The sequence below is a fragment of the Neoarius graeffei genome, chromosome 16 (genome assembly GCF_027579695.1).
Source record: "Neoarius graeffei isolate fNeoGra1 chromosome 16, fNeoGra1.pri, whole genome shotgun sequence".
NCBI lineage: Eukaryota > Metazoa > Chordata > Actinopteri > Siluriformes > Ariidae > Neoarius > Neoarius graeffei.
This window is the reverse complement of record NC_083584.1, coordinates 24,128,012-24,416,369: the sequence shown is the minus strand read 5'-3', so window position 1 is coordinate 24,416,369 and position 288,358 is coordinate 24,128,012. Positions and strand designations below refer to the sequence as shown.

Below are 288,358 nucleotides of genomic sequence, written 5' to 3'. Positions count from 1 at the left end.
GTAATGATATTGTAATCATCTTAAAGTCTTATTTTATCAACATTTTCTTATTTCATTACCTTGGCTCATTATTTGGTTTAAGTCAAACACTGCATCCTCAGGGGTGAAAGTAACTTTTATTTCTTGCCGGTATATTATTTTGAGCCATAGTGCGCGTGCAGCACGCGCCGAAAAATACACCTAATTTTTTATTATTGTCTACTTATCGAGCATTCACTAGGACTTATCACTCAGTAGTACTAGTATAGTACTTTTTTATCACACTACCACTCTTTCATCCACCTGTATCAGTTTTTGATTATAAATAAATTGCAAACACATCATTTCAACAACACAATCATTTTAATTACATTTTTTTAGCTGAACAGTCGAAAACTAACTTTTCATTTTGGACACTGGACACAGAACAGTGTAACAGAACAGAAAAGTGAAAGTTACTTTGATTACCAGCTGCGCACGTTATAGCACAAGATCTGGTTAAGCTGTACGCACGCTGTAGGTCGCTCGTTGTTTGTCCAGCGAAACACTGCACACATAATAGAAGAGGCTGGATGCAGTGTTGCCAGATTGGGCGGTTTTAAGTGCATTTTGGCGGATTTTGAACATATTTTGGGCTGGAAACGGTCAGCAGTATCAAGCAACACTGGCTGGATGCTGGGCGCTGCCGGGAGCTGGGGCGGAAACTGTTGTACGCTCAGCTAGCTCAGCTGGGAAACACTTGCCAGTCATAACCAGACGGTCGTAAAGTCGATCGGTCGTAAGTCGCATAAGTCGTAAGTCGATGACTACCTGTAGTGATATACACCCTAGGAATACCGACCTCGTCTCGTCTCGTCTTCTTCTGCTTTATCCGGGACCGGGTCGCAGAGGCAGCAGTCTATGCATGGAAGCCCAAACTTCCCTTTCCCCAGACACCTCGGCCAGCTCTTCGGGAAGAACACCGAGGCGTTCCCAGGCCAGCCGAGAGACATAGTCCCTCCAGCGTGTCCTGGGTCTTCCCCAGGGCCTCCTCCCAGGGGGACGTCCAGGAGGCATCCAAAAAAGATGCCTGAGCCACCTCAGCTGATTCCTCTCGATGTGGAGGAGCAGCGGCTCTACTCCGAGCTCCTCCCGAGTGACTGTGCTTCTCACACTATCTCTAAGGGAGCGCCCAGCCACCCTGAGAAGGAAACTCATTTCGGCCGCTTGTATCCGCGATCTTGTTCTTTCGGTCATTACCCAAAGCTCATGACCATAGGTGAGAGTCGGAATGTAGATCGACCGGTAAATTGAGAGCTTCGCATTTTGGCTCAGCTCCTTCTTCACCACGATGGACCGGTAAAGCAACCACATCACTGCGGAGGCTGCACTGATCCGCCTGTCGATCTCACGCTCCATCCTTCCCTCACTCGTGGACAAGATCCCAAGATACTTAAACCAAATCAAAATCGGTGAAGAATTGAGGGAGAAGAAGTGATGTGTGTGGAAACTGCTCGTCAGGGCTTAATTACTCCATATCTTCATTATTAATTGCAATTATGCAAATTTGGGTAGAAGCTATAGAGGTCTTTCGCGTGACGTCACCGCACCGCGAGATTTTGTTAGGGTGCCATATTGGAAGACCAAGTACACATCTATGCAAGTACATACATACATAAAACAAACTACACCTGAAATGTAGCAGCAAATTTTCTTTTATTAACATGTTAACAGTGTTTTCTTTACTACATTAACAGTTGTTCCATTCTATGAAAGACCTGTTCAGAATTTGTTCATTTATATTTCATGTAATAATCAGTGCAGATTAAATGAAATTCTCCACTATCATGTTAAAAAAATTATAGCACTTGACCACTATTGCAATCTGTATTCATGCTGTTATGGATTTTTTTTATTTCATAATTTATTTTTAATTTACTACTTATCTCTTTTTATTTATATATATTTGAATTATTTGGACATGGGGAAAAACTATATTTAAAATCCAAAGAGGGATGGAGGGAGGAAAATTAAAACAAAAGAGAGAAATGAAATACATAACATAAATGTGATAAAATTAAGGATGTTTTTATTCAGTAAACATTTAAAAAAATGTTCTACAACACTCTAGCCTAGTGACTTACCAGTAACAAAATGGTCTGAACATATTCTGTACTGTTGTAGACGAGAAGTATTCCGATCCGCTCTGCATAAAGCAACTAAATGCTCTCTCTGTCTCCTGGCAGAAAGCTCCTTGGTTTGCTTGTGTCTCAATCACAGCTGGTATTCTGTAGAAAGACTTCTTTTCACCTTTCCCATCAGCTTTGTTAGAACACCCTAACACAGCACAAAAGTTTACCATTGTAGGTTTTTGATGATCCAAGTGCCTCGTGGGTTCACATACCGCGCGCTGCCGTTATTTCCCCCTAATCACGAGTTTGTTGGTCTTCCAATATGGCGCAGGGTTTGTTTACTTCCGGTTTCGGGTGACGTCAGTGAAAGGGGTCTATATGCACCCCAGGCAGACTTGCCTTCCTGCCAAAAAGAATAAAAATTGGTGAATAATTGGCAGAGAAGAAACAATTTTCATAAAACGTGGACGCCGCCGGAGAGACAACAGATGACGGACAACACGTGATGGCATAAGGTCATCGCCTGTCATCTGGATGAGCTAATAACTAGAACCTGACAAGAAGGTAGTTCTAAATCTCTCACCAGGTCACACTTTGAAATTCACAGATAAAGAATGCGGTCATATTCCTCAATGCATCATCCTCAATTTGGTGCTTTGGCTTTGATGATGAAAAAGTCCTTATCAAATTAAAACACTCAGAAATTGAAGAAGGACAAGAAGCTTACATCAGTTTAATGTTAGGTAGATCTCTCTCTCTCTCTGTCTCTCTCACACACACACACACACACACACACACACACACACACACACACACACACACACAAATTCAGTGGACCTTTTTATCTCTCCTGTTGTTTAGACCATGATGACGTGACAGGCATTTCCATTAAACTACATGTTTCCATGACAACAAGGCAGCAATTATCTCAAGACATGATCTCAACATGACACAAACTTGAATTTTGACGTGTACAACAAAAATATCTCTATCAGTTCTTGTCCAATGTAAGAATCTATGATTAGGGATATTGATTAGGGATGATTAGGGATATTGGGACATTTAAGAAAATACACTGATACCAAGACCAGCAAGATGATCTTTAACACCTTGGTTTTACCTCCCTTCGGATACTGTGATGTGGTCTGGTCAAATGCAGATGTGACCAAGTTGGAAAGGTTTGCAGAAAACAGGAGCACATTTGATACTGAAGAAGAAAATCAGGGATGAATGATCTGAAGTCCTTTTCAGAAAGCTAAATTGGGTTCCTTTTGTTGAAAGATGGAAATTTAACAAATGTCTGATGGTGTACAAATGTATGAACGGGCTTCTATCAGAATACCGATGTAATTTTTTTTGTTAAAAACTCTGATGTACATAAATATAACACAAGAGCAAAGAACAATATTCATATTGTGAAAATAAACTCAAAATCAGGACACAGGACTTCTGCTTTTTCAGCTGCTATATCATTATCTGTCTGACGATGTTGAAAATTATGAGTCTATGAAGAAATTTACAATTAACTATTGGAAACACTTTTCTGGTGTTTAGATATATTTTTATAAATGGAATATAAATTTTAATCATAATAATATGTTTGTCTCATTATACTGTATTGTATATTACTTATTTTACTAGAGCAGCGGCTACAATTATCGACACCGTAACGATCTTTTGGCCATTGCGATAGTAGAAAAGACTTTCAATATGTAAAGCGTGCATGAATAATTACTCAAACTTCCACTGGAAAAAAGTGAGTTGATTCCCGATTACTTAGCGTATCAGATCACGTGACACCGTTCCACAATTATCGACACCTTTGTCCACAGTTATCGACACCGTCCCACAATTATCGACATCCAGATGATTATTTATTAAAAAAAATATTGGTATGTGGTATTAAGTTAACAAATCATAATTTTTATTTAAAATTTGTTTTACGTAGATTTATATTGACTACAAAATATCTTTTATATAAATATATGGATGTCGGTGCTTACGTAAATGAGGAAGTAATTCTAATATTGTAACCAAATGAACTGATAATGTTTAACCTGCGTCAGAAAATCTTTTTGTTCTACTTTCTACCTGCTTTCTAAATATTTTCGTAGATTACATTTTGTTAATCATTCATTGTTGTTTGTATTAATTTCTAGTTTTGTCGTTTACCAATAAATGTCAACAGACAACTGGCATTGTAACAGCATGAAACTCCAGGTCAAAGGTCGCATGCCAATCCTCGAACTAAAATATAAAATGCCTACTGATATTGCAATATGTGGTAGATATTTACAACAAACTAAAAAATATATTTTCTGAATGGAATAGAAAAATCTGAATATTTCAAGCATGTAATTTTTTATACGCTAGGAATTTAATTCTGGTCTAATTCTATTTATTGCAACAGGATTCCAAATACTCTATAAACATTCCATTCTGTTATGAATCAGAAAAAAAAATTATAAATCACAGCAGTTTAATTTTTTTAAAAGTACTTCATCTACTTCAACAATGTTTCACAAAGATCGATTCATAACAGTTGTAAATGTCAATTCTACAGCGTGTCGATAATGGTGGACACCAGTGAAAGTGATCACTATTGTCGACATTTGTTTAGATACAAAATGGCAACTTTCAAATAAAAGCATAAGAAACAAAGTAGGTTTTGACAAGGAGATCATGAAATATTGGTGAATTTGATTAGTAAAAACATGTCCCTGATCTTTCCACCATGCTTACCTGCAATGATAACGTCCGGATTTTTCTTGAATTGCTGATCGTGCTAAAAAAAATTCCATCTCAGGTAATGAGCTCCGTCATCAGACGACAAGATCAAAGGGCGAGGCGGTTCTTCCGGTTGATTAATTAATCAATAATAACTGTTGTAACTGAAACTCATCTTTGTAAAATTGTTTTTTATTGGTAAATCTGAAAAGGTGGCGATAATTATGGACTGTTGATAATTGTAGCCATTGCTCTAGTTATATTATATATTTTATTAATTTTATTATGTAGATTTAGATTATTAGCACATCTATCTATCTATCTATCTATCTATCTATCTATCTATCTATCTATCTATCTATCTATCTATCTATCTATCTATCTATCTAATGTAAGTGTCCTAATAATGTTATTTATGAGTGTAGTAATTGTTCCATGAGCCCAGGATAGCCGTCAGGGTGTTGTGTTACGTCTGGACACCTGGTGGTTTTTAAAATAGGATAAACATGTTTTATCTGTTTGATCTGTTCATCTGGCCTCCTGTTTCATTTTCAGTCTCTCCTCCTAAGTAAGAGTATTAAAAGACTTTTCCAAAAGCGGGTGAACAAAATGAGTCAAGTCTGCCATGTGGCGCTAAGAGACAGCTAAACTGTTAACTCGCTCGCTAAATTTTACTGAAGAAGGTAGTTACAACTAGTTAGCTAGGCCTATACAGTACATAAACAAATACAATTCCAAACCAACCAAGCACAGGCTTCAAACTAGATTTTGACAGACTGTGCTGTCCACCGAAAACAGTTCTCTTGAAATGAATAAACAGCATAATATTGCAGTGAGATGTTTGATTTTTTTTCCTTAATACATTTTGATATTGAATTTCATCTGGAATGATGAATGGGAAAGTCAGGCTTCTCGTGTAATCTCAAAACAATCACTTGTGTTGGACAGCTTGCTGTGCGCCCACATGCTGAAAACGCCCAGTCAAATCATGTAGTGATCTAGGATGCAATATTTGTAATAAATACCACCGTGTTACATTTCCTGGAATATTTTGTCACTGAGTTGGCAGAAGGTCCAACTGACAATAGTCAATAAATTTCAAATAAAGAGAAAGTTTCAGATGAATTTTAAAAAAAATCACAGGTTTTTGTTTTTATTGCATTTTGGAAAGTATCCCAACTTTTCTGGAAATGGGGTTTGTATATTATGGATAGAAAACACAAATGTGGCATATTTTCATTGAATAAATGTCGCTGTTCTTGTTTTCTTTAATGCAGTGGTTCTCAAACTTTTTTCACCAAGTACCACCTCAGAAAATACTTTGCTCTCCAAGTACCACCATAATGACCAACATTAAAATACAGTAGCGTAGTAGGCCTAAGTATTCATTAAAAACAAGGCGGAGGTTTTATTTAACAAGTATATTTAATATTGTCATCTCTTTGGCTAATGGTAAACACAGCAGTTCCCCGATTGTGTGCGGCTTACCGGCTCTGGCGATCAGGAGGCTGGCACGATATGAAGCTTCCTGTGCTTTGGCTACAGATGTACCATAGGACAGAATGGTGGACTTGGACTGCTTCAGTTCATCACGTTTTCATAAAAAAAAAAAATCCATTGGTTTGTCCTTTAGTGCTGTGTGTTTGGTTGTAAGATGCCGTTTGAGATGCAATGGTTTCATGGACTCATTGCTCAGAACGTCCCCGCATACAACACACTGCGGCCTGGGCAGCTCCTCTGTCCCGCTCCAAATGAATCCCAGTTTTATGTATTTTTCGTCATACTTCCTCCTCACTGGTTTCTGCTGTTTGCTAGCAGTTCTGGGGCTGGTTTTGCCACTGTCGTTAGCATCTGCGCTCGGCTCACACACGTCCTCTTCAGTTCTCCCTCTCTCCTGATCCACGCTCCCATTCGCGGATTTAAGCCACGACAGTAATTTTGTCGTACTCGTCATAATTAGCAAAGCCACCTCCACCTTTTCCCATCACAGCCTAGTCTACCAATGGCGGATAACCGTCTGTCAGCGGAACCGGCGGGAATGCGTACGTACGCTACGTATGGCTACCCAGAAGCACTTGCAAACTTTTTAAAATTATTAACTTAATTTGTATCTCCTTTCATTTTCTTGTCATCGGTTGATAAGATATTTTCATCCATTCGGATATTATAGATAATATTTCACGTTTTTTTTATTTTATTTATATTTAATTAAGTGATTCTTTGGCGTACCACTAGAATGGAGCCCGCGTACCGTACCATAGTTTGAGAATCACTGCTTTAATGAACATGAGATATTAAAATTATCATATATAATACTAACCACAAATACAACGTAATAATGTGATTGGTATAACAGAAGGTGAATTGGAGAAATCTCTCTCTCTCTCTCTCTCTCTCACACACACACACACACACACACACACACACACCCTTCTTATGCCCAGCAGTGGGTAGCCGAGAATAATTTGATCCCTATGTCATCTGGAATTAGGTCATGATAGTAGACCACTAACACAGATCATTAACTGTTTATCTACGTGTCTTAAGTCTGTTGGCTTTCAAAGTTATATTGATTTCGTCTCTGGTGCTATTGGTGTTGTTTGAAATTCTCTTGTCTCATCGTCCATAATAAAGTTTTATGCAATATTTGACTTTGCTTTCAACCCTGTTCGTAATATATGTTGCATATTAAGGGTCCAAGCACCAAATAAACACCAAATAAGATAGTGTCACTCAGTTTTAGTTCCATACTTACATACAGTACTGTGCAAAAGTCTTAGTCACATGTAAAGAAATGTTGTAGACCAGAAGTTCTCAACCTTGTCTGCTTTAAGGCCCTGCACCTATTCATTCTTGTACCAAGTTGGGGCCCATTAAAAAAGATCCCCAATTATTTTGGCTCATCTATTCTATTAGAATCTAATAATCTATTGTAAAGTGTATTAATGGGATGCAACATCACTCCCTGTTCCAGATGGGAGCCAGGAATTAAATAAATGCAATAAAAACAAATTGTTTTTAATTGTACACTGTAAAAAATGATTTGTTGTTTTAACTTAAAAAAGTTAGTGCAAGGGTTGCCTTAAGGGCTGCCTTAAAATTTTGAGTTCACTGAAATTAATATTGTAAGTTCACAACAATTTAACTTACTATGCGAATTCCAGTGAACTCAAAATTTTAAGGCAGCCCTTGCACTAACTTTTTTAAGTTAAAACAACAAATATTTTTTTTACAGTGTAGGTATTGTATTTAAAACTGTATGGATGTGCCAGAAGCCAACATAAAACCATGCATGCAGGGCATTCTCAGTCAAAAGGGATTAATGATCCAAAAGTGGAGTCTGGTCCATTAACACAAGAACTTATTGCCATGTTTGTGTACAGCAAACAAGCAAGTTATTAAAACCAAGAAGTACACTCAGAAGAAGTGGATATAGAAACCACTCAATGGGATTAGATCCTTACACACTAACAAAGAAGGATTTTTCCTATGCTCTGCCTACTCAAGCAAGTAGGATGCTTCTTTGCTTTGCTCCTGCTTTGCTCCTGCTTTATCTTTATTTTACTTTACTTTCTCATTTAATTTCCACTATTTTTTCATTTTATTTTTCATCTTTATAAGTTAGCTTTTAAAACAAAATGCCAGGGGGCAAAAAATCCAGGAGATCTTACAGAAAATGCACAGAACTAGAACAGAGGATTTCTATCCTGGAATCAAAGACTGATGCCCTGCCAAAGACAGACGAATTAAGAGCGATATCTCAGGAAAGGAGTACAGAAACAGTGGCTGAGAATGCAGAGATTGCACCCCGACAGGCCGATGGCATTGCAGATCGAGTGGATGAATTCATCGATCTAACAGGGCAAAATGTGAGTACAGAAAACTGGCACATGATGGGTGGCAGGCCCAAAAATAAAAACAGAAGAGTAATTACCTCAACACCAGTTCGTTCTGACACTATGCAACCCATGCTCCACAGCCATGCTATTAGAAATAGAGCCAGGTCTACAAACTACAATAGGATTTACAATCCTATGGAAAATCCACAGCCCATAAGGCTTCAGAACAAATCTGAATGCCTCAGGGATGTGGAAGTGGAATTTTCAGGCGGACAAACACATCATAGAAAGAGATCGCACCACAACCGAAGAGCTGTGGGAAGAGGCAAAAAGCAGCTCGTAACACCATCTGATCCCACAACCCTTGTTCTTGGTGATTCCACTGTAAGACATTTAAAAGGACATGGGATGATTAATTGCTGCCTTCCAAATGCATCCATCTCTGACACCAAAGACAGCATTTTGAAACTCATGTCCGAGCATAAAACTATCAAACGTATTGTTGTGCATGTGGGAGCAAATGATGTTTTCAGAGAACAGCTGTTTGTCCAAGATGATTTCAGAAAACTTTTTTCTGATCTCTATAAGACTGGAATACAATATTTTATCAGTGGCGCACTCCCTGCAAGGGAAAGCTTTGCATTTACTCGACTCTTCAGTCTTAACACCTGGCTTGGAAAAACTTGTTTTTTATTTAAAAACTTGTTTTTTACTTCATAGACAATTTTAACCTTTTCTGGAATCGCAGAGAATTCTTCAAGCCAAATAGCACTGAACTCAGCCGGATTGGGACCAAAGTTTTAGCGGATCACTATAGCCTCGCTCTACAACATGCAATTTTCTCTCAGCCAACATTGAGGAAAACAGTTGATATCACAGACTGACCCGGTTACAAATATCAACAATACCCCCGCAAAGCCAAAACAATCATCTATGCAAGTCTTCACCAAGGACACACAGCCATCTGGGGCAGACTGCCAAGAACCATTTGGGGCAGACTGCCAAGGACATCAACAATCACATGAAGAATGTGAGCATGCGATTCCATCATGCGATTCCATCCAGATTGAGGACCTGACCAAAGACAATCATGCCAAGGCTCCATCATCCACATCTCGACCCCATGCAAGTATCACAGAGACTGTCAGGGAGACAGTCACCACAGAGACAGTCATGAAGACACTCACAAAGACCTCACCAAAGTCCCAATCTCAGTCTCGCTCTTCTGACTTTATTGTACCATCTCCGTGTCCCCCCTGCATGGATTTCCCTAAAAGTATGCAGAGACTGCTGCCAATGGCTGCACTCTCTTTTTCCAGCCCAAATAATTCGTGACAAGCAGTGTACCCAGTTCATCAAAAATCAACCAACAGACTGAATTGTGTTCGCCCAGGACTTTCAGCTGGCTACCAATCTTTTTCACCATCTAAAAAATACATGACATCTCCAATCCTTCCCCCTTCCAACCTCATGGAACATACAGAGAGTCTTGTATGATGTGCTGTGGGTCCCTGCATTGGGTGCAGTTTTGAAAACAAGCTGGGACCCAGTATGCCTATGCCATTCTCTATTCCTGTGTTGATAAGAAATAGAAAACATAGAGCATATTTAACCCAGGGGGTAAACCAGTCTAGTCTCCTTCCTGTTTCAAAACAACATCAGAGTGCCCAAGCGGATATTACTTCTAGACTTTCTGTAAAGCTAGCTCTTCTGAACGTTAGATCACTTTCAAACAAGTCATTTTTAATTAATGATCTTATCTGCAAACACAATCTTGATTTTTTGCTTCTAACTGAAACTTGGATGGATCAAGCAAATAGTGCTACCACCCTTATTGAAGCAGCTCCCCAAAATTTTAATTTTATGAATGTTACCCGACAGGGGAAAGGTGGAGGGATTGCAAATATATTCAAAGCCTCTTTTCAATGTAAACAATCCTCACTTGGCGATTTTACATCCTTTGAACACTTATGTGCACTTGTTACATGCTCTCCTAACATATTGTTATTAACTATTTACAGGCCTCCGAGACATTCAGACAAAGTTTTTCTAGAAGAGTTTGGTGAACTGTTGTCAGTCATTTGTTTAGAGTCTGACTGTCTTATTATATCTGGGGATTTTAACTTGCATGTAGATAATCCTGAAAACACTTATGCCAGAGAACTACTTGCACTTATTGACAACTTCAACCTAGTACAACATGTACAGGGGCCGACCCACTCTCGTAGTCATACCCTTGACCTTGTCATCACAAAGGGTCTTACTGTTTCTACTACTGTTGTTGACCTGGCCTTATCTGATCATTTCTGTGTTTTCTCTGATGTTTCTATGTCTCTTCACATTCAGAACAGCTCAACGACTATGGGTAGGAGAGTCATAAACGACAACACGTGTTCTCTTTGAGCAAGCTCTCTCTCGGATCTCAACCAAGATGTCAGACTCTGTAGATGATTCACTGGAAATTTTTAATTTAAATATGACCCAAATTATGGATGACATTGCTCCATTCAAAATCAAAAGAGTCAATGACAAGCAGAAAGCACCATGGAAGCAATACCCAGCTGTTAAATTGCTAAAGAGAGAATGTAGAAAGACTGAAAGAAAATGGCGTTAATCTAAACTTCACATCCATTATCAAATCCATAAAGAGATGCTTTGTAAATATAATTATGAAATTCGTAAAGCAAGACAATCTTTCTTCTCCAACATCATCAACAGGAATATGAACAATGCCCATGTGCTATTTTCAACAGTAGAGAAGCTAACTAATCCCTCACCACAATTAGCACCTGAACTTCTCTCAGTTAATAAATGCAATGAGTTTTCATTCTTCTTCAAAGGTAAAATTGATAAAATACGGCAGAATATTGCTCATAATATATCTCAGTTGCAAATAATTGAAAAGCTGCAATCACCAGTGACACAGACAGATAACTTCAACACAATGTCAGAATTTTGTTTAATTGATTACGAGACTCTTGAAAAAACTGTACAAAATCTCAGTTCCTCAACATCTGAATTGGACATTCTGCCCATCAACTTTTTTAAGTCTGTTCTTCACCTTATAATTACAGATGTGCTTCAGATCATAAATACATCCCTAGAGACTGGCATTGTTCCTGTGTCCCTGAAAAAAGCCGTTGTAAAGCCCCTACTTAAAAAGAATAATCTGGATGCTTCAGTATTAAACAACTACAGGCCAATATCAAATCTACCATTCATTGGGAAAATCCTTGAAAAAATTGTCTTCAATCAATTAACTGCCTTCTTGATATCAAACAGCTGTTTTGATAACTTTCAGTCAGGATTTCGTGCCAATCATAGCACTGAAACACCACTGATTAAAGTTATAAATGACATACGTCTTAATACTGATGCAGGCAAAACATCGGTCCTGGTGTTACTGGACCTCAGTGCAGCTTTTGATACTGTTGATCACAACATACTGCTATATCGACTTGAACACTGGGTTGGGTTGACTGGTAAAGTTATCGATTGGTTAAAATCATACTTAAAAGATAGAAGCTTCTTTGTTACCATGGGAAATTGTACCTCAACATCAATGTCCTTGACCTGTGGTGTCCCCCAGGGGTCGATTCTTGGACCATTACTATTCAACCTTTATATGCTCCCACTTGGACAAATTATCAAGAACAACTCAATTTTGTATCACTGCTATGCAGATGACACCCAAATTTATTTTGCTCTATCACCTAATGATTATGCCCCCCTTGAATGTCTCTACCAGTGTATCGACCAAATCAACAACTGGATGTCTCAAAATTTTCTTCAGCTGAACACAGATAAAACAGAAGTAATTCTACTTGGGAAAAAAGATGAAAGACTCAGGATTACCATTATTCGTGACACAAAGGGGATTAAAACAAAAGATATGGTTAAAAATCTTGGTGTTTTCATTGACAGCGAGCTACATTTTGACAGTCACATGAAAGCAATCACTAAATCGGCATTTTATCACCTAAAAAACATTTCCAAACTAAGAGGACTTATGTCAAAAAATGATCTGGAAAAACTTATACATGCCTTCATCTCTAGTAGGGTTGATTACTGCAATGGCCGTTTCACAGGCCTCCCAAAAAAGACCATCAAACGACTTCAGGTGATTCAAAATGCAGCAGCTAGGGTTCTCACACGAACAAAAAGAACAGAGCACATTACTCCAATTCTAAGGTCCCTTCACTGGCTTCCAGTAAGCTATAGAATTGACTTTAAAGTATTGCTGTTGGTGTACAAATCTCTAAATGGTACAGGGCCCAATTACTTCTCTGATATGTTGCAGCGGCCTAACCCAATCAGATCTACCAGATCGCAGCAGCAAAACTTACTGCTAAAACCTGTTGTTAAAACAAAGTGTGGTGAAGCAGCTTTTAGCTACGATGCAGTACAGCTATGGAACCAACTCCCAGAGGACATTAAAAATGCTCCTGCTGTTGGCAGCTTCAAATCTAGACTAAAGCCCAAGCTGTTTTCAGATGCTTTCTGCTAACTGATTAATATTGTCATCTTTACATGTTTTAAACTTTCTTAACTTTTACAGTCTCTGCATGTTTTAAACTTTACTTAACTTTTATTCTATTTTATTCTGTTTTTTTAACTGAATTTTTACTTCATTTTATTATTTTATTTCTACTATTGTTTAATTCTTATTATTTTTCTTCCCCATTTATTTTATGTAATTTTATTTTCTATTGTTTACTGTTTTGCTTTTACTTCTGTAAAGCACATTGAACTGCCACTGTGTATGAAATGTGCTATATAAATAAACTTGCCTTGCCTTGCCTTGCCTTGCCTATGAGTTGGAAAATTATCCATCCGTTGAGTTCCCCGACATCTCAAACTACCTGGCGCTGCAGACATCATTCTACATGGACAAACAGATGAAAACCTGGATGAGCATGGAGGAGTACAACTTTTTATACATGGCTGGGTTAAAGATCTGGGGTTCAGGACACTACAAGATAGATAGCAGTAGACGGAGCTAAGTGCAGGAAGAGTGTTTATTAGTAGGCATTATATTTACAAAACCAAAACACAAACGAAACCAGAATCATAAAGCAGAGTATTTAAACAGTGTTATAAACATGGCGAGAAACAAATGTGACAGTGATAATACATCAAAGTCTCTGTGAAAACAGCGTCCATATCTGTGCGTGCTGATTGCGCTCAAATCAGTATCAGGTGTTTCCCATAATGACTGGGTCCCAAGCACATGCACAACAGGCTCGAGTGCGCAAAGGCGTGGCAGTCACATGTTCACCAGCTGTGTAACTTTTAGCTCACATGTACTGTATATCACCATGCATCACCACCAAAGGCCTCATTTTCATAGATAATCCATCGCAAAGCATCACAAGCTGTAGTGTGACCATAGCTTAATGAGGCAGATGTGATGTCGGCTACAACCCAGCAATTGTACCCTACTACGAGTAAAAGTTAGCGTCAACTTGGAAAAAAAAATTGTGGCCAACTAGATAGCGCATCACGGCCCAGATGGTTTAGAAACAGTCCTGTCGACCAAAAATGACTTAAAAATAATTAAATGAAATGTTTCAACATTAAAAAAAATACTATAAACATCAGTAAGCCATAATAAATGAAACAAAGTCAGTATTTGGTGTAATATGACCCTTTGCTTAAAAAAAAAAATAGTAGTCTCAGGTACAGTGAGTGCAGTTTTATAAGGAAATGAGCTGTAGGTTTTACTGAGCATCTTACAGAACCAGGGCGGCATGGTGGTGTAGTGGTTAGCGTTGTCGCCTCACAGCAAGAAGGTCCGGGTTCGAGCCCCGTGGCCGGTGAGGGCCTTTCTGTGTGGAGTTTGCATGTTCTCCCCGTGCCCGCATGGGTTTCCTCCGGGTGCTCCGGTTTCCCCCACAGTCCAAAGACATGCAGGTTAGGTTAACTGGTGACTCTAAATTGACCATGAGTGTGAATGGTTGTCTGTGTCTATGTGTCAGCCCTGTGATGACCTGGCGACTTGTCCAGGGTGTACCCCGCCTTTCGCCCGTAGTCAGCTGGGATAGGCTCCAGCTTGCCTGCGACCCTGTAGAAGGATAAAGTGGCTAGAGATGATGAGATGAGATCTTACAGAACCAGCCACAGTTCTTCTGGACATGTTGACTGTCACACTCGCGTCTTAATTTTGCACCAAAACCCAGTAGCATTCATTATGTTTTCTTTTTTAATTGGAAAAGTGCTGTCTTTTGTACTGACTTGATAATGTGGAAGTCATAAAATAGAAATCTATAACAAAGTTTGGATGAAAACAAATAGGGTGCCTAAGACTTTTGTACTTTTGTAAAATATTTCATAACTTTCTCAAGGAAGACTCGATGAATCCCTCTGTTTATTCCAGATAGGCAGGAAAAGTGGTGTACTTCTATCAGCATGTAATGCAGTTCCGTGTGTTCATTTAGAGAAAACAAGCATGTTACAGTTGTGCTGTTTTCCAGTTTTGCTCACTCACTTTTCTATTGATAAATGTACTTCAAGTGTATTAACAACTATGTATATACTTTTAAACCTACTTGAGTGCATCTTTTGTTTTTTTAAACATAAGCACTCAAAATTACAACAAATTGCACTTAGAATATCAGTAAAATCTAAATACTTCATGTACAGTGGGCGGCACGGTGGTGTAGTGGTTAGCACGGTCGCCTCACAGCAAGAAGGTTCCAGGTTCGAACCCAGTGGCTGGTGAGGGCCTTTCTGTGTGGAGTTTGCATGTTCTCCTCGTGTCTGTGTGGGTTTCCTCCGGGTGCTCCGGTTTCCTCCACAGTCCAAAGACATGCAGTTAGGTTAACGTGGGGCAGCCTTGGGCTGAAGTGCCCTTGAGCAAGGTACCTGACCCCTGACTGCTCCCTGGGTGCTCTAGTGTGGCTGCCCACTGCTCTGTGCATGTGTGTTCACTGCTTCAGATGGGTCAAATGCAGAGGATGAATTTCACTGTGCTTGACGTGTACATGTAACAAATAAGGGTTTCTTCTCCTCTTAAAGAAATTCTCATCTCATCTCATTATCTCTAGCCGCTTTATCCTTCTACAGGGTCGCAGGCAAGCTGGAGCCTATCCCAGCTGACTACGGGCGAAAGGCGGGGTACACCCTGGACAAGTCGCCAGGTCATCACAGGGCTGACACATAGACACAGACAATCATTCACACTCACATTCACACCTACGGTCAATTTAGAGTCACCAGTTAACCTAACCTGCATGTCTTTGGACTGTGGGGGAAACCGGAGCACCCGGAGGAAACCCACGCGGACACGGGGAGAACATGCAAACTCCGCACAGAAAGGCCCTCGCCGGACCCGGGGCTCGAACCCAGGACCTTCTTGCTGTGAGGCAACAGTGCTAACCACTACACCACCGTGCCGCCCCTTAAAGAAATTAATAGTGCTAACATTGAAAGTAAGTACTTTTCATATGAATTAAACTTAATTATTATACATACAGAACACTTTTTTGATGGAATAAAAATGTGTTCTATTCCCTTCTAGCGGGTTTCATTAATTTGGTTTGATAGCATGCAATATTGTTAGCATATCGCTTATCCTACATATATTACGTCACTACCCAATGGAGAATTAGCGCTGAATATGGTTTATGATATTGCATGGTTGTCAAGATAACATGACATTACACGTCGAAGACGTAAAACTTCCGCGCTAGTGAGTGGGACAATTTGTAAACAAACATGGCCGCCAGGTTTGCTTCGTTAAATATGGAAGATTTTGAGAGAATTTTGAATGAGAATAATAATAATAATAATAATAATATTGGCTGGCTTTTTTTCATGCTGTATTAGATATATTCCATTTAGCTACTTGTCTTCGACTTGTTCAATAACACGCTAGTTGAATGGAATATATCTGATATACCACTCAACACTAGCCAATATTATTTAAATATACTTTTCTTTCTTGTTTATGCTTTTCTCAGGTAATTTCCTTCTCAGGCGTGATGTTGAATTCTTTTTTTTTTTAAAAATCCACATTTGAACAATAATGTTTGAATTATTTCCATAGAACTGGCTCACTCATATTTATTGATATATCTGAAGCACAAGGGCTTGGGAGAGGACTATACAGAGATCTAATATACACTGAGTGCAGAATTATTAGGCAAGTGAGTATTTTGACCACAACATCCTTTTAATGCATGCTGTCCCACTCCAAGCTGTTTAGGCTTGAAAGCCTACTACCAATTAAGTATATCAGGTGCTATGCATCTGTGTAATGAGAGGGGGTGTGGTCTAATGACATCAACACCCTATATCAGGTGTGCATAATTATTAGGCAACCTCTTTTCCTCTGGCAAAATGGGTCAGAAGAGAGATCTGACAGACTTTGAAAAGTCTAAAATTGTGAGATGTCTTGCAGACGGATGCAGCACTCTTGAAATTGCGAAGATGTTGAAACGTGATCACCGAACAATCAAGCGTTTCATTGCAAATAGTCAACAGGGTCGAAAGAAGCGTGTGGGGAAAAAAAGGCGCAAAATAACTGCACATGATCTGTGGAAAATCAAGCGTGAAGCTAACAAGCAGCCATTAGCATCCAGTTCTGCCATATTCCAGAGTTGCAACATTCCTGGAGTGTCAAAGAGTACAAGGTGTGCAATACTGAGGGACATGGCCAAGGTAAGGAAGGCTGAAAAACAACCACCACTGAGTAAGGCACACAAGATAAAACGTCAAGACTGGGCCAAGAAATATCTTAAGACTGATTTTTCTAAGGTGCTGTGGTCTGATGAGATGAGAGTGACTCTTGATGGGCCTGTGGCTGGATCAGTAATGGGCACAGAGCTCCACTCCGACTCGGACGCCAGCAAGGTGGAGGTGGAGTACTGCTATGGGCTGGTATCATCAAAGACGAGCTTGTTGGACCTTTTCGAGTTGAGGATGGACTCAAACTCAACTCCCAGACCTACTGCCAGTTCCTGGAAGAAACCTTCTTCAAGCAGTGGTATAGGAAAAAGTCAGCATCTTTCAAGAAGAACATGATTTTCATGCAGGATAATGCTCCATCTCATGCGTCCAAATACTCCACTGCGTGGCTAGCCAGTAAAGGTCTGAAAGGTGAAAAAAATAATGACATGGCCCCCTTGTTCACCTGACCTAAACCCCATAGAGAACCTGTGGTCCATTATAAAACGTGAGGTCTACAAAGAGGGAAAACAGTACACCTCTCTGAACAGCGTCTGGGAGGCCGTGGTTGCTGCTGCACACAATGTTGGTCGTGAACAGATAAAGAAATTGACAGAATCTATGGATGGAAGGCTTTTGAGTGTCCTCATGAAGAAGGGTGGCTATATTGGTCACTGATTTGTTTTTGTTTTGTGTTTGAATGTCAGATATGTTTATTTGCAAATCTGGAGTTGTCATATCAGTGTACCTGGTGAAAATAAATAAGTGAAATGGCTACATATTTGGTTTTTATTAAGTTGCCTAATAATTCTGCACAGTGAAAGTTACCTGAACACATACATATTCTCCTAAAATGGCCAAAACTAAAAACACCCCACTCTAACTTCCATACATATTCAGCTTTGATATTTATGAGTCTTTTTGTTTGATTGAGAACATAGTTGTTGTTCAATAATAAAACTAATCCTCAAAAATACAACTTGCCTAATAATTCTGCACTCCGTGTATAATCTAGTTATGTGACAATTCAATTATTTCAGTTGACATCAAAGAAAACATTATTAGATATAATAATAATCTCTTATCTCATTATTTCTAGCCGCTTTATCCTGTTCTAGAGGGTCACAGGCAAGCTGGAGCCTATCCCAGCTGACTACGGGCGAAAGGCGGGGTACACCCTGGACAAGTCGCCAGGTCATCACAGGGCCGACACATAGACACAGACAACCATTCACACTCACACCTACGGTCAATTTAGAGTCACCAGTTAACCTAACCTGCATGTCTTTGGACTGTGGGGGAAACCGGAGCACCCGGAGGAAACCCACGCGGACACGGGGAGAACATGCAAACTCCACACAGAAAGGCCCTCGCCGGCCACGGGGCTTGAAACAAGAACCTTCTTGCTGTGAGGCAACAGTGCTAACCACTACACCACCGTGTCACCCTCAATAATAATAATAATAATAATAATAATAATAATATAGCTTGACACTGTTATGTATAGTCAAGTGATGTCATAATGATGCTCCCATAAAATGGAGTATCTGAGCAACAAGGAACTGTTGTAGTTCCTGAAGTAAATCATTCATTTATTATCTGCATAACTGGAAAAAAGTGAAGTTATTTCAGATGGAGACAAAATAGACAGTGGTCAAAGATGAGCATCCAGATGAGGCCAGTGGTGAGTAAAAATAGTGGTGTTGAATATGACTCCACCAACACACACACACACACACACACACACACACACAGCACACAGGGAATGTGGAAATTATTAAACAGTAGCATAAATGTTTTGATAAATCACAATATAATTAACAGTTATTCCATGAAATCAAGTTGCACATGAGCAGATAGCCGAGGTAGCTATAAGCCATGTACGATGAGATTGACAGAAATAACTATTTTATTCTGTCTACGTTCACTGGATGTTGAGAAACAGAGCATTTTTATTTTTTGCAAATCTGATAAATAAATACTTTACACAAAGTATCCGATAAAATAATTTCCGCTTAGAATATAAACAACCCGGCGAAATGACAGTAGCAATTTGTGAAAAATGCTATAATAATAATAATAATAATAATAATAATAATAATAATAATTATTATTATTATTATTATTATTATTATTATTGAAAAATAAAAAACAAACCTATGTTCTTATCATCAAATACTTTTCTTCCATATTTTTTATTTTTTTTTTTATTTTTTGGGGTTTTGTTTTCGAGTTGAGTTTTTATTTTGTCCTTGGTTGGTTGAGCAATGTGCACTGCCATTTTGTTTTTCTCTACTCATGGTATATTAGCTGATATCCTAGTAGTAGAGTAGCCAATCAGAGTGTGCAATTGCTCATATCCAGTGAATGTGGATAGAATAATGTCTTTTATATTTTCTAACATTCAGACGACATACTAATCAAAATTAGCAAAATAACCTGACTGGTTTGTGCTGAATCCCCAACAATATTGCTATTGTCAGTAGTTACATAGACAGTATTCATGAACTAATTCACTTCAAAGAAGAAGTCTTTATTTGTCGCATGTACACAAGTATAGTGAAAATTCTCCTCTGCATTTAACCCATCTGAAGCAGTGAACATGTGTATGAGCAGTGAGCACACACACATATGCCCAGAGCAGTGGGTAGCTATGCTACAGGACCCGGGGAGCAGTTGGGGGTTAGGTGCCTTACTCAAGGGCACTTCAGCCATAATAGAGAGGGAGGGGAAAGTGCTGTTCATTCACTCAACTCCTCTCACATTTTTCCTGCCGAGCCTAGGAATCGAACCAGCAATCTTTTGGGCCCAAGGCTGCTTCCCTAATCTTCAGGCCATGGCTGAATGAAGAATAAAATCATTATGAAGTTACAGGATATTAGAGAGAAAAACCAAGCTGTTTTGTGGAAGCACAATTTCTGGCCGGCAGAGCTTGTTTAAACCAGTCAAAACAAGTCTGCATATGCGTCACTCAGTGTGTGAATACATACAAGCATTGAATCATCCAAGGTCATAAGGTCGTCCTCACCTGCGTTTTTTTCCTTTCCCTTTATTTCAAATTACTGTAACATGCAGCTTATGATCCACATTGGGTTTAAAACCTGGTGTCATCATTTCAACTAGTTTAAATCATTTAAATAATTCAAGATTTGCTATAAAATGTTATTACCATAAACCATATATTTTATTAAGAGTGAAAATGTTTAATTCTATTTTTATGGTATATTTCCAGACTTCTAATAATATAGGCTCTTTATCTATGCCAGCTTCTTCTTTGGTCTCTGTGGATGTCGATGCTCCTAATTCAGGCTCATACACGCTTCCTGGTCCACCTTTCTTCCTCCTCTTGTGATCAAGTGGTGGGTGGATTAGGAAATGTGGTAGTTTAAGTAATGCCACTGAAACAACTATCTATACAGACTAATTACACATCGAGCAAACTGAAATGTTCAAATCCCAAAACATAAATTTCAAGTCATGGATAAGTTCAGACTAAAAAAAAAGAAAAAAGGCCAGAAATAGAATGGGTAAAAAATAAATAAACATCTTCACATCTTTCACAGCACTTAACGGAATAACACATTTTCTTCCTGCAAAATTCACATTGGGTTCTATTAGTGATCCTAAAAATGAGAAATCTGCTTGAAATGTGATAGCGTGTGTGATTACAGGAGAGAAAAAAAAAGACGACAGCTTGTCCACTACATGTGCCACTTGTACCTGAAGCAATCTCCAGTGCTAAACATGAGCAAGTCAATGGGTCAATGAGTGTAAAAAGTTAAACCATGGTGCAGTTAGTGGGTGGAACTTTCTCCATCTTGTTTCTCGAGCATCATTTGTTGGGCATTCACTGGCCACCTGGCATTGAAAAACCTGTTTGTAGGCTTTCCTGAAGTTCTCAGAGAGGAAGGCGTAGATGATGGGGTTGACCGAGGAGTTGCTGTAGGCCAAACAGTGAGCCACCACACGGAAAAGGAAGGATGCCTGATTCAGGGGGAATGAACCAAACTCCACCCAGAGATGCACCACATGATGGGGCAGCCAGGACAAGCAGAAGGCCACCACCACCACCAGAACAGTCTGTGCTGTCTGAGGACAAACATGCATGCATAAGTGAGAGGAAAATGAACACATCCTGTACACTACTCATACTGAAATATTTTCATTTAGCATGCATGGTATTACGATAGGCTGAGGTAGCTTATTTACTGTCGCTTTGTATCATAGAAGTTTGATTTGGTTTTATTGTAGCTATATAATAATTCTAAAGAACTACAAGAACTATAGTGTTGCTCTTACCTTTTTTTTCGACACCTCTGACTTCTTAGATATGTTTCGCAGATTTTTATGTAGATGCTTCAGTACCTGCATGCATATCAATTAAATACATTTTTTTTTAAGTGAAAGAGACAATTCATACTTTATCTGTCATATCAAGTAGCTTGGAGATTCAAACTGCTGCTTTACAGCAACAATTATAAACGAGAGCGTCAATAATGGGCGTAGCTCACTCCGGCCCTGTCTAGTACAGAAAGAATGATCTAAAGTGGGCCACCTTGCGCAGTTCTACTCTCAACCAGTCCAGCTCAAATATTTGCCAGAAAGAATCCAAAACGGCGAGGAATTGACCAAGAAGAAGCGATTTTTGTTAAACTGCTCATTAAGGCTTAATTAGTCCATAACGTCATTAATAGTCATAATTAAGAAACTCTGGGTAGAAGTTATATGCACCCTAGGTACCCCTACCTTCATGCCAGAAAGAATCAAAATCAGTGAAGTATTAAGGAAGAAGAGATTTGTGTGGAAACTGCTCATTAGGGATTAATTACTCCATATCTTCATTATTAATTGCAATTATGCACATTTGGGTAGAAGCCATATGCACCCCAGGCAAACCTACCTTCCTGCCAAAAAGAATAAAAATCGGTGAAGAATTGAGAGAGAAGAAGCAATTTTCGTGAAATGTGGACAACGCCGGACGGACAACGGACGACGGACAACACATGATGGCATAAGCTCATCTCCTGTTGGCCGGATGACCTAACAATCCATAGAGCAGAACTTATTCTCAGATCCGTGCCACAGAATTAAACAGCGGCATGTTGATTACAGCACATCAGCTACATGCTTGTGTACAAACCCTTACAGAAAATCACATGATTCACATTTTCTGTACGGGTTTTCTGTTTCATGAGCACATGAACAGAAAAGATGTGCTCACGTATTACTTACAATTACTCACATGGATAAATATGATCACAAGTGAAATGTACAGTAAGATATCACGTTATCTAAGCGCATACATACTTACACACTCTTAGAAAAATGAGGACTAAGCTGTACCATTCCTTGTCACCGAACTGATACATCTTTTCTATAGAAATGTGTATGTAGTGAATCTTTGAATTATTTCTCTTCTCATTAAAGGCACTTCAGCAGTGCTTAAGGTCAAGTCAAAAGTCAAAGTCCCTCTTATGCCAGGATCTGGTCTTCCCAGGCAGTCTCCTGTCCCGGTACTAACCAACTCTTTAAGGCATATTGGGCGGCGCCAATCTCCATTTCAATAGCCCTCGGCCTCTTGCCTATACAGCTAGGGTTACAGTGGGGGGCTAGTCCTCTGGTAACCATGAGAGTTTGACTCCCCCACTTGCATCTGTATTGCAGCATGCCTCGCCAGACGGCAGTAGGTATCATTTTTATGATGGTCTTTGGTATGACCCGACTGCGAGTAGAACCTGCAAGCTCCCAGTCGAGAGGTGGACACGCTAGGCCAACTCGCGGTCTAGTACTTAAGGTTTTCCAATGATGTAAATCAGTTTTAAAGTGTAGTACATTCTATGTAAAAATAAATAAATGCACACTACAGGTACATTGGGTGGCATGGTGGTGCACTAATTGGCACTGTCGCCTCACAGCAAGAAGGTTCTGAGATTTGGCCTGCTGGTTGACTGGAGCTTTTCTCTGTTGAGTTTTCATGTTCCCCCTGTGCCTGTGTGGGTTTCCTCCCATAATCCAAAGACATGCAATTAGGTCAACTGGCTATTCTAAATTGCCCAGTCGTATATAGGAATCAGTGATATAGAAAATGGATGGATGAAGGTACCCTATTTTTTTTTTTATTATGGCAGGGTTACCTGTCCAAACTGATAACCACAGCATCAGTTTTTCTTTGGCTAATCAGACACACTTGCTGGAGCATTTGGGGGTTAGGCATCTTACTCAAGGTGACTTCAGCCAGTCCTACTGGTCCAGGGAAGTGGACCAGCAACCTTTTGGCCCCAAAGCTGTTTCTCTAACCATTAGGCCATGGTTTCCCCCCGAGAGTCCTACAGCTGTGACAAAGAAAGGTACAGGCCTGAGGTTCCCAAAAGCATCGTAGCACAAAGATCATCGTTAAATGGTAGAGCAAGCAGCCCAATGAATGCGCTCTCTCCGAGTTAAGATGCTCTTAGCGTTAAGAGGCTTTTGGGAAACCTAACCCTGTTTAGTACTTGTTTCCCCACTCTATTACATAGGAAATTTTCCTGAGTAAAATTTACTCAAATTGAAGAAAATTTTACTCTATGCCAGATAACATTTGGTTCCTCTTGAAAAAGAGTAAAAGTTACTCTTTTGATTGAGCTGGGGGGGTTTTCCCCCAGGGTGAGTTCTCCTCAATTCAGTGTTAATATTTTACTCTCTGTGGTGGTATTTGACTCGATTCAGTGTGTCTTGAAATTAACTTTTGTACTATTTTACTCAGTTCAGAGCCACAACCAACTGTTACGTTTACTCTATAATTTTGCTCCCACTCCAAATCCAAATTTGACTCTCTAAACTCAAAATAGAGCAAAATTAACTATTTTTGAGGAAACTACTTTTAACTCCGGAAAAAACTGCTCAGTCATGAGTGGTGCAGACTGAACCACCTGCGGCTCAACATTGCAAAGACTAAGGAGTTGGTGGTGGACTTTAGGAAGCAAAGGAACAGCCTGAGCCCAGATGTCCTATACAAGAAAGATCAGAGCTGCCTGTATTTTCTCAGGAGATTTATGTCTTTCAATGTCTGCAGAACCATGCTGCAGATATTTTATCATTCTGTGGTGGCCAGCGTCATTTTCTATGCTGTGGTGTGCTGGGGCAGCAGGGTAAAGGCAGCTGATGCCAACAGACTCAACAAGTTCATCAGGAAAGCTGGGTCTGTCCTGGGAGTGGAATTGGAGTCGTTGGTGGCGGTGTCAGAGAGGAGGATGCTGATGAAACTTCTCAGTATTATGGACAATCCCTCCCACCCCCTTCATGACACAGTGGAGTCACATCAGAGCACCTTCAGTAGGAGACTGAGGCCACTGAGTAGCACCACGGAACGCCACAGGAGGTCTTTCCTACCAGTGGCCATCAAACTGTGTAACTCCTCCCCCTTCTGCAAGATGGACAGCTGGTCAGTCATGACAATAATATGTCACGCCCAGCTTGGTCATGCTGAGAGTGCTTACTCCACCTTTTTGATATATTAATCTTGAACTTGTTCTCTCTCCCCCTCCCGACCTTTAGGAGGAGCTGTTTGGTATCTTGTCACTTTGGCCAAACAGGCGGAACAGTTCAAATACAGCCTATGGCTGTCAGGTTGGAGGGCGTGCTTTGCTGGTATTTTGGTTTGGTTGTTTGGCTGTGTGCTGTTCAGGCCTTCCCTGGGAGAAGGCCTACCCAGCGCAGGTTTTCCTTTGTTCTTTCTCATTTTTCTTCTTTTTATTATTATTATTTAATTAAAATATTGCTAAAATTGGAACAACTGTGTGGACTCCCTTTTATGTTATGGTCACTTGAGCCTAGTGGTCGTAACATATGGGGGCTCGTTCCAAATGTTTAATAGTGGAGTTTGGATTAATCACTTGGTTTGTTTAAACGAAGTGAGGTAAGCTATTATGCCATGTGGTTTGTTGGGGGGTTCGCATTGGTTGTAAAGTGACTGGTTACGTTGTGATTGATTACATGGTGATTGTTAACTCTTTTGAAGTTTTTTGCGGAAGTTGTTTGACCAACCATTTGTTTTGTTTGATTAAGAGTAGAGTCGGTAAGTGTGTTTGGGCGTGCGTTACGGGAGGGCATAGAGTGGAGTTGGCATTTTCCCCAGTTAGAACGCGTTTGCGTGGGGTTTAAGCTACTGTGTCACTGAAGTCTGGGCGAGGGCACCGCCTTGGAAAACCGGCTGAATTGACTAATTTGTTAAAGAGTTCAGCTAAATTTCTTTGGACTCCTGAGTGTGAGAAAGCATTTGAAAATGCTAAGGCTCTTTTGACCACTGCACCTGTCCTGTCTGCTCCTAAGCTGGAGGAACCGTTCCAGCTGCAGGTAGACGCTAGTCAGGTAGGTGCAGGAGCTGTTCTCCTCCAAAAGGATGAGGATGGTATAGACCGACCAGTTTGTTTTTTCTCCCGGAAATTTAATTGTCACCAATTTAACTATTCTATTATTGAGAAGGAGGCCCTGGCCCTTATTTGGGCACTCCAACATTTTGATGTTTACGTTGGTGGTGGGGTGCACCCTGTGGTGGTCTTTTCCGACCACAACCCTTTGACTTTTCTTTCGTCTCTGCAGAACACTAACCAGCATTTAATGCGTTGGGCTCTTTTTCTGCAGCCCTACAATTTATCTATTAGGCACATTAAGGGGTCTGAAAATGTTATGGCCGATGCATTGTCTCGGGCTCCTGATGACTATTAGTGGGATGTTTTGTCTCTTCTCTGACCTCTGATTCTGTGTCGTAACTTGTGTTTCCTCTCTTGCTATCCAGGCGCCGGGATTTGCTGGATGGTACGCAGTTTGGGGCAGGGAATTTGGGTGGAGGGAGGTGATTTATTGTGGTGTAGGTGGGGTATTTATAAAAAAAAAAAAAAAGGTATTGGGTGTGCTGGGTTTTTTGGGGATTTTGGTTATGGATAATAGATTTGTTAGAGTGAACAGAGTCCCAGAGATGGGTCTCTGTCTTTTGGGGGGGAGTGATGTCACGCCCAGCTTGGTCATGCTGAGAGTGCTTACTCCACCTTTTTGATATATTAATCTTGAACTTGTTCTCTCTCCCCCTCCCGACCTTTAGGAGGAGCTGTTTGGTATCTTGTCACTTTGGCCAAACAGGCGGAACAGTTCAAATACAGCCTATGGCTGTCAGGTTGGAGGGCGTGCTTTGCTGGCATTTTGGTTTGGTTGTTTGGTTGTGTGCTGTTCAGGCCTTCCCTGGGAGAAGGCCTGCCCAGCGCAGGTTTTCCTTTGTTCTTTCTCATTTTTCTTCTTTTTATTATTATTATTTAATTAAAATATTGCTAAAATTGGAACAACTGTGTGGACTCCCTTTTATGTTATGGTCACTTGAGCCTAGTGGTCGTAACAAATACCAATATCATGTGCAATATACTGAGTTGTCGTGTGCAATATTGTTTTCCCCAACGTCATGTGCAATATTTACTTTCACTACATAAAATATTACTTTTCATTACATTCCATTATTTTTCCCCTCTCAGTGTACTTTTGTTTGTGTGTACTTTAAGGTTGTTTTTTTTTTTTTGGTTAGTCTCTTACATAATTTACCCTATTTCTCTTATTACAATACGAACCGGGCGGCACGGTGGTGTAGTGGTTAGCGCTGTCGCCTCATAGCAAGAAGGTCCGGGTTCGAGCCCCGTGGCCGGCGAGGGCCTTTCTGTGCAGAGTTTGCATGTTGTCCGCGTGGGTTTCCGCCGGGTGCTCCGGTTTCCCCCACAGTCCAAAGACATGCAGGTTAGGTTAACTGGTGACTCTAAATTGACCGTAGGTGTGAATGGTTGTCTGTGTCTATGTGTCAGCCCTGTGATGACCTGGCGACTTGTCCAGGGTGTACCCCGCCTTTCACCCGTAGTCAGCTGGGATAGTCTCCAGCTTGCCTGCGACCCTGCAGAACAGGATAAAGCGGCTAGAGATAATGAGATGAGATGAGACAATACGAACCACCAAGGCATTGCATTTTCTATTTCCAGCTTAGTTTTTAGTTTATCCCCTTATGTAACTTACAGCATTTCTATGGTTATTCTACTGTTGTTCTATTAGACACTGTTTTTAGGCATTTATTTCTTATTTTACATACACCTTATTTTTAGCTTTTATTGTTGTATTTTAACTTATAATGTATTTATATGAAGGGTGGCATGGTGGTGTAGTGGTTAGCACTGTCACCTCACAGCAAGAAGGTTCTGAGTTTGAGCCCAGCGGCCAATGGGGGCTTCCTGTGTGGAGTTTGCATGTTCTCCCCATGTTTGCGTTGGTTTCCCCCCCAGTCCAAAAACATGCGGTTAGGTTAATTGGTGGCTCTAAATTGACCGTGAGTGTGAATGGCTGTTTGTGTCTATGTGTCAGCCCTGCGATGACCTGGCGATTTGTCTAGGGTGTACCTCGCCCATAGTCAGCTGGGATGGGCTCCAGCTTGCCCACGACCCTGCACAGAATAAGCGGTGACAGATGATGGATGGATGGATGGATGGATGGATGGATGGATGGATTGTTATGAAGCAATTTCTGGCACAAGAATTTCCTTGGGGATTAATAAAGTTTTATTGTATCTTTTCCTGTGTAGGACCTAATCTAATAGTAATTACACTACCGTTCAAAAGTTTGGGGTCACTTTGAAATGTCCTTATTTTTGAAAGAAAAGCACTGTTCTTTTCAATGAAGATCACTTTAAACTCATCGGAAATCCACTCTATACATTGCTAATGTGGTAAATGACTATTCTAGCTGCAAATGTCTGGTTTTTGGTGCAATATCTCCATAGGTGTATAGAGGCCCATTTCCAGCAACTCTCACTCCAGTGTTCTAATGGTACAATGTGTTTGCTCATTGCCTCAGAAGGCTAATGGATGATTAGAAAACCCTTGTACAATCATGTTAGCACAGCTGGAAACAGTTGAGCTCTTTAGAGAAGCTATAAAACTGACCTTCCTTTGAGCAGATTGAGTTTCTGGAGCATCACATTTGTGGGGTCGATTAAATGCTCAAAATGGCCAGAAAAATGTCTTGACTATATTTTCTATTCATTTTACAACTTATGGTGGTAAATAAAAGTGTGACTTTTGAACGGTAGTGTACATTCTGTAATCAAGTGTATCTAGAAACTTCCAACTTTAATTTTCCAGGTCATCCGGGATAATTACCTTCGCGTAGCAGAAAGAAATAAGGATCAAGGGCAACAGGTAGCCAAACACAAACGTGCACACCACGTAGACTTTCCTCCTCTTGGGATCAGACCACACTTCCCAGCAGAATGTGCTGTTATCCTCGGTCTCCACGATGCGCTGGTGGTAAGCGACGGGCGCTGCCATGGCCAGCGAGAGCGCCCAGATGCCCAGCACCCCGAGCAGCGCGTTCCGCGCCACACGGATAGACGACGATTTCCGGCTGTGCACGATGGCCACGTAGCGATCCACGGACATCGCGGACAGCGTGAACACGCTCACCAGCATGGACACGGTGAAGAAGTAGTGCACGAACTTGCAGATGAAGGCTCCGAGTACCCACGTGGGGAGCATGTACACGGTGGCCTGGAAAGGAACGCAGAACAGCAGGTAGGACAGATCGGCCACGCCCAGGTTAAAGATGAAGATGTTCGTGGTGGTGCCGCGGCGTTGACCTGCTCTTTGCCTCACCAGGACGGCGATCACCAGCGAGTTTCCCACCACACCGAGCGCAAAGATCAACCCGAACACCAGCAGCGTCACCAGGTTGTCCGTTCCAATACCAAGCAGCAACTTCGCCGGTGTCTCTGAGTCTGTACGGCTCTCCCACACACCACCTCCACCACCACTCTGATTATATATGTTCATGATTTTCTTGCACACGTCAAAAATAAAAATGCCAAATTTGTCTTTAATCTGTCGGTAGATTTCCCCGAAGCGCGCGCTGGTGATGCAGTGCAATGCGCTCCCGTGCATTCAAGCTCCAAACAGCCTTTCCTTATCACATATACACAAACATAAGCTAGAAGAACAAACAGACAGAGAGAGAGAGAGAGAGAGAGAGAGAGAGAGAGAGATTTCTCCCACAACCGGTCATTAATTCACCGTCGTGCGCGCGTGTGTCTGTGCTGCTCGCCGGTGTGCATGCGCTCTGGATGCGCTCCTCCAGCACAGCAATGTCATTACATGGGCGCTGCCAAGAGGACGGCACTCACAGCATCACGCCCCGTCATCTTCTCACAGCCTCAGACCTGCAGAAGCATAACCTGCATGATCAGTGAAACAGCAAATCAATTAATCAGTGAACTCTTTGTAAACTTACATTCTAGATCTCATTCTGATCACATCACTCCCATTTTTATTCACTGGCTGCCTCATAGTATCCTTAAAGTCAGAGCATTTTTTAACATAGTTACTAGGAGACCAAATGGTCTCCCAGTGGCCAGATTTGGTCTCCTAGTCAATGCCAAACCAGCTTCACTGCGAGACCAAATTTTAAACCAAGTTATGTCTTATCATTTGGTTCAATCAGTTGCAATTAATTAACCAAGTACCATGCAAGTATACATTTAACAAGGAAAACTTGGCACTGGGGCGGCATGGTGGTGTAGTGGTTAGCGCTGTCGCCTCACAGCAAGAAGGTCCTGGGTTCGAGCCCCGGGGCCGGCGAGGGCCTTTCTGTGTGGAGTTTGCATGTTCTCCCCGTGTCCGCGTGGGTTTCCTCCGGGTGCTCCGGTTTCCCCCACAGTCCAAAGACATGCAGGTTAGGTTAACTGGTGACTCTAAATTGACCGTAGGTGTGAATGTGAGTGTGAATGGTTGTCTGTGTCTATGTGTCAGCCCTGTGATGACCTGGCGACTTGTCCAGGGTGTACCCCGCCTTTCGCCCGTAGTCAGCTGGGATAGGCTCCAGCTTGCCTGCGACCCTGTAGAAGGATAAAGCGGCTAGAGATAATGAGATGAGATGAACTTGGCACTGCATTAACTATGTTAATATTATGCTGGCTGAAACGAGGATTCGTAATGCGGCAATTTGCATCACAGAATATGGACTCTGGGGCCTGTGATTGTATTGCCCAGATCAGTTGGTCTCCTAGTGGAAAATCCTTAAAAAATGCTCTGCTTAAAGTGCATATCCTGGACCAAATTCGTGTTTTTTTTTTTAATATATGAAAGAATGTCCCTTTACACACTCATCCAGAAGGGTAATTTTTGCACAAGGTCATCTGTCTACAGCAGAAAAAATAAAATAACAAAACACGTCTGGAAAAATCCCAAAGGAGTCTGGAGCCAGATTCGTGACGTCACCTGCGGAAGCGCCAGCAGGCTGCGCGAGCTTGCACGGTTTCAGTGCACAGCCTGTGTAGACCAAGTTTAGCAGCAGATTTTGCATTGAAATATGGAATTGTCACCTGAGCGCAATGTGGGAAACGATGAGTACTAATCCCATCAAGATTGGTGTTGCTACACCCTCCTGTGATACATCTGTTAACCATTTTAATAATTACTTGATAACGTTGGAAGAAATTTGCAGGAAACCACCAGGTCGTTTTCTCATAAACAAACCAGCGCTGACATAGGATTCAGAAGGAGGCGTCCCGCAGATGCCGTCATGAAAATCATTGTTTGCCAGGAAATCCAAATGCCAAGTTTTTTCAGAGGCGGACCAATTCGCCTCAAATGGCTTGATTTCAACTGAATTTTTCTGGTATTGCGCAAGGTAAAAAAATTGCACAAAATGCAAAATGTGACAGATATTTGACCAAAGTTTAATATAAAATAGGAGAATTACATTGATCTTGCTCCTGAATTTACCCATGATATGCACTTTAATGGTTCCGCTCTGGTATATCTGAGGCTCTGGTTGCATGACAGCTCACAATGGGTTTGCGAATACTTGGCAACGAAAAATTGCTAGCGTCGCCACCGATCGTGCAATACACGTCAAATGTTGTCTGAGCATCATAAGTTCTTTTTTTGCTGTCTCTCCGGCCCGTGAGTGGCCAAAAATGTCACGAAAGATTTCAATGCGTGCTTTGAAATTTGGTGGTGATGTTTTCAGCAGCGTCATGGTGGTGTAGTGGTTAGCACTGTTGCTTCACAGCAAGAAGGTCCTGGGTTCGAGTTCAGCGGCCAACAGGGGCCTTTCTGTGTGGAGTTTGCATGCTCTACCCGTGTCCGTGTGGGTTTCCTCCGGGTGCTCCGGTTTCCCCCACAGTCCAAAGGCATGCAGGTTAGGCTAATTGGTGGCTCTAAATTGACCGTAGGTGTGAATGGGTGTTTGTCTCTATGTGTCAGCCCTGCGATGACCTGGCAACTTGTGGAGGGTGTACCCCACCTCTTGCTCATAGTCAGCTGGGATAGGCTCCAGCTTGCCTGCGACCCTGCAGAACAGGATAAGAGGCTACAGATAATGGATGGATGGATGTTTTCATCAGCAAACTATGCAGATAGGTTCGGGAATATTTCCCGAAATTTAGGGAACCTTCGTTGAGCCTCTTGAGATGTATTTGTCTTGAATCCGTGTCCCAGGAGCCTCATCAACACAGTGGCATTGCCAAACCTTCCCCGAGACTTAAAAAGTGCATTTACATTCAGGGATCCTTCAGAGCATGTTATGCGCGTGCTGGGGACTCAGTCATTATGGGAAACACCAGATGCTAATATGAGTGCAATCAGCATACACGTATAAGGACACTGTTTTCACAGAGACTTTGCAAGTATTCTGTCAGCTATGCAGCAGTAGATGGATGTAAGTGCAGGAAGAGTGTATTAGCAGGTGTGATAGTCACAGAAACAAAACACAAACAAAAGCAAAACAAAAAGCAGTGTCATAAAGCAGAGCATTTAACCAGAGTCATAAACATGGCTAGAAACAAACGTGACAGTGATAATGATAATACTTCACAAAGTCTCTATGAAAACAGTATCCTTATATGTGCGTGATGATTGTGCTCAAATCAGAATCAGGTGTTTCCCATAACGACCAGGTCCTGTGAGTGAGCGTGGCCGCTCGGGTGCGCAAAGGCATGACAGTCAAGTGTTCGCCTGCTGTGCGACCATAACATTTAGCTCACCTGTATATCGCCATGCATCATCACCAAAACACCTCACTTTCATCGATAACCCATCACAAAGCATTGTGAGATCTAGTGTGACCATAGATTTACTGAACTTCTGGAACAGTGTAACCCACTTTGAGCACTTCAGTTCAGCTGAGGCAGGCTTACGCTCAATTCCAGTTATGTGTTGACACCAAATGCATTTCGTTGTAGCTTAAATGTCATAATGCTCTATCATACTGCTTTGAACTGTTGCCTCACAGTAAAGAGGTTCTTGGTTTGAATGTGCTGGTTGGATGGGGCCTTTTTATCTGGAGTTTGCATGTTCTCCCCATACCTGTGTGGGTTTCCTCCGGGCGCTCTGGTCTCCTCTCACATTCCAAAGACATGCATCCATCCATCATCTGTAACCGTTTATCCTGTGCAGGGTCATGGGCAAACGGGAGTCTATCCCAACTGACTATGGACAAGAGGTGGGGTACACCCTGGACAAGTCGCCAGGTCATCAAAGGGCTGTCACATAGAGACAAACAACTGTTCACACTCACACCTACGGTCAATTCAGAGCCACCAATTAGCCTAACCTGCATGTCTTTGGACTGTAAGGGAAACTGGAGCACCCAAAGGAAACCCACACAGACACGGGTAGAACACAAAAACTCCACGCAGAAAGGCCCCCATCAGCCACTGGACTCGAACCCATAACCTTCTTGCTGTAAGGTGACAGTGCTAACCACTACACCACCATGCCGCCCCAAAAGACGTGCAGATTTTGTCAACTCTTCTTCTTCTTCTTCTTTCGGCTGTGGATAATGTCCCTCCATCTCCTCCTGTCCTCCATATCTTTTCCTGTCACATCAACTGTCCTCATGTCCTCCTTCACCACATCCATAAATCTCATCTTTGGTCTTCCTCTTTTCCTTCTACTTGGCAAATCCATCTCCAGCACTCTTTTCCCCATATAGCCTGGATCTCTCCTCTGTACGTGTCCAAACCATCTTAATTTCGCCTCTTTCACTTTGTCCCCAAGCCATCCTACATATGCTGTCCATCTAATATACTAATTTCTAACCCTGTCCAAAATGAAAATCTCAACATCTTCAGCTCTGCTACCGCCAGTTCACCTCCTGTCTTTTTGTCAGTGTCACTGTCTCCAAACCATACATCATAGCTGCTCTTACTACAGTACTGTCTTGTACACTTTCCCTTTCACTCTTGCTGGCAACCTTCTGTCACAAATCACTCCTGACCCTGTCCTCCATCCAGTCCAATCTGCTTGCACTCTCTTCTTCACTTCTCCTCTGCACTCGCCATTACTTTGCCAGCTGTTAGCTCATTTCAATTGTCCATAGATGTGAATACAAGTTTAAATGGCTGTCTGTCTCCCTGTGTTAGCCCCGTGATAGATTGCATCCAGTGTCAACTGGGATTGGCTCCAGCTGACCTGTGATTCTCAAGGGATAAGCCAATTAGAAAAATGGAGGGATGGATGGATGGACACACTCTTCTTGTGTGTGATTCTTTACCCTACTTTGATTTGTATAATACTGAATTTTTCCCTCCTTTTTTGTTTCTACTTCAGTTCTGGACTTACAAATTAGGGAGTTTGGCCTCAATGGATTTTTCAACATTTAACTCAATGAAATGAAATGAAAATTATTAAAATGCAGAATGTTAGCTATAATTACAGGGTTTGTGCATCCATAATATAACAGTTTACTAATTACGACATGGTTTATATGATTATTACATTGGAGTTAATGTGATTTTAATTGTTCATAGTGAATTGACGGCTACTTATTTGTTTTATGGACAGCTTGTGTGGCTTGTATTCTTGTTTCATAAATAATAGAGCTGTCAAAGCTGTAGAGTTTATCTTAGCTGTCATTAATTTGCACTAGCATGGTAGTGCGAATTGTTACTCTCACTCACTATCTTTCTTCTTCTTCTTCTCCTAACATTTTTAGGACGCTATTTCTCCCTCAGTTTTCAACCAATCATCACCAAATTTCACATGAAGAATACCTCTTGTCTGAATTACATTTTTGACTTTTGGTGCTGATCTGGATCACCAAACCAGACTTATCCATGAAAAATGGGCTTTTTTCCTCACTAAGCATCATTCTCTATCTCTTACCATTCTGGATCTATAGGGTACGGTGACCAGACGTCTCGCTTTTGTCACAGTCTGTATTTAGTTCTTCTTCTTGTTATTATTATTGTTCTCCTAACATTTTTAGGACACTATTTCTCCCTCAGTTTTCAACCAATTATCACCAAATTTCACATGAAGAATACCTCTGGGCTGAATTACGTTGTTATGACTTTTGGTGCTGATCTGGATCACTGATCCGGAATAATCCATGAAAAATGGGAATTTTTCAATCACTTATAACTCTGCCAATTTTCAAGATTTTTTCCAATCAGTTTTTTTTATTTTTTATTTTGTTCAGGGTGACAGGGCACAACTTTTCCTTGACCTTCAACTGACAAAGGTCAGCTAGCGCAAATTACTGTGACTTTAGTCACAGTTTCTATCTAGTTTACATTTACTGCTATTGTCTTTCCACATGAGTAATATGTCAAATCCAGTAAAGCAGACCATGAATAAAATGACTAATCGGAATACATGAGAGTGTCAGAATGAATCAAAGCTTGAGATGCATAGAAAACAACAACAACAACAACAACAACAAAACATTTATCCTGGTTTTAAGAAGCAGGATGGTGCTGAAAAGCTGAGGAGTTGCAGTTGTGCAACTGCAAATGTGCCTGATATTGTAAAAAAAATAGTAATAAGATAAAAAAAGAAAAAATGGTGGAAGGGGGGATTACACCAGAATAATTTTAGATGATTTATATGATACAAACACTGATTAGTTGTGTCTCTGTGACTATGAACAGAAGGATCAACTTATAAGTTATAGTCTCATGAAGGATGCTCTGTAACAAAGTTAGGGGGAACAAAGAAAGATGAAAAAGAAGGGAAAGCAAAGAAAAGATGTACTCATGATTTACTGAATATTAGTTCATTTATAAGCCTTTGTGACAAGAGCGTGTATAGGTTGCCAGTGGAACTCCATCTTTATTAACAAAGGTACCTCCAGGCATGAGCAGGATGAGTTATATCACAAACTTATTTTTGGCCAAATTTTCAGAAAAATATGATCTATTCAGCTCTAAGAGAGTGCTCAAAGCCAGAATTCTTCTGGTGGCATTTCAACTTGCAGCACGAGATTAAATTAAAAATAAATAAATAAATAAATAAATAAACGAGAGTGTCAATGATGGTGTAGCTCACTCTAGTCCAGAAGGAATGATCTAAAGTGGGCCACCTTGCGCAATAAATGTTGCAAGCTATATACACTATATACAAACTATATATAGAAGCTATATACACCCTAGGAATACCGATCTATTTGCCAGAAAGAATTCAAAACAGCAAGGAATTGACCAAGAAGAAGCGATTTTTGTTGAACTGCTCATTAAAGTTTAATTAGTTCATAACTTCATTAATAATTGTAATTAAGCAAATCTGGGTAGAAGTTATATGCACCCTAGGTACCCCTACCTTCATGCCAGAAAGAATCAACATCGGTGAAGAATTGAGGTAGAAGAAGCGATTTGTGTGGAAACTGCTCGTTAGGGCTTAATTACTCCATAGCTTCATTTTTAATTGTAATTATGCAAATTTGGGTAGAAGCTATACGTACCCCAGGCAGACCTACCTTCCTGCCAAAAAGAATAAAAATCGGTCAAGAATTGAGAGAGAGGAAGCGATTTTTGTGAAGTGTGGACAACGCCGGACGGACGACAGACGGACAACACATGATGGCGTAAACTCATCACCTGTCGGCCAGATGAGCTAATAAATAAATAAATAAATAAATAAATAAAACCTACTGCTAAGGCAACTATGCCCCAACCATCCACTTGTACACATGTACACCTGAACATTCATGTATCAATCACCCATCATGTGTTGTGGATAAACATGACCTGGTCTTTTTCTACTTTTCAGCTGCCCAGTTTCAATGATTCTCCGTCAACTGTAGCATCAGATTCTCATTCTTGACTAACAGGAGTGGAACCCCATGTGAGTGTCTTTACAAAATGTTGTATATTGTGCATTTTGAGTTGCTTTTCTGGTTATTTGAGTTCACATAGCCTTCCTTTTATCTCAAACTGATCTGGCCGTTTTCTTCAGAACTCTGTCCTTTCTCATCCACAAAGCCTTTCCCCCCACAGAACTACCACTCACTGGATTTTTGTTGTTGTTTTTGTTTATTTTTCATACATTCCCAGGAAATCAACAGTTTCTGAAATATTCAAATAAACCCATGTGGAAACAAATGACGATGCCACAATGAAAGTCACTCAGTTCACTTGTTTTCCCCATTCTGATGTTTGATGTGAATATAAACTGAAGCTCTTGATCTGTATCTGTGTGACTTTAATGCATTGCGCTGCTGCCACATGTTCAGTTAAATGGATAATTTCATGAATGAGCATAGTACATTTATTCATAAGAAAATATGATCCAGTGAGTGTAGTTTTCAGGGCCAAAATGTGAAATATTTACTGTCAGAGCTTATTAGCTATATTTTTCTGTTACCCTGTGCTTCTTTCTCAGTCCAGATGAGGTCAGCTACCCCATAATGAACTGCCTATGAAGATTTGGCAATTAATGAATTGTTATATTTGGAGAGGAAATAATTCTGTCCCTTAGAAATACTGGATGTATAAATAGTAAGGCTTTTATACTGATAACAAATGGAAAACTAGAAGGGCACTTAGTAGAGTGTATACCTCTGCCAAGCCACATATCTGGATTTGCATCAACATATAATCAATTGTTCCATCACCCACCTTTCAGCAAAATTTCATCAAAATCAGTTCACTAATTTTTGAGTTACATTGGAAACAGACAAACAAACTAGAAGGGCACATGGTAGAGTGCGTACCTCTGTCAAGGTACATTATCAGCATCAAAATCAAACCACTTGAACCTAGGGTAATACTGAAGCTGTACACCAAAATTCATCCAAATCCGTTCACTACTTTTTGAGTTACGTTAGGAATCTTAATTTCCCTGAGGGAACCCTCCCAAAGGGATCAATAAAGTTTTATCTAATCTAATCTAATCTAATCTAATCTAATCTAATCTAATCTAATCTAATCTAATCTAATCTAATCTAATCTAATCGACAGTAACGAACAGTGACTCAGGCTTATGCAGGGAAGCTATGGCCTAAAGGTTAAAGAAGCAGCTCTGGGACCAAAAAGTCACTGGTTTGATTTCCTGGATCAACAGGAATGGCTGAATTGCCTTTGAGCAAGGCACCTAACCCCCAACTGATCCCCAGGCTGCTGATGTATGTTATATGTCACTCTGGATAAGAGTGTCTACTAAATGTAATGCAAACAAATGGAGGCAAAAACATAACCTTCTCCAATACAGTTTGGAAAACATTTTAATGTGTTTTATTTAAATTATCTATAAAAACATGTAATTTAGGGGTAACACTTTATCTTGTTTAAAAGGATATATTTGCTTAGAAAGATTATATAACTCCTACTAATGAAGTTTATTAAATATTTTAAGCACTTAAACTCACATTCTTACATCCTGTGCTCTTGGTAACATACAGTACCTCATTGTATATGTTTTCATTGCAGTTAATGAATATTTTAGTGTAGTTACTTAATAATAATAATAATAATAATAATAATAATAATAATAATAATAATAATAATGGGCGGCACGGTGGTGTAGTGGTTAGCGCTGTCGCCTCACAGCAAGAAGGTCCGGGTTCGAGCCCCGTGGCCGGCGAGGGCCTTTCTGTGCGGAGTTTGCATGTTCTCCTCGTGTCCGCGTGGGTTTCCTCTGGGTGCTCCGGTTTCCCCCACAGTCCAAAGACATGCAGGTTAGGTTAACTGGTGACTCTAAATTGACTGTAGGTGTGAATGTGAGTGTGAATGGTTGTCTGTGTCTATGTGTCAGCCCTGTGATGACCTGGCGACTTGTCCAGGGTGTACCCCGCCTTTCGCCCGTAGTCAGCTGGGATAGGCTCCAGCTTGCCTGCGACCCTGTAGGACAGGATAAAGCGGCTACAGATAATGAGATGAGATAATAATAATAATAATAATAATAATTTCAACTTATATAGTGCCTTTCTCACACCCAAGGTCGCTTTACAATTACAAAAAAAAAATCCACCAAAGAGGGTAAGGATGTAATTCATGGATTCATGCCATGGATTCACAAACCGAGCACAGAAGTACCACCACACAGAGCACTGGTATGTTCCAAACCACCTGCACAGCCACTGCGATGACACCAGACAACATCGCTTGGAACATCATGCCATGTGGTGATTAAAATGAGACGAAATATATCAGAGCTAGTCAGTGGTCCTCAATATTGTTTGAATCTTATAATAAAAACATAAGTCCACCACACTCACCAGCTGGCAAAGATGACCTACTCGCTTAGCTTGTGTTTTGACATTTTGTAGTTGCTCAGAATAATCTAGATTTTTCAGCAGGGGAAGACTGACACTAAATTCAAATTAGCTTTTTGTCATGCTCTGCCCCGGACATCCACTCCGGAGATTACGGATCTCTCACTCCAGCGCCGATCCGGATCTGGGACAGGAATTCTCTCTCACCCGTATTCACGTCCTGGTTTTCACTGCTGTGTATAAATAAGTCGTTTTCAGACTCAGACTTTGCCAGAATGCCTCGTTTGCTTCTCTAGCTGTTTCTGTGCCTCTGTTGCTTCTCATGGTTTTGCTCTGTAGTGACTTTTTTCTTGTTCATGGTTTTTGCACTAGCATTCTTTTGGTTCATGTTTTTTTGCACTAAGGGTTATTTCTGGTTCATAGTTTCTTGCACTAAGGGTCTTTTCTTGTTCATGGTTTTTTGCACTAGTGTTTTTGTCTTTGCCTGTCTCATGTTTTTGTCAAGTTGTTTGTTTCATTTTGTCCGGACTATTTTTGCCATTTGTTTTTTGCCCTGTTTGTTTACCTTTTTACCACACCCTTTCTTCCCTGAATTAAATCATATTATTTATTGGATTAATGTCTGTGTTCAGCTCTTGGATCCTAACTTCACCACACCTCCATCAATCAGTATGTTCTGGCCAACATGGATCCAGTGGAACTCGCCCATCTGAGAATGGCCATCCAGCAGCAAGGGACTCTCCTCAGGACCCACCAACAATACCTACAACAAATTACCCAGAACCTCGCCACCCTGTCCAATGCACTCAACATTCTCACCATGCAGATGCAGCACTGTCAAGCCGTGCCTACCCCTGCTCAGCCGTCTCCTACTTCAGCTCCTGCCACCACCTTTCTCCACGAACCGAGACTTCCAGCGCCTCAGTCCTACAATGGAGAACCAGGTACTTGCAGATCGTTTTTGTCTCAATGTTCATTGATCCTAGAACTGCAACCTCTGGCCTTCCTCACAGAACGCTCCCAGGTAGCATATACAATAATGCTCCTCACTGGTAAGGCCAGAGAGTGGGGAACAGCAGTCTGGGATGCCAATGCACCCTTTTGTTCCAGTTTCAAAGATTTCTCCAATGAGATGAGGCAAACTTTCGACTGTTCTCTGTCCAGCCGGGAGGCGGCCAGAGAGCTCATGGAGCTGCGGCAGGGGTCCTGGTCTACCTCGGATTATGCCATCGAGTTCCGGACATTGGCGGCTTCGTGCTGTTGGAATGAGAATGCCCAGATCGACGCGTTCCTGCACGGCTTGTCCGATGCCATCAAGGACGAATTGGTATTGCGGGAACTGCCATCAGACCTCTCCAGCTTCATGGACCTCACCAACCACATCGACGTTCGGATCCAGCAATGGAGGAGAGAGAAGAACCACTCCAGACTCACCTCCTCTCCACCTCCGGTCGTGTCCGTCGAACCCATGCAGGTAGACCTGGTTCGGGTGTCAGTGGAGGAACAACATCGCCAGCAGAGCACGGGGGCCTGCTTCTACTGTGGTCAGCTGGGACACATCTGCTGAGCCTGCCCACTAAAAGGACGAGCCCACCAGTGATTCAAGGGGCCCTGGTGGGCAACACTCGGAACTAGTCCCCCGCTAATCATCCATTACTTCCTGTCATCATTATCCGTGACAACCAGCATCACCATCTCCAGGACCTAGTCGACTCAGGGGCGGACAGGAACCTGATCTTCTCTGCCACTGCCAAGCATCTGGGAATCCCGCTACTTGCTCTTGACATCCCTCTCACTGTCCTAACACTCAATGGCACTGGCTTGACCAGCATCACCCACCTTACCACCCCACTCACCCTAAGGATTTCTGGTAATCACTCAGAAACCATCCAGCTTCATGTCATGAACAACCCCCACGTACCCATCGTCCTAGGATTACCATGGTTAATGCAGCACAATCCCCACCTTAACTGGACTAATAACACCATCCTAGGCTGGAGTCCTTCCTGCCTGGCCTCCTGTCTGAACTCCGCTCTGCCTCCCGCCAAACCACCACAGCCCTCAGCCAGCGAGTTTCCTGACCTCTCTCATGTGCCTCCGGAATATCTGGACCTTAAGCTAGTTTTCAGTAAGACCCGAGCAGTGTCCCTCCCTCCTCACAGACCCTACAACTGTGGTATCGACCTCCTGCCCAGGACAGCGCCACCCAAGGGACGCCTCTACTCTCTTTCTCCCGCCGAAAGACAAGCCATGGAAAAGTACATCACCGAGTCGCTGGCAGCTGGGATCATCCACCCTTCCTCCTCCCCAGCAGGGGTGGGGTTATTCTTTGTCAAAAAGAAGGACAAGTCACTCTGCCCCTGCATTGACTATTGGGGTCTCAATGCCATCACGGTCAAGAACTGTTACCCACTACCGCTCATGACCATGGCCTTTGAGCTACTCCAGGGAGCCAAGGTATTCACCAAGCTAGATCTACGCAATGCATACCATCTCATTAGGATCAGGGAGGGGGAGGAGTGGAAGACAGCCTTTAACACCACCACTGGTCACTACGAGTACCTCGTCGTCCCTTTCGGCCTGACCAATGTGCCCGCAGTCTTCCAGGCACTCGTTACCGATGTCTTAAGGGACTTCCTAAACATCTTCATTTTCGTGTACCTAGATGACATCCTGATTTTCTTCGGCTCCCTGGAGGAACATCGGGGTCACGTCTGGCAGGTCCTCCAGCGCCTGCTAGAGAACAAGTTGTTCATCAAGGCAGAAAAGAGCAAATTTCACCAGAGCTCAGTCTTGTTTCTGGGATTCATCATTTCCCCGGCAAGGATCCAGATAGACCCCCCCCAAACTCGAGGCAGTTGCCGATTGGCCCACCCCATCTTCGAGATGAGAGCTCCAGCGCTTCCTAGGATTCGCCAACTTCTACAGGTGCTTCATTCGCAACTTCAGCACGGTGGCTGGACCTCTCTCAGCCCTGACCTTGACCAAGACCCAATTCAAGTGGGGGGAGGAAGCAGAGAAAGCCTTTTCCACGCTCAAGCACAGGTTTACCACAGCACCCATTCTCACCATACCCGATCCAACCAAGCAGTTTATTGTCGAGGTTGACGCTTCTGAGTTAGGGGTCAGAGCGATACTTTCCCAGAGGACCAGTGACAACAAGGTCCATCCATGCTCCTCCTTCTCCCGCCGGCTATCCCCAGCTGAACGGAATTACAACATCGGCGACCGAGAACTACTTGCTGTTAAACTAGCCTTGGAGGAGTGGAGGCACTGGCTTGAGGGGTTGGAGTTCCCCTTCCTAGTCTGGACCGACCATAAGAATCTGGAGTACCTCAAGTCCGCCAAACACCTTAATTCCCGTCAAGCCCGTTGGTCTCTCTTCTTCTCCCAGTTCAACTTCACGCTTTCCTACCACCCAGGCTCCAAGAACGGCAAACCTGACACCCTGTCCAGGATGTTCTCCTCCCACCAAGAGGAGTCCAAGCCGCCCAAGACCATCCTTCCTCCATGCTGCCTGGTGGGAGCCACCATTCTGGAGGTTGAGATGCTCATGCAGAAGGCCCTGGAGCAGGACCCCAGTGAAGGTAACCCCAACAACATTCCTCCTAACCATCTGTTTGTTCCTGGTCCTGTGCGTACCCAGGTGCTGCAGTGGGGTCATGGCTCCAAGCTGGCCTGTCATCCAGGAGCCGCCCGAACCCTGGCACTCATCCAGCAGCACTTTTGGTGGCCATCCATCAAGGAGGATGTCCAGGAGTTCGTGGCAGCCTGCGACACATGCTCCCGGAACAAGACAACCAATCGACCTCCTGCCGGCTTGCTAAGACCCCTCCCAACTCCACATCGACCTTGGTCTCACATCATCCTGGACTTTGTCACAGGACTCCCCAACTCAGGTGGCAACACATGCATTCTCACTGTCATTGACTGTTTCTCCAAAACTGTTCATTTCATCCCTCTGCCCAAGCAACCACCGAATTATTCATCCAGCACATTTTCCGTCGACATGGACTGCCCACTGACATTGTTTCTGACGGGGGTCCTCAGTTCACTGCGCAATTCTGGAGGGCTTTCTGCAAACTCATCAGGGCTACCTGTAGTCTCTCCTCAGGCTTCCACCCACAGACCAACGGCCAGGCAGAATGGGCAAACCAGGCTTTGGAGGTTGCCCTCAGGTGCATGGCATCCAGGGATGCCAGTTCTTGGAGTAAGTACCTACCCTGGATCAAGTATGCTCATAACACTCTTCCTTCATCTGCCACAGGTCTCTCACCCTTCCAGTGCTCCCTAGGTTACCAACCACCACTCTTCCCCAACCAAGAGGAGGAGGTTGCCGTGCCCTCTGCCCAGATCTTCATATGCTGCTGCAGGAGGATGTGGGCATTGGCCCGGAGAAGACTCATTCACTCCACCCTAGCATCCAAGAGGCAGGCCGACAAACCCCGATCTAAGACGCCCACTTACTGGGTGGGGCAACGAGTCATGCTCTCCACACACCATCTGCCACTCAGAACCGTCTACCGCAAGCTGGCTTCCAGGTACCTAGGACCCTTCCTCATCAAAAAAGGTAATCAACGCATATTCCATCAGACTGGCACTACCACTCACCATGCGACGCATCCACCCCACGTTCCATGTGTCACAGCTTAAACCTCTGGTCTCTAGTTCTTTGCTCTCACCCTCCAAACCCCCTCCTCCTCCCAGGCTCATCAATGGCAGTGAAGCCTACACAGTCAAGAAGTTGCTGAAGGTGCGGCAGCGAGGCAGAGGACTCCAGTACTGGGTGGACTGGGAAGGTTACGGTCCCAAGGGGAGAAGTTGGGTCCCGACCAGGTTCATCTTGGACCCAACCCTCATCTCTGACTTCCACCGGCAACACCCCGATGCACTTCCTTAAGCGCCTGGAGGCGCTCGTTGAGGGGGGGGTACTGTCATGCTCCGCCCCAGACATCCACTCTGGAGATTATGGATTTCTCATGCCAGCGGCGATCCGGATCCGGGACAGGAATTCCCTCTCACCCATATTCACTTCCTGGTTTTCACTGCTGTGTATAAATAAGTTGTTTTCAGATTCAGACTTTGCCAGAACGCCTCTGTAAAATCAGACCAGGTGGGTGGAGCACAGAAGCACGGCAGGCCAGAACTGAGTTCTCAAAAACCTCTTTTATTCTTCGCTTTTCAGTGTTCATACATTTACTCTCCCAGGCATGTGCGCACACACACACAAGTGTTCTGGTTGGGGGAGCGCTCCCTTCCTCTGCTCTCCCTTTCCTCTTATAGAGCATGGTCACTGGGGAAGACACACAAACACAGGTTAATTCCCATCAGGTGCAGTGATTCTACCACTTACCTTCCTTGACTCCGCCCTCCATTCACAGACCGACACTTGACCATGCCCCCGCTGCCATATACCCCCACCGCCTGACTCAGGCCGGGGAGCCATCCGGCCTGCAGCTGACCCCCCCCCCCCCCCCCCCTTGATGGGAGAGGAAATCCGCCACGACCATCTGTGCCCCCAGCCTGTGGACCACCTTGAATTTAAACGGCTGGAGTGCCAGATACCAACGGGTGATCCGTGTGTTGGCATCCTTCATGCGGTGGAGCCACTGCAGGGGTGAGTGGTCCGAACAGAGGGTGAAAGGGTGCCCCAGCAGGTAGTAGCAGAGGCTGAGGACTGCCCACTTGATGGCGAGGCATTCCTTTTCTATTGTGCTGTACCTGCCCTCGCGCACCGACAGCTTCTAGCTGATGTACAGCATGGGACGTTCCTCCCCATCCACCTCCTGGGACAGAACAGCCACCAGCCCTCTGTCCAACACATCTGTCTGCAAAACAAAGGGGAGAGAAAAGTCAGGAGAGTGTAACAGTGGCCCCCCACACAGTGCAGCCTTTACCTCAGAGAAAGCCCGCTGGCATTACTCCATCCACTGGACCGGATCTGGTGCTCCCTTTTTAGTGAGATCAGTCAGTGGGCTGGTGACGTCCGAATAATTAGGTATAAACCTACGATAGTAGCCAGCCAGCCCCAGGAACTGTCTCACCCCCTTTTTGGTCTTGGGCCTCGGGCAGGCTGCAATTGCTGCTGTCTTATTAATTTGGGGACGCACCTGCCCATTGCCCAAGTGGAAACCCATATACCATACTTCCATCCACCCAATCGCACACTTCTTCAGGCTGGCTGTGAGACCCGCTCATCTGAGCGACCTAAGGATGGCCTTTAGGTGTTCTAAGTGCCATAGCCAGTCATTACTGTAAATAATAATATTGTTTAAGTAGGCAGCCGCGTAGGTGGTGTGGGGGCGGAGGACCCTGTCCATAAGCCGCTGGAATGTAGCGGGTGCCCCAAACAGCCCAAAAGGAAGTGTGTCGAATTGGTGTAAGCCAAACGGTGTGGAAAAGGCCATTTTCTCTTGGGATAGAGGAGTCAAGAGGATCTGGCAATATCCCTTTGTCAAATCCAGTGTCAAATAAAAATGAGTTGTGCATAGTCGATCGAGCAACTCGTCAATACAAGGCATTGGGTACGCGTCAAATTTAGACACCGCGTTGACTTTTCTATAGTCCACACAGAACTGGACCGACCCGTCGGTCTTGGGAACCAAGACCATCGAGCTGCTCCAGTCACTGTGGGACTCCTCGACGATGCCCATTTCGAGCATGGCCTCGAGTTCTTCCCGAACCACCTTTTTTTTGTGTTCGGGCAGTCTGAAAGGGCGGCTGTGCACTACTACCCCTGGGGGCGTCTCGATGTGGTGTTCTACGAGGTGGGAGCGGCCGAGCAGGGGCGAGAACATGTCAGAAAATTTTGTCTGCAACTGGCCGACCTCCGTGAGCTGGGTCGGGGAGAGGTGGTCTCCACAGGTGACTGGAGCATTGGGCGAGGTCAGTTTTCCTTTTTGAAACTCTGGACCCAGCTCCACCGTCTCTGGAACCACCAACGCCATGGGGACCTCCTCGTTCCAACATTTTAGCAGATTGAGGTGGTAAATCTGTAATGCCCCACCCCTATCCGTTCGTCTAACCTCATAATCGACACCCCTGACTCGCCGTGTGACCTCAAAGGGTCCTTGCCACCTGGCGATCAATTTAGAGCTTGACGTGGGCAACAACATGAGCACTTTATCTCCCGGTGTGAATTCCCTAAGGTGCGTGCCCCTGTCGTACAGACAGACTTGATGTTCTTGGGCCTGCCGCAAATTCTCCTGGGTTAGGCGCATGAGTGTGTGGAGTTTGGAGCGCAGGTCGATAACGTATTGAATTTTGTTTTTACTGGTTGAAGGTCCCTCCTCCCGGTTTTCACGTAGCACATCCAGAATGTCACGCGGCTTACGCCCGTATAATAATTCAAACGGGGAGAACCCCATGGAAGCTTGTGGGACCTCTCGCACTGCGAATAACAGGGGCTCGAGCCATTTATCCCAGTTACGTGCATCTTTGCTTACAAATTTTCTAATTATGTTCTTGAGGGTGCGATTAAACTATTTGACTAAGCCATCTGTTTGTGGGTGATAAACGCTGGCGCGGATAAGCTTAATTCCCAGTAACCTGTACAGTTCACGCATTGTGCATGACATAAATGTAGTGCCTTGATCTGTGGGTGGTAGAAATGGGCAACTGGACTTGCTTGAAGATTCTTGAAAACGTTTCACCTCTCGTCCAAAAGGCTTCCTCAGTTCTGTCTGACTAATAGGGAGTATCAGATCTATTAGTCAGACAGAACTGAGGAAGCCTTTTGGACAAGAGGTGAAACGTTTTCAAGAATCTTCAAGCAAGTCCAGTTGCCCATTTCTACCACCCACAGTTTACTATGACCTGGATGATTGAGAATCTTCACAGACATAGTGCCTTGATCAGTCAGAATCTCTTTGGGGATTCCGACTCGGGAGATGACGAGGAAGAGTGCTTCTGCAATACTACATGCTGAGATATTGCGAAGAGGCACTACTTCTGGATATCGCATTGCATAGTCCACCAGAACTAAAATAAAGCGATATCCTCGTGCTGACCGACGAGATCCATCCCAATTCTTTCGTCGGGGTCTCAATTAATGGCAGAGGGCGCAAAGGCGCTTTTGGAATGGCCGTGGGATTTACTAACTGGCATTCACGGCATGCCGTACACCACCTACGGACATCGCCGTGAATCCCTGGCCAATAGAGCCAGGCCATTATTTGGGCTAGTGTCTTATCCTGCCCCAAGTGTCTGGCCATGGGATTAAAGTGAGCCACCTGGAATATACATTCCCGGCGGCTCTTTGGGATTAAAAGTTGTGTTATTGGTTCCTTAGTCTGAGTGTCCTGCATCACTCAATATAATCTATCCTTAATAATGGAAAAATAGGGGAAGGATGGTGTGGCGTTTAGCTGGAGGGTTTGACCACGATTACTCTCACTTGGTCAAACGCATGCCGCAGAGTCTCATCTCGAGACTGCTCTAACAGGAAATCTGCAAGAGAATCCCCGAGAGAGGGAGGAGGAGCAGGCTGCTCCTCACTCTGATGCGGTGATGACGTCGACAGCTCTGTGACAGCTGCTCCCGCCAATGGCACTCCGGGACCTCCCCTCGCTAAACTATGGCAGGCCCCACTCTTCACTAAATGCATCATTAATTCCCTAAATCCCGGCCAATCAGTCCCCAGAATTATCGAGTGGGTAAGGCGAGGATTAACTGCCGCCTTTACTCAAAATTTTCCCCCTCGAAATAGAATGTGGACCAACACTAAGGGGTAGTTGTGAACATCCCCGTGCACACACAACACCTTCACCAATTGTGCTTTCCCCAATGCCTCGTCTTGCACCAGGCTTTGGTGGATTGAGGTCTGATTACAGCCGGAGTCCACCAAAGCCTGATACGTATCCCCTTGGATACTCACCGGTATGCGATACGCTCCGGCCCGATCGAGGGCGGTCCCTGGCGTGTCAGGGATCTGGACCACTGCGCCCACCTCCATCGCCGAGCACTGATGCTGGAGGTGCCCCGGTTCCCCGCAGCACCAGCAAACCGGCCCAGGCTCTCCCTCTGCACCGGTGTTCCAGACATCACTCATCTGAGGGGGAGAAGACACAGAGAAGGAAGTAGGAAATGGTGGGGCACTGCAGGTGCTGCGGGCCGGCTGGAGTGGAGCCGGCCCCCGCCTCCGTGGTGGAGGAATGGGGCGAGGACGAGGAGCAGAGGGAGAGAGAGAGAGAAGAGAGGGGAGAAGAGGAGACATGTTGTCCTGCCATCAGAACGGCCACCATATGGTCCTCTGCCAGCTCAATGGCCTGATCCAGCGACGCCGGGCGATGGCACTGGACCCACTCTGCTGTTCCTTCCGGAAGTCTGGCGACGAATTGTTCCAGTGCCACCAGGTCGATGATTCCCTCGGCGTTGTGGTTGTCGGCCCTCAGCCACCACCGGCAGGCATCCCGGAGTTGCTGGCCAAACGCGAATGGCCAGACGACCTCCTCCAGGTGCAGCGCCGTTGCTGTTCTGGGGTGCGACCCACACGTTGGAGGACGGCCCTGCAGAGGTCCGCGTAGACCAGCCGGCTGTCTGCGGGGAGCTGTAGCGCAGCCAGCTGCGCCTCGTCCATTAGCAGGAGGAGGAGGCACGCCATGCGCTGTTTCATTGGCCAACCCCACGCCTCTACTCCCTGCTCAAAAAGAGTGAGGAAGGCTTCGGGGTCATCATGCGGACCCATCTTCATTAGGGTGAGGTGGGGAGGGTCCACGGTGGTGGTGATCATGAACCCCGCTGACGCGAGCAGATGCCGGAACGCCTGGCGATCTTCCTGCTGCGCCAGCACCAGAGATTTGAACCGTTGTTCCTGCTCCTTCTGGAGGGCGATCAGCGCCTGGTGCTGGCTCTGTTGGGCCGTGGTGAGGGCATGGATCAGGTCCTTGAGGGGGGAGGACTCCATGGGGCTGTTCTCTTTTGCACTCCATTCCCGGGTTTCAGCACCACTGTAAAATCAGACTAGGTGGGTGGAGCACAGAAGCACGGCAGGCCAGAACTAAGTTCTCAAAAACCTCTTTTATTCTTCACTTTTCAGTGTTCATACATTTACTCTCCCAGGCACGCGCGCGCGCGCACACACACACACACACACACACACACACGTGTTCTGGTTGGGGGAGAGCTCCCTTCCTCTGCTCTCCCTCTTCTCTTATAGGGCGCGGTCACTGGGGAAGACACACAAACACAGGTTAATTCCCATCAGGTGCAGTGATTCTACCACTTACCTTCCCTGACTCTGCCCTCCATTCACAGACCAACGCTTGACCACGCCCCCGCTGCCACAGCCTCGTTTGCTTCTCTAGCTGTTTCTGTGTCTCTGTTGCTTCTCATGGTTTTGCTCTGTAGTGACTTTTTCTTGTTCATGGTTTTTGCACTAGCATTCTTCTGGTTCATGTTTTTTTGCACTAAGGGTTATTTCTGGTTCATGGTTTCTTGCACTAAGGGTCTTTTCTTGTTCATGGTTTTTTGCACTAGTGTTTTTCTCTTTGCCTGTCTCATGTTTTTGTCAAGTTGTCTCATTTTGTCTGGACTATTTTTGCCATTTGTTTTTTGTCCTGTTTGTTTACCTTTTTGCCACGCCCTTTCTTCCCTGAATTAAATCATATTATTTATGGGATTACTGTCTGTGTTAGGCTCTTGGATCCTAACTTCACCACACCTCCATCAATCCTAACACTTTTAAATGGAATGATAACTGCGTAAGATATTTGCTACAGACTAGATAGCAGAACTAGATACAAACTATATAGCAGAACCCATTATAGCTCAGTGGTTAACATCCAAAACTCCCAGGAACCACCAGTGTCTCCAAAATTAGACTGTTCTATAGTCTTTCTTTTTTACACCTGTTTTTTGTTTCTTTCTTTTCTTTTTCTGTAGATACTGTTGTAGCCTACTATTGATCATCTATAGATGTCAGGTAAAAGAAAAAAATGTACATTTAAGTAATCTATGGACAGATAATATATTTTTTCCCCAGTGGGAAACCTTTTTCTTCACATTTGTTTTCTTGTGGAAAAACCTTGAAAAAGGAATAGACACAGCCAAAACATAAGCTAGTTTTTGCAATCAGAAGGATTAAACAGCATGATTTATGCATCTTTTAATAAGAGAATGTCTTCTGTTTTGTTCCTTTGTACTTTGGCTCCATGCAGTACTGATGCTGGGCTTGAGGGAGTGAGGTTACCATAGTGACAAGTTGCCTCTTCTCTGAGAACAGATCTCTCTCTCTCTCTCTCTCTCTCTCTCTCTCTCTCTCTGTGTTAGATCATGTGTTAGATCTGCACACTATAGATCACAAATAAAGAAGCTGATAATGATTTTCTGGGTCAGTGAATCACAGAGAACTCGTCAGTGCTAATTAATTAGGTCAGTGCTCATAGAAGGATGTATACAATATTACAGTTATTCAAAGGGAGAGAAAAATGCAAAACAATCCTTGCAACAAACAATCTTCTTTTTCAAGTTTTTCAAAGCCCAGCGGATGATTCAGGACCATGGTCAGTGATACAGCAACAATCATCTTTGCTGGTACTTCACACATCTCTGCGTCCGAGCCCCATGACAGAACTGATAAAAGACATGAAATATAAATGCATTAGTCACTGTGCTCACTGTACTCCTTTTCCCCTTAAAGCAGGTTGCTTTATTCCATAAATACTGTACATATTCATGTTCCATTTTTACACTCAACCACTTGTCAGTTTGCTCTTTTCATGGCTGCAAATGGAAGCTGATCATAATGTAGTCATAACAATCGGTAAGACTGCTAAACTATAAAACACAGTATCCTAAATCCTAAATCTTTAAATCTAAAACTCTTGATACAAAAATTAAAGCCAGTTTTACACTGTGATTAAAATTCATTTTTCACACAATTTTCATTGAATGCTACAGCATGTGTTCTCCATTTCATATTATAAGATGGTGATCCTCCACCAATAGACCAGTGATTAAAGACAATTACCACATCCTGCCTACATCATTAGTACACCCTTGATATAAAAGTGGCAAATTTATGTCAAGAGAAAACATTTTAAATGGTGAAGAAAAGGCGTCTTCTGTAAAAGAAGCCAACATGCAATGTTCAGTCTTTAAAGTGAAGATTGTGTAAGAAGGACTCATTCTGTCTATCCAATAGCATGTGGCATTCTCTCTGACAAGTCATTTACTTTTACATTTTGCCATTGCCTTTACCATATATTGTATCTAGCTGTCACATGAGGTTTGTTCCATCCATCCATTATCCATAACTGCTTATCCTGTGCAGGGTCACAGGCAAGCTGGAGCCTATCCCAGCTGACTATGGGTGAGAGGCGGGGTACAGCCTGGCCAGGTCACCATATCATCGCAGGGCTGACACACAGAGACAAACAACCATTCACACTCACACCTATGGCCAATTTAGAGCCACCAATTAGCCTAACCTGCATGCCTTTGGACTGTGGGGGAAACCAGAGCACCCGGAGGAAACCCACGCAGACATGGGGAGAACATGTAAACTCCACACAGAAAGGCCCCTGTCAGTTGCTGGGCTTGAACCCAGAACCTTCTTGCTGTGAGGCGACAGTACTAACCACGACACCACCGTGCCGCCCACGAGTTTTGTGTCATCCTATACTGTCCTCCTATTGGTGGCTTTTATATATCTGTTATATCAGTGATCACATTCTGAGATTTTAATTAAAAAATATACTGACACTGGTTTCAAGATACATCTTTATGATGCCCTGGGATGCATCCTCAGTGATGTGCCTGGGGTCATTGGGGGTTTGGGGTCTTGCAACATCAGACCCCCTCACCCAGGTGACCCAGCCAGGGTTGATCAGGTCCTGGCTTGCGTCCCAGCAGCAGCAAGCCATGGGTCTCCCCTCTTCACCCAGAGCCACCTTGTGGCTCTTTCTGTGGCTTCAGTGATGGAGCATATGGCTCCCCTTCTTTGTGCTCCAGTCACTCCTAGCACCATCAGGGCTTTGCAGAGAGAGCGGCCTATGAACCCTCGACAGCCCACTTCGATGGTGTTACAGCTCCATGAGTGGCTGACATTCCTGTTCATCTGCGACCTTGTACTGCTTCTTGAGGGTTCTAAAGCTCGGTCCACAGCAGATGTATTTTAGCCGCTCTACAGTTCTTGTTGTAAGGTTTCTTGCTGGGCCCTGGTTCTGTGTGGCCGAACCTCTCTGACGCATAGCTGACAATGATGGTCGTCATTGCCTGCAGCCATCTCTCTATATAAACCTTAGCTGTTATCTGTATGATCCCACAGATATCTTCCTCAAACTAGTGCCACTTGTTCTTGTTGCTTGCAGGGGGCCATTTGATCTGCTGTCGAATGACTCTACCTGGACTTGTTACTGCAGGCGCTTGGAGGGGCTGGGCTCTGTGGGGTGAGTCCTGGCCAGGCTCCTCCTGCATCTCACCAGAAATTTCATCCTGGCTTGATGGATTTTTAGCCCATGTGGATTTTTGCAAACGTTACCACAGATACATCTTGCTTCAGTCATCGTCTGGCCTTTCACATGGGTCGAAAACCTTAGGTCCGTCCTGTTGGAGATCTCATTCTCCCCCCCTTCTTGGGATCCCCTGGAGGTAATATTTCAGAAGGTTAATTTGTAGCTTGTTTGGCTCCTACCTCATGGAAGGTACAAGCTGGGGTGCTAGCCCAACTTGAACCAGCTGCCATCTTTCTGTGCTGTCAACTGCCTCTCCAGTTGTCACCAGTCTGTTCTTGGTTGTCATCTGGCCTCTTCCCAGACGTCACTGGTTGATCCAGAAGAAAAGGTTTCAAGATACGTCTTTATGATGTGCTGGGATGCATCCTCAGTGACACTGCAATAACTTTGAACACAATGGCACCAAAGCTACCACTGGTGAGCATGTCACATTATGTGTTCTAAGATGGCCAATCTCAACTCACAACCAAAGATTCCTTTTATGATGTTAGGGTTTTTCTCTGGATAGCCAGTTGTATAAAGTTGGTGTAAGTTGTTCATTACATTACATTACAGGCATTTAGTAGATGCTCCTATCCAGAGCAACTGCAAGTTGGCCTAATGGTTAAGCGTGTCCGCCTCTTGACCGGGATGATTGCAAGACTATTTGTGGTTGGGTCAAACCAAAGACCATCATAAAAATGGTATCTACTGCCATCTTGTGAGGCATGCTGCAATACAGATGTGAGTAGGGAGTCAAACTCTTGTGGTTACCAGAGGACCAGCCCCCCACTGTAACCCTAGCTATATAATTAGCGAGAGGCAGAGGGCTACTGAAACAGAGATTGGTGCCACATCCATGCGCCTCAAGAGCTGGTTAGTACTGGGGCAGGTAACTGCCTGGAAAGATCAGATCCTGGCATGGAAGGGACTTTTGACTTATCGAGAGTAACATTCAACATATCCTGAGGAGCACTTCAGCCATTCCTGCTGGTCCAGGGAATCGAACTGGTGACCTTTAGGTTCTGAAGCTGCCTCTCTAACCTTTAGGCCATGGCTTTCTATTATTATTATTATTATTATTATTATTATTATTATTATTATACTAAACTCGAATAGGAAACCATGCTGAACCGTGCACTACACAGGTACTGCAGAAATCAAAATAAATAATTGTTAATTTTAAAAAAACTTGCATGTTGGAACTTTCATTTTCACATAATTCAGCTTTTACACAATTCAAACCAGAGCATCAGCGACACAGTAGCTCACATGGCCGTACCTTGAGAAACCAGACTCATTTATAATTAGCTAAGTTGCTCTTCATGAGAGCAATTAGAACAATTTGATCTTCCAAACAAAACAATCAGAATCAAAATCCACTGAAAACTCAGGGAGGAGTAGCGATTTTCCTGAAAGTTCGTTAATCGGCCTAATTAGCAACTTGTTAATGAGAAATCACAAAACCAGGGAGTAACATTTGTGCAGACTGATTAGCTCTTCCAAACAAAACAATCAAAATTCAGTGAAAACTCAAGGAGGAGGAGTGATTTTTGTGAATTGTGGACGGACGTATGGACAACAGATGCCGCATGATGGCAATAGCTCATAGCCCTACGGCCGGTGAGCCAACAATTCCTTGTCTGGCATGTATTACAAAGAAGCATTTTGTAATATGACAATAATTAACCTCTTAATAAACTCCCAGGAACTGCTGTCGGTTCTGTAATTACATTCCTTACTCTTAACTTCATTTCCTTCATATTAGTTTCAGTGTAGTTACTGAAAAAATCCATTGCTGTTCCCTAATAATATACTTTAAAACAAAAAATTCAGTAATAAACTGGGATCGTGTGTGAATGGCAAATTTTAACCACCATGTCAGGTATCTAATATTTAGCTGAGAATTTAAGAGAAAACGCAGATATGTTCATAAAAATGAACAGATAATGTGATATATACAGGCACAAATAAAGAAACAAAATCAGAGGAGTGCTTTTTTTTATCTTGCAAGAAAGGTTCAAATTACATCTGGTTGAGAAAAGACTTTCATACAGCCAAGTGGTCAGATATGAAGTTCATGACCACAAGCAAGTATGAAATTGAAACATTTGAAGTATGAAGCTTGTTTCACAAATAAAGATCACATTCATTAAGATGAACATTAATTACTGTTTAATTCATCCGTCCTTCATAACATCCTGGTCAGGTTTGTGGTGGTTTGAATTAAGGTAGTTTATTAGCTCACCTGGCCATAAGGTTGATGATCTGTTGCCATGGTGTGGCGTCCGTCATCCATCCGTCATCCACAATTCAGTTAAATCGTATCTCCTCTGTCAGTTCTTTACGGATTTCAGTTTTGATTGTTTTTGAAAGAACTAGTCATTCTGCACAACACTTGGTCATTGTATTGTCAATTTTTTGCTAACAAGCTGCTAATTATGTCAACTTAATGCATTTTGGGACTTTTCATTAGAATTGTATCTCCTCTCACAGTTCTCACCCGATTTCAGTTCTGATCGATGTTTTGGGTCGATCTTCCCTCGGAGAACAAAATTTAGTCCTTTGTCGATTTTCCTGTTGTAAACAGTTTGTCGTGGAGGTTGGTTCTCTCTCACATTGTCACATTTCAGTTCTGTTTGATGTTTTGGTAGTCATGGTTGTTTTGATGGCAGGCCAGATGAGCTACTACGTCCTTGACTTTCTGGTTTACATTTTGGGATCGAGAAGCAGCATCTATATAAAAAAAAAAGAACAAAACAACAACAACAACTTCAACAACAACAAAACAGACATGAATATTTGGAGCACTAAACAAATACAAATACAGATATACGGTACTGTAGATAGTGGTGATGGGAGTATTCCTCATCTAAAACTCCTCATGTCAGACAGTCAGGTTTTGCCCTGGTAAAAAGAGTCCCTTTTCTGATTTCACAGCTTTTTCTATCCCAAGCAGCACTTCTGTAATGGCCTTACAATGGTTCTTGGGTCTTGCTTCATTACCTCTTGAAGTGTTATCTGAGGAGACGATGTAGAAATGTGTTGGTGCAGAACTTCTGCTGAACAGATGAGGGAGTGAGGGAGTCTCTGTGCATTACAATTAACTAGCAGGCATCAAACTATATGCTCTATTGTTCTGGATTCTGTTTCATGCCAAGGAAAAAAGTGACAAACAGACAAGCAATTGTTCTTTCTAGCCTCATAATTCAACAGCTTGTTGCTATATAAAGAGTGATACCAAATGTTTGTTTAATATCTTTATATGAAGCGTTAGTCTCACAAGTGCATATGGAACTGAAACAGGTCTGACTTTTAATACACTCAAATGAATTTATATTGAAACCCACAGAAGCACATCCTCTGCGGCCATGTATCTTCCTCTTGAAGGAAAATTTGATTAATGCACAGGAGAGACCCACAGGACCCAGACACATCAGGCACTCAGATAGAAATTGGTTTAGTGCACTCCAGTTTGGTTTCTTATTTTATGTAAAAGTACACTCCCAAGCCTAGATCATCCTGGATTCATTCTGAAGTCTTATGAAAAGAATTTTGAAACAGCAAAGGATACAAACCAGACAAAATATTTTAATTGACATATGTACTAATTGTAAAATTTGTCATATCTTGTACTTTATAATTACAGTTAGATTTCTTTTTTCTTACAGAAGCAAAATTATGAATATCAAAAAAAAAAAAAACCTCAATGCCAAAGACATTCAGAAACCTTCACTTCAAAAGAAGTGGGTGTTTTTTGTTTTTGTTTTTTTTTCCCCTTGAACCTTCAATGCCTTTGTAATTATATGGCATACTCTCTTTCAAAATGCTGCTTTCAAAAAACAACACATCATGCCATCGCTGACAATGGTACAAAATATAAAATATACCAACTCTCATTCTACGGGATCAAATTATAATCTTCTTGAGAGGGTTTTTGAAGCATGGAGCAACAAACAAGAGTGCATGAATGACACCACAATGGGCACATTGTTCACCATCAGTCCTGTGCAGCATGCAGGGAGACACTTTCCTTCTTTGACTAAGGCTAGAGTTCTTGCAACTCTCTATGTCCTGCAGACTTCTTAGATGTACATAGATATTATGTTTAAACAGGCAGTATGCTGGGTGGCAGAGGTGGGACAAAGTCACTAATGTGCAAGTCACAAGTAAGTCTCAAGTCCTACCACTCAAGTCCGAGTCAAGTCACAAGTCAAGGCACTTTTGACAAAGTCAAGTCCAAGTCCAAGTCCTACCCAAGCCAAGTCGAGTCCAAGTCCAAGTCTCATTTTTTTCCAAGTCCCTAACAAGTCACCATTTATTCTACAGGCAATCAACACATTTTTGATCACAAATGTATTACCTCTCCACACTGCAGTGTGTGTCCTCCTTTTCCAGTCACCTTGGATAAAAATGTCTGCTAAATGTAATGTAATGTCAATAATTCAGCACAAGTAACTACAGTACACCCATTCTTTTCCATTTTAAAATGTTTTAGAGCTTGTGCCCCAAGACAATCAAAGAATCTCAGAGGAGACAATGATTAGTTAGTTAACGTTAGTAAAGCATCCTAAATTTTCAGTGAGTTTAGTTTGAGTGAGTCAGTGTACATCTGAGGCTAAGGGTGTGAGAAATGAGTGAAAGTATGACCATTTCCGGGCGGCACAGTGGTGTAGTGGTTAGCGCTGTCGCCTCACAGCAAGAAGGTCCTGGGTTCGAGCCCCGGGGCCGGCGAGGGCCTTTCTGTGTGGAGTTTGCATGTTCTCCCCGTGTCCGCGTGGGTTTCCTCCGGGTGCTCCGGTTTCCCCCACAGTCCAAAGACATGCAGGTTAGGTTGACTGGTGACTCTAAATTGACCGTAGGTGTGAATGTGAGTGTGAATGGTTGTCTGTGTCTATGTGTCAGCCCTGTGATGACCTGGCGACTTGTCCAGGGTGTACCCCGCCTTTCGCCCGTAGTCAGCTGGGATAGGCTCCAGCTTGCCTGCGACCCTGTAGAAGGATAAAGCGGCTAGAGATAATGAGATGAGATGAGATGACCATTTCCTTAAATTTTTTATTGGAAAATTAGTGAGAAATTAAAACAAAATTCTCAGCAAAACTAGTACTGGTACTGTGTAACAAAAATCATTTTCTTTTCATTTCATTCATGTCATTTTCACATAAAAATGCTTTTCATGTGCATTTTAAGACATGAAACTCAAAGTCCAAGCTAACAGATGATCTGTGTACTTTTAGAATCAAAGAATGGTTTTCCTTCTGAAGTTAGGCACTGTCCCAACATACAACATGACATGCCTTTAACACAATACAACGTGACTTGAGTACGTTTGTGTGTGAGAGAGACCAACTAACTGACAAAAAATTCCGGAAATATCTGTTCTCCACTACTGAGAGAGGGATGTTGCATCCAATGACCAAATCTGTTAGTATTGAATTTGTGATGGCTTTTTGTTGTGGGTGGGTAGCATTGTACTGTCTATCTTTTGCAGTAAGGAATCTAGAAATGGACGGCTGCTCTGTCTCACTTGGGATGATCTTGTTCTTCAGATATTCTGCAAATCTAAACAAGAAAAAAAATTTAAAATTAGTAGGCCTACTTGTTTTCTGTTTTTAATCATGTAAACATTAACATGTTTTTATCATTTTCAATATCAAAGTCTGAGTTCATTTAATCTGAACATATTTGTTTATACACAGTATAATGTTTAATACAACCCAGCCAGGATGTTCCCTTAAGCAGTTTAGCTAGACCACAATGCATTCACTAAACACTCGCTAAAATACCGGTAGCCTCAGTAAACACAGAACGTTGTGACGATGTAGCCAGAATCAGAGTCCTCTAGGGCTCTGGCCAGAATGTGAGAATGAAGCCCTGTCAACATTCTAGAGAGCCGTATAATAAAGTAGAATAAACAGTTGTTGTGAATTTCAGAATGTTCAGCGGAATCCTCCAGATCCAAGTTGCGTACTTTTGGCGAATTTGGTTTCTCGCCAGAGACTAATAAATGCACTGGTAAAGCCACGCTATGTAGAGGCATTGTGTGCCCTGTCGTTTGGGTAAGACTGTGGGATAATGCTTCGCGTCGGAGTAGGCTACACTCCAATCTGTCGGGATGTACTGCGCTATAAAACATCAGCTGAGCTTACATTTTACATAGCCCAAATGGCCCATTATTCACATTGCCTACATGACACCAGAGAGAGGAAGAGAATAGAACTGAATGTCTCTGACACGTAATCCCAGCACTAATAACACGAATCGCACAGCGTCCACGACTTGGTGCAGTACGTAGCAAACAGTTAAACGCCTGGTTTAACTTGCATTGCTAGTCATCTCGTCTCAGTGGTTTAAATGCCTTTCATGACAAGCACTGACTTTCCCATTGCAAAGAGCGAACTTCTGTTTTACATATACTTAGTTTGCAGCCTGGGTAACTGTTTATTTGATTCACGTTTTATCCTTTGCTGTCCGGTTCTTATCATAAGTCTGTGTCGTTCTGACCAGAGCCTTTATAACAATCTTGTAAACGTTCTCTGCTCTGACCAAATCACCACCTTCTGGCTATGCCTTCCCAATGCGTGTTAACTGGTAGCCTAGCCCACATAATCTAACACTAGACTGAACACAAAAGCAATCCAATAAAAAAATCTACTTCACTATTTTGCATTCAGCAAAGCAAAACAAATCCTTGACAGCGTTAATATATTAACACATTCCACTTCTAGCCACCAACTAGCCTGTACAGATTCTTGCTAGCTGTAGCCTAGCTTTGTTACTTACTTTTCCTTATGCAGCCTCAGGTGACGAGCGAAGTTTGATGTGGTTGACTGGCTGTCCGAAATTGTGGCTCCACATGTTCTACACGTAGCAATGTGTTTGCCATCTGTATTGGAGTATTCTTTAAATCCAAAGGAAATTACGCGGGGAATCATGTTTTTATCCGTCCGTTCATCATTCAGCATCATCAATGTTCAGCGTCCTCGTTGCCCATCACCGTTTGGTTTTTCATTTGAACCAGTTGAAGTGCTTGAGTGACACCTAGTGCTAGTGGATTGAGCTGCCGTAGCCTAGGACAAGGAGCTACACCGCATTCAAATAATAACGAGTGTACTTGGATTCAAAATCGAGGGGGGGGGAAGAATATTTATACCTGATACGCCAAGTCATTGCAAGCTAAAACTGTCAAGTCCAAGTCAAGTCTCGAGTCAACAGCATGCAAGTCCGAGTCGAGTTGCAAGTCATTCCTCATCTAGGGATTTCAAGTCTCAAGTCATCAAAATGGTGACTCGAGTCTGACTCGAGTCCAAGTCACATGACTCGAGTCCACATGTCTGCTGGGTGGCACAGTGGTGTAGCGGTTAGCGCTGTCACCTCACAGCAAGAAGGTCCGGGTTCGAGCCCCATGGCCGGCGAGGGCCTTTCTGTGTGGAGTTTGCATGTTCTCCCCATGTCTGCATGGGTTTCTTCCGGGTGCTCCGGTTTCCCCCACAGTCAAAAGACATGCAGGTTAGGTTAACTGGTAACTCTAAATTGACCGTGAATGTGAGTGTGAATGGTTGTCTGTGTCTATGTGTCAGCCCTGTGATGACCTGGCGACTTGTCCAGGGTGTACCCCGCCTTTCGCCCATAGTCAGCTGGGATGGGCTCCAGCTTGCCTGCGACCCTGTAGGACAGGATAAAGCAGCTCGAGATAATGAGATGAGATGAGAGGCAGTATGCTGTTGGACAATCTGTGGCTTCCAAGGACATCACATTAATATCAAAAAGGGAAAACATAATTGAGGAAACACAAGGTCAAGACTACTTCTTATTTTGGTAACACATTATTTTGGTACCTCTGTACATATCCTTTTGAGTATTAGTATCCTGTCTACAGTATCACAGCTTACTCTCATTAGTTGGACTATTGTAATCTATACCGGGTGGCACAGTGGTGTAGTGGTTAGCACTGTTGCCTCACAGGAAGAAGATTCTGGGTTCAAGCCCAGTGGCTGGTGAGGGTCTTTCTGTGTGGAGTTTGCATGTTCTCCCCGTGTCTGCATGGGTTTTCTCCGGGTGCTCCGGTTTCCCCCACAGTCCAAAGACATGCAGGTTAGGCTAACTGGTGACTCTAAATTGACCGTAGGTGTGAATGTTAGTGTGAATGGTTGTCTGTGTCTATGTGTCAGCCCTGTGATGACCTGGCGACTTGTCCAGGGTGTACCCCGCCTTTCGCCCATAGTCAGCTGGGATGGGCTCCAGCTTGCCTGCGACCCTGTAGGACAGGATAAAGTGGCTCGAGATAATGAGATGAGATGAGAGGCAGTATGCTGTTGGACAATCTGTGGCTTCCAAGGACATCACATTAATATCAAAAAGGGAAAAGATAATTGAGGAAACACAAGGTCAAGACTACTTCTTATTTTGGTAGCATATTATTTTGGTACCTCTGTACATATCCTTTTGAGTATTAGAATCCTGTCTACAGTATCACAGCTTACTCTCATTAGTTGGACTATTGTAATCTATACCGGGTGGCACAGTGGTGTAGTGGTTAGCACTGTTGCCTCACAGCAAGAAGATTCTGGGTTCAAGCCCAGTGGCTGGCAAGGGTCTTTCTGTGTGGAGTTTGCATGTTCTCCCCGTGTCTGCGTGGGTTTCCTCTGGGTACTCTGGTTTCCCACACAGTCCAAAGACATGCAGGTTAGGCTAATTGGTAACTCAAAATTGACCATGAGTGTGAATGGTTGTTTGTCTCTATGTGTTAGCCCTGCAATGACCTGATGACTTGGCCAGGGTGTACCCCACCTCTCACCCATATTCAGCTGGGATAGGCTCTAGCTTGCCCGTGACCCTGCACAGGATAAACGGTTACGGATAATGGATGGATGGATGGATGTAATCTATACCTTATGCATCCAATATTCCTTCTATAAATATTATCTTCACTATCTACAGTATTTGCAGCATGTTTATCTACAGCCTTTTTCATAGTTAACTTCCTAAAATTCCCATCTCTCCCTTTTTTCCCCACCAGTGTAATGAAGCTTCCACACCCACTACGTCATCCATTTCCCCACTATTCAACAACCTCTTTCCAAGTTTTTTGATGATGTTGGCTATCTGTTTCAAATCAGAAGCTGCCCAGACTTCAAGTCCAAGTTCTCAGTTGTTCTCTTCATATTTTACAGTTCCACAATAACTCTTGATGTCATTTAATTAATAATACTGCACATGACACATAGTTGATTTGTGTTAAGAGGGGCTCAGTGGAGCGGGGGGGGGGGGGGGGGGGTGTTAATGGTAAGGTGCACAGCTAAAGTGCACCTAAAATGCATGGTAAAGTTTGAAGTTCCTCACTTTTTACTAGTACAGTACTGTCATCTTATTTCATTGTTTGTTAATTGTTATCTTGTAAGTAAGTAAAGTAAGTAATATTTATTTATAAAGCACATTTAAAAACACAGTTTTAAACTGACCAAAGTGCTGTACAGAGTTAATAAAACAAGAAGGAATAAATAACCACAAAAAGGGATAACACACGCAATTATAAACAAAACCACAAATATAAGTACACAGGAATTTTGAGAAATAAAGCAGGAAAAGGGGGTTAAGACGAAGGAAAAGCCAGAGTATAAAGGTAAGTTTTAAGTCGGGATTTGAAAATTTAAATGGAAGAGGCACTTTTAACATTAGAAGTTAATTGGTTCCATAGACATGGAGCGGCAACAGAGAAAGCCCTGTCACCTTTCGCTTTCATGCATGTTCTGGGCACAATTAATAAGTCTTTATTTGCAGATCTAAGGGATCTGGATATGGATTGTGTGTGGATGAGGCTACTAATATAGGATGGAGCCTGGCCATGTAAAGCCTTAAAAACAAGCAGTAAAACCTTAAATTTTACCCTGAATTGAATGGGGAGTCAATGCAAGGAGGCAAGAGTTGGAGTAATATGCTCTCGCTTCCTAGTGCCTGTCAACAGTCTTGCAGCTGCATTTTGGACTAATTGAAGACGTGAGAGAAAAGACTGAGGGAGGTCAAGGTATAAGGAATTGCAGTAGTCTAAGCGTGATGTGATGAAGGCATGAATGACTTTCTCCAAATCATGATAGGACAGAAAGGATTTGAGTTTGGCAATGATTCTTAACTGATAGTAACTGTTTTTGACGACAGAGATGATTTGTTTATCAAGGCGGAGCTCAGAGTCAAGGATGACACCCAAGTTCCTGGCGTGGGACTTGACATATGGGGAGAGATAATCTAAGCTATTAGAGAAGTGGTTTAGAGATTTATGAGGGCCAAAAATGATAACTTCAGTTTTATCGCTGTTTAGCTGAAGAAAATTATTTGACATCCAAGACTTAATGTCATGGAGGCAGTTAATGAGAGGTTGGATGGAAGCATAAGTTTTTAAAGGGAGATACAGCTGGGAGTCATCAGCATAAAGGTGTAAATTGTACAACCCCAATTCCAAAAAAGTTGGGACACTATAAAACAAAAACAGAATGTGAAAATTTGTAAATCATGGAAACCCTATATTTCATTGCAAAGAGTACAAAGACAATATATCACATGTTGAAACTGAGAAATTGTATTGTTTTTTGAAAAGTATATGCTCATTTTGAATTTGATGTCAGCAACACGTTTCAGAAAAGCTTGGACAGGGGCAACAAAAGACTGAAAAAGTTGTGTAATGTGGAAAAAAAAACAACTAATTTGGTTAATTGGCAACAGGTCAGTAACATGACTGGGTATAAAAAGAGCATCCCAGAGAGGTGGAGTCTCTCAGAAGTAAAAATGGGGAGTGGTTCACCACTCTGTGAAAGACTGCATGGGCAAACAGTGCAACAATTTAAGAATAACATTCCTCAGTGTAAAATTGCAAAGAATTTAGGGATCACATCATCTATGGTACATAATATCATTAAGATTCAGAAAATCTGGTGAAATCTCTGTATGCAAGAGACAAGGCTGAAAACTGACATTGGATGCCTGTGATCTTCAGGCCCTCAGGCGACACTGCATTAAAAGCAGACATGTCATGTCATGTCATGTAGTGGAAATCACTGTATGGGCTCAGGAACACTTCAGAAAACCATCATCTGTAAAAAACAGTTCATTACTGCATCCACAAATACAAGTTAAAACCATATATAAACAATATCCAGAAGCACTGCTACCTTCTCTGGCCCCGAGCTCTTTTGTGATGGACTGAGGCGAAGTGGAAAATTGTCCCGAGGTCTGACGAATCAAAAGTAGAAATTCTTTTTGGAAATCATGGATATCAGGATATCATGTACTCTGGGCTAAAGAGGAGAGGGACCATCCAGCTTGTTATCAGTGTACAGTTCAAAAGCCAGCATTTGTGATGGTATGAGGGTGCATTAGTGCACATGACATGGGTAGCTTGTACATCTGGGAAGGCATCATTAATGCTGAATGATGTATACACATTTCAGAGCAATATGCTGCCATCCAGACAAATTCTTTTTCAGGGAAGGCCTTCCTTCTTTCAGGAAGACAATGCCAAACTGCCTTCTGTACATATTAAAACTGCATGGCTCCATAGTAAAAGAGTCTGGGTGCTAAACTGGCCTGCCTGCAGTCCAGACCTGTCTCCCGTTTAAAATATTTTGTGCATTATGAAGTGGAAAATATGACAAAGGAGACCCCAAACTGCTGAGCAACTGAAATTGTATATCAGGCAAGAATGGGACAATGTTTCTCTTTCAAAACTACAGCAATTGGTCTCCTCAGTTCCTAAATGTTTACAGAGTGTTAATAAAAGTTGAGGTGATGCAACACAGTGGTAAACATGCCCCTGTCACAACATTTTTGACACGTGCTGCTGACATCAAATTCAAAATGAGCAAATATTTTTCAAAAAACAATAAAATTTCTCAGTTTCAACATTTGATATGTTGTCTTTGTACTCTTTTCAATGAAATATGGGGTTTCCATGATTTGCAAATCTTCACATTCTGGTTTTATTAATGTTTTACCCAGTGTACCAACTTTTTTTGGAATTGGGGTTGTACAACTATTGTGAAATCTATTAGAAAACTAAAACTGGCACGTGTATATTACTAAAACTATACTGTAATGTATTGTAAAATCACTGTGCCATAGTAAACAAGTGCTAATTTGCATACCCATGAGCCCTCATTGTTCATTAGTGTGACCATTAATGCCTTCATTTTGTTTGTATAAGTGTTCTCTGTTCGTAAATAACTTTATTAGCAGTTGTCCATGCCAGTAAGTGCAATACCAACATGTGAATTCATGTTTGCTTTACGTTCCATGTTCACTGCTGGGTTTTGTTCATGGCTCTTCTCTTACCAAACCAGTTCTATAGCTAACCACCAAACTTGTGCTGTAAGTATTAGTTTGATAATTAGAGAGCAAGTTTTTATTTTTTTTTTTTTTTGGGGGGGGTTGACCCCCCCACCCCTTTTGTTCCTCTCTGCAATTTGGTCCTTTGCCAATTCCCAATGACTAGCCAGCCATCACCAATCACACAACCAAAACCAGCCACCATGGAGCGTGAGGACTAGTACACGCTTCTTCCAAGATGTATAAAGCCAGCCATGGTATCTTTTCAAACTGCTGCTTATACTGCCTCATAGTAACACACTCAGGGGAAAGTGTTGTCTGTCCTCTTCAGCATACATAAGCTCACAGATACCTGGAATTGGTAAAAATGTTGGTCTGATTGACAAGGGAGAGAAAGCAATGCCTTTGTCTTGCCCAGAGAGTATAGCCAATTTTGCTTTCTAGACTGCCCAGCATGGTTGGCTATGACATCATTCTCCTGAACTCTGTAATGGCACAGGATCCCCAAGTGCATTGCTTCTGCAATACTTCCTGGTCAAACTTCTTCTTCTTCAACACCACATGGGGGTCAGAAGTGGGGCTGGTCAGTGGTGAGGCCATACAAGAACTAGGTACCAAATGTATGCCTGGCTAGCCCTTCCCAATGGGGCTAACCAGTCACAAAGGTGGCCATAGAAGAGGAGGGTCAACAAAGTGATGCCCCTCACAACATGAAGGCACTTGATGGTGACCTAGGCCAGAAGAGTGGAGCAGAGCCAGCAGCAGGCAGCAGACAAGCTCTTTGGTCGCAGGGATAGCATGTCTGCCTTGCTAAAATGGCAACAGTCCCTGGAAACTCGATGAGGCACTGAACCCAGTGGTCTGGTTCTACTGGTAGTTGACTGAGATGACAGTGATGCAGCTGAGCCTGGCAGAAGACTGAAAGGCACTGCAGTGACTGCTGGACATCACTGAATCAGAGCAAAGGCAACTGACAGTACTCAAGATGGCTCTGGAGTGGCCAAATTCCAACCTCTGCTGTCCAGTTCAACTGCTACAGAGGGAAAGAGGAAAAACTGTGGATGTTGGCTGCTGAGCTTTACATCTTGGTGAGGCAGGCATACCCCCACCACTTTGCTGAAGAGGTACTGCAAGATCTAGTCCTAGAGGTGTTCATGAGCACACTGTCACCAGAGAACATAGTACAGCACCACATGAGCCTTTGAGCTCCACTGTCACTCACTCACAACCCACAAGATACTGACAATGCAAAGAGAGCTGAGGTAAGAGCTGAGGGCCATTGCTTTCCTCATGCTGGCTGTAGGGGGTAATGAGGAAACAAGTGGGAGGGAGGAGCACTGAGCTGGGTTTATCCAGCAGCCCATGACAAGCAGGGGTGTAGTGGTAAAAAAAGAGGTGGGTAAACTATAAATTTTGGGATCGGGGACCACGACGTTGTAAGGGCCAATTCATAGTCGACGCAAGCATGACGCAAGGATGCTACGATGCGTATTGTATGAAACAACTTTTCTGACACATAGGAGTGTGTGTGTGTGTGTGTGTGTGTGTGTGTGTGTGTGTGTGTGTGTGTGTGTGTGCATGACAGTGCATGTGTGTGTGTGTGTGTATATGACAGAGTGTTTGTGAATGTGCATGTACTTGTGTGTGTGAGTGCATGTATGTATGTGTGTGTGTGTGTGTGTGACAAGGGTTCCCTGAGGTCTCTACTCTATATCATTCATAAAACAAGATACACAATAAGTATGTTTGAGGTTTATTAAATCTTAATAAAGAGAAAAATAATGTCAGTGTGAAAGAATGGCAAATTACACATACCAACAGTAGGCCATATGAAATCCATAAGCTGACAGATATATCACAGCAGTAGACCTTGCACTAGAAGAATGTTAACTTTTGTATGTGTGTGTATGAAAGTGTGTGTGTGTGTGTGTGTGTGTGTGTGTGTGTGTGTGTGTGTGTGTGTGTGTGTGTGTGTGTGAGTGTGAATGTGCATGTGTGTTTACTTGTGTGCATGTGTGAGTGAGTCCAAGCATGTGTGTGTGTGTGTGTGTGTGTGTGTGTGTGTGTGTGTGTGTGTGTGTGTGTGACACCAAGTAGAGTGGTGTTTATGAAATCTAAATAATCAATAAAGAGAGAAAAATAAAGACTGTGTGTAAGAATGGCAAATTACACATACTTTCAGTCCAGATGTGTGGATGGCATCTGATGCTTTCTGATACTGTCTCAGTTTCCTCTGCCTCCATTTCATCTGTCTCTGCATCTTCTCTGTCTGATTCTCCTCCCTCATTTTCTCTTCCTTCTGTTCCGTCTATCTGTTTTTCTTCCCTCATTTTCTCCTCTCTCTGTTTCTTCTGTTTCTCCCTCAGTTTCCTCTATCAAAGTTTCTCGTAAAGGCCTATCTGATTCTCCATCCATTTGCCTTCTCTCTTTTCCTCCCTTTTCTCCTCTTGTAGTTGATCCTGTTTCATCCTCTCTTTGCCCTATTTTCCTCCTCTCACTCTCTCCTCCTTCTGTCTCTCCTCCTGCTGTTTCTCCTGGCCCCGCAACACTGTCTGTCTCTCCACCACTATCTGTAAAATTAAATTAAAACGGCTAAGTACACCAATCATGTGGACAAGTATTTCTGCCCAATCTGAATGCTGTAGCCTTCTTTAAAAAATAAACACACACACCCACACACTGAGAAGGGCGGGGAGGAGTGACTTGCCTAACGTTACTTTAGGCTAAGTTCTCTATATTATGTCCGTGACATGAAGCTAGCATGCTGTCATCATGACTTCGAGATTAACATGAAATGACAACTATTTGCCTTACAATGCGCTACAAATACTGAATTTATGTTGATATAATAATTACCAAAAACTTTAGACTGCACTAACAACGTCATTTGTCTGCCAGAAAGGTAGGCTAATTTGATGGCACAAGTTAACAACCTAACGTTAGTTAGTGGCATGGTTCACAAACCAAAACGATGGGGAGTTTATCCTAAAAACGTGAAGTTTAGGATTCTTTTTGGACTCACTGTGTCGAGACGTTTTGCTGGTATCAGCTGGAAGGGTGATGCTCCGACGCTTCAGAAATCGCCTAATATCCATTTCTTCACCATTTCTTCACACACGTAATCAGTGACTAATGAATCTCGCAGTCTGCTGGCTCCCGCAAGAGGGCGAGCGGTAGACAGACAATTACTACGTGTAGGCTACGCAGTGTTGATAAAACCCACAAGAACTTGTGCAGGATCTACTAGGTGTAGGCAATTGAAAAATAACGGAAAAGCTGTTTTAATATCTGTATAAAACAAGAGACATATGTGCGTAAACTGTATTTAGAGGTGGGTAAACTATGCTTGGACGTGCGTAAACTATATTTAGAGGTTCATAAACGCTATTTCCTAAAATATGGAGGTGGGTAAACGGCGTTTATGTGCGTTTACGCACCACTACATCCCAGATGACAAGGTCACAACATAGCATTTTACTGCTGTGACACTGAACCTGTGGGGAAATGATGAGGGATATGTAGCTTGCACATCAGCAGCCCCTCAACAAGAATGATGTAGTGGGTCACCATGGTCTCTCAACAGTGTCAGCTGGTATGCCCTGGTTGACACTGGGTTGCCTGTGTTCATTATTTGCCCTGGAGTGCTGTGCTGCCATGTACTGGCAAGAGAGCTCCCATAGGGTAGATGGAGAGACCATGCAAAAGGACTGCTGGGTGGCCCCCAAGATGTTCTCTCAAACCATTTGGTGCCTCATGAGGGGAATAAAAATCCATGCAAAAGTCTGTTAAAGTCTGTTAAGCAAATATGAGAAGCAAATGGAATAGTGCTTCGAGAAACTCTTTAACCCAGAAGACAAGCTTGCCCTTCACAAGGCCATGGCAGAATCTCTGTCCTCTCCAAAATAGTTTGAAATATTCCTTCAACATATTCCTTCTGCACTCCCTCCTCATTATTGGTAATTATTAATGAGCTCCAGTAAAACTAAAAAGACAAGCTTTACAAGAGTATAAGTGAGGATAGGCTAAAAATCACAGTAAATTTAGAATTTAATTTAATGTTAGGTTTGTTTATTTAGTTAGTTTTTAATTTTTCTAGAGGGCATCAGATTAATTGATTGATTGATTGATTGATTGATTGATTGATTCTGAACAATAAAGAAGAAAGATATAAAAATAAAAATTTAAATAAAAAATGCAATAATCAAAACATCGTCATAAACAAACAGAATAGCGTAGCCACAAGGCAATAACATAACAATGTTCAGAAAGGATTAGGAAGAAGTAATAACTTATCCAATCCTAACCCTCTATACCACCATTAATCAAATGTCACTTTCCACCATAATAAACTATATATACAAAAGAAAACAAAAGCAATAAACAAAAGAGAAAACATACCAACATACCAAAACATACCGACATGGTATAATATCGACCAAATCAAATCATATATACAGATACTTATGTTATGCATATAGACACACATACAATACATATATACAGTACATACATATACACATACCTATAGCTATACACTAAATACAAGACCAGTCACAGACTTACTCTCAATTTCATCATCACCTATATAGTCTGCCTGTCCTCATTCTCATATATTTTTATTAACATGTTTTTATATAATTTTTTAAACAGTTTTATGTTGGTGCTATTTTTGAGTTCATTTTCCAGACCATTCCACAATTTCACCCCACAGACTGTTATGCACATTCTTTTCATAGTTGTTCTAACATTTACTCTCTTAAAATTCATTTCCCCTCTCAGGTTATACCCACCCTGCCTTTCCATAAACGTATTTTGTACCTCACCCGGAAGAAGGTTATGTCTTGCCTTATACATAATTTGTGCAGTCTTGTGTTTAACCAGATCCGTGAATTTCAGAGTGTGTGCTTTTATGAATAATGCGTTTGTATGCTCAAGATATCCCGTATTATTGACAATTCTTATTGCTCTTTTTTGTAATGTGCATAACGGCTGCAGGTTAGATTTGTAGGTATTACCCCATATCTCCACACAGTAGCTCAGATATGGAAGTATGAGTGCATTATACAGAGTATGTAGTGATTTGTAGTCCAGAATGTGTCTTGATTTCCCCAAAATTGCAGTAATCTTTGCTATTTTTGCTTTAACATGATTAATATGCGGTTTCCAGCAGACTTTATGATCAACAATCACACCCAGAAATTTTATTTCATACACTCTTTCTATGGTTATGTTGTCAATTTTCAATTCAACTTGAGGGTTCGACTTATATTTTCCAAATAACATAATCTTTGTTTTACTCAAATTCAATGACAATTTGTTTACATTGAACCACCTTTTTAATTTATTCATTTCGGTTGTGATTGTTTCCATAAGCTGCTGTGCATTATCCCCGGCGCAAAAGATGTTTGTATCATCAGCAAATAATATGCATTTCATTATACTTGATACATTACATAAATCATTAATGTACAATATAAACAGTTTAGGACCTAAGACAGACCCTTGCGGTACTCCACATGTTATGGGCAAATACTCAGATGTGTGATCTCCAATTTTTACAAATTGTTGCCTGTTACTTAAGTAGCTCCTCACCCAGTCCAAACCAACCCCTCTGATACCATACCTCTCTAATTTTTTTAATAGAATGTCGTGATTTATTGTATCAAATGCTTTCTTTAGATCTATGAAAATTCCCATAACATGTTTTTTATTGTCTATACCATTTGTGATTTTCTCGATAAGTTCCATTAATGCCAGGGTTGTTGATCTGTCTTTCCGGAATCCGTATTGATTTTCAGCTAAAAGTTTATATTTTTCAATGAAGTTGTCTAGTTTTGCTGTGAACAGTTTTTCGAGGATCTTGGAGAACTGAGAGAGTAAAGAAACTGGCCTGTAATTTGTGTAATGGTGTCTATCTCCACAAATATAAAGGTATAACTTTAGCTATTTTCATGTTGTTTGGAAATTTACCAGATTGAAAAGACATATTACATATGTGAGTAAATGGTTCTGCAATTTCTTCAATAACTTTTTTTATTAAACTCATATCAATATCATTCCAGTCAGTGGAGGTTTTACTTTCACTTCTCCTTACAATGTCTATGACCTCTTTTATGCCAACTGCACCAATGAATATAGATTTAGGATTTCTCTCCCATCGAGCAGCCTCCTCCCCTCCAGGTGTGTCTGTATCCTGAATCTTTTCTGCCAAATCTGATCCCACATTTACAAAGAATCTATTAAAACTATTTACCACTTCTTCCATATTATTTATTGATCTGTCATTCTCAATATAATGATCAGGGTAGCTTGTGTTTTTGTTTTTAGCTCTATTCCTAATAATACTATTCAGTACATTCCATAGCCCCTTCATGTTATTTTTATTACTATCTAATAATTTATTATAATATTCCTTCTTACATGTCCTCATAATGCTGGTTAATTTATTCTTGTATTTTTTATATTTAATTTCTGCCTCCAAAGTTCTTTTTTTTATGAATTGTCTATACAGCGTGTTCTGTTTTTTACAGGCATTTTTTAATCCTTTGGTGATCCATGGACCATTTGCTTGTTTTTGTCCATCATTGTATTTCCTTACAGGACAGGTTTTATCATATAGTGTTTTAAAGATATTTAGGAATCCACTGTATGCTTTGTCAATATCTTCTTCCTCATATACTACTCTCCAGTTCTGTTTAAGTAATTCCCTCTTAAGTATCCTTATGTTTTCTTCGGTTCTTATCCGTTTGTATTTCAGCTGATTCATATCCTTAGGTTTCCAGTAATTACAGTGATGGACAATAAATACAGGCAAATGGTCACTGATGTCATTATATAAAAGCCCACTTTCTGTATTATTTTCCATACTGTTTGTAAATATATTATCTATTAATGTGACACAATGAGAAGTAATTCTACTAGGTTTGGTGATTTTTGGGTATAAACCCATACTGTACATTGTATTTATGAAATTGTGGCAGTGGGGGCGTGGTCAAGCGCCGGTCTGTGACAGGAGGGCGGAGCCAGGGAAGGTGAGTGGCAGAATCGCTACACCTGACGGTAGTTAACCTGTGTTTTGTGTGTGTTTTCCCAGTAACCGCTCCCTATTTAAGGAGGCAGAGAGAGAGCAGAGGGAGCGCGACCCGGGACCGGATGCAGAGTGTGTTTGTGTGTGTATATGGGCTTACGCTGCAGTTAGACTGAAAAGTTGTGAAAATAAATAAGCCTTCTCTGCCTCTAAATGTTGTCCTGCCGTCCTCTGTGCTCCACCCACACTTTATTCGCGCTACAGTGGTGCCGAAACCCGGGAAAAGGTGGAGCACCAGCTTTGCAGCCCCATGGAATCCTCCCCGTTCGCGGACTTGGTCCACGCCCTCACCATGGCTCAGCAGAGCCAGCACCAGGCACTCGTCACGCTCCGAAAGGAGCAGGAGCGATGCTTCAAAGCCCTGGTGCTGGCCCAGCAGGAAGATCGAGAGGCGTTCCGGCATCTCCTCGCGTCGGCGGGGTCCACCAGCGCCCCGGCCGTGGGCCCGTCTCCCCTCACCTTGACCAAGATGGGCCCGCAGGACGACCCCGAGGCCTTTATCACCTTGTTCGAGCAGGTCGCCGAAGCCTCGGGGTGGCCGATGGAGCAGTGCGCGGCGCGCCTCCTCCCCCTCCTGATGGGAGAGGTGCAGCTGGCTGCACTACAGCTCCCCGCTGACCGCCGGCTGGCCTACGCCGACCTTCACTGGGCCATCCTCCAGCACGTGGGGCGCACGCCCGAGCAGCAGCACCAGCGCTTCCGCGCGCTGTGGATGGAGGAAGTCGTCAGCCCGTTCGCGTTCGGCCAGCAGCTCCGGGATGCCTGCTGGCGGTGGCTGAGGGCCGACGATCTCGACGCCGAGGGAATCATCGATCAGGTGGCGCTGGAGCAATTCATCGCCCGCTTACCAGCCGGAACCGCAGAGTGGGTCCAGTGCCACCGCCCGGCGTCGCTGGATCAGGCCGTAGGACTGGCGGAGGATCATTTGGCGGCTGTTCCGGCGGCAGGACGGCGGACGACGTCGTCTTCTCTCTCCTCTTCTCTCTGTCTTTCTCCCCCCTTCCATGTCCCGTCCTCGCCCCATTCCCCCACCACGGAGGCGGGGGCCGGCTCCACCCCAGCCGGCCCGCCACACCTGTGGTGCCCTCCCATTTCTCCCTTCTGTGTCTGTCTCTCCCCCCCCTAAAGGTGAGTGAGCCCCAAAACACAGCTGCAGAGGGAAGGCCCGGGCAGGTTTGCTGGCACTGCGGGAAAATTGGGAAGAGGGACCTTCACAGAGCAAAAACGAAATTCAGCACGTTATGGACCTGCGCGCAAAACTCCACACGCTCACCCACCTAACTCAGGAGAATTTGCGGCAGGCCCAGGAACGGCAAGCCCGCCTGTACAACAAGGGCACGCGCCTTAGAGAGTTCACTCCAGGAGATAAGGTACTCGTCCTGTTGCCCACGTCGAGCTCCAAATTAATCGCCAAGTGGCAAGGACCCTTTGAGGTCACACGGCGAGTCGGGGACGTCGACTATGAGGTTAGGCAAACGGACAGGGAGGGGGCACTACAGATCTACCACCTCAATCTGCTGAAACTCTGGAACGAGGAGGTCCCCGTGGCTTTGGTGTTGGTAGTTCCGGAGAAAGCGTAGCTGGGGCCGGAGGTTCAAAAAGGGACATTGGAATCATGTACCTCTCCGGTCCCCTGTGGAGACCACCTCTCCCCGACCCAACTCACGGAGGTCGCCCAGTTGCAGGTCGAGTTTTCGGATGTGTTCTCGCCCCTGCCCGGTCACACTAACCTCATAGAACACCACATAGAGACGCCCCCGGGGGTGGTAGTGCGTAGCTGTCCTTATAGATTACCCGAACACAAAAAAAAGGTGTTTCGGGAAGAACTTCAGGCCATGCTCGAAATGGGCATCGTCGAGGAGTCCCACAGTGACTGGAGCAGCCCAGTGGTCTTGGTTCCCAAGGCCGACGGCTCGGTCCGGTTCTGTGTGGACTATAGAAAAGTCAACGCGGTGTCTAAATTCGACGCGTACCCAATGCCTCGTATTGATGAGCTGCTCGATCGACTAGGCACGGCTCACTTTTACTCGACACTGGATTTGACGAAGGGATATTGGCAGATCCCCTTGACTCCATTATCTCGGGAGAAAACGGCCTTTTCCACACCGTTCGGCTTACACCAGTTCGTCACACTTCCGTTTGGGCTGTTTGGGGCGCCCACTACATTTCAGCGGCTGATGGACTGGGTCCTCCGGCCCCACGCCACCTATGTGGCCACTTACCTAGACGACATTATCATTTATAGTAATGACTGGCAGCGGCACCTGCAACACCTGAGGGCCGTCCTTAGGTCGCTGAGGTGGGCGGGACTCACTGCCAACCCAAAGAAGTGTGCGATTGGGCGGGTGGAAGTATGGTATCTGGGCTTCCACTTGGGCAATGGGCAGGTGCATCCCCAAATTAATAAGACAGCAGCGATTGCGGCCTGCCCGAGGCCCAAGACCAAAAAGGGGGTGAGACAGTTCCTGGGGCTGGCTGGCTACTATCGTAGGTTTATACCTAATTATTCGGACGTCACCAGCCCGCTGACTGACCTCACTGAAAAGGGGGTGCCAGATCCGGTCCAGTGGACGGAGCAGTGCCAGCGGGCTTTCTCTGAGGTAAAGGCTGCACTGTGTGGGGGGCCACTTTTACACTCCCCTGACTTCTCTCTCCCTTTTATGTTACAGACGGATGCGTCGGACAGAGGGCTGGGGGCCGTTTTGTCCCAGCAGGTGGAGGGGGAGGATCGCCCGGTCCTATACATCAGCCGGAAGCTGTCAGTGCGTGAGGGGCGCTACAGCACGATTGAGAAGGAGTGCCTGGCGATCAAGTGGGCGGTCCTTGCCCTCCGTTACTACCTGCTGGGGCGCCCTTTCATCCTCTGTTCGGACCACGCGCCCCTCCAGTGGCTCCACCACATGAAGGATGCCAACGCGCGGATCACCCGTTGGTATCTGGCACTCCAACCCTTCAACTTCAAGGTGGTCCACAGGCCGGGGGCGCAGATGGTCGTGGCGGACTTCCTCTCCCGTCAAGGGGGGGGGGGGAGTCGACTGCAGGCCGGACGGGCGCCCGGCCTGAGTCGGGCGGTGGGGGTATGTGGCAGTGGGGGCGTGGTCAAGCCGCCGGTCTGTGACAGGAGGGCGGAGCCAGGGAAGGTGAGTGGCAGAATCGCTACACCTGACGGTAGTTAACCTGTGTTTTGTGTGTGTTTTCCCAGTAACCGCTCCCTATTTAAGGAGGCAGAGAGAGAGCAGAGGGAGCGCGACCCGGGACCGGATGCAGAGTGTGTTTGTGTGTGTATATGGGCTTACGCTGCAGTTAGACTGAAAAGTTGTGAAAATAAATACGCCTTCTCTGCCTTTAAACGTTGTCCTGCCGTCCTCTGTGCTCCACCCACACTTTATTCGCGCTACAGAAATCTTCTGTCATTTTATGCTTTTTTGGATTTAACAGATCAATATTATAATCCCCACAGATAAACACAGTCTTCTGCACTGAGTTAGAAAACATGTTTTCCTCCAGTTTTCAAATATATCAATACTTGATGCTGGAGTTCTGTACAAACAGCTCACAATTATATTTTTTGCTTTTTCCATACAAATTTCCACTGTGATACATTCCACCATATTATCAACAGCTGCTGTCATACTCTCCACCACCTTATACTTCAATCCTTTGTCCACATATATTGCCACACCTCCTCCTCTCTTTTTCACTCTGCTTATATGATTTAGATCATAACCCTCCATCTCAAAGTCCACACCTCTGTCAGTGCTGATCCATGTCTCTGAAATTGCTATGATGTTGAATGGGTTCTTAAACTGTTTCAAATATTCTTTAATACTGTGGAAGTTGGCATATAGGCTTCTGCTATTGAAGTGGATGATTGATATACTATGCTTTGATTGGAAAGTTGCGTTGTAGTGCTCATCTGTGTAATAACTGCAGTTGTTTTCTATATCATTGAGTAAATTGTTATCTGGATCAATATCATGTTCTATGTCCTGTATTTTATGTTCTGTATATACAAAGTTTTCTAGTCCTAATGTGTGTTTATTATCAGGAGTTGTCATGGCTGTAGTTTAAGGATACCTTGTTGTTGTACGTTTCATTAATATTTGCTCAGCTCCTCCAGCTCCCGGATGACTAGTACTTTGGCTTGTTCTGGTGTTCCATTTAACTTGATGTATATTTTGCAGTTTGAAGTCCATGTTGATTGTATTTTCTTCTGTTTTCTGAGTAAACGGGCCATTCTGGCAATGTCCGCATTTTTCTTTGTCAAGTGCTCATTGATGTAAACGTCTGATCCCTTCAGCCGTCTTCCCTGTTTCAGCAGTTCGTTTTTGTGTTTTCTATTTGCAAACTGAACTATTATTGCCGGTTTTGTCTTCTCGTTTCTCCTTGGGAGCGGGTGACAGGCCTCGATGTTCTCCCTGTCTAACTCAACTCCCTTTGAGCGGAGAAACGCCGCCACCTGTTGCTCCACCGATGCCGCGTCCTCCTCGCTCGGCTCCTCTCCGTTCCGCATCGCCACTGCCCGTGCATATGAACGAGGTTTCACTTCCAAGCCGGTGATTATGATGTCGTTCATTCTGGTATATTGCTCCAGATCGGCCACCCGGTTCTCCAGCAAGTTAATCCGCTTGTCCTTCTCGGTGATTTGTAGCCTCAAGGCTTTAACTTCCTCCACCAAGCTCATGATGGTTTTCTGCTGTTGTCTAACAGCAGAAACCTCCTCCGTCAACATGTCGAGCGATCTTTTAATATCGTCGACCTCCTCAACCTGTGCTGTATTCTTTTTTGGTGGCATGTCGCGAAGTGAGGAGCGAAGTGCAGGAAGAACAAGCGGGGCGGCAGCAGCGCAGCAGGGAAATCTGAGGCTTCAGCCGCGGCCCAGGCCCGCTCTCGCTCTCAGCCTGTTCCCGCGCAGCCTCTCAGCCCGCTCTTGCTCTCAGCGTGTTCCTGCGCAGCCTCTCAGTAAAATACTCATTATAAGTATGTACTTCCATATTCAATCCATTATGGCCATAATTACTAACTACTTATTAATGGAGTGCGAAGTCTTTATGGGAATAAAGATCAAGCAAGCGAGATTAATAAGGAGTTTATGATATGGTTTTGGGCGGCACGGTGGTGTAGTGGTTAGCACTGTTGCCTCACAGCAAGAAGGTCCTGGGTTCGAGCCTAGCGGCCGGCGAGGGCCTTTCTGTGTGGAGTTTGCATGCTCTCCCCATGTCCACGTGGGTTTCCTCCGGGTGCTCCGGTTTCCCCCACCGTCCAAAGGCATGAAGGTTAGGCTAATTGGTGGCTCTAAATTGACTGTAGGTGTGAGTGTGAATGGTTGTCTGTGTCTATGTGTCAGCCCTGTGATGACCTGGCGACTTGTCCAGGGTGTACCCCGCCTCTCGCCCATAGTCAGCTGGGATAGGCTCCAGCTTTCCTGCGACCCTGTAGGACAAGATAAGTGGCTACAGATAATGGATGGATGGATGATATGTTTTTTTTATTTTCTAAGATTAAAACACTTCATGATAATGAAGTGTGATGCTGCTTTCAGTCACATCATATTTGTAACATAGTTGAGTCACACATGCAGAATAAACGGCTAGCAGTTTCAAAACTGAATTTGTGTAAGCGGTTAGTGGTTTCTGAATGCTCTTCGTTGCTTACTTTTTAAATAATTCAGTGACTCTTGTTTGTTTTTTGTGTTTCAGCCATTTTTTATTCTGTTTGATTTCCAATTCTTTTTTTTTTGTTTTGTTTTGTTTTTGTTTGCTTTTTGCAACATTGAAAGCCGGTGCCTTGGAAAGAAAGCCCATAATCACCCACGAGCATTACAGGAAAATACTGCCCGCCAAGGAACCAGAGTGCAGGATTTTACCGGAAGTAGAGTCGTGCCATATAATAAAAATAAATAATAGTCAATGCACAAGCACATTGCATGCACAAGTAATTTTCTTGATTAATCAACCTGATCTTATATGAAACAGATACAAAAATTGAATTTCCAATGAGAAAGGGTGATGTGGTAAATTCCCATTCAGTTTCAGATGAATGAAAAACCTTCATACAAAATAGTTCTGACTATGCATGTGGGAATCCGTGTGTTTCCAAATATACTTTGCTATTGTGGCGCCTGAGGTCAGTGAGCCTGTCCTTATTGTCCTCTTAGGCTGGTAAACAAGGCAATGCTAATTCCGCAATGATGGCCAGCGATTCCATCAGCACTTGGCAAGCACTGTCTATGCTGGACGTAAGCATAATGCCACTATTTGTTTCATGTTTCAACAGTATCATGCCTCTCATTTGGCTGTAGGACTCTGCATGGAGATTTCATAGAAGTGTTAACAATATAACAGGGTTTACTATATATATATATATTTTTTTTTTCCATTTTTAGAAGATTGATCAGCAAAAGTTATATTAAAAAGTTGTAATAAAATATTAAAGAGAGTGATTGGCTGTATATTAGGTATTTAATAATAAACATTCTCTTCTGCACTCTTTGAAAAAATGCTTTTACAGTGGTTCTTATGAAAATTAATGGTTCTGATTTTCTGAAAACTGGGTTCTGATTGGTCTACTTGGAACCCTTTCTAGTAGAGAAATGTAGTCTGTTTTAAGGTTCAATGCAAGGCTTTTTTCTATTTATTTATTTATTTATTTATTTATTTATTTACCCACCCACCCCGGTCCTTACTCAACATGAAACACATCTTTCTCCATGGGTATTTCTCCATTAAGCCCAGGGCTTCTGGAGTCCACACTGCCTTATGAAAGCTTTCTGAGCTGCTCTGTGGGTGTTCTGGTTATGGCACACATGCTTCTCGTGGTTTTGAGCCATCTCCAGTGTTTGTGTCTCACAAACATTACTCCATGGCTGGTATTGTTTCTTCTTCTGTCCTTTTCACCCCTCTCTGGGCAACAAAGCCTGCCGTCTTCATTGTACAAGGGTACTTGAAATGCATGCTACCCACTCTGTGCATTCCTGCTCCCTATCTTCGAAGAATTGTGGGCGATTTAGAGATAGCGAGCCCTTCATCCAACAGATGAGCTTCTGTGGGCATGACAAAAAGAACAAGCGTCATGTTGGGCTCCATTTATAGAGCCAGTGAGAGAGCTATAAAAGGAGAGAGAAAGTTTTGGCCCACTTTGCTAAACAAGGATCTCAATATGTTGGACGGATATCATCTACCTGATACCAGTTTTCTTTTTTTTAATGTAAGACTTATTAGATTCTTTAAATTTGGTTAATTTCTCATTTGATATGCTATATATATATATATATATATATATATATATATATATATATATATATATATATATATATATATATATATATATATATATATAGTATATTGCATTTGTGGCTTTTCCCATGTCCACCAGAGTCTTATAAAGTTTTATAGACTTGTCTGCCAAGCTTACAGAACATGGACAATTATTTGCAGATGATTTTTTAACCATGGGAGCTTGGAACACAGATATTTATCCCCTTCAGCTTCCAGCTTCTTAATCAGTTATTCATCTAAAAGCACAAATGGTAGTTGGCATGTAGTTGTAAGGAGAGTGAATATAGTTCCAAATTCTGGGATTTACAGAGTTAAATTTCTATTTTCTTTTTACCACACTTGATAAAACAATTACATTTTTGAGAAAACTTTATGAAAGTCACAAAAGGCATTAAAAGCATTTCAGGCAATACATTCAAATATTACAGATGCTTTCCTTAATGTACCAGTCAAACATTTTTGAACACCTGAAGTTTCGTATGTCTTATTACATTTTAATCATTATTATTGCACAGTAGTATTGGGAATTATTGTACAGAATATCAGTTATATTAGGGACGCTAAAACTTTGTGAACCCCATTTACTGCTTGCTTGATCCTAAATAAGAGCTTTATTAACAGCAGGCATGCTTCAGTGTAAATCTGTTAAGCCCATAGACAAAAGATATAGAGAGTGTTAGCATTAACTGTAAAATATGAATATGGTGTGTTGTAAAAGTTTTGACCTTTTCATATTAGATTAGATCTAGAATGTTATTCAACTGAACTAAATTCTAACCACTTTGAAGATTGCTTGATTCACATATACCTTTTTTTTTTTGCTTATAACGTCAGAGTTTAGACTATTTACAATGCATACCAGCATACTTTAGACATATAAATATACTAATGTTATGGTGTGCTTTTATGTCCTTTTTTTTTGTCCACAAGGGAATGATCTAATCTGAAATCAGCTGCAGTTGATAGTGAGGTAGGTCATTGTTTTAAAGTTTTGAAGGCAAATAAGAAAACATGTATATATCACAAATATATGGGATGAAAAATTGAAAGTGTTCAAATAATACAATCCTCTGTCTATCAGTGAAAATAATGTCGAAGCCTTGGAATACCTTTGCTTTTGTCTTATATCACTACACTGATTTTTTAAATTCAAATAAATCAAGAGATTTCAAAATCAAAAATCAAGATTAAAAATGTCATAGGGCACATAGATGTCATTTCAACATAAATTATTTGTATAAAGGATATGAATCACTCTGACAATAGTTTGATTGTGCTGCGGGCTGTTTTGCATTGAGCTGCAGCTCTCACATACACAGGCCTTGTTGTGGACGGCACAGGACCGAGGCAGATGTGGTCAAGAACAATGGCAGCGCCTTGAACAGAGAGTAGGGCAGTGACTGACTCCAAGGGTACACAGGCTGTAAAGAATGCCTGGCACCAAACCAGAATCACTGACGCTATTACAGACCCACCTTATCACCAATGATTGCCCGGGACTGAGTGGACCACACCTTCAAAGGCCAGCCCATCCGCCTCGGGTGCACCAAAGACTATTGAGAAGCTTGCTGGGGTGTCCTCAGAGCGGAGACAGGGCTGTACTGAGAAGGACGTTGGCAGGCCGTGCAGATCGTCGACTCAGGCTCAGAAGATCAACAGACAGAATGGCTACTGCAGGCACCTCAGGGCTGGGACGCAGGAAGAAGGCTCCTGGTCTCATGGATCAGATTGGCAAGTTCTTTGGAGGGGATAAGAAGAAAAGAGGGAAGGTGAGTGATGACAGCAGCTGGATCATCACGTGAACTGCAGAAATGCAGAAAGTGGAAAGGCAAATTGCTTTTTGGGGGGCTTTGAAATGGTAGTTTACATCAGAATGGTGTCCAGGTGGAGAAAATCGAGTCATGCATATTGATAAGTTTTTTGGAGCTAAAAACATTTTGTTATGCCAAAGGACTGGGAGAACAAGCTTAAGTGTTTTATGTATGAAGTGTGATGCCGTCTGCTGCTGTAAATGAAACCAAAATTGCAGTACGAGACAGAATGCTTGAGTGCAGAAATACTTCCGTGAAAGAAAGAAAGAACACATTATTAGTGTTACAGTACACTACAATAACAGTATAAACACGAAATTAATTAAAATCATTCAAAAGGACACCTGATCAAACTGAACAGGATTCAGTAGGATACAACGATGCTATGAAATTTTAAATGGTTGTTGAAAGCAGTGCCTGTTGTGGGTGTGTGATTAGGGTGTGTCCCAATAACGATATACAAACGTTCTGTTGAAATCTAGATATTGTGGACAAAGGACCCTAATAGTGTATTGTACTGTACTTTAAAAGTAACAGAAACTGTCATATACTGCATATTTTACTATTATTTCCCAGCCTTTTTGTTGAGGTATGTAGCGGTTATAATAAATACTGCACTCTGGTGGGTTGAGTAGTCTTCAGTTTGGGATTGGTATTTACATCTGGGAATTATTCACTGATGGTTAGGAATAAAGAGAAGTGACTAATTAGACAGCCATTTGTATGTCTAAAGATATAGGAAAATTATTTAAATAATTAAATCAGTACTCCTTCATTTGTTTTACAACAGATAAAATGTGTCCTACGTTTTTTATAACACAATAAATGTATTTATTTATTTAAAATAATATATTTTCAGTTTACTTTTTAATTCAATTTTAATAAATTTTCAATTTAATATATTATTTTAAAATAATATATTTTTATAACACAATGAATGTATTTATTTAAAAATAATTCCAAATGAGATATATGTGTGTACGATAGCACTTAAAAAAGCTACCAAATATAATTACACTTTTTTAAAAATGATTTTTATTTCATTACCATTTATTAGTTTTTGTTTTTGTGTGTATGTGTTTTTTCTATTTTCCTTTTTTGGTGCCATTTTATAAATCATGCTAGTCAGCATCCTTTTATTTATTCATATTGGAAATATGTAATAGGGATTGAGTTTGAGACCTTGTACAGTAGCATTGAGTGATTGAAAAATAAAAACAGAAAACATTCAGCAAAAAGAAAAGAGGAACTTTTGTTTTGTCTAAGAGTATAACCAGTACCAAAGAACACTTATGTATCTAAAGAATAATTGAGAAAACTTTTTTAAGTGTGTAATGTGTAACAAACACCTGTATACTGTGTGTTATGTTTAGGGTTCATTCCGTGGTCACCTGTCTTCCTCACCCCCAAGACCTCAGCATTCCTCATCCCGGCGCCGTGGAGATGTGAACCCTGTCGTTCATTTCTTCAGGAGCTTTGTAAGTGCACCAATCACACACTTCTCAGAAATCACAAGGAACTTCAACTTCACCTGGTTACTTTGGGAACAACTTGATATTAAATGGAGAATTATCTTGGTTGGTTAACTTTCATACAAAACTGAAAAAAAAAAGGAATTGCACATCTTCCACAAGCCCTAGCAGCAGCGTTTCTTTTTTTTTCTCCTTTTTTCCAGCCCCTTTTCCATTCACACATCTTTGTTCTTTTTGATGTTGTGCTTTTGCATTTCAGCTTTGCATTTTCCATGCGTCAGTCTTTTAATACTTCTTACATGCCTTAAAAATGTATTCCTTACTGTTCCACTGGACCATATGTGATTTACACTTTAAGTTACATTCTACATCGAAGTTCCTTCTTATTGAAAAGCCAAATATAACCAAAGCCTGGTAGTGAAGTGCTCTTTGAGTGCATAAGCCATTTGCAGCCCACATTTGGTGTCCAAAGTTGTCAATCTGTCAGACATGTAGCTCATATTTGCACAGTTACAAGGCTGCAAGCTTGCTTCTCTAAATAGACACTTGCCATTTCATTTCTCTGTGCTTCTCATTGCTAAGCAGATGGTTTAGATCGTGGGATTTTGGAGTGGGACACTGACAACGCGAAATAGCAACTTGTAGTAGTGTTGTAGTAACAGTAGCATGCTGTAATTTAACACAGATTAAACCTATTCTCAGTTTTTGTACAGGCTATAAATAAAGATTAGAATGTGCTCTTGAAACATGCTGTTATAGGAAAACAATCAACGAAGGACTAGAGTTCAGGTTACCCGTACCAACCTGAATTTCCAATAACACCTGAAGTGTTTCTTCTTATTCAAGAGCAATTACAACTTTTGTATTACAGCTGAGTTTAATGCTTTCCCTAAAACAAATTAGTTCCCACAAATTAGTGCGAGCAGCTGTAGGGTTCCTGAAAAAAAAAATATATATATATATATCATGGAAAGAGTGTAAGTTTGAATCCCACAGCCATTTGTGTCCTAGAACCCAAGATAGCACAATTGGCCAAGCTCTCAGGGTGGGAGGGGCAGCATACTCTCTCTCACCTGTCAATCACAAGTGACACTAGCCAATCATGGGCCTCTTTGAGCTCATGCATACAAAAGTGGGTGGATAGCACTTTCCTCTGAGTGTGTTATGCCGCCCTTGATGTTGCATAAGCAGCACGCTGAAAAGCTATATTCAGCTGGCTTCACAATCTCATCTCATTATCTCTAGCCACTTTATCCTTCTACAGGGTCACAGGCGAGCTGGAGCCTATCCCAGCTGACTACAGGTGAAAGGCAGGGTACACCCTGGACAAGTCGGCAGGTCATCACAGGGCTGACACATAGACACAGACAACCATTCACACCTACGGTCAATTTAGAGTCGCCAGTTAACCTAACCTGCATGTCTTTGGACTGTGGGGGAAACCGGAGCACCCCCACACGGACACGGGGAGAACATGCAAACTCCGCACAGAAAAGCCCTCTCTGGCCACGGGGCTCGAACCCGGACCTTCTTGCTGTGAGGCGACAGTGCTAACCACTACACCACTGTGCCGCCCCTTCACAATCCAAAAAAAAAAAAGTTTAAAAGCTAAACGTCCTTGCTCCAGATTTAAAAAAACATAAAGTTAGTCTTACAAAGCACAGACACTGGAGACTCCTTCCAAAAATGCTCAATAAAAGTCTCCTTAATGAAACTGTTGGGGATTTTTAATTCCCCCCCCCCCCCCCCCCCATTTTTATGGAGTATCTGCTATACAAGTCCCTTTGTATGTTATTACAGCTATTGTTGCTGCTGTTATAGAGAATTAATCAGCACCGTCTGACAAATTAGAATCAAATATGCAGCAGTGCTGTGGTCTAAACACAAATAATGAATTTCCAAATATATATTCACTCACTGACCACTTTAACAGGAACTTGTTGTTGATTCTAAGATTCCTGTTCTTGGCTGCAGGAGTGGAACCCAATGTGGTCTTCTGCTGTTGCACGCTGAGATGCTTTTTTGCTCATCACAGTTGTAAAGAGTTGCTATGAGTTACTATATCCTTCCTGGCAAAAAAAAGCTCAAACCAATCTGGCCATTTTCCTCTGACCTCTCTTATGAACAAAACATTTCCACCCACAGAACTGTCCCTCACTCACTCGATGTTTTTTGTTTGTCGCACCATTCTGTCTGTGTAAACTCGAGAGACTGTTGTGTGTGAAAACCCCCAGGAGATCAGCAGTTTCTGAAATACTCAAACCAGTTCATTTGGCTCAAACGAGCACCCATGCCACAGTGAAAGAAAGAAAGAAAGAAAGAAAGAAAGAAAGAAAGAAAGAAAGAAAGAAAGAAAGAAAGAAAGAAAGACACACTTTGAGATCACAATTTTTCCCATTCTGATGTTTGAAGTGAACATTAACTGAAGCTCTTGATTTGTATCTGCATGATTTGATGCATTGTGCTGCTGTCAAGGGATCGGCTGATTAGAGAACTGCAGAAAACAGCAGGTGGATGGGTGTTCCTAATAAAGTGGCCAGTGAGTGTATTGACGGAAGTCCTGCCTGGGAAACAAAATTTTAGCCAGTGTGAATTGTTTGCTTTATATTCATGAAAGAGATCTTTGCAATCCCCAAAAGTAGCTGTATATAATGGATGGAATAGGATTAAAATGTCAAGTGTAATGCTTTTGAATTCACCTTTTGAATTAACTTCATTATGTGTACAAGTGGGGCGGCACGGTGGTGTAGTGGTTAGTGCTGTCGCCTCACAGCAAGAAGGTCCGGGTTCGAGCCCCGTGGCCGGCGAGGGCCTTTCTGTGTGGAGTTTGCATGTTCTCCCCGTGTCCGCGTGGGTTTCTTCCGGGTGCTCCGGTTTCCCCCACAATCCAAAGACATGCAGGTTAGGTTAACTGGTGACTCTAAATTGACCGTAGGTGTGAGTGTGAATGGTTGTCTGTGTCTATGTGTCAGCCCTGTGATGACCTGGCGACTTGTCCAGGGTGTACCCCGCCTTTCGCCCGTAGTCAGCTGGGATAGGCTCCAGCTTGCCTGCGACCCTGTAGAACAGGATAAAGCGGCTACAGATAATGAGATGAGATGTGTACAAGTGCTGTGCTGTGTGATCAGTGAATACCTGAACATGTGATTTTTTTTTTTTTTTTATCACCCCACAGGTGTCTTCTCCTCGCCCTAAGTCAAGGGTAAGTTTATTTTTCAGTTACTTATTTTGGGTCATATATACATTCAATGTAGATAATACAGTATAAGCCATCCATGCCACTGGACATGTTAGTTATAACTATACAGTATTTGTTATTATCAATATTTACTGATCTTTCTAAAATGGTGTCTCATTTAATGCAGACTTTTATGAAAGATTGAGAGCTCACCATTTAGAATAAAAAAAAAACCTTAAACGATTACTTTGACATTTACCAGTAAAATAACGATGAGACACATTTTATATTTTGGTCCATATGTTAGGTAATCATTTATGAGTTTCTGTCTTTAGGGATAACCAAGAGAGGACTATTGTTAACCATGTGTAAGAGTACACTCATTAAAAAAACGAAAAGAAAATGCATAGAAAGACATTTGAGGGTTATTTGGCTAGTTAAATGGTCTTTCATGAAAACCCTTTCTAATACAAAAACACACTCAGTTGTAAGTTTCGACACAGAACCCAGAGTTACCCAGTGTAAGGATTTCTAAGGGTTCTAGTTTTAAACATTTTGGCTAAAAGTGTATGCAGTTAACAGTTATTCCACAAAATCAAGTCGTACATGAACAGATAGCTGATGAGGCGAGTAGCACTGAGTTGGCTATAAGCCATGTACAATGAGACTGAGTGGAATAACTGTTTTATTCTATCCACATTCACTGGATTTTGAGAAACAGAGCATTTTTATTTTCATTTTTTGCAAATTCGATCAATAAAAACTTTGTACAAAACGTCTGACAAAATCATTTCCACTTAGGCGGACTTCTTAAAAACCTATCGATGGCTGCACAAATTGACTTTAGTGTTGCGTTTTTGTAGAAAGTGTCGTCTTACTGTCGTGCCGAGGTATAGAATAGCTTCAGACATTTCTTTAATTCTTCCTTGGACATTTCAGTTGTGCAATTTTCAAACTTCTTTGAGCTGTTGAACCAGTCTAAAAAAATTCAACAAATTTTAATGCTTAAAGATGCAGAATGTAAACAAACCGGCGAAATGACAGGAGCAATTTGTGAAAAATGCTATAATAATAATAATTCTTGAAAAATAAAAAAGACACGTTCTTGCCAGGGGCGGCACGGTGGTGTAGTGGTTAGCGCTGTCGCCTCACAGCAAGAAGGTCCAGGTTCGAGCCCTGTGGCCGGCGAGGGCCTTTCTGTGTGGAGTTTGCATGTTCTCTCCGTGTCCACGTGGGTTTCCTCCGGGTGCTCCGGTTTCCCCCACAGTCCAAAGACATGCAGGTTAGGTTAACTGGTGACTCTAAATTGACCGTAGGTGTGAATGTGAGTGTGAATGGTTGTCTGTGTCTATGTGTCAGCCCTGTGATGACCTGGCGACTTGTCCAGGGTGTACCCCGCCTTTCGCCCTAAGTCAGCTGGGATAGGCTCCAGCTTGCCTGCGACCCTGTAACAGGATAAAGCGGCTAGTGATAATGAGATGAGACGTTCTTGCCATCAAATACTTTCATTCCATATTTTGTTGCTTTTTTTTATTTTTTATTTTTTGGGGGTTTTGTTTTCAAGTAGAGATTTTATTTTGTCCTCGGTTGGTTCAGCAACACGCTCCACCATTTTGTTTTTCTCTACTCATGGTATATGATCTGATATCCTAGTAGTAGAGTAGCCAATCAGAGTGCGCGATTGCTCATATCCAGTGAATGTGGATAGAATAATATCTATCACTGAAATCATCACTCCTTTCTTAATATTCATTTCCAAGTCCATATCATGTTTTTAAGTGCATGCGGGTTCAAATCCCAGCTCTGCAGATCATATGGACAGTGCAGACAGCCTGTGATTATAAAAAGTTTTTCTTCCTGCTATGTCACAACTTAATTGTTCTATCTTATTTTTTCTGTCTTTTTTATGTGCAGTGGAGGGAATTCTTGGGCCTGGTATGTCTCCCAGCTTTAAATTAAATCATGTTTGCATTCACAGTCATGTCCATAGGCAGGCAGGCCTGCATGTCTTGAGCAGTCAGCTTTTCCTTTCCTCTGTATTGCTTCTAATGTGTCTTCTTTATTAACAGTCATTTCTCTTCTCTGTGAAATAACTAAACAACTTATTCATAATTGCAGCTTTCTGCCCTTTGGTGCTCTTGTCAACTTGACACATAAGATGCTTTCCAGAGCTCTTTACAAGGTTGGGGTTATTCATAGTCTTTTGGTAGAAAGGGAACAAATAGCCAAAGCAGAGATGCAGAGATTGGTGCAGTGTTCGTTTCAAATAATTTTACGAAAATTATTTTATTTTCGTAAACATCAGCAGCTGGAAAACCTTATTTTTCAGCATTTGGTTTCCTGATGTGCTCATACCTGTATTTACGCAGCAGTCAGTAGTGAAAGCGTCTTAATTAGTAGTGAAAGCTTTAATATTGGCTTTTATGCATTTCTATTATCAGCATATTATTCACATGCTACAACAAATTAATTCATAATTAGAGCAATTACTCTAATGTAGTTATACCACATTGCGGTTGTAGACTCAGTACTGATTGGTCAGAAGGTATTGATTCAATTTATTTAACAGCAGCTCTGACAACAGTGCCAGCTATAATTCAAATCACAGATTTATATGAATGTGCTTGCCCTAATACATTATTGTTTCTACACAGAACGCATAAAAAAATGTGTATAAATCATTGATATGATGAAGTTTTCTGTGGGAGACATTTATTTAGCATTTTTGGAAAGAGTCTCCAGTCTTAGTGCTTTGTACCAGTCTGAGGTAAAACAGATGACTTCTTGGAAACATGACAAGCTGCATTTTTTTTCCTTTATTGACTTCAACAGCTATAAAGAAAAATGTTCATAAGCGAATGACTGTTTATAGCGGATAAAACATAAATAACAAGAAGGACACTAGATAGAGTGTACGGTATACTTCTACCAAGCCACACATTCGGATTGGCGTCAAAATCTAATCAGTTGTTCCTTGGCCCATGGTTCACCTTTTCTCAAAATTTCATCAAAAAGCATTGACGACTTTTTGAGTTACATTGGGAACAAACAAAAACAAATGGAGGTGAAAACATAAAAACCTCTAACAAAGTTGGTAGAGCTAATAACAGGAAGGAACAGGAAGAGGAGCTTATAGCTGACTAACCCTTGTAATAAATAAATAGATAAAAAGTTCAAAGTGTCATTCTTTAATGAATAAAAATTGTAGGCAAATTTCTATTGCATAAAAGGAATAAAAGGCGGCACGGTGGTGTAGTTGTTAGCACTGTCGCCTCACAGCAAGAAGGTCCTGGGTTCGACAGGGACCTTTCTGTGTGGAGTTTGCATGTTCTCCCTGTGTCTGCATAGGTTTCCTCTGGGTGCTACGGTTTCCCCCACAGTCCAAAGACATGCTGGTTAGGTTAATTGCTGGGTTTCACGTACGTGACGTCACATCCGCCTCATTAGTTATTCAAAACTTTAGCTGGTGGTCTACCAAAGCTCAGTTGACAAAGCATTTGTACGAAGGTGCACTGCTCGCATGAAAAATGCCTTACGCTTGTGTTGTTTTAGGTTGTTCAAATCGATCAAACCGTGAAACTAATAAAAGTTTCTTCAGGGTTCCCCATGAACTAATAAAAAAGGGTGACCGAACACAGGATTTCACAAAAAGGCATCGAGAAAGGTGGCTTTTGAACCTCTCACTGAAATTGAATGGAGCCGAGTCGAAGCATGCTCGAGTTTGCAGTGATCACTTGGTGAAAGGTTTGTATCTCCCTCTCAGCGATGTCCTTAGTGTTTTCCAAGTGCTTTTCTTGCTATGTGTTGTTATTTTACGGTACTTTTTTTAGTCACGAAGTGCTAAAGTCCCCAGCTGTTTCTTTGTTTACTCCTCACAAAGTCCATAATGCATGAAGGTCATGACAAACTCCTTACCCAGCCATACAGTTACAATGCGCCGTGATCACTTCTCCGTCTTGTTTAACTAAGATCCAGGTCTTTAAAGGGGTTTCTGATCATCTTTGTGAATGATTTACCTGAGAGATAAGAGCCAACACAAGTGAGAATCAAGCGAACTGTTGTTTGTTTACACTTCAATTTGCAGCGCTTCGTTGTAAAGATGCAAACGAAAAGCTTAAAAAAATACTTACATGGGCAAAAACAATACAGGATTCATTTGGTAGCGACTTGATAGCGAGGTCCTTTACCCAGCCACATACAAAAAAGTTGTAAGCCTCCATACTCTTCCACGCTTTCATCTGTTTTGCGGTGTAGAAGGATGTCTGCAACATCAGATAGTTTGAGATGTCGGGAAACTTGACTGAAGGGTAGTTTTTGAGATCGTATGACAAATCCTTCTTTCCCAGACTGTAGGGGTCGATTCCATTGCACATAGCAATCTTCTGAATATATCTAAAGTGAGCAGTGGCTTCTAGATTACGAGCATACTCTGATAAGTTATCACTAGTTGTTTGCACTATGGCAGCCGTTTAGACCACCAGCTATTTCACTTCCGGTAAAACCTCTAAGAAAAGTCACGTGACTGAAACCCAGCTCTAAATTGACCATAGGTGTGAATGTGAGTGAGTGTGAAGGCGCAGAAAGGAACTGGCCACTCTAGTGCTGCAATTCTGGCCAAGTCAACCAAACATAGTTCTCCTCATGCTAAGCCCGGATCGGGTTTGGCAGTGATGACAATGACAACAACGGGTGCACTGCTATTGGGAAATAAAAACTTTTGGGTGATAACCTATGCAATTGGGTGTTAATGCGACATGTAAAAAGGCCAGAAATTTCACATACGTATGAAAGGGTATGTCGAGTTTAGTCTACGTGCCCCATTTGACAGACGGTCCACTGATTTCATCAGCTGTAACAGAAGCTGGATGTGTCTCTGATACCTAAATGCAGTTACACTGTCATATAATGGTCAATATTTGCTCAAATTGAATTTCTTTTCTGGTACTTTGATCCAGAGCTGCTCTGTGCTTCCGGATGACTTTGAGACAGCACAGCTTTTTCTGAGGTGCAGTCAGTAAAGCAGTTTTCTCCTCCAGGGGCCTAGAGACAGAGCTTATTCTCCGAGTCATCCCACCCCACACACTCCATCGCTTTTTACTTATCTGTATGTGGAAGTGTCTGTTTTTCTTTTTTTGTTTGTTTACTCCTCAGCACCCCCTTCTGGCTTAGTCATGTACTGCCTGAGTCCTGAGTCTACAGTTTCCCTTTACGTAAACCTTCTTTCAGGAGAAAAGTGTGGCAAAGAGAAAAATGGGCAAAGATATATACATTCATAGCCAGTGACTATGTTTAATAAGTCTGTTGTTAAAGTCGTTCAAATTGATGATCCTTTCGACAATTTTGTGCAACAAAAACTTAACTTTCCTAAATTACCAAAAAAAAAAAAAAGATATGTCTAAGGAGTGTCATTTTACTCTTACGCCACATTCATCATGTCTCTAACGTGCCTGTGTGTTTACTTTGTGTGCATGTGATAACCTCAGCCCTTTGATTTATGTAATGTGTTCACGTCTATCGAGTTTCCTTCTACTGTTCATGAACGACGAATCCAGAATGTTTAATTCCTTCATGCTTTAATGCTAGATTTTTCCTTACAGCTTTTCACCATCAAAGACATTTACTGCACAATAAGGGAGACATTCGTGTTGTATTATTCATTATATATTCCAAATCGCAGTGACGTATTTACACATAAAATGCTAATAGCTGTTATATCTGTAAAGGCTTTTGATATTAGTTTAAAAGAAAAAAGATAGATGATAGAGCTACATAGGACTGGCAGCACTTCACTGGCATCCTGTTCAGTCTAAAATATAATTTAACACCCTTGGATTTGTCCAAGCTTTAAGTGAATTAACACATTCTCGTATGTCAGATATACAGCAAGCATCTCCAGTTAGCAACTCATGCTTGACATTTTCTAAGCAATTATTTATTTTTATTTAATTTATGTTGTATTAGATATCTAATTTTATTTTTAAGCTACAATTTCATGCTTTATCAGTTCATTATCAACATTCAATCTTAAATACTTATTTATTTTTAGTCATTTATATTTTCAGTATTATTTATTTCCAGAATTTCTATTACTGGGGCGGCACGGTGGCGTAGTGGTTAGCGCTGTCGCCTCACAGCAAGAAGGTCCTGGGTTCGAGCCCCGGGGCCGGCGAGGGCCTTTCTGTGCAGAGTTTGCATGTTCTCCCCGTGTCCGCGTGGGTTTCCTCCGGGTGCTCCGGTTTCCCCCACAGTCCAAAGACATGCAGGTTAGGTTAACTGGTGACTCTAAATTGACCGTAGGTGTGAATGTGAGTGTGAATGGTTGTCTGTGTCTATGTGTCAGCCCTGTGATGACCTGGCGACTTGTCCAGGGTGTACCCCGCCTTTCGCCCGTAGTCAGCTGGGATAGGCTCCAGCTTGCCTGCGACCCTGTAGAAGGATAAAGCGGCTTGAGCTAATGTGATGTGATTTCTATTACTTTTATTATTTCTGTATTCTCTCCTTCATCATCTTATGCTGCTTTTCCCCCCTTGGAAAACATTTTCATGCATGAAAGCTGTTAGATAAATAAAGTTTATTATTGTTGTTCTATTTACAGTACCACTCGAAAGTTTGTACACCCCTAATCATTCATAGGTTTTTCTGTATTTTGACTATTTTCTACAAACTGAAGATAACAAAACTATGAAATAACATTTGGAACATATATAGACTTATGTGCTCATCTCATCTCATTATCTCTAGTCGCTTTATCCTGTTCTACAGGGTCGCAGGCAAGCTGGAGCCTATCCCAGCTGACTACGGGCGAAAGGCAGGGTACACCCTGGACAAGTCGCCAGGTCATCACAGGGCTGACACATAGACACAGACAACCATTCACACTCACGGTCAATTTAGAGTCACCAGTTAACCTAATCTGCATGTCTTTGGACTGTGGGGGACAGCCACGGGGCTCGAACCCCGGACCTTCTTGCTGTGAGGCGACAGCGCTAACCACTACACCACCGTGCCGCCATATATATGGCGGCACGGTGGTGTAGTGGTTAGCGCTGTCGCCTCACAGCAAGAAGGTCCGGGGTTCGAGCCCCGTGGCCGACGAGGGCCTTTCTGTGCGGAGTTTGCATGTTCTTCCCGTGGCCGCGTGGGTTTCCTCTGGGTGCTCCGGTTTCCCCCACAGTCCAAAGACATGCAGGTTAGGTTAACTGGTGACTCTAAATTGACCGTAGGTGTGAATGGTTGTCTGTGTACGTGTTAGCCCTGTGATGACCTGGCGACTTGTCCAGGGTGTACCCTGCCTTTCGCCCGTAGTCAGCTGGGATAGGCTCCAGCTTGCCTGCAACCCTGTAGAACAGGATAAAGCGGCTAGAGATAATGAGATGAGATATATATTTTAAGATTCTTCAAAGTATCCAGCGTTTGCCTTGATGACGCTTTACACACTATTGGCATTATCTTAACCAGCTTCATGAGGGAGTCACATGTAATGCTTTTCAATTAACAGGTGCCTCGTCAAAAGTTAATTAGTGCAATTTCTTGCCTTCTTAATGCGTTTGAGATCAAACAGTAAACAGTTTGACAAGTAAAAATAAAAATACTAAATAAATAAATAGCTCTATTCCACAACTGTAGTAATTCATATTATGTCAAGAACCAACTAAGTAAAGAGAAACGACACCCATCATTATTTTAAGACATGAATTGTCTTTGAATTAATAAGCATAGAGAAAAAAGCATTGAATTTTGAATAGACGGCGTGTCCAAACTTTTGACTGGTACTGCATTTTTAAATAAAAGTAATTTATTTGCCCTTCAAGACAGCTGACATAAACCTACAGGAATATTTTCTCTTCAAAAGCTTATTATATTAAAGCTAGATGTGCTTTCAATTTCACAAAATCAGTGAAATTGAGTTCTCTCTAAAATTTGGTCATTATGATATGTTTATATTTGTAATATCTATTTAAAAAAAACCAGGCCATTCTGTGGCTGGAAAGTTATTTAATTTGAGGGGATTCCCAAGCAAATAATGTGCATGAAATCATTCGCTTCACGCAGTCAAGCAGAGAGAGAGAGAAAGTCCGTGTGTACATGCGTAGGTTTACCTTCTTCTTTTGGGTTTTACGGCAGCTGGCATCCAGTATTGCATTACTGCCATCTACAGGTTTACCTTGACCGTGCACTGACAGTTCCATCGTTCTGTCGCTAAACAAACATCTGATCGCACCGAGGTGCTTGCTGACCGCCGATATTTATTAGTTTGGTCCTGCATTTCTTTTCCGTCTCAACATAATGTCTTTTCTTCTCACTTTCTGTTATTATAGTCGGTCTTTCATGTTTCATTCACATGCTCACATCCTCCATTTTTCTCTCCTGTTTCAAATTTGTATCCCATAATGCCTTGCGTGAACGGGGAAAGCCCACCACGTGATGCATGATGTAGTATCTTGAATTGGGTCATGGTGAAGCAGGAAAAAAACAGCAGAGAATTTCAGGCCACGTGGCCCTAAATTCATTAATTGTTCTATTTTAAAAAAAAACTAATAAAATTGGAAGTCTGTGATTCAAATTCAGTCGCTTTTGGTCCACTGAACAAAAATAATTGGGTGTCGGGGAAAATTCTTTTATGACCTACACTTGAAAAATCTGAAAGGCAGCACAGCTTGAAGCATCAGCTTTAAAGAATACTTTAATTCTGACTTCAGTTTGACATCACACCTTAGTCAAGTGACAAATTGTTGACATTTTAGGGGGAGATGTATGTTAGAATGTCATGATACATGACTTTAGTAGAAGTAAAGAGCTTCAAAGGTCATATAATAATAACAACAACGATGTGACAGTTTTACAAGTGAGGGATAAACTGGAAGAATCAGACACAAGTAGCACTTCCACAGGATGCTCTGAATGGAACACTGCGTGCTAATAATATCAATACCAGGTTTTATCCATGATTATCATTACACTACTTATAACAACACGGTTATGTATAGTTTTCCTCTATTTCTTTTCTCTGTTTATCTGTAATGATGCTGCTGGAATTTTAATTTCCCTGAGGGAACCCTCCCAAAGTGATCAATAAAGTTTTATCTAATCTAATCTATCTAATCTAATCTAATTTTCTCTGACCCATAAGCAACTTTTTTGTTCTTGACTTCCATCAGGGCCATGGTACTTGACTTGCTTTTATCTCAACTTGACACTAGTATGGATGAAAGTACTCTTTATGACAGGTAATGCCTGTTGGAATTACCCGTTATAAATGTTTATGTAGGTTTATGTCAGTTGTCATGAAGGACTAATGCAGGTGTCATTGCAGCCTTACAAACACCACTCTTATATAAAGCATTAAAAAATACAAATGTGACCTTACAGTGTAGAGATCACATTGTGGATAGTTATGGAATCAAGAGTTTTAGATAATGTTTTATTAGTATAAATACGCAGGTGATTATAGGAAATTGCACATTGATTGGTCGAGAAGTTTGGACTATTTCTCAATAATCACCTTGAGCCACTTGGTAAAATGGTGGCCAATCACTATGTCACCGTAAGTGAGGAAGAATTACAAATTATGAAAGAAAATGCTCCTAAAAGCACTAAAGATGCTATGAAGTTTGGTCTAAAACTATTCAAAGGTAAGGTGGAATTGTGATTTATTTTATGTGAGTCGGCATAGATAAGTGACACAAGTCTGCGCCACACCTTTATTACATTTTTGTTCTGCTTTTGAAGATTGAAATAAATATTTTAATATGATTTTTAAAAATAATCACCTGTGTATTTATACTAAAACAATTATCCACCTCAGGCTCAGTGAATATCAGTGAATAATAACCTCGACTTTGTCTCGGCTATTATTCACCGATATTCACTTCACCTTCAGTGAATAATTGTTAAATAATGCATTATTACTGAGCATATGCAATTACTGAATATGATATTCAGTCTACAATATGACAATGACAACATGACTCCTTTTTAAAGCGGCAATAAGAATGCAGAGGGCTTCCAGCTTGGGCCGTCAGTGTATGTGTTGATGTAAGATATGTTTGTAGGCTTCACCATCGCAGCGTGGCTCAGAGAGTATCAGATCACCCCACAGACGCCGCAGAGAACAGAACACACTCTCCAGAATCTTCAACCTGGTGAGCCTGCTGTAGCAACACGACTGCAAACTCATGAGGGTTTGCATGAGATGATTTGTCGGACAAATTATATGGTTAAGCTCGGGACCAGAAGAGAGGGAAGACATGAGCTTTGTTTTTGTTTTTTCCTTAACACTCAAGTCAAGTTGCTGTTTTGCATAAAGATAGAATGACAGGCTAATGAAAATGAGTTTTTAGGAGCTAACAGTAACATCTGACTTATCACTCATCCAATATATCCTACTGAACACCATGGCTCCAGAATCACTAATCCCAATATTTCAGTGTAAGCGTATTTAATATGTTTCAGCATGGAGTTTTCCGATCATTCAAAACCATGACTAGTGGCTACATGTGGCTGTATTAGTGTAACGCATGTCCCTAGAGCCCCTTTGTCCTGACTTCCCTTTCTGTTGTCCATCACCAGTCAGCCCTGCCTGCAAGTCCACCTGTATAACCCTAAGCCCTGCACACTAATCCCCAAGATCCCTATTCATTATATCATCTACCTGCCTACTCTTTTCCCTTTATCCTCACTCCACTGAATTCTGCATCACTGTTCCTTGATCACTGATCCTTATCTTCACATTTCCATTACTAACATTTCCAGGTCCTCCGGGGACAAGCAGGACACCTGCTCTGAAGGCTGGAACACAGCTGGACATGGTGTCCAACCTGATGATTTATTCATTCTAGGAAAATCTAACTGACTCTCTTTTCAGACTCTGCTTCATATTAATTCATTCATCATGCATCTAGATTGCTTAGGTCTGGCTTATTAACTATAATAATTGCATTATGCAGATGTCTTCCTTAAGTGATCTTTTTATCATTTTAAGTGGTTTGACAAAATTTCTGAAATAAAATCTTGAATTATTATTATTATTATTATTATTATTATCTTGAAAAAAACACCAATCTTTTTTTAAACTTGTATTTGTAATTGTAAGCAAATTCCACTTCGGAAAGATTCCAGGTGTATTTAAAAAAAAAAAAAAACATAAACCACAGTGCTGTTGGATTCTCGAATCTGATTGGTTAGAAGGGGTTGAGTAATTTTCTATAACAGCAGCTCTGACACCGGTTCCTGCTCCAAAATTTATTCTAATACAGTATGTTATAATTTCTATAGTAACAGCTAATTCACAAGGTGGACAGTCCACATAACCTAAAGCTAATAATAAACAGATATAAACTGTGAGATAGAAGTTATTCCACGAAATCGAGTCGTACATGAGCTGACAGCCGACGAGGCGCGTAGCACTGAGTTGGCTATAAGCCACGTACGATGAGATTGAGTGGAATAACTGTTTTATTCTATCCACATTCACTGGATTTTGAGAAACAGAGCATTTTTATTTTTATTTTTTGCAAATTCAATAAAGAAAAACTTTGTACAAAACGTCTGACAAAATAATTTCTGCTTAGAATATAAACAAACTGGCGAAATGACAGTAGCAATTTGTGAAAAATGCGATAATAATAATTCTTGAAAATTAAAAAAGATACGTTCTTACCATCAAATACTTTCATTCCATTTTTTTTTTAAATTTTTTTTTTTTAGGGTTTTGTTTTTGAGTAAAGTTTTTATTTCATCCTCGGTTGGTTCAGTAACATGCTCCACCATTTTCTTTGTCTCCTTTTTTTTTTTTTTTGCAGTTGGCAAACCAACTTAAAGGTGCATGACCACCACCACCACCTGGGCTGGAGTGTGGAACAGGAGATATTTCTTTTAAATACTTGATAAAGTGTTATATCTGACTTGATGCGCTCTGCCATTTTGTTTTTCTCTATTCACGGTATATGAGCTGATATCCTAGTTATAGAGTAGCCAATCAGAGTGCACAATTGCTCATATCCAGTGAATGTGGACAGAATAATTAAGAGTTATTCCATGAAATCAAGTTGTACATGAGCTGATAGCTGATGGGGCACATAACGCCTAGTTGGCTATAAGCTTTGTTTGACGAGATTGAGTGGAATAACTGTTTTATTCTATCCACATTCACTGGATTTTGAGAAACAGAGCATTTTTATTTTAATTTTTTACAAATTTGATGAATTAAAATTTTTGTACAAAATGTCCGACAACATAATTTCCGCTTAGAATGTAAACAAACTGGTGAAATGACAGTAGCAATTTGTGAAAAATGCGATAATAATAATTCTTGAAAAATAAAAAAGATACGTTCTTACCTTGGGCGGCACGGTGGTGTAGTGGTTAGCACTGTCGCCTCACAGCAAGAAGGTCCTGGGTTCGAGCCCCGTGGCTGACGAGGGCCTTTCTGTGTGGAGTTTGCATGTTCTCCCCGTGTCCGCGTGGGTTTCCTCCGGGTGCTCCGGTTTCCCCCACAGTCCAAAGACATGCAGGTTAGGTTAACTGGTGACTCTAAATTGACCGTAGGTGTGAATGTGAGTGTGAATGGTTGTCTGTGTCTATGTGTCAGCCCTGTGATGACCTGGCGACTTGTCCAGGGTGTACCCCGCCTTTCGCCCGTAGTCAGCTGGGATAGGCTCCAGCTTGCCTGCGACCCTGTAGAACAGGATAAAGCGGCTACAGATAATGAGATGAGATGAGACGTTCTTACCTTCAAATACTTTTATTCCATATTTTGTTGCTTTTTTTGTTGTATTTTTGGGGGTTTTGTTTTCGAGTAGATTTTTTTATTTTATCCTCAGTTGGTTCGGAAACACATTCCGCCATTTTGTTTTTCTTCTTCTTTAGGGTTTTTTGGCAGTTGGCAAACCAACTTAAAGGTGCATTACCACCACCAGCTGGGCTGGAGTGTGGAACAGGAGATATTTCTTTTAAATACTTGATAACAAAGTGATATATCTGACTTGATATGCTCTGCCATTTTGTTTTTCTCAACTCATGGTATATGAGCTGATATCCTAGTCATAGAGTAGCCAATCAGAGCATACGATTGCTCATATCCAGTGAATGTGGATAGAATAATTAAGGATATTTAAAGTTTTCTGGAAGGAGTTACAGTTTTATTTCTCATTTATTGAAGGAATCTCCAGTGCCAGTGCTTTGTAACAGTTAGTAAGTTTTCCACCTGGAAAAATCTTCTCACTAAGAAGACAAACATGACATTTTTTGTTGTATGAATTTCAGGAAAAAAGAGACGCTACTTAGGGAATGACTGTTTATAGCTGCTAGAAGCCTTAACAGGAATTAACTTGCTTCGTAGACAGTTCAGAATATGAACTGTAGCTATAAATTGATAAAATGAACACTATGTTGTGCATCAATAAATTAAAAATCGCAAATGATGGCAAATTCCTGTGGCACACAAGGAATAAAACACTTCGATACACGCTGTTGCAGGAAAATAATCAACTTGTCGGAACAATATCTCCATTTTGGGTTAGGCCACAATACCCGATGCCTTCACTGATTATTTTCCTATAACAGCACATCCCAAAATGTTTTATTCCTCATCACATTCACATTTGTTTTATGTATTAGAGATGTTACGCAATCCATTGGTTTATTTGTTCCATTGCATGGATATTTATTTCAATAGGACTCAATCCTTGTCATGAATCATATCTAAACTCACATGTGCAACATCTCAGGTATATATTTTAGGAATAATCCCACGAGCCATATACAACTTTGTATAACTGCAATGACCTACCTCAATATTTAATGAATATTTTCTCCCTCACAGTATTTCACATGACAATCATAACAAGAAAAAAAAATCTTCCTTTGTACCTTTACCTTTTTCTAGAGCTATAAAAATGAATAGCGCTCATCACTCAAATGGAGTAGGTGATCAAAGTGATGACTGCAATTTCTTCTATCTCTCCATGTGTTCCCATTTGTGTGCTCCACGAGAATTGTTCGCACGAGCTGGAATGCATTATTACTCAGACATTTCCTGTCCAGCATAATGATACACTTTACAGGAGATTTTGGAGAAAGGCTTCACAATATGACGCATGCAATAAACCATAATGTCTGTTCACACGCATTTCTTTTTGATCACAGGGAGAAAGTAGATCTCGTTCTCCACCCAAACGCTGGAGCACCATCTTCTGAGCCCTCGATTGATGCAGGAACAAGTGAGATAGATGATAAGGGAAAGGATGATGATGCTGATGAGGAGGAGGAGGAGGAGGAGGAGGAGGAGGGAAAAGTAGATGGTCTCTGCCTTGTGGACTCACACATTGCTATGCGTTTAACAGACTAATATTGGCCACCTCTGCTTATTAGACAGTGATACAATCCTGGTATTGGAAATTATTTACTGACAGAGTGACAGGAATAAGGTGGGGTTCCGTGATCATGTGACATTTGCCATATTTATATAGTGTTAGATATATTGGCTTTCAATAAAAATTATTCTTCTTTAAAATAATGCATCTTTTTCACCTAAATTTGTACCTAGCCCTGGAGAAATGTTCGTACAAATTCATCAATGAGTACATCGATTCGAAATTGATCACACTGATGCACATCCTACCAAAATGGCAACCTCCATGACAGCATATTAGGCCACTTTAATTTAAAATATAATGCAATAGCTGCACCAGTAATCAATAGTCTCTTTTTCATTGAAGATTGTTTTCAATCACTTTGTCTTTTCTCCACGTGGAATTTACACCAAGTGTGTTTTTTTTTTCTTTGATACATTATTCGGTATCATACTTTAATCCATATAATACTGTGATAAATGTTTCCAGGTTGTTTTGTGTAAGTGCAGTGTATTTTTGGATATCGTGTGCGTTCTTTGTGGTTGTCAAGTGTCCTGTCATGTATAGTTTGTTTCTATGTTTAAAATGATTTGCATATAAGATTTTGGACTGTGTTTTGCCACTTAAGAGTTCTTTATAACAGTCAGTATTGTATATTATTAATGCATGACAATAAAATATCAATTTGTGTAACATTAATTAATAGAAAGAAAAAAAACCCAATGCAACAGATACTAAAACTAAACCTAAAACAAAGTAAGTCTCTGAACTGGAAAGCAGTATCCAGGTCAGTGGAGACTTAATCAAATGCCCTTCAATTGCACTGATTTAGTGAAATACTGTATTTATTTTAATGGCTTGGTAATACAATGAGTGGAAAAAAGTTTCACATATTTGCTTTTCATTAATGTTGCATAATATATCCAAAACAAGAAAGGGTATAAAAAAAAAGTATCCAAGATGGCAGAGCTTCAAAGGTAGCGCAGGTGCGAGAAGGAAATGAAAAGTGAAAGACAGATCTGAGAAAAGATACAAACGGCAATGAAAGAATTGAAAGAATAGAGCTGAGATGAGTAAGACTGATTTCATTTGTGTTACCGATAGCATTTTGTTTATAATGTGTCCTCATATTGTGTTTTGTGTCTCATAGAACTTTCACGCACGTACTGTTTATGAATGAGTGCTGAACATATAAAAAAATAAATTTCAGTTATTCTGCCTATCAGCGCTGTATATGTCTCAAATGGTGCTACAGATTCATAATGTGGAGAATATTGACGTCAGAGTGGCCAAGTTTTTAAGTTATGATGTGTAATATTTTTAATCAGTTCATATTTTAAGTAACAACAAATAAAAACATCCTAAATATGTGTGTTGGTATATTATGTGTCTCTGCTCTTCACAAAGCAGTGTTCTTTTACTTGGAGAGAATAACAGCACTGAGCAACTTCCTGTAATAGCTGTGTAATAAATGGAGACAGCCTCATATTGATAAATGGTTAATAGCAACAATAAACTTGCTGAATATAGGCAATTCTGTGAATAAATTAATATATTCATCATGAATCTGCACAAAATTGCCCGTAATATTTGAAGTCAGAGGACAAATCAATATAGTTTGAAAAATTATGATTGCAAAAATACAAATAAATTTAAAAAAGTGTTAGGCTTTCACCCCCATTGCTGTAAAACCCATAAATTAATTTCAGTGCAAACAGTTGCCAATTGAAGTCACATAATTGCAAATGCATATCAGTGAGATCCATCCATCAAATGTCAGTAAGGAAGGCATTAATCAGAAAAGCAACTAAGACACCAAAGATAACACTGACGGAGCTGGAGAAATTGAAGATACAGATGGATATAATAATGTTCAAATATTTTAGGCACCCTATTTGAGAAAAACTTGTTACAGATTTTTATTTTATGCCTTCTACATTATCAAGTCAGTACAAATATATATATATATATATATATATATATATATATATATATATATATATATATATATTAGAGTTCCAAGCGTTTGTTTTCCAGTACAAAATTAAACGTTACAGGAAAAAAAAAAAGTTTGTATCTGAGCAGCATGTTACATAAGAGAGCACTATTCAGATTAAAAATGAAAACATAATGAAGGCTGCAGGGTTTTGGTGCAAAATTGAGAAGCAAGTGTGACAGTCAAAGTGTCCAGAAGAACTGGGGCTGCTTCTGCAAGATGCTCAGTAAAACCTACAGCTCATTTCTTTATCAAATGGCCCTTTTCCACTACCCTTTTTCAGCTCACTTCAGCTCGCTTCAGCTCACTTCAGCCCGACACGGCTCGCGTTTCGACTACCAAAAACCAGCACGACTCAGCTCGTTTCAGCCCTGCTTAGCCCCTAAAACTCGCACCGTTTTGGAGTGGGGCTGAAGCGAGCCAAACCGTGCCGAGTGAGGTTGGGGGCGTGAGCAGACACTCCCCTGTGCACTGATTGGTGAGGAGGCGTGTCCTCACATGCCCACACATGCCCCGCGAGCGCGCTGGGATCTGTAAACACCGCAAACCCGGAAGAAGAATAATTACGAATTACGAGAATTTCTGAAGCCTTATGCGCCTCGCCTCATCTATACGCTCTTGCCAGTATCTGTTGGCGTTGTAGGTGACAACAAGCCACAGCACCAAGACCAGCAACACTAACGACTCCATGTCCTCCATGTTTATTGTTTACTATTCGGGTCGTGAGACTACCGCTTAAAAGATCACTGAATCAGTGACATACAGAGCATCGTGGACGAGTTCGCGGAGCGCAAGGCTCGCCGTATGCCCTTCAAATAATGCGCGCAGTAGGCTATTGATGTTTTATTATGAGCCATGTACAGTATGTCGCCTAATGTTTTTTTGTTTCTGAGTTACATGTTCGTTTGAAGGACTTAATGTGCACCCCGTAGTGTTGAAATTGGTAAACACAGTGCATTCAGTGAGGTTTGCACCGCCCTCCTTTTATTTCTGACTCTTCCTGTCACCGTTGCAACCTCTGAGCGCTCATTCGCATGCCCTTCAAATAATGTGCGCTATTGATGTTTTATTATGAGCCATGTACAGTATCCTAATGTTTTTTGTTTCTGAGTTACATGTTCGTTTGAAGGACTTGATGTACTAAATAACATATAGTTGCACCCGGTAGTGTTGAAATTGGTAAACACCACAGTTGCGGACATTTTGTAGCCTAAAATGATGTTATGATAAGCTTTAATAAAGGGCCCGGTCATTTGCCCCGCCCCCGGCCCGGCTCTGACTTGTTCCGCCACTGTCACTGATGTCACTGTTTGCGCTGCTTAACGACATCACCTGACGTCCACCCACTTTCGCTAACTCCACCCAATGTGTCCACCCACTTCCAGCCAGCACGGTTCAGCGCAGTTGTAGTCGAAATGCAACTCCAACAGCCCCGCTCAGCTCGACTCAGCTCGACTCGGCATGGCACGGCTCAGCCGCGTTTGTAGTGGAAAAGCGGCATAAGTGAACTCACTGTACCTGAGACTACTGTTTTTATTTTTTAAGCAAAGGGTCGTCACACACCAAATACTGACTTTGTTTCTTTTATTATGGTTTACTGCTCTTTATAGTATTTTTTAATTTAGGAATATTTAAAGTTAGGGTTGGTACTTTTGGAAAAACCAGCAAGAGTAAGCTCTTCAGCCATCCATCCATCCAAACCCCCTCCTCCAAAACACATGAACACGCATTGGCTGATTGCTGCTTGAGGATGAGTCCATGTGAGAGAGAGAGAGAGAGAGAGAGAGAGAGAGAGAGAGAGAGAGCACTAGGGGAGGAGTGTAGCATATCACTGTCATAACCAAATACCTCAAGGTTCATTCACGTGAGAAAACACCTAACATTATCATGACGAATGTAAACAATGAACATGTCGATTGTTAGTACTCACAGCTGTCAATTCTTGTGTGATTAGTTTGCTAGCTTTAGCAATATACAGTGGTGCTTGAAAGTTTGTGAACCCTTTAGAATTTTCTATATTTCTGCATAAATATGATCTAAAATATCATCAGATTTTCACACAAGTCCTAAAAGTAGATAAAGAGAACCCAGTTAAACAAATGAGACAAAAATATTATACTTGGTCATTTATTTATTGAGGAAAATGATCCAATATTACATATCTGTGAGTGGCAAAAGTATGTGAATCTTTGCTTTCAGTATCTGCTGTGATCCCCTTGTGCAGCAATAACTGCAACTAAATGTTTCCGGTAACTGTTGATCAGTCCTGCACACCGGCTTGGAGAAATTTTAGCCCATTCCTCCATACAGAACAGCTTCAACTCTGGGATGTTGGTGGTTTCCTCACATGAACTGCTCGCTTCAGGTCCTTCCACAACATTTCGATTGGATTAAGGTCAGGATTTTGACTTGGCCATTCCAAAACATTAACTTTATTCTTCTTTAACCATTCTTTGGTAGAACAACTTGTGTGCTTAAGGTCGTTGTCTTGCTGCATGACCCACCTTCTCTTGAGATTCAGTTCATGGACAGATGTCCTGACATTTTTCTTTAGAATTTGCTGGTATAATTCAGAATTCATTGTTCCGTCAATGATGGCAAGCCGTCCTGGCCCAGATTCAGCAAAGCAGGCCCAAACCATGACACTACCACCACCATGTTTCTTATGCTGGAATGCAGTGTTTTCCTTTCTCCAAACATAACGCTTCTCATTTAAACCAAAAAGTTCTATTTTGGTCTCATCCGTCCACAAAACATTTTTCAGATAGCCTTCTGGTTTGTTCATGTGATCTTTAGCAAACTGCAGATGAGCAGCAATGTTCTTTTTGGAGAGCAGTGGCTTTCTCCTTGCAACCCTGCATTGCACACCATTGTTGTTCAGTGTTCTCCTGATAGTGGACTCATGAACATTAACATTAGCCAATGTGAGAGAGGCCTTCAGTTGCTTAGAAGTTACCCTGGGGTCCTTTGTGACTTCGCCAACTATTACACGCCTTGCTCTTGGAGTGATCTTTGTTGGTCGACCACTCCTGGGGAGGGTAACAATGGTCTTGAATTTCCTCCATTTGTACACAATCAGTCTGACTGTGGATTGATGGAGTCCAAACTCTTTAGAGATAGTTTTGTAACCTTTTCCAGCCTGATGAGCATCAACAACGCTTTTTCTGAGGTCCTCAGAAATCTCCTTTGTTCTTGCAATCAAACACTTCTACAAACATGTGTTGTGAAGATCAGACTTTGATAGATCCCTGTTCTTTAAATAAAACAGGGTGCCCACTCACACCTGATTGTCATCCCATTGATTGAAAACACCTGACTTGAATTTCACCTTCAAATTAATAATAATATTGGATCATTTTCCTCAATAAATAAATGACCAAGTACAATATTTTTGTCTCATTTGTTTAACCGGGTTCTCTTTATCTACTTTTAGGACTTGTGTGAAAATCTGATGATATTTTAGGTCACATTTATGCAGAAATATATTAAATTCTAAAGGGTTTACAAACTTTCAAGCACCACTGTAGGCAGGTAGGAAGGTAGACAGGCAGGTAGGCCATCCAATCATTTCATTCAGACCGAAGGAAATTATTAGATGGGCATTTTACAGCCCTGCAACTGCCACAGATAGCAGATTTTTTTTCTTGTTTTATCTGAACATTTGATTCATTCATTGCTGTCATGATGTAAAGAGAATATACTGTATTTTAGGAAAAAAAATGCTTCTAAAAATTACCTACCCTACCTGTAATTTAATTCATTTTGAAGGCATCTTTGCTGTACAGCATATTTAGCATGTGCCTACGACTACTGCATGGTTATATATATGGACACGACCATGGTGTTACATTAAAAATCACAGGACTACAAATCTACTAATAACAACATAAGGTGCAAGAGTGCAGCAAGTGCAAACATTGCAAACTATAAACTACACAAACAACATAAAGTACAGACAACAAGGACAGTGCAAAAACGACAACTAGCACAAACAGACAGTACAGTGCCAACCAGTACTTGTCACTGATAATGCGTGGAAAGTTTAGTGTGCATCTTGAGGTAGTATATGTAAAAAGAAATAAATAGATGTCGACATTGTGTCTGCGACAGGCATTGTAAACATTGTTTAAAAAAAAGTGATAGTGCATTATTGTTCACTGTGCAAAGTCTGCAGTGGGATTGTTGTGTTCAAGAGTCTGTGTGTATCAGTCCAGTCCCTCAGAATTGAGGAGTCTGATGGCATGTGGGAAGAAACTGTTACAAAGCCTGGCTGTGAAGGCCCGAATGCTTCCGTACCTTCTTCCAGACAGCAGGAGGGTGAAGAGATTTGTGTGAGTCTCTCACAATTTAAGTCTCTCCCACTTCCTCTGTAAGGTAGAGCAATGGATACTTTTATATAATCAGCATTTTTGTTGCACAGGACACTCCTACAGAGAATGAGATAATGTGGAGAATAACAAGGTCACTGAGAGCAGAGACAGATTATAATGCCGGAGTGCCCTCTTGTGATCTTACAAAGAAGTGTATAAGGGAAAAGAGTGTGTTACAACCCACAGCATGTTTCAATGACTTTAATGGTCATTAACTATCATCATAATTTATATAGACTATCAACAGTTCACAATTTAATTCAGTCAAACCAGTTGAACACCTTTGGGAGATTTAAGAGCAATGTGTTAAACCACCATCACAGCACCAACGATGGAACGATATGATCTGATAAATGAAAGGTGTCCCGATCCCTAGTGGTGTTTTTAAGGCTCATAGTGGCCCAGCACTTTATAAAGACACTTTGTTTGTTTATTCCTTTGCAATTTGTCCTTTTTTAATGAAAAGTCCATTATAACAGGTTTAAACCATGTCAATTTCAATCTTTTTTAGCAACACTCGACAACCATGGGCGCCGCCGGGGGGGGGGAGGTTAGAACAATTCTAGGGGCCCAGCACTGCCCTTTAAGGGCCCTTTAAGGGGCTGATAATATGCTTTTAATGATTTTAATAAGACTTTTGAAATAACAACAATGCAATATTCCATCTGGTAAAATGAGCTAATTGAACAAGGTTGTCTATTTCTTGAGTTCTTCAACATATTGTCATTTAATCCTCCCCCTTTTGCGAAATGGTACGGTCCAGTTCTGGTAGAGGCGCGATGCGTTAAATCTGTGTGCTGATCAGTGCAACGCTACTTGCTGCTGTGTCGCGGTGCAGCAGCCAGCCAGCCAGCAGTGGAGTGCGTACAGTCTATGATCGCTAAATATGAAGAGTGGCTGTCAAAAACGTAAAGAAAGGCAGCTGAAAGCTGAGAGGGACTGGACAGGCAGACAACTGGTCACTCAGTTTTTCCCAAAGAAAGGTAGCTATCGCTCACATGTGTTCAAAATATTAGCGAATGGTAAATGAACAGTATGAACGTGGTTGGATTAGCCTATCAAGAGAACACTTTTACAGTTTGTACAGTGACATTTTTTCCACTTTAATAACTGAACTGACTTGTGTGGTAAACAAGATGAAATATTACGTTATGCTGGTGCTAATAACTAGTGCTAATAACCAGTTTCATAACTAATGGGGTGCCCTAAATATGCACAGATTCAGCCTCAGGGGCACCTCCGCCCTACCAAACCACTGAACCCCCCTTTGGAGAAGGAGGTAAGCAGCAATACAACCCATAAATGCTTTAGGATTGAAGTTTTTAATGAGCGAGCACCATATACAGTTTGCTAGATTAAAGTGTTGCTAATAACGGACACCAGTCAAGTGTTTGACATGGTTACGTGTGTGGAATGTTCACACGTTCTAAACCATCGGTTTCAAATTGAGGAGCTGGAGAAAGCGCAGCACACATAAAAGAGGGATAGAGGTTACAACATATGAAGAAATACGTACGTAATTGATCAAATTGAAATGTCACTCCATGTCACTTTGAAATAAATTTATAATAAGATGTTTCCTGTCTTTTATGGGTAACATTTGTAAGGCTACTGAGTATGGAGTTCATTTAAATGCATCAAACTTGAATGCATCAAACTTTTTCATGCATTAACTAACTTGCATGCATTGCTGATAACAGAGCCAGGCCCCTCATCAGGCCATGATGCAACAGCCAGGGAGGACACCAGAAGTGTTGAAGTACAGGAAGAGAACAGGGGGAGTACCAGCAGCACAGGTGGTGAGGAAGAAGCAGCAGAGAGTAAGGAAGAGCAGGAAGAAACTGAGTACACACAGCTTTCTACCTAACACATAACAATCCATGGGATTTCCATAGGTATTTTGATGCTGGGTAGAAAACTTTTTCTATGATTTATTAGCAGTCACATCACACATTTCACTACCAATTGTCCTAGCACAAGAAGGCATGTGGCAAAATCTTGAATTTTCATTTGTGATTGTAAATGCACCAGAATTAGTCACTGACCAGTTTTCATCTAGTCCCTGGTAAGTTAATACATAAAATGTAATAACAAAGTCACAAACTCAAGGTCCATGGGCTATCAAAAGTCAAATAATGACAATAGTGCAATTGTGACGAGGGTGGGCAAAGTTGGGGGGCCCGAAATTCTAATCTTTCATGGGGCCCAAAATTTCTGACGGCGCCCCTGTCGACAACAAATGATTGTCAAACCTCTGCAGGTGAGATGTAAAGCAAGAACTAAAGTTCAGGTTTCATTTTAAATACAAAATTATCTATGGAGTTGTGACCATTAAATCATTTTGAATTGCATTCATTTATTCATTCATCTTGGAAAAACTGCCTTATCCTGGCTGGGATTATGGTGAATCTCAAGCTTCTACGGACAAACCCAGACACAGGACACCATGCAAACATTCACACACTCATTCACATAGGGAAATTTTTATCTTAGCCAATCCACCTGCCCAGTATGCTTTTGTGAGGTGGGAGGAAAACCAAGGACCTTGGAGCAGCAACAGTACTATAAGTTGCATTAAGAAAGAGAAATATTTTTAACAGGAAATTCACCCCATATCATCTGGTTATATCCAGCATTATTCTATCCACATTCACTGGATATGAGCATTCACGCGGTCTGATTAGCTACTCTACTATTAGGCTTTCGGCTCATATACCATGAGTAGAGAAAAACAAAATGGCAGAGCGTGTTGCTGAACCAACTGAGGACGAAATAAAAACTACTTGAAAAGATTGAGCCTTAATTTTTTTGATAAAATGTGTTTTCATTGATTGATTGATGTAAATCTTGTCAAATGTGAATATTTTACTACGCATGTATGCAATTTGTCACGTATCCGTGAAGCGGAAGTGATTTTGTCGGATGTTTTGTATAAAGCTTTTATTTATCTAATTTCCAAAAAATAAAAGGTGCTCCATTTCTCAAAATCCACTGAATGTGGATGGAATAAAATAGTTATTCTACTCAGTCTCGTCGTACATGGCTTATAGCCAACTTGGTGCTACGCGCCTCATCAGCTATCAGCTCATGTACGACTCCATTTCATGGAATAATTGTTAATTGTACACATAATCACCTACACTGTAAACTGCCAGCATAGCACAAAGGAGTCTAGTAATATAATGCATATCACCGGCAGCATGTCTTATTTCTCTTGCTGTAACAGTTTCTAATCATATATACAGTACTTTTAATTTGTCATGCAGAAAAATATTCTAAATAGTAAATATCATTTTATGACTCAATAGATTAAAAAAACAGTGTTTGAGCTGGAACAATCTGCAAGTTTTTAAATGTTTCCCTCGTATGTTGGAAAGAAAGGAAGGAAGGAAGGAAGGAAGGAAGGAAGGAAGGAAGGAAGGAGAGCCTCACCTATACCAGCAGAGTGCATCACTGAGTCTGTGAGGCAGAGAAGAGCTCAATAGCAATCTATTCCACTTGTTTTCTGTTTGTCTTCACTTATAATGACTATTCATGATCCATCTATGAACATTTCTGGCTGCATGTGTGTAATATAAACATATTTATCATAAGTATCTGCTCCCCCTCCCACGTTCTTATACCTGTATATTAACACCTGTGGGGTATATGGCAGATGCATAAGCAGAGCAGTTGTGGGTAACGGTGTTGTGTGCTGCTGCTTACAAGTAGCACTAGTGGCAATATGGACATGGTGTTGCCATGGTTCATCTCTCCATCTCTCCTCAGGGGAGGATGGGTTAAGTTCTCAGGGATTTCCACCAATGAACACTCTGCAGCAGCCAGACCATCTGCCTACAACTATCCTGCACTACACACACATACACACACACACACACACACACACCATCATCATCATCACTGTAAAATGATAGTAATTATTAGCACTGAAGCTGTCCATGATATTAATATTAAAGGAGTAGATACGCATGGAATAGATATAGATATTGATCGATAAGTTAATTTATGTTCCAGTATGTTCAAACTTCTTTAGCCTGTTATCAGCCAGGATCTGCAGATCTGATCTTACGTGTTTACGTGTATCATTATGTATGTATACAGGACTATACAAAAGTCTTAGACACATATAAACAAATGCTGTAGACCAAGAAAAACAGCTTAAAAGTAATGAAATGAAATGTTTCAACATAAAAGAATACTATAAACAGTAATCAGTAAGCCATAATAAATGAAACAAAGTCAATATTTGGTGTGAGACGACCCTTTGCTTTTATATATATATATATATATATATATATATATATATATATATATATATATATATATATATATATATATTAGTCTCATGTACAGTGAGTGCAGTTTGATAAGGTACTGAGCTGTAGGTTTTACTGAGCATCTTACAGAACCAGCCCCAATTCTTCTGGACACTTTGACTGTCAGACTCGCTTCTTAATTTTGCACCAAAACCCAGCAGCCTTCATTATGTTTTCTTTTTTTAATCTGAAAAGTGCTCTCTTATGTAATATGCTGCTCAGATACAAACTTTTTTTTCCTGTAAAATTTAATTTTGTGCTGGAAAACGAACGTTCTGAACTCTAAAATGTTTTTGTACTGACTCGATAATGTAGAAGTCATAAAATAGAAATCCATAACAAAATCTGTATGGAAAAAAAAAAGCCAAACCAAAACAAAATAGGGCGCCTAAGACTTTTGCACAGTGCAAATAATATGTATATATATTATTTAAAATGGAAAAATAAAAAAAAAATACCATGATGGGGCATGAGGTTATTGGAAACTAATCAACGACACCTCCAAAGGTTGTTATTTTCCAATAACAGCACATTCTGAAGTGTATGAATCATCTTATACCAAAGCAATTTGCATTACATTTATAATCAGTTACAGAATGACACCATTTATAATAAATTATCTGTTCCCATTATCATTTACATTATAACTATGATAAAGATTCATTTCCTCACCAGACTCTTTTTTTTTCTTCTCTTGAGGTGAATAAGCCAAAATAATAAATAAATAAATAAATAAATAAATAAATAAATAAATGGAATGAATGCAGCTTGTCATGTTACAGAGAAGCCACAGAGCACAAAATCCTCTGTCCTGAACCCTTTCCCATGTTGGAAAACTTCAAATTACATCTTTGATTGTTAGAAAGCACTGATACTGAAAACACAATTATGGAATTAAAAAAGAATAATAATTTTTTAAAAATCATAACAATTACAGAGATTTTTTTTGAAGGAGCAGTCACCATGCAAGTCCCTTTTTAAGAACAAGTGCTATATCAAACTTACAGCTGGAACGCCTGTCACAGTTGCTGTTATGAAAATGTAATCTCCACATTCAGACCAAGCAGAATGAAGCATTCAACCTCCTCTATCAGTGATGCAGCTGGACACAACCATAAAAGCTCCGGGAGCACACGTGGCTAAAATCCAGCATCGCCTCCACTTGAAACGCAATGACATTTAAACACTGCAGACTCACGTGTTTTGCGAGGCCTGACAAAACAAATCTATTAAACAGAGCTCTTAAACGGCCAGCAATGAGGAAATATGACCTACTGAATTCTTCTTTTGCTGCTTTAATGAAGCTTATCTCCCATCCCAAAACTAATTACAGGTACAAAGAGACACTGGCAGATGAAAGAACCTGTGCTTTGATGGATGGTGTGGGGCTCCATAAATACGATTTCTGCCCTAATTGACAACAGAGGAGTGTGTGCAGCTCTTGGTGGGTTTGTAACCAGGTATTAGGTTTGCTATCCATGTAGTTATACAGACGGCTGACACATGTTGAAAACTAACACATCTGGGTATTCACACATGCACAAATAGTTTACAATCTTCATGTAATTGTTAAATTGATTATGGATGTTTTTGGTTTCAGCTCAAGTAAACATGTCCAAAACTGTGAAATATAAACTGCAGTATACAGTATTTACTCATGAGAACTGTCTCAGAAATATGTACTGTTTAAAGAGTGCTCATTACTCACACATCGCTTCTGGTGTTTCAGGAATTTCAACAATGTTCCAGCAATTTCAGCATGTGAATGAAGCGAAAACGTTTCCTATCCTTGGATTTCATTTAGTACCAAAGTACCCAGTTATATTTATGTTACACGAAATACAGATTCGAGAGATGATTTTTTTTCCTTTACTGAACTCCACTGATTTATTTGACATACAATATTCATGCTTATTAACCCTGCATCAGATCCTGCTTCCACCGGAATAAATATCACACGATTAAGGGATTGTTCTTCATTAAAATGCATTTATTTTTCAAAAGACAATTCACCCTCCTGTGGGTTCACCACCCACAGAGGTAGCAGTAGGGGATTGGTGCAGTGTGGATTGGGTGGCAGTCGAAGGCAGGGGCCTCGATGACCTGATCCCCGGACACAGCGGCTGGCTGTTGGGACATGGAATGTCACTTCACTGGGGGGGAAAGAGCCTGAGCTTGTGCGGGAGGTTGAGAGGTACCGGCTAGAGATAGTCGGGCTCACCTCCACGCACAGCTTGGGCTCTGGAACCTAGCTCCTCGAGAGGGGCTGGACTTTCCACTTCTTTGGAGTCACCCGTGGTGAGCGGTGGCGGGCTGGTGTGGGCTTGCTTATAGCTCCCCAGCTCAGCCGCCATGTGTTGGAGTTTACCCCAGTGAACGAGAGGGTCGCCTCTCTGCGCCTTCGGATTGGGGAGAGGGCTCTTGCTGTTGTTTGTGCCTACGGGCCAAATAGCAGTATAGAGTATTCGGCCTTCTTGGAGTCCCTGGGAGAGGTACTGAGGGGTGCTCAGACTGGGGACTCCATTGTGCTACTGGGGGACTTCAATGCTCACGTGGGCGACGACAGTGACACCTGGAGGGTCGTGGTTGGGAGGAACGGCCTCCCCGATCTGAACCCGAGTGGTGTTTTGTTATTGGACTTCTGTGCTAGTCACGGTTTGTCCATAACGAACACCATGTTCGAGCATAGAGGTGTCCATAAGTGCACGTGGCACCAGGACACCTTAGGTCGGAGGTCGATGATCGACTTTGTAGTCGTTTCATCTGATCTCCAGCCCTATGTCTTGGACACTCGGGTGAAGAGAGGGGCTGAGCTGTCAACTGATCACCACCTGGTGGTGAGTTGGATCCACTGGTGGAGGAGGAAGCTGGACAGACCTGGCAGGCCCAAACGTATGGTGAGGGTCTGCTGGGAATGTCTGGCCGAGCACTCTGTTGGGGAGGTCTTTAACTCCCACCTCCAGGAGAGCTTTTCCCAGCTTCCGAGGGAGGCAGGGGACATTGAGTCTGAGTGGACCATGTTCTCTACCTCCATTGTGGACGCAGCTGTTCGGAGCTGTGGCCGCAAGGTCTCCGGTGCCTGTCGTGGCGGCAATCCCCGAACCCGGTGGTGGACACCGGAAGTAAGGGATGCCGTCAAGCTGAAGAAGGAGTCCTATCAGGCCATGTTGACCTCCGGGACTCCTGAGGCAGCTGACAGGTATCGGCAGGCCAGGCGTGCTACAGCTCGGGCAGTTGCGGAGGCAAAAACTCGGAACTGGGAGGAGTTCGAGGAGGCCATGGAGAAGGACTATCGGTCGGCCTCGAAGAAATTCTGGCAAACCGTCCGGCGCCTCAGGAGGGGGAAGCAGTACTCTACCAACACTGTTTACAGTGCGGGTGGGGAGCTGTTGACCTCGACTGGGGACATTGTCAGGCGGTGGAAGGAATACTTTGAGGATCTCCTCAATCCCACCATCATGTCTTCCACTGAGGAGACTGAGGCTGATGACTCAGAGGTGGACTCGTCCATTACCCAAGCCGAAGTCACTGAGGTGGTTTGCAAGCTCCTCGGTGGCAAGGCACCGGGGGTGGATGAGATCCTCCCTGAGTATCTCAAGTCTCTGGATGTTGTGGGGCTGTCTTGGTTGACACGCCTCTGCAACATCGCGTGGCGGTCGGGGACAGTGCCTCTGAAGTGGCAGACTGGGGTGGTGGTCCCTCTTTTTAAGAAAGGGGACCAGAGAGTGTGCTCCAATTATAGGGGAATCACACTTCTCAGCCTCCCAGGGAAGGTTTACTCCAGGGTACTGGAGAGGAGAATTCGACCAATAGTCGAACCTCGGATCCAGGAGGAACAATGCGGTTTTTGTCCTGGTTGCGGAACACTGGACCAGCTCTATACCCTTCATAGGGTGCTCGAGGGTTCATGGGAGTTTGCCCAACCAGTCCACATGTGCTTTGTGGATCTGGAGAAGGCATTCGACCGTGTCCCCCGTGGTATTCTGTGTGGGGTGCTTCGGGAGTATGGGGTTCGGGGATCTTTGCTAAGGGCTGTCTGGTCCCTGTACGAACGGAGCAGGAGTCTGGTTCGCATTGCCGGCAGTAAGTCAGACCTGTTCCCAGTGCATGTTGGACTCCGGCAGGGCTGCCCTTTGTCACTGGTTCTGTTCATAATTTTTATGGACAGAATTTCTAGGCGCAGCCAGGGGCCAGAAGGAATCCTGTTTGGGAACCACAGGATTTCATCTCTGCTTTTTGCGGATGATGTTGTCCTGTTGGCTTCTTCAAACCAGGACCTTCAGCATGCACTGGGGCGGTTTGCAGTCGAGTGTGAAGCGGCTGGGATGAGAATCAGCACCTCCAAGTCCGAGGCCATGGTTCTCGACCGGAAAAGGGTGGCTTGCCGTCTCCAGGTTGGTGGAGAAGTCCTGCCTCAAGTGGAGGAGTTTAAGTATCTCGGGATCTTGTTCACGAGTGAGGAAAGGATGGAGCGTGAGATTGACAGGCGGATCGGTGCAGCCTCCGCAGTGATGCGGTCGCTTTACCGGTCCGTCATGGTGAAGAAGGAGCTGAGCCAAAAGGCAAAGCTCTCAATTTACCGGTCGATCTACGTTCCGACTCTCACCTATGGTCATGAGCTTTGGGTAATGACCGAAAGAACAAGATCGCGGATACAAGCGGCCGAAATGAGTTTCCTTCGCAGGGTGGCTGGGCGCTCTCTTAGAGATAGGGTGAGAAGCGCAGTCACTCGGGAGGAGCTCGGAGTAGAGCCGCTGCTCCTCCACATCAAGAGGAATCAGCTGAGGTGGCTCGGGCATCTTTTTCGGATGCCTCCTGGATGCCTCCCTGGGGAGGTGTTCCAGGCATGTCCCCCCGGGAAGAGGCCCCGGGGAAGACCCAGGACATGCTGGAGGGACTATGTCTCTCGGCTGGCCTGGGAATGCCTCGGTGTTCTTCCCGAGGAGCTGGCCGAGGTGTCTGGGGAAAGGGAAGTTTGGGCTTCCATGCTTAGACTGCTGCCTCCGCGACCCGGTCCCGGATAAGCGGAAGAAGACGAGACAAGAAGACAATTCACTGAGTGGTTAACACAGAGTACTGGGTAATCTATAGAAAGAAACAATACCCTGTCCACACTAAGGATTTTGTATCGTTACGAAACTACTTTCGTACCGCAACACCTGTCCACACTAGCAACTATACCGGTACTGTAGCGGTATAACTGTATCGGTATGAAACCCACAAATGTATGGGTTTCGTACCGGTACAGTATCGGTACTGTAGCGCTTCGCTGTAGTGTGGACAGATGAAGCGGCTCTGTATCGATACAAATATAATGCGCATGCGCAAAGTCACACACCTCAATCGATGACTTCGCTGAATAAAATAGTGAAGAACGGAGATTCATTTGTTTCTTTCTCAACTGCCTCACGCATTTTATACGATTCGACTGAATAAATGACCACCAGAAATACAGACTGTACATTGACAACAAAAAGCACACACACGTTGTTTCATCCGCCATATATTCTCGGAAGGAAGTTACTCGGTAACCACGGGAACATTTCGCGCACACGCATTTCAACTACCGTGAAAGAAAACCGCAAACATTTCTCACTAGTGTGGACAGATGCACTAAACTGTACCGGTATACTTTGTATCGATACAGTTATACCACTTTCGTACCGGTATAAGTGTGAACACAGCACAAGTGTTGCCAGGCAAAACAAACCTCCTCTGGTAGCACTTAAGATGAATATGAAGGAAGATATCGTGAAAAAAAATAGGTACCCTATGGGTACATGTGGCTACTGCTTATAAATAAAATTGTTTTCTGATACCATGTCCATACAGTAAATATAGCATATATATTTACTCTATGAGGCAGTAGCCACAAAAATGAAGCGTAATCCCAAAATGAACAATTTAAAAAATCACAGAAGTAAAACATACCAAGTGTCTGTACTTAATATTCTTCTACTCTTACCTCTTACGGTTTTCAAAACTGAAACCTCCGAACCGAGACTGACATACACATGCTGTCGTCATGACTCAAACTCTTATTTCCCAGAAAAGGCCTGGTGCTAGAGCTCAGTGGTCTCAATACTCTTTTCGACAACTTCCCGTAACAACTTGGAAGAGCGTCACATCTACATCACACATGGGACCACTGGCCGAAGAAGACGAGGAAAGGGGGACAACCTGGAGTATATTTTAAAATAGGAACGCAGTTTCCCTCTGTAATAAGCATAAACATATCTGAAAGCGATTTCTTTAATCTCGTCCATTTATTTCGAATGGTGACCCAAATTGTATACACTCACCAGTCATTTTAATCAGAACACATGTATGCACATGTGCAGTGCACGACTGTTACATGCTTACATTCTTACAGCATGATGATGTAGTGGCTAGCGCCTCTATATGAGGCAGTAGACACAACAAAAATGATTTTGATCCTTTTGGTGACCGGATGACCCTCAAAATGTTGGAGGTTCTATTTGAGCCCAATGCCATCTATCCTGAAAGTTTCATGAAGATTGATCCAGACATTTTAACGTAATATTGTTAACAAAAAAACAAAGAAACCCAACCAAAAACAATACCTTGCCCCCTGGTGGACTCCGTCCCAGGCGAGGTAAAAATAGCAGTAATAAAAAAAGGGACCTTCCAGTACTTCTTTACATGTCAATGTTCACATTTGATGATATAAAAATAAACATTAGGGTTTGAAATTTGGTGACTGGAAACACAAATCTGTGGAAATACATTGTTAGTGTTTCTATTACATTGTAAAGATAGGGTTTTGTTGTTGTTTTTATATTCAAAATCACACAAGACAAATGTTTGAATTTTTACGCTTTACAGCATTAATGTCCTCAAATTTCAAAAATCTGGAAATGTTGCATGAATAAGAATGAAGGTTCAGTCATTACTAATGAATGAATGAATGAATGAATGAATGAAGGCTTTATTTCAAACATGTCAAAGTAGTACAAAACAGAAGAGAAAAAAACAAACACAAAAAACAAAAACAAAAGAACAAATAAAAACACTTAATTAAATTAAAAACAATGGAAACAATAACATGGGCGGCACGGTGGTGTAGTGGTTAGCGCTGTCGCCTCACAGCAAGAAGGTCCGGGTTCGAGCCCCGTGGCCGGCAAGGGCCTTTCTGTGCGGAGTTTGCATGTTCTCCCCGTGTCCGCGTGGGTTTCCTCCGGGTGCTCCGGTTTCCCCCACAGTCCAAAGACATGCAGGTTAGGTTAACTGGTGGCTCTAAATTGAGCGTAGGTGTGAATGTGAATGATTGTCTGTGTCTATGTGTCAGCCCTGTGATGACCTGGCGACTTGTCCAGGGTGTACCCCGCCTTTCGCCCGTAGTCAGCTGGGATAGGCTCCAGCTTGCCTGCGACCCTGTAGAACAGGGTAAAGCGGCTAGAGATAATGAGATGAGATATATATATAATTTATTTATCTTTATTGTTATTATTTTTATTTACTATTTTTAAATCACATACTCCTGAACACAAGTAATTAAACATATTTGCCTGTACCAACAAAATAGAAAATAAACAAAATAAACAAAGTAAATAAAAATATGTGCAAAAAAAACCCTAGTGCTCGTTCCACCCTTCTTCCTCCCTGTACCGAGTGAATACCATGTGTTTGTACCGCTGTTTGAATATACTCATGCTTGGACATTGCTTCAGCCCCCCTGACAGTCTGTTCCACAATTTCACTCCACATACTGAGATGCAATGTGTTTTTCAGGTTGTGCGAGTAAAAAGATGTTTAAAGTTCATTTCCCCCCTCAAATTATATCCCCCCTCTTTCTGAAAAGAAAGTTTTTGAATGTTGACTGGAAGTAGGTTGTTTATTGTTCTATACATGATTTGTGCTGTTTGAAAATGAACCAGATCTGTGAGTTTTAGTATTTTTGATTTTAAGAATAAAGGATTAGTATGTTCTCTATAACCAGTGTTATGAATTGTCCTTATGGCTCTTTTCTGCAGTATAGTCAGTGGTTGTAATGTACATTTATAAGTATTGCCCCAAATCTCTACACAGTAATTTAAGTATGGTAAGGCAAATTCAGAAATAAGAGCAAAACATTCAATATGTTAATACAATTAATATTGTTAAAACCTAATTATAGGGTTCAGGCGCAGGGTCTCGGGCTTTGTGTGTCAGATTAGATTAGTCCTCTCGGTAAAGTGTGACCCTGACCCTTCCCCCAACCCATATGACCAGATACTCCTAACTTTCTGAGATCACTGCAACAGTAGGTAGAAAATAACAGGACCAATCAAATGAAACCGATGGACAAACAAACAAACAAACAAACAAACAAACAAACATTGGCACAAGTTTTCATTCGTAGATATCTCATATTTTATTTCATTTTATATTATTGAATTAGGCGGCATGGTGGTGTAGGGATTAGCACTGTCGACTCACAGCAAGAAGGTTCTGGGTTCGAGCCCAGCAGCCAAGGGGGCCCGTGTCTGTGTGGGTTTCCCCCGGGTGCTCCGGTTTCCCCCACAGTCCAAAGACATGCAGGTTAGGCTAATTGGTGGCTCTAAATTGACCATAGGTGTGAATGAGTGTGTGAATAGTTGTTTGTCTCTATGGCCCTGTCCACATGGCAATGGATTCAGGTGAATCCGATACAATTGTTTATCGTTTAGGCCTGGCGTCCACACGGCACCGGCGTTTTGGGTGCCCCAAAACGCAATCTTTTGAGAACGGAGGAAGCCCACAAAGGCACAGGGAGAACATGCACCTGATATTTTACTGATCGTTGCCCATTTGGACACGATATTTTTTTAAATAACATCTCGTTGCCATTGTCGTGTGGATGTAGCCTATGTGTCAGCCCTGCAATGATCTGGGGACTTGTCCAGGGTGTGCCCCACCTCTTGCTCATAGTCAGCTGGGATAGGCTCCAGCTTGCCCACGACCCTGCACAGGATAAGCGGTTACGGATAATGGATGGATGGATTATTTAATTATTATTCTAGTCTAATTGATTCAAATGTTACTTGTTTATTTATAATTATATGTATATGCAACCCTGCGATGACCTGGCGACTTGTCCAGGGTGTACCCCACCTCTCGCCCATAGTCAGCTGGGATAGGCTCCAGCTTGCCTGTGACCCTGTTGAACAGGATAAGCAGCTACAGATAATGGATGGATGGATGGATGGATATGCATGTATGTGTGTGTATATAGTTTTTGATTATTATTTTGAACTCCTAGCATAGTTATGCTGATTTAGGAGATTAAACAAACAAACAAACAAACAAACAAACAAACAAACAAACAAACAGACAAGCTAATTCTTGGAATTTAAAAGATGGCATCTTTCTTCTGATAGTCTTTATAATTACATACATTCATGCATACAATTTTTAAATTTATTGCAATATCGACAGGAGCAATGAGTTATAGAGTAAATACATCTATTCATTACATAAAGAAACACTTTGCATGGCTTTCATCAGTAGCTGGAGCTAAAAGTAAACTTTATACATCAAAATGTTGTTGTCCTTTAAACCTCGAAACCCTGGAGGTGAACAGGAAAACATGTCACGCATAGCCAGAGCCCCTGAACTCTGACCTGAAGGCGGAGTATTCTCAGCCGTCACTCTTCCCTCATCAGCATACGAAAGCCCCCCCCCCAGCAAAAAGGAAAAAAAAAAAGGATGAAACAGTACATTGTGATAGAAGTCTACAACCACAAGTTGCAATTTTGCAATTTGATGTTTCTCTGTAAAACAATCAGGAAGTTACAGCGGTCATATAGATACTGCACATATAATAAGTTCAACTATGAAGTTCGGTACCACTGCAGGTGAAAAATTAAATTAAAGCGTCAAAGATAATGTTCATGAGCAAAACAAGGCAAAATATGCATAGACAGTCCACCCCCCCACACACACACACACGATGGTGTTGTAGATTGATATTGTTATTACTATTAATATTGTTTTCCAATTTTTTTTCTTATATTCCTTCACTGTTCATTTTCTCTGTCTCTATGGGATCTTACTTATGCATAATAATGCAAACAAGCCCTCCAAAGAAGGGTTGAGGGGTGGGGTGGGGGTGGTTGGGCCAAGAAAAAAAAAGGAAAATAAATGCACCGCACCAATACATAAATTGTTATCCAGCCACACGTCATATTTAAAATCCAGATACGTAAGAAATAACAAGACGTATACGCCGTATCACACAGGGTATGACTTTGTAACCCATCTCAGTCGAGAAATCATTCTTTGATAATGGTGGTATTCACTGCAGCTGTATACGGTAATCATTCATGCTCATCATGGTCCTCCTGTGCCCAGACCAGAGGCACACATTCGTCTGAGCTTTTGTGTTTGCTCATGAGGAAGGGAGGGGTGAAAGAGTTCAGATCCACCCCTCCCCCATGCAAAAAAAAAAACCCATCAACGTTCACATGTTCACACTCCTACATCCATCTGAAGATGAGATTTTCAAAGGCCATCAGGACCATTAAGGAGTTTTTGGATCCCTCACCTGTGTTTGTGTATGTTAATCGCACTCGTATGAGAATAAAGAGAGTTTATACGAATATGAGAAACATGAAAAGAAATCACTTAAAGATGCCAGACAAACAAAAGGTTCTTTTGATAGGCAGATGGATAATTATCCAGACGGATTGATTAATGACTAAGGCTGAGTTGGTATATTGTGCTTGGTGTGTAATGATGGGGGCGAGGTAACGATGGTGTGGAGTTAAGTGTCAGCGAGGTAAGTGGAGAGCAGAGAGTCAGGTTGCATGCCGTTTCAGACACATGGCCCATACTGGAGCATTGTTTAATGTCAGGCAAGGAGCACGGTTTCAGTGGCCACAGCCCCAGCTGTCACGTCCTCAGATAATACTCGATAACTGCACTTCAGAGACGGATCAAATTGCTCCTGTAATTTACAGCTCAACCTGAACAGCCGATGTACTGCAGTACGCTGCAGTGCTGAATGTGTATGACGTGTATATATAGAGAGTGTAACTTCAGTAACCGCTTCATCCTGGTCAGGGTCATGATTCCTTCGAAATGGGAGGTTTAATGTGAGATTGTTTTGTTCTGTCCTTGTATTAATGCATGATGACATAAATAGTGAAACAATCAAAACAAACAAAATAAAAAAGACAGCCTATTCATAGTTCATTCATTCTCTATACCACGGGTTCTCAACCTTTTCTGCTTTAAGGTCCAGCTATTCATTCTTGCAACGAGTCGGGGCCCATTAAAAAAGATCCCCAATTATTTTGCCTCTTCTATTCTATTAGAATCGATAAATCTATTGCACAAAGTGTATTAACAGAATGCAACATCACTCCCTGTTCCAGATGGGAGCCCAGGAATTAAATAAATACACTGTAAAAAAATGTCCGTAGAATTAACAGTGAATTTATGTAAAATCATGACATAAAAAAACTGTAAATACAAAAACAATGAAGCAGTGTGTAATTTACATCAGTATACTGTAAAACTCCTAACCAAATACCACTGTTAATTTAACAGTAAGAATATGTTGAATTGATCATTTTTTTTGTAGAATTTACAAATTGTTGTAGTTTAAACACAGACAAACTGTAATACTAAAACAGAATGTGATAGTTAAAATTACATCATTGCCCTGTTAAAAAAATAAAAAAATGTCAGTAGAGGCTCTCCGGCACATTTTGTTAAACTCTAAATCAAATAAAATATCTGTCTAGTAGATCATTGCTTGTAACCATCATTTTGGAGCCACAAAAACCAATAATCGAGAACACTCGCAATTCATTCCTAGATGCTTTTTTATTGTACAATGAATATCCGTAAAATTAACAGTTATGTATTGATTATTGTACATTGAATACCTGTAAAATTTACATTTAGTTATCATTAATTGTACATGGAATCCCGGTGAAATGTACAAGTTATTCTGTAATGTTGTTTACATTTCACTGTATTTTTAACAGGATTATTCTGGCAACCACAGCTGCCAGTATTTTTCCGTAAAAAAACCGGATTTTTTTTACAGTGTACAATAAAAACAAACTGTTTTTAATTGTAGGTATTGTATTTAAAACTGTATGGATGTGCCAGAAGCCAACATAAAACCATGCATGCAGGGCATTCTCAGTCAAAAGGGATTAATGATCTAAAAGTGGAGTCTGGGCGATTAACACAAGAACTCATTGCCATATTTGTGTACAAAAAACAAGCAAGTTATTAAAACCAAGAAGTATACTCAAAAGAAGTGGATATAGAAACCACTCAATGGGATTAGATCCTTACACATTAACAAAGAAGGATTTTTCCTATGAGTTGGAAAATTATCCATCCGTTGAGTTCCCCGACATCTCAAACTACCTGGCGCTGCAGACATCATTCTATATGGACAAACAGATGAAAACCTGGAAGAGCATGGAGGAGTACAACTTTTTATACATGGCTGGGTTAAAGATCTGGTGATCAGGGCACTACAAGATAGATAGCGGTAGACAGATCTAAGTGCAGTAAGAGTGTTTATTAGCAGGCGTGATATTTACAAAAGCAAAACAGAAAGCAGGGTATTTAAAGAGCTTTATAAACATGGCTTGAAACAAATGTGACAGTGATGATGATAATGCTTCGCAAAGCCTCTGTGAAAACAGCTTCCATACCTGTGCATGCTGATTGTGCACAAATCAGTATCAGGGGTTTCCCATAATGACTGGGTCCTAAGTGTGTGTACAACGCACTCCATGAGCGCACGTGGCCGCTCGAGCTGCACCAGGATCAAGCACGCAAAGGTGTGATAGTCAAGTGTTCACCTGCTGTGTGACCACAATTTTAACTCACGTGTACAGTGTATTGCCACCAAAATGCTTTATTTTTATCGATAACCCATTGCAAAGCATTGCAAGCTGTAGTGTGACTGGGATTTAATGAGGCGGATGTGATGTCAGATGCAACCCAGCAATTGTACCCTACTATGAGGAAAAATTTGCTTCAACTTGAAAAAAAATTCAGAGCCTATTAGAGGGTCACGGCCCATTGGTTGAGAAACACTGCTCTGTACCACTTATCAATCAATCAATCAATCAATCAAGTTTATTTGTACAGCGCTTTTAACAATAAACATTGTCGCAAAGCAGCTTTACAGAATTTGAACGACTTAAAACATGAGCTAATTTTATCCCTAATCTATCCCCAATGAGCAAGCCTGTGGCGACGGTGGCAAGGAAAAACTCCCTCAGACGACATGAGGAAGAAACCTCGAGAGGAACCAGACTCAAAAGGGAACCCATCCTCATTTGGGCAACAACAGACAGCCTGACTATAATATTAACAGTTTTAACAGGTATAACCCTCAACTGTCCTCATGGGGCCGTCCTTCACAGGAGTGGGGCGATAAAACTCCGACCAGACACAGGGCACCAGGATGGATCAAGCAGGTCCGAGGGGCAGAAGAGGCCAGCATCTCAATCCCAGGATCAACATGTAACTCAGAGGGACAGATTGGGGGGGGGGGGGAAGAGAGAGAGAAAGAAAACATGTTGTTAGGTATGCCCTAAAAATGACAAGTATTAAATCTGTGTGGTAGGCTCGCAGAGACAAGAGTCTTTACATCAGGCATGACACACAATGGCATGTTAATATGGTAAAAGAATATATCATGACCTGCTCTGGCTGGATGCTAGATTGGGTGATGGGAGCACACTCCTCAGCAATGATGAGATGCAGATGGGACCCTTAGGCCTGGCCAAGACAATTCAGTTACATTTCACCGGGTCTGGGACATGCGACAGAATGTCTGACGGCCGATTCCCTGTAGGCTACGATAGCCAGTCGAGGTCCCCACCGTCTCCACCAAAAGATTTCCTGTTGACTCCATGTAACTCAGAGGGACAGATTTGGAGTGTGTGTGTGTGTGTGTGTGTGGGGGGGGGGGGGGGGGGGGGGAGAAAGAAAACACAGGTGGTTAGGTATGCCCAATGTCACCTGAATAAGTAGGAACAGTATACATATTGCACCAAGTACAAGCAGGGACTCCGGCAACTAACTATGACAGCATAACTAAAAGGAGAGAGCCAGAAGGTAACACAGGCATGAGGGAGCCCCGGGACATAAAGCAGCCAGCCACTGCACCGTCAACAAACTCGAGTGAGCAAGCGAGTGGGGACTGACAGCATCCATACATCCCAGTTTACCAAAACACTCTATGTCTGAGGACCCTCCAGACCTACTCCTTTACCTCATAAACACCATTAACAAAAGGCTTGACTAAACAGATATGTTTTCAGCCTAGACTTAAATGCTGAGACTGTGTCTGATTCCCGAACATTACTTGGAAGGCTGTTCCATAACAGTGGGGCTTTGTAAGAAAAGGCTCTGCCCCCTGATGTAGCCTTCACTATACGAGGTACCAGCAGATAGCCTGCACCTTTTGATCTAAGTAGGCGTGGCGGGTCATAGAGGAGCAGAAGTTCACTCAGGTACTGTGGTGCGAGACCATTTAGTGCTTTAAAGGTCAATAGTAGTATTTTATAATCAATACGAAATTTGATTGGGAGCCAATGCAGTGTGGATAAGACAGGCGTGATGTGGTCATATTTTCTAGTTCTAGTAAGGACTCTTGCTGCGGCATTTTGAACTAACTGGAGCTTGTTTATGCACTTATTGGAACATCCAGACAGTAAGGCATTACAATAATCCAACCTGGAGGTAACGAAAGCATGGACTAGTTTTTCTGCATCATGCAATGACATTAAATTTCTTATCTTTGCAATATTTCTGAGATGAAAGAAAGCTATCCGGGTGATGTTATCAATGTGAGTTTCGAATGAAAGACTGGGGTCAATAATCACTCCGAGGTCTTTTACTGCTGCACGTGAAGAAACAGAAAGGCCATCCAGAGTTACTGTATAATCAGAAAACTTACTTCTAGCTGTATGTGGTCCTAGCACAAGTACTTCAGTCTTGTCAGAGTTAAGCAGAAGGAAATTTATAAGCATCCAGTGTCTAATGTCCTTAACACATTCCTCAATTTTATTAAGCTGGTGTGTCTCATCAGGTTTTGCAGAGACATACAACTGTGTGTCATCAGCATAACAGTGGAAACTAATACAATGTTTACGAATAATATCGCCCAGAGGTAACATATATAGAGAAAAAAGCAGTGGACCCAAGACAGAACCTTGTGGAACACCAAACTTTACCTCGGTACGTCTAGAAATATCACCATTTATATCAACATACTGATAACGATCAGTTAGATAAGACCTGAGCCAGGAGAGGGCCATTCCCTTAACTCCCACAACATTTTCTAGTCTATCCAGAAGAATGGAATGATCAATGGTATCAAATGCTGCACTAAGGTCAAGCAACACAAGTAGCGAGACACAGCCCTGATCAGACGCCAACAGTAGGTCGTTTACTACTTTAACCAGTGCTGTCTCTGTGCTATGATGAGGTCTAAATCCTGACTGATACATTTCATGGATGTTATTCCTATGTAAATATGAGCATAACTGCTGTGCCACAGCTTTTTCAAGGATCTTGGAGATAAAGGGGAGGTTTGATATTGGCCGATAATTGGACAGCTGACAGGGATCAAGGTCAGGTTTTTTAATCAGGGGTTTGATAACTGCTAGTTTAAAGGATTTGGGTACATAGCCAATCATAAGAGAAGAATTTATTATTTTTAGAAGCGGTTCAATTACTCCAGGCATTATCTGTTTGAATAGATGTGTCGGTAAGGGATCTAGTACGCAAGTTGAGGCTTTTGATGTAGAGATTAATGAAAGTAATTCAGTTTCTTTTAGGGGAGTAAAACATTCTAACTGATGATCTGATACAGTTATATTGTTAACTACAAGGTCACTTTCATTGTCTAACCTTAAATTAGTAGTTTGAATTTTTTGTCGGATATTCTCAATTTTGTCATTAAAAAAATTCATGAAGTCGTTGCTACTACATACTGCAGGTGTGCATGTGTTGATAGTGGACTTATTCCTGGTTAATTTTGCTACAGTATTAAATAGGAATCTAGGATTATTTTTGTTATCTTCTATTAGGGAGGAGAGATATGTTGATCTCGCAGCACTAAGAGCTTTTCTATACTTCAGGAAGCTCTCCTTCCACGCCAATTTGAACACTACCAATTTTGTTTGACGCCATTTACGTTCCAATTTTCGAGTGGTCTGTTTTAATGTGCGAGTGTCATCATTATACCAGGGTGCTAATTTTTTGTCTCTGACCATTTTCCTTTTTAGAGGAGCTACATTATCTAAAGTATGGCGGAATGTTGACTCTAAGCATTCAGTTGCCTGATCGAGTTCTGCAGGGGCTGACAGTGACCCAATCAAAGTTGACAGCTCTGGGAGATCATTTATAAAGCTCTGTGCAGTAGTTGACGTGAAAGTACGTTTAATACAGTAGCGTGGTGAGGTGCATATATTATTACTCAGACATATTTTGAATGAGATGAGACAATGATCTGAGATAACTTCAGACTGTGGAAGTATGACTATATTGTCTACGTTTAATCTGAATGTTAGTATTAGATCAAGGGTGTGACCACCATTATGGGTCGGTCCTATGACATTCTGCTTAATCCCGACTGAATCTAAGATGGACACAAACGCTGTTTTTAAAGGGTCTTCTGGGTTATCAAAGTGAATATTAAAATCTCCGACAACTAAAGCTTTGTCTAAGGAAATAACCAAATCTGAGATAAAATCTGCAAATTCAGAAAGAAACTCAGAATATGGCCCCGGGGGCCTGTAAATAATAAGCAATGGAATTAACTGGGTAGACTTATTTTTCGAGGCTACATACATTATATGAGTATGAAGAACTTCAAATGTATTAAATTTATAACCAGGTTTGTGTGTTACACCTAGATAATCGTTATAAATAACCGCGACGCCTCCTCCTCTGCCAGTTAGACGAGGCTGGTGTATATAACTGTATCCAGGAGGACTCGCTTCATTTAATGCTATATATTCATTTGGCTTAATCCATGTTTCTGTTAAACACAGTACATTAAACTCCTGATCAGTAATGAGTTCATTAACCATTAGCGCTTTAGATGTAAGAGATCTAATATTTAATAGCCCCACCTTTAGATCAAAGGTGCTGGCAGCAGCAGTACAGTCAGTCTGATCTAATTTTATATTGATTAGGTTACTGGAACAAACTCTCTGAAAATTTCTACCTTTTTGTTGAGCTCGGGGAACAGACACAGTCTCGATGTAGTGGGCCCTGAGTGACGACTCTGTGCAGCTAGCAGACAGTCGGTTTAGCCTGTTCGTCTGCTCCCTGGCCTTGGCTCTGGATTGTCAGAAATTAACTAGGCCTGTTCTGAGACTATGACCTATGCTGCAGGAAATGAGAGCAGCACCTTCCCGAGTGGGATGGATACCGTCCCGCCCTAACAGGCCAGCAGTGCCCTCAAAATTAGCCCAATTATCTATAAAGCCCACACTGTTTTCAGAGCACCACCTGGACAGCCAGCAGTTCAGCGACCATAACCTGCTGTAAGCTACATCGCCACGCCGCATTGGGATGGGGCCAGAGCATACTACAGCATCGGACATCGCCTTCGCTAATTTAAACACCTCTACAAAGTTACTCTTAGTAACCTCAGACTGACGAAGGCGTATATCATTAGCTCCTGCATGGATAACTATCTTTGAGAACCTGTGCTTGCCTAGGACCCTAAGATTACCTGCTATGTCCGGCGCCCTGGCTCCCGGTATACACCTGACTAAAGCTGCTGGTGCCCCTAAAGGCTGAGCTAATTTCACGTGCCGTATGATAGAGTCCCCTATAACCAGAGCTCTTTCAGGTTTCTCAGTGGGTGCATCACTAAGGAGAGCAAACCTGTTCGACACGTGACGCGGAGAGGAGTGGTGCTCCCGTGGGCGAGCCTCAGCGGTAGCTTTGGCTCTACGCTTATGCCGCCGAGCCGTCACCCATTCGCCCCGCTGTAAGGGCTCTAATGCCGGAGTTGGGGGATTGCTAACTCCACCTAGGGCGTCCAGACTTTCCCTAACGGAAACTACACTGTTCTCACGCTCACTAACCTGCTCTAAAGCCTGGACACGCGCTTCTAGCACTGAAATCTTCTCCGTCAGGGAGCTAACTAATCTGCACTTATCACAAGTAAAGCTAATAGAGCTATCGTTAGTGACGGAGGAAGAATGACTAAACATCCTGCACTCAGCACACTGAACAGGCTGAAGGTGTGCCATGATGAAAAGATTCACGTACCTTAAATGAAGATCTGTTGATATTAAAGCAGATCAGATGGCCTCCGCTTGTGGACTTTACACAGGAGGAGAGAAAAAGAAAGCTTCCGGTCTCGGCGTTCTTCCGAAAAAAGAAAAAGAAATTACCACTTATCCATTACGTTTAGTGGGTGGGTTGGAGCTGACAGTGGTTGTGAGGCAGGGTCCACCCAGGAAAGGTCACCAGTCTATCACAGGGCTAACACAGAGACAAACAACCACTCACACTCACATTCACACATATGGGTAATTTAGAGTAGCTAGTTAACCTAATCTGCATGTCTTTGCACTGTGGGAGGAAACCAGAGCACCTGGAGGAAACCCACACATGCACAAGGAGAACATACTAACTCCACAGAGAAAAGCCCCAGTCTACAAGCAGGTTCAATCCCAGAACCTTCTTGCTGTCAGGCAACAGTGCTAGCCACTACACCACCATGCCACCCTGTGCACAGTTATTGATAGGTTAATTCTGTTTTTATTTTCATGCATTTGCATTTATGACATCAGCAATTAGAAGCCATGCCCTAATGATTAGAGAAGCAGCTTTGGGACTAAAAGATCACCGGTTCAATTCCCTGGACCAGCATGAATGGCTTGAGTGCCCTTGAACAAGACACCTGCTCCCCAGGCTGCTCTAGGTATGTTGTACGTCACTCTGGATAAAAGCGTCTGCGAAATGCCATTAATGTAATTATGGCACTCACTATTGATAATTTTGACTCTAACTGCTTTACCTTTTTTACACCCACTCCAGCTCTGATAAATCTTTAGTTTTAGGCCTTTGTGAAAGCTATTGAGACTTCTATCCCTTAAAGGAGAACTGAAGGCAAATTTTTTAATTATCAAAATTCTATTTATCTCATTTTATTAAATATAGGAATGCATTTTTGATAGCTATTTTGTCACTGCTTTAGCAAGTTATGAGTGTTTGAAATATGCTATGTAATATATGAGTCCATGTGTCAAAGCAATGGCCGTAAACAAGATTCGTTGAGACCTGTGCGAGACATCGTAGGACGGAAGTAAAACGTACAGCGGAAATCAAAGTGACCAACATCTGCCAACGTTCCCTGTGTCCGAAATTGCTCACTCGTTCACTACTCCCTACTCCCTATATAGGGAATTACTATATAGTGAGCTCATTGGTAAAATGAAAAAAACACTTTCGGACACTAGTCCGTCGTGCTGGTATTTACATCATTACTGTCACACAATTAAAACGTGCCAGATCAGTCAGCTGGTGGGATTTCAAAATAATAAATACATACATGTATTTTTGTGATAAATCCAAATTATACTGAGCGTATTTCCTACATTAATCAATACAAAGTACCTGCAGCTTTCAGTTTTTTAAATCAAGGCTGAATACTTTCTTCTTTGCCGCTGCCTTTTATTAAATCAAATTTGAGACTTTTAATTTGATTTCTTTCAGCGCGACCACAATGCATGATGGGAAATATTGCTTTGGTTAGTGACCGTCGTTGTACACTACTTTTCGTGATGCATTGTGGGATACTTTGAGTGCACTATATAGGGTGTAAATAATCCTCAGTAAGGTTTCAGACAGAACTACAAAATGGCGTCCTCACTATATAGTGCCCTATATAGTGAGTAGGGAGCGATTTCGGACACAGGGATAGTCAAAAGACGCGCTTTCGAATGCTGATGTAATCAAGCTGGAAGTCTTGTTTGTTTTGATAGCAATCAGGAAAGTTTGAAAAAAGTAGGCAGTAATTGTCATTTAAACTCGTTTTTGTGCAATATTTCGTTTGGAAAACTCATCTCATCTCATTATCTCTAGCTGCTTTATCCTGTTCTACAGGGTCACAGGCAAGCTGGAGCCTATCCCAGCTGACTACGGGCGAAAGGCGGGGTACACCCTGGACAAGTCGCCAGGTCATCACAGGGCTGACACATAGACACAGACAACCATTCACACCTACAGTCAATTTAGAGTCACCAATTAACCTAACCTGCATGTCTTTGGACTGCGGGGGAAACCGGAGCACCGGGAGGAAACCCACGCAGACAACATGCAAACTCCACACAAAAAGGCCCTCGCCGGCCACGGGGCTCGAACCCAGACCTTCTTGCTGTGAGGCGACAGTGCTAACCACTACACCACCGTGCTGCCCTCATTTGGAAAACAGTTTTCAAAATGGCGGCACTGACACCTGGCTTACATGTCACGTTTCGAAGTCTCGCACAAGTCTCGTGAAGATCTCGTGGATAAGCGACGCCTGCCGTGGACCAAACGAACTAAATTCGATGTGGCTAAAAACCGAATAGGCCGATAAGTATAATATTTAATTGCAATTAGTTGATATAAGGTTATATATGATATAAGGTTACTTAAACCGAAAATGTAATTGAATAACATTAATTAAGAAATAAAGCAAGTTTAAAAATGACTTCAGTTCCCCTTTAAATAAAACTCAACAACTCAACATGCAAAGATGTTGACTGTGTTAAACCATTACACATCTTACTGAGTCAAATTCATATAAACGGATTATAGCAGGTTAATGAGGATGAACAAATACCTAGCTTTCCCAACCTGGGGATCAACAGTGTCAGTATCTTAGTTTATCTTAAATTTTAAGCTTAATAACTTTTTAAGGCAAATTTTAAGTCGGACATGGTTGATGTAATATTTACCTCTGCCAACTTTGTTGGAGGCAATTATGTTCTTGGCTTGTTTGCTTGCCTGTTACATTACATACATCATTTAGCAGATGCCCTTATCCGGAAAAACATACAATATGGTGCCTTGCTCAAGGGCACTTCAGCCATTCCTACTGGTTCAGGGAATCAAACAACCAACCTTTTGGTCCCCTGTTCCCAATGTAACTCAAAAAGTATTGAACAGATTTTGATTACATTTTGAGGAAAGGTGAACCATGGGCCAAGGAACAGTTGCTTAGATTTTGATGCAAATCCAGATATAAATGCAGATCCAGGATTTTATTTTATTTATTTTTTTGTCTGTTCCCAATGTAGCTCAAAAAGTAAATTTTTTTGATCTACATTGAAATTTGGTGCCCTGCTTTAGTATTATCCTCAATTCAAATGATTTGATTTTGATGTTGATAATATGTAGCTTGCCAGAGGTATCCACTCTTCTCCGGGTGCCCTTCTAGTTAAGCTCTGTCTTGTAACAAGTTTAAAATCCATCCATTATCCGTAACCGCTTATCCTTTGCAGGGTTGCAGGCAAGCTGGAGCCTATCCCAGCTGACTATGGGCGAGAGGCGGGGTACACCTTGTACAAGTCGCCAGATCATCGCAGGACTGACACATAGAGACAAACAACCATTCACACTCATGGTCAAATCAGAGCCACCAATCCGCCTAACCTGCATGTCTTTGGACTGTGGGGGAAACCGGAGCACCCGGAGGAAACCCGGACAGACACGGGGAGAACATGCAAACTCCACACAGAAAGGCTCAAACCCAGCACCTTCTTGCTGTGAGGCGACAGTACTAACCACTACACCGCCCCTAAGTTTAAAATGTGCATGGTGTTTGGTTTGTTTTATCTGTAACCACTTATCCCGTGCTGGGTCGCGGGGGGCAAGCTACAGCCTATCCCAGCTGACCATGGGCGAGAGGTCGGGTACACCCTGGACAAGTCGCCAGCTCATAGCAGGGCTGACACACACATAGAGACACAAACAACCATTCACACTTACGGTCAATTTAGAGCCACCAATTAACCTAACCTGCATATCTTTGGACTGTAGAAGGAAACCCACGCAGACATGTTGAGAACATACAAACTCCACACAGAAAGAAAGGCCCTCGTCGGCCACTGGGCTTGAACCCAGAACCTTCTTGCTGTGAGGTGACAGTGCTCACCACTGCAAGTTTAAAATGAGCATGGTGTTTGGTTAAGAAAGAAAGAAAGAAAGAAAGAAAGAAAGAAAGAAAGCACAACTTTATTCATCACACACTTGTGAAATTTCCTCTCTGCATTTAACCCATCTGAAGCAGTGAACACACACGTGAGCAATGAGCACACACACATACCCAGAGCAGTGGGCATCTGTGCTAACAGCGCCCAGGGAGCAGTTGGGAGTTCGGTGCCTCGCTCAAGGGCACCTCAGCCCAAGGCCGTCCCATATTAACCTAACTGCATGTCTTTGGACTGCGGAGGAAACCGGAGCACCCGGAGGAAACCCATGCTGACACGGGGAGAACATGCAAACTCCACACAGAAAGGCCCTCACCGCCGCTGGGTTCGAACCTCTTGCTGTGAGGCGACCATGCTAACCACTTGGTTATGCAACTAATGCTGTATTCACATATATACCGGTACGAAAGTGGTATAACTGTATCGATACAAAGTATACCGGTACAGTTTAGTGCATCTGTCCACACTAGCGAGAAATGTTTGCGGTTTTCTTTCACGGTAGTTGAAATGCGCGTGCGCGAAATGTTTCCGTGGTTACCGAGTAACTTCCTTCCGAGAATATGGCGGATGAAACAACGTGTGTGTGCTTTTTGTTGTCACTGTACAGTCTGTATTTCTGGTGGTCATTTATTCAGTCGAATCGTATAAAACGCGTGAGGCAGTTGAGAAAGAAACAAAGAAAACGAATCTCCGTTCTTCACTATTTTATTCAGCGAAGACATCGATTGAGGTGTGTGACTTTGCGCATTATATTTGTATCGATACAGAACTGCTTCATCTGTCCACACTACCGCGAAGCGCTACAGTACCGATACTGTACCGGTACGAAACCCATACATTTGTGGGTTTCGTACCGATACAGTTATACCGCTACAGTACTGGTATAGTTGCTAGTGTGGACAGGTGTTGCGGTACGAAAGTAGTATCGTATCGGTACAAAATCCCTAGTGTGGACAGGGCATAAAACAGAGGTGTATGTGTAGTTTATTTATTTATTTATTTATTTTAGTCCACCCAGCCGGCACGGTGGTGTAGTGGTTAGCGCTGTCGCCTCACAGCAAGTAGGTCCGGGTTCGAGCCCCGTGACCGACGAGGGCCTTTCTGTGTGGAGTTTGCATGTTCTCCCCGTGTCCGCGTGGGTTTCCTCCGGGTGCTCCGGTTTCCCCCACAGTCCAAAGACATGCAGGTTAGGTTAACTGGTGACTCTAAATTGACCGTAGGTGTGAATGTGAGTGTGAATGGTTGTCTGTGTCTATGTGTCAGCCCTGTGATGACCTGGCGACTTGTCCAGGGTGTACCCTGCCTTTCGCCCGTAGTCAGCTGGGATAGGCTCCAGCTTGCCTGCGACCCTGTAGAACAGGATAAAGCGGCTAGAGATAATGAGATGAGATGAGATGAGATAATGAGATGAGATGAGTCCACCCAGCTGTGGCTAGACAAAAAACATGGCACTGTGGCATCCAGCCAGGTATAATTGTAATTTTTGTAGACTTAAGTAGCCTGAAGTGTGTGTGTGTGATTTAGAGAAAGCTGGAACTCAGTAGACTACATGAAGAATAAACTTCCCTTTAGAAGTTTTATTCTTCAGCACAAACACTGGCCGCACAGTGAAGTGTCCATGCTTGACGCAGATCTGCAGCTCTCCTCCACCTCCACACTTTCCTGCATCCCAGCAGCAGTAGATGGGAACTGGGAGGAACCGACAGCGCTCCAGGTGTCGCACTAACACACACACACACGCAGGCAAGCAGACGCGCGCACACGCACACAGCGCGCGTTTTGCGCTATTCGCCCTGAAATCGTCGCGCGAGCTGCATCGAAAACATCCCCTTGCTTGGATGGTTGTAGAAGGTGGAAGTTCACTTGGTTGGAGTGCGCTTGGCAGTGGCCCTCGGTAGTGCACCGTGCGGAGGGGAGAGCCTGTGAAAGCGGACGCGGCTCTCAGCTCGTCGTTTCCACCCGAATGTCACCTTGCGCCTTGTTGTTCTTCATTACGTCATTTGTTTATTGCTCAGAGGTAAGTTTTTTTTTTAAAAAAGATCAATTCCCATACACGGGCTACTTTAAGAAGGATTAGGTAAAAGGTGCAGATCGTTCAGTCTTGGGCTACTTTGAGCGCCCTGGATCCCAGAGGAACGCTTTTGGAGGCGTGAGGAACCCTGGCACTGAGCCGCTGATGGAAATGCGTTCTAGCCCGCTGTTAGATCAACATGAAGCTCCACACCAAACTCTCCATCTGAACGCATTAGATCTCTTACAGGGTTGAACATGTAGCTCAAGGATAAAGGATAAAGCCTGCATTGTCGAGTCAGTGCTTGAACCTACTCGGTTTCCTGATGCGCTATTTTTAGGAAGTTTTTTCCTTTCTTTCTTTCCTCCAAACCAACCTCTGCTTCAGTAGTGCAGCCTGTACATCGTTTCCACACACACACACACACACACACACACACACACACACACACACACACACACATCTTTATTTACTTTTTTATTTAATCAAGGCATAATGCACTGTTTCATGTTCATGGGTGAACTTTGAGAGTTTTTCAGTGCTCTCTCTCTTGGAGCTTTTCCAGAGCTCATAAACATAATCTCACACCTTTTGAATAGATTTGTGTACACTTTGCACATAAATTATATACCCAGGAGATTGTCCAGATTTTTTTCTTGTCTTTTCTTTAAAAAAAAAAAAAAGATCTAATTGCATTTGATTAACTTATTCCATCCAGAGCATTTTTTTTTTCTTTTCCTGGACTGGGGGATGGGACTGGTGTATCCTCTTCGAAGGTCACTTATATTTATTATTTATAGACAGATATACACACACACCACATATACTGTAGCATACACCGTCACGTCTCCTTTCCATATCCATCATGCTGATTTGATAAACAGTTAAATTCACAGCATCAGGTGTCTTCTTTTTATTTAACACTCTAAATTCTTACAATTTCATACGCAAAGCTGATAAAACTGAAGCTACTGGTCTAATCATGCTGGTGTAATTTCAGGGCGGGGCTTTTGCTCTTTACTTTTTTGCTGTTGTTGTTGGTTCATTTTTTTTCTCCAGCTCCCCTAAAGCACAGATGGCTCTCAGTTCACATTTTCTCTTATCAAGGTACCCAAAGCAAGATCAGCCTGAGAAACTGAGACTAGTGAGGAATTAGAGAAGCGTCTGAGCGAGAGCTGAAGGGATACACAACTATTCGTGTTCGCATTGGAGAGCTCAGAGAAGAGGAAAACACACACACACACACACACACACACACACACACACACACACACACACACGGGAGGATGTTCACGTTCCCCCCTGAAAGAATGCATGTAGGTTATAAGAAACTCAACACAGCCGGGATCCTTTATCTGTGGATAGGCCAGGACACCCACCCACGCACGCACACACACGCACACACTTTTCAACTTTAAGGTTGACATTATGAAACCACAAGCGGATTCATTTTCAGACAAAGAGCTACGGCTTTCTCTTTCCCTTTCTTTCTCATTCATTTGAATATTTAGGTCCAAGTTTAACATCAGTTGATCCAGGTGTTTTTCAATGACATAGTAAGTTTCCTGGAAAAATATGAACGAAAAATTCCAAAGAAAAGAAATAAACATGACACTATGTTAACTTTTAGTTTCTGAATTCTTGCTTTGAGGCCTTTAAGAAAGATAAGTAGGTTATGTACTGTATATATCGCTGAGTGTGAAAGATTGTAAAGGTTCTGGGTGAAAAAAAAGTAAACCTTTAAAAATACACCTGTAGTTAGAATTTAGCTACAGAAAAAAAGAAATAGCCTATAAGAAGTAAAAAAAAAAAAAAACATAGGGGTGTATCCTGCAAAAAGAAAGCAGTATAGGACATCTGGCAGAGTTATAACAGAGTTATAACAGATGTCCAGAAAAATGGACAAAGACTGGACAACAATATGGTAGACTTAGAGCAGAAATGGCAGGAAGGGGGTGGGGAAATTCAACTGCAAGGATATAAAAGCTGCTGAAGATACACAAAGAGGTTCGAGGCAGTTAGAAAGGTAAGAGATGATCATGCAAGCTATGACAGAATATTATATATCACAGTCCGAATGCTGAGACTGATATTTTTATTTAACTTGCGCTATTTAACCATTTTGGTGATGAGGCAACATTTGTGGACTCGAACTTCCTCAAGATCTTTGTCTTGTTAATTTTCTTGTAGGGGGATGCAAACATTTGCATTCGACTGAATGCATACAAGCAGTGAGATTGAACTGAGAGTCGTCTCTGTCTTCTTAAAATCCAGGAACTAACACGATCTACATCAGTTATGTGATGAGGATGATGTGGAAGGCTATTGTCCAAGCACCTGTGTGTAATAATAATAGTCACTAAAACCAACCGGTTTAGTTTGGCTGCATGATGATGTGGACTTGCTTGGATCAGGGCTCTGGGGAATACGAGCGTGGTGTCAGCACAACGGCTAATACAGATGAGGGCCCCTGTTTCTAACAGGCGTGACTTTTAACGGGAACTAAAAGGCAGTTCATTGTCTTCTTATGACTTGCATGTGGTTGGAGTTCATTTTATACGCTGTAAATGTTAGTACTTCTAAGAGACTGGGACATTTCCCTGGTTGACATTTCATCTTTTCTTAAGGTTTTGACATCATAGCTTTTATAGAAGCCTATATATGTTGATGATTTGTAAAAATAATGCCAGCCATACCGCTTGCTGAATTACACACAGCCACAGCAGTTGGGATATTTGCATGGACGAGCTCTCAAGTTAAACTTCACTTCCCTTTTATTTGCAGCAGCTGCACACACTTGCAGCACATTTCCACTAGGCTGTGTTTATATCAGCTAACTGCGTTCTCTTCACCCGCCAGGCTAATCAAACAAACTCATGTGTGTTGATGCGGAGAGTTCTTTTGGCATGTTGGATTTCATCTTTGCCTCACAAAGCCCATGACCTGCCTCAGACCTCAGGAAGCACTGCTTTTAATCTGACGCAGAAGCAGTAGCAGGCCTGTGATGACTGGAGAAGTGATTAGACATTTGACGCATTCAGGGTCAATTGGTTTGGATGTGATTAATTGTCAAGTTTCAGGAAGTTTATTGATCTTTTGACTGAAGTTGAGGAAAGAGCTGAGGTTTAGCCAGGAACGGAAATGCAGTGTTTGTGTTTTTGTATTTAGCAGTGCCCAAATGGACAAGGATAAGAATAGATAGTTGTGCAAAAACAAAAGAAGAAGAAGCCTTTATTTATCACACGTACACTCAAGCACAGACTTAAGCACACAGTGAAATGTCTTCTCTGTATTGAACCCACCTGAAGCAGTGAACACACACACACACATACCCAGAGCAGTGGGCAGCTATGCTACAGCGCCCGGGGATCAGTTGGGGGTTAAGTGCCATGTTCAAGGGCACTTCAGCCCAACCTCAGCCCAAGGCTGCCCCATGTTCACCTAACTGCATGTCATTGAACTGTGGGGGAAACTGGCGCACCCGGAGGAAACCTATGCAAACACGGGGAGAGCATGCAAACTCCACACAGAAAGGCCCCTATTGGTCACTGGGCTCGAAACCAAAACCTTCTTGCTGTGAGGCAACAGTGCTAACCACTACATCACCATGCCACCCTAAAATCTGGGTCTACTACAGATACTTTTTTGAATAAAGAAAATATCAGCTTGTGCTTTTTATTTGTGTTTGAAATGAATGTGAAAATTTCAATTCAGGTTTGGGTGCTATTAATGATAACTCTGTCAGTCCATGTTAGCTATCCACACTTTATTGATTGATCTAGAAGAACTACAAAAAACAAAAAAAACAAACAAAAAAACCCTCCATCAATAACCTATTTTCACAGTATATTAAAAGTAGACTGCCTTTCAGATTTTTCAAGTGTAGGTCATAAAAAGAATTTTCCCCGACACCCAATTATTTTTATTTAGTGGACCGAAAACTACTGAATTCGAATCACAGACTTCCAATTTTATTAGTTTTTAAAAAAAAAAACAATAGAACAATTAATGAATTTAGGGCCTCATGGCCCTAAATTCTCTGTTATTTTTTCCTGCTTCACCATGACCCAATTCAAGATACTACATCATGCATCACATGGTGGGCTTTCCCTGTTTGTGCAAGGCATTGTGGGATACAAATTTGAAACAGGAGAGAAAAATGGAGGATGTGAGTGTGAGAATGAGACATGAAAGATCGACTACAGTAATGGAAAGTGAGAAGAAAAGACGTTATGTTGCGAAGGAAAGGAAACGCAGGACCAAAGTAATAAATATTGGCGGTCAGCGAGCACCTCGGTGTGATCAGCTGTTCGTTTAGCGACAGAATGATGGAACTGTCAGTGCACGGTCAAGGTAAACCTGCGCATGCGCACACGGACTTCCTCCGTCTGCTTGACTGCACGAATCGGGCGATTTCATGCACATTATTTGCTCAGGAATGCCCTCAAATTAAATACCTTCCCAGCCACAGAATGGCCTGATATTTTGTGAGATATTACAGAAATAAACATATATTACAATGACCAAATTACAGAGGGAACTAAATTTCACCGATTTTATGAAATCGAAAGGCCGTCTCGCTTTAAATATGTCACCTGCATGTGTTTTTTTCCCTCTTAAGGAAAATCAAATACCTCGATTGTTCTAAATGTTGTAATTTAGTGCAACCCCGATTCCAAAAAAGTTGGGACAAAGTACAAATTGTAAATAAAAACGGAATGCAATGATGTGGAAGTTTCAAAATTACATATTTTATTCAGAATAGAACATAGATGACATATCAGATGTTTAAACTGAGAAAATGTATCATTTAAAGAGAAAAATTAGGTGATTTTAAATTTCATGACAACAACACATCTCAAAAAAGTTGGGACAAGGCCATGTTTACCACTGTGAGACATCCCCTTTTCTCTTTACAACAGTCTGTAAACGTCTGGGGACTGAGGAGACAAATTGCTCAAGTTTAGGGATAGGAATGTTAACCCGTTCTTGTCTAATGTAGGATTCTAGTGGCTCAACTGTCTTAGGTCTTTTTTGTTGCATCTTCCATTTTATGATGCGCCAAATGTTTTCTATGGGTGAAAGATCTGGACTGCAGGCTGGCCAGTTCAGTACCCGGACCCTTCTTCTACGCAGCCATGATGCTGTAATTGATGCAGTATGTGGTTTGGCATTGTCATGTTGGAAAATGCAAGGTCTTCCCTGAAAGAGACGTCGTCTGGATGGGAGCATATGTTGCTCAAGAACCTCGCTATACCTTTCAGCATTGATGGTGTCTTTCCAGATGTGTAAGCTGCCCATGCCACACGCACTAATGCAACCCCATACCATCAGAGATGCAGGCTTCTGAACTGAGCGCTGATAACAACTTGGGTCGTCCTTCTCCTCTTTAGTCCGAATGACATGGCGTCCCTGATTTCCATAAAGAACTTCAAATTTTGATTTGTCTGACCACAGAACAGTTTTCCACTTTGCCACAGTCCATTTTAAATGAGCCTTGGCCCAGAGAAGACGTCTGCGCTTCTGGATCATGTTTAGATACAGCTTCTTCTTTGAACTATAGAGTTTTAGCTGGCAATGGCGGATGGCACGGTGAATTGTGTTCACAGATAATGTTCTCTGGAAATATTCCTGAGCCCATTTTGTGATTTCCAATACAGAAGCATGCCTGTATGTGATGCAGTGCCGTCTAAGGGCCCGAAGATCACGGGCACCCAGTATGGTTTTCTGGCCTTGACCCTTACGCACAGAGATTCTTCCAGATTCTCTAAATCTTTTGATGATATTATGCACTGTCGATGATGATATGTTCAAACTCTTTGCAATTTTACACTGTCGAACTCCTTTCTGATATTGCTCCACTATTTGTCGGTGCAGAATTAGGGGGATTGGTGATCCTCTTCCCATCTTTACTTCTGAGAGCCGCTGCCACTCCAAGATGCTCTTTTTATACCCAGTCATGTTAATGACCTATTGCCAATTGACCTGATGAGTTGCAATTTGGTCCTCCAGCTGTTCCTTTTTTGTACCTTTAACTTTTCCAGCCTCTTATTGCCCCTGTCCCAACTTTTTGAGATGTGTTGCTGTCATGAAATTTCAAATGAGCCAATATTTGGCATGAAATTTCAAAATGTCTCACTTTCGACATTTGATATGTTGTCTATGTTCTATTGTGAATACAATATCAGTTTTTGAGATTTGTAAATTATTGCATTCCGTTTTTATTTACAATTTGTACTTTGTCCCAACTTTTTTCGAATCGGGGTTATATAAAAAGTAGTTCATTTCTCCGTGTCCTTTGTGTAAAACTCCAGTTTTCTTCCAACATATTCAAATCTTCAAAATGTACCACACTAGTGTAAATTTGCATTGTTTAAACCCATGGTTCTCAAAGTGGGATTTTATCCAGGGGTTAAAATGGTGGAAATTATGACCTGCCGTCATCAAATTTAATAACTGGTTTGACTTGTTAATTGAATTGAATAAAAATCTCAATAACTCAAAAACTAGTTCATCTATAAATACTACCACTTAATAATAAAGTATTTCATGTCAAGTAATAGGATAACAAATAATAGCAATTTTAATATAAACATGTTCTGTTGCTCCAAACAAAGCGAAAAGACATGTTTAAATAATTAGTCTAATATTTGTATAGTTGGATTATGTTTGTGAAATACATATGCACCTAGGAGCCTGTGGTAATGATTCTTTCAGTTAAAGATTTTGATTTGTTGTCATATTATATATCACAGGGATAAAAGTATAATAAAAAAAGGAGATGTATGAATGAATAATTCTGGTGTAGTAGTAAATAGTGGAATTCTTGTATCATCCTTGTACAGTTCGTTAAATAAATAAAAAGGTCACTGTGTGCAAAAGGATTGAGCTCCTGTGGTTTAAAACATCACAGTTAGCAATGCCAGGTTTCTCCTGTACTTTATTGCCCAGCTTGTGTTGTCGTTTCATAGATCACCATTTCACTGAGCTCTAATCCTTCTTTCATATGATTAGCGTATGACTCTTCCTTTAACTGCTAATTTGTAAAAATTTGGCATTCTTGTGAGGAGACAGTTTGCCAATGTGTCATTGAGAATGGATGCAGTTGTGCTGACGGACCAAAACAAAAGGCACAAGGGTGCCATTGTGAAGATCAGCAGTAGATTACTGGAATTCCTTTTTTTCCCACTGCCTGAATAGGCTTTCAGTGCTCCCCATCTGGATGCGGCCAAAAAACTTTCACCTTAATATTTTAATGCTATTGTTATTCTCAGGGAATTTGGGATAGTTGGGCAACTGCTGCCACTTGTACCAATTCTGACACAGTGCCATAACAAAGCTTTTCAGTTTTCAGAGTAAGATCACATTTATGAAGTGAGGAAAGTGCTGTTGTGAGTTTCAGAAACCGCACTGGGGGGAGTAGGAAGGGAGCGACATGTCAGAAACAGGGCTTCTCTGTTGAGCTGAGAGTCATTTGAATAACTTGCCATGTGATAAAAAGTTGGCTGTAGTTCCTCTAGTCTCATGACACAATGCCAACTGTAGTATTGCTTCACCTATTACTGGCTGACAAACAAATCCACAATGTTTTTCCATTTGCAGTACACAGGTGCACAAATCAGGAGCACAGGAAAAGCAAATTTCATGTCTGGGTTATTATTATCATTACTATTTTCATTTTTCATGTGTTTGTGTGTGTAGTTGCTTAGAAGTAAGATCTTGCTGATGGTAGAATGATTTTTTTCTGGATTGTTTAGCATGCACAGATGACAGAAGATGGAGGATAACAAGATCAACTGTGAGCAACTGCTCACTTACGTATCCCCCGCTCTCGCTTATATCAGAATGCAAGCAATTGAAGGAATAGGACACTTATTATGAATGTTGACTTCAACCAATAATTAACCCTGAAACAAGTAAGTAAAGAGCAGTGTCTCTCCCCAGGGATTTCAAATAGCATCCTGGTAAACTGTCATTTTGAAAAAGCATTTTGCTTCTTGAAATAGCATCAAAATCCACGCTATATGTTTCGTAAATACATTCAGTTGGTAAACAGGAAGTCGATGTGCGACAGACCTGAAAACGGTAAACACGGTATAGAACCCCAAGCTGAAGTTCACTACCAAATATCAAGCAGTTGTGATTTGTAGTTGCTGAGAAAAATGTTCCGAAAATTTAGTAAATCCAAGCTATATGTTTCGTAAATACATTCAGTTGATAAATAGGAAGTCGGTGTGCAACAGACCTGAAAATGGTATACAAGGTATAGAACCCCAAGCTGAAGCTCGGTACCAAATATCAAGCAGTACTGATTTGTAGTTGCTGAGAAAAGTGTTACGAAAATGTTGTAAATCCACGCTATATGTTTCGTAAATACATTCAGTCAATAAACAGGAAGTTGATGTGCGACAAACCTGAAAATGGTATAGAACCCCAAGCTGAAGTTTGGTACCAAGTGGCTATGATTTGTGGTTACTGAGAAAAAGGGTGTTTTGAATGGACAGAAATATGGATGGATGAGCAGAGATAAACCAGTATACCCTCCTCTTTCAGAGCGGGGGCATAATAATTAACAGTTATTCCATGAAATCGAGTCGTACATGAGCTGTTAGCCGACAAAGTGCGTAGTGCCGAGTTGACTATAAGGCATATACAATGAGATCAAATGGAATAACTGTTTTATTCTATCCACATTCACTGGATTTTGCGAAACAGAGCATTTTTATTTTTATTTTTTGTAAATTCGATGAATAAAAAAAATGTTTTATGCAAAACATTCAACAAAATCATTTCCACTTAGAATGTAAACAAACTGGCGAAATGACAGGAACATTTTGTGAAAAATGTGATAATTCTTGAAAAATAAAAATATATATATTTTTCTTACCATCAAATAATTTAATTTCATATTTTGTTGCTTTTTGTATTTATTTTTTGGGTTTTGTTTTCGAGTAGAGTTTTTATTTCATCCTCGGTTGATTCAGCAACACGCTCCGCTATTTTGTTTTCCTCTACTCATGGTATATGAACTGATAGCCTAGTAGTAGAGTAGCCAATCAGAGCGCGCGATTGCTCATATCCGGTGAATAATTTCAGATATGTGGAAACACTGATGAAATTAATGAAAATAAAGTACAGGGTGCAGCTTGCCAGTGCAGCACACAGTTAGACATTTCGAGAGAAAGTAAAGACGCGAGCCAGACTTTAATAATATTTAGTAGTTTAATAATATTCAATACGAAGAATGAACACCATGTTTGATAGCTGAAACTTTCACAAAGGAATCGTTGACTTTTTTTTGAAGTCGCAAATACAGTGTGATACATGATCATGTCTTCGTTTCTTTCCCTCAGTGTGTATTAATGCACTCGCCAGCTATCTCGTCATACTATCTGGCTTCCACTTCTTGGTCTGTTCAATTGGGTTTCTGAACATGGGAGTGAGTAACACATTGGACTTTTTACTGGTTCAGTGGGCTAGCTACTATATTTATTTATACAAGTACGTCCAACTTTTTTCATGGCACCACATTCTCATAACAGTTGATCATGATTCAGCAGTGCATTCTGTCAGTCATTCGCTAGAAGGTTTACCTGTTTCCTTTCACACAGTAATTGAATTCTGTGTCTTGACTGTTATTCTCTTTCAGTCATTTCAGAGGGGATCTGGCACCACTGTTGAGCAGTGTGGACCACGTGTGTCCAACATGTGGCTGCTAATCCTGCTATTAGGGTAATCTGCTCAGGCTGCTGATCAATAGCTAGCATGTCCAGGCTCTAGAAAAGCCACTGTATCAGGAGAAATTAGGACTGAGGGAAAGGGCGGCGGGGGGGAGACATTTAATCATTTGTATTAAGGGCAGTGGAGGGGGAAAGGGGGCTCCTTGAAGGTATTAATTTGCTGAGTTAAGATGTCCGGGTTGCACAACAGCAGATGTGTGCTGAAATCTGTTTTTTACGGTTTTGCACAAAATGGCTTAGACGTTATGTATGTATTCATGGACAATAGATTATACTGACAGCAAAATTCTATATACACACAGTACTGTAGGACTGCATGATATGGACAAAATGTTTTTTTCTTATTAAACTTTTACTGCTTCACAGATAAATAACCAGAAATCAATCAAAACAAAACAAAAGAAACAAAAGAAATGAACAAAAAAGGTTTTAAAAATGGCTTTAAACAAAAGTATTTGCTTTTTTTTTTTGCAAAATGATGAACCCTTAATGCAACATGTCAAACAAGTCAAACTACAGTATATTACTTCAACTGAAATTTACGGGATAATGTGATTACTTTTATTCATCCAAACTGCAACAGAAAACTCATAAGAAACATTTGAGACATGTTCACCATCTCATCTCATCTCATTATCTCTAGCCGCTTTATCCTGTTCTACAGGGTCGCAGGCAAGCTGGAGCCTATCCCAGCTGACTATGGGCGAAAGGTGGGGTACACCCTGGACAAGTCGCCAGGTCATCACAGGGCTGACACATAGACACAGACAACCATTCACACTCACATTCACACCTACGGTCAATTTAGAGTCACCAGTTAACCTAACCTGCATGTCTTTGGACTGTGGGGGAAACCGGAGCACCCGGAGGAAACCCACGCGGACACAGGGAGAACATGCAAACTCCACACAGAAAGGCCCTCACCGGCCACGGGGCTCGAACCCGGACCTTCTTGCTGTGGGGCGACAGTGCTAACCACTACACCACCGTGCCGCCGATGTTCACCATGTACAATAAAATATTGAGTAATTACTTAGAAGATGGGCGGCACAGTGGTGGTGTAGTGGTTAGCACTGTCACTTCACAGCAAGAAGGTTCTGGGTTCGAGCCCAGTGGCCGACGGGACCTTTCTGTGTGGAGTTTGCATGTTTTCCCTGTGTCTGCGTGTGGGTGCTCCGGTTTCCCCCGAAGACATGCAGGTTAGGCTAATCCTTGACTTACAAGTGATGTCAAAGCGAAATAGAAACCCGAATGTTGGCCATGTTGGTGGATATACAAATGCGGGGTCAAGCGACATTCCATACAAAATAGTCACGCGTGTGCAACTGTCTTTGTTTTTCCACTGCTTTAAGTGTTCTTTTAGCTATGCCATATCTTTGTGCTGGGCGGCACGGTGGTGTAGTGGTTAGCGCTGTCGCCTCACAGCAAGAAGGTCCTGGGTTCGAGCCCCATGGCCGGTAAGGGTCTTTCTGTGCGGAGTTTGCATGTTCTCCCCGTGTCCGCGTGGGTTTCCTCCGGGTGCTCCGGTTTCCCCCACAGTCCAAAGACATGCAGGTTAGGTTAACTGGTGGCTCTAAATTGACCGTAGGTGTGAGTGTGAATGGTTGTCTGTGTCTATGTGTCAGCCCTGTGATGACCTGGTGACTTGTCCAGGGTGTACCCCACCTTTCACCCGTAGTCAGCTGGGATAGGCTCTAGCTTGCCTGCGACCCTGTAGAAGGATAAAGCGGCTAGAGAGAGATATCTTTGTGCTGTATATGGTTGCGGTCACAACAGTACTCGTGACTTTGGCACGTTCCGATTTTTTAGAATTCCGTCCGTGATTCGGAAAGAGGGCGAGGAAACTCTGAGAGGAGAGGAGACGAGCACGGCTGAACAACATCGGCAGGGCTGATCTAATAGAGGCTAAAACCAAAACAGCTTGTGCTTACAGTAATTGTTTTATCTCAGGTAAGATTCAAAAGCTTTCTCAGTAATATCACAGAAGAATTTTATTTCATATTGCTAGAATTTTGCTATAAAATGAGCATTCTGTTGTCGTGGTTCACTCGGTCATTGTTATCATTTTAACACGTGTATTACCATTTCGCTTCTAGGAGCGCCAGCAAAATTATACCTGAAATAAATTGAAATGTGATTTGTGCACGGGCGCAGATAGAGGGGGGGACGGGGGGGACTCGTCCCACCCAGATTTAAATTCACTTCGTTCGGTCCCCCCCACTTATAGGGAGGAAAAAATGTCGATGCTGTCTTTCTTTGCATAAGGCAAACCTCACGGAAAAATCAAAAGACTAATTACCATTCGGTTTATTGAGGTGCACGGCAGTGTATACATAGTTGCAACAACTCACATAAAACAAAGACTGATATTCGGTTGGTTGAGCTGCGCAGACTGCACAGGTTGCGAGCTCGAGCTTGGTTGCTATGGTAACCCACAACAAGTTTGACAGGCATATCAGGGTTGGGGTTGGTTTGCTGGCAGCTTTGTCCCCCCCAGTTTTTTGTCCCCCCCAGTTCAAAAAACGTATCTGCGCCCCTGGATTTGTGAGCCATAAAGCTAGAGACTTGTCAAAATTTCACACTTTGTCTGATGTTTACACATACAAGTAAACTAAATGCAAAAGAAGCCCTAACTTAGCACTGCAAGTACAACTGCTTCGTCATCTTTGACTGGTTTAATTAATAAGGTATTTACCCATCCAGAGACAAAGGAATTATAGGCCTCCATGGACTTATAAGCATTAATTTGAGATTTGTCGACTCACAAAGTCTATCAAACCAGATAGAACGCGATATCTGGGTACTCGATGGTTGGTAGAAGCGTCTTATTTTCAGAAAAATCTGATTTTTTAAATAATATGGGTCAAAACCACACATATCTGTCTTCTTTTTGTATCGAATCTTCGCTTGACCATTTCAATTGTAGTAATACTGAGAAAATTCAGCATTGTTTAGAGACATGCTTTCAGTGGCTGCCATCCTAGTTGCTGTGTATATCCACCATCGTAGCGGACGCTCATGACGTAGCACATTTTGATCACGTGGTTGTAAGTCATCTTTTGGAGGCTCTAAATTGACCGTAGGTGTGAATGTGAGTGTGAATGGTTGTTTGTCTTGGTGTGTCAGCCCTGCGATGATCTGGTGACTTGTCCAGGGTGTACCCCGCCTCTCACCCGTAGTCAACTGGGATAGGCTCCAGCTTGCCTGCGACGCTGCACAGGATAAGCGGTCATGGATAATGGATGGATGGATGGATAATTAGACATATTTTCATTAGAGATCCATCAAAAAAATTGGCTAAAACAGAAGCTGGAAAAAAAAACAACAACAACAGCCAAGGGGGGGGGACCTGGTCGAAAATCAAAACTTTAGAAAAAATCAAATACCCAGTGTCAGGTTTTGCTTTAAAATTAATTGTATGGTGTTTTACACTCTTTGGAAAAATAATTTAAAAAATAATCTTAAATGCTCTTGAATAGTTAAGAGTTCTTCCTAAAGAGGTTCTACTTATTCTACTCTGTGTACATTTTGTACATTTGTGTTTTTATTAATTTGTGTTATTTCACTGAAATGGACATATCACAAACGTTTCTGTTTTTAAAGGTAAAATTTTTAATTGGGGCGGCACGGTGGTGTAGTGGTTAGCACTGTTGCCTCACAGCAAGAAGGTCCGGGTTTGAGCCCCGTGGCCGGCGAGGGCCTTTCTGTGCGGAGTTTGCATGTTCTCCCCGTGTCCGCGTGGGTTTCCTCCGGGTGCTCCGGTTTCCCCCACAGTCCAAAGACATGCAGGTTAGGTTAACTGGTGACTCTAAATTGACCGTAGGTGTGAATGTGAGTGTGAATGGTTGTCTGTGTCTATGTGTCAGCCCTGTGATGACCTGGCGACTTGTCCAGGGTGTACCCCGCCTTTCGCCCGTAGTCAGCTGGGATAGGCTCCAGCTTGCCTGCGACCCTGTAGAAGGATAAAGCGGCTAGAGATAATGAGATGAGATGAGATGAATTTTTAATTGAATTCCTTTTTAGCCTTTCCTTTCTACAAACAAACTGAAAGTGTCACTTCAGGCTCACATTTGTGTTGGCTAAAATGTTACTACATAACCTGTTGCAGACTTCTGCAAAACTCAGCAGCATAAACCTCTAACAATATGCACTATCTGGCCAAAAGTACTATATATTGACACTTAACCACCACACCCATATGTGCTTGTTTAACATCCCATTCCAGATTTACTCCCCCTAAAAAGTTTTCCACTAGATTTTGGAGCATGTCTGTGTGGATTTGTCCATTCAGCAACAAGAGCATTAGTGAGGTCATGGTGAGGACTGTGGTTCATTTCAGTCCTAAAATGGTCAGCAGGGTTGAGGTCAGGGCTGTGTGCAGGCCATTCGAGTTCTTCCTCACCAACCTTTTGGAAAATCATGTCTTCATGGACCTCGCTTTGTGCACAGGGGCATTGTTATGCTGGATCAGTTTGGGCTCGGCCAATTCCAGTTCCAGTGAAGGAACGCGACAGCATACAAAAATATTCTAGACAATTCTGTGCTTCTGATTTTGTGGCAGTTTGGGGGATGGATTTGAAGCATAGGTGTCCACATATTTTTGGTCGTATAGTGTACACTGAGTGGCCAATTTTTAAATACATTTACCTTGTGCCTTTTCTCACTGCCCATTTTATGAGGTAAACATATTGTCTGGTAGTTGCTGATATGGTTACTAAACTTTTATACACCTTGGAATGGTTTTACAAGTTACTACATCCAAAAATTGAAAGTTAAAGGGCATATTCTGGACCAATTTCTTTTTTTTTTTTAAATTTGAAAGTATGTCCCTTTACAGGGGTGGCACGGTGGTGTAGTGGTTAGCGCTGTCGCCTCACAGCAAGAAGGTCCGGGTTCGAGCTCTGTGGCCAGCGAGGGCCTTTCTGTGCGGAGTTTGCATGTTCTCCCCGTGTCCGCGTGGGTTTCCTCCGGGTGCTCCGGTTTCCCCCACAGTCCAAAGACATGCAGGTTAGGTTAACTGGTGACTCTAAATTGACCGTAGGTGTGAATGTGAGTGTGAATGGTTGTCTGTGTCTATGTGTCAGCCCTGTGATGACCTGGCGACTTGTCCAGGGTGTACCCCACCTTTCGCCCATAGTCGGCTGGGATAGGCTCCTGCGACCCTGTAGAACAGGATAAAGCGGCTACAGATAATGAGATGAGATGAGTATGTCCCTTTACACACTCATCCAGAAGGGTAATTTTGCACAAGGCCATCTGTCTACAACAGAAAAAAATAAAATAACAAAACACGTCTGGAAAAATCCCAAGGGAGTCTGGAGCCAGATTCGTGACATTACCTGTGGAAGCGCGAGCAGGCTGGGCGAGCTTTGCACGGTTTAAGTGCACAGCCTGTGTAGACCAAGCGCTCCCATTTCTCTCTCATTGTACGGTCTTTTGGAAAACGATGAGTACTAATCCCATCAAGATTGGTGTTGCTACACCCTCCTACGCCCTATCTGTTAACCATTTTAATAATTACGTGATAACATTGAAAAAATTTGCAGAAAACCACCAGGTCGTTTTCTCATAAACAAACCAGCGCTGACGTAGGATTCAGAGGGAGGCGTCCCGCACGCGACGTCACGAAAATCAATGTTTGGCGGGAAATCCAAATGCCAAGTTTTTTCAGAGGCGGACCAATTCGCCTCAAATGTCTTGATTTCAACTGAATTTTTCTGGTATTGCGCAAGGTAAAAAAATTGCAGAGAATGCAGAATGTTACAGATATTTGACCAAAGTTTAGTATAAAATAGGAGAATTACATTGATCTTGCTCCTGAATTTATCTGTGATATGCCCTTTAAGACCACTGCTGAGCAGATATTATTTGGGAGACGGATCTGACACTCACATGGTCATGTATGTTGCAATGGTATGACTGAATGCGTGTATGGGTGTACTTTATTAGACATAGCTCCTTCGTTGGAACACTGACCTGTCAGAATACTGACCACATGACTGTTTATACACTGATGAACACTTAAAAAATGTATAGTATCATTGACTTACACTCACTGGCCACTTTAATAGAAGCTTGTTCTTGATTCTAAGATTCCTCTTATTGGCTGTAGGAGTGGAACCCAGGCTCGTCGTACTCGAGTCCAGGACTCAGACTCGTGACTTTACTTGGACTTGAGCACTGATGACTCGGACTTGGACTCGTACATTAACTTCATTGGGACTCGTAAATTGGAGACAAGGACTTGGATTTTTTCTTTATTTTTTGTAACATGCCATAATAATTTGGCAGAAGATATTTATATAGACATTAATTTTTGTACTAATTCTGTGCAAGAGTGTCACACCTGCGCACCTTGGCGCATGCATCAGATAGACTCTCGGGCATGCTCTGGACAGCGCACGCGCCAAGCAGACTCTTGTGCGCACGCCATAAACGGTTTCATGTAAAGGCAGCAACAGCCACCATCAAATGATGCGGTTGGAGTCTTGTTCTCGGACTCGACTCGAAATTTTCTTTCATGACTTGGACTTGAACACTGGGGACTTGAGACTGGACTCAGACTCGAGGTTTAGTGACTCGACTACAAAACTGGTGGAACCCAATGTGGTCTTCTGCTGTTGCATGCTGAGATGCTTTTCTGCTCACCGCGGTTGTATAGAGTTGCTATGAGTTGCTATATCCTTCCTGGCAAAAAAAATATCTCAAACCAATCTGGCCATTTTCCTCTGAGCTCTCTTACCAACAAGGCGTTTCCACTTACAGAACTGTCCCTCACTCACTCAATGTTTTTTGCACCATTCTGTGTAAACTCGAGAGACTGTTGTGTGTGAAAACCCCAAGAGATCAGCAGTTTCTGAAATACTCAAACCAGTCCATCTGACTCAAACCAACACCCACAGTGGCCACAGTGAAAGTCACACTTTGAGATCACAATTTTTCCCATTCTGATGTTTGAAGTGAACATTAATTGAAGCTTTTGATTTGTATCTGCATGATTTGATGCATTGTGCTGCTGTCAAGGGATCGGCTGATTAGAGAACTGCATGAAACAGCAAGTGGATGGGTGTTCCTAATAAAGTGGCCGGTGTGTGTAGATGTGAATTACAGCTAATGGGGCCGCAGTAGATACACTTTAATTTATAATCAACTGTTAAACGTATTACATTTACTCAGCATTTACAAAAGGTTGCACATAAAACAGGTGAAATGAAAAAAGCTGACCAAGGACGTTCTTTCAGACAACATTAAGATAAGACCTGCATTTTCCAAAATGCCCTCTTACAGATCTGGTGATATCATTTGACGCTGTAAGTAATTGGATCCTTGCATCAGTTTAGCATTGGCATGTCTTATTCATGACATTCAGCTTGGCTTTGTTTATTGTATTTAGTAACATCAGGCAAGTCTGGGCGTGATTATGGTTTGTGTATTGTCTATAATATAATAGTCTACTCCATAAATCCTGCACCTGATTAGATTAGATAGATAAAGTTTCAGCCTCCTCATAAACATTATGCTTCTTGTTTACGTTTGCTGTTTCTGTGTTGAATTTTCAAGTCTGACTGGTAGGAACTGAAAACGGCAGCTTTGATGAAGCAAAATAACAGATTTATTAAAGTTCTTGTTCTAATACGTTGTTTTGAGTAGCAACTTGCTGAAGGACTTGGATGGCAGATGCTTAGAATAATCAGATTAAGAAAGCATGTAATTGTTGCTGTTGTGATATAGCGGATTTAGTCATTTTGGGCTCGAAGGCAAACACAGGCACGGGGCCCTCCATATCCCTTGTTCTCACCCTTTTTCAATCCTATATATGTAAGAAATACCGACTTGTAGCTACTTCTCTCCACCAGTCTTCACATACTAATGATGTCTGGAACTGCATTTGTAAAAAAAAAAAAACACAAAACATCCAGTTAAATAAATGCACCCACTCTAAAATCTTATTTTCCTGAACAGTATGATCTCTGTATGGTAAGATTGTACTTTATTGTCCGTTCACATGGAACATCCGTCATTGGTTGGCATCACTGACCTTGGTTTTCCAGCAGGTTCTCTGATAGAAGTTGTTTATCATCTTCCGCCTTCTATCTTGTGTTGCTAAAGTGAGACGATAACACAAAATACAATAAGAGGTCAATTATGGAGACACAAAACTAATAAACATAACATACTTAAAAAAATTTATATTGGTTGACTCTGTTTTGCTTTATCTCCTTAAATCAACTCAACTTTAGTACACTGTCTGAAATAGGGGTACAGTAGGAGTCCATTTCTGTCCCCCAAGGTACAATCTATACTAATGTACCCCCTAGGGCTCATTATTGGACTTCAAGGTAACTAATACCCCTTTTCCACCAAATCAGTTCCAGGGCTGGTTCGGGGCCAGTGCTGGTGCTGGTGCTGGTTCACAACTCATTCAACTTGCGAGCCAGCCGAGAACCAGTTTGCTTTTCCATAGCTCACGGTGCTAAGCGAAGCCACGTCATTACGTCGCTGTATACGTCAGTTACGTCGTTGTATACGTCATTACGTCGCTGTATACGTCAGTTACGTCGCTACGTTTGCATAAACCTTGGGGTGAATATCGAAGCAAAAACAACACGGAAGAAGCAGCAGCAGCAACAACAATAATAATAATAATGGATGACTTCGCGTTTGTACAGCTGCTGCTTCTCGGCGCTTAAAAATGGCGATCTTTCGCGGTCTTGTTATTGTTGTTGGTCTTAACAACTCCGCCCCCCCCGCTGACGTAAGCGGTTCTTTCCTCTGGCCCAGCAGAGAGTTGGTGCTGGCCTGGAACCGGTTTTTCTGGCCCAGAGCCAGTTCTTTGTCAGTGGAAACAGAAAACCCGGTTCCAAACTAAGCACTGGGCCCGAACCAGCCCTGGAACTGCTTTGGTGGAAAAGGGGCATATGTGTACCTTTTTAGGGCCAAAAAGGAACATACTGTATGTATGTTCCCAAAGAGTATATCAAGGATACACATAAGTGCCTTAGAGGGTACTGCCTCAGTGACAAGTCATTGTAACCCTAAAGGTACAATAATGTACTTTATTTTCTGAGAGAGTAGCCACCGTGAAAAAGGTGGATACCTTTGATAAAGCCTTTTTGTTTTTCTTCTGCTTCCTCCTTCTCTCAGCACCACTGGAGCAGCTTCGCTTAATTTTTAAACAAATAGTCGGGACACCACGCCGAGCCGTTTACTCATGCTCGATACTGTCTTCCTGAAGCATTTGCACAGATGCACAGTAAGATCATGGAACAGTACATTGGAGTCGGGACTAAAGGGGTGGGGGATGGGGACTGCGATGTTCACGAATTAAGCATTCTGATGCCATTTTAGCGAATGGATTTTTACAAAGGCATAGTTAATTTGCGAAAAGTAAAAAAAAAAAAACCTAACCATAAAATATTAATTAGACATTTATGAGGCATTTTATGGGGTTCTTAGTAGCTTGGGGCCCTAGGCAATTACCTCCTTTTGCCTAATGGTAAGTCCGCCTCTGGTTTTCTGTGAGATGTTTATTTTGCATTAATGGAAGCAGTCTTCAGTGTGAGTGTTTTGAAGGAATGACTGTTCAGAGTTATTATTATGCACAGTTCTCCAGAAAATCTGAAGTAGCCAGCTAAAAAAAGTAGTAGGCGGCTCTGGAATTTGCTGCCGCCGCACGCTAATGCTTGGGGGGATCTGGGGGCATGCCCTCCTTGAAAATTTTGACATTTACATGCCTTCTGGTGGCTTCTGCTAATAAATTCCTAACCATTTCCCTGTAAAATACTTTCAAAATGTGCATGAAATTTCCCTCCAGATGTGTATGTGCTTGGCTTTCTCAGTTACCCTCTGTAGTACGCTGCCTGGCTCTGTAACATAACTACATACTGTATGCTACAGTGTGGTCACATGGTCCGGTTCAGCCAATCAGAGTGCGAGAATCCATCAACAAATATGGCGTCACTTCTGGTCATGCTAGACCCAAATCAAAGACAATTTTGTGGTGAAATAATTGGATTTGCAGCAAATTATGGGAAGCGTATATGATATAAATCACTTGAACATTGAAAGGAAAGTTTTTATTTTCTCTGGGTTCGAGTAGCTGGTGCAGACCGTCTGTGTAGGTGGAGAAAACACCGGTCACCGGTGCTTGTGGACATCTCTGCCACCTAATTATACCCCCGCTCCAAAGGGGGGGGGGGTATACTGGTTTACCTCTGTCCATCCGTATCTCCGTCATTCCGAAACACCCTCTTTCTCAGCAGCCACAAATCATAGCCACTTGGTACCAAACTTCAGCTTAGGGTTCTATACCGTGTGTACTGTTTTCAGGTCTGTCACCCATCGACTTCCTGTTTACTGACTGAATGCATTTACAAAACATACAGTGTAGATTTACAAAATTTTAGTAACACTTTTCTTAGCAATTACAAATCACAGCTGCTTAATATTTGGTACTGAGCTTCAGCTTGGGGCTCTATACCATGTACACCATTTTCAGGTCTGTCCCACATTGACTTCCTGTTTACCAACTGAATGTATTTACGAAACATCCATCCATTATCTGTAGCCGCTTATCCTGTTCTACAGGGTCGCAGGCAAGCTGGAGCCTATCCCAGCTGACTATGTGTGAGAGGCGGGGTACACCCTGGACAAGTTGCCAGGTCGTCACAGGGCTGACACGGAGATAAACAACCATTCACACTCACATTCACACCTACGGTCAATTTAGAGCCACCAGTTAACCTAACCTGCATGTCTTTGGACTGTGGGAGAAACTGAAGCACCCGGAGGAAACCCATGCAGACACGGGGAGAACATGCAAACTCCGCACAGAAAGGCCCTCGTCAAACCCAGGACCTTCTTGCTGTGAGGCGACAGTGTTACACCACCGTGCCGCCCATTTACAAAACATACGTATAGGGTGGATTTTGATGATATTTCAAGAAGCAAAATGCGATTTCAAAATGATAGTTTACCAGGATGCTATTTGAAATCCCTGGGGAGAGACACTGCTCTTTACTTACTTGTTTCAGGGTTAATTATTTGTTGAAGTCAACATTCGTAATAAGTGTCCTATTCCTTCGATTGCTTGCATTCTGATATAAGCGAGAGCGGGGGGATACGTAAGTGAGCAGTAGCTCGCAGTTGATCTTGTTGATAACAGGAACTACCATGTTTTGTGGATGTTCCTTAACATTACATGTAACTACAAACTGTTAAAACATATATTTTAATAAGTAGAAAATGGACAGATTGCTGTGGTTTAATGTAAAAGAGATAACAGATGAGAGGAATAACTGCTTTATGAGCTGATATAGGTTGGTGCCAGGGAGGAATATGTATCAATATGGCATGATTTGAAGTCAGTGTGCTGTTTAGAATTATATTTATTCAGTGTGTGGAATGTGATGTTGGACACTTGCTCAGGAAGGTGACTGGTGGTCTTGGCTCTGTCTGGTTGGCAGCAGAGAGAAAGAAAGGGCAGGCACCACAGCAGGTCACACAGCAAAGCATGGCAACGTGTGGACATCTTCCTGTTCAGCGTTCCAAGCAAAATCGCATTCAGGCCTTGAAGCTACATATAAAACGTTACAAACAGAGGAATATGTCACTGACTTTCAAATACGCAAAATAGCACATTTTGTCCATTTTGTATGTTTGCCTTCATGAAGATGAAATTTAGTGCAAATATAATGTGGTGTTGATGTAAACAGACTCATTTAGCAGCCATAGTGCGATTTACAGCCTTAAAGCTACTTCAGGAATGTGTACCAGATAACCACTGCCTATCCATTTCCATCATTTAAAGTCAAAGATAAAACATAATTTTGCTGCGATTGCACATAATCATGTCTCTAGATTTTAAAATAGTTAATGTTTCTTGAAATTCTCGTTTAATATTACTGTAATAAAGTGGGTTTCATGTTAAATATTCACCACTAGCCAGGTTTCCATTGCAGTTTTGTGCAAAATTGAAGTGATATTTCAATAATTTCGACAAAACACAATTGTGAATGGTCTGTTTCCATTTTGTGATGTTATGTGATTAAAACTGACTTATCTTCTGTCGTGATAGTTTCTCCTATCGTGATGGTTCTTACAGAACACATTTCAGAAAGGTAGTGCTTCAATTTGTTCATGTCATGTGATTTAAGTGTAAAAAATATGTTTCCATTTCAATTTTGTGAAATTCTGCTTCATCGAATTGGCTGATAAACTACCTCATGCAAGTGTAACAACCTTTTTTTGCAATATGTGAGAGGTTTTTTTTTTCAAAATTTGTGTTTCCATTACTGATTTTTAAGTTTGCTATTTCAAATTGCACATTAAGCAGGTTAATGAAAACACAGCTTCTGACATCTTTGCACCTCCAAATTCAAAAGTAGTCAGGTTTCCATGAACATGCTTAGTGTGAAGTTTGAAATTGCAATCTAAAAAATGAGTAATGGAAACATTAGAGTTAAAAAAAAGCTCTCAAATAACACACACAAAAAAAGTTTATACACTTGCAAGAGATGTTTTTTCAGATGATTCAACAGAGCTGTCCAGAAGTGCCAGCGACCAGCGGTTTTCTCCGCCTACACAGACGGTCTGCGCCGGCTACTCAATCCTAGAAAAAAAAAATTGCCTTTCAATGTTCAAGCGATGTGTATCATCTCTGCTGCCCATAATTTGCTGCAAATCCAATTATTCCACCACGAAACTGTCTTCAATTTGGGTTATGACCAGAAGTGACGCCAAATTTGTTGATCGATTCTGATTGGCTGAGCTGGACCATGTAACCACGCCAAAGCACATGTAGTTATGTTACAGAGCCAGGCAGTGTACTACAGAGGGTAACTGAGAAAGCCAAGCACACATACATCTGGAGGGAAATTTCATACATATTTTGCAAGTATTTTACAGGGAGATGGTTAGTTATTTATTAGCTGAGAATGTATCAGAAACCACCAGAAGGCATATACATTTAAAAATGTTCTGGTGGGCCATGCCCCCAGACCCCCTAGCATTAGCATGCCTTTGGTGCGCCACAGCAGCTTTGCTACCACAAATTCCAGAGCTGACTAGTACTTTCTTTTTAACCGGCTACTTCAGATTTACTGGAGAACCCTGTAAGTAAGTAAATAAATAAATAAATCCCCATCAATCCATTATCCATGACTGCTTATCCTGTGCAGGGTCACGGGCAAGCTGGAGCCTATCCCAGCTGACTATTGATGAGAGGCGGGGTACACCCTGGACAAGTCGCCAGATCATCACAGGCCTGACACAGAGACAAACAACCATTCACACTCACATTCACACCTACGGTCAATTTAAAGCCACCAATTAACATAACCTGCGTGTCTTTGGACTGTGGGGGAAACCAGAGCACCCAGAGGAAACCCACACAGACACGGGGAGAACATGCAAAAAAGCCAAGCACGCATATATCTGGAGGGAAATTTCATACATATTTTGCAAGTATTCTACAGGGAAATGGTTAGTAATTTATTAGCTGAGAATGCACCAGAAGCCACCAGAATACATGTAAATTTTAAAATTTTCTGGGTGGGCATGCCCCCAGACATAACCTACAAATCTTTGGACTGCGGGGGAAATCACAGTCCACAGCCTTAACGCATTAGCATTAGCCAACTTCCATTTTTTCTTTTTTTTTTTTTTTAGCCAGCTACTTCAGAGTTTCTGGAGAACCCTGATTCAATGAAGCAAAATTGGACAGAACTGAAGTGGATACACATTTTTTCTACATTTAAGCCATGGCTGTTGTGGTGGATATAATTGAAATCACCATACCAGCACTTATCAGATCTTGGAGATCCATCGCCATGTTTAATTGGATTGGCTATTGTGAGATGAAAAAAAAACAGCTTTACTCACATAACATCACTAACTGGAAACACAGACCATTCGCAATTATGTTTTGTTGAGGTTTTTTTTTATCCAATTTTGTTCCTTCTTCTTTCCCCCATAGCCAGCAAGGGCTGTCAGGGCACCACTGATGACATTTTAACAGTCCATCATTGGTGTGTCAAGGGCATTTAGGCTACATCCACACGACAACGGCAACGAGATGTTATTTAAAAATATATCGCGTCCAAATGGGCAACAATCAGTAAAATATCAGGTCCATATGGCAACGCAACGCTTGCTGAAAATGATGCAATACACATGCCACACCTCTAGGGGCGCTGTAAGACGGTCCCTTCGGAGACACCAGAACAATAGAAGAAGTAAGGAAGCATGCGCATAAACTATTATGCGCGAGACTTCATATTAGCCACAAAGTCAGGAAAATCTGTTTGTAAAATTACATTATAATGACCAAATACAATGAAAAGTATTTTTCCAGTCTCACCTGTGAAAGGTAATCCCATGTGATCTCGTTTGGACGGCAAACCTGTTGGTACAGTTAAACGCAGCAAATCTTTATTCTCCGCTTTGACCTCTCCAAAATGGCGGCGAGGATGACATGATTCTACGCGGAAGGCGGCGTCTTTAATGGTCCGGAATAAATTGAATGATACACGTTGATGGATTAATTTGTTGTTTCTCACCTGTGAAAGGTAATCCCATGTGATCTCGTTTGGACGGCAAACCTGTTGGTACAGTTAAACGCAGCTAATCTTTATTCTCCGCTTTGACCTCTCCAAAATGGCGGCGAGGATGACATGATTCTACGCGGAAGGCGGCGTCTTTAATGGTCCGGAATAAATTGAATGATACACGTTGATGGATTAATTTCTTCTACGCCCTTTTTGAGGAATGTATTGTAGGACTTAAACCCATATCTGAAGAGGTGAGATCGCTCCTTTTTTTTCCCTATTTTTGCTGGCGGGATTGACTCTGCCCTAAAGGCAGAGTCTCTCTCTCTCACTTTGCACCATTACACAATAAATATTCACAGTGAAAATATTTTGTAAGCGCGTTTCATGAACCAAGTTATAGGATTTGTTGACAACTCGCATCGCATCGCAATGAGAAGATCATTGGCACTACTGGTGTTAAGAATCAGACCATTTCATAAATGAATATTTTGCTGTAGAGCTGTAGTGTTTGTACAATTGCATGTTTTTGCTTCACTATTACTGTCACTATTCTGCTTCTTGCATTACTACTGTGAACTAACACTGAACATAATAATAATAATAATAATAATAATATCCAAGCTCGTGTTTCACTCTCACTAGTGCTCTGTAAGGCTTTTTCCTGGTGATATCCTGGTGATATTCGTTACACTTCTACCCGGCGTGAAGCACTCACAGTCATGTGGTTGTGACGTCATCGTAAACAAATCCGTTCTACTCATCCAGACGACTTCACAACGGCAACGTTGCCAGATCTTTCCACTCTGGAACCCGTTCTCAAAAAGATTGCATTTTGGGCACCCAAAACGCCGGTGCCGTGTGGACGCCAGGCCTAAACGATAAGCAATTGTATCGGAGTCACCTGAATCCGTTGCCGTGTGGACAGGGCCTTAGACATGCTGGAGCCCATCCCTCTCCAAGCTTGATCAATGGACAATTTAGAGTAGCCAGTTAAGATAAGATACAGTAGATAAGTCTTTATTGTCATTGTCACTTTTCCAAAGGTACAATGAAATTGAAGATGCTGTTGACTCATTATGAGTTAGAAAAAGAAAAAAGAAGGGAGAAAAAAAAAGTTATCCTAACTACATGTCTTTGGACTGGGGGGGGAGAGAGAACCGGAGCACCCAGAGGAAACCCACACAGACACGGGGAGAACATGCAAACTCCACACAGAAAGATCCTTTTTCAGCTCTGAGGTTCGAACCAGGAGCCTTCTTGCTGTGACGTAACAGTGCTAACCACTACACCACCGTGCCACCCAATTTTGTTTCTATTTAATTGCAAAACTGTAATGAAAATCCGCCTAGTTAGTTGATGAAAAGGTTTTTGAGCCTTATGAACAGAACCCACTTGCGCACTTTTGTGTTAATGTAACATTTTGACCAGACTTCCACTGATCTCATGTCTTTAATCAGTTAATTAATTATGCTTTCTGCATTCATGTGACATGTTTCAGTTTACTTTTATGAGAGCTGTTTTTGAGATCCAAACTCACTACGGCTGTCGAGAACAAGAACGTCGATAAAGCTCATTTAAATTTTGCTTTCTCAGTCTACTTTTTAAAATCTCCCACAACACACATATTTCCTGTACACACAATTCATCAGATGACATATTAGCACTCTCAGTATATGTTTATATTCAAACTAGAGGTGTCCTGTATTATACTAAAGGCCAGATATAAACCCTGTTAACCCTGAACTCAAAATTAAAAGTGATGTACAAACATTAATAATGTTGATGTCCAAGTGAAAATACTTCATGCTTTATTTTTTACTATCACTGTACTGCAAATTGGAGCTTTCGGCGCATCAATATCTTAAAGGTAGACTGCCTTTCATATTTTTCAAGTGTAGGTCATAAAAAGAATTTTCCTTGACTCCCAATTATTTTTGTTTGGTGGACTGAAAGCTACTGAATTCGAATCACAGACTTCCAATTTTATTAGTTTTTTAAAAATAGAATAATTAATGAATTTAGGGCCACATGGCCCTAAATTCTCTGTTATTTTTCCTGCTTCACCATGACCCAGTTCAAGAGACTACATCATGCATCACATGGTGGGCTTTCCGCATTCACGCAAGGCATTGTGGGATACAAATTTGAAACAGGAGAGAAAAATGGAAGACATAAGTGTGTGAATGAAACGTGAAAGACCGACTATAGCTTGGGTGGCCAACCCGCGGCTCGCGAGCCGCATGCGGCTCTTTGCCCGGTGTCATGCGGCTCTTACATTCATATCGAAGTTTGTGTTTGTGTTTTTTTTTATGTGCGTGTGCGCTTTGCTTGAGTTCAGTATGGTATTTTCGTCAAATGCATCTTCGCTTTGCTTGGGTATATTACGGTATTTTCAGGTCATGTCAAATGCGCATGTGCGTGAGATAATCGCTAAGTTTTTGGGCAAGGTGTATCTTATGTCAAGTAGCCTCTCAAAATGGCAATGAAAAAATGCACAGCAAAACGAAAATATGAAGACGAACATAGGACATTTTTAACAGAGTGGGAGAGTTTATACTTTTTTGTTGAACGTAATGGCAAGCCATTCTGCCTTATATGTCAGTTGTCATTAGCTCATTTCAAAGCTTCCCGCCTCCCTGAATAAGCAAGGAGCCAGATATGCAACACTAATTGAAAACCTGCACGAAAGCTTTGTAACCCGGTTCCGTGATATACAACTGAAAAGGCCACAGGTTACGTTCCTCGTCGACCCATTCAATGCGGAGATGGACTGTTTGAAAGCCCTGCTTGTCACAGATGAGGCTGCGGCTGAGTTGGAGATGATCGATCTTCGTGAGGAAGACCAACTGAAACCTGTTTTGAGGGAAGGCACCATTGAGTTTTGGAAAAGTGTGCCATTGGAAAAATACCCGAATGTGAAATGGGCTGCGCTTAAGATACTGTCAATGTTTGGGTCAACATACGTCTGCGAGTCTGTGTTCTCTACCATGAAACACGTGAAGTCAAAGCATCGTTCTGTTCTGACTGACACCCATGTGAAAGAACTGCTGCGAGTGGCAACGACGGAATACAAGGCAGATTTGAAGAGGATTGTTCAAGGCAAGGAATGTCAGAAGTCCCACTAAGCAACATGCATAGTAAGTGCACACAATATTGATTGCTGTAAATGACTGGCCTGTGGTATTAGTACTGACTGAAGGAGTAAATTTCTCTCATGTTGGCATGTGACATTTACTATTAATCTGGCTGAGCAGAGGTGCGTGTGCGTGTGTGTCTGTGAGAGAGAGAGAGCGAGGGGGGGGGGGCGATGTTCATGTGCGGTCATGTGTATGGTGTGGCTTTTTTTTGGTAATGCCATAAGTCCCACTAAGCAGCATGCATAGTAAGTGCACACAATGTTCATTGTTAAAAATGACTGGCCTCAGCCTGTGGTCTTAGTACTGTAGGAGTAAATATGTTGGTGTGTGATATTTACTATTAATCTGGCTGAGCAGAGGTGTGTGTGTGTGTGTGTGAGAGAGAGAGAGAGAGAGAGAGAGAGAGAGAGAGAGAGGAAGGGATGGGTGATGTTCGTGTGCCCATGTGTATGATGTGGCTCTTTGCGGTAATACAGTAAAAAATGTGGCTCTTGGTCTCCAACTGGTTGGCCACCCCTGGACTATAGTAACAGAAAGTAAGAAGAAAAGACGTTATGTTGCGAAGGAAAGTAAATGCAGGACCAAACTAATAAATATCGACAGTCAGTGAGCACCTCGATGTGATCAGCTGTTCGTTTAGCGACAGAATGATGAAACTGTCAGTGCACAGTCAAGGCAAACCTGTAGATGGCAGTAATGCAACACTGTGGATGCCAGCTGCTGTAAAACCCAAAAGAAGAAGGAAAAGAAGAAGCAGGTAAACCTGTGCATGTGCACACGGACTTCCTCTGTCTGCTTGACTGCGCGAAGCGAGTGATTTCATGCACATTATTTGCTCGGGAATCCCCTCAAATTAAATAACTGCCCAGCCACAGAATGGCCTGGGGTTTTCTTAGATATTGCAGAAATAAACATATATCACAATGACCAAATTTCAGAGGGAACTAAATTTCACCGATTTTATGAAATCGAAAGGCCGTCTTGCTTTAAAGATTTGCACTGCCTAAAAAAAAAATAATCAAGTCAAAGTGTCAATCTTGCTTCAGTGGATAATCTCATCTGGACAGAGTAGATTTGTATCCCAGAACTGCTACTGTAATCATAAACACTGTCCTGTGCTCATCCCAGGATTCTTATTCACAGTCTGCTCTTTCTGAACATCCTGTCGATACATTTAACAGTTATTCCACAAAATCCATTCGTACATGAGCTGATAGCGGCTATAAGCCATGTACGATGAGATTGAGTGGAATAACTGTTTTATTCTATCCACATCTGATAAATAAAAACTTTAAACAAAACATCCAACAAAATAATTTCCACTTAGAATGTAAACAAACCGGCAAAATACAGTCGCAATTTGTGAAAAATCCGATAATAATAATTCTTGAAAAATAAAAAAATATATATGTTCTTACCATCAAATACTTTTATTCCATATTTTGTGGCTTTTTTGTGTTTTTGGGGTTGTTTTCGAGTAGAGTTTTTATTTCGTCCCCAGTTGATTCAGCAACACATTCCGCCATTTTATTTTTCTCTACTCATGGTATATGAGCTGATAGCTTAGTCGTAGAGTAGCCAATCAGAGCATGCGATTGCTCATATCCAGTGAATGTGGATAGATTAATTAGTGTTATTTTTCTTTCCTCTTTTACACATGTATACTATAACGATTTATAATTCTACTATCTGTTGTCACCTGGAAGAAGATGGTTTAATTTTAAGCCTCTCAATTTTTCTTCCTCAGGTTTTATCAGGGAGTTTCATCGTGACAGTTCTTGCCTGTTCTTCTACCTATGGCTTTCTTATTGGAGATGGAAATCTACATCCAGATTTCTTCAAACCTGCTTTATGACAAGGTCAATTGATAAAATTGCTATTACAAATGAAATTTAATTAAGAACATTACACTTTACTGAAAAATGTTCTTTTCATAAAACATGTCTGATAACACACTGAACATGCCGAGTACTCTGTGTTGTTGTGGTCAGTGAACTGAAGGCGGTAGATGTGCACTAATTGGTGCCTTGGGATGTCAAGTGCTCATGCCTTTCAATTATTCAGTTTGGTTTGCAAGAAAGAAAAAAACCCCACCCGTGCTGACAAAGATGATCATTCATTTCTTTAATTTTGGCTGTAGGTCAATTTAAGTATACATAGTTGACATATACAAATGCGCATGGGTGTATTGTATTTTGAAATGTTATTCTCAAGCAGTGGATCAGTTGAGATTGCACTGGCCTAAACACATTCCTCAATCTGAAAAAGTGACCTGGAATATCAACAAATCTGTGCGCTTTCACATCTGGTCCTGTGAGAAAGCATGCAGAGTTTATTATTAGCACCAGCTCCAGGGATTTCTCTCTTGGTAGTCAAAGGAATAAAGTCACTATTCAGAGCCAAATGTCAAGGAAGATGGTTTGTGAAATGTAGACTCTTCCTCAAATGCAAGTGTCTTGAAAGGTTTATCAAGGATTGGAAAAGAAATGGGATTGAACATGGAGTAGTTTGAGCAGACTTTGTATTTGCCTTCCAACTTAATCTTATACTCAGTATACTGCACATAATAGTGAAAACGCTTGCAGTGGTGGAATCAAAGCACATGCTTGTCTGAGCTCATGGTTTAACTGTAAAGAGCTTTTTGTGTATCTTTGACGTTAAGAGGAACTCGATTTCACCATCACGCTCATTTCCAATTCTCTGAATTAAATGCATCTCTGTTCTGTTCATGCCACTTTCTTAAAATCTCAAGGAGACACAGTGCAGCTACTGTCCCTCGCCTACTAGTCAGTGCTTTCTAGCTGGTTTCATCTCATTTACTGTATGTAAAATAGTGTCCTTGGCCTGGAAAGGAGTTTGAGCAGCATTAGTTCACTTATTTGGTAGGCTGAGATTAAATGGCATAATCCTACCGATTTTGGCAGCAGACGTCCAGCTGGAGTAGCCTCAAATCCCTCTGGGCCTGAAGTGCAGGATCTCTTAGAGGATCTCTTAGAGCCGGGAAATGGTGGCTGTTCGTGTTGCTTTCAACAGCTCCTGCTCAGAAGTCTGAATTTCTCTTTGTTAGTTCTTGTTCATTCGGATTATCCATTAATCAATCGAGTTTAGTTTGCACAATACGTTCAGTAGTTCCTTGGCTCGTTTGCTAATCAGCAGGTTTGATTTGTGAGCCATGATGTATGTGTGTGTGGGGGGGGTTTCCAGGTGTGCTAATGTTTTTTGTTGATTGCCTTCTTTCACAAACTCTTTATATCACCCAGGGCCGAAACTTTATATGGTGAATTTGGTGGGGGTATTAAAATTATTATTATTTTAATCATTGAGGCTCTGGGGAGCATCAGTGGATTAGGTTTCAGTGCTCAAAGAAAATAGTAATGATGTAAGGAATAAAAATGATGTTCTTACAGAAAAATTAAAAACAAACAATGTGGTGGTGGTAGACAGCCTAATGTGAAGAACCCTGAATTAAATTTTCCTACAATAACACGACATTAGTGCATTAATTTCTGCCTTGGATTTAAACTACAGCTGGAACTACTTTCAGAGGGACTGAAAATGAATCAACACATTATTAACTATTAGAGTTGAGAATTCAACACACTGTGGTGTAATGTAACAACAACTACAAAAACATAGAAACATTGGAAATAAATAAATGTTTACTGGTATAGCAGTTGTTGTTCGAGAAAGACGTATGGTTGATATTTGAACTGATATTTGCTCAAATGGTTTGTTATTCAGAATTGATTGTTGTCATTGCATTTAGTGATGCAGCCAAATTTCAGCCACCAGGCAAATTTTCAAGTTTAAAAAAATAATAAACTACTCAATTTTGTCCAAGAGGTTTTCCTCGACGATTTTGACACAGCACCTGGATGCACAACATCCTGGCTTCTATGCAGATTTTATATTTTATATATATATGTAGAATCCCCACAGGTGGGTGGAGCACAGAAACACGGCAGGCCAGAACTGAGTTCTTACAAAACTCTTTATTTACTCGCTTTTCAGCGTTTCACATTCACTCTCCCAGCCACACGCATGCACATCAGTGTTCAGGTTGGGGAGAGCTCCCTTCCTCTGCTCTCCCTCTCCTCTTATTGGGTGCGGTCACTGGGGAAGACACACAAACACAGGTTAATTCCCATCAGGTGCAGTGATTCTACCACTTACCTTCCCTGACTCCATCCTCCATTCACAGGCCGATGCTTGACCACGCCCCCACTGCCACATACCCCCACCGCCCGACACAAGCCAGGGAGCCATCCGGCCTGCAGCCGCCCCCCCGACGGGAGAGGAAATCCGCCATGACCATCTGCGCCCCTGGCCTGTGGACCACCTCGAACTTAAACGGCTGGAGTGCCAGATACCAACGGGTGATCTGCGTGTTGGCATCCTTCATGCGGTGGAGCCACTGCAGGGGCACGTGGTCCGAACAGAGGGTGAAAGGGCACCCCAGCAGGTAGTAGCGGAGGGCGAGGACCGCTCACTTGATGACGAGGCACTCCTTTTCTATTGTGCTGTACCTGCCCTTGCGCACCGACAGCTTCCGGCTAATGTACAGCATGGGACATTCCTCTCCCTCCACCTCCTGGGACAGAACAGCCCCCAGCCCTCTATCCGACGTGTCCGTCTGCAAAATAAAGGGGAGAGAAAAGTCAGGGGAGTGTAACAGTGGCCCCCCACACAGTGCAGTCTTTACCTCAGCGAAAGCCCGCTGGCATTGCTCCATCCACTGGACCGGATCTGGTGCTCCCTTTTTAGTGAGATCAGTCAGCGGGCTGGTGACGTCCGAATAATTAGGTATAAACCTGTAATGGTAGCCAGCCAGCCCCAGAAACTGTCTCATCCCCTTTTTGGTCTTGGGCCTCGGGCAGGCCGCAATCGCTGCTGTCTTATTAATTTGGGGACGCATCTGCCCATTGCCCAAGTGGAAACCCAGATACCGTACTTCCACCCGCCCAATCACACACTTCTTCAGGTTGGCTGTGAGACCCGCTCGTCTCAGCGACCTAAGGACGGCCCTTAGGTATTCTAGGTGCCACGGCCAGTCATTACTGTAAATAATGATATCGTCTAAGTAGGCAGCCACGTAGGTGGCATGGGGGCGGAGGACCCTGTCCATAAGCTGCTGGAATGTACCGGGCGCCCCAAACAGCCCAAAAGGAAATGTGACGAACTGGTGTAAGCCAAACAGTGTGGAAAAGGCCGTTTTCTCTCGGGATAGCGGAGTCAAGGGGATCTGCCAATATCCCTTTGTCAAATCCAGTGTCGAATAAAAATGAGCCATGCCTAGTCGATTGAGCAGCTCGTCAATACGAGGCATTGGGTACACGTCGAATTTAGACACCGCGTTGACTTTTCTATAGTCCACACAGAACCAGACCAACCCGTCGGCCTTGGGAACCAAGACCACCGGGCTGCTCCAGTCACTGTGGGACTCCTCGACGATGCCCATTTCGAACATGGCCTCGAGCTCTTCCTGAACCACCTTTTCTTTGTGTTCGGGCAGTCGGTAAGGGCAGCTGCGCACTACTACCCCTGGGGGCATCTCAATGTGGTGTTCTATGAGGTGGGTGCAGCCGGGAAGGGGCGAGAACATGTCAGAAAATTCTGTCTGCAACTGGGTGACCTCCGTGAGCTGGGTTGGGGAGAGGTGGTCTCCACAGGGGACCACAGCAGTGGGAGATGTCAATTTTCTTTTTTGAACCTCCGGCCCCAGCTCTGCCTTCTCCGGAACCACCAACACCAACGCCACGGGGACCTCCTCGTTCCAGCGTTTTAGCAGATTGAGGTGGTAAATCTGTAACGCCCCACCCCTGTCCATTCGCCTCACCTCATATACCCCTTTTCCACCAAATCAGTTCCAGGGCTGGTTCGGGGCCAGTGCTGGTGCAGGTTCACAACTCGTTCAACTTGAGAGCCAGCTGAGAACCAGTTTGCTTTTCCATAGCTCATGGTGCTAAGGGGAGCCACGTCATTACGTCGCTGTATACGTCAGTTACGTCGCTGTATACGTCAGTTACGTCACTGCGTTTGCATAAACCTTGGCGCGAATATCGAAGCAACAGCAACACGGAGAAAAAGAAGCAGCAACAACAACAACAACAATAATAATGGATGACCGCGTTTGTACAGCTGCTGCTTCTCGGCGCTTAAAAATGGCAACCTTTCGCGGTCTTGCGATTGTTGTTGGTCTTAACAACTCCGCCCCCCCCCCGCTGACATAAGCAGTTCTTTCCTCTGGCCCAGCAAAGAGCTGGTGCTAGCCTGGAACTGGGTTTTCTGGCCCCAGAGCCAGTTCTTTGTCAGTGGAAACAGAAAACCCGGTTCCAAACTAAGCACTGGCCCCGAACCAGCCCTGGAACTGCTTTGGTGGAAAAGGGGCAATAATCGACGTCCCCGACTTGCCGTGTGACCTCAAAGGGTCCTTGCCACCTGGTGATCAATTTGGAGCTCGACGTGGGCAACAACACCTTATCTCCCAGTGTGAACTCACTAAGGCGCGTGCCCCTGTCATACAGATGGACTTGACATTCTTGGGCCTGCCGCAAATTCTCCTGGGTTAGGTGTGTGAGGGTGTGGAGTTTGGTGTACAGGTCGATAACGTATTGAATTTCATTTTTACTGGTTGAAGGTCCCTCCTCCCAATTTTCCCATAGCACATCCAAAATGCCACACAGAAAGGAAGTAGGAAACGGTAGGGCACCGCGGGTGCGGCGGGCCGGCTGGGGTGGAGCCAGCCCCCGCCTCCGCAGTGGGGGAATGGGGCGAGGACGGGGAGCAGAGAGAGAGGGAGAGAGAGAAGAGAGGGGAGAAGAGGAGACATGCTGTCCTGCCATCGGAACGGCTGCCATATGGTCCTCTGCCAGCTCCATTGCCTGATCCAGTGACGCCGGGCGATGGCACTGGACCCACTCCACTGTTCTTTCCGGAAGTCAGGCGATGAATTGTTCCAGTGCCACCAGGTTGACAATTCCCTCGGCGTCACGGTTGTCGGCCCTCAGCCACCACCGGCAGGCATCCTGGAGTTGCTGGCCAAACACGAACGGCCGGCTGGCCGACCTCCTCTAGGCGCAGCGCGCGGAAGTGTTGCCGTTGCTGTTCCGGGGTGCGACCAATGCATTGGAGGACGGCCCTGCAGAGGTCCGTGTAGACCAGCTGGCTGTTGACGGGGAGCTGCAGCGCAGTCAGCTGCGCCTCGCCCGTTAGCAGGGGGAGGAGGCACGCCGCGTGCTGTTCCACCGGCCAACCCCACGCCTCTGCTGCCTGCTCAAAGAGCGCGATGAAGGCTTCGGGGTCATCATGCGGCCCCAACTTCGGTAGGGTGAGGTGGGGAGGGTCCGCGGCGGTGGTGGTGGTGGACCCCGCCGACGCAAGCAGGTGCCGGAACGCCTGGCGATCTTCCTGCTGCGCCAGCACCAGGGCTTCGAACCGTTGTTCCTGCTCCTTCCGGAGGGCGATCAGCGCCTGGTGTTGGCTCTGTTGGGCCGTGGCGAGGGCATGGACCAGGTCCTTGAAGGGGGAGGACTCCATGGGGCTGTTCCCTTCTGCACTTCGATTCTCCCGGGTTTCGGCACCACTGTAGAATCCCCGCAGGTGGGTGGAGCACAGAAGCGCGGCAGGCCAGAACTGAGTTCTTACAAAACTCTTTATTTACTCACTTTTCAGCGTTTCACATTCACTCTCCCAGCCACATGCACGCACAACAGTGTTCAGGTTGGGGAGAGCTCCCTTCCTCTGCTCTCCCTCTCCTCTTATCGGGCGTGGTCACTGGGGAAGACACACAAACACAGGTTAATTCCCATCAGGTGTAGTGATTCTACCACTTACCTTCCCTGACTCCGCCCTCCATTCACAGACCGACACTTGACCACACCCCTGCTGCCACAATATATCAGACGAAGTGCATCGTGCCGAGTTGGCTATAAGCCATGTACGACGAGATTGAGTGGAATAACTGTTTTATTCTATCCACAGTCACTGGATTTTGAGAAACAGAGCATTTTTATTTTTTGCAAATTCGATAAATAAAAACTTTATACAAAACGTCTGACAAAATCATTTCTGCTTAGAATGTAAACAGACTGGCAGAATGACAGTCTGACAGACTGCAATGACAGAATAGCAATTTGTGAAAAATGCTATAATAATAATAATTCTTGAAAACTAAAAAAAGATATGTTCGTTCCATCAGATACTTTCATTCCATATTTTGTAGCTTTTTTCCATTCCATTTTTATTTTTTATTTTTTGGGGTTTTGTTTCCGAGTAGAATTTTTATTTCATCCTCAGTTGGTTCAGTAACATGGTCTGCCATTTTCTTCTTCTTTTTTGTTTTTTTATTATTATTATTATTTTTTTGGCGGTTGGCAAACCAACTTAAAGGTGCATTACCATCACCGACTGGGTTGGAGTGTGGAGCAGGAGATATTGTGGGGGGGTGTGAGGGGTGTGTGTGGGGGGGTGGGGGGGTGCAAAAACTATCTTCTTTTAGCTATTTCTGTTTCTTTTAAAATACTTGATAAAGTGATATATCTGACTTGATATGCTCCACCATTTTGTTTTTCTCTACTCACGGTATATGAGCTGATAGCCTAGTAGTAGAGTAACCAATCAGAGCGCACAATTGCTCATATCCAGTGAATATGGATCGAATAAATATGTATGTATATGTAGTCCGAATCACAAAAAAGCCCATTTTGTTTTCAGTGCCCTGAGTGCCCTAAATTTTGCATTCAATTTACATTTACAGCACTTGGCAGACGCCCTTAACCAAGAGGACTTACAGAAGTGCTTTGTAGCCTCCATCAAAAACACGTCCTCATGCTACTACACACAGGTCAGGGTTTGAGAATCTGTTTCAACCAAAATCCTCTTAAAGAGGAGTAACAAAAACAGTACAAACAGTAGGTTGACTTTTAAAGACAACCATTTTGGTTTTGTCTGGTATTCTGATGCATCAGTAGTTACATGGAATTACATTAACAACCTCTAACACCATATAATAATTTCATACCAAGTGCTGATTTACTTGTGTTCACTATCAGTAAAACCATATGTACACTCAAAGATTTTGAGCTCAGTTTTATCTTCAGTTTGTTCTTTTTGGCAAATTTTCTGAATGTGAAATGAATTCCCAGTTCTGGGGCTCGATCTGAACTGTGATTAGTGACGTGAGAGGATAAAGATCTTGAATGTGCTTTCCAAATTTGCTCGAGAATGATCAGAGGCATGTTTTTTTTTTGCTACATTTTAAGCCTAACAGGAAGAAAGGGAAGAGATGTATAAGTGCCTCACATTAGCAACATTAGACCTCAGAGATGGAGGACAAGCTTGTGGAACTTTGACAAATGCATGAGTGCCTTTATTATTAAAACCAGAAGTGGGCTAAATAAGGAATACTGTAAATGGACTGTATATTAATCTAATTTTATTATTAGGATTAGATCATGTACAGTGTTCATCTTATAAACTCCTGTTAATAAACTGATACTATCGAAGCCATAAATTATTATTATCATAATGAACACATTAATACTATGGAAACATATAGCATGAATTACAGCTGGAACTACAGTCAGAGCTGCCAATACAGAAAATGAATCAACACCTTCTGATCAGTCAGTTTGGAGAATTCAGCAGCACTGTGGTACAAGAGAAGATTATGCTTCTTCTCTGTGTATATAAATGAGACAAACAAGAAGTGCAAAAGATGTCCAGCTTTCTTTCTTTCTTTTTTTTGGTCACATGATAATGTTGCTATCCCTCACTACCTCCACATTTAGATTTTCAAGTTCTCGATATGCAGTGACAAAACCTGTTGTCTTTGCATCTGTATGCATCCTTACGACAAAAAAGCACACTTTTTTTTTGTGAAAGCCGTGAAGTGTACACACAGTTTTAAAAGCTGGTATGTGTTTAAGGTTCATTCTTCTGCCAGATTAAAATCCAGCCCTATTGTTGCACTCGGCTGCTCACTTCATAAACAGGAAGTCAAAACTCTGAGAGCAGAGATCTCTTTGTGAAATTAGTACACACACACACACATGCGCGTGCGCACGCACAAGACAGATGGGCAATGCAGTGAGATGTAATAGAAAGATAGACCCTCTGAAGCTGAAACAGGAACAGAGAGAGAGAGGGGGGGGAGTTGGGAGATAGTTTTCATGGTATTAGATTACAGTTTCTTACTAGGCTTCCGAAAGAAGAAAACTTCAAACCGTCCTTCCGGCAGACACAGCGATGATCTTTCTTGAGCCCAAACCCTGACTCTGGAATGCGTGCCTTTTTATCTTTCAACATATCTCATGTGGGTTTGAGGGGAAATCTGAATTCTCAGGAATCACACACTTTCATAACCTGCCTGAATCATTTCACCAGTCTGAATAGAGGAAATGGCATCTTGTTGTGATTGGGATCATTTGGATCATGTCTCTGTTTTCTCTCTAGTTAGCTTCATTGTTCTGCTATGATAAACAGTATTTGTTGTCCAAGAGACGCCACCGTGTGACTCGACGTTAATAAATAAACGGTGAGGGAAACAATACAGACGGGGCCGTGAGAATGGCATCTGGCTGCTCTGCCTCCTTGAATGTGATCATGTCAATTGCCAGGGACCGATATTGTCACAAAGGACGGCAGTCTGGACTGAGGAAGTGTGTCCTGCAAGGTCACTCAGCCCTGAAGATAGATGGCAGGTTTGGATGAGGTTCAGGTTTGGTCCAGTTCATCTTATCAAACCTTTTGGAGAAACTCTTTTCTGGAGTTTTAGATATAGTTAGTCCCTTCTACATTGTGTTCCCACATCACCACCAGTCTTCCCAGGATAGGCTCTGGATCCAACTTGATTCTGACCAGATCTGAGGTTGAATGAATGAATGAATGAATGAAGTGATATGACCATTTGTGCAGTGTATTTACTCACCCTTTCTTTGATACATGGGCCATATTTAATAATGTAAACAGCTGTTATAACAAATTAATGCACGACCCTTCGCCTTACTGGCTGTGATTTCAGTTTCCTGCCCATGCTACATTGTTCTGCTGTGAGTTGTAAATATAGAAATCGATATGGATGTCGAGCCCAGAGGCCTGGATAATGAGATTGAATGGGGGTTGGGCAAAGGTTAGCTTTAGATAATGAGAACAATTGGTTTGTGTTTTTGTAGTCCTTACAGAATATACCATGCTCCTAATATATTAGATGCAGAACACAATGTATCTGTACCTGTACCTGCTTAATGCCTCAAACATCCATATTGACATTTGTATTTGGAAGTAAAACAAAAGGGGTTGTGGTCAAGTTGGTTCTAAACCCAAAATATAAAGAAACTAGTCGCCTAAGTTAAAGTTAAATCTTTCTTTCGTTGTTCAGTGAGGTTTAAATCTAACACCCACTCAAACCCAGATGAAAGTTAACAGAACAAAACAAAACAAAACCCCCCTGAATTTTTGGTTGTATACCACAGGATGCCAGTTGAAACACACCTCGCTAGTATCAAGCAGATGCTCTATGAACCATAAAAAATACATTATGTGCTCATTTCAAATAATGTATTTGGATTTGATTACATCACTATGGCATGGACATATAGTAAAGACGAAGACTAAACCACTTAGAGAGAGAGAGACAGAGAGAGAGAGAGAATCTGAGCTGACCTTAGCATGATAATCTAATCCATGTTGAGAGGGAGAGCTTTTTTAAAGAGCAAGTTAATACCACCAGATTATAGTCCAGCAAGCCACCGTTACAGTCTGAGACAATGAGGACAGCCAAGACAACAAAGAAATATATATATATATATATATATATATATATATATATATATATATATATATATATATATATATATGTGTGTGTGTGTGTGTGTGTGTGTGTGTATACATACCTGCATATATCAGTGGTGAACTGTTACTATTAGAGCTGGGACTTCAGCTCAGCCAAAACTTAGCCAGACACCAAAAAAGCAACAAAGCAAAGGATTTTGCAAGGGATTAGCAGCAGGCTGCCAGGTCACTCCATTGTGTGAAGTTGTCGATGGTCATTTTAAAAGTAACTAAGTAAATTACACAGGGAAATGAATACTTAAGCCTGAGTGAAAAATAGTGTAGCAAGCATGCGTGGAAGAAGAGTCTGGAGATGGACATCTTAGTTTCTCAGTCATTAGCCTGTGCTACTTGCTCTCGATAGCACTGGTTTGACCGCTTTGTTAGCATTCACTAACACTACTGATGAATGCTACACCGGCTGGAAGGTGAGTTCACTGCTGCGCTGATGGCGTCGACTCGTGGTTAAGCTCACGTTGACCTTCGAGAAGGCCAAGGGCAATAAATTTTTGGTCCCTCCCACTATAAATCAAAATCTGATTGGTTAATTCATCTATCACTTCCTACATAAACATGCACTACCATGGCCTTCTGTCCTGGCAATGAAGTCCTAACCAATGAGTGAGCAGCTCTAAACTCTTCTCAGCCTAGAGACAACAAACAAAAAAAAATCTCATCGGATAACTCTATTTTAATGCTTTCAGGACAGTAACCCTTTCATTCCTGAAGCAAATTTGGTAGAAAATGAGGCCAAATTAGAATTAGAAGAGAATAATTTTAATGAAATTATGAAAGAATGAAAGAAATTAAATATAACATTTGAAATGCTGGTATATTTGGGCCTTCTCTGAAGGCCCTGACGGTTCCCCTCTGATATATATAAACAGTTTGTTGCAGTCCACTTATGTTAAACCAAGAGCTTCTAATAAGCTTACTGAACACATGCACTGTTCCATACTCCTACACTCCTACAGTGAGGATTTAACCAGAACACTTTGGGAATATGATCCAATATCTGCAGAGATGAGAGAAGGAGATGACTCTTCTGCAGGAAATGTCTATGCATGTACACATAGTGGTTGGGGTGGAGATTTCAGACATTTATTATGTAACTCACCAGGCACGTAAAATCTCCAGTGTGTTGCCCAGAAACCTAATTGACTCGGGTAAAAAGTGGTACTTAACAACATGCAGTGTAGTAACATACAGGAAGTTAGCTGGTTAAATGCATTAATAGAGCTTAATGAAAAAAAAAAGTTTTATTCTTGTTGTCCTCTTCTAACAAAATTGCTAATGCAGCACGCTGTATTTGTGCCTTTAACAAAAAGTCAGCAGGTCATTGGCCGTCTCCAGTACGAGCTGTGATGTTTTATTTCCTCACACCACATGTAAAAGATTTTAGATAGTCCAAGTATCTCAAGGTAGTAAACAGGAGATTTATTTATGATGACTGCACTGCACTTTTGCTTGGATTTGTCAGTAGTTCGACATACCTGCCTGTTCCTGTTTCTGAAAGATTTGCCATTTGTCACTGAGGTGCTTACGTCAATGCCTTCGTGCCATGCGTTACATTTAAACATACAGTACTGTTTAAAAGTCTTAGGCACATGCAGTGAAATACTGTAGGGCAAAGATGCCTTCAAAAATAATAAAATCAAATGTTTCTATATTTAAAAAAATGCCATAAAGATCAGTAAGCAGTAATGCATGAAATAAAGTCAATGTTTGGTGTGATGATCCTTTGCTTAAAAAAAAAGTCAGTCTCAGGTACAGTTAGTGCAGTTTTATAAGGAACTGAGCTGTAGGTTTTACTGAGCATCTTACAGAATCAGTCTTTTTTGACTCTTTTGGACATTTTGACTGTCGCACTTCCTTCTTATTTTTGCAGCAAAACCCAGTAGCCTTCATTATGTTTTTGTCTGAAAAGTGCTCTCTTATGTAATATGCTGCTTTTTTTTACTGACATACAAACTTTTCTGTAACATTTAATTTTCTGGGCGGCACGGTGGTGTAGTGGTTAGCGCTGTCGCCTCACAGCAAGAAGGTCCGGGTTCGAGCCCCGTGGCCGGCGAGGGCCTTTCTGTGCGGAGTTTGCATGTTCTCCCCATGTCCGCGTGGGTTTCCTCCGGGTGCTCCGGTTTCCCCCACAGTCTAAAGACATGCAGATTAGGTTAACTGGTGACTCTAAATTGACCGTAGGTGTGAATGTGAGTGTGAATGGTTGTCTGTGTCTATGTGTCAGCCCTGTGATGACCTGGCGACTTGTCCAGGGTGTACCCCGCCTTTCGCCCGTAGTCACCTGGGATAGGCTCCAGCTTGCCTGCGACCCTGTAGAAGGATAAAGCGGCTAGAGATAATGATAATTTAATTTTCTGCTGGAAAACGAATGTTTGGAAATCTAAAATGTTTTTGTACTGACTCAATAATGTAGAAGTCATAAAAGTCTAGAGCAAAATTTGTACTTAAACCCCCCCCCGAAGGTCCCTACGACTTTTGCACAGTACTGTACATACCGAATGAAAACTTTTATTTTGCAAAACTCAGTCAACACTAGGATTTTTTTTCTTTTTCTCCTTTTTTTTGTTACTTTCTTGTCTGCTGGAGTTGTGAATAAAAGCCTAATAGCCCAGACACAAAAATATGTTTGTCTTGGGCACGCAGGCTGCTGATTTGTCCACTCCTGGTCATAATGTTTAATATGAAGGTTCTCTCAGTAAGATTATTTAGACTTGGCCTGAAATACAGGATTGTCTTTCAGTCTTAGGTACATGCAAAGCAATGCTGTAGAGCAAAGATTTGTTTAAAAAATAATGAAACAAAGTCAATAAAGACAACCCTTTAGTAGTCTCAGGTACAATTAAGAAGAAGAAGCCCTTATTTGTCACACATACACTCAAGCACTTTGCATTTAATCCATCTGAAGCAGTGAACACACACATGCACACACAAGTGAGCAGTGAGCACACACACATACTCAGAGCAGTGGACAGCTATGCTACAGCACTCGGGCAGCAGTTGGGGGTTAGGTGCTTTGCTCAAGGGCACTTCAGCCCAACCTCAGGCCATGGCTGCCATCATGTTAACCTAACCACATGTCTTTGGACTGTGGGGGAAACCGGAGCACCCGGGGGAAACCCATACAGACACGGGCCCCCTCGGCTGCTGGGCTCGGACCCAGAACCTTCTTGCTCTGAGGCGATAGTACTAACTACTACACCACTGTGCTGCCTGTGCAGTTTTATAAGGAAATGAGCTGTAAGTTTTACTGAGTATCTTGCAGAACCAGCCACAGTTCTTCTGGACACTTTGACTGTCACACTTGCAGCATTCATGATTTTTTTTTTTTTGTGAAAAGTGATTTTTAGGTAATACACTGCTTTCTTTACGAACATGCAAACATTTTTTCCTTTCACATTTAATTTTGTTCTGGAAAACTAATGTTTGGAATCTCAACTGGTTTTGTACGGACTTGATAATTTAAAAATCACAAAATAAAAATCTATAAATAAGTTTGCACTAAAATTGGAAAAAAAAACCCACCAACCAACCAACCAACCATCCATCCATCCATCCATCCATCCATTATCTGTAGCCGCTTTATCCTGTCCTACAGGGTCGCAGGCAAGCTGGATCTTATCCCAGCTGACTATGGGTGAGAGGTGGGGTACACCCTGGACAAGTCGCCAGGTCATTGCAGGGCTGACACATAGACACAGACAACCATTCACACTCACATTCACACCTATGGTCAATTTAGAGTCACTAGTTAACCTAACCTGCATGTCTTTGGACTGTGGGGGAAACCGGAGCACCCGGAGGAAACCCACGCGGACACGGGGAGAACATGCAAACTCCACACAAGGCCCTTGTCGACCGCTGGGCTCAAACCCAGGACCTTCTTGCTGTGAGGCGACAATGCTAACCACTACACCACCATGCCGCCCTCCAACCAACCAAAAAACAAAAACAAACAAAAAAAACCCTAGGATGCCTAAGACTTTTGCACAGTATTGTGTGTGTGTGTGTGTGTGTGTGTGTGTGTGTGTGTGTGTGGGGGGGGGGTGTTCCTCTAAGCGCATGCCAGATGTTTTAATGACCAATTTTATTCGTTAATTTTTAATATGGTTGTTTTCTTTCAGACTCATTTTTACTTTCTGAATGATCAAGAGAACATCTTTGCATATCCAGTGTATTAGACTATCATGGTTTGTATGCTTAGTATAAGACGACTGTAATTGTTAGTGGTTTGAATGAGCTGTGAAAGCAGATGGTTTTCTTACCTTGTCTGGTATGTGGTTTTGATTTAATATTGAAAACTGGGGGGGGGGGGGGGGGGGGGGAATGGAAATGAACACTCGAGTTTAAGTTTCACAGTCATATAAATATCTTTATTCCGAAACGGAAGTGAGGAGAATAAACTCATACAGTACTTCTCTGTCCAATTATCTTCATCCACACTCTGTTTTTGTCTTCAATGCATTTTTTTTTCATTTTGTACACATTATGTTCTTTCACTAATCGGACCAGGGAGGTAAATTAAGTGAAAAATCAGTGGAAATCTGTGAAACCTCTTTCTGTCAAATTTAATGTCTCTAGCCTTATAACTAGTGTTTGGTCTGATGAGCTGGCATTAGCTAAATAATTGACGACATGTGACTACGTGTGATTGGATAAGCCACAACAGAGGATCTGCTCCAGAAGCTGAGCTGGTTCATGTTTAGAAATCTGGAGTCCCTAAACTACAGCCTTTTTTCATATACTGTATTGAACAGTATTTTTAAAGCAGATACGCAGAACCTTTATTTTTAAATAAATTTCTGAGTGGATAGTATCTCCATCCTTGACTCTTGTATGCTGCATAAATGGGAATTAAAAAATATATTTTTGAGAGTTAAAATCGACCGCAAAGTTGGCATTCGAGCTGCCCCGCTGAGCCAGCCAGCCCTGAGTGTGTGACGTCACAGCGGGAACCGGTTTTAAGGCCGAGGCCTTTGACAGCTATAGACCAAAGTCATATAAATAAACATTTACGGTGAAAGTAAGAAATCCCGTTACTGACTTGCTCAACTAAGACTGATTTGACTTCATTGATTGTGGGTTGACTCTCATTAAAACAGGATAGGTGTTATAACTTATGCAACATACATGTACATGCATGCATTTTCACTGATAAAATGTAAAAGGCTAATTAAATAATCAGATGAACTGAGACAATCACATTCTGAAGCAAATTAAATAATCTTATACCGCTAACTTAAACACACAAGTTACATGTATTAATCTAAATGCAGGTAAACAATGTGTTGTTTTTTTTATCCAAATGAGAGTCAGAGCTTACCCGTCTGTGTTCTCGCTTCTTGAAGGCTGATCTTGTGGCCGATTGTTTTGAAGCAATCCGACTTTCAATTGTTCATTCAGTTCTCTGTTCATTCGCTTCTTCCACGTAAGGATGAGATGGCAGCAATATCCAGTTTAGAAATAAGACAGCTGCTCCACTCATTCTCTATTTTGTCCATACGGAGTACTCCGCCATTATTGCTCGGCTCAGGCAATTACTAAAACCCAGGACGGAGCGGGATGTCACCGGTTTTAGCAACAACTGCAGGGAGGTGACTGCCCGAGCGATATGTCCCGTTCCATCCCAGGTTTTAGCAACAGCCCTCGGCTCACTCCGGGAGGACTGGTGCAACTGAACTTTGCTTTTTAAAAAAATAAAAAATAAAATAAATATTTTCCTTTTCTTATAGTTTTCTTTTTCTTTAATTGTTGATACTGCACCCTCTTTCAATACGGGCTTATAGCCATTGCTTCTTAACAGACCAGAGGTATCGTACGAGCCTTCAGTAAAATGTGCAGAGCAGAGGAGAGACCACTTCATAGGCGCCCAATGTGCCTGTGAACAACTCGCAAAACGCGTCCAAATCTTTGCAGTTTGAACATTCTTGGACCATGAATGCGACGTAAATCTACCTTCTGTCGTGTTGCTGGTGGGTGCAGCAACACATCTACATGGCATGGCGATAAATTAGCTCAAAATGGAGGATCGGAGTTGCAGTCAGCTCTGTGTTTTAGTATAGCGGAAATGGTGGAAAATAGACTTCCTGCTGTGACGTTACGGACGTCAAGGTCATTCACTCAGACCGCTACCTACAACCCTGATTCCAAAAAAGTTGGGACAAAATACAAATTGTAAATAAAAACGGAATGCAATGATGTGGAAGTTTCAAAATTCCATATTTTATTCAGAATAGAACATAGATGACATATCAAATGTTTAAACTGAGAAAATGTATCATTTAAAGAGAAAAATTAGGTGATTTTACATTTCATGACAACAACACATCTCAAAAAAGTTGGGACAAGGCCATGTTTACCACTGTGAGACATCCCCTTTTCTCTTTACAACAGTCTGTAAACGTCTGGGGACTGAGGAGACAAGTTGCTCAGGTTTAGGGATAGGAATGTTAACCCATTCTTGTCTAATGTAGGATTCTAGTTGCTCGACTGTCTTAGGTCTTTTTTGTCGTATCTTCCGTTTTATGATGCGCCAAATGTTTTCTATGGGTGAAAGATCTGGACTGCAGGCTGGCCAGTTCAGTACCCGGACCCTTCTTCTACGCAGCCATGATGCTGTAATTGATGCAGTATGTGGTTTGGCATTGTCATGTTGGAAAATGCAAGGTCTTCCCTGAAAGAGACGTCGTCTGGATGGGAGCATATGTTGCTCTAGAACCTGGATATACCTTTCAGCATTGATGGTGTCTTTCCGGATGTGTAAGCTGCCCATGCCACACGCACTAATGCAACCCCATACCATCAGAGGTGCAGGCTTCTGAACTGAGCGCTGATAACAACTTGGGTCGTCCTTCTCCTCTTTAGTCTGAATGACACGGCGTCCCTGATTTCCATAAAGAACTTCAAATTTTGATTCGTCTGACCACAGAACAGTTTTCCACCTTGCCACAGTCCATTTTAAATGAGCCTTGGCCCAGAGAAGACGTCTGCGCTTCTGGATCATGTTTAGATATGGCTTCTTCTTTGAACTATAGAGTTTTAGCTGGCAACGGCGGATGGCACGGTGAATTGTGTTCACAGATAATGTTCTCTGGAAATATTCCTGAGCCCATTTTGTGATTTCCAATACAGAAGCATGCCTGTATGTGATGCAGTGTCGTCTAAGGGCCCGAAGATCACGGGCACCCAGTATGGTTTTCCGGCCTTGACCCTTACGTACAGAGATTCTTCCAGATTCTCTGAATCTTTTGATGATATTATGCACTGTAGATGATGATATGTTCAAACTCTTTGCAATTTTACACTGTCGAACTCCTTTCTGATATTGCTCTACTATTTGTCGGCACAGAATTAGGGGGATTGGTGATCCTCTTCCCATCTTTACTTCTGAGAGCCGCTGCCACTCCAAGATGCTCTTTTTATACCCAGTCATGTTAATGACCTATTGCCAATTGACCTAATGAGTTGCAATTTGGTCCTCCAGCTGTTCCTTTTTTGTACCTTTAACTTTTCCAGCCTCTTATTGCCCCTGTCCCAACTTTTTTGAGATGTGTTGCTGTCATGAAATTTCAAATGAGCCAATATTTGGCATGAAATTTCAAAATGTCTCACTTTCAACATTTGATATGTTGTCTATGTTCTATTGCGAATACAATATCAGTTTTTGAGATTTGTAAATTATTGCATTCGCATTCTGTTTTTATTTACAATTTGTACTTTGTCCCAACTTTTTTGGAATCGGGGTTGTATATGAATCACTTTAATCATAAAAATTACGATATTATATTTATTGTTAATGCTTAAAACTATTCCTGTGCCATTCTTGAGGTCTCAAGGCATTTATAAATGAAAGTGAGGCCATGGTTCTGCGTATATGCTTTAAGTTCAGACCACTGAAATATTTTCCTTTGTCCGGAAAGTGACCCCTAGGCTGGAAGGTAGCTGCCTTGACCCTTCCCTTTATGAATCACGGTTTTGCTGCAATCTTGGAATCTAGTGGCCTCTCAGCTGCTCGAGGCTTATTTAATTTCAGACAATGCTGTCAATTAAAACGTCTCAATGCCTCAGGCAATTGAGGACTATAATCCTGGCTCATTCATCATAGCTTTTGGGGAGTGACTCTGGCTATAACATAAAGATCTTACAAGAGGACTGATCTTAGGTCACACACTGCCAAACTTTCAGTCACTACGTGAAGAGACTTTAAAGTGAACTCCTAAAGAAGCACAGATCTTAGATCAGATTTCTTTCTTACAACTGATTCAGGTCTAGAGAAGTGGCTCTGTACCTGCAGGTCCACATTTAGACTCTCTGTTAATGTGCTTCAGTGGAGCATAAGCCACTGCAGTGCTATAATCCGATCAGCAGATGCCCATCGCACCCTCCGAACACTCACATAGTGATCCAGGGAAGGGTATGTTCAGCCATGCTGAGGTTTCCATGACCTGGTTGCTAATTGTATTATGTCAAGGCAACCAATACTGAGTGATGATGTTTGGATTAATTAAAGGAAATAAAGTTTATGTAACCTGATTATGAAAACATGACTAAAGGTAGCAGAGATTACAGGTAGCATCGCCTTTTTTTGCAGTTAACATTACTACAGTATTACATTTTGGGAGCGGCAACTGTTGGTAAATGCATTTGAGATTTGTGTGTTCTTTGGAGAATCTCTTACTGCAGATACACAAACATATGGATATCATACAAGACACTTCTTAAAACACGTATGCAAGTATGCATGCATATGTTAAATGTTAAGATTTGGCATGAACATTATCTATTGGAGAGAACATAAGTGTGGAGTCTCTGTAGGAGCGCACACACACACACACACATGCACACACAATGTTTGTCTCACTATCCTTGTGAGGATCTTCCACTGACATAATTATTATTGGAGTTAATTAATACTGTGCCTACACCTAAACCTAACCTTAACCTCAGTAATGAAAAGGAACTTTTTGGCACTTTTATTTATGTACGCATGTATGTAGGTATGTATGCATGTATGTTTAAAAAACACAACAACAGCAATTTCCTTGTGGGGACCATCCAAATGTCGCCATAAGGTCAAAACTGTCAGATTTTACTATCCTTGTGGGGACATTTGGTCCTCAGTAGTATATAAAACAAACACACACGCACGCACGGTTCGGGGCATTAACCCATGCATACATGTATGCACACAATACACATCCACTATGATTAAAGCTTGTACACTTGGAAAATGAATAGCTGACTGTCATGATCATGGAGAGAACATAAGTGTGGGGATTCTGGAGCAGTGCACGCGCACACACACACACACACACACACACACACACACACACACACAAAATACCAAACACACAGGCACTGGCTCGGAGCAGAGGAGCAGTGTCCAGAGCATGGGGCGTTTGTGCTGAGCTGGTCTGGCCGTCAGGTTGAATAAACTTGTGGACAGCTGACTGGACATGGCTATTCATCGGCATGAGAAAGGAGCACAGAGAGAGAGAGAGAGAGAGAGGGAGAGAGAGAGAAGATCACTTGCATCAGGCTGCAAGTCACAGATATGACTATGTGTTTTATACCCTAAAAAAGCATGGCATGCAATATTTTTAAGACAGATTTAATTGCTCCGTTTACTGATGACTGTAGAAGCTGATGTCTGATGATGTGCTGAGTCAGATTGTACTGTATAAGAGAAAAGCAGAAGTAGCTGCTACTGCAGATGTATCAGATGAAATGCAGAGCTCAGACAGTGGGTAGGGTGAACCTAAGGTTGCATGTATCCCAGAGTAACAGCAACCGTGGAAACCATTCCAATCATAAACATCCCATCATACCCCAAACACTAACAAGGACTGTAACTGGGGAAAGGATGCTGATCAGGTCCTGACAGTACTCCAAATTTAAAACGCTTCAAATGCCACTGCATATGTATTTGACCCAGTGCAGATATATATGGAAAACATGCAGCATGTCTTAAAGACACGTAACTACGAGGATGTGGGCATGATGAATCTTAAAATAAAATATGGCACACATTTTCCCTCTAGATGTGAACTTGTACAATTTTTGCTGTACAAATGTCCACATTTGTAAACTAATAGTATAATAAATATTCATATCTTGTTATGAATATGAATAACACAGCAACCCTGAGTTAATCAGAAACCACGTAAGGAGCATTGATTTTTATTTGAAAATTTGTGGGTGTATTGGTGATAGATAGATAGATAGATAGATAGATAGATAGATAGATAGATAGATAGATAGATAACTTTATTGTCATTCACCATGTATCTATCTGTCTGTCTTTCTTATTGGGAGTAATTGCATAAATGACTTCAAATGCAAAAGGTGGGGTACCTTTTTTTTGTGCTAATTGTACTTGACAGCTGTGACAAATTCAGATGTCAAGGAGACTCCAGCAAGATTAACCAAAATCGAAACTCAAGTGTAATTAACAGTTATTCCATGAAATCAAGTCGTACATGAGCTAATAGCCGGCTATAAGCCATGTATGACGAGATTGAGTGCAATAACTGTTTTATTCTATCCACATTCATTTGATTTTGAGAAACAGAGCATTTTTATTTTTATTTTTTGCAAATTCGATAAATAAAAACTTCATACAAAATGTCCGACAAAATAATTTTCCTCTTAGAACGTAAGCAAACCGGCGAAATGACAGGAGCAATTTGTGAAAAATGCGATAATAATAATTCTTGAAAAATAAAAAAAGATATATTCTTACCATCAAATACTTTATTCCATATTTTGTTGCTTTTTTGTATTTTTTTGGGTTTTCTTCTTCTTCCTTCAGGGTTTTTTTGACAGTTGGCAAACCAATTAAAAGGTGCATTACTGTCACCGACTGGGTTGGAGTGTGGAACAGGAGATATTGGGATTAAAACAAACAAACAAACAAACAAACAAACAAACAAACAAATAAACAAGACTGTATTCTTTTAGCCATTTATGTTTCTTTTAAATACTTGGTAATTTTCGGAGTTTTGTTTTTGAGTAGAGTTTTTATTTCATCCTCGGTTGGTTCAGCAACACGCTCCACCATTTTGCTTTTCTCTACTCACGGTATATGAGCTGATATTCTCGTAGTAGTGTAGCCAATCAGAGTGCACGATTGTAAATGTGGATAGAATAACACTATATCCATGTATTTATGTATGGACACACACACACACACACACACACACACACACACACACACACACACACACACACACTTTTTCTAAATGTTTGTGACTTTTTCTAAACTTGCATATCACTTGCGTTTAAAATGTCAAATATTTGTTCATGTAAAGGTATATCATGAATAATGTAACAGTTCAGGATCAAAATATTGACCAGAATTATAGAAAATATCATTTTTGAACAAACTCTAGCCATATTCTTGACAAAATACATAATTTATACAGTTTAGGTCTGTTGCATGATGCAACCCATTTTGGCTGTAAAAAAATTAACTTCAATAATAATATTAAAAAAATAGTTTTAAAGCTAAGGTGTTCACTGGAATTGGGTAGAAAATATATTTTAGAATTTAATTTGGGATTTTGTGTAGAAAGTTTGTGTGCGAAAATAAAATATACCAAAGACATGTTGCATTGAAAAAGCCAAATAGTCCAGAAGAAAACAGAAGACATGAAAAGGATTTGTGTTAAATTACAACAGTGATTTGGAGGTGAATTACATTCTCTGTTTTTCCTCAAAACATCCTTGAGTGTACATAAGTGTGAACACTATGCATGAAAGTTAATAAGGTCAATAAGGTATGTAAATGCAAACTTTTACTACTACTACTACTACTACTACTATTACTACTACTACTACTACTAATGCTTATTACTTATATAGCACATTTTGCATACATATATGATCAAATGTGCTTAAAGTATCATACATAAATAAAATAAAATAACACATAAATGAAATGACTTTCGCCCGTGGTCAGTTGGGATAGGCTCCAGCTTGCCTGCGACCCTGTAGAACAGGATAAAGCGGCTAGAGATAATGAAATGAGATAATGAGATAAATGAAATGATATTCTAAAGATAATATAAAAACCATCAAATATTGCCAAGTTGTAAAATATATATATCATACATGTACAATTCTGAAAAATATCAATTATTAAAAGCTAAATTAAAGTAATGTGTTTTAAGCAAAGATTTAAAATGAAATAAATTATCAACATCTCTAATTTTGGCAGTGTATTCCAAAGCTTTGGAGCTGTCAATGCAAATGCCGTATCGCCTAACGTCTTTTTAGTTATGAATGGTAACGGTTTCAATAAAAGCTCATTATTAGATCTTAAACTATAATTAGAAACCTCTTTGATCTCAATTAAACTAGATATATAATTGGAGGCATAGCACTTAATAGCTTTAAAAGTAATGACTAAAATTTTAAAATGAATCCTTAAAGTGCACCTGACACCAAAAAACATGTTAATTTGTTAATTTCCGCCATACTGAGTTGAATAAAATGACAGATTTACTTCACACATCGCGCGACAGAATAGTAAGAAACATCGTTTTGAATGGCCCGCCACGCAGATAAATCGATATCACGGCGAGCCAACCCACGGCCGAGGAAGAAGGCGGATATGATGTCACATGCAGAACCGCTGACAGACATTTTCTCAGCTTCTCGTTGTTCACCAGTGCTTTTGCAAGTGAATATTTTTGCGTCTGACTTGCGGATTTTGGTGAATATGCCTGCTCGTTGTGTGGCTGGGTTTTGCTCCAACACCAGGGAAGCTGGGTATAGTCTGTATACCTTTCCCAAGGATCCCATCAGACGCGAAGAGTGGGCAAAACAAGTGCGCCGGACACGGGACATGTGGACTCCCAATGACAGGTGGGCCTCTGACAGACTTGTGACACTTGTTTGATTAGCTGTTGATTGATGATTTTTCAGTGTAGATCTCCATCTTGTAATGAGATATTTACTACTAAATAATATCAATAGGTGAATTTGTTCATGATTCAAAGTTCTGCCACAGTTCCGCTGCAATACCGTGTTGGCTGGACCTTATAGGCCTAACATGCAATTGAATTGAATTGAATATATATATGTGTGTGTGTGTGTGTGTGTGTGTGTGTGTATGTATACAGAGTCTACCTGTAATGTGCAATTTTTCCGAGCCTCTCAATAAGGCAATTTTTCTATACTTTTTCATGGTAGATAATGCAAATAGCCCACTGTATTTAATCCTTCGTTTGTCTAATTTTTATTTCAGTTTTATTTGTTATCTGTTTGACATTTTCTTGCTACTGTAACACGTGAATTTCCCCGATGTGGGATGAATAAAGTGAATCTAATCTAATCTAATCTAATCTAATCTAATCTAATCTAATCTAATCTAATCTAATCTAATCTAATCTAATCTAATCTAATCAGTTCAAAGAAGTTTTTATTCTTATCAGATAAAAATGTGAGAAAACGGCCCAAATCTAAAAGACCATGAACTTTCAAGAGAGCATATTTTTTAAAAGGAAATCAGTGCGGTAATATTGTCAATGATTGTCAATCTTATATGATAGAAGTATTTTATCCTGTTATCATTTACCACCTAAGATACGGCCTATTTTTCAATGAAAAATAACATTTCGTATTATGAATATTCGTAATAACACAATAGTTTGCAAATTACTGAATCTTCAAATCTTCAATTTTGATGTGAATCGAAGGGTTTGTATGCAAACCTAAGGCGATTTTTGGTAATTATATCAATGAAAACCAATCCAATGCATACAAATAGGATGTTGTCATATAAGATATGGGCAATCTTACTACTTGCATGGATGTTTCACAGTATTATCTCTTGAGAGAAATCTTGAGAGAATTCAACATACTAACTCTGTTTAACAGGAAGTGATTAACACAAACAAGTGAAATGACCTAATCATTATCACGCTGCCATTGATGGCAGGATGTGTAAGGTAAACAAATCCCGCTTAGGCGGCAGCCGGGATGTGTACCTCACCAATCCCACTGTCAATGGCAACCAGGAAATTGTTGCAGAATAATACAGAATAACACTGACTTGCTACTTGTGTTACAAATTTATTATTATTATAATAAATGTTCAATCACTCAGTCATAAACTCTGTACTACACAGTACATCTATATCCTAGGCAAGTTTTTAGATGCTTGGGCGGCACGGCGGTGTAGTGGTTAGCGCTGTCGCCTCACAGCAAGAAGGTCCGGGTTCGAGCCCCATGGCTGGCGAGGGCCTTTCTGTGCGGAGTTTGCATGTTCTCCCCATGTCCGCGTGGGTTTCCTCCGGGTGCTCCGGTTTCCCCCACAGTCCAGAGACATGCAGGTTAGGTTAACTGGCGACTCTAAATTGACCATATGTGTGAATGGTTGTCTGTGTCTATGTGACAGCCCTGTGATGACCTGGCAACTTGTCCAGGGTGTACCCCGCCTTTCGCCCGTAGTCAGCTGGGATAGGCTCCAGCTTGCCTGTGACCCTGTAGAACAGGATAAGCAGCTAGAGATAATAATGAGATGGTTACAGTAATAGGGGAGAGGCCTGGATTTATGCACCAGTCCACGTCAAGACCCAGTGTGTGTATGTGTGTGTATGTGGGGTGGCATAGACTGGGCAAGGGGTCATTCCCTGCCTAATCGCCTTCCTCCCCCCCGCACTTTCCTCCCTCATCCTTCATGCCCCCCCCCCCGAGGACTAGATCTATTATTATTATATTACCATTCAGTGCTTTGGAGCCTCCCGATGTCAGCTGGGATCACGACGTCCTCTGCATTGGTCCCGTCGTCGTCGTCGTCTGTGTCCGAGTCGGAAATCTCGCCTTCTGCAGGCAAATCGTCCAGATACAGCTCAAAACGATAAGGAAAAATGCCACCCACTGCTTCGTCTTCATGTAATCCGACATGTCCAGTGTCAACCTCAAAAAGGGCCTCGGTTTCTGAAGACTGATCAGAAAATCGCTCTGTTTCATCTGCCATAGCTGCATAGAAGGCCGAGCAGTCGTTCTGCATGTGACGTCACGGCAAATATGGCGGCCACTGACAGCGGCTTGGTGCTTGGCCAGATTGATGCAGCTGCGCAAAGAGTTTCATTCTGTTGGTGGTTAGTTCTATCATGAAAGTGATCAGTGGTGTTTGTAGTTTTATTACAGAAACCTATTTTAGAACATAATTTTGCTGTCAGGTGCACTTTAATCTACAACCCCAATTCCAAAAAAGTTGGGACAAAGTACAAATTGTAAATAAAAACGGAATGCAATGATGTGGAAGTTTCAAAATTCCATATTTTATTCAGAATAGAACATACTGTAGATGAAATATCAAATGTTTAAACTGAGAGAATGTATCATTTAAAGAGAAAAATTAGGTGATTTTAAATTTCATGACAACAACACATCTCAAAAAAGTTGGGACAAGGCCACTGTGAGACATCCCCTTTTCTCTTTACAACAGTCTGTAAACATCTGGGGACTGAGGAGACAAGTTGCTCAAGTTTAGGGATAGGAATGTTAACCCATTCTTGTCTAACGTAGGATTCTAGTTGCTCAACTGTCTTAGGTCTTTTTTGTCATATCTTCCGTTTTATGATGCGCCAAATGTTTTCTATGGGTGAAAGATCTGGACTGCAGGCTGGCCAGTTCAGTACCCGGACCCTTCTTCTACGCAGCCATGATGCTGTAATTGATGCAGTATGTGGTTTGGCATTGTCATGTTGGAAAATGCAAGGTCTTCCCTGAAAGAGACGTCGTCTGGATGGGAGCATATGTTGCTCTAGAACCTGGATATACCTTTCAGCATTGATGGTGTCTTTCCAGATGTGTAAGCTGCCCATGCCACACGCACTAATGCAACTCCATACCATCAGAGATGCAGGCTTCTGAACTGAGCGCTGATAACAACTTGGGTCGTCCTTCTCCTCTTTAGTCCGAATGACATGGCGTCCCTGATTTCCCTAAAGAACTTCAAATTTTGATTCGTCTGACCACAGAACAGTTTTCCACTTTGCCACGGTCTGTTTTAAATGAGCCTTGGCCCAGAGAAGACGTTTGCGCTTCTGGATCATGTTTAGATACGGCTTCTTCTTTGAACTATAGAGTTTTAGCTGGCAACGGCGGATGGCACGGTGAATTGTGTTCACAGATAATGTTCTCTGGAAATATTCCTGAGCCCATTTTGTGATTTCCAATACAGAAGCATGCCTGTATGTGATGCAGTGCCGTCTAAGGGCCTGAAGATCACGGGCACCCAGTACACTCAAAAAAATAAAACATTGGATTTACTTAACCGAGTTATGGCATCCGTTCCCACGAAACTGTGTTAATTTAGATGTATTGAATACAGTTATGTTTTGAATAATTCAACATAACTGTATTCAATACATCTAAATTAACACAGTTTCGTGGGACCGGTTGCCATAACTCGGTTAAGTAAATCCAATGTTTTTTTTTTTGAGTGTATGGTTTTCCGGCCTTGACCCTTACGCACAGAGATTCTTCCAGATTCTCTGAATCTTTTGATGATATTATGCACTGTAGATGATGATATGTTCAAACTCTTTGCAATTTTACACTGTCGAACTCCTTTCTGATATTGCTCCACTATTTGTCGGCGCAGAATTTGGGGGATTGGTGATCCTCTTCCCATCTTTACTTCTGAGAGCCGCTGCCACTCCAAGATGCTCTTTTTATACCCAGTTATGTTAATGACCTATTGCCAGTTGACCTAATGAGTTGCAATTTGGTCCAGCTGTTCCTTTTTTGTACCTTTAACTTTTCCAGCCTCTTATTGCCCCTGTCCCAACTGTTTTGAGATGTGTTGCTGTCATGAAATTTCAAATGAGCCAATATTTGGCATGGAATTTCAAAATGTCTCACTTTCGACATTTGATATGTTGTCTATGTTCTATTGTGAATACAATATCAGTTTTTGAGATTTGTACATTATTGCATTCCGTTTTTATTTACAATTTGTACATTGTCCCAACTTTTTTGGAATCGGGGTTGTAACTGGCAGCCAATGCAAGGAACGTAAAATTGGTGTAATATGAGAAAATCTAGGAACAATACAAATTAGCCTGGCTGCTGCATTCAAAAATGGTCAAAATGGTCTTTTTAATGCTACTTTTAGATAAAAGACATTTCAGTCAACTTTCTCATTATTAAGAGTAAAAGTAATTGGTATAATTTTATTGGAAACTGATGGAATTGAGCCTCTGAAAATTTAATAATTTCCATTCAGTTGTATTAAATTATGCATGCAATTTTTATTTCCATCAGGCTCTAAATCAAACCTCAAACTGCAAAACAATATTTAATACAATACCAATATCAGAGCTCTAAGAATGGCCTGATACCCAATTTGATAACTAGTACCTCTGTGATGATGGACTTAGTTTATTCCCTGAGTATTTTTATTTATTTATTTTTTTAAATCAGATATTAACCCAGGCTAATATTAGCCTGATACTCATACTCAGTAGTGCATCCCTAAGTACAATACTAAAAATATAGAAATGTGAATGTCAAACATGTCAACATAACAGAGTACAGCCAAATGCAAAATAGAAAATAATGAAACAGTGTTGTCTGGCTTACAGTACATGTCAGCTGATGGTTGGAATAAAATGTTAAACTACTAATTTTGGGTGTATATTATTGAGGAAATGATGTTTTGTGCTGCAAAAGGAAAACAAAATGAAATCAGATTATGCTGTGAGGCTTGTAACTGGAGTCATATTTGTACTCATTATGTCAGCAATATCATGTAGAGCACCACAATAGATGCACTGCAGGGTGGGACTGTAATGCTGCAATGTCAACTGTTTAAATAGTGTGTATGAAACTGACCATACTCATGCCAGCGTTCTCACTGTAAGCAGAATTACACTGAAAAAAAAAAAGTTTTATGCACATTTGTATTTTATCTTCTCTGTCTTAACTGGGAAATTCCTTTACTAGTTTTGGCTCCTGTGGAGTTTTCTCTTATTTATTGCACTTGTACTGGTAGTGTTGGCTCAAAGAACTCCAACGATGGACCAGATCACAATGGTCTTACAGTTTCCTTGAATATGAATATTTTTTGATGTGTCAATTATGCTTTATTCCTGTGTTTGTGTGGAAAGCACGAGGCTCTGGTTAACAAACAGGAATGAACAAAGAAATCCCTTCAGTATGTGAAAGCAGCACCACTGAGCTTCATGTGTTGACTGAATAGAAACTGTTGTAAGTTTTAGCCCCACGGTTTTATCTCGTGATCACATCTGTAATCTGGAATTTTTCATTTGCAGTTCAAACCAAGAGCGTTGCTGTCAGTCAGCTTTCTTTCTCCTCTGGTACAGGAGGGTGTATTCCTCTGGGACACTTTGGTGGCAACCACTGGTGCACTTGGATATAATATTGTATACACACACACACACACGGACATGACATGGTTCTTCTTTTGTCTTCTTGTGAAGATGAGCTTCAGGCTCAGTCCGAGCACAAGCCAGACCCTAACAATGGCACTGCCTTACTCCCTGCTGCTAGGAGGAGGTACGGACATGAACTATTGTGACAGCTCTGATGTGAGGCACACAATGTAATTGTGGACTGGGGGATTTGGGATCCTCTGGATAGTTTCAGAAATGGAAAGGGAGTGCCTATTGGGAATCACTTGCTCCCGAGAATGTGCTTTACACACTTAGTAGCGCTAACAAGTAGAGGATGAGGACAGTGAGGACTTCATGATAGTAAGCGTTGGGGGAGAAAAAAAAAATCGATGACACAACACCAAAACACCAAATGTTGATCGAACCAGTGGTAATTTATTTTCGATAAATGTTAATTAGGTAGAGGTTACTATGACCTATGAGGTTATGAGACCCAAGCTCCTTAAAAGCACAGCTGGAAAATGCTGAAACAGCAGTGCAGCCTACTCTAGTTAAAACATATCGTACATTTCAGCAGGATTATTCTTATCATTAGTAAATGTTCTGTGGTAACAGTACTAAAAGACTGGATTATTTATTCAACAAAATATGTAAATCACTGATCTGTGTGTCTTCTTGTAATTTTCTTTGATCAGGTGGAGAGGTAGGGGTGAGTTTTAAACAGCATACAGAAATTCTTTGGCATTTGGTTTGTCTCCAGTAATTTACTTTTTCGTTGTCTTGCCTGTCCTAGATCACATTGTCGCTAGATATCTGTCCCTGAGCATCTGGGTACACAGAGCATTTGGATAAACACACACACACACACACACACACACACACACACACACACACACACACACACACACACACACACACAGAAGCTCAATTTGAAAAATGCACTGATCCTACATTGATAGAGCCCCAAGATGAGCTCAACTGTCTGGGGATAAGTAGGTCAGCAGAGCTGAGGTAAGCCCTCGGAGAACAAGTAGGATTGAATAATAACCCCACTGCTGTTGTTTTGCGTGCATGCGTGTGTCCTCTTATACATCTCCCAAACCGCCCAGTAGCATTGCAACTGGAACTCGATGTTTTTGTGTGTTTATGTACCAAACAACTAAACAATGTTCTCATCGGCTAGGATTTCATTTGACAGCCTGTTGATAATCTTTACAACTAAGAGCAAAAATACATGAAAATGAAATTGACTGTGAAATGCAACTGCATTCTGATATACTGTAATTCTTATTTAAACAGTTTAGACACTTTATACTCCCTCATCACTAAAAATGAACTGCTGTTAGTTTATGTAATTTTTTTCACAGTCTGTTTTCTCTGAGTCAGTCGAGTGCTGCGTTTTTCTGTCTGAGTGTGTGGTGAAATGCAGTTGTTTTATAATGGATTATTGATTGGTTAGAAAGAGGGAGGGTTGGCCCTGAGGCTTCATCCCAGCCCAACTCTGCTCCTGTCCTACTCATGGGGAATGCAGTGCTTAATGCCTCAGTGCACACACACACACACACACACACACACACACACACACACACACACAGAGTTGAAGTCTGTAAGCACACAGCCATCGGTCATTCTGACTACAAGGGGAAGCTGAATTGGGACTAGGATGAGACTGGCACCACTGTCCTTAAAACAAAGTCTTTCACGCTCATATACACCAATAAACAGAGGTGGACAGTAACGAAGTACATTTACTTGAGTTCTGTATTTAAGTACACTTTTTGAGTATCTGTACTTTACTTGAGTATTTTTTTTTTGGAAACTTATGACTTTAACTTCACTACATTTGAAAGACAAAATTCGTACTTTTTACTCCACTTCATTTCTGTCAAGCTCCTCGTTACTTTTTACTATGAAGCAACTTTGAAAGTGGATGGTTTTTTTCTTTTCTTTTCTAAAACGTGATGGGTTTCTTCGTAGGTGACACTCATACCCCTTTTCCACCAAATCAGTTCCAGGGCTGGTTCGGGGCTGGTGCTGGTTCACAACTCGTTCAACTTGCGAGCCAGCTGTGAACCAGTTTGCTTTTCCATAGCTTGGGGTGCTAAGGGGAGCCACGTCATTACGTCGCTGTATACGTCAGTTACGTCGCTGCGTTTGCATAAACCTTGGCACGAACATCGAAGCAACAACAACACGGAGAAGAAGAAGCAGCAACAACAACAATAATGGATGACTTCGCGTTTGTACAGCTGCTGCTTCTCGTTGCTTAAAAATGGCGGCCTTTCGCGGTCTTGCTATTGTTGCCGGTCTTAACAACTCCCCCCCCGCTGACGTAAGCGGTTCTTTCCTCTGGCCCAGCAAAGAGTTGGTGCTAGCCTGGAACCGGTTTTTCTGGCCCCAGAGCCAGTTCTTTGTCATTGGAAACAGAAAACCTGGTTCCAAACTAAGCACTGGCCCCGAACCAGCCCTGGAACTGCTTTGGTGGAAAAGGGGCATGAGACAGCCTGTCAGTAATCACTAGGGTCATGTCATGTCCATAGACTGAATAAAATCAAGTTCAATGATTTCTACCAGCATTATTTAACTCGATCAGCTGATGGCAGAATGGAAGGGGACGGTTCTTCTGGAGAATGTACGCACTCATAGCCCATGAACCTATGTTTCAGTTTTCTTAAAGTATTAAAGATTCATTTCATTTTAAATGTTTGCTTTGTTTGCCAAAAACGAACCACATCACGGTCTACAAAAACTCACCGTCCAACCTGCGGAAGCATATTGAGGTATATAAACGTTATAAACTTTGTTGCAATCTTTCTTTCCAAGAGAAAGCTTGCAACGAAGTTGTCTGTGCTTTTAGAGCTAGTGATAACGTTGCAATAGCTATGCAGTCTGGTTAGTCAAATTACTTTCTATACATTTGCCCGCCAAGTTGCCATAACCTTGTCCACGGCTAACGTTTACACATAGCTAGTTAACTTGGACACTGTTAGCATGTAAAAACGGAGTTACACCAAGATGAATAATGTTAACTTCTCTGAAGTCCTTTCAGAAAAGTGTTTTAGCATAAGCTTCCCAAATAAACAAAATGTAGAAATGTTTATTTTCTAGTAGCGCTAGCTACCCAGTATGATTTCGAGTTTGAAAAGAGTTTGCTAGCATGTCAGGTGGAGCTTCACTGACTAGCTAGCTTAACATTAAACCACCATGATGGCACAGCATGCGTTCATTTTGTGAATTCACATTTCTCTCTTTGGTAACGGCATTAGGTTTTGTAAGCGTTGTGACAATAATACAACGATGCGTTGACAGAAAATGTACTTTTAATACTTAAGTATTTTTAAAAGCAAGTATTTCAGTACTTTAACGTAAGTAAAAATTTGACTGGAAAACTTTCACTTGTATCGGAGTAACATTTGACCAGTGGGATCTGTACTTTGACTTAAGTAATGAAGTTGGGTACTTTGTCCACCTCTGCCAATAAATCTTCTTAAAGACAAGCTACAAGTCTGTACACACCATTCTTAAACTCCTGAACCATTAAATAAACACGTGATGCAAGGAAATAATCTCAAACAGACACTCTGTGTAGACTGTACTTAATGAGACTACTCCCTTGAAAATGAGAAATGGTTTGTCTGTTTTGAACAAATGAAAAGCAAGACAAAATGGCAGGAAATCCTCAGTTCCTGACTGGGGTTTGTGAATACTGGTTCTAAATACAGTATTCCCTATCCTCCTTGATGGAATGCCTGAAATAATTTTGCTTACAAATAACATTTTAAGTTGTTTATTTGTACATGGAGAATTTGTAAAAAAAAAAAAAAAGACTGAGTAGTATGGTATATTCTGGGGAAAAAAAATCCATGTTTCTTTTGGTGTGTGTGTTGGTGTGCTTCTGTCTGTTTGAAACATCACACCATCAGTAGTGCTTACATGGTGCAGCCGGGCACCTCCTCATCCAGGCGCTGAAGGTAGCTCACACAATGACACGTTAGACATACTAATGATGTTTGCTCTCTCCAGCTCTCCTTGTTAAATAGTGTATCAATAGAGTCCATTGTGCTTAGTACACCATGTCCAGTTACACTGTACTGATCACAGCTTAAACTTGTATAGAGGAAAAATGTAAACAAAAGTGATCACACTTAACCCCCACATAGTCCAGGGTCATAGCCATATAACTTACCCTGTGTTTGACCTCTTGTCTCATGTGGATATGATTGTCTGGGTTAAGATGTGTAATACGTTTATGCAAAATAGGAGCTCTAAATTGGAAATTGTGCATTAGGTGAAGAACATTTTAAATAATTTTACAGTTTGTTGTGCTCATTGTAGCATATTTCCGCAACACAGGCCCATACCCAGAGCAGGAATGCCCAAGGGAACGTCTTTCAACTAATCCACCATTCTACCTAATATCTTTTATATATGGGGTGGCACGGTGGTGTAGTGGTTAGCACTGTCGCCTCACAGCAAGAAGGTTCTGGGTTTGAGCCCAGTAGCCGACAGGGGCCTTTCTGTGTGGAGTTTGCATGTTCTCCCCATGTCTGCGTGGGTTTCCTCTGGGTGCTCTGGTTTCCCCCACAGTCCAAAGACATGCAGGTTAGGCTAATTGGTGGCTCTAAATTGACTGTAAATGTGAATGGTCGTTTGTTTCTATGTGTCAGCTGTGCAATGACCTGGCGACTTGTCCAAGGTGTACCCTGCCTCTTGCCCATAGTCAACTGGGATAGGCCCCAGCTTGCTCGTGACCCTGCACAGGATAAGCGGTTATGGATAATGGATGGATGGATGTATATATATTTATTTACAGGGTTCTCCAGTAAATCTGAAGTAGCTGGTTAAAAAGAAAGCACTCGGCAGCTCTGGAATTTATGGCAGCGAAGCCACTGCAGTGCACCAAAGGCATGGTAATGCTAGGGGGTCTGGGGGCATGGCCCCCCAGAAAATCTTGAAGTTTACGTGGTTTCTGGTACATTCTCAGCTCATAAATTACTAACCATTTCCCTGTAAAATGCTTGCAAAATACGTATGCAAGTTCTTTCCAGATATGTGTGTGTGTGTGTGTGTGTGTGTGTGCGCGCGTGCGCGCGCGTGCTTGGCTTTCTCAGTTACCCTCTGTAGTACACTGCCTGGCTCTGTAACATAACTACATGGTGAGCTTATTTGGTGCATGTGTAATGTACTTGATGTGCTTCTGGTGTGGTATTGTAGATTGTATAGTTTTAATTTCAGCATAAATATTTGCACACAATTAGTTATTTGCACTTGCGTTTTATAAATATGAAGCCTTAGTCAAGGGACCGTACATCTCTCTGGGAACTTTGGCACTCTGGGTAGCTTCTGGATATGAAAATAGCAATTCTTAGATATGAAAATATTAATTATGATTTATATGTACAAACCTGCAGAAAACATAGGCTTTATATTTATTTGGCCCACAGAAGGTTTTAGTTTCTTCTTCGGTGGCATTTTGTGAAAGCCAAGTGAAATCATCTGCAAGAAGAAGAAGCCCTTATTTGTCACGTGTACACTCAAGCACAGACTTAAGCACACATTGAAATTTCTCCTCTGCATTTAACCCATTTGAAGCATTGAACACACACATGCACACACAAGTGAGCAATGAGCACAACACATACCCAGAGCAGTGGGCAGCTATGCTACAGTACCCAGAGAGCAGTTGGGGATTAGGTGTCTTGCTCAAGGGAACTGCAGCCCAACCTCAGCCCAAGGATGCCCCATGTTAACCTAACTGCATGTCTTTGAACAACAACAACTGCGTCTTTACCGTCTGTTACGGCGTGGTCATGTGGTCTGGCTCAGCTAATCAGAGCGTGAAAATGGATCAACAAATATGGTGTCGCTTCCGGTCATGCTAGACCTGAATTGACGACAATTTCGTGGTGAAATAATTGGATTTGTAGCAAATTATGGGCAGCAGAGACAACATAAATCACTTGAACATTGAAAGGCATTTTTTTTTTTCTGGGATCGAGTAGCTGACGCAGACCATCTGTGTAGACGGAGAAAACTGCCGGTTGCTGGCGCTTGTGGATATCTCTGACATAGCACCATTCCTATTCACATTTCATAATGTTCACTCATCTGTTATACTAACAGACTTAGTTGATCAGCTGGTTCATGCTATAATGCTGTCCTTGTTTGCTCAACAGGTCCCAGAATGAAGCAAGTCTCCAGTTGGTAAAAATGATTCCTTGCAGAAGTTCCACCAGCTGTGATCAAGTGGAAAACATCACAATTTTCATAAAACACTCAGCAATGATACTTTATGCAAAGAGAACTTCTATTCAAGACATATGACCAAAACAGACCCAGATTTACTAGGACATAACAAATTGGACAGTAGATAGCAGCGAAGCAGAACACTCAAGTTTGACATGGAGGTTGAGAGGCAAGAGGTCACAAACAGCTCCCTCGCCAAGACCTCTCATAATGATCCAGATGAGGAAAAGAATCAAGTTCACAACTGTGACCTCTGTGGCAGGTCGTTCCTTTTCTTAAGTTCTCTGTCACAGCACATGAGGAAGCACACAGGGGAGAAGCCGTACAAGTGCCCCCATTGCCAGCACCGTTCAGCCCAGAAAGGCAGCCTGAAAGCCCACATTCGCACCCATAAGGTAGATGGTATGAATCAGAGCACTAGGGTTAATGAGGAAGAGGTGGTAGATGAAGGAGACAAAGAAGGAGGAGTACCTGAAGAGCAGGGTGGTTGTTCCAGCCCAACAGAAAGTACATCTGCTTGCAATAAAGTGGTCAGTGGCGAGGAGACCACAAAGACAAGAAAGAAAGGGGTTAAGAAAGAGAGGGCAAACAGTGAAGGAGGCAAGCAGTGTTCACTGTGTAGGAAGAGGCTCCGGAGTCAAGCTGAGCTGCAGCAGCATATGCAAGACCTTCACAATACCTCGCAGGAAGAGCACTTGCAGGCAGAAACACAAAACACGCATCCCACAGAGGAAAACTCCACCATGGAGGAAGGGCCCAACATGGAGGAAAAAGAGAATGAGCTTGGTAAAGGGGACTTTCCATGTGATCAATGTGACCAAGTCTTCACTCAAGCCTGGTTCCTCAAAGCCCACATGAAGAAGCATCAAAATGCACGCGATCACGGATGTCGCATTTGTGGCCGGCGATTCCGTGAACCCTGGTTCTTGCGCAGCCACATGAAGACACACAACACCAAATCCAAGCCAAAGAATGATTCTGAACTTCCTGTGACTGTTAATGAGGTAACACAGGTTGAAGCTTCCCTGGTAAATGATGTATGCCTATATGAACTGTGCGCCAAATGTGGTAACTTCTTCCACGATCGCAAGAGCTTGCGGCTCCATGAACAAGTTCACAAGAACACAGATCATTCTACTGACAGTTGTGATGGTCTTTCATCTCCTCTCACCAAGAGACGCTTCCTAGAGCGCCTGAACTTGAGAATGGCAGGTGAAATGGAGATGCTCTCAGAAGGAAGGCTTGGCAAGAGGATCCCTGAGTTGGACCCTGTTAGCAGCTATCAGGCCTGGCAGCTGGCCACCAGAGGCAGGGTGATGGAGGTTTCTGAAAAAGGCCTGGGCTGGGATGAGAGGTTAGCAGATGCAGATGTGGTCTATGACAAGAAAAAGGGTGAATATGTACTATTGAGACAGGAGAAACGAAAGAAACAATTGGATGCCACTCTAAATATCCCTAATAAGAAGAAGCGAGGGACAATGACTCAAGGCTCAAGCAACACCAGCACCTCCACTGATCTCCAGAAGTATCCAGGGCAGATGCCGCTAGGGGATGGGAGTGTGGAGAGTTTGAGTGACTCTGAATATCGTCCCTCTTCCCGCCATAGCCGTAAAAATTCCCAGAATAAGACCTCTGAGTGCTTGGAGTGTGGAAAAGGATTCCGAACTCAGCAACAGATGGTGATTCACATGCTCATAAGACATGGCAGCATGAGTGAAACCATAAATGGGGTTTCTCTCCAAAATCTCTTTCCTAAAACACAGCCCAGCCTTTCTAAACCTGTGGACTCTGCAGAGGACCAAAGTCAGAAAATACATCCTGAAGGTGCAGGTAAGGAAAGACCACACATCATTTTCAGTCAAATTCTTGTTGGGTCATCCAAGATGCATGAGTGATAAACTAGAATTTTATTTTGCTTCAACTGCGCCAAGCTGGTATTCTTTAGTTTTACGATGTTTTGGATATGTAGAAGAAATTTATGGTATATTATGTTAAGTTGTGGAAAAGTGAAGGCAAAGAATTATGGTGCAGAACTTGACCGCTGTTAAACTTATTTTTACTATGACCAATGGTACATGTTAAATGGTACCAAAATGAAGCATTTTTGATGGACATTATGAGGAAGGTTTAGCCACTGCCTTTTATATATATATATATATATATATATATATATATATATATATATATATATATATATATATATATACACAGACAGTGTTGAAATAAAGCATCCTCTTTGTTTGATTTCACAAGCTAAACCGAGCAGTGACACTATTGTGCCCAGATGTGTCTTTCACTCACTTCAATACAACTGAACAGAACTGAATTTGGTGGGTTGTGTTCAATCCTCTTTTGCAGGTTGTAGAATGCAATAAAAAGGGTTGCCAAGTGAAGAAAAAACCTTTACAACATGTGGAAACTGTTATACCAAAGGGGTTGCATGTGTCTTTAGAGCATGTTACTCCATGTGTAATCCAGGTTCTTGATTAATGGAGCAGGGAGACATCTTGTGGGAAAATTCTGAAGCACAGTTGATTATACAACAGTGGCTCTTTTTGTTTTTCAGTAAGTTAGATCATTGTATTAGTATAATGCGAGATAAAATGTTTCCCTTTGGGATCCAATCAACTAAAAAGAGATTAGTTAAGAGTTATTTGCTTCTTCAGGAACAATACTTGGAACCTTCTTGAAAAGGGAAGCTCCCTGGTCTTCATAGTACCTAAAGGATCCTTTGGTTTGGCCACCTGAAAGAACCTTTAAAGATTCATTCATTCCATTTAGCAGACACTCATATCCAGAGCAACGTACAACATACCCATAGCAGCCTGGGGAGCAGGTGCTTTGCACAGCCATTCCTGCTGGTCCAGAGAATTGAACTAGTGACCTTTTGGTCCTAAAGCTGCTCCTCTAACCCTTAGGCCATGGCTTCCCCAGTGGACAACAAGAATTCTTATCTTCCTAAAGAAGTGATATCTTGAAGCCCTCTGTTCTCCACACTGTAAAACATTTCAAATTGGTTTAATTTGGAAATGCAAGTTCACCTTCTGCCTTGAAAATGCAATTTAACTCAATTTGACGATTTGTTTCAACTCAGAAAAAGTCTCAATTAGTCAAGACAACTAAGTAATTCAAGTCTAACCTTTGAAAACTTGCACAGATTAGTTCAAATTAAAACACTTTTCAGAGATCATTGAGTTAAAGAGAAAAAGTAAGTGGACATAACTAAACAAGGCTGAAATGTTTTACAGTGCATAAAACCTTTATGGGTTCCCAATAGGGTTCTTCTTTTGGCCCTCTGTAGGAACCCTTAAAGTTTCTATGGACAACAACAAACTTTCCCTTGACTTTTATGGCCCTTTTCCACTACCCTTTTTCAGCTCACTTCAGCTCGCTTCAGCTCACTTCAGCCCGACACGGCTCGCGTTTCGACTACCAAAAAACAGCACGACTCAGCTCGCTTCAGCCCTGCTTAGCCCCTAAAACTCGCACGGTTTTGGAGTGGGGCTGAAGCGAGCCAAAGCGAGCCGAGTGAGGCTGGGGGCGTGAGCAGACACTCCCCTGTGCACTGATTGGTGGGGAGGAGTGTCCTCACATGCCCACACACGCCCCGCAAGCACGCTGGGATCTGTAAACACCGCAAACCCGGAAGGAGAAGAATTACGAATTACGAGAATTTCTGAAGCCTTATGCGCCTCGCCTCATCTATACGCTCTTGCCAGTATCTGTTGGCGTTGTCGGTGACAACAAGCCACAGCACCAAGACCAGCAACACTAACGACTCCATGTCCTCCATGTTTATTGTTTACTATCCGGGTTGTGAGACTACCGCTTAAAAGCTCACTGATGTCACTGTTTGCGCTGCTTAACGACATCACCTGACGTCCACCCACTTTCGCTAACTCCACCCAATGTGTCCACCCACTTCCAGCCAGCACGGTTCAGCGCGGTTGTAGTCGAAATGCAACTCCAACAGCCCCGCTCAGCTCGACTCAGCCCAACTCAGCACGGCACGGCTCAGCCCGACTCAGCCGCGTTTGTAGTGGAAAAGCGGCATTAGTTAACTGAAGAGATAGTTAAGGGATCATAGCCTCCTAAAGGAGTGGTATCCTGAAGCCCTCTGTTTACCATAAAAAAAAAAATTAAGAATTCTCTAAAGGGTTCTGTGGTTTGTCCTGTTGAGAGAAGCTTTATAAGTTCTATGAAGAACATCGGGCTTCTGTTTGCATTCTCATTAACTGAGAAAGGTATAATTTTTTTTAGTTTCCTAAAAAAAGTGATACTTTTGGGAATGGAAGCTCTCATAGAACCTTTAAAGGACACACATTATGAAAAGCTCTTTTTTTTTTCAATGTTTGTGTACATACATTTGGGTATCTGGAGCTTACCAATCCACAAACTCTGAAATAATACACCCAGTCAGTTTCTTTTGGGCTCCTATTACAGAAAACAATCCGTTCAAATTTGGCTCCCCTTTCTATGTCACACGGGGAGTTCATTAGACTTATGCCACCCCTCATGTGAGCATCTTCACTCATAGCTTGAGAACTGCCTTTGTTCACGAAAATTCATTCGCAAAGTCGACCTGATTGGCTGATGGAAGGGGGGTGGGGTGGGGTGAGCATTGTCTCATTATCATTTAAATGAACAGGCACTCAGTAGGCGGTTTTGAACAGGGCTGTTTAGATGGGGTGAGAAGCTGCTGTGGCGTTTTATCCTTGTGGTATTTCGACCAAAGCGTGTCAGAGACATTTCATTAAGATCTCACGGAACTGTGTCAACTTGTGGAAAAGGGGTATAATACGTCACCTTTAAGGGTTCCCCCAGTGGGAAAAACCAAAGAGCATTTTAAGGTTCTAGATGATTTCTTTTTTTTAACAGTACATATCCATCCACACTTCTCAGTAACAGTTTACATACAACCCCCTGGTAAATCATTTCACTTTTCTTCCCATATAGATTACAGATTGGTCTGATCCCAGTCATTGCAGATTACTAGGCACCACCGATTTGTCTGTTTTTTTTTGTCCGTTTGAATATGGACTTGTGTGCCTGCTTTGCATGATGCTATTTTAGGATTTCCTGTCTCAGGAAGACAACCCCTGAAATTTGTTATGTCCCTTTTTGTCTGCTCTTCCCTTTTCTATGCAGAGCTTATATGAAAACACACACCCAGAAGGCTCAGATCTTTCAAAAGTAAATAATCTTACAAAGTCATTATTCCAGACAACTTTCTCATAATTGATTTGTTCTGAAACTCTAAGGTTCACTATGTATGTATAACCTAAGGTCATGTAAATAAATCGCTGCTCTTTAAAGCACTTTTCATTGTGTAGTTACATACAACATTCCTTAAAAGATAAAAGCCACCCTGGATGACTTGCATATCAGTATCTTTTCCAGCTCTCTCAGCTCCTCATCTGTACACTGTGCTCAAACAGATCAGCTTGTAGATTCAACGTTCATGTTAACACCACCGTCAAAGCCATCACGCTTGTCATTTTGCAGATTACTAACTAGCTGTCTTGAGTCTCTGCTGTAACTTTGTCATCGTGAAAAGAAGCTGTGTGAGATCAGAGCAGAAAACAACTGCAAACATGATTAACAAAAATGCAGCACCAAGCAACAAATTGGCACAAGAATCGCTAGGCATATATTATAATGGAAATATGTTTTAGGTTGGATCTTTTTGTTTTAAATGCATCCATATCACTGTGGTTCAAACTTCACAAACTATATCACCAAAATCTTTGCCATTTTCTGCAGTACTGAAGGTTTAGTATGCATTAGGAAGTAGATTAGCCTGCTTCGGGGGATCTAGTGTCGAAAACATAACAAGGGTCCCTGTATCTTTAGTCCTGAATGAAACAACAACAAAAAGAGACACAGAAAAGGCGTTTCAGAGCAGTGTGTGAGAAAGTAATGACTACTGACTAAAGTTATGAGTCTAAAACGTTACTGACCCTTTAACTCACTTTAACATAGGGCTGGATATCTGTCTTTTAAAAAGTGCGCTTCGGGGGAATGTAAGGTAATGTATGGGGATGGTCATAATGATGAAACTTGTGAAGAGTTAATGTGTGAGGACCTCCTGTTCTGAGTTGGCTGAAAAAGTGTTCCTCAGAGGCCAAAAGAGAGCCATACAGCAGCCAGGCTCAACCACTAAATACAAAACAGATGGCAGAGAGAGAGAGAGAGAGAGAGAGAGAGAAGTGTTAAGGGCTACTGCTCATTCCAGACAAACTCAATGTAAACAAACATCTCAGTGACAGATGAGAGAAGGTGGGTTCAGGCTGTGTTCCCAGGCCCTCTCAGTTACTCCCTCTTATGCCTTCCTTATGTTCTTCTGTTCTCACAGCTGAATGTGTGGGAGGATGCAGCTACTGTTCACACACATTGCCCCATTCTGTGGTTGGATTACTTAATATGCTTGTTTGAATGTAACAACAGTAAATTTTACAGTGCAGTTATTTGTGTGGTTGTGTGCACAAATAGGGACATGTTTGATGCAACTGCACCACCGTAACAGATTATATAGCCACTTATTTCTCCAACATGAAAAGAGTAAACGAGACATGTGCAGTATGAAATTATAATTAGCTGAATGCATTATATTAATAATGAAAATGTAACATGAAGAGCTGTTCTTGCACAGTGAAGTGCTGCCATCTTGTGGTCAAACTGAGAAAGTAGGAAAAGCACCAGTTTAGTGGAGCCTAAAAATGCAAAATCATTTTACTACACGAGAGTTCTTTTAAGTCAGCTATATAACAGTTTTATTCTATCCACATTCACTGGATATGAGCAATTGTGCACTCTGATTGATGACTCTACTACTAGGCTATCAAGTCATATGGGCGGCACGGTGGTGTAGTGGTTAGCGCTGTCGCCTCACAGCAAGAAGGTTCTGGATTTGAGCCCAGCGGCCGGCAGGGTCCTTTCTGTGTGGAGTTTGCATGTTCTCCCCGTGTCTGCGTGGGTTTCCTCCGGGTGCTCCGGTTTCCCCCACAGTCCAAAGACATGCAGTTAGGTTAACGTGGGGCGGCCTTGGGCTGAAGTGCCCTTGAGCAAGGTACCAAACCCCTGACTGCTCCCTGGGTGCTCTAGTGTGCCTGCCCACTGCTCTGGGTGCGTGTGTTCACTGCTTCAGATGGGTTAAATGCAGAGGATGAATTTCACTGTGCTTGAAGTGTGCATGTGACAAATAAAGGTTTCTTTCTTCTTCTTCTTCATATACCATGAGTAGAAAAAAAAATGGCAGAACGTTTTGCTGAACCAACCATCTCATCTCATCTCATTATCTCTAGCCACTTTATCCTGTTCTACAGGTTCGCAGGCAAGCTGGAGCCTATCCCAGCTGACTACGGGCGAAAGGCGGGGTACACCCTGGACAAGTCGCCAGGTCATCACAGGGCTGACACATAGACACAGACAACCATTCACACTCACATTCACACCTATGCTCAATTTAGAGTCACCAGTTAACCTAACCTGCATGTCTTTGGACTGTGGGGGAAACCGGAGCACTCGGAGGAAACCCACACGGACACGGGGAGAACATGCAAACTCCGCACAGAAAGGCCCTCGTCGGCCATGGGGCTCGAACCCGGACCTTCTTGCTGTGAGGCGGCAGCGCTAACCACTACACCACTGTGCCACCCTGAACCAACCAAGGATGAAATAAAAACTCTACTCGAAAACAAGACCCCAAAATATTAAAAATAAAAAAAGCAACAAAATATGGAATAAAAGTATTTGATGGTAAGAACACGTTTCGTTTATTTTTCAAGAATTATTATGACAGCATTTTTCACAAGTTGCTACTGTCATTTTGCCAGTTTGTTTACATTCTAGGCGGAAATGATTTTGTCACACGTTTTGTATAAAGTTTTTATTTATTGAGTTTGCAAAAATTAAAAATAAAAATGCGCCGTTTCTCAAAATCCAGTGAACGTGGATAGAATAAAACAGTTATTCCACTCAATCTCTTTATACATGGCTTATAGCCAACTCAGCACTGCGTGCCTCATCGGCTATCAGCTCATGTGCAACTTGATTTCACAGAATAACTCTTAAATATCCAAGTATTTATATTAGATATTATGTACAACAGGGAATGGCTTTTTTAAAGCATTCTTTGTCCATAATCTTGAAAATGCAAATTGTGTTTTAACAAAAATAGGCAAAGATTAGTCAGACAAGTTGGCAATTAGAGTCCGAGCAGCTCTGTTACGCTGCTCCACTTAACCTTTTAGAGAGAAGTGTCACTACAAATCAATTCAAAGTTCTTCGAACTCATCTCCTCACCTTTACCCTATAATGAAACATTTCTATGCTGATAGGTGTGGTGTCTTCCAGGATGCCAGTATTCACATATCCACAGGGTATAAGTGCTCGCTAAATGGTTTGACGAGGAGGAAATGTAGAAGATGTAAATCATATACAGCATATGACAGTGACAGTGCTCTGTAAGGCTATCATGAGAACACCAATTCAGGAAATATTTTTCTATTAGTTCCAGTTATAAAGGCAAAAACGTTAAGGACACAAATTATTGGAGAATATTTGTATCAGAAAGGGAGATGCAAACTTTTGAACAGATTTTTATTACTAGAGTATTAGTATATTAACATACACTATTTGGCTGTTTTTAGTTACTTGTGGTAATGAAGGAAAAATCAGTAAAACAAAAATAAATCTTTTCTACATTTTGTTCTAATAACTCAAACAAAACAAAAAAAAGTTAAATCAGGATTGTTTAATAACTAGGTTATGTTTTTTATTCTTATGAAGAATATAGTGGGTTTAATTGGCTGTTTTTCCATGTACAACAAATGTTTTAAAGTTTTGAACTTTTTTATATTTATATATGAATGTAATTTCTTTTATACATTTTCTGTGTTCAAAGATAAAATGCCATACACCTGCGACCACTGTGACTTCAGCACCGCTGACTCAGCTGCCATGGCGTCCCACATATGCGTTCAACCTGCAGCTGTCAGCAATGAGGCCTTAACCAGCACGATCACCCAAAGCCACAGTCCTTCCACCAGCCACAGTGGCTTCCCCAGGCTGAGGAATGCACTACTACAGCAGCCCTGTTTGCCCACCACCTCCTCCACCCACCTGGAGAGGGCAGCACTAAGCAGCACAGTGGATGAGAACGGAGATGAGGAGAACAAAGGGCATGGAGAGGCCAGTTCTGACAAAATGGATGCCAGTCTATTGAATCTCTCTGTGGAGGCTGCAAGTGACAAAGCAGCAGCTGGAGAATCAGTCCAGAATGGTCTAGTGAGACATCAGTGCCCATACTGTTCCCATGCCACACTATACCCTGAGGTTCTCTGGATCCATCAAAGAATTGCACATAAAATCGACAGCACCACTCTGATCCCTAAGTGGGCTCCTAAAAACGGTGTTAAGGGACCCAAGTCGATTCTTGATTTCAAGAGGCGCACTGGACCACCTCCATTTCTGGAAGGCAAGGACTGCCCCTCACTGCCTCAGACACGAATCCTCCGCACAAGTCCCCCTGAATTAAGCCCCGGAGGGACCAAGGAGAAGCCTCAAAGCAACAGCACTGAATCCACTTACTCTCAAAGTAAGGGTCAGCATGCTGGACGACTGTCACACTCCTCGAAGCAAAGTCCCAGCAGGTCCCGGATAGATGAAGTCAAGTGCACCAAGAACAAAATGGATGCCCACCAATATATCACTTCATCGACAAGTAGAACAAGACCAACACCAAGTCCTCAAAAGACTGGAAGCAGACTAATGGAAAGTAGCTTGCTGCCCCAAGAGGGACTCCGCTTCATGCTCACCAGCAAGCACAATGCTTCTGAGCAAAGAAGTCCCAAACCTCAGACTTCCACCCGATCTGAACCTCCAGCCCAGGACACAGAGCGCTCTCCTGGATATGACCTCTGGAGTAGGCTCAGTCTAGGTGGATCATCCTCACACTCCCAAACTAAAAAGCAGCACACAGGAGACAGTCCAGGAGCTCTTACTGACATCTACAGTTTCTTGAAGAATTGCAACCCTCATGATTTGGCAGCGCTTTATCATCACTGGGGCTTTAGTAACATGATGATGGAGCAAGCAGGTAAGAACAGGAAGTACTTTCATGGAATGTTCCCACATGTTAAGTTAAAACATTGTTACTATATTAGACTATAAGATATTGTTTAAGCAGGACCTGAATTAAGCACTTGCATACAGGCCTCTGAAGGGTTAATGATAAAATTATTTGTACTGAAGAATGAGGGAGCTGAAAGTTTGTCACTTTAAAGGAAAAATCCACAGTAAAACACGCTAGATATGTCAAAAAGTCAAAGTCCTGCTCGTGCCAGGCAATCTCCTGTCCCAGTACTAACCAGGCCCTTAAGGCACATTGGGTAGCATTGATCTCCATTTCAATAGCCCTTGGCCTCTCACTTATACAGCTAGGGTTACAGTGGGGGGCTGGTCCACTGGTGACCACAAGAGTTTGACTCCCCACTCGCATCTGTATTGCAGTATGCCTTGCCAGACAGCAGTAGGTGCCATTTTTATGATGGTCTTTGGTATGACCTGACCGCGAGTAGAACTTGCAATCTCCTAATTGGGAAGCAGACATGCTAACCACTAGGCCAGCTCACAGTTCCATTAGATGTGTGTATATTGAAATATTTCCAATGTGTTTAGTGAGTCTGGTGCATTCTATATTTTTGTTATTCCTATGAAAGGTTAGCAGTTGTCTGCCATGTTGATGTCACAGCAGGACATTGGGAGCACAGTGACATCCATCCATCCATTATCTGTAACCCCTTATCCTGTGCAGGATCGCGGGCAAGCTGGAGTCTATCCCAGCTGATGATTAGTGAGAGGCGGGGTACACCCTGGACAAGTCGCCAGATCATCGCAGGGCTGACACATAGAGACAAACAACCATTCACACTCACATTCACACCTACGGTCAATTTAGAGCCACCAATTAACCTAATCTGCATGTCTTTGGATCGTGGGGGAAACCAGAGCACCCGGAGGAAACCCACACAGACGCGAGGAAAACATGCAAACTCCACACAGAAAGGCCCCCATCGGCCATTGGGCTTGAACCCAGAACGTTCTTGCTGTGAGGCAACAGTGCTAACCACTACACCACCGTGCCACCAGCACAGTGACAGTGGTGTTAAATAGGAGAAAATAATTCAAGGACTAACAGTCAAGTTTCATAGTTAGCTCTTAAAAACAAAAGAAAGAGCAATAGCTTTTTTAACTCACCATTTTCCAATAACATCAAATATCAGATTAATGAAAAACCTGATGTAGTAGTGGAGGCAGCAATTGCTGAACTCAAAAGTTTCAAAAATGCCATGCAGTTCTGAGACCTATAGAGATCTTGCAGTCACGTGACCGGAAAGTACACAGCTGCCATCTTGTCGGTAAAAAACACCGCTGAATACTGCTGCACTCGTGTACAGAATGGATCAATTTCAACCGACGGACTACACGGCTCATTTTTCTAATGAACAGATAACTAGATATATGTCTAAAATAAACGATCTACAGATTAGTGACCCTGATGGCTTACTGGACGTAGTTTTCACTACCGTGTCAGTGGATATGGAACTGCCAGCGGAATACCCAGACGTGTATAATTACCTCATTAACTTTCCCTCGCTGTTCAGTGGTGAAGCACTGCGTGCTTATAAATCTCTGCACAGTTATCTTTACAGAAATTCAGGATTTGTCAGTGACTCAGATGTAGCATCTTGTAAACAAGAAAATAATCCTCATTGGACGGGTAAGTCACTTAAGTATTGAGTATAGCACTGACCAGCCGATTATAGAATAGAATAAGGTAATTCCAGCTGTAATTCCAAATCCTCCGTGTTGTTTACCATGGATCTGGCGTTGGAGAGATAGAGGCTTAGCAGTGGAGGTTTGAGTGGCTGTTTTCTGAGCTTAGTCAACAGGCCGGTGTACCCTCCTGGATTTCGCGCATACGCAGTAGGCTTGGTAGGACAAATCCAAGAGGTAGGATAACTTTACAGAACACCGGCTCTGCAGCCTTGCTTTTGCTTCCTCTCCCGACACCGCCTCCTTCGCTTTGCTTCCGATAACAATCCACGGAGACCCCGCTGGTCTCGCTGTCTCGTCCGGAATGTTGTGCATGCGATGGAAATCGCTACAAACTGTCATTTTCTGCTGGAAACCAATGTCCAGTAAGTCCATACGGTTGTAGTGGATATTGAAGTCCGGTACAGATGAACAACACGCAAAAATACACACAAAAAACATTAAAAACGTACACAGGTAGGGAGAGCTTGTAGCCGCAGGCGTTGTAGTAGAATTGTATATAGTAGGGTTTTCCAGAAGAAAAGGTAGAACCAGAAGTAGAACCAGAAGTAGAAGGCGGAAATATGGCGTTTGACCGACAAGATGGCGTCTGTCACAATCTGGATCGGCTGTGACGTCACATGCAAGTGCTCCATTGTACTGACATATAGCAGAGACTTGGTTTAGCTAATTAGCAATCTACAACCCCGATTCCAAAAAAGTTGGGACAAAGTACAAATTTTAAATAAAAATGGAATACAATGATGTGGAAGTTTCAAAATTCCATATTTTATTCAGAATAGAACATAGATGACATATCAAATGTTTAAACTGAGAAAATGTATCATTTAAAGAGAAAAATTAGGTGATTTTAAATTTCATGACAACAACACATCTCAAAAAAGTTGGGACAAGGCCATGTTTACCACTGTGAGACATCCCCTTTTCTCTTTACAACAGTCTGTAAACGTCTGGGGACTGAGGAGACAAGTTGCTCAAGTTTAGGGATAGGAATGTTAACCCATTCTTGTCTAATGTAGGATTCTAGTTGCTCAACTGTCTTAGGTCTTTTTTGTCGTATCTTCCGTTTTATGATGCGCCAAATGTTTTCTATGGGTGAAAGATCTGGACTGCAGGCTGGCCAGTTCAGTACCCGGACCCTTCTTCTACGCAGCCGTGATGCTGTAATTGGTGCAGTATGTGGTTTGGCATTGTCATGTTGGAAAATGCAAGGTCTTCCCTGAGAGAGACGTCATCTGGATGGGAGCATATGTTGCTCTAGAACCTGGATATACTGGTACCTTTCAGCATTGATGGTGTCTTTCCAGATGTGTAAGCTGCCCATGCCACACGCACTAATGCAACCCCATACCATCAGAGATGCAGGCTTCTGAACTGAGCGCTGATAACAACTTGGGTCGTCCTTCTCCTCTTTAGTCTGAATGACACGGCGTCCCTGATTTCCATAAAGAACTTAAAATTTTGATTCATCTGACCACAGAACAGTTTTCCACTTTGCCACAGTCCATTTTAAATGAGCCTTGGCCCAGAGAAGACGTCTGTGTTTCTGGATCATGTTTAGATACAGCTTCTTCTTTGAACTATAGAGTTTTAGCTGGCAACGGCGGATGGTACGGTGAATTGTGTTCACAGATAATGTTCTCTGGAAATATTCCTGAGCCCATTTTGTGATTTCCAATACAGAAGCATGCCTGTATGTGATGCAGTGCCGTCTAAGGGCCCAAAGATCACGGGCACCCAGTATGGTTTTCTGGCCTTGACCCTTACGCACAGAGATTCTTCCAGATTCTCTGAATCTTTTGATGATATTGTGCACTGGAGATGATGATATGTTCAAACTCTTTGCAATTTTACACTGTCGAACTCCTTTCTGATATTGCTCCATTATTTGTCGGCGCAGAATTAGGGGGATTGGCGATCCTCTTCCCATCTTTACTTCTGAGAGCCGCTGCCACTCCAAGATGCTCTTTTTATACCCAGTCATGTTAATGACCTATTGCCAGTTGACCTAATGAGTTGCAATTTGGTCCTCCAGCTGTTCCTTTTTTGTACCTTTAACTTTTCCAGCCTCTTATTGCCCCGTCCCAACTTTTTTGAGATGTGTTGCTGTCATGAGATTTCAAATGAGCCAATATTTGGCATGAAATTTCCAAATGTCTCACTTTCGACATTTGATATGTTGTCTATGTTCTATTGTGAGTACAATATCAGTTTTTGAGATTTGTACATTATTGCATTCCGTTTTTATTGACAATTTGTACTTTGTCCCAACTTTTTTGGAATCGGGGTTGTAATCTTAAAGATTAACATGCAAGTTTTCCTGCACTCTCAGAAAACAAAAGTACATTATTGTACCTTTAGGGGTACAACGGCTCATCACTGGAACAGTACCCTCAAAAGCTACTTCTTTGTACCATTTATTACTGACTGAGAACATATATGTACCTTTTTGACCTTAAAAACATACACATAGTTACTTTGAGGTCCAATAATGACCCCTAGGAGGTACATTAGTTTAGATTGTACCTTGGGGGACAGAAATGGACTCCTACTGTACCCCTATTTCTGACAGTGTGGGTGGATTTTTCCTTTAAGTACAAGCCTGAAAGCTGATAAGGTTCGCAAATAAAGGATTACAAAACATCATCTATTAATGCACATTTAAAACGTAATTTGCTTTGTTTTAATTACTAAATTATTTGCTTATGGGTCAACTGAATTCAAATATAAGGATTTTTTCTTACAAACTCCCAATGTTTAATTTTCAGGGAGATAATTTAAGTGTTCTTTTTAAAAACAAGGGAGCCTCTGTAATATGATTGCACTGAAAAAGTTGAGTGATTGGCATCTTAGACAAATGATGTTGTGATATAAAATATAAGCGCTTATCAGGTTCAAATTTGCAAACAAGGGCTGGGCGAACATCATCTTTAGGGGTCGCCACAGCAGATCATCCAGATCCACATCATTGATCTGACATAGGTTTTACACCAGATGCCCTTCCTGATGTAACACTCCCCAGTCTATCCGGGCTTGGGACTGGCACTAAGTATGCACTGGCTTGTGCAACCCCACTGGCTGGGTACTTTTGCCAAATCTGCATGTCTTTAGACTGTGGGAGGAAACCGGAGCACCAGGAGTAAACCCATACCGATACAGGGAGAACAGAATTCCACACAGAAAGGCCCCCATTGACTGTGAGGTTTGACCCTGTAACCTTCTAAGGCTGGGCAAGCATGCAGGATGTATATATGAATTATTATCCATTTAATGGGTTAAGGGATGGGCATTTGTAAGATTGTTTGTAATTTGCATATTTATGTATATATTCATTTTTAGACAAAAAAGATGCTTCTTGTTACTTTGTATTGTTTCCATCCCTTGTTTCATGTCTTAGCCCAACAGCAAAAATAAAAGCATGCAGGAAAAGCAAATAAGGACAGGCAGAATCAAGGGCAAACATATTTGCCTAATGAGACATTCTTGCTTACTGAAGCATCAATTTAAAGTGACTTCATTTATTAACTTGTTGCACAGCTAGCGCCTGTCACTCCATAACTGATCTGCGTTTACACAGCACAGTGGGATACACCGAATAAACATTAATTAAAACATTATTGCACTTGTACATCACACATATTAAATGCTGATGGTTTCTAACTTTCAGCTGGCTTCTCAGATGCACATTTTTTTTGTCAGGCACATTTTAATTGACTTTTATCCAAGTTGTTTATTTGTGCTCATTGTTCCTTATTTAATTAAAACCGAATTTACATTTATTATTATTATTATTATTATTATTATTATTATTATTATTATATAATTTACTGGAATCATTTCCATTTATCTATTTATTTATACTGGGGGTGGGGTGGTTGTGGGTTGTTGAGCTAGATAGATATTCATTAAAGCTGAATGGATGTAGATTCAAGGCAACAAGAAGGCACTCATTTGGGTATCAAGGTATAGCTGACTTGTACCGGTAGGATTCTACAAAGAACCTTGATTAAGGGTTTCCCAAAAAGGAAAAAAAAAAAAAAAACAAGCAACACTTTAGAGATTTACTGTAGATTCATGGACTAAGGCTCTGAATCTCAAGAAATCTCTCTGTTTTGAACGACATCTCTTTATGGAATGACAATATAAAGCAATTCCTTATTTGGTTTACGGTTATTTAGCACAAAATTCTTTCAGCACAAGTCTTTTAGCACAAATCTAAGCTCTTTAGCACAAGATCCAAGAACACTTAATCTTTATCTATGTATAATCTAGTAGTGATAGAATGATCTGTAGTTATATGACCCTCTGTTTTTATACTTGTCGGATGGATCACAGCTTTCTTTTAGAAACTCTTATTGGCTACTTAACGGAGTGCTCAATTTAAAGGGAACAATAGGATTACAGAAGCAAAAATTTTCGCCATCTATCCCATTGTTATTACAACAGTTTTAGATCGCTCGGCTAGGGGACGGCACTAAAAACCATCCATTATCTGTAGCCGCTTATCCTGTTCAACAGGGTCGCAGGCAAGCTGGAGCCTACCCCAGCTGGCTATGGGCAAGAGGCAGGGTACACCCTAGACAAGTCACCAGGTCATCACAGGGCTGACATATATGCCGCTTTTCCACTACCAACGCGGCTGAGTCGGGCTGAGCCGTGCCGTGCTGAGTCGAGCTGAGTGGGGCTGTTGGAGTTGCATTTCGACTACAACCGCGCTGAACCGTGCTGGCTGGAAGTGGGTGGACACATTGGGTGGAGTTAGCGAAAGTGGGTGGACGTCAGGTGATGTCGTTAGGCGGCGCAAACAGTGACATCAGTGATCTTTTAAGCGGTAGTCTCACAACCCGGATAGTAAACAATAAACATGGAGTCGTTAGTGTTGCTGGTCTTGGTGCTGTGGCTTGTTGTCACCGACAATGCCAACAGATACTAGCAAGAGCGTATAGATGAGGCGAGGCGCATAAGGCTTCAGAAATTCTCGTAATTCGTAATTCTCCTTCTTCCGGGTTTACGGTGTTTACAGATCCCAGCGTGCTCGCGGGGCGTGTGTGGGCATGTGAGGACACTCCTCCTCACCAATCAGTGCACAGGGGAGTGTCTCCTCACGCCCCTAGCCCCACTCGGCTCGGTTTGGCTCGCTTCAGCCCCACTCCAAAACCGTGCGAGTTTTGGGTGCTGAGTAGGGCTGAAGCGAGCTGAGTCGTGCTGTTCTTCGGTAGTCGAAACGCGAGCCGTGTCGGGCTGAAGTGAGCTGAAGTGAGCAGTGGAAAAGGGCCAATAGACAACCATTCACACCTATGGTCAATTTGGAGCCACCAATTAGCCTAACCTGCATGTCTTTGGGGGAAACCAAAGCACACCCACACAGACAGCATACAAACTCCACACAGAAAGGCCCTTGTTGGCCGCTGGGCTCGAACCCAGGACCTTCTTGTTGTGAGGCGACAGTGCTAACCACTACACCACCGTGCCACCCCCACACTAAAAACCAGTGTCTGAAAATGTCGGTAAATGTCCTGAAAATTGTGTAAAAATAGGTAACAACAGAAAGAAAGAAAATAATGAAGATGAAAAGAGAACACTGATAGAGAAAAGGAAATAAAATTTTCCAAGATTTGCATGTACATGCCAATAAGTTGAGAAAAAATTATTTTCATTTGTGAAGGTGAAATTTATCATGAGAAAAAAGTCGCATTACAAGTAATACACGCGACAGGTAATTAAAACTGTTAACTTTCCCACGTGAAACTAATGTTTTGACGTCGCAGCAACACACGTTTCTTGCACATGCATTGACCGTAGCTATAGATGCATTTCCACACTTAACATGCACAGCAGCAGAAATTCCAGCTTCCAGTCCCTAAGCAATCATAATAAACCCCTTCCTATAGCAAGATGAGTATTTTTTTTTTCGAATATTGTGACCATAATCCAGAGTTGTGCTAAAGAACATAAGAGTTGTGCTAAGAGACTTTAGAACTTGTGCTAAAAGATTTTGGATTTGTGCTAAAAAACTTCTGTGCTAAATAACCCGATACCCCTTATTCACTATTAGCCTGGGAAATCCCATGCTGCTTTGCACAATCGTTCCGATCTGAAAAGACAGCATGGAAACTATGGTCTAAAGGCTCGCCTGAGTTAGGGAGCCAATCAGAGAGTGGGGAGGGGTGGAAAGACGGTGACGCGTACTACTCGACAAACGGAAGCTTGTAGTTTATTTGGGACTGTTTACGGATCACATTTAACATGGCGGCGAGCGATACGAACCAAACTTTCAATCAAGCTTTAGACACTGTTCTGAATAGTTTAGAGCGAAAGTTTGTTTTAAAACGGCAGTAATCATTCGGTGCCATTGTTTTCCTATTTTTGTTTTGCCTTCTCTTTCCTTCTCTTCTTTGTCTTCTTCGTCGCTCTAACTACGTCACCGGGTACAACTGCCATGATTGGCCATGGGCCATGATTGGCCATACGCCAAATGATAGACATTCGCAACGTCCAATAAACGGCCGTTGACAATCGTAAACCACACCTCCCCTACGAGAAATTCAATAGGCGGATTCCAGACCATATTTCACTTGTGATATGGTCTGGTGTTAACCAGACTAATTCACTATTAGGGGGGAAAAAAATCTTCAACACAAAATCACTGAAACCTGCCAAAACAAATGAATGTGCACAAGCACAAGAACCCAACAAAAGTTTGCAAAGAGCAAACAGGGTTTAAATAAAATTGTGCTCTCCATCTAATGCAAAACAGGTGAGTCTAACGAGTCATTGGGACAAGCAGGTAGTATTCAGGAGACGGGGACCTCTGGTGGTATGAAGTGGGATCCCTGTGTACTGATGTGACGTACCAATATACACCGCACACAAACACCCGGCCTCAAAAGGTTAATGGAACTATTGAGTAATGTGTTCATCTTTATGCAAACTCTTAAAATGTGCAAAAGCATTTCAGACAGCTATCGCTGAGAGGCATTTAAAGCAACATGCTTCCAATGCCATGGCAGGCAATCTCTGAGGGCTCACAGTGCCTCGATTCTACAAATATGCAAAGCAGCACAGAGAGGGGAAAAGAGAGAGAGAGAGAGTGAAAGAGCAAGAGGAGTCAAATTAAGCCACCAGCTGCTTTGAAAAAAATGGTGATTACTGACTCTTTCTCTTTCTCCTTCGTTTTTTTTCCCCTCTCCACATCTTCGCTGCAAGACAATTTGCTGCGCTGCTGTTGTCCGACGCAGCCAGGGCTCGAGTGTTAAACTACACAGAGACAGAGGAAGTTCCTGTCAGCTGTCAAGCCTGATATCATCAGGCTCCACTTTAGCCCTTTAAGTCACATACAATACAGTGACCTTTCTAACATCGGGCTTCCCTTTTGTTCATGCCGTCCGCTGCTCTTCCTGTTAGCGCAGCTCATGCATGCTAATAACTTGGAGACTCATGTTTACGAAAGGTGGCCTGGTTTCGCTCTGCCACCAACACTCTCAGTCACAGCTTGTCATCACGACAATGCAGGGCCGTGGGGGTCAGAGCAGGTAGGGGCAACCGGTGCCAAGTGACGGACACGAGCCAAGAGGACAGCATTTCTGTGCGTGCTCTTTTTTACCACCCCTAAGGGGGAAGCGTAAAGGCAGACCACTCCAAGTCCCACTTCTGTTCCTGTTTCTCTGGCGGGCCTTTCTGCTGCCACATGGGTGTCCTAGCAAATCGCCCGAGTGGACGAGGCTTGACAGAGCCAGAGCGACAGGCAGGAAAAGAACATCCAGCTGCTCAGCTAGAGGAGAAAAGAGCAAAGGAGGGGGAAATAGAGAGGGAAAGAGCAGGAGGGAGGGCAGAGAAAGGGAGAGAGTGGCACACCTGACATGTGACATGATAGCGTAGATGAGGGCACATCACAGGGCGAGGCTTTTAATTCACTGTAATTTATGCGGTTGTGTGGGGCCTTGTGTGTGTCAGCCTGTCAGAACTGCTCACGTGATGCAGCCAGACAGCTTCTCATCCAGGCCCTCAAGGTAGCTCACATAATGACACATAAGACATACTAATGATGTTTGCTTCTCTTTCTGTCTCGTGCTCGCTCCCTATTTCTCTCGTTTCATATATTTCATATAATGTTTCCTCTCTCCAACTGAAATTTCCTCCTATTTCTCTTTGTGTGCCTGTGTGTGTGTTATAGGGATGGCGAGGTCAGGGCAAAAAGAGGGCGAGTACGTCTGTCCAGTGTGCGGGAAGAGCTTTAGCCAACCCAGCCATTACCGCACACACATGAGATCTCATACAGGTAAAGACTTTTATTTATTATTTATTTATTTGTTTGTTTGTTAGTTTATTTTTATTTATTTTTGGCATTGATGATTCCATGATGGGGCGGCACGGTGGTGTAGTGGTTAGCGCTGTCGCCTCACAGCAAGAAGGTCCTGGGTTCGAGCCCCGTGGCTGGCGAGGGCCTTTCTGTGCGGAGTTTGCATGTTCTCCCCGTGTCCGCGTGGGTTTCCTCCGGGTGCTCCGGTTTCCCCCACAGTCCAAAGACATGCAGGTTAGGTTAACTGGTGACTCTAAATTGACCGTAGGTGTGAATGTGAGTGTGAATGGTTGTCTGTGTCTCTGTGTCAGCCCTGTGATGACCTGGCGACTTGTCCAGGGTGTACCCCGCCTTTCGCCTGTAGTCAGCTGGGATAGGCTCCAGCTTGCCTGCGACCCTGTAGAAGGATAAAGCGGCTAGAGATAATGAGATGAGATGAGATGATTCCATGATTGGGGTGCCATTTGTTTTCTACTTAGTGTCCTTCATAGCAACCTCTGTGCATGTTTCAGGTAAATACATTACCTTTCAACATTAATAAAACCTAACAAAACGGCATTTCACCTCCTCCATCCCACTATAACTTCACAGTATGTTGAAGTAAAACATTCTTCAAAAATCTCATTATATTTGCATTCATGTAAGAATTCATTTTCCTGAACAATTTCACCCTGAGGTGGTGTAGTGGTTAGCACTGTTGCCTCACAACAAGAAGGTTCTGGGTTCGAGCCCAGTGATGGGGGCCTTTCTGTGTGGAGTTTGCATGTTCTCCCTGTGTGGGGTTGCTCTGGTTTCCCCCACATTCCAAAGACATGCAGGTTAGACTAATTGGTGGCTCTAAATTGACTGTAGGTGTGAGTGGTTGTTTGTCTCTGTGTGTCAGCCCTGCGATGACCTGGCGACTTGTCCAAGGTGTACCCCGCCTCTCACCCATAGTCAGCTGGGATAGGCTCCAGCTTGCCTGCGACCCTGCACGGTTACGGATAATGGATGGAATTTCACCCTGATAAAATATTTGGAATATTCCACAAGTCACATGATCAGCAGGAAGTTGCATCATCCTGAAGATAATGTAAAGAAGAAAATTTGATTTTGTTGTTAATTTTGTTGAAGGTTGACATTTTTACCTTCGCCAACTTTATTGTAGGAGATTGTTTTTGCCTCAGATTGTTTGTCTGTTTCCAACATACGTCAAAAAGTAGTGAATGGATGTTGATATAATTTTGAGGGATGGTGGGCCATGGGCCAAGGAACAATTGATTAGATTTTGATGCAAATCTGAATACATGGCTTGGCAGAGGTATACACTCTACCCAGTGCCCTTCTAGTTATGAATGATTTAATGCATGCTTTCTTTAATTTTTAAGCGTTATGAAGGCTAAATGGTACTGCAATCATGTAATCTCCTTTAAACACATAGTCAAGGATAATTTGAACTGTGTGATAATCACTTTTGAAGTATAAACACTGAAACTGAGTAAAGTACACAAATAGCCATAAGCCATCCAAACTATGAAATCGCATAAGCTCAAGTCACCCAGTTCAGATTTCTTTGTGTATGTGTGTAAATGCATTTGTGAGTGATCTCTCTGTCCTTCGATGAGCTGACTTACATTTTACACTCACCAGCCACTTTAATAGGAACTTCTTCTTGATTCTAAGATTCCTGTTCTTGGCTAGCTAGTCTGGCTAACGCGACTTCAAAGCTCTGCGAGCATTTGCTCTGGCAAAGATATTAAGCCCAACCGTTTCCCAAAGCGCGTGGTTGACCCGCCTCCCTGAACTGCCTCAGTTTGCTACTGGTCGAAGCCAGAAAAGGCTGTGACGAAGCTTAAACCAATCACATCACTCTTTCCTCTGACGTATGTGATGCGACGGAAACTGCTTGACTAACAGGAAGAAGATAAATACCTCCAGGGCTGCTCTTTGCTCCGTTTTCAATGAGAACTTCCCGTTGAATGCTTTCAATACAGCATCTACCGCTGTGTCAAAGGCTTGCCGCTGCTCCATGTTCGTAATGTTTCTAGTGAATGAAGCGCTTCCGGCATAGATTCTGTAAACAATCTATGGCTTCCGGTCGCAGTTCTACTACGTCACTGCCTTGAACACGCCTCTACCCAGGGCCGTTGGAGATGCTCAAAGTTGATTGGCTCCCGATTTTTCGGGAGCTTGGAAGAGCTGGAGATAGCTTGCCTTGCCAGACTAAGCTCACAACAGGCCCTCGTGTTGCGTCACACTTAGGATGGGCGGGCCCAGGCTATTGGCTAGCAGGAGTGGAACCCAATGTGGTCTTCTGCTGTTGCATGCTGAGATGCTTTTCTGCTCACCACAGTTGTAAAGAGCTGCTATATCCTTCCTGGCAAAACAGCTCGAACCAATCTGACCATTTTCCTCTGACCTTTCTTATCAACAAAACGTTTCCACCCACAGAACTGTCGCTCACTCAGTGTTTTTTGTTTTTTGCACCATTCTGTGTAAACTCTAAAGACCGATGTGTGCGAAAACCCCAGGAGATCAGCTGTTTCTGAAATACTCAAAGCAGTCCATCTGGCTCAAACCAACATCCATGCCACAGTGAAAGAAAGTCACACTTTGAGATCACATATATATTTTTCCCATTCTGATGTTTGAACTGAACCTCTTGATTTGTATCTGCATGATTTTATGCATTGTGCTGCTGTCAAGGGATCGGCTGATTAGAGAACTGCAGAAAACAGCAGGTGTATGGGTGGGTGTTCCTAATGAAGTGGCCAGTGAGTGTATGTGCCACATATGTGAGTGAACGGACTTTTCACTAATCTGGAAAATATCCATCAAAGTGCAGCGGTACATCCAAGCCAAGCTACACAGAACACTTCTCACACAGTGCATTCATATTCTTTTTGACAGCTACACTAATGGCACTTTTGGAGATAAAGACATCCTGCATAGTATACAATAAACAATGAGAATTTTTTTGAACAAATATTAACAAATTCTTAAGAATGGGATCAAGGGCATGTCAAACTTTGACTATAAGAACCAAAATTCAGTGGCGTAACCTTACATAAACGCTCCATGGGGTTTGCTTTGGGAGGAAACACCAGTTATGAACCAGCTGTTGTGTGTTCACATTAAAACTGGTGAACAAATGTGAAGTCATAGGGCTGTGGATGTGCAGATTTGATTTGTGAATGACAAAAACGTCACCTGTAAAGAGTGGTTTTTATTTTGTTCGGACTTGAATTATTCAGTTGTAAGTATTCCTGCAAAGCCATCATACAGTTTCCTCAGAAAACTGTAAGCATCTGCAACAATGTCTTGCTGAAACATACCGTCTTTCGTTAAAAGAGTAGACTTGTGTTCACTCAGTTAGACTAGAAGCACTTAGGCAAGCAGGGAGTACAAGAGATATGTGAGTTCTTTTAGAAGAATGTGCGAAGGCTGCTTGTGTTAGCCAGCCTGATCCCCAGTGACAGAGGCCAAATACTACATTATACAGAAAGAGGCTTCTCTCCACACATGGAGTTATAATCAATGTCATCAGTGATTGCTTGCTTCAGTGTTAGTGTCCAAATGAAATGGGGCAGGGGCCTCAGGCCTCCATTAGCATATGCTAACTCTGTATGTCAGCCTAAATTGGTAGTTTCAGCCTACTGTCTGCTGCTTCTGCTACACTAACTGGTGATGCTAATCTAAGCCTAATGCTGAATGAGCGTGAGTTTCTTGCACAGTCTGGCTGCTGGTTGCTCTTATAGGAGCTCTGTTTAGATACTCTACTTTAAAAGCAGTATATTATTCCTTATCCCCTTAGTTGTAGAAAGGCGATGAATATGTGTTCAGTACGCAGGCCAAAACAGGCAAACAACTTTGCAATCATGAGGCAGTGGATTTGCACTCTTGAATGGAAAAAAGCTGCCAGATGGCTAGTGCAAGGGCTGACATACTAATCCGAGCATGTGTGGTGTATCTGGAGAAAACTGTAGCAACGAAAATGCCAGTGTTGTATTATTCATATATGAACATATGACAATACGCATTTCTCAATTCCAAAAATGACATGCATAATCACATTTTCTGTTTATTCAAGAAAACTGCTAGGCCTCTAGCTCAAAGGACTATAATTCCATAGAGCAGAATATTATGGAGGCAAATCCCATAACTGCAAAATCAGCTCATGTAGGAAGCAGCATCCGTTTTTCGTTTCCGGTTGAGAGTACGTCGTGCGCATTCTGGCTGCCGCTTTTCACCAGAGCTTTTTTATTTTATTTTTATTTATTTTTTCTTTTTCTATTTTCATTTTATTTATTTTTTGTGTGTGTTTGTGTAGTTTGATGTTTGTTTGAGTGTTTTGTCCGCCGGTTGTGGTGTAGCTCCGGACCCAGTTTTGGGCGTCGGTTCCCTCCAGGCCTTGGTTTGCTGTGGGTGATGCCTGCGCTCCCAGCTGTGGACTGCAGTGAGCTCGCTGCTCATTTTACATCGTGGTTGTCCAGCGCTCTGTGCTTTAACGCTTGGTGTGATGTTCCGAGCGATGTTGCTCGGTGGTGTCGCGGCGGCTGTGCAGGCGGTTTGGGACACGCCAGCGCTCTGCGTGGCGGAGCTTCTGTGCTCGCTTTGTGGATCCATGGTGTGGTGCTCGAGCGATGTTGCTGGCGGCGTCACGGCGGCGGTGCTGGAGATGTGGGACTCGTTTTTATGCGCCTTTTGGTGGGACTGTGGCTGCTACACCACGGGAATTACATCCTAACCCCTACTTGGTGGACTTTTTATTTTTATTTTATTTAATTATTACTATTTTTTTCTTTATTATTTATTTATTATTTTTTTTTTTCCTTGTCTATATTGTAAAGCGTCCTTGGGTTTCTTGAAAGGTGCTATATAAATGTAACTTATTATTATTATTATTATTATTATTATTATTATTATAATTTTCAGCACATCAATTGAACAAACAAACAAATAAACAGGTAGCAAGTTTGCTTTAAACTAGGGTGACCAGACGTCCCGGTTTTACCGGGACAGTCCCGATTTGGGGTTGTGTGTCCCGAGTCCCGACAAAAGTCTGTCGGGACACGGATATGTCCCGGTTTTCGCCACTCGCGACGTTTGCGACTGAGCAGCGTGGGAATCATTAGCGGAGAAATGTCTGCATTTACTATTTTGATGAATTGACAGGAATCGCAAACTTTCCTGGTTACTGCCCCCTGGCCCTGTGGCATGGGTGTTTATTTAGCCACATTATTCCAGACAACAGAACGGGTTGGCATGCAACAATAAAATAAACATTAACTGGCGCGAATGTTCTTTGTCTAGCAGCTAGCAGCAGTAATGCCGCAGCAATTATGCCGAAAAGAAACTGTACCTTTTCCAAAGATTTACAGGGCACCTACCCCTTCCTCCGAGAGGTGCAGAACAATGCGCACGAAGCCAACTGCACACACTGTAAGTGTTTTGTTCTTGTACTGAGTTGGGTAGCCTATGTTGCAAATATTTTACGGAAGCTGCGAGAGGCCCTTCATATATTCTTTTTTTATTCACCTTGTTATCCCGAGATAACGACATAATTAATTCAGGATCTTGAGAAAACAACACAACTAATTCGAGATCTCGAGAAAACAAAACAATTATTTCATGATCTCAGCTGGATCACTGTATCTCCGTCGGTAGAGACGAAGCCGGGCCAGTCTTCTGCGAAGGTGCCGCGGACTAATTTTGAAATTATCCCATATTAAAAGACTTAATGCAATCTCTCCCTGTGTCAACCCCTGATCAAAATATTGCCTTATTAGGTGATCGATTATTCCAGACATTCTAATGACCAAAGTTGCGTCTATACAGAATGAGAAATAGCCCCAAAGTCAGCATATCACAAGTCTCTTGGCGCACCTGAATGAACCATTTCTCAGCTGTTTACTCGAGATCATGAAATAATTGTTTTGTTTTCTCGAGATCACGGAATAATTGTTTTGTTTTCTCGAGATCTCGGAATAGATCTCAAATTAGTTGTGTTGTTTTCTCGAGATCCTGAATTAATTATGTCGTTATCTCGGAATAACAAGGTGAATAAAAAAAAGGATTGTATGAAGGGCCTCTCTCGGCTTCCGTAGTATATATTCTCAAATCACTTGTCTCTTTTTTGTTTCTGTTGAACATACCATTCTGACAGTTTGGCCATACTGCTGTGTTGAACAGCTTGTTGCACCTTCCATTAAAGTGTTCACTTTTGTACACATCTTCTTGCTTTATTCATTCAGTTGTGGGGAATGGTTAGTAAGGTTGATTCTGACCTAGGCTATGCTGAGGTCACATATCTACTTTTTAAGTTCATGCTATAGTGCATACAATTTTAGAGATATAGCCTACATGTGCATAAGCATTCTTCTTGGTGTTCTCACAAACAGGTGAAATAAATCAGTTTAAATTTGGCCTATGGACATAGCCTGGCCTATTCTCAGCCATTACAAAATCTGTTGTCTGACCATAATTTAACTGATCTGTATACCACTATGCTACTAGATAACAAAATGCCTGTTTGTTTTATTTCATGTGAGATGTTGATAAATGTGAGCTTCAACAAAATGATAAGAGCACCTCTCTGAGTGCCATGTTTACGTAAAAAAAAGGTGTGCGTGCACGAGCATGGTCGCGTGCAAAAGTGTCCCGGTTTCAGACTAGGGAAATCTGGTCACCCTACTTTAAACTCTAAACCAGTGAACCAACAAATATTATTTTCTGGCTGTAAAATCTGGCAATGAGTCCATGTTCTGCCAACCAGATGATCAAGTAGAGCATCCTTGAACAGCAGCACACCCACGAGGTTGCCAAATTCCTAATATAATGTGTAAGATCAATAATATTTCGAAGTACAAGTGACTGATTTTATAATGCCACTCCAATCTACGCACAAAGGAATTCTACCCATTCCTTCCCGCTTCCATGGACATGCTTGACCAATCCACTCTGACATACAGTAAGGTTTAACTAATCCCTCCTGCTTTTGCAGAAAGTTTGGCCAATCACACCTACTCCCACAGTTCGTAATCTTATTCATACCTGCCTGTGACATTTTCTAATTAACTTAGTTGGATCTGATTCCCAAATACAAACAGATTAGTAACTACAGTGACCCTGGCCAAGATAATTTGTTGAAGATGAATGAATGAACATGGTAAACACATCGCACAGCAGTACACAAGCAACCCCCTGTGCAAGCAACCTGCTGTGGCCACCACTCTCCCATGTTAATGAACTTGGCCTTTTTTGTCCCGTGAGCTTCATATGTGACCGCTAGCTCCCATCTGCATATAAGTAAGAACTGTCCACTCCTGCAACCTAGTCCAAATGCACACCTCTACTGTACATGGCAGTCCAACATACTCATTAGCTTCCAATATGATCTTTACAAGGGGTTTATCTTTATCCACTGTCTGTGACAGGCAAACATTTGTTTTGTCAAACAAAAGGTCTCTGCTAGGTCTGTTTGATGCTGTAATATTAATCTGGTAACAATCACCATCTACAGATAAAGTATGGGACTCCTTAAAATGCTTTACTGGTGGTGTAGCAGGCAAGGCAGCTACCAAGATTTGCCATTTCAGGCCAACCCAGGTAATCGTATCAAAGGTCAGATCATAAAAGACTATAGCAAGTTGACATCACTAGGATGGCTTTGTGTCTGGTTTCTTCAGGGCATAGACCCAAAGCAAAATACCACCTCTGCACATGCATTAAGTGGAGGAGGTCCAAACGAACTCCGACAAGGTTGTCTCTATTGAGGTTTTTCACCCACGTGACCAAGTCATGTGAGGCTGCCATTTTGGACGTCACGGCTCGAATCAGTTTGAATGCGAGGAAGGCGACAAACGAAAAACATAAAAGAAAAAGGAGCGAGATGCAGAAAACACCTTCACTATCCAGCGACGTAGGGCATTTACAGGGCAAGGTATTTGCAAAAATTGAGGTTAGCAGGCTTAGAGAACGATGTTTACCTGCTTCCACCAGGATTGTTCACTGACGTACGGAAGTATACGAAGCCCTCGTCTTTACCTGACTTTGGCCCACATGATCTGTATACCTATGTCGTTAAAAACCCATCGCCATACACAGGTATTGATCTGAAAGCGTATAAGAGTTTGGATACCTACAAATATTTTGTGTCAGGCTGGGTAACATGGCTACATCAGTGGGTCGTCCCTGGAGCCGGTGGTCGCCATCTTATTACAGCTAAGGTTTGTTCACATTTTCATTTACTTTCGGTCCTCAGGATAAACAAAATGTTATTAAATGTCATTGAAATAACTTCTTAGTCTGTTGAGACATGGCCCGTTATAAATTTGCTGTTACCAGGCAATGACCAAGAACTGTATTATTAGGGTCAGTGTCTGTGTTGTAGCAGTGTACTAGCAGCTAGCTGTTAGCACTAGCTAATGTCAACAACATCATCGCTGGTATGTTACTGTAGCAATGTTTACATTCAGTCATTTGGATGACTGTTAAAACCTTTCAGTCTCAAGTTTTTCCTTTACTGTATTTACTAGTTTAATGTAATTATGATCCGGCAGCTATTTACACCGATCCAGTGTAAATAGCTGCCGGAGCGCGCTCTGGCTTGCTCCCCCTCAAATTAAGCAGCGCGCTCCGGCTTGCTCCCGGAGCACTGCTTAATTTGAGGGGGAGCAAGCCGGAGCGCGCTCCGGAACCTCGGCCGGAGCACTCCGGGAGCAAGCCAGAGCGCGCTGCTTAATTTGAGGGGGAGCAAGCCGGAGCCCGCTCCGGAACCTCGGCCGGAGCACTCCAGGAGCAAGCCGGAGTGCGCTGCTTAATTTGAGGGGGAGCAAGCCGGAGCGCGCTCTGGAACCTCGGCCGGAGCACTCCGGGAGCAAGCCGGAGCGCGCTGCTTAATTTGAGGGGGAGCAAGCCGGAGCGCGCTCCGGAACCTCGGCCGGAGCACTCTGGGAGCAAGCCGGAGCACGCTGCTTAATTTGAGGGGGAGCAAGCCGGAGCGCGCTCCGGCAGCTATTTACACTGGATCCGGTGTAAATAGCTGCCGAATCATAATTACAGTAAACTAGTAAATACAGTAAAGGAAAAACTTGAGACTGAAAGGTTTTAACAGTCATCCAAATGACTGAGCGTAAACATTGCTACAGTAACATACCAGCTATGATGTTGTTGACATTAGCTAGCTTGACCTTCAAAATGGCGGACACCGGGGCGTCACGTGACCCTGTGACATCAGGTGAAAAACCTCAATTAAGTTGTCAATCTCTGAACATGCAGTTTGCAAGGCACTGTTCTAATCCAAATTATTCCAAGATATTCCAACAGATTTTACAATTTTGCCTGATTATTTGCAAAGATATACTACATGTATTGGCTTCTTTCCCCACACTGGTAGCCATGTTCCATGTTACACTAAGTTTCCAAAGCATTCTGGGAATTTTCTTCTATCTCTCCATTTGAAGTCTTTATTTGGAAACTCTGTTTGGAGAGCTAGATGACCAATAGATGACTTGGAACCATGTGATCAAAATGTGCTATGTCATAAGCATCCGCCATGATGGTGGATATACAAAGCAAGTAGGATGGCAGCCGCTGAAACCGTGTCTGTAAACAATGCTGAATTTTCTCAGTATTACCACGATTTGAACGATCAAACGAAGATAGATGTGTGTGGTTTTGACCCATATTATTTTAAAAAAGTCAGACTTTTCTGAACATAAGATGCTTCTACCGACCATCGAGTATGAATACAGGTTATTTCGTCCAAAGTCTTTTTCATACGGACTATCAGTTATTTTATGTTAGGTATTTGCTTGTTCAAAAAAGGAGGAATTCTCAATGGAATTTGACAGAAGAAAAACACATTTTTGTAAAGCAAATGAGTACCATAGTATGGATCATGTTAAATCTTTAGGCGCCGAGCAGCGCTCTTGCGGGGGCTTTGTTCACGAACACCGGGCTGAGGTGCGGTCCTACTGACCTAAGACCATGCTCTTTCCAAGGGGGAAGCTTAGAGGGAGGTGCCTGTAAAATTTGGCTTCGCTGTGAGCGCCGTTCGGCCAGTTATTCATTTTTAAAACCGGCTAGATCATGTTAAATCTTCAGGCGCGGAGCAGCGATCTTACAGGGGCTTTGTTCGTGAATCTCAGGCCAAGGCATGGTCCTACTGACCCGAGACCATGCGCTTTTGAAGGGGGAGGCTTAGAGGGAGGTCCTTGTAAAATTTGGCTCTGCTGTGAGCTCCCCTGGCTGAGTTATTAATTTTTAAAGCTGGCTGGGTCATGTTAAATCTTTAGGCACCAAGCAGCACTCTCACGGGCCTTTCGTTCACGAACACCGGAATGCCTGAAATATAAAATAATTGATAGTGCGTATGGAAAAGGCTTTGGATGAAATGTCTTAACTATTGGACAAAATGGTCATTGGACAGAGTGCCCTGATCCCCTCATCTCCTCTCTGTACTAAGTCTCCTTAAGTTTCCTCACCCTCTTTCTGAATCACAGACGGAATTCTAAAAAAATCGGAACGTGCCACAGTCACGAGTACTGTTATGACCATAACCATATACAGCACAAGGATATGACATAGCTAAAAGAATGCTTAAAGCAGTGGAAAAACAAAGAGAATTGCGCACGCGTGACTATGTTTTGTATGGAATGTCACTTGACCCTGCATTTGTATATCCATCAACATGGCCGACATCTGGGTTTCTATTTTGCTTTGACGTCACTTGCAAGTCAAGGATACCCCTCAATCCCTAAAAGTAATGGGATACCCTACCTTACACAGGAACACACAAAATGGAGGGATAGGGCCAAGTGGTAGGGCTGGGGGGGGGGGGGGGGGGGGGGATTGGGCAGTTGTTGTACTCTGTCCTTGTTCACCACTTCTGCAGCAAAAAATAGGCCATTTCTTTAAGGGTGAGCATAAGGTAGTTATCTGGTCATGTCTAGAAATCTGTTCAGAATGGACATTGAGTAGCATCTACCCACCTTGTAAGTGGTGCCAGGAACAAGCTGAATCTTCAGATTGGAAGGATTTCTCAGCAAAGGCAATGTTTGGAACCTTCTGATTGGGTAGTGGTCTGCACAAATGAAAACACTTGCATGATGAACAATTGCAGTGGGCAGAGGTAACAATTTAACAAACCTAAGTTGATGGATGGTGGAATGGGAAGGTAGTCTTCTTTATTTCTTAGAATGAAAATACATTTCAATTTGTCTGTCCACTCCTTTTATTAGCCACAAGGTGATTTTCTGTTGAAGTACCTGTTGCTTCAAGGAGTCCGGGATGAAAAACTAGAACACTTTCGAAGTGGGTGGATGGCTATTGAGCATTAGCTGGTAACCAAAACTCACAATGGACATAATCAAATTGTGGAATCTAAAGTCCTTCCTGCGCCATGCCCTGGTCTTCCCAGGTAGTCTCCCAGTACTAACCAGGCCGTTAAGGTGGATTGGACAGCACCGATCTCTGTTTCCGTAGCCCTCGGCCTCTCGCCTATACAGCTAGGGTTACAGTATGGGGGGGGGGCTAGTCCTCTGGTAACTGCAAGAGTTTGACTCCCCGCTCGCATCTGTATTGCAGTGTGCCTTGCCAGATGGCAGTAGGTACCATTTTTATGATGGTCTTTGGTATGACCCAACCGTGAGTAGAACTCACAGTCTCCAGATTGAGAGGTGGCCACTCTAACCACTAGGCCAGCTTGCGGTAAATTGCGGAATACGTCCATGTATCTCATTGAATTTTAGACTGAGTTTATTGTAAGTGGGATGCTATCTAGTCAGGAAAATAGGAATGACATTTTGTTCATTCAAAAATTGTTTTCTAAAATCTCAGATGTACTGGCCTGGATCTCATCGTCGAGGTAACCTCAACCTTGATGTTTCAAATAAGGTGTCCTACAATGATTAGGTACTTAGCCAAGCTGCAGTGGCTTATTTTTCTGCATTAACAAGGCAGTTAATGTGGCAGTTTGCCTTTAGTAATGCATGTGCATTTTTCAGTTGGAGTGAGGACATCACATCATGGGCTATAACCATAGCCCATGATGTGATGTCCTCACTCCAGTACTATACATTATTAGACACTGTTGGTGAAACTGAATACAAGCCATCATTGGTGTGTCTAGATCAGCATTTCAGCAGAAGAAAAGTGATTAAGTCTAGTTTGAGTGCAAAGGCATGATCTGATCCCAACCACGTGACACATTGTATACGGGTGTCCCTGACTGGACTCTTGCCTTCGCAGTTGGTGCAGTGACTGAAATTCTGACCTTTAAAACAGTAGAGAAGGCTGATTGCATATGCATGTTGCTGTGTTATACAACACTGTCGGAGGCAATGGCAATGAAATTATCTGTATTGGCAAAACAAGTAATAAAGCTTGATAGCAGATGTTCTTCAAACATAGGCACTAAACCATAAACAAGTTTAATATTATGTGTGGCACTTTAGCTTTAGTGAAGATATCTCATCTTCCAAATCACATTAAAATATGACGTATGTCTACTTTGCCATGTGTTATGGACTCGGTGAAGCAATAGACACGTTTGATCAGTGCTTTGACACGGTCTGCCTCAGATCTAGACACATGCTAGGATTTCAGCCTTTGGGGAGCCTTTTTGGCCCTTCTGGCAGTTTTTTTTTCTTTTACAATTCTTTTAAAAGATTCATTCTAGCATCATGTTTCGTTCCCACAGGAGTCTAAGGTCTAGTGTGAGAGTGAGAACACTAACAACATTAATATTGTGGGTTGAATGGATGGCACCATCTGGTTTACAGAACCAGAAAAAAACAACAACAACAACAAAAAAAAACCCAAGGACTATTCAGCAAAACAGTCTTACCTAAGAGACAGAACATTGATAGTGCCAAAGAAAAAGAACATAAGTAAAACAGGATGACATTTGGCAATATTTTAAGTAGCTAATCCAACTTCCATGAAAACAACCCAAAAATACAAGCTGTAGTTCTAGGCGTATCAGACGCTCACTGGCCGTGCTGTGAAAATTGTCCATGCAGACGCTCATCTAAGTTTCCAAATCTGTCATTGCTTAAATCTTGAATTTTTTCTATTGTGAATACTATCATTAAAAAACTTATAATTGCTTCTTTCCAAAGAAATTTATATCTCGTTTAGATCTGTTCAATACTTTGAGAGTAACGGCAGGTTGAAGCTGGTACAACAGAGTATACTCTCTGCTCGCGTGACGTCAGGAAACTGCTGGTGCTTTTTGAGTCATGAGAAAGCGGTCAAGCTCTCTCTCTTCTGATCGGTTTCTGACTGGATTACTTGTGAATATCAATCAAATAACTTTTATAGGGATGTTCTCTATCTCTCACTGTTTCTGATGAAGTATTCAGGAAAAATTTCTGTCTGCTAGTTTTGATGTTATGATTCACGGGAGAGTTTGAAGTGAGTTTTCATAGCTTTACCTACTTATTTTTTCAAATAAAACTGATTCCTGTAAATAAATAACTATTTTAGAATATAACTAGTTGCTTTGATGAAAATATTGAGATCTTAGTGGTCGGAATGATATTTTAAAAAACCAGAAGTCAGAAACGTGAGTGTCAATTTCAATTCAATTAACTGGAATTATTTATTGGATGGGGACCACACAATTTTTTTGAGGTTCGCCTTGAAAGCTGTGAATATTATCATTTATATTCTTTAATATAAACACTAGTAAACCCTACTTTTGAGAAATACAAAGGCCTACACGGCACAAAGAAGGTATGAGAAATAATCTTTGATTACTTTTTTTGTGAGTGTACCAATTAAACTGTTTACCTAATTAGCATAATTAATACTAATTAAATACTAATTTGCATAATTTGTTTTTAGTAATTTTCAAACTTTGTATTCAGTAGACAACCATCTATGTGCCTGCCAATTTCCATCTAAATACCTTGAAAAATAGAAAAGTTATTAAGAAAAAACATTTGATCTCATTGGTTAATGAGGCCCATTTTGGACCATGTGATCCTCATACAGAATATTACGGCAGTTTTCTAAAAATTAAGCCGTTTCATCAGTCTCTGATTTGTAATATCTTAAGAACGGATAAACATTTTAATTACGTAAAAATTATTTTGTTCTGCATTCAGTTCTGAATTCAATGAGAGCAGTTTGAAGCAATTTGGACTGAATTTGAATTTTCACCTGATATACCTTATAGTACAGGACCTCGAACCAGTTGTGTCTGTTAGTACCTGATGTACATGATATGATCTGATTCAGTTTTGATATGATAAAGAGATCTTTGGTTTGTCTCTCTGGCAGAAACTGTGTTCTATGTAGAATGGGGAAACAGAGGGTTTCGAGTAGAACTGTTGAGGAAGCTAGAACCATTAACCATCCAAAGAACTATTTCTAGAAGAAGCAGCTTTACATGGCCTCAGGAACTTCTTGTCCATTTTGTTGTAAGATAGATTTTGATGCAAAATAGTGTTAAGCATAGACGTGTGTTTAATGTAGATCTGCCATGGCGATATTCATTTAACGAAGGCATTATATATATTTTTTCATATTTGAAAGTTTTGTTTTTAATTTTTAGTACTTTGTGTTCTTAGCTGGCCACCTTCTTCCTGCAGACCTTTTAGAATGCAATGGACTCCTGGGAGTCCAACCTCTGCAGAAGCCCCCCAACAAGTATGTTGAATTTTTTGTTTGGTGTGTGTGTGTGTGTGTCTGTGTGTGCGCGCGTTTTCATGTAGACCATTAGTACCATCTTCGACATTCTCCGCTGTGCCATGTGCTGTGATGTCACTTCAGCTATTATGTGTGATCGCTATGACCACCGCTGCCACACAACTTTCTAAAAATAAAGCAGGTCCCATTGTGCCCGGCATTCTCGGAAAACTGGAAGGACAAATGTATTGCGTCTGCTTTAACAATAAGAGATGTGGCCTGCTGCAGCAAGGGTGCCTTCCTTAATGAATTACCCCCTTTGCATGTGTTGCATACGACAAATGGTAAAATCAGGGAGAGAGGAAAGGTCAAATTAAATATGTATTCTAGCCTCTATGTGATGTACTGACAATAACCTTTAATGTAATTAAGTGGGTTGTGTTTTGGACGTATTTTCACTTTATTTTCCCCTGGGGAGCCAGGGCCGCCGCCCTGGGAGGAGTGCTCACTCTGACTCAGACCTTATCATGCTGCTAGCGAGACTCAGATAGTCTTGATTAATAGTGTCTGTCTCCTTTTTTTATAAGACGTGATTTATGATAATGCCCCCTTTTTCAGCCTCTCGGAATGACAATTATTTCCTAGTGGGTAATTCATTCATTTTTCAAAAATAATAATATGGAGCAAATGAATGGCAGACTCATTTGTTTTGCTCAGGTGTGGGGGGATATTTTTATGCAATTGCACGAGGACAACACAGTGCATCAGTCTAATTAAGCAGAGGAAAGCGGGACCAAAACAATTATACCTGTTCCGATGCTCTGAAAGAGATGGGCAGAAGCAAAAGCTTAGGTGTGTGCATGCCTGTCAAGTTTTCCTCTCAGTGCAAACTTCATGTGCCCAGACTTTCAACATCCACCATCGTTATGACGTTTTATGGCTCAGGGGAAGGTAGGCAGTGATACTCGTGTCTGTGGGTTTCTGTGTTTCTATGAGCAGCTGACAGAAACAGAAAACAAAAGGCTGACTTCCCCTCAGGGGGAACAGTCAACCGTCTCCATATGGCATGTCATCAGCTCATCAATCATGGCTACGGCCCCTCCTCCACCCCCTGCGCTCCCAACCTGCCTCTGTTTTCTTCCTAAAAAAGGAAAGTATCACTTTGACAGCCAGCTCACCGGCCAAAATCTCTCTCGCTGTTCACAATGTCTCATCTTGACGCTGACCTCGGCCTGCCCTTGTGTGTGTCTGTTCCAGGTGAGAGACCGTTCCAGTGTCAGTACTGTCCCTACAGTGCTTCGCAGAAAGGCAACCTGAAAACCCATGTCCAGACTGTACATCGGCTCACCTTTGACAATGCCCAGTACCCTGACAGGAGGCTCCACCATGCCCCATCTGTTGACCACACACACCCTTCCAGTCCTGGATCATCCCACAGAGCAACCACTTCCTGAAAAAGGAAACCCTCAGCTACACGGGTTAAAGAGGAGAACATGTCCATCCAAAGATCTGTTATCACCTCGGAGGTAATCTGTTCATAGACGTAACCAAGGAGGGCTGATTTTATTAAAAATACTTCAGTGTATATATTATAGATGTTCGGTTGTCTTTAGTTTCAGGTTCTGTGCCAACTGTAATCGGAAGCCGGTGTGAACATTTTTTTGACACCAGTAAATCAAACTAAGTCACTTTGCAAACAAACAGCAATGTTTCTAATATACTCCCTTTTTCCTTCTTAACCTGAACTCATTTCATACTTGACCGAAATGTTGAACCTGATGCAACGTACTGTAGGTTTTTATGCACTGTCCTAAACTATCATCAGTGGGTCCCTTACAATGCTGCTTCCTCACAAATAATGGCCAGGATGATGTTATAAATTGAAATGGTAGCCTTAGTTTGTGTGCTTGTGTGTTTGTATATTTTACTCCTCAGGACTTCAGTTAGATACAATTCCAAAGTCTGTATTATTATTATTATTATTATTATTATTATTATGATTAATTGTGGTACTTCTGGAGAACTTGCAGGTCATCTGTTTGGCATTATACACAAAGTACTGATTTCAGAGACTATGGTATGCCTGAGCATTCTTCACTTGTCCCAGTGGAAGAATCCTTCAACAAAATTCTGAAGTCAAAACATTTGGGAAACTAAGAACCCTTAATTATCCAATGAACTCTTAAAGAACCCTTCAAGACTGATGGTTTCTCAGAGTACTGTATGTATTAACAGTGTATCAGGTGTTTGAAATGAAATTTAGGATGACATGGTGGTGGAGTAAGTAGCATTACCACCTCATGGCAGCAGGGTTCCCAGTTTGATCCTGAGCTGTGACTGCTGTCTGTATGGACTTTCACGTGTTTTCCTCATTTTCCTCTGGGTTCTATGGTTTCCTCTCACCTCCAAACAAATTGCTCATAGGCGGGCGGCACAGTGGTGTAGTGGTTAACACCATACCACCGTACCTTCTTGCCTCACAGCAAGAAGGTTCTTGTTTCGAGCCCAGTGGCTGATGGGGACCTTTCTGTGTGGAGTTTGCATGTTCTCCCCGTGTCTGCGTGGGTTTCCTCCGGGTGCTCTGGTTTCCCCCACAGTCCAAAGACATGCAGGTTAGGTTAATTGGTGGCTCTAAATTGACTGTAGGTGTGAATGAGTGTGTGAATGGTTGTTTGTCTCTATGTGTCAGCCCTGCGATGATCTGGTGACTTGTCCAGGGTGTACCCCGCCTTTCGCCAGTAGTCAGCTGGGATAGGCTCCAGCTTGCCTACAACCCTGTAAATGGTTAAGGAAATAAAAATTGCTCATAGGCGTGAATGTGTGTGTGTGCATGATGCCCTGCAATGGGCTGGAATCCCATCCAGAGTGTATTCCCCAACTTTGCACCCAGTATTCCCGGAATAGGCTCCGAATCCACAGGAACCCTTACCAGGATCAAGTGCTTCCTGAAGATGTTTTGGTACTCAGTACATTATTAGAAAAAGGATTCTTTAAGGCTTTATTGGATAATTAAAGTTTCTTAGGCTCCTTAAAGGCTTGAACTTGGAACCCTTTCTGACACTGAAACACTCTGTTGTAGGCATCTACAGAGAACTTTTAAGGGTTCCACCAGAGGGACAATCAGAAGAATGCTTCAGGTTTCTAAAAGTTTCACAACAGCAGGAATTTTATTTTAGAATTTCTTAATTCATGGAAGCCTGTGTCTTGTAAAATCAGGGCCAGTTTTCTAGAAAGCAATTAAAGTTAGTCTTAACATTATTGGGCCCAATTTATTGTTATTTTTTCCTTAGGTCAATGGAACGAGCAGAAATGTCTTTTTTGTTTTTGTGACTTCACAAACAGAAATTAGAAACAGGAGTCAGGAAATTATCAATTTTCAGTTTTGTTTGTTTGATTTACCCTAGTTTGAGTTTTATTCTATCATTTATGTCTTTTTTTTAGAATTATGCGATTATCATTATCTTAAAATATAAAAAAAAAGTAGAAAAAAAAATCTGATGTAAGCTGATGGCACATAAGGACTTAAAGCCATGGTAATTTTTTTCCCCCCAATATTCAAGTTTTTGCTGAAGGACTTTGAATATAAATGTACAGAACTGCAATTTCTCTGTTATTAATTACATTTAAATTATTGCATTATAGAAACTAGCTTAATAGCTCTGATCAGATCTATAGATCAAGAGGTAGCGTGTTTTATAACGCCTTTAAAAAGCTTTAGAATGCCATATTTTTAGATGGTAAATACTTACAGCAAGGAAATTCATGGCCATATATTTCTATGAATGTTGAATAATATACTTAGGTATTTACATATTTAGTAATACACACATGCGCAAGTTTGAATACGTTCACATATTTACAGTAGTCAGCAACGAACATTTGTCTTGATATTTCCTGATTGCAATGTTTATGCCGAGTCTTAATGAAGGAATATTCACTGATCCCAAAAAAAATGCTAGCCATAAGGCATCCCCATAATGTTATCCTGGTTACACTCATATTTATACATGTTCATTTGTCAGATAGTTTCATTGAAAGTGATAGCTGCATCTAAGGTTAAACTTAAATTTCCCGACACATTGGTGAACACTGATAGTATGCATGCAATGAAAGTTAAGTGATGGGTGACAATTTAAAGGAAAACCCAACATAATGTGTGTTGATAAGGTGTTGGGCCTCAACGAGCCACCAGAACAGCTTCAATGTACATCGTCATAGGTTCGACAAGTCTGTTGAGCTGTACTGCAGGAATGAACATTAGAAGAAGAACAAACTAATTACTAATATGTTTTACTCACAATGACTAACATTAATATGTTTAATCACTGATCAAGGAGATAAACATATTAATTGAGTACCATTTTATTCCTCTCATTCCTGCAAACATATGCACCAATTGTTTTTACACTTAACAGTTATTCCACGAAATTGAGTCATACATGAGCTGATGGCCGATGAGGTGCGAAGCACCGAGTTAGCTATAAGCCATGTATGACGAGATTAAAGCTATATGACCTTTCAATTTCATAAAATCAGTGAAATTTAGTTCCCTCTGAAATTTGGTCATTGTGATATGTATATTTCTGTAATATCTCAACCCCCCCCAAAAAAACAAAACAAAACAGGCCATTCTGTGATTCCCAAGCAAATAATGTGTATGAAATCGCTCACGTCACACAGTCAAACAGACAGAGGAAGTCTGTGTGCGCATGCACAAGTTTTCCTTCTTCTTCTTCTTCTTCTTCTGCTTCTTTTGGGTTTTACGGCAGCTGGCATCCGGTGTTGCATTACTGCCATCTACAGGTTTACCTTTGGCCGTGCACTGACAGTTACATCATTCTGTCACTAAACGAACAGCTGATCACACCAAGGTGCTCGCTGACCGCCAATATTTATTAGTTTGGTCCTGCATTTCCTTTCCTTCATGTATAAAACATAACGTCTTTTCTTCTCGCTTTCCATTACTGTAGTCGGTCTTTCACGTTTCATTCGCACACTCACGTCCTCCATTTTTCTCTCCTGTTTCAAATTTGTATCCCACAAGGCCTTGCACAAACGCGGAAAGCTCACCACATGATGCATGACGTAGTATCTTGAATTGGGTCATGGTGAAGCAGGAAAATATAGCGGAGAATTTAGGGCCACGTGGCCCTAAATTCATTAATTGTTCTATTAAAAAAAATTAAAAATTGGAAGTCTGTAATTTGAATTCAGTAGCTTTTGGTCCACTGAACAAAAATAATTTGGCTTCAGGGACAATTTTTTTGTTTTGTTTTGTTTACCTAAACTTGAAAAATCTGGAAGGCAGTCTACTTTTAAGTGGAATAACTGTTTTATTCTATCCACATTCACTGGATTTTGAGAAATACAGCATTTTTATTTTTTTTGCAAATTCGATCAATAAAAACTTCATAAAAAATGCCCGACAAAATAATTTCCGCTTAGAATATAAACAAACCGGCGAAATGACAGTAGCAATTTGTGAAAAATGCTATAATAATTTTTGAAAAATAAAAAAGATACATTCTTACCATCATATACTCTCATTCCGTATTTTATTGCTTTTTTTGTACTTTTGGGGGTTGCTTTCAGGTAGTTTTTGTTTCGTCCTCGGTTGATTCAGCAACACGCGCCGCCATTTTATGTTTCTCTACTCACGCGATATGAGCTGATATCCTAGTAGTAGAGTAGCCAATCAGAGCATGCAATTACTCATATCCAGTGAATGTAGACAGAATAATGTATATTATACTAGAAATTAGCTGATTATCTCTGAAGCATATAGATCTGACACGCCCGGTCATAGTTTTCAGCTTGGTACCGCTAGTTCGCCAATAAACACAACTTTGAACATAAATAAAACTGACTCATTCTAAAAGAGTAACTGGATGATACACAAAACTAAGCTAACAGTTTGCTTGGTCTTTTTAAAGCGTATTCAAAGAGTATAAGCAATATCTCCTAATAATCATGTGCTCAGGGTTTGAATCCAGCTGGAGACTTTGTAGCCTTGAAAATTAAATGAATTCTAATAAAACTGAAGAAAATAACAATCTAGTTGTGTTATTTTAACAAAAGCTACATGTAAATTATCACTTATATTTTTTAGACTGCAGTCAGAATAACTTTGGACTGATTTGTAGTGACACAAACAATGCCATAAGATATTCTCCAGTTTTTCCTTTAATTTGTCACCTGCCTCTATGTAAAGTATTGCTGAGCAGTACAATAAATCAATGACTAAAATTGATTTTAGTTAAAACATTCAAGCAACAAATATTCCTATGCTGAATTAAATTATTTCTTTGCTGAGCTAAAACCTAGATGCATTAGAACAGAAGGTAATGAGTGAAATAGCATGGTTTGAAAAAATGAATTAAAATGTTTCATTAACAGTAGTTTATTTTTTTCCCTCTATTTCTTTCTTATATAACATTATTTTGTGCTTTTGAGTAGTGGTAGTAGTAGTAGTAATTCAATGTATGGATTTTTGTGGTATGAGTTTGTGTTTGCCAGATTTATTTCCCTAACTCAATGAACTACACAGAACTGTCAGTTACATGTTTGGATCCATTCCATCACATATACACTGTCCATTATTTAAGTTTGAAGCCTCCCAAAATAAAGTTTACCTCTAATATTTCATCTTGGTCGTGTCATTGCTGATTTACAGCCTGATTTTATTGAAGATTGGATTATTACTTGTCAAACAGTGTACTTTATCTACAATCCAGCCTGTATCCCTATTACAGGGTTTTGAAATGAAAAAAAAAAGGAAATGTCTTTTGGATGTACAGTATTATCTACACAAAAAACAGGATTCCAGAATGTGGAATGCAAAAGACAAAGACGCAGAGACATGAAAGGATCAAAAGTCTGTTCATTTGCATTATTAAACAGTTATTCCACGAAATAGACTCGTAAATGAGCTGATAGTCGACGAGGCGCATAACACCAAGTTGCTATAAGCCACGTACGACAAGATGGAGTGGAATAACTGTTTTATTCTATACACATTCACTGGATTTTGAGAAACAGAGCATTTTTATTTTTGGCAAATTCGATCAATAAAAACTTTATACAAAACATCCGACAAAATTATTTCTGCTTAGAATGTAAACAAACCGGCGAAATGACAGTAGCAATTTGTGAAAAATGCTATAATAATAAAGATTCTTGAAAAATAAAAAGATACGTTCTTACCATCAAATACTTTTATTCCATATTTTGTTGCTTTTTTTAAATAAAAAAAAAATTGTGGGGGGGTATTTTCGAGTAGAGTTTTTATTTCATCCTCGGTTGGTTCAGTAACATGCTCTGCCATTTTCTTCTTCAGGTTTTTTTTTGGCGGTTGGCAAACCAACTTAAAGGTGCATTACTGCCACCAACTGGGCTGGAGTGTGGAACAGGAGATATTGCAGGGGAGGGGAACTATGTTCTTTTAGCTATTTCTGTTTCTTTTAAATACTTGATAACAAATTGATAAATCTGACTTGATGTGCCCCGCCATTTTGTTTTTCTCTTCTTATGGTATATGAGCTGATATCCTAGTAGTAGAGTAGCCAATCAGAGCGCGCGATTGCTCATATTCAGTGAATGTGGATCAAATAATAGACAATATTCATTCATTCATTTTCAGTAAATACCTTATCTTGGTCAGTGCAGCAGTGGTTTTGGAGCCTATCCTGGGAACACTGGGCTCGAGGTGGGAATACACCCATGATGGGACACCCATCCATCATAGGGTACCATGCACACACACATCCATGCTTTCACTCACACCTCACGGCAATTTATCGTAGCCAATCCGCATACCTGTATGTTTTTGGGAGATGGGAGGAAACCAAAGAAGCCACAGGATTGAACCAGGGACTGCAACTGTGTAAAGATTAGAAAATACTTCTATTATATTCAGAAAAGATGATACAATCTCACTAATTATACCTTGTTTGACCATTTTGTTACTTGTTATAATAAATAAACTTCTGTAAAACCTAACATGAAATGTCTGCTATAAATTTCCACCACAAGCACCACAAATTCACACTGAGGTTCCTTCGAGAACATTTTGGAATGATAATCACATAGTGCACTTAAAAACATGGCCACTCATTCAGAATTTAAACCCTCTATTCCTCCATCTCTGACCCTTTCATGAGATGCATGCTCAGATATATTAACACTGAAAGCCTTGATGGCAAGACTGTACTGCATATTGATCTGCTCCACTTGTGCATGCGTAGCCACTGCTACATATGTGCACTGTGACAAATAGCTCTGGATTACACTCTTACCCCTGTGCAGTAGCCCTCCAAATGAGGAGTCCTAGTCAAAGGGCCTTCACAGAGCTTAGTACTATCTTGACCACAATCAAATCAAATAAAGTTAAAAGACAGTGTTAATCAGGGTTCATTCGTGATCGATGCTTCAAAGTCTAATGAACAGAAGCACAAATTGCACCACATCATGATGATGAGATAAAAAGTCACAAGTATGTAAATATCAACGCACCGCTATGTCAAAATATGATGCAGAAACAGATCTGTGAAATGTTTCTTATACATGGTGGAAATGAGCTTCCGTATTTCAAAGATTGAAACATTTGGATGATACTTGATTTTTCCAATAAAAATAGAGTAAATTACATGCAAAAGTCAATAGAAAACTTCATTATTTCATAATTTTGCAATTCGTCAATATTTCACATTTTTACAGGGTCTGCACTGATTGATCATTTTACTCAAGGGAGAACTTAAAGCTTTTACAACATTTAACTTTTCAAATATTTATAAAGACTTATAACAAGCACCAAACTGATTTACTCAATTATGGCATAAGTCATCAAGTTGACATCATGCCTTAGTCGAGATATTTTAACATTTATATTTTTGTTAACATTAACGTTTTTGTTTCTGAAGTGTATGGCTTTCATGCTTATGCTTATAAAATCTTAGGAATATGTATAACCAGAATGTCAAGAATGTAGTAGCTCATCTGGTCTGCCATCAAAACGACCATGACTACCAAAACATCAAACAGAACTGAGATGTGAATGTGAGAGAGAATCAACCTCCATGACAAATTGTTTACAACAGGAAAATCAACAAAGGACTAAATTTTGTTCCCCAAGGGAAGATTGACCCAAAACATCGATCAGAACTGAATTCGCATGATAAATGAGGGAGGAGATACAATTCTAGTCAGAAGAAAATGTGTTAAGTTGACCTAAGTACGAATTAGTTAGCAAAAAATTGACAATACAATGACCATGTATTGCGCAGAAGGTCTAGTTCTTTCAAATAAAGCAATCAGAACTGAAATCCGTTGAGAACTGAGGAGACACGATTTAACTGAAAATAAACAAAGTTGTAAACAAATTGTTTACAACAAGAAAATCAACAAACAAATGACCAAGTTTTGTTCCCTGAGAGAAGATCTACCCAAAACATCGATCAGAACTGAAATCAAATGAGAAATGAAAGAGGAGATACAATTTGAGTGAAAAGTCCGAAAACTCATTAAGTTGACCTAATTAGCAGTTCATTATCAAAAATTTGACAATACAGTGACCAGGTTTTGTGCAAAAGGTCTAGTTCTTTCAAACAAAACAATCAGAACTGAAATCCACTGAGAATTGAAGGAGGAGATACAATTTAACTGAAAATAAATAGAGTTGTAAACAAATTGTTTACAACAGGAAAATCAACAAAGAGACAACCAAGTTTTGTTCCCTGAGGGAAGATCTACCCAAAACATCGATCAGAACTGAAATCGGGTGAGAAATGAGAGAGGAGATAAAATTCGAGTGAAAAAAGTCTGAAAACTCGTGAAGCTGACTTAAGTAGCAATTCGTTAGCAAAAACTTGCCAACACAACAACCAAGTTTTGTGCAGAAGGTCTAGTTCTTTCAAACAAAACAATCAGAACTGAAATCCATTGCGAATATAAGGAGGAGATACGATTTAAATGAAAGTAAACAAAGTTGTAAACAAATTGTTTTCAAAAGGAAAATCAACAAACGACCAAATTTTGTTCCTCCAGGGAAGACCTACCCAAAATATCGATCAGAACTGGCATCGGATGAGAAATGAGGAGATAAAATTCTAGTGAGAGGCCTGGAAAATTCTTTCATTTGGCCTAATTACTGTACTAACTCGCTAGCAAAAATTTGACCAAACAGCAGCCAAGTTTTGTGTGGAGTGATGAGTTCTTTCAAACAAAACAATCGGAACTGAAATCCATGAAGAATTGATGGAGAAGATACAATTTAACTGAATTGTGGACGACAGATGGACAACGGACGCCTTGCCATGGCAACAGCTCGTCGGCCTTATGGTCAGATGAGCTAACAATTCTACAACACTAGAGTTATATGCATATTTATATGTTCTGCAGTGCTGTAAAGTGAGAAACGTGAATCTAATATTACTATTTATATGATTTGATGAAAACTCCTGTAAACTTCCTGTCTAAAATGGCCTTTTTTCATCTCTGCAACATCGTACATCTCTGTTCTGCACTTAGCACCAAGGATACTGAAACACTCATCTAGGCTTTTATTACATCATGACAAGATTATCGTCATGCTCTGTTCAGTGGTCTTCCAGCCAAGTCCATTGCTCAGCTTCAATCTATTCAAAACTCTGCAACCAGATTCGTCACCCACACTAAACACACACATCACCCCTATCCTCCAGAACCTCCACTGGCTACTTGTTCTATATCACATTCAGTATAAAATTATTCTGTTCACATCTAAAGCACTCTATGGCTATGCTCCTCAAGATCTAATAGAAAGTACTTCAACCCTACTCTCCCATTCACAGTCTCAGATCTTCATCTTCTGGTCTGTTGACCATCCCCAAATTTAAACTATCCACCATGGCGTTAAGGGTTGCAGCCCCCAAGCTGTGGAATTCTCTCCTTCAGTGTCTTTAAAAATTCAAAAACGGTCTCAAATCTTCTCTCTTCTCTCTCTGCTATTCCTCCTCTACTTATCACTGATTGTTCTATCATTTTCAGTGCTTTGAGCTAATCTGTTATCTGTTATGCTTGTGTAAATGGTAATTTTTGTTTTCTGTGTCTCCTTTCCTTCTGTTATGTTTTCTTTTGGTTGATTTGTTTCTCTTTCTGTAGTGCCATTACTCTGTAAAGCGTCCTTGGATTGGTGAAACACGCTATATAAATTAAACTTGCTGTTGTTGAAAATTTATGACAGTATCCTGACACTAGAAGGGCATTCATTCAATTTTGTTGAAATTGTAGTAACTGCAGTAGCTGCTTTCCTGGTCAGGGTCACACTGGATCTGGAGTCTATCCTGGGAAACCCTGGGCCTAAGATGGGAATACACCTTGCCCTGTATGGGATGCCAATCTTTTGCAGAGCACCATGCATACACATTTACAACTAATGGCAATTTAGTGTAGCCATCTACCATGTTTTTGGGAGGTGGGTGGAAACCGGAGAACCCGGAGGAAACCCATAGGGTTATTGAGAGAACATGAAACTCAACCTAGAGAGTTTCCAGGAATGGAACAGCATTACAGTATGTAGTATCTTTAGCCATAATTAGAAGTAGCTATCACTGTTAACATAACTCAGCAGAGAAAGTATTGTAACACAAGTCTGTGTCATTTGACCTCAGAGTCTATATCACTTGACATCAAGATACATGAACATCGTCTTTTTGATGATGGACATCTGTTGGAATAAACGTTGATATACAGCCCCAATTCCAAAAAAGTTGGGACGCTGTGTAAACAGTAAATAAAAACAGAATGCGATAATTTACAAATCATGGAAACCCTATATTTAATTGAAAATAGAACAGAGACAACATGTCAGATGTTGAATCTGAGAAATTTTATTGCTTTTTGAAAAACATATGCTCATTTTGAATTTGATGTCAGCAGCACGTGTCAAAAAAGTTGACAGGGGCATGTCTACCACAGTGTTGCATCACCTCGACTTTTAACAACACTTTGTAAATGTTTGTGAACTGAGGAGACCAATTGCTGTAGTTTTGAAAGAGAAACATTGTCCCATTCTTGCCTGATATACAATTTCAGTTGCTCAACATTTCAGGGTCTCCTTTGTTGTATTTTGCATTTCATAATAGGCCAAATGTTTTAAATGGGAGACAGGTCTGGATTGCAGGCAGGCCAGTTTAGCACCCAGACTCTTTTACTATGGAGCCATGCAGTTTTAATATGTGCAGAAAGAGGTTTGGCATTGTCTTGCTGAAAGAAGGAAGGCCTTCCCTGAAAAAAAAAATTGTCTGAATGGCAGCATATTGCTCTGAAACGTACATATATCATTCAGCATTAATGATGCCTTCCCAGATGTACAAGCTACCCATGTCATGTGCACTAATGCACCATCATACCATCACAAATGCTGGCTTTTGAACTGTACACTGATAACAAGCTGGATGGTCCCTCTCCTCTTTAGCCTGGAGGATGTGGTGTCCACGATTTCAAAAAAGAATTTCTATTTTTGATTCATCAGACCTCGGGACAATTTTCCACTTCGCCTCAGTCCATCGTAAAAGAGCTCGGGCCCAGAGAAGGTGGCAATGTTTCTGGATATTGTTTATATCTGGTTTTAACTTGCATTTGTGGATGTAGTAATGAACTGTTTTCATAGACGATGGTTTTCTGAAGTGTTCCTGAACCCATACAGTGATTTCCACTACAGACCTGTGTCTGCTTTTAATGCAGTGTCTCCTGAGGGCCTGAAGATCACAGGCATCCAATGTCAGTTTTCAGCCTTGCCTCTTGCATACAGAGATTTCTCCAGATTCTCTGAATCTTTTAATGATATTATGGACCATAGATGATGTGATCCCCAACTTCTTTGCAATTTTACATTGAGGAATGTTATTCTTAAATTGTTGCACTGTTTGCCCATGCAGTCTTTCACAGAGCGGTGAACCCCTCCCCATCTTTACTTCTGAGAGACTCCGCCTCTCTGGCATGCTGTTTTTATACCCAGTCATGCTACTGACCTGTTACCAATTAACCAAAGTAGTTTTTTTTTTAGCATTACATGACTTTTTCAATCTTTTGTTGCCCCTGTCCCAAGTTTTCTGAAACGTGTTGCTGACACCAAATTCAAAATGAGCATATATTTTTTTCAAAAAACAATACAATTTCTCAGTTTCAACATTTGATATGTTGTCTTTGTTCTATTTTCAGTGAAATATAGGGTTTCCATGATTTGCAAATCTTCACATTCTGTTTCTATTTATATTTTACACAGTGTCCCAACTTTTTTGGAATTGGCGTTGTAAATTTATGTATGGGGTTGTAGATTGTTTATGTAAATTTATGCCAGTTATCACGAAGGACTTATATTAAGTGTTAATATATAGTACATTGTTGCAATTGAATGTACAGCTTATTGGCAGGTGGTAGATGCTGCATTTCAATTGACTACCTGCTTACCAGTGTTACACAATTACACCAGGGTCCTAGTTTAATTAAAATAAAAGTTACAGGTTGTGGTTGTTAAACTAACACAACCTGAACACAGAAAACTACTGCAAGTTCAGAAAGAAAGAAATCAACAAAGTCTAAACATTGAGAATTTGGGCCAAATAGCCTTAGGCATTATAATACTTGGAGTGTTGAAACAGAATGTAAATTATAACTGACATCTGGTGGAACGTTGGCCAACTATCTAGCAGCAGTTTGCCAGAACCATGTGACATATAGTAAGCTTAATTTTTTATCTGCATCATACTGGAAAAAGAGATTATCCACCCTGAATGTGCTAGAAAAATGCTGGGATTACATTTCAGAAAGCTACGTCTGTTGTACTCTTTAATGTACACTGTTAAATGTGCAGAGGTTTGCACAACCTTAAGAGACAAAAAAATTTCAAGTTTATTACCTGCGCTAACTTTGTTGGAGGAGGTTATTTTTTCACCTCTGTTTGTTTGTCTTTTCCCAACATAACTCAAAAAGTAGTAAACAGATTTTGATGAAAATTTGAGGAAAAGTGAGCCATGGGCCAAGGAACAATTGATTAGATTTTGATGCCAATCCAGGTATGTATGTGGATCCAGGATTTAGATGTGTATGCGTATCCTTGATTTATTTATTTATTTATTTATTTAGCCTGTTCCCAATGTAATTCAAAAAGTAGTGAATAGCTTTTGATGAAATTTGGTGTACAGCTTTAGTATTATGCTGGGTTCAAGTGATTTGATTTTGATGTTCCTAATATGTGGCTTGGCAGAGGTATGCACTCCACTGGGTGCCCTTCTAGTTTTACAAATGTTTCTTCATTAAAAAATATTACTTGAAAATAATAATGTTGAGATATTAGTGAGGCACATGAGAGTGCACATGTTTGCAGTTCCCTTTCTGAATGTGATGCATTCTTTGCATTCTTTATAATTGCCACCACTTAAACAGCTTTTGGATCATCTGAAATAAAGATGAAATAATTGGTCTTCCATAACCCATCTATCATAGGTTCTTGTTGATATATATACTATATAACTAAAGGTTTTGGGCACCTGACCATCACACCATATGGGGTCCTTCATAAAACTGTTGATGCAAAGATGTTCAATAAACATATATAAGCGTGACGATAACTATAAATAAATCTGTCCCATGTAGTTTGCGTGATTGGTGGTCACACCAAACCGATAACAATACCTTTAGCCCAGGCCTGGGTTTATCCGTATCAGTGATATTGATTGTGGAGCAATTTTTCCAGGCCTGGACCTGATCCAATAAAACATCTGACCAATCAGGTAATTGTTTACATGTGGCGTTGTCTGAGCATGTGTTATTTTTCCAGGGCATCTTTGTACATCGTTGTTGCATCATGAAGTCACGGAATACGGATTCATGGAAAATAAAAACTATAATACAAAGCACGGATTTTTTACTCACGGATATGTGATTTTCCATGAAATATCAATAGTAAATTAATAAAGTAAACATATAAATATAGGTAAGATATTTTAATTATAAACTTTGGCAGTCCAAACATTTAATTGTTTTAGACTTCTTAATTTTTTTTTTATCCGTGACGCATCATCCGTATGAAATCGGTAACCAATCTGTAATATACTGAAACGTCCATGACCAATCTGTAAATTATTAGCATCTGTGATGTATCTGTATTAAAATCCATAACTACTCTGTATTTTGTATCCTTTTTTAAATTATATTTCTGTAGTCTGTGACCTATCTGTATTATATCAACCACTGGCCTATGTGCATGGGTTGTTTTGAAGTCTGAGCTGTACAGTATGACCTGGAAAAATGTGCTACTACTTGGAAAAAAAAACTTCCATGACTATTCCTAAGTTGCATGCATTTATTTCCCTGAGTGGCAGGACCAACCGATATTATGGCACAGTGGTGTAGTGGTTAGCACTGTCGCCTCACAGCGGGAGGGTTCTGGGTTCAGGCCTGGTGGCCGACGGGGCCTTTCTGTGTGGAGTTTGCATGTTCTCCCCGTGTCTGTGTGGGTTTCCTCTGGGTGCTCCGGTTTTCCCCATGGTTCAAAGACATGCAGTTAGGTTAACATGGGGCAGCCTTGGGCTGAAGTGCCCTTGAGCAAGGTACCTAACCGCTCCCTGGGCACTGTAGTATGGCTGCCTACTACTCTGTGTGTGTGTGTTCACTGCTTCAGATGGGTTAAATGCAGAGGATGAATCTCACTGTGCTTGAGTGTGCATGTGACAAATGAAGGTTTTTTCTTCTTTTTCTTCTTATAGTTGGGATTATATTTGTGGTGTGAATGCTCCAGACTGGAACTAAATTCAGGCAGAGGTATAGTCATAGTTGTTGTTATAGGCAGGGTGCGATTTGTCAAAAAAACAGAAGGTTTTTTTTTTTTTTTAATCATAAAACGTCACAAAATTAAGGTAACAATAGGCTAACAGCTCAATAACATCCGATGATATCAAATGAATAACACTAAATGAAAACGAACACTAAACCAGAGATAGTAAATTCATCTTCCTATCTCTCTGACTAAATACACGAACACTAACACAACAAAGTTTGCATTGCTTGTCGCGTTGCTGTGATGTTTCTCTCCCTCCGGATTAAATGGACAGTGACTCGAAAATCACTAAAATACATGAATACTAAATGAACAGTTTGCTCTGATGGCGCAGTTCACATTGTGCGCAGCTTTCTGATTTAAACTGTTTTTTTCTCATCCTTATGCTTCCTGTTTCATGGACTGTAACGGATTTGCTTATTTAGTAATTTTAATACAGAATTTACTTTGAAATTATAATCAGACACTCCAACGTCCCCCCTAAAAAAAAAAATCGGCCGTGAAAAAGGCGGCATCCGCCAAAAGGCGCGCTGTTTGCATCCCTGCATAGAACGCAAAGATATTGTTATTATCTACAATGTATCTATTTGCTGGGGACGTTCGTGAACATCAAAGCTGCCACTTCGGGTCATTTTGAAAGTGAGTGCAATGTAGACCATAGAAAACTGTGTCACAACATGCCTGTCATGTCAACTTTTTTTTTGGTTTGTTTGTTTTATTGACGAGGTTGTCCCCGAGGATTTTTTTTCAGCAGAGATAAAAAACAGAGGGGGGGATGATCCCCACCATCCCCCCCAGCAAATCGCACCCAGCTTATAGGTATAGTTATAGTTATCGGTCTTGTGGGACCGGGCCCTAAGCTGCCTTCTTTATTGTTCTGGAAACTGAAAGGGTCATGGCAAAACTCATCTCATCATCTCTAGCCGCTTTATCCTGTTCTACAGGGTCGCAGGCAAGCTGGAGCCTATCCCAGCTGACTACGGGCAAAAGGCAGGGTACACCCTGGACAAGTCGCCAGGTCATCACAGGGCTGACACATAGACACAGACAACCATTCACACTCACACCTACAGTCAATTTAGAGTCACCAGTTAACCTAACCTGCATGTCTTTGGACTGTGGGGGAAACCGGAGCACCCGGAGGAAACCCACACGGACAACATGCAAACTCCGCACAGAAAGGCCCTTGCCGGCCCCGGGGCTCGAACCCAGGACCTTCTTGCTGTGAGGCGACAGCGCTAACCACTACACCACCGTGCCGCCCATGGCAAAACTGATTTTAAAAATATTTTTCTGTGGAATTTTGTCTTTTGTTTGGTATTGTTGTTTTATTTTTATTCTGTTTTGTTTTATTAAATAAGTGATACAATACAGGTACATTTCCCTTTTTCCATTTAAAACCGTGAGTGGTACAAACTTTTACCTTCATGCCAAAAAACTAGAAAACTATTAGCCAAGTTAGAAAAAAACATGTACTCTTCTTGGTACGCTTCTAATTAATAATACATAAAATCTTAGCAAATTATTTTTGGCCATTTAATTCTCCCTTTTTCAGAGGTTAAGATGTGAATGCGGAGATGATCCATCACACCGTTTGGAGAGAATATGATCCACTCCAGTTGGTACTCGTTTTGTCACAGGTTAGAGGTCAGAGTGAATCCAGGGAGTTGTCAGAAGTAACTAAGGACACTGTTGGTGCTGTTGAAGGAGAATGGAAGAAAGTAAGTAACACGCACCAGGCCCTGATCGCCACGCTCGACAAAAGGCCAAAGGAATTTACAACACTTCAAGTGTTCCCGACACCCCAACAGCTTCGGCGGCTGAAATATGTAAATACGCCACTAATCAAACGATCTGGAATTGCAAATGCCACAGAGAGGTCGTGACCCGGAGCCTTGCTAATGGAGGGTTTAGGGCATCAGCGGAGCAGGTTGGAATGACGGGTACCGCGGGGTTGAGAGCGGAGAGCGGACCCCTGGCGGACGACCTCTGCCTGCAGGCCTCTCACTACGCTGACAGTAATGAATGGAGAGAGCTGTTTATGCATATCAACGATTATTTACACCCAAACAGCTGAGATAGCGCATGCTAGTCATCAGGGACGCACACACTCACTTCACTTTAGCTCACCTCATAGGCCTGCTGTCAAATATGAGGCCAGTAGCCAAGAGGATGGTGCCCCATGTGAGAACCTTATTTTTTTTTTAAAGTCGATGCACTGATTTTATTGGGTTCAGGACCAAAAATATATGTATAGCATCAAGGGAAAGTAAAATAAAATACAGCACTTACAGCACAGTGCAAAGCTTACATGCCCTTAGGACAAAATGAAGATGGCAAAGAAATTTAATTTCTAGAAATCCATAGAAACAATACATTTAATATGTAAGCTTTGACAATGTTTTTTTTTCCATACTTGCAAGCAACAAATGATCAAATAGTATATATGCATTTATCTGATAAATTCTAAAGTAGACGTGCATTTGCATTTGATGTACATAGACGAAATAATCAAACAACCTCTACCGTATGTCCAACACTGGTGTATTTGCAGACATCTAGCAGTCTTTTACCGTGTCTGGATTTTATGGCTTGCTAGGACTCGTGACTCATATCGGCATAGGAGAGAATTAGGAGGATCTAAAGTATGCTAATCAGAAGCTATTCGCTTGGCCCCTGCTCTTAAAAGCGCAAATGGTTCCCAGGACATCCACTGACATTTAACATCGCCTACACTAATTTGTGTTTAATAGGCAAAAAAGTGATTAGCATTAACATTAATGACATTTCATACATTGCCATCCACATTTTTTCTTACTGATACTTAACTAAAGCATGTGGCAGAAAGGATCCCAGAGCTTAAACTAATGCGATGCTTTTGGCATAAAAAAAAAAAAATCCTTCTGTCGCTTGCAATGCCAGCATAGTCTGTTTAGGACAATGACTGGAGAAGAAAAGCCATCCAACAATAAGAAACATCACGTATAACGAAGTGTAAATCCTGTAGCATGGAGCTCAGGGTATCAGTCTGACATTTTATGGAACAACCAATGCTCTTCTCGTAAATGCAAGAGAGGATTAGCATGCAGAGGAGAGCTATTTCTAGAGCATCTTTAATGTAAGCTATAGATTTGGGGTGTAAGGCAATGCACTATCAGTATCTTTATCTGTTTAGTGCGCAAAATATTCATATCTGTATCTGGATTTAGAAACCTGAAGTGGGTGTGCCCTAACCAGGAAGTTCTTTTTGTTTTTGGTTTTTTTTTTTGGTTGAATGAAATTTAAAACACCACCACTATGTCTGAAGAAACACTGGAAAAACCAAAACTCAGAAGTAGAAATGTCAGCACTGTCTGTGAATTCTGGCTCTGATAGTTCATCACTCCAGTTCATAACAGGTCTCAACTAGAGATCTGCCTGGGACTGTTTTTGTGATTGTGTTTGCACAGTTATTATTTTTTGGACCTGCCTGTGGCAAATTTTCTAACAGAATTAGTGGTTTCCATTTCCCAAAATTAATTAATTAATTTATTTATTTATTTATTTATCAACAGGTGGTCCAAATTCATTGGTTTAAATGGAGGCTATAGAAGAAGTCGTCTTTATTTGTCACATGCATACTCAAGCACAGTGAAATTTGCCCTCTGCATTTAACCCATCTGAAGCAGTGAACACACATACAGTTGTGGTCAGACGTTTACATACAGTGACATGAATGTCATCTTGGATATGAATGTCATGGCAATATTTGGGCTTTCAGTAATTTCTTTGAACTGTTCTTTTTCTGTGGCAGAATGATTGTACAGCATACATCTTTAATTAAAAATAAAACACTAGAATTTGGTGCACAAGTTTTAATTTTCTTTGGGTTTTCTGAAATCAACACAGGGTCAAACTTATACATATAGGGTCAAAATTATACATACAGCACACCTAATATGGGTAAAATGTCTTTTTGCAAGATTCACCTTAACCAAACATTTTTTTTTACCATGAACAAGCTTCTGGCAGAATTCTGGTTGGATATTTCTTCATGGTAGAATTGGTAGAGTTCAATTCAATTTTTTTTTCTTGGTATGGACTCGACTTATAAGCATGGTCTATATATTTTCAATAGGGTTGAAGTCAGGACTTGTTTTAAGCTTAATGTTAGCCTGCTTTATCCTCCACAACCAGCTCTGATGTGTGTTTAGGTTCATTGTCCTGTTGTAACTCCCAAGTCGTGTTCAAGTTTCTGATGGTTTATGCTGAAGAATTCTGAGGTAGTCCTCCTTCTTCATTATTCCATCCACTTTTTGCAGTGAAGCAGTTCCACTGGCAGCAAAACAGCCCCAGAGCATGATGATCCTACCACCACCACCAGCTGGTACAGTGTTCCTCTGTACATGGTGGTCATTGTGGCCAAACAACTCAATCTTTGTCTCATCTGACCATATAGCTTTCCTCCAGAAGGCTTTTTCTTTGTCTGTGTGGTCAGCTTCAAACTTTAGTTAAGCTTGAAAGTGTCATTTTTGGAGCAGGGGGTTATTTCTTGGATAGCAGCCTCTTAGTCCATGGTGATCCATGGTGGTAGACAGTGATCCATCAGCTTCCAGTTCATGGCAGGGCTGTGCCATGGTGGTCCCAGGTTGTTCCTGACCATCCAAACCAATTTCCTTTCAGCTGAGGGTGACAGTTTGGGTTTTCTTGAAGCAAAGTGGCTTGGCAAAGTGACTACACCTCACAATAACTTGGATACAATTGTTTGAACTGGTCTTGAAATTTGCAGTTGTTTAGAAATGGCTCCAAGAGACATTCAGGAGTTGTGTACATCTGCGATCCTCTTTCTCAGATCTGCACTGAGCTCCTTGGACTTTCCCATTTTACTGTGTGGTGGCCAATCCAATGAGTGCTGTAAACAACCCCTTTTTATGAAGGCACAGAGAAGCTATCAGCTATAGTCAATCATAATCGCTAACAGGAAGACATCGGCCTTGGCAAGATATAAGATATTTTGGAAGTTTCAGCACCTCTAAATTAATAATCTAAGTGAGCATATGGAAAAAGGACAGTTCAAAGAAATTACTGAAAGCCCAAATATTGCCATAACATTCATGTCACTGTATATAAACTTCTGACCACAACTGTATGCACAAACCCATGCAGACACAGGGAGAACATGCAAACTCCACACAGGAAGGCCCTTGTCGGCCATCGGGCCCAAACCCAAAACCTTCTTGCTGTGGGGCAACAGTGCTAACTACTACATCACCATGCCACATGGGGTGAGGTGCCTTGCTCAAGGGCACTTCAGCCCATGTTAACCTAACCACATATCTTTGAACTGTGGGGGAAACCAGAGCACCTGGAGGAAACCCATACAGACTCCACACAGAAGGGCTCCCGTCAGCTGTGAGGTTCGAACCCGGGACCATCTTGCTGTGCGATAACAGTGCTAACCACTACACCACCGTGCCACCCAGATATAAAGTTACCTTTTTAAATACAAAAAAGCTATATAATATGTGAGTATATGAACAAAAAACTATAGGCTATGAATACACACATATCCAAACTGACGACACAAATTAAGTCTGAGACTCTTCTTGAATTTAGGGAAAGATGCTTCCTTTCTCAAACTACTCGGAAGTGTGTTCCACACTTTAGCCCCGTTTAAGCAAAAAGAACTATGATACTTAGCAGTATTAGCAAGGAGCAAGCGGAGAAGATCTTTATTTTGAGTATTATATGTGTGTGAGTAGTAGAAATACAAACCATTAACCCAAATTTAAAGCACAGTGACCCTGACCTGGCAGTTACTATGTGAATGCAATGTACAACACTATGTGTTAATGACTATGATCTTTCTTTGTTAGAACACATTATCTGTTCAAGCCAAATATTGTATTTGCATTTGGATACACCCCTACTATAAATATATTATTGACCATAGTTAAATAATATAAGTAGAGATTGTTGTTACATTCTTTCCTGGGCTTCATATGTGCAAACTCCATCCTTTGTTGAAACCATAACCTTGAACTGAGTTCAGTGCCACAATTCAAGCAAAAGACAATAAATTTCCAATGTAATATCTCCAAAATGGGCCAAAATGGCCCAGTGATACAAAATGACCCAATGCTCTAAACTTTTAAGCACTTCTATGTTTTACAACTTGTAGTTCCTCATCCATGTCATTTGATCTAATTATCAAGTCAGTAAAGGTCTTTGCCTGGAGGAGAACATCTAAAACGCTCATTGTGCCCTACATCTAAGTGATGTTCTCAAAGTCAGAGCAGTGCAAGGACAATTCAATCACCTTGCCTTCAATAGCAACAACTGTTCAGCTTCTTGCGCACTCATGGGAAATGGTCAGGCCCAATGATGATGGACAACCCAATCTTCCAACCAGACACCTTTAAGAGGGACATGACTCTGGCCAACCACCTATGGCCCAACCAGACCTAAAGGTGCTAAATGTATATTGGCAATGTGTCTGTGCCAATGCTATTAGCCTGAAGGTTTAAACTCTGGTGTAATTATCTTGGGGGACTTTTTATTGGCATGGTCTTCTTTATTGGCATCTGGGATAGAGGAAAGTATCCCACACCAAGTGGAGTAGAATTTCTGATCAGGTCTTTTAGTCCAAATTAAATGTGTAATAGACAAACGAAGGGAGGAATGAAGGCTCCCTAAACACACAACAAAGTTAAGGAGAAACACATACCACTATGCATACATTATGCTAATCATCTGAGAGGACCTGAGAGATTTGGGCAACTCGAGACATAAGGACTGTCGAACAATGATAATTAGATTTTACTTTCTCACAAGCGTCAATCATATTTCATGTTTGGGCCAGCAAAAGGCAGTTTTCACTACAAGTTATGGACTACATTATGCTATCACACAGCCTCTGTAGTGTATCACAGACACACATGCATTCGAACAGTTAAGTCCATTGTCTCCTTCAAGGTATTTTCTGTAATCACCAGGGAACAGCACTTTGTCAGTCATTAAGATAAATACCCAGTATGAAAGAAAGCAAATGGTGAGTAATTTGTGTTTTTTTTCTTTTTTTTGTGGGGTGGGGGCAAGGGTTGGGATGGGGGTTGGGTTCTGGCTTATACTTGACAATCACACTGGAATCTTTCGTCCCCACAAAATGCTAATTACTCACAGTGGGAAAGAGTTATAGAGAAGGGCACCGGAGTTTAATATATTCCAGTGTTACCATAAAGTCGGCAAAGACCTGCAAACGGAGAGCATAGATATACCTTAAGCCAAGCACTGAAGGATTATTCTTAATGGAAAAAGGTCTTAAAAAGCCAAGATCAACTTTACCAAGGTGAATAACACACAGGAAACTGTCCACATCACAACCTCTTAATGACTGTCATGGTGCTGGAATTTTTACACACTCATCCTGAGTGGATTAAACAGTCTCCTAATGACATATGTAAAATAGTGAAGCTGAACTGAAACAAACATTACCTTCTTAAAATATTTCATAGGTGTCAGCTGAAATAGGTCAGCTGGAATTAAAGAATTAAAGAATTAAACTCATTATTGCTATTGGTGTCACTGGGAAAGGATTTTTTCCTACATGACTGAACAAAATTAGTAATGAGGAATTAACTTTTTTTTCAGCTGTAATATTATACCTGAGCACTGATTATCGGACCTTACCCAATACTGATGCTTCAATGCTGATATCTGATATCTTCTTAGTAACAGAGAAAACTTTTGGTTTAGGTGAAACACAGAGCTGGTTTGGCAAAACATTGTTCTGAGATAATTTGTATCAACATAACAGTTAGTCAACATAAAACATGCTTCGGTATCTCATCTCATCTCATTATCTGTAGCCGCTTTATCCTGTTCTACAGGGTCGCAGGCAAGCTGGAGCCTATCCCAGCTGACTACGGGCGAAAGGCGGGGTACACCCTGGACAAATCGCCAGGTCATCACAGGGCTGACACATAGGTGGAGTTTACATTAGACCGTATCAGCGGATCATCAGATTAACGTTTTTAAAAAACGATTAGCGTGCACACAGCAACGCCAATACACGGATACGCTAATCACATAACTAATTCGGCACGTAAGTTGAAATGTGTCAGTGCGGCTCATCGCTTCCTCCTCAGCGGCTGCGCTCCAAATCACTCCGCCCTGAACAGCGAGTGCCCTCTGGAGGGTGCGCACTCCGGCCCTGCGCAGCTCACAGAGCGCGCGAGTGTAGTGCACGAGCAGTGATTCGGGACTGAGCCGCTGTGCGCAAGTCACTTACCACTTGCAAGTGGAAGGATGGCAAGCCTAAAGACCATCATAACTACACAATGGGCAATATTTGCATCAGTATTTGCAGTATTTTCATACTTTTATACTCTTTAATGAAAGGTGATACAAGGCGGAAGTCCGCGCCGTTTTTCAGCAGTCGCGACACATGACCAACACCAGCGAATCAGGAAGGTGCATGTCACAGTGACGTTGTCCAATGACGACGCCAGCTAGAGCTCAGCACAGCGTATCCGCGTATTCTCAATGTTTACACAGCACCGGATCAGACACGATCTGGATTGAATACATGGACCCTGGCGGATTCCCGTTTCCCGGCGTTTCCAGGCGTTTTAATGTAAACGGACAGTGCATCCGCGAAGAAAACGAGACAGATACGGTCTAATGTAAACTTGGGCATAGACAACCATTCACACTCACGGTCAATTTAGAGCCACCAGTTAACCTAACCTGCATGTCTTTGGACTGTGGGGGAAACCGGAGCACCCGGAGGAAACCCACGCGGACACAGGGAGAACATGCAAACTCCGCACAGAAAGGCCCTCGCCGGCCACGGGGCTCGAACCCGGACCTTCTTGCTGTGAGGCGACAGCGCTAACCACTACACCACCATGCCGCCCCATGCTTCGGTATAAATACTGTTATTCTATCCACATTCACTGGATATGAGCAATCGTGTGCTCTAATTGGCTACTCTACTACTAGGATATCAGCTCATATACCATGAGTAGAGAAAAACAAAATAGTGGAGCGTGTTGCTGAACAAACCGAGGATGAAATAAAAACTCTAATCGAAAACAAAACCCCCAAAAATATTAAAAAAGCAACAAAATATGGAATAAAAGTATTTGATTGTAAGAAAATATATATATTTTTATTTTTCAATAATTATTATTATTATAGCATTTTTCACAAATTTCTCCTGTCTTTTCACCAGTTTGTTTTCATCCTAAGTGGAAATAATTTTGTTGGACGTTTTGTATACAGTTTTATTTATCGAATTTGCAAAAAATAAAAATAAAAATGCTCTTTCTCAAAATCCAGTGAATGTGAATAGAATAAAACAGTTATTTCATGAAATCTCGTTGTACATGGCTTATAGCCAACTCGACGCTTCATGCATTGTCAGTTATCAGCTCATATATGACTCAATTTCGTGGAATAACTGTTAAATATGGAATGATCAGTTCCAATATCAACACTCAGGATCAGATCCCAGAATCTCAGTGAGAAACTATATGGCCTACTGAAGCAACTGACTCGCTAAATCTGACACCTTATACATTTTCTCAGTATATAGTTAAATGTGATTGAGAAGCAAGCACACTATTGTTACACATCATACCACTTTTGTTACTGTGCTTCTTCTCCCACAGTTTGAGATATTGACCCCAAAAGTCTTCTTGCTTGGTCACACTTCATCAGAGAGCCACCAACACATAACACCTGAGGACAGCACGTACATGGCCTACACTAGACTTTTTCTTGTTTTTCATCCATCCTTTTTTCTCCTATTGGCAGCAATGCATTTTTAGCCCCATAGAAATACAGTGACCATCAGAAGCCAAGCTCTCCTGCTCAGTCATGATTCATCCAACAGTCATCAAACTTCATTTAATAACTCAGGCCAACTCACCCAACAAACATATCCATCCATTATGAGCAACACTCATCTTTTTTTGTACTGAGCAAGCACACTCGCATTTTCTTCAGGAAACACATTTGCTGAGTTAGATATAGTTACATTTCACTTTCTGGATCAATAAAATCCATCCATCCATCAATCTAATGTTGTTCAATGTCCATGAAACAAGTGTTATCTTGTTATCACTTACATTACAGCCGTTGTAAACATCACCTCACCAGCCTCTTTTTTCCCCCTTTCTTGAAATTAATAAGACAAAAAAGGATTACCAAGAAACAAAGAATGCATAAAATCTCGACCCTGAAAACTCACCCTGATGGAAATCTTAGTTGCAGCTTTACCTCTGACTGTTACAGCGTTAACACTGCTGACTCTGTCTATACATAAATATTAAATAAATATCCCCTTACAGAAAACTTTACCACATCAACAGTCATACATTCATACTTGTTAAACAACACACTTTTCAATTAAATTAAACTATTATTACACTTGGGTTTTGCAGACCATGCACTGTGAATTAGTTGTTACTATACATAGTTTTCACAGACGTCACGGCATTCCGGGGAATGCCCTCCAGCCGCCATCTTGTGGGGCAAACAAAACGGACCATCGCCATTACCGGCTACATTATCTCGGACGAATTTTTGAAGTTATATAGTCAGTTTTCTAAAATAAAGATCAATGTCGGCAAAATCAAGCAAACAGAAGTATATAGATACATTAGACGACATCTCATGACAACGGTATGCAGCCAAACTGGCCTTGATTGGGGGAATTGACCCCTACGAAGTGGACAAAGATGCATTTTCAAGTGACTATGCAGGGCTGCCAAAGCCTGAAACTGCCAAAGCCTGCTCCAAAGCCTGAAACTGACTTCATCAAACTTTAAAGGCTGTCTGATATATACAACTTTATATATTCTACAGCAATCAACCGCAAGGATTATCAGCCTTCCAAACACAGCAAAGTCTGCTCCGATCATTTTATAAGTGGTAAGTTGTTTAAATAAACAATCAATTGTGTTTAAGTTTGTTTTTGGAAAACATTTTAGGTCTATTCTGTATGATTTGATTTGTGTTTAATCAACCAGGGATGCAAACAGCGCGCCTTTTGGCGGATGCCGCCTTTTTCACGGCTGAATCGCGCAGATCCGATTTTTTTTGGGGGGGGGCGTCCGCCAAAAGGCGCGCTGTTTGCATCCCTGGTTGATTAAACACAAATCAAATCATACAGAATAGACCTAAAATGTTTTCCAAAAACAAACTTAAACACGATTGTCTATTTAAACAACTTACCACTTATAAAATGATCGGAGCAGACTTTGCTGTGTTTGGAAGGCTGATAATCCTTGTGGTTGATTCTCGCAAGCCATAGATTTCTCCTTTGTATGCTGAGTTTCTTTGTTTGCTCGCCTTCGTGCTCCCGTACAGTGGGAATTCCATAAAAGCTCCGCTTGACGTCATCATCTGACCTATTACGACAGCCGTGAATACAACAGGTGTGCACCATTGCTAGCTTTAAATAGCCTGCTTGGGTTCTTTTGAAGACTTTTTACTCACGCATTACAATGTGTGCTCAGTGATCCGTACGGTAAGCTTGACCCACAAGATGGCCACCACTAGGGAATCCCCGACTCTGTGACGTCATGTGAAAACTATGTATAGCAACAATGATGTATTGCAGCAAGTGCCACTCCGACGTTGATTATTTTCCAATAACAGCACGTTGCAAAATGTTTTATTCCTTTTCTACAACAGCAACCTGTCAACATGATTTTTTTTGTTGTTTATTAAAAAATGACATCATTACATTAATGGTATTTAGCAGACACTTTTATCCAGAGTGACATACAACATACCCAGAGCATACCAGGGGAGCAGTTGGGGGTTAGGTGCCTTACTCAAAGGCACTTTAACCATTCTTGCTGGTCCTGGGAATTGAACCAGCAACCTTATGGTCCCAAAGCTGCTTCTCTAACCATTAGGCCATGGCTTCCCCCATCATCAGCATACCCTTTATCCATTTATGTATATATAAACAGTCATTCCCACAACATCCTTTGTTTTTCTTTCTTGTGAAGTTAGTAAGACAAAAAAGTGCAGCTTGTCATGCTACCATGACATGAAACCTAAACCAAAAGCTTTGTCCTGAAGACTTTCCAGTGTTGTCAAACTTACAGCTTTACTTCAGACTTTTACAAAACTTTAACACTCTAATGTCCTTCCAATAACGCTAAACAAACATCAGACAACTTCACCATATTAACAAATACATGCTTGTATACGGAGCATCTGCAGTACAGGTAGATCCCTGTGTACACTGTTACTATAGAAATGATAATGTATTAGGACGAGTGCATTAATATAAACCTGTGAGTTGAACTGCAGCTAAGTATTGCCTGAGCTGCTGTTACAGAAAAGGAATCAATGCCTTCTTTTGTGCATATACATAGAAATGCCTTGTAATGTCACAAGCTTAATTGGTGGTACATTTTCAACGACACAGTTATTAGTTATTATGGTATTATATTAGACAAAGGCAGAATCACATGTGTATTGTCAATGATTGGGTTGTTACCTAGAAGACCAGCAGATGGCACACAATAGCAGGCAGAGACACCATGAATATAGCTCAAGTCTCCGAGACAGCTTCTAGAAACTTCTATACTTAGGTCAACATTCAGCACATTATAAGCAGGTTTTGCGAAAAGATGAAGGAGGAAATGTGAAACCCAACATTTTAGACATTTCTTGCACCAAAACACCAATCATATCTCGCTTATGAAGGTGACTCTTTATGGTATTAAACTCTTCACATCTTGTGTAGTGTGAGTTTTTTCCTTCACCGGAGCTGCTATTTTTTCAAGGCTTTATTTCCTTAGTGTTGTCAATGATACAGTTTCAGAATAAAGCTTTCTGACAGGATCAGTCAGACTTGAGTTTAACAGACACAGATCATGGTTGTCCTGCCAGCCAGCAACGGCTGAGAAGGCCATCATGAGTTTGCTTCAGGGCTCAGGAAGTGAGGACAGTTACAAAGGCATATGTTCCTTGGCAGAGAGTACTCTACTCTTGCTCTCTCTTTCTTTTTTTCAGTGTCTCTTTCTCTCTCCTTCTCTGTGACTCAGCCAGTCGGAGGTACAGGAGACAGGCAGCAGGATGATTAGAATGACAGGCGTCTTCCTCTATGAAAAGCTAGCCGAGCAGCCAGGACCTCACTCACTCATGCACACACACACACACACACACACACACACACAGAGCGAGTGAAAGCAGGAGAAAGAGAAAGAAAAGAACAGAGAGGGAGCAGGGCCTCCTTTTTTATTTGTGCTTGCTACAAAGCTGAATCACGGTGAATCCTTACATCCTCCTGTCAGGTAGAAGTGACATGGCTGCTTGATACAAATGCCTTCACAGAGTCCACAACTCCTCACTTTCCTTATGTTTTGGTTTGATTAAATTGCCTAATATTATTAAACTTTTCTTTCTTTCTTTCTTTCTTTCTTTCTTTCTTTCTTTCTTTCTTTCTTTCTTTCTTTCTTTCTAGATAGCAGTAAAGGAGAATATACGTCAAGCATTTCACACTCCATTACTCAACATATAAGCTTCTATCGTATTGATTTGTTCAATATGTTCAATTGATCCTGAAAAGTAAAAATTGGTTCATATCAAAAATTAATTCCTTATAGAGTGACTACAGAACTACAAATCAACTACTAAATCCATCCAAAACATGGTCTTTTAACATTTAGATGTATATGTATATATATGTATATAATAGAGTTTTATTCATTTTTCCCCTTTTTTCTTTATTAAAAACCCAGTGTCATCACTGTGAATGCAATTTCAAAATGTTTCATGTACTACTTTTGGACTGTATCCAGAACTATCCAGATAAATTGCCAGCAAACACTGGTCACCATTCCAGCATTCATTTTTTACGTTATTTATTCAGTAAAATAAATAAATAAATAAATAAATAAATCAGAAAAGAATAAAATAATGCATTTATCAATCAGAAACACTTTCAGCATTTATGAGCAAACGGTGTCAGGTGAAATGAGTCGAACTTTGACATTAATAATTCAGTAACATTAAACAAAGATTATTTATTAAATTTTAAATTTACATTTAAAATACTTTCCTTTTTTTTTTTTTTTAATTTTGCTTGTGGTTTATCCAGAACATTTTAGCTTTGAATATTTAAAGGACATCTTTAAAACACACTACATCGGACTAGCAATCTGTACGTTTATTTAAACAATTTGAAAAGAAAAAAGAATGAGATACTCATGCAGGTTATAGATTCAACACCTCGAAGAGATTCTTTAAGGCAGTTTTCCACAGAGAAAAACTCACACTGAATCCCGATCCTCAAATATAAAAAGTTACAATACAAAATAAATACAAAAGTTAAAACACAAAATCACCATCATATATAACCTACTAATGCACAGTAACCTACTCTATATTTTACTGATTACTTTTCTTTTTTAAATGAATGTATTAAATGGAACTGACTGCGATGTGAGCTATGAATGAACAATTGTTATACTTCTTGTTGTTCCAGATAATTCATTGACGTGCTAAATAAATGCCTCTTACACTACCATCACACACATGCACAGAAGGATAATGGTGCTAATATCAATCCATGTAGGAATAAGGAGGTGTGTCGTGTTGAGCTATCCCTCTAAGCTGAGTGTGTTCGTGATATTCATTGTTGGAAACAATCTACCTTTTTAATACTGTGCATTAATCATTAGCAAATGCCACTTAACACAAGGTTAATTATACTCTTAACAGCTCCCATAGCCATTCGGAGGCTGAGATCCCTCATATGTGTAATTTGCTCATCATAATCTCCACTACAGCACATTTTAAGTGGCTGATTGATGGACAGGAAATAGAATCTGCCTATCATATTAAAACATAATATAACACTGTGAGCACGAGGGTCAGATGGACGGGAGAAGAGAGGGCTGCTTCGTCTCACACGAAAGCACGAAAGGATGTCTGCGCTTAAATGGAGCGTCTTACTGTACGTACCATCAAGGTGATGTTAGCTGATTTTAAGGATAGATCTTTTCTTTCTAGAAGATTCTTCAGATTACGATTACTAAGATTAAGATTATTAAGATTGATCATGTTGTTATTTTTGATATAAGTTATATCAGAGCTATGGAATTGTCCAGTCTGATTGGGCAGAAGGTGTTGATTAATTTTCTGTAACAGTTACTCTGACAGTACTGCTGACTACAAGGTTTATATTCATATCTTCGTTCTAATATGTTATTGTTTCCATAATAACAAATCATATACAGAGACTCTAAACATAATAATAAGCAGCTTTCTATAAATATGTCGTTGTTTAACAAGTACAGGAAATCTATAATTTTAGGAGTAATAGGAGTTTCTGTAAGGACGTTTATTTATAGTAACGAATGGAAGGAGTCTCCATTGTTAGCACTCGGGAACAGTCAGTATTTTTTTCACAATGGGAGATTCTTTAGGACACAGGACTTTGTGCTTTCTAAGTATAGCTCTAAGTAACATGACATACCATAAGCGATAAGAGGAACTAATTTGTCTCAAGATGTTCCACAACATTAAATGTAACTATAAATGGATAAAATCTACAATGTGTCATTGTTTAATTAATAAAAATATTGTGATTATTGGTAAATTACTCTGGTTTAATATGAAAAAAAAGCTTAAAATAATCAAATTTAGTTGTGACTCCATAGTGCCTCATTGATTATTTTCTTATCACAGCATGCCTCAAAGTGTTTTATGACTTTTTAAAAACTTTTTTAATCAAATAACCCTCTGATCCTTTTTAATCTCGCTGTTCTACACTTTAGAAAAAATATTGTAATGTTTTCCCTTAATACAGCCTGAGTTCATTCCTGCAATACTCTCTTCCACTAGCATTACCATCACCCACGTGGAGGGCATGACCCTTAGATTTATTCACCAGCTGCAATGACCAGGACTTTGTTTCATCTCGACTCAAAACTTCAGCTGCTTGCAATTGAAAACTATTGATTTAAAGTCAACTTACTGAGGATTTCATTTGTTTGGGAGAGTGAGAGCTGCTAATACATGGTAATATCTTCATAAAACGGGGATTTAACTCGTTCTCGGTGGGTTGGAGCCTTGTTTCGCGTGTCACTGAGACATTAACAGTATTGGTCAGTTAATTTAAAAAATATGCTCATGAAAGAAAAGCACATTGATCATCCAGAAATGTTGGCATTTGGTGTTATGGGAGTGCAGATAGCTTGTATACACTTTACAGCCAGACTAACTGGCTTTTTAAAAGCTGGATCTAAAGTCTGTCTCACTGGCATGGACCCAGAGAATGAAAAAAAAGAGAGAGAGAGAAAGAAAATCACACTCTCTGGGCCTATCCGTTTTGGCTCAGAGTTCAATGGTACATTTAGATGTTCAGCACACATATACACTGTCATGTAAATGGCTTGTCTCCTCCTGCTTGTATTTGCACCTTCCTCATTTTCATTATAAGGGGCTAAGTGGGTGGCATGGTTGTCCTCCTCCCTCTCATGCTCTCTGTCATCTTTATATTATATTTTGGGTAATAATCACTGCTATCAGGCCATCCCCCGTCTCTTTGTTTCATTTCCTGCTCATTGGCAGCCCCGTCGTCTCTGTCTGCTTATCCCTCTTGGCGGCTTTGTGTTGCGCGGGCCTTTACAATAGGGAGCCGAGGCAGAGGAGGCGTGAGGCAGGCACAGCATGTCATTAACTCTTTATTGCCGCCTTACGGTGAGCCCGACAGCAATCTGCCTCGCTGAACGCCAACACGCCGTGCTTCCCCTCTACACATAACAGTATCTATTAACCCGTCCTTCTTTTGTGCATATCAACAGGTACTTAAACTCCTTAAACTAAAGCCTTACATTTAGCTTAAAGGACAAGAGAACACCTATGTTTAGTTATCACACTGGGACTATTTCCGTTTGTTAAATAGCCACTATTTTTGATGGTGAAAAATGAGCAAATGCATAGCTGTAGTTTCAAATAGTGATAGTAGTCAGGCTGTTAAGGTGAGAAATTGTTCACTTTGTGATAGAAGCATGAAATTTGGCACACTAGCTCAAGTTGATATATATAATAGTTCTAGATACACGGGCGTTTCAAATTCGGCTTCTAAACCCTGGAATACGCATGTGCAAACTCGACCCAATATGAAAACGAGGCTAAACGAATTTTCGTTTGTTTTCAAGGTATTTTTATAAGATTGCTTACAAAAAAATGACACATTGATCAAATGTCTACCTCACAAATAGAGAATTTCTTGTTCTCAAAGATATCACGTGATTAGTCACATGACACGTCACATGACATAGGGATACAGTATTAAGTAAATAAAAACGCTGCCAGAAGAGCATTTTAGCAGTTCAAAGTTTTAGCTGTTAACAGGCTTTCATCTAAACGGGGGAACAGGGGCGCTGCGCCCTCTTACTCTCGGCGTGCGCCCCCTTACCGACTCTGTGAAAACATCCCAGCAACACTACGTGACAATGTGTCTGATCATCAAATACGTTATAATTGCTCCAAAAATATTCCAATCATAGTAGATACACTGCCAGACGGTGCAAAAACAATCCGAATTGGCGTTTTCCAGACTGAGGCGCCATGTTGTTTAGTTGTTTACTTGTCGCGGCTGCTCTCGCGAGATTTGACATGGGTTACATACAAGGTCAGCTGACTTGTAGCGCGAGATTTCTCGAGACTGAATGACCTTTCACCCACCGGCGTGGGAGCTTTTAACAGAAGTAGTTCGCGAGTTGTTTTTGTTGACACTTGGGCATTTAAAGATGTCATCCCGCGGCACAAAATGGAAGAAAGCCAAAGACTGTCTGGGGCAGAAGAAGATTAGGCCAAATAAAAAAAAAAAAAGTGTGTTTCCGGTAACCCGACCGATCGAGAATTTCCGCGTCGAAATTGCCGACCGTAAAGTTTTTATTACAAATTTCCCTCGATATTTTAGTGTAAGCAGCATTAGTTTGTCATAATTTTTTGTTTCAAGGCATTCAAGTTGTGAAAGAAATGATAAAAAGTAAAATGTTTCGCCACTTCTATCAGCCCTCCTCCATAAACTGAGCCGAGCCGCCATTTTGAATCCTCATTCAAGGCTGTAATGCAAATTGCTTCCTTTTCAGTATACAAGTGCACTTCCATGGCAGGGAAAAACACTACATTTTGCCGCCTATGTAGTCCCCTATTTATACAAATAGGAGTCATTCAGGATTCAGCCATGTTTTTGCTCGACCCAAGTTCTACAGTAGGCTAGGCTAGGCCGTCTGCTTTTAATGGAAGTAGCCTAGGACGTTATTTTCACGTTATTTCTTGATAAGGTGTTTTCACATTATTACATGAAAATATCATGAAATATCGCTTCCGTAGATCATAACTCGAACTCTTGCGATATTTTTTTTATTCGTTTAAAGATTTAAAACACTTATTTTATTATGATGTGTGGTATAAAGGATTCTGTGCCAAAATACTATTTTGTAAGATGTTTACTTGTGTTAATTTTTTCGAACAAAATTAAAAAAAAGAAAAAAAAAACCTTTCCTACCTACCGACCTTATTTTAGTATTTCATGTTACCGGAAACACACTTTTTTTTTGGCCTTACTTCTTTCTTTTTCAGTGTTGACAGACAATTTGTTACAATTTCCCTCTCAGATAGCCTCAGAATGTCCCATTGGAGCATTTTTCAAAGGCTTTGCATGGCGGGGGGGGACAACCGGCACCATCTCCCCCCCCCCTCCCCTTCGCTCCCTCGCCATGGTGAGCACCCTCATACTAAATTTTTCTAGAAAAAACCCAGTGTTAATATGGGTTCATATGATCATGTGATACCAAAATATTGAAAAAAATACCTCTCGTCATTACTGATTACAATCCCCACCACAGAAGCATAAAGAAAATTAGTTTAGTCTTGTTTTCATGTTGGGTCGATTTTGCACATACATATTCCAGGGTTTGGAAGCTGATTTTGAAACACCCGTATATCTAGAATTATTATATACATCAACTTGAGCTAGTGTGCCAAATTTCATGCTTCTATCACAAAACAAACAATTCTATGTTTTTTTTTTTTTGTTGCTTAACAGCTGGACGATATGAGTGATATATGGAACAATGTGACAGTATTTTGAGCCTATCTGTTCATTATCTACAATATGAAAACATATGAAGTAAAATGTTCATGCCTGTAATCATGTTCATGCCCATTAGGATTGATTTCTTTGTCTAGGATGCATTAAATGACCGTTTTGCTTTCAATAATATATTACTTTGTTCATTTTCATGAACGACTGAGTATTGCATTGTGCTGGGCCATTAGCTGATGATTTTGACGCCAGTGGTAGAAAATATCCATATGCGTCAAATAAAAAATAGTTTCTCACATCCTCGAGGTGAGAAGAATATATGAAAGCGTATTTGAAACATGCCCACTGTATTCTACATCATCTGGCATTTTCACCTTCTTGAGCTTGTCAAGACTGTCAACATTAAAACAAATCACCAAACAGAGAATACAGGAGGGAGAGATTTAACAGAGCGGAGCATTGATTTCTTTCTCCCGCGCTCAAGGGAACACTTTACACAAACCTAGACATTTTACAGATCTGTTTAACCACATCCGGGGCGTGCATTAAAAATAGCTCGGGTTCAAACTCACCTACAGTATGGAATTCTTTTTCGTTTCATGATTTATGGTATGTCAAAATCTGCAAGGAAGTAATTTCTGTTGCTGGTAAAGAACATTTCGTGCAGAAAAACTTTGCTTGGGGTCCATGAAGCATATAAATAAAGTCATAAAAATAGATTTGTATTTTTTTTTGTTACAGTGGTTAAAATTACAATCCAGCATTATCAAAGTTATTATGCTTATTATTAGAGTTATTAGTTGGACTGGTCACTTGAATTAAACACGTTAGTCAAAATCTCAGTGGATTAAAAACAAATACAGCTATAAATAATGCCATCTAGGACTTTATGTTGTTGTTGTTGTTGTTTTCTGGAATGCTAAGGAATAAAAAGCTCTATAGCTCCAGTAAAGAGATGAGATATTGCACACATTTAAATACAGATTCCAGTGTAATATTTAAATGGCTGGATTATTTTCATGAAATAAATATGGATTGATGAAATTTATTGAAATTTATTTGACACTTAAAGGCATACCTGGCTACAAAAAATGTTCAAAGCCCCAGACATATACATATTCAGCCATGAAAATACACACACACACACACACACACACACACACACACACACACACACACACACCAAAAAAAAAAAAAGTATCCCCAAACAACAAAACCCCACCTTCAGCATAAAGGTGTGTGGCTCTCTTGTGAACAACAGGAGGAGGACTTTGGTGAGAACACCATATTTTGGCATTTTACATGTGTAAATTGTCTGTCCCATCTCCCCTATCTCCAGGGAACATGGGACAGGTGGCCATCATATCCATAACAGATGCTGAAGAGAAACACTGCTGATGAGATCTTCTGGCTATTGAGAGAAAAGGAACGTGAAAATGAAGTCAGCATTTTTGTTCGTAATCATGCCCAGGGCTGCCATGTTGGCGTGCTTGTAAAACTCTTGCTCCCTGGTGACAAGGAGGGACAAAAAAAAAATTTGGCATTCAGCAGACGCATATTTCTTTAGCCATTTTTGTGTGGATTTGGCTTTGTGCATTAACATATGAGAGCATGGAAGTCGCAGTGAATAGATCATTTAAAGCATAAGCTGTCTCTTTTGTCTGAACAGGAAGCAAACAACAATGCAAAGAACAATGGCAGAAAATAGTTCTGTCTTTCCTGAGAAAAAGGATTGTGGGACTCGAACGCATTTCTATAGCAACACATAAATCTGCGTGTTAAAGTCTTATTTTTCCGTTAAAGAGCCATGCTTAATCATCGAATATAAAGCGCTAATTTTAAAGGTAAAATAGATGCTAGCAATGCTCCCCCTATTCAGCAGTAAGGATTTGTTTTTGACTCAATGTCTGAATTACACAATAGAGAACAAAGTGATACATAATACATAATATTGCCCTATAGGACAGAATGCACTCAAAACTGCATGCTACCATTTATGCTAATAAGGAGCTAGAATATAAATATTAGCATGTTAGCGATGTGTTTGTTATCTTGGAATTAACTCCAACTAAGTAACTCAGACTACTTTTGCTGTTTCTTCCCATGTTTTTTTTTTTCCTCCTTGTACCTCACTTTATTTGTTTGCCAGCTGTATTATAACACAGCCTAGTGCGCATGGACGAATTAGAGTGTCTAGGTTGGCGTTCCTGTGCTATGCGGGCAAGGTGATGAATATTAGTGTCTACTCTGCTGTTAAGTTTGAATTAATCATCCTGTGGATGCTGCGGTCCAGCAACACAACCACCAAAGACAATTTATATTGCACAAGTGCAACACAGCACCAGCTATTGTTCTCAAATATCTGTTTGCCTGTTCCTTTTATTGGTGAGATAAAAGAAAATGGAGAAATGAAGGGAAGATGAATACAGATGGACACGAAGGATGAATACACTATAGACACGTATCATATTTCACGAATTCAGGGGATTGTTTTAGCTGAAATTGAGATCAGGAACCTTCTGGCCACCAACGTCCCATTTGGAGGCGTAATGATGACGACAAAGTACTAACTCCTGTTCTTACACTTCCCATTGCCCTCCCTTTAGGCTTGCTTAATGTTCTCTTAACGTTTTCCTCTCCTTCCAAGTGAATCCTAGTGATAGATTCAAGTGAATCCTAGTGTGCCTGGGCCACAGAAAGCGCTAATCTGTCCCAAACACATCAGCTCACCTTTATCAAAGCAAGCACAGGTATATCTCGGTTGCCATGGCTCATTACTTCAGTGCAGCATGCTTGAAATGTTTGAGCTTCTCTACTCGATTTCCCCCCTGCCATCGTCCCGCTGCTCAGCTAACTTTGTAGCATTCAGGGTAAAGGAGACAATCGAGCAGCAGCTATTAGCCTCTAGCGGTAGAAGAATGGGTGTGGGGTGAGTGATGGATGATGCTACGGCTGCTGCGGTTGAGGGCAGGTGATCAGCGCTAACAAGGGAGCCATCAGTGACTGCTTTGACGGATGAGGGCCAGGCTGCTAATATTGACATGCGATTGACAGTGAGCAAGACGATTAGCGCTGCTGAAAGCCCTTCCAAAACACTCCCCCCTCCTTTTCTGAGGCTGACCGCTGGATGACACCAGCTAACTGTATTGAACGAGGGATCAGAGCCCAAGACTATACAGAATTTTTACTGGATGAAGATTAAGCGGAGTTGCTCTGTGCAACAATAAACTATGTCACTTCATTCTCTGCTAACCTCAACAATTTGCATACTTGGACTTTTACATTTTGCATGTAGCTCAATATCTTTAGTATCCATCTCCTTGGTGTTAAAAGCGAGATTTCAGTAAACCTGTTCACACACAGTTATCCTACATCCACTGATCACCATATAGAGGCAGAACGTCATCCGTTCTCATACGCATCCATCATCCATCCATGCAGATCTACTATCTCTGTGAAGTTTCAGACAGTAAAAATGTTGAGATAATAAAGGTCCAAAACTTCTAATAACACTCAGCCCATCCGTACTGAGAAGTACTTGGCCGGCAGACACAGGGATCCATAATAAATCTTGCGGTGCTGGTGTGCTGTTCAGTGGAAGCCAGCTCACCTTGTTAGGAGCTAACAAACAGCCTTGGGCCTCCTGGTTAGCTTCATGGGTCTATTACTCTTCTGATGAAGAGCCTGTGTCTGATATCAACACAACAGCAAGGCGAGCCACTCCGTCTTATCCCAGGGAGAGAGCTTTTTACTCTGACAAGACCATGTCAAAATATATATATATATATATATATATATATATATATATATATATACACACACACACACACACAGTATATATATATATATATATATATATATATATATATATATATATATATATATATAAAATTTCAGGTGCATTTCAGGTGTTGACTCTGTTAGTCATCGTCAACTCTGTTATCGTTAAACTGGGCAATCCATCAACAGAATTGGTGACCACAGAGTTGACATTTCCCACCATTTTGTGTTTTAACTCCACATGCTAACCTCAAACTAGCTACCACATGGCATATATAAAAACAGAATTGTATGGATTTTAATCATGTTATTGTTTCTAAAAAATGAGCAAGAGATTCACTCCAATATCACAATAACAGATTTGACGAATAATTAATCTACTGTTGGTGTATCCCCAACATTTTGTTCAAATTAATGAGAGAAGAAACATAACATACCTCACTGCCTTAATGAAGTTTCCTGCCAGAGGAAGTGACATCTCTTGGTGCAGGTGTCATGCGTATTATTAAAAGTCTTTGTGGATTTTATGCAGTTTTATAACAGAGTTAACAGAGTTGACAAGAACACTGGGATGGATGTTACTGAAATTTCACATAATACAGAAAATAGACTTTCTGTGCAATTGATTTTATAACAGTTAATAGAATAAGCCTCAAAAAACAGATCGTTAGACTGAATCACTTCATGTTTATTCAAGTTGAATGTATGAATCAGTAGTTGAAGACAACCAATAATGTGGGGGAAGGGGTAGGAGTCATTTAGTTCATGTTTTATGGATAAATTGGGTCAAAAACGTATGTCAAGCATTGCTGTTGGTGAAATTATTTACACCAATTATTTATAATGTAAAAAATAACATTATTATTCCAAACTGATTCAATCAAGATTTCTTTTGTGGAAAATAACAAAAGGTTTATCTCGGAGATATGAAATGTACCATGAATTCTAGAATGACCCATACACATACATACATACATACATACATACTGGTACATATATATATATATATACACACACACACACACACACATATATATATATATATATATATACACACACACACACACACACACACACACACATATATATATATATATATATATATATATATATATATATATATATATATATATATATTCTTTTTTAAATTCATTATAACATGTCTTCAAGACTTTTATGAGGTTGTTGTAGACACTCACTGTCCTCACTATGAAACAATAAAGATCTGTGAAGTTTGTGGATTCCACAGGAAATATGAACTGCCATTGAGATGTTGTAAATAAGAATGAAGCATCTATTCTCTAAGATGTCCAAATTTAAGACGACAGGCTATATTTAATTCTTCAAATTCTGAGAATGATAGTGTTACAATTCAAGTTACTTGCTATTCAATTCAACTTAATTTTATTTGTATAGCAATTTTAACAATAGACAACATCAAAAAGCAGCTTTACACAAATCCAGATGCAGATATCGATCCCTAATGAGCAACCAGAGGTGATAGTGGCAAGGAAAAACTCCCGGAGAAGACATGAGGAAGAAATGTTGAGAGGAACCAGACTCTAAAAGAAACCCGTCACACTTTTCTGTGTGACACTGGATAGTGGGATTATAAATCGTTATAGTATACAGATGTAGAAAAGTAAAGACAAACAGTAGGCTTACTAGGACATTCAGTATGAGTATAGTGTAAACAAGGATCTTGGATGTGTACAGGACATTCTTTATGATTACAGCAGCAGGTCTTAGGTGCAAAAATCCAGAAAATAGTATTACAGAAATATAAAAATACATGTAGATCTCTTATGTGCAAAGCAAAAGGAGCAGTAGGAAAGAGAAACTTCTTGAGATGGCATAACAGATTCACAGCACAAGATAAGATTGATACCAAAATTTTGCTTTACAAGTCCAGTGTATATGCGCACAGTTAAGACTAGCCTTGAAATAAAAAGCATTTTTCTTTAAAGTAGTGTGAAACTGTATTATTATTATTATTATTATTATTATTATTATTATTATTATTATTATTAGCCCTGTGATGACCTGGCGACTTGTCCAGGGTGTACCCCGCCTTTCGCCCGTAGTCAGCTGGGATAGGCTCCAGCTTGCCTGCGACCCTGTAGAACAGGATAAAGCGGCTAGAGATAATGAGATGAGATTATTATTATTATTATTATTATTATTATTATTATTATTATTATTTCAAGCTATAATTTATATTTCAGTCAAATTGTAGTGCCAGAGCTCAGCATAAATGGAATTGGCTGCACTTCCACACAATTTAATCACTGCCACTGTGTATGTAAATATTTGATATTTCCTCAAAAATAGTAACTTCAGGGGTCCTTCACGCATATGTGCTTTAATTTGTTTTCAGAAATGTCTTTAACCAGCCACTTGTGTTAATGTTGTCTTTTATAGAAAACCTGTGTGCTCATCGTTGTTCAAGTTTGCTTACATTTATCTAATATGTACCTGACAGGTGATTCAACAATTCCAGGGACATTTGTGTACCACAAATACAGTGAAGATAAAAAGTATACACACCCCTGGTAAAATTGCAGGATTTGGTGATTCAAAAAAATGAAACCAAGATAAATCATGTCAGATTTTCTCCACCTGTTAATACACCTGTGATACAGCTGCCAACAAAATTCAAGTGAAAAATTAAATGTATACAATACAATAACCTGGCTGTAAAACTTCTACAGCGCTTAAAAAGAAAAAAAAATGCATGCTTCATTAATGCATGAAACATCTTTTTCCCTGAATTATCTGTTACAGGTTACAATATTAATATTGTAGCATACTGTATATTTTATTTCCACACCATTCACACATTCACCTGCACAAAAGATCTGGAATATTCCATAAGTCCCATGTTAAACAGGAAGTCATATCATCCAAATTTCCTGAAAATCATGGGAAGAAAATGATTATTTTTTCTTTATTTTCAATAGTACAGGGTTAGTCAAAATTATGTTAACACTAATGGATTATTTTTCTCCTGAATGTGTGGTGCGCCATGACTGCTGCTGGTGTAATTGGGGCCTACTTTTTTGACACCCCAACAGTGACGTCAGATGTCTACTTATAGATGGTGCAGCAGTACGCCATTGATGAACTTCCACTACAGATCCGATTGGTGGAGTATTTCCAACAGGATGATGCACCGCTGCATTTTGGCTCTACTGTTCATGCTTATCTTGACCACACATTTCCAGGTCGATGGATAGGTCGTGGTGGACCATTGCCTTGGCCTCTACACGCCCCTGATTTGACACCCTGTGATTTCTGGTTATGGGGTATGGTGAAGGAGCGTGTGTATAGCAGGAAAGTTCATGATATCAATGACCTTAAGGAGAGAATAAGAACTGTGGTATCATCTATTCCCCTGAAATGTGTGTCCAGGCTTTAAATGGTACTGTTGCTCGCTGGTTTTTGTGTGTTGAACACAATGGTGAACAGGTTGAGCCCGTCCTGTAAATCATCTTGCACATATGAAGTATGTTTTGTGAATAAATGGTTTCTACCATTTAAGTGTTAACATAATTTTGACTAACCCTGTATTTTCAGTGCAGTGTTGATTGCCGAAGTCACTTTGAGCATACAAACATGTTACCCAATTTGTAGACTGAAATTAAATTGTTTCAAATAATAAATCATATTTTAAGTGCATTATTTGAAACCGCTAACATCATCATGGCATGAGCATGGATGCTATTTAAACACATGTACCATATTTGGTAAACTGTGAGCTGGCCTAGTGGTCTGCCTTTCGCTCGGGAGATTGTGAGTTCTACTCGCACTTAGGTCATACCAAAGACCATCATAAAAATGGTGCCTACTGCTGATTGGAAAGGCACGCTGCAATACAGATTCGAGTGGGGAGTCAAACTCTTATGGTTACCAGAGGACTAGCCCCTTACTGTAACCTTAGCTGTATAGGTGAGAGGCTGAGGGCTACAGAAAAGAAGATTGGTGCCACCCAATGTGCCTTAAGGGCCTGGTTAGTACTGGGATGGGAGACTGCCTGGGAAGACCAGGGCATGTGGGAAGGAATTTAGACCATATTTGGTAATTCAATGGAAAAAATCCTCAACCCAGTTCCTGTCAACAGGAAAACAGCACTGTTTGAATGAACAACAAATTCCCTGGGTGCTGTAGGATAGCTGCCCACTTCTCTGGGTATGTGTGTGTTCACTGCTTCAGATGGGTTAAATTCAGATGTGTACATCTGAATTTATGGTCTAATGCCCTGTGCCCTGGTCTTCCCAGGCAGTCTCCCATCCCAGTACTAACCAGGCCTTTAAGGCACATTGGGTGGCGCCAATCTCCGTTTCTGTAGCCCTCAGCCTCTCACCTATACAGCTAGGGTTACAGTAAGGGGCTAGTCCTCTGGTAACCATAGGAGTTTGCATGTTCTCTCCATGTCTGTGTGGGTTTCCTTCAGGTGCTCCGGTTTCCCCCACAGTCCAAAGACATGCAGTTAGGTTAACGTGGGGCGGCCTTGGGCTGAAGTGCCCTTGAGCAAGGTACTTAACCTCTGATTGCTCCCCGGGCACTCTAGTGTGGCTGCCCACTGCTCTGGGTGAGTGTGCGTGTGTTCACTGCTTCAGATGGGTTAAATGCAGAGGATACATTTCACTGTGCTTGAAGTGTGCATGTGACAAATAAAGGTTTCTTCTTCTTCTTCTTCTTCTTCTTCTTCTACATGAGACAAATAAAGGCTTCTTCTTAAAAATATAGCCATTGTAGGTAAAGTGAGAGATTGTTGTTTGAGATGTAGAAAAAAATCCATACATCATCTATACCACTTATCCATTAGGGTCACAAGGGAACCTGGAGCCAATCCCAGCTGACTTCAGGTGAGACCCTGAGTAGGTCGCCAATCTGTTGCAGGGCTAACACAGAGACAAACAACCACTCACATACACACCTCTGGGCAATTCAGAGTAGCCAGTTGATCTAATCTACATGTCGTTGGACTGTCTGAGGAAACTGGAGAACCCGGAGGAAACACACCTCTGGGCAATTCAGAGTAGCCAGTTGATCTAATCTACATGTCGTTGGACTGTCTGAGGAAACTGGAGAACCCGGAGGAAACACACCTCTGGGCAATTCAGAGTAGCCAGTTGATCTAATCTACATGTCGTTGGACTGTCTGAGGAAACTGGAGAACCCGGAGGAAACCCACACAGGCACAACATGCAAACTCCACACAGAAAGTCCCCAGTCAGCTGCAAGGCTCAAACCCAGAACCTTCGTGTTGTGAGGTACCAATGCTAACCACTGCACCACCATGCCACCCTATAGACAAAAAGATTTTCAAAATGGCACTGCAGTTCTGGAATCACCATGACCACTTGCCAGACGCTGGACACCATTTTGTTGTAACATTGCTCTTTATAGAACTGACGCCATGTTGTTGGCTAGTGAATCAGGATAAAGTCTTTAGCCTTGAACCATTGTGCCACATAATGAGATCCTCTGGTTGTATTCGTCTTTCTTAGTTTGGGACAGACACAAAGACTTGAAAGCAGTTTTTGAAAATGCCAGACACAGACATTTTGGGTGCGGATCGATTATATAAAATCGGTGCCTTAAAGACTGTGAACTTGAGCTTGGCTGTGTGGGGGGAAAGGAGAAAAGAAACCTTTGTCAGTATTGTCTTTTCAGGAAAAAACAAACAAACATTGAATTGTCCCTAATCGCATGTAATGAGAGGGTGCTTTTTAAATATGGCTGTAATAATTTCTAAATAATTTAATCAAAATGTCACTAGAAAATGTAACATTTCTTAAATGTGGGCTATAAAAGAGAAAAGAGAAAAGAGAGAAGGTCTGTGGTTAGCTGAAAGTCCTATCATTTCCTTCACAAACCATCGATGACCTGAATTAAGTGTGATTTAACATAGACGAGTACAAAAATTACGCCCAGTCATTCATATTCATTAAATTCAACTGTAACTGAACTCTGCTGTTAAGTAAGATCCATGGGTCAATACTGTCTGCACTGCTTATTGACTGGCCTTCCATAAGCAGATTGGGAGCGATTTTTGTTTGTACTGTGCTTCTCTCTAAAGACACTAATTGGGATGTTAGCAGGCTGACAGTGTGTTACTGAGTGGGTGATAAGACGTGAAGAATATAATATCACCTAGGTGTAAAAATAGAGATATAAAGAAAGAGAGGGAACGAGCCAAAGAAGAGAGGAAGGAAAAAAAACAGACAGATGGAGGCTAATGGCACTCCCAAGGAAATGGAGTCCCATAAATTCAGTTCAGTGTGATTTCTACTCAGGCATTGTTATGAAACACAGTTTGCAGAAAGAGGTGGGAGGATGAAGTAAAGGGAAAAAAACGACACAGAAATCAAAGATATCCATCAAATTAACACATCAATGACTTGACTGTAATCTCGCAAGCTCTCGGCATGGCAAACACTTGCTCCGCCACCGACGGGTGATTTATCAATGCAAAGCTAATAGCATCAATATGAATCTAACTAAAAATCAATATTTCATTACTAAATTGTTGGAGGGAATGAAGAGGGATGAGAGGGCCTGGATGGTTCTCCTGGGTAGGAGCATCTGGAGTTCAATGTGACAAGATGAGTGATGCGTGACTCTGGGGCGCTGGGAGAGGACACCGAGAGGACAGGACTGAGTTGGAGAATGAGCACACTGTTACTTTTCTCACACTTACCCTTACACACACACACACACACACACACACACACACACACACACACACACACACACACTTTTTCATCTTGCTGTTTCATGATCATTCATTTCTCACCATCTTTTTTTTTTTGCTGTTGTTTCATGTTTTCTCCAAAAAAGTAATAGCACCCTCAGACTGATTTACACCAAATACAACATCTTAGTCTCTTTATAAAAAGAATGAACAGGCAATACTTATATAATTTTGTCAGGTTCAGGAAGTCTTCAAAGAAGTCTTTTGCTCACTTTTCAAACATCTACTTTTGACTTCTTTTACTTTCTCCATTTCTCACACACACACACACACACACACACACACACACACACACACACACACACACACACACACACACACACACACACGCCTTTCGAGCACAGAGCTTTGTATCCCCCTTGACACTTCCATCTGAGGCGTAGCATCACCCGCATCAGCATTCCGATGCTCTTCAAACACCAAAGATTTAGACTATTTACTGTTTAAACGCTCACTGTATTTATTTATTTGATTATTTTTAATATGGAATCTGCAAGAGTGCTTTAGACATGCACGGATTGATGTGCTTATGCTTTTAAAGCCTTTGGGCAAACCCTCAGGGTTTCAAAACGAACAGATTTTCGAGTGATTCTGGAGAAAAAAAATAAAACAACATTTGATCTGAGAAGAAACAGCAGCCTCACTAATGATGCAGTGCGAGTGTTAACTTCTAGAGAAGAGGAAGAGGAGAGAGAGAGCAAGGGAGAGAGGGAGAGAAAAATCCCAGAGGTGAGATCTGTGCCAGCGATTTGTTTGCTCTTCCTTCAGGGCTTCAAGGACCAGTTTATTTTTCCTGATATATTGCCATCTTATTAATTCTTCTCTTTTAAGGTCATGTTTGTAATAAGATCTCCAAAATAAATGTCCCTAAATAGGGATGAATATTGCATTTTTGGGGGAGGTTGGAATTCTGAGAGACAGCTGTAGCGAGGCTTTGAGAAGCAGGGATGTGATGTTGAGTTCTCCCAGTTGAGATGTTAGCGCTGTGGAGCTGTGATCAGGACCGCAGCACAGAGCCGCCAGCAGAGATGAGCCAAACCCCAGGCCAGCTTCTGTAATTATTAGCTGCAAAGCACCTCAGCTTGAGCGCTATTAGAGCAGATTAAAAAAAAAAGTAAGGAATGGAAACGCACCGGTTATAATTATCAATGGGACAAAAGCAGGTGTTTAGAAAGTGAATTAACAGAGGAATACAGAGGTGCTGAGAAGAAATCAAAGAATGATACGCACCAGCACGAAAGAAGGGGGAGTGAGGAGAACCCTTCATTAAAAATCTGCAAATTTGTTATTGGACTTTGGGTTCATTTTTGGAGTGTTTTATGCCGCTTTCCATTTAACACACGATTAAATCGCATGAAAGAAGGGTGGATCTGTTAAAGAAGCATTGTCAAGGGAGCTCGCCTCGCTCCCACAGCAGATGTTTGTTCGTAGGCAGAGCCCAGAGAAGTGTGGCCATTTCCCCAGGAGAGAAAAGTGTTGAGGTTTTTGGGTGTTAAAAAAAAGCAAACAACACTCTTGTCATGCTGGATAGTATTCTTATCTTTCTTTCTTGCTTTACATACAGTTTAATGCAAACGTCTGCATCCTGAGCTAAAAATTTAAACTTCTCACATTTCTTAGCATCAAAAGGCACATATACATTACTTAATCAACACATACACCAACTTTCAAGACCATACCACTCATAGTTTTCAAGTTCTTCTCTGGAAACAAAACCTACCCCTAAGACTAACCTGAGAGACTAAGTCTGAAATTGTTTCCATGGAAACATGAAACATTAAAATTTCTCAAATTTCCTACTATGAAAAGGCACATCTACATCACCTTGTTAACATGTATACCAAGTTTCAAATCCATATCATGAATAGTTTTGGATATATGCTCCGGAAACAAAACATTGCTCTTAGAAACTAAGTCAAAATCTATTTTTTATGTAAAAATTTGAAAAAGGCTTTTTTTAAAAAATACAAAATAGCAAAAGGCACCAGTTCATCTCATCTCATCTCATCTCATCTCATCTCATCTCATCTCATCTCATCTCATTATCTGTAGCCGCTTTATCCTGTTCTACAGGGTCGCAGGCAAGCTGGAGCCTATCCCAGCTGACTACGGGCGAAAGGCGGGGTACACCCTGGACAAGTCGCCAGGTCATCACAGGGCTGACACATAGACACAGACAACCATTCACACCCACATTCACACCTACGGTCAATTTAGAGCCACCAGTTAACCTAACCTGCATGTCTTTGGACTGTGGGGGAAACCGGAGCACCAGGAGGAAACCCACGCAGACACGGGGAGAACATGCAAACTCTGCACAGAAAGGCCCTCGCCGGCCACGGGGCTCGAACCCAGACCTTCTTGCTGTGAGGCGACAGCGCTAACCACTACACCACCGTGCCGCTCGCACCAGTTCATATGTTGCTTTAATATGTATACAAAGTTTCATGAATATATCTTCAGTAGTTTTAAAGATACAGTATGGCCCGGAAATGAAAACGTGACCGGATGTACAGCCGGATGGACGGAACCCATTTCTATATCCCCTGCCAATCTTTGTTTGGGCTGGGGATAATTAAGCAAATCTGGGTAGAAGTTATATGCACCCTAGGTACCCCACCTTCATGCCAGAAAGAATAAAAATCGGTGAAGAATTGAGGGAGAAGAAGCGATTTGTGTGGAAACTGCTCGTCAGGGCTTAATTACAACATATCTTCATTAATAATTGCAATTATGCAAATTTGGGTAGAAGCTATATGCATCCCAGGCAGACCTACTTTCCTGCCAAAAAGAATAAAAATCGGTGAAGAATTGAGAGAGAAAAAGTGATTTTAATGAAATGTGGATGATGCCGGACGGACGATAGACAACACATGATGGCATAAACTTATCGCCTGTTGGCCTGATGAGCTAATAATGGTGTATCCAATAATGAGACAACTCTCCAAAATATACCCTCTGCTAAATAAATAAATTAAGTAATTTATATATATATATATATATATATATATATATATATATATATATAATTTCATCTCATTATCTCTCGCCGCTTTATCCTGTTCTACAGGGTCGCAGGCAAGCTGGAGCCTATCCCAGCTGACTACGGGCGAAAGGCGGGGTACACCCTGGACAAGTCGCCAGGTGGTACCACCTAATATACCACTTTATTTATTTATTTACCTTCGTAAAGTATGTACTGTATCTTTTATCAAGAAAGCTGTGTGCATTGTACATGTAAAGCTTTACTATGAAGGGTCCAATTACTGCATGTGTCTTCAATCTTTTTTTCAAGTAACAAGTAAAAGTACAGTTTTCGTCCACAGAGAAATAGTGGAAAAGAAGATGCAAACAGGCTCACTGGTGTTTTGAGTTTCACTATTAATTACATTTTATTTGTACTGAGCACTATAAACAATAAATGTTAGACAATAGACACAAAGCAGCTTTATAGAAATCTGTCTGAAAACACAGATCTCTATTAATATCTTAACATGCACTATTCTCCATTCTGTTTCTTGTGATAATGAAGGAACATCTGTCACACTTACAGTAAAATATCTTGTCTGTATAAATGAAGTCTCTTTAATGTCCTCAGACTAAAAGATGCATGTGGTTGGTTTGGAAATAACCAGGAACTGATTGATCTATTTATGTATACACACAGACAAAATAAGAACAAGTCGCTCAACCCAAACAACAGAATGGAAGAAGACAGCAAGTAAACATGATGCTTGATGTGAACATGTATTAGATCCATCGACAGAATGACACCAGTTTCCTGAGCGAATGAAAAGAAAGCACCTTGACCCTAGAGATCATGGGGAGCAGCAGGCTAGGAGAAGCCGTCTGTGCCTATAGGCCTCAGTGTGCCCTTGTGTGGCAGGTGAACAGACAAGGGCCTCACCCTCATGCTGTAGGAGCCCCACTTTACATTCCCTCCAGGGGCATGGCTGCCCTGATGGATGCCCACTTGTGCAGCCCACCATCATGGACGCACCTGCCTGGGTGTAAACACCACAACAAGGGTCAATGGCGAGTCTGATGGGGGTAGGACCCCTGGCTTTCCGGGGGCCTCTGGCTCCAGTTGGGCTCATGCACGGATGTCTCCGTCAACTAAACAACTCCAGGTCTCTTGACAACACCATACGCAGTCCCCTCTTGTCCGTTCTCTATATCCGTTTTAACTGGCATGTCGAGAGTCAAAGGGCATTGAGCAGCAGACCGTCTGAACAAAGAGAGGACTGGTACCCGCACACTGGTGCATCCACCAGAGCAACATGCTCTTCTCAAACGGGTCCCGACCTACGGCTCCGGGGCAAACGGCCTATGCGGAAGTTATTCATGTCAAGTCTCCGCCATGTCCACTCTCGTGTAAAGAGTTGCGACTTGTTTACCAAAGCCCTAACAGTGCTTGCTACAGCGTGCTTTAATTACATTATGCACTTTACATTAGCAAGTTTGTGTTGTGCATCTCATGTAACAGACAGCATGTAGAGTTACATTAGTGGTGCCTAGAGAGCTTCTGATCTATTCATCATACTGTCCTGGAGTGGATTTTTTTGAATGTTTCAAAAGTTAAACAGGACAATGATTTACAGGACTTAAGCCTAATCAATTCATTCTGTCACAGGTGAAATGCCCGTGATCCTCCTGATGTCATGATTCATGTTATCAGAATAGAGAAGAGTGCTTACACACACAAAGTTGTTAAATGTTTCAATGACCAAAGAAAAATAGATTAATAATAAAAAAATGAAGGTTTGTTTAGGTTCGTGTTGAAATGGCGCAAGTGAGTTTTACCCTCAGTGACGAAACAGATACTAATGGATGGATGATGCAGATAATCAAAGTGAAAACTCATTGTTTATTCATTGATTTGAAGCCTAACACTGGACATGCACACACACACACACACACACACACACACACACTTGGGGCAATTAGTCGCGAATTCAAACTACTGGCATGTTTCTGGGATATGGTTCTCAGGAAACAGGAGAATGCCAAACCTAAAAGGACATGGAGAGAAACCCAGAGGAAACCAGCGACCCTGGAGTTGTGAGGCAGCACTATTTTACCACCCTGATACCTCAGTGCATAAGTGAACTTACCGTATAATTCTTTAAAATTGGTAGTAATGTTGTTATTCCATTAGTAGATTAGGTTGTGAATGTAGAGGTGGGTGGGGCATCTCTCAGTGGAACGTCTGCCCGACTTTAACATACTTTATTGCTGGTTGAGACACCATCCATCCATCCGTCCATTATCTGTAGCCGCTTATACTGTTCTATAGGGTCGCAGACAAGCTGGAGCCTATCGCAGCTGACTATGGGTGAGAGGGTGTGCAGGGCTGACACATAGAGACAAACAACCATTCACACTCTCATTCACACCTACAGTCAATTTAGAGCCACCAATTAGCCCAACCTGCATGTCTTTGGACTGTGGGGGAAATCGGTGCACCCGGAGGAAACCCATGCAGACACGGGGAGAACATGCAAACTCCACACAGAAAGGCCCTCGCCCGCCACTGGGCTCGAACCTAGGACCTTCTTGCTGTGAGGTGACAGTGCTAACCACTACACCACCGTGCCACCCTGGTTGAGACACGTTTTAAAAAAAAAAAACTTTAGGAGAACTGATGTTTTCACAACGATAGTAGAAAAATCTCATCTCATTATCTGTAGCCACTTTATCCTGTTCTACAGGGTCGCAGGCAAGCTGGATCCTATCCCAGCTGACTACGGGCGAAAGGCGGGGTACACCCTGGACAAGTCGCCAGGTCATCACAGGGCTGACACATAGACACAGACAACCATTCACACCTACGGTCAATTTAGAGTCACCAGTTAACCTAACCTGCATGTCTTTGGGGGAAACCGGAGCACACCCACAGGGACACGGGGAGAACATGCAAACTCCGCATAGAAAGGCCCTCGCCAGCCACGGGGCTCGAACCCAGGACCCTCTTGCTGTGAGGCGACAGTGCTAACCACTACACCACCGTGCCAGCCTGGTTGAGACACGTTTTAAAAAACAAACAAACAAACAAACAAAAACTTTAGAACTGATGTTTTCACAACGATAGTAGAAAAATGTAAAAAAAAAAGGTGTCTTCCCAGGCCAACACAGATTAAGGTTGTACCAATACTACTGAGTGTTCAGACTACAACAAGACAAAGTTATCCAGAAATATTAAAAAAGGTAGGATTAAGGGAGGAATTTTTTTTTTCAAAAAAGATGTAGGATTTTTTAAAAGGTATTAGGATTTAGGATTTAAAGCTATTTAGGATTTAAAGTATTTTAGGATTTTAAAAAAGGTAGGATTTTTTCAAAAGGAGAAAGAAATCACTTTGGGAAATCTACTGTTTTCACAATGATAATAGAAAAAATGCAAAAAAAAAAATTTACCATGCGTCTTCCCAGGCCAGCATGGATTAAGGTTGTACCAATATTACTGAGTGTTCCAATTACAATGAGACAAAGTTTAACAGATTAACTTTGTTCATCTTTATCCAGAAATCTTAAAAACGTAGGATTAAGATAGGATTTTTTTTTAAAAAGGTAGGATTAAAAAAAAAAAGGTATTAGGATTTAGGATTTAAAGGTATTTAGGATTTTTAAAAAGGTAGGTTTTTTTCAAAAGAAAAAAAAACATTTCACTTTAGGAAATCTGACGTTTTCATAACGATAGTAGAAAAATGTAAAAAAATAATAATAATAATAATAAAAAATAAACCATGCATCTTCGCAGGCCAACATGGATTAAGGCTGTACCAATACTTTATTCATCTTTATCCAGAAATCTTAAAAAAAAGGTAGGATTAAGGTAGGATTTTTTTTCACAAAAAAAAGGTATGATTTTAAAAAAATGTCACTTTAGGAAATCTGATGTTTTCACTACAATAGTAGAAAAAAAATAATAAAATACCATGCGTCTTCGCAGGCCAACATGGATTAAGGTTGTACCAATACTACCGAGTGTTCAAAGTACGATGAAACAAAGTTTAACAGCTTAACTTTGTTCATCTTTATTCAGAAATCTTAAAAACAACCAACAACAACTAGGATTATATCAGGACTGAAGAACCCAAATACACCCTGGCAGTTCTGATTAAAAAAAAGTATGATCAGGAAAACTTGGTGGAGCAGAATGTGGTATCAAAAAGTATTATTTTTCTTGTTGTTGTTATCAGTTGAGCTGTCCGTCGTCTTGTTACAGTGCGTCTTTTGGCATCGCACATTTTCCTCGGCGTGGAGCGGACAAAAGGAGAAGAGAGGAGGCGAGAGGACGAGGGAGGGAGAGAAAGCGCGAGAGGGAAAAGCGTCCTCGAGCACAATCGATCTTTGTTGAACAAACTCCGAGCAGATGGCGTTGTGTGTTTGTGACACATTGCCTCCCACACTGCTGATTGACTCACTGTTTGTCACGATCGTGATAGATTACCCTGCGCAAGAGATACTGTACAACAAACAGCAAACAACTAAATATAAACAAGTGAGGATGTGATCTTCTATGCCACTGCATACATGTGATTTCTGGACTGTTATATTGATTGGGGGGGGGATCATATCATTCAGTCTGGAAAAAAAATGACAAGCCAACAGTTCTTTCGCATCAAGCTCATTCAATGCTCAAAGCACTCCCACTCAAGTACATTTTACCTAGCAGCTAAAGAACATTTTGTTTACTCCCCCATGACAAATCTCGATCTTAAAAGGTCTTGTCGTTGTTATACTAGATATACTTTTAGAAATGGGGATAATTCGAGCTTAACCTGAATGAGTGTACTAGTCCGCAGAGACAGAGAGAGGAGAGATAGGAGGGCTCTATCACTGATGAGTATCAGCTATTAGCAGCTCTTAGCTGGATATTCCCCCGAGCTTTAGTGCTGTGTGGCAGTTCTTGCTCCTTATCACGTCTGTCCACCTGTCACACTTGGCCCTCCATCTAGTTCCTACTGTATAGTCACTGCTACACTTCTGTGTTCAAACACAAGCATGTGCACATCTATTAACTACATTATTATTATTATTATTATTATTATTATTATTATTAGTAGTAGTAGTACCTCCGCCAAGGTTGGAGGAGGTTATGTTTTTGTCTCCATTTGTTTGTTTGTTTGTTTGTTTGTTTATTTGTTCCCAATATATTTCAAAAAGTAGCAAACAGATTTTGATAAAATTTTGAGGAAAGCTGAGCCACGGGCCAAGGAACAATTGATTAGATTTTGAGGCGAATCCAAATATGTAGCTTGGCAGAGGTATGCACTATACCGAGTGCCCTTCTATTTATTATTAATATTATTATTATTAACTCATCTGGCTGGTAGGCGATGAGTTTACTCCATCATGTGTTGTCCGCCTTCCATCATCTGTCTGGCATCGTCCACATTTCATGAAAATCATTTCTTCTGTCTTAATTCTTCACTGATTTTTATTCTTTTTTCTATATGACTGTGGTGCATATAGCTTCTACCCAAGTCTGCATAATTGCAATGAATAATGAAGATATAGAGTAATTAAGCCCTAATGAGCAGTTTCCACACAAATCGTTTCTTCTCCCTCAATTCTTCATCGAATTTGATTCTTTCTGGCATGAAGGTAGGGGTACCTAGGGTGTATATAACTTCTACCCAGATTTGCTTAATTAAATTATTAATGAAGTTATTAAGCCTTTAATTAAGCCTTTATGAGCAGTTAAACAAAAATCACTTCTTCTTGGTCAGTTCCTCGCCGTTTTGGATTCTTTCTGGCAAATAGTTCAGTATTCCTAGGGTGTATATAGCTTCTATATATAGCTTGTATATAGTGTATATAGCTTGCAAACTTTAGATCATTCCTTCTGGACTAGCCGGGGCCAGAGTGAGCTACGCCATCACTGACGGTCTCATTATTATTATTATTATTATTATTATTATTATTATTATGGTTGGAGGAAGTTATGTTTTCACCTCCATTTGTTTGTTTGTTCCCAGTGTAACTCAAAAAGTAGCAAACAGATTTTGATAAAATTTTGAGGAAAGATGTGGCAGGGGCCAAAGAACAATTGCTTAGATTTTGATGCAAATCTGATTATGTAGCTTGATGGAGGTATGTACTCTATTGAGTGCCCTTCTATTTATTATTATTATTATTATTATTATTATTATTATACACACACACACACACCTTGACACAATTACTATCATCAATCCACCTACTGGCATGTTTTTAGGAAGCTGGAGGAAACCGGAGAACCCAGAGGAAACCCATGCAGACATGGCGAACAACTGCAAAACTCCACAATGACAATAACTTGAGCTTGAAATCAAACTGGGGACTTGCAAGCTCCCAAAAGGTTGTTCACTGATGTGTGACATTACTCCTTGTGATTTTGCTGCTTGTCATGCCACAGTTTGAAGTGAATGCAATATTACTAGCCAATTCAAGTTGTCTATGTGCTTTTGATCATGTTTTAGGATACTGCCAGCATGAATTATTCTTTTATTTGTGATGAAACAAAGCTGAGGTAGCGTTTCAACTTTAAAGTGCATATCACTGGTAAATTCAGGAGCAAGATCAATGTAATTCTCCTATTTTATATTACACTTTGGTCAAATATCTGTCACATTTTGCATTTTGTGCAATTTTTTTACCTTGCGCAATACCAGAAAAATTCAGTTTAAATCAA

The 288,358-nt window shown here is 41.4% G+C and overlaps 3 protein-coding genes across 9 annotated transcripts; 2 read left to right on the top strand and 1 right to left on the bottom strand.

Moving 5' to 3' along the window:
- Positions 1–20,790: 20,790 nt before the first annotated feature.
- galr1a (galanin receptor 1a) lies at positions 20,791–29,151 on the bottom strand. The gene is given in 4 exon segments (XM_060942018.1): positions 20,791–21,151; positions 21,154–21,412; positions 21,623–21,688; positions 28,483–29,151. Coding segments are annotated over 4 exon segments (1,044 nt in total). The 3' UTR covers positions 20,791–21,101.
- Positions 29,152–80,336: 51,185 nt separating this feature from the next.
- On the top strand, positions 80,337–101,101 carry mbpa (myelin basic protein a). 2 transcript variants are annotated; one of them, XM_060942665.1, is made up of 6 exons: positions 80,337–80,690; positions 82,106–82,210; positions 85,380–85,406; positions 87,297–87,317; positions 95,435–95,524; positions 99,528–101,101. In XM_060942665.1, the coding sequence occupies exons 1-6, from the start codon at positions 80,352–80,354 to the stop codon at positions 99,576–99,578; spliced, it is 633 nt and encodes a 210-aa protein (XP_060798648.1). In that variant the 5' UTR covers positions 80,337–80,351; the 3' UTR covers positions 99,579–101,101. The 2 variants fall into 2 exon arrangements, with proteins under 2 accessions (XP_060798648.1, XP_060798649.1); XM_060942666.1 differs by lacking the exon at positions 95,435–95,524.
- A 33,163-nt stretch (positions 101,102–134,264) lies between these two features.
- On the top strand, positions 134,265–250,683 carry znf516 (zinc finger protein 516). Of its 6 annotated transcripts, none has more exons than XR_009656793.1 (7): positions 134,265–134,622; positions 163,790–163,901; positions 198,434–200,333; positions 207,409–208,602; positions 218,515–218,619; positions 234,514–234,782; positions 240,896–241,194. XR_009656793.1 is itself a non-coding variant. In XM_060942661.1 (7 exons), the coding sequence occupies exons 4-7, from the start codon at positions 198,659–198,661 to the stop codon at positions 234,708–234,710; spliced, it is 3,171 nt and encodes a 1,056-aa protein (XP_060798644.1). In that variant the 5' UTR covers positions 134,265–134,622; positions 146,166–146,306; positions 163,790–163,901; positions 198,434–198,658; the 3' UTR covers positions 234,711–239,899. The 6 variants fall into 6 exon arrangements, 5 of the variants coding, with proteins under 5 accessions (XP_060798644.1, XP_060798646.1, XP_060798647.1 ...); XM_060942661.1 differs by lacking the exon at positions 240,896–241,194 and adding an exon at positions 146,166–146,306 and having other exon boundaries at positions 234,514–239,899; XM_060942663.1 differs by lacking the exon at positions 240,896–241,194 and adding an exon at positions 233,199–233,277 and having other exon boundaries at positions 234,514–234,603.
- Positions 250,684–288,358: the final 37,675 nt, after the last annotated feature.

Bases quoted from the DNA above. Each gene is read 5' to 3' on its own strand.
- znf516 (XM_060942662.1), top strand. From the start codon at position 198,659: ATGGAGGTTGAGAGGCAAGAGGTCACAAACAGCTCCCTCGCCAAGACC. The intron at 200,334-207,408 runs GTAAGGAAAGAC...CTGTGTTCAAAG, and splicing joins AATACATCCTGAAGGTGCAG to ATAAAATGCCATACACCTGC. The intron at 208,603-218,514 runs GTAAGAACAGGA...TGTGTGTTATAG, and splicing joins CATGATGATGGAGCAAGCAG to GGATGGCGAGGTCAGGGCAA.
- mbpa (XM_060942665.1), top strand. From the start codon at position 80,352: ATGCCTGGCACCAAACCAGAATCACTGACGCTATTACAGACCCACCTT. The intron at 80,691-82,105 runs GTGAGTGATGAC...TGTTATGTTTAG, and splicing joins ATAAGAAGAAAAGAGGGAAG to GGTTCATTCCGTGGTCACCT. The intron at 85,407-87,296 runs GTAAGTTTATTT...TTTTATGTGCAG, and splicing joins CTCCTCGCCCTAAGTCAAGG to TGGAGGGAATTCTTGGGCCT.